Here is a 230,105-nt window from a genome sequence, read left to right on the forward strand (position 1 = left end):
GATCACTTCATACCTTTGTGGCACAACTGCATCCTCTGTTACATCACTCTTCAACAGGTGCTAAACATTCATGTTCATATAGCTTCCCTCCCTTCCATACGTCCCCCAACATTTTTTAACTTTTTTTTAGAGGGGAAGAGGAAGATATCATCCATGTTGCTTAGGAAGCTGTAGAGGCCAAAAGACAATTTATTTATTCCTGCTTGCTCTACAGTTACTGTTCTAATACCTGATCAGAGGGTGTGAGCTACTTAATTACATTTCACCTTCACAAAGTGTTTTATTTCAAAGAACAGCATGAGAATGCTAATCCCCAAAGTAAGGCTAACCAGCCTGTGAATCAATGATGTCACCAAAAAATAAAACATGGGATAAGCCATCAAATTTTCTCAGGTATATTCCACCCTAAAGGCACATTTCAGGCACTCTTGCTCCAGATTCCCAAGGAGCAGTAACCAAGCTGATGGCAGATATATGATGTTTTGCATCAGTGGGCAGCCTGCCAGCACTGATGGCCAGGGCTCGGCTGTGCTCCCCCTCTCCAGCATCCAGACCACTCGTGCAAGCTCCCCTAGCTCATGTTAAACATCTCAACCTGTATCCAAATTATCTTGGGAAAACGATCAAAATGAAAATGTTTTCTGTGGATGCATGTGGGCAAAAATACTTTCTTCCACCAGGGCAAGATGGAAGCCATCTACCATCCCAGGCTCCACCACCAACTAACCTACCGCTGCGTAAGTGGCAGCAAGCAGAAGAGATGCTATGACCACAGTGACCCTCTCAGCCCTTGCAGGAGCACCATATGGGCTCAGCAGTCTGTGACCAGATCTGGGCCCCAAGGCCTTTGATCCTGACAGAAATTCCAAACACAAGGAAACCCCCTACACTTGCGTTGCTCACTTGAGGCTATACAATGCTATCCAAGATACAGAAAGCTACACTAAAATTTTTAAAACTCTCAGCATATTTAAATTACTTTTAAAAACTTTTAACCTTAAGTTATATCATAAATTAAAAATAAATTCTAAGCCAATAGCTTAACATTTTGAAATTATTATTAAGCACTTTGCAATTTTGAAAAGCTTGAATGCTGTCATTTAGTGAATAGTTTTATCTGCTTTCAAAGGTAGCCTTAAACAAAAACTACATAAGAACTGAATAATAACTTAAAAATCACTAATCTCTCCCTCCCAAATACTTATGACTCAAAGTTGTTTCAGTGGAAATATTATTATATAAGAAATAAAAAGCTTGCATTTGTTCATACTAACAAGACATTGTCTCAGAAACACTCGTCCAAATGGTGCAGGCAGTGATAATAGGAAAAAGAGAACTTCCAACAGTCAGACTAAGCCAAGGGAAACTAGGAAGGAAGGGAGACATTAGCGAAATAAAAAGTAGAGAAAGAGATGAGGAATTAAATATATCCCACAAAAATCCTGTGTTTCAAGGACTGAAGTTCTCACGTGTAGAATCTCTGCTTCAGACCAGTGAGGAACAACTGAGGGATATAACAGGGGGGCTGCAGCAGAGTTAATTTCTGTCTTTCTAGCAGATTATAATTTCATTTTTACAGAACTGTCAGGTTCTTCAACTTCTTCTGTGTTGACAAAATATATTTCCGTTCAACTGAGTCATGCAGTACAATCCCAATACGTCTTCTTCCCAGGGCTGCTTTCTGCAGCCAGCACTTTTATGGGACTTAGATGAGTTTTTGGTGATTCATAGTACTTAAACTACTCAAGAGCACTTTTTCAATTGGAAAATTCACTTGAAGTAAATGCATCATCAGCATGATTGTCCATGCATGAAAGAACTACAAGCAAAACAATGAGCACCATTTTTTAAAACCTACACTTAAGCCAAGAAAAACAGTTATCATGAACTATTAAAAGACCTTATTTTTCAGTTTCCATGAATCTCTCATGGAAAACATGGGTTATCCTTGTCTCTGCATCTCTTATTCTGAGAATCCCAAATTTCAAATGAAAAAAAATATAATGCACACATTGTTTCAGAGTCGTTAACATGATACATAGCAACATAAATTACATTTTCTACAACAGATTAAGCTACTACTGATTTAGCCTTATTCTTGTAGCAGTCTTTTTCAGGAAGAAGCCTATAAGATCTAGGCATCAAATACTCTTATTATTATTCTCTTTTGTGCTTTCAGAATGCTAAATATAAATAAAATGCTATTTAAATCTTTTAAGGATTAATGGAAGATGCTGTGGTATCTGCCCAGCGCACTTTGGATTTGAAGAATATGTCAGGTACTTAAATGAAAACGGACGCCTGCATTTTTGACATTTATCTGAGGGAAAACATACTATCTGTGGGTTATGTGTGTGCATGTGCCTATATGGCATTTTCACAGATGATTTGATAGTGGTACTTCCAAGATATTTCTACTCCTAATAGCATCAATGCAATCTTTCACTTTTACTCCATTGTGGCAGTGTTTATTTATTTATTCACTTAAACAGATTTATATGATACATAAAAAAGGTCTATCTGCAACTCTGCATGCTTTTGATATATAGGAAAATATAGTCAGACCGGTGAAAACAAGTATAAAACCAGCAACCTCCATTAAATCAGAAAAGAGTCACCGAAAAATAAATTAAAAACTATTCCCTGCTCCGGACAGTCATTCAGATAACCTGCACTAACCAAGACCACGAGGGCAATTTGAGAAGGTGACTTCAAATCGTAAGAGCCTTTAAAAAAGGGGTCTACCAAGCCCCCAGCTCTGAGTGCACCCAGCCCAGTCCCAGCTTTGTGCCCCATGACCAGTGGGGACTGGAGATGGGTCCAGCAGATCTGAAGGTCAGGGGAATCGGGCGGTTTCACAGTGAAGTGGTACAGTCCAAATGTGAGAGCTCCTCACTGGGAGCTCCCTGCCAGCATTGCTTGTTACTGATGACAAATGGGAGGATGCGTGTTCATGTTGCCCTTATGGTAGGGTTTGGGGGTAGCTGGGTGCTCTTGGGCATAGAAGAAGAGTCCTGCCTTGGAAAGCTGACCTGTCTGGGGAGTTACCAGCTGCTGTACAGTTTGCTAATCAAGGCTCAGAGGATTAAATGCTGCCACCAGCGGATACCGGCGTCTCTCCTCCAAAAATGATGCTCCACCACAGGCAGCAGGACTGTGGCCTCAACTCCACCTGTGATGGGCTGACAGACACCTTGGGGCTGGAATGGCAAGTCCAGATGTGGAAGACGAGCATCCGGCATGGGAGCTAGCAGGACCAGCCATGGCAGGACACATGGAGACAGGAGCAAGCCAATGAGTGATAGCCAGGGGAGGTAAGCTAATGCCTACATGATAGATGGAGCATCTTCACTGGTTTACTCCTCCAGCAGCTTCGCTTGGTGAACTTGAACTGAAATATGGGTATTTCTACTAGAGGTGATACAGATGTAGCCTGTGTGTTCTCAGGCTTGTCTATAAGCAGACTGCTTGCACGGTTTCCTCTTTGTTTCCATTACTAGGTAAAAAAGTAGTGTGAAGAGTACGTAAAGCTTCCCATCAAAGCTGTCTGTCATGGCTGCTTGGCCTTTGGTATGTGACCTCTCTAAGCCACATACTCTATTTTGATCTTCTGAAAGCACTGTAGGAAATCGTTCCCATAAACTGTGCCTACGGGCCCCTGCGAGGATGAATTCAGTCCTTCACCTCTACCTCTGCTCTGATTTTCTACTCCCTGTCCCCCTGATTTGGAGATCAATCAGCCCCCTCGGTCTACACTGCTCCTGACACTAGATGTGCTAAGAAAAATCAGAATAGAGCACATGTACTTAGTGTCCTCCCCCTAGTCCTTATGTCTTGATAACATATCTTTCCACCTTCTCTTCCTTCTCTGGGGTTCTTTTTGTGGTGTTAAGATGCTTCCCGATTATTTTTTTTCCAAATAATATAGAAGCCTATGGCAAAGTCCCCTGCAGACCTGTTTTCCACAAGAAAAGAACAGGGTGGGCAATTAGATGGCTGCTGTTTCCAGGTGCATGATTAAGGGTACTTTCAGATTTTGCTTCTCATGGATGGTGTTACCTGGAAGTCAGCCATACAACACTTGGCTAAAAAAATGGGGAGAAAACAGGAAGATAGGCAGGGATGCTGTTTACCAGGATACCTTCTGTATTGGGTTTCCGTGGCAAGGTTTTGGTAGCGGGAGAACTAGAGGGGTGGCTTCTGGGAGAAGCTGGTAGAAGCTTCCCCCATGTCTGACAGGGCCAATGCCAGCTGGCTCCGAGTCGGACCTGCCACTGGCCAAGGCCAAGCCCATCAGCAACAGTGGTAGTGCCTCTGCGATAACAGATTTAAGAAGGGAGGGGAAAAACTGCGCAACAGCAACTGCAGCAGGAGAGAGTGAGAGTATGTGGGAGCAACAACTCTGCAGACAGCGAGGTCAGTGAAGAAGGAGGGGCAGGAGGTGCTCCAGGCGCCGGAGCAGAGATTCCCCTGCAGCCCGTGGGGAAGACCATGGTGAGGCAGGCTGTCCCCCTGCAGCCCAGGGAGGTCCATGGTGGAGCAGATATCCACCTGCAGCCCGTGGAGGACCCCACGCCAGAGCAGGTGGATACCCCAAGGAGGCTGTGACCCCATGGGAAACCCGCGCTGGAGCAGGCTCCTGGCAGGACCTGCAGACCCATGGAGAGAGGAGCCTACACTGGAGCAGGTTTGGTGGCAGGACTTGTGACCCCGCAGGGGACCCACGCTGGAGCGGTGTGCTGCTGAAGGACTGCAGCCCATGGAAGGGACCCACGCTAGAGCAGTTTGTGAAGAACTGCAGCCTGTGGGGAGGACTCACGTTGGAGAAGCTTGTGGAGGACTGTCTCCCATGGGAGGGACCCCACACTGGAGCAGAGGAAGAGTGTGAGGAGTCCTGCCCCTGAGGAGGATGAAGTGGCAGAAATAACATCTGATGAACTGACCGTAAACCCCATTCCCTGTCCCCCTGTGCCACTGGGGGGGAGTAGGTAGAGAATCCGGGAGTGAAGTTGTGCCCGGGAAGAAGGGAGGGGTGGTGCGGGGAAGCTGTTTTAAGATTTGGTTTTATTTTCTCATTATCCTACTCTGATTTGATTGGTAATAAATGAAACTAATTTCCCCAAGTTGACCCTGTCTTTTGCCCATGACGGTAATTGGCAAATGAACTCTCCCTGTCCTTATCTTGTTCCACAAGCCTTTTGTTATATTTTTTCTCCCCTGTCCAGTTGAGGAGGGGAGTGATAGAGCACCTTTGGTGGGCACCTGGCATCCAGCCAAGGTCAACCCACCACACCTTCACTTCAGGAGATATGGGAAGTAAACATGGGAAATAACTTGTAATATGCAAAACAAAATAAAGCATAATTTTAGCCCTAAATTCTCTTTCATAATACACACACATCAGCATACACTCTACTAGAAAAAAACCTTAATTCTGCTGTAGTTGTCTGAGGCTTCCCATGGCTACAGATGACTCATACTATACCTTAAGCTAACTTTGCATTTTTAAATGTCCACAAAGCCTAACTAGAGCAACCTGAGGCTATAAAAATCTCAGTACAGAGATGAACATCATGATTAGCATAACAAAGGTATAAAACTTGACTTTTTTTCCATTTTTTTTCTGTGTCTGCTGACGCTACAAATGTAATACTTTTTTAATTCCTACGATGTAGTGCCTTTACCGGGCCAGGAGAAGCCAAGGCAGGCAAAGAAGGAAAGAGGAGAGGGAAGGAAGAGGGAAGACCAGGAAGTCACTGAAAAGGTGAGGTCGTGTGAATATTTTGTACATCTGTCTTCTCATACTATCCATGTACCTCAGAAACAAACAAATGTTACTTCTTTCTCTGTAACATATCAGAATCAATCCTTCCTAGTTGTCTTTGTAACAGAAATATTTCTCTCTGCCTCAACTGCCTCTCACTCTGATTACAGAAATCCTCCCATCTTTCATTTACTCATCTTACTTCTCTTCAATCAGCTGAAATTACCTGTTACCATAACCACCGCGCTGCCTCTTTCGAGTATACTGAGAACTTGCTTTCCCCAGTTTATCAACTTTGATTTCTTGACTTTGCTACGGCAGAACCAGTTAGCATCTCTCACCTGCCCCGTTCTTACAGCCCTTCCCACCACCACTAGCAGTACTTTCTGCATAAAATATTCTCCCTTCTCCAGTTCATTAAGCCACTGACCTACCAAACCTCTCCCCAAACAATCACTGCTTTCACTATGGCCAGAGATGTGTTAATAGCACATGGATTTTTTAATGACACTCACCAGTCTCTCTGAACTAACCCAGGGCAAACAGCCCTTACTGCCTCCTGCTCCTGAGCTCTCATCTCCCCAGCATCCCTCCCACTGCTCCGTGCCTGGATGCGGCCGCTGTGCTTTGCTTGGCGCTGACCTGCACCGCTTGTCCGCACGTGCAGTGTGCGTACACGCAGTGGGGTTGTGCCTCCTCTATACCATGGCCACGTGTCTCTGGCTTTCAGCCCATAAACTATCTAAATCCTGAGAAGTGTTTATTTATTTCTCCTTGTTGAGCTGAGCACATACTCAACATGAAGGAAATGATATCAATGTGCACTGCATGACTTTTGCAGAGCCAGCCTGAATTCCCTGCATTTAACTGTTTTATCTACTCACATTCATTTGCCTTTGAAATAAATAATATTTTCTAAACTTTTGCAGCAATGTTTCTGCTAGGAATATAGTGCCTGACCTTTGAGCCAATATAATTTATTGGACCATCTAATAAAATTGGTATAATAGAGTAAAGAATCAGGACTATGATACTCTTAGACATGTTCTGCTAAAACCTTAATCCCTTTTTTCTCAATTTATCATGGTAACACACAGTTTTATCAGTAATAGCTAAACAATTGTCTTTCAGTTTTCTCTTATAGTAGTTTCTTTATTTGAATAATAATTTTCAAGATTAATATAATCCTGGAAATACACAAAAAAGCCCTGCATCAAAAAAATCATTTTAGCATTTTTTCTCTGAAAAGATGCTTTCTACCACCAAACTAACACCCATGTAATTTTTAAGGTCTGGTTGTTCCAAATGAATCCTATTCTTTTTACAATATGTTTCAACTTTTGTTGCAGAGAGTCACAAAATGCTTATTTGGTAATTCATAGCAAAACACTTAATTTTTATTGAATTTAGAGAAGAGGCTGCAGGCCATAGGAGACACAACCTGACAAACTTCCTGGAAACCTAGAAAAAAGAGAAGCTGCTAACTTGCATCCTGCAGATGGGCAAAGCATTTATCTAAAAAAAGGCTAAGAGTGAAGTTGTGAAATTATAGACAAGTGGCCTGATGTCAACGCCCAGAAAGCCAGGGATAAATATTTTTTTTGTAAACTCACAGAGCTGAAAACCTAGTCTTGATGAAGATGAGTCATATCAAACCTAATTTCCTTTTCTCCTGGAGTTACTGGCTGCTTAGACAGGAGGCACCTTAGTCTATGCTCTCTTCATTTTTTTGTGTGGTTTTATGTGCATTCTGATGGCTTTTGAATGGCAAAAAATGCAAATATAATATAAATAAGAGGTACATGTAGTGCTTGAGACACCTGAAACACTTCTGAGCGGTGTGGAAACTCCCGAGTGTGCAGCTGGGGGTGTTCACCAGGGCTGCGCAGCATCTGCTGCAAGAGTTCACTCCACATGGTCAGTAACTGCCTACCCAAAGACATCATCTCGTTGCCCCCCTCCGCACAGATAACTATTGGCAACCCAGCACATAAAATATTTCAAACATTCCTATCTGATAAAAACACATTAGAGTAATCTTTATGAAGTATCTGGAGGGTAAATGAATCTTTTAAAGAATTAGCTTTTAATATCTTATTGTCTAAAGCTCTACGTAGGCAACAAAATTAATTACTAAATTTCTGTGGGCCCAGCAGTTTCCATTTAGCATTTGTGCAGCAAGGTAACTTTTGAAGTTCCTGATATTAATTTAGAAATGTAACACTGAATAATGATTTTGAAAATCTTGACCAGACAATTAAGCAGCGACCCAAAGAAAGCACAGTTTTGAGTAACAGGGAAGTCAAAGAGACTCTGGGAGGAGTATATGTATTTAAAGTTCGTACTCCTCAGGCTGTTCAGTGAGCAAGGCTGACAGTGAGTGACTGACAGCAGTAGATCACTCAGATACTAGAACTGGTCAAAAGTTTGGTTTCCCAGAAATTTCAGTTTTCATTTCATTCATTTCATTTTCAATACCAGTGTACTGGTATTTCAGTACTAGAGATGAGGCAGGCTCAAGCTAAGGGAAAAAAATAACATTCGTGACCCTGCCATAGATGTTGTGAGTTTTTCTGAGCAAACTTCAGGTATAATCAGGATTTTATTAACTATACAGATGGCAGTCAGTATGGTCTCTTAAAACAGCTATTCCTTCTGCTGCTCCAGATTCAGAAAAAAATCATATGCTGCAGGAGAAAGGGTACCTTTACTGCTATGGGAACTCTAATATTTTTAATTTTTAAAAAGTGTTCTTAAAGTTGCCGAGCGACAATTTTACTAGTAAGCTACTAAATATTCATAGCTAACAACTTCTGTGGGTCCAAGAGCAAATGTTGGACAGGGCTGAGTGCCACACTTGCTTGGTCTCTTTGTTGGTCTCAATTTTAAGTTTTTTAAGAGGTCAGGACCCCTGATGTAAGGCTTGGATTACTTCAGTTTCTCCTGCTAATATATGTCTTCCTTATTAGGTCAGAAATGTGACTCTGAATCTGGAGGTATCGAGGGATACTCTAACTGAAGATAATAAGCTAACCCAGTAAGTAATGATGACTTCTATTGTTAAGGAAAAAAAAAATTAAAAGCCCCTAGAACTCCGAACCAGGTCATAAGCAGCTATAAACAATAGGTACCTCATTGCAATCACTTTTCAACAGCATTTTTATCAGTAACCCCACATGTGAGTCATTCAGACTCGGAGAGGTGCCCTGTTCTCTGATGAAATCTTAAAAATTATATTCCAGTTTAACAGTGAATCCTCTCTCTTAAATAACTAAAATACTTTACAGTTGGCCCAGAAATTTCATTTAAGGATTAGTGAACCCTGTTTTGCCTATCATGAGTAATTTACCTCACTTTTGTCCACTTAAAAGTCATTTTATCTTAACGCTAACGAAAGCAAAGAGTTTCACTTCGGTCACTTAACAGAATCTATTCAGTGAGTAATCTTGACACGAGCAGCGACTTAGTACTGAGGATTTTAAATCCAAATTAAACCTTGCTCTTTCTTCTCATTACCATTTTTAGCTTACACCTTCAGTTCAGGAAAACTTGCATGAATATGCTGCTAATATTTGTAATTGCATTAGTATTCTAATATTCCATCAAAATAATTTCAAATGGAAATACATTTAACCTCTTTGCAATATTTTGTAAGCTTTATTTCATTAAGGAGGCTGTGGAATCTGTAACGGTACCATTATGTTTCAGAAACTGGGCTGTACTTCAACGCTGCTGTTTCTTCATCCTTGGTTTATAGTTACATTCATCTCCTTAACTGTTTGGGTTTTTTTTTTATAATGGTTGCTTGCAAGAATGTCCAAAGCAGGCTTAGTGACAAGATTATGCTGGATGTTTTGCATGAAATATGCTGCTGAAGAATCTATCTGGTTCCTTCCTGCATTCAGAGTAATTTTCAGTAGTTTCTGTAACTGCACTGAAGAGTTAGCCCACCTTTTGTAGGGGTTTGGCTGCATGAAAAATCAGTTGCTGTAAAAATTCATTGACTCATCAGGAGAGATTGGGGTAATATGCCACACTAAAGCAAACTAGGAGGTGAATCCCCAAACTTGTGTGAACATTTTGCAAGTTAAAAAATATGGTATTATCTTCTTTGCCCAAAGTCCTCCAGTACTCTGGGAGTAAACTGAGCAGTTATTCCTAAACTGAACATTCCAGATAAGAAGCAAAAATGTATGATATCTACAAAAGTAACACTAATCATTTACAAGTATTCAGTGAAAATGAATGCAATGTTGTAACAACCCAACATTTTATAAAATTAAATTCTAATAATTCTAGTCATTTTTGTGTGTGAAAATGAACAGGTCTAAATGCTATTTAAAATTATGTTGTTATTATTATTACTATTTGTCACGTTACTGGAAAGATAGAGTCAAAGAAATGGAAGTGAGCAATCAAAAAAGCTGAATGAGAGGCAAAGACATCCTTTCCAAGGATATCTCAGTGAATATCATGGAAACTTTGTTTTGTGCTTTGCACTGATTGTCTTGTAGCTGCATAGTCATTATTTTCAAGTCATTAGCTTCATTAAACTAACTTTACTTATTATTAGCTCTATAAATACAGTAACATCATAAAGTTTACAAAGATCCAGAACTTTTTTATAAAGCATGAAACATGAATTTTAAAGAAAAATCAAATTTCATTCATTGAATGGTAGCTTTTCAAGGAGCTGACTTTTAAATGGTTTTAGTCGGTGGTAAGAGATGGAAAGACTGTCCCCTTGTGGATAGGAATATGAGGAAAGTGATACTGTAACTCACTGATAGCAATGGTAACCCTGGGCATTTGGAGTTTTGTTAGGAAATTAGCTAGAATCCTGCCTTGCACATTGCTCATAATCAACACTTCAGTGTACAAAATACTGTGGAGAGCCTTTTAATTTAAATTGGTTGGCCTGACAGACAACAGAGGGTAAAGATTGAGCTAATGTAGCATCATTGCTAACACCATCAGCCCAGGCTATCACCTAAATCTAACTGCTGTAGGCAGCTGCAGTGTTGCCCTCATTTGGAGAAAGCTATTTTGTGAAGAACAGTTTCAGAGCAGAGAAGGGGAGAAGGCTCCACAATAAAGACGAAGTCTTATGGTATATCTATAAACCAATGTGCTGCCCACATGCATGCGTCTGCCAAACCCATGCTAGAGCATCCACCTACAGGGCGAAGTACCAGCCTTGTCCTCGCTCCTGCAACCGCACTGACAGAAGGACTGGAGCAGGATTGATTCACAGCTGGCTGCAGACACCCGTCTGTTGCTGCAGATGTCAGATTATCCATAAGTGTTACAGATTCCCCATACACATTGTCACCTCTGATCCATGAGAAGTACCAGAAGATGCCTGATCCATGAGAGCTACCAGAAGATGCTAGCACCCCATCATTGCTCAGATCAACAGTAGCTTCAAATTTCTGCACGGGGAAGCAGAACTTCACAGGGCTGCTGAGATAGCAGGGGATGTTTCTTATAGGAAGAGTTCTGGTTTATGAAGTTCAGTCCTTCCCTGTTGCAGGTGGTTATAGCCTCCCTAACAAATTCATCTTGTTCTGCCTTTACTAAGATTTTTCTCCCAATTACCTCAATTGCAAGAATTTTCTGAAATATCATTAGAAACCTCACAATTTTTAGCTTGGCCATATTCATGGTCAGTGTATAGCTATTCACTCTATTATCCTTTTGTCTAAGCAGCTTTTTTTACCTCCTTATCATTTAATCCCTGGCAGAGAGTAATCACACTCCCTCCTAGGCTTTGTTTTGTTAAACTAAGCAACCCACATGCCTGCAGCTTTATTGTACAGGACAGGCTCCCCACATGCTTTCATAATGTGATGTGTTGGCTGAAAGCGTCCTGTAGGGTGAACTTCTTCTGCCAACAGTCATTCAAGAATGTATTCAGTCTCACCAATACACAGCCTTTCTCTGTCCCTAATGGAAACACTTTGACTGATGCCTTCTTTGATAGTAGGGGTTTTTTTACACAGTCACATCTCAAAGGTCACTCCTAAAAAGACCGGCTAACTCAGTAGTTGATTTTATCAGTCATTTGCTACTGATTATTTCCCAGCTTGCAGCAGAAATTCTCATTCTTCCAGAAATGAAGGAAACTGCACTGATTGATTGAGAAACAAGTTGCTGCCACCCTTTGAAGATCTCCTACCACAAAGTCCTAAAGGTTTGTGGCTAACCAGTCCAATAGTGTCAAGTTGAGGTGTGGGTTGGTGTGTGGTTCAGAGTGGGGTGATGGGGAAGTAAGCCTGAAATAATACTTTGCCTTTGACAAGAAGACGCCCCGAATTGTGCTAGGTGGAACTCACCCAGTCATAAATTGGCCTCCACAAAAAGCAAGTATGTTACATCTACTGCTCTGTGATACATGAATCGATTGAGGGGTTGCTTGAAGGGTTGAAGATGAAAATGTCAAAACCTGTGGGGAGTCATTACAGGCCTAGATAGAAGCAAATAATTTGTAAATGTCTGTTAGTACTTTTAATTCAAATATATCCCACTCCTAAACTTGTGACACTGGACAAGTTGAGCATGCACATCGGCAAATAGCCAAGGGCCCTATCATTTGGGCAGTGTGGGATTCTGGTAGAAACATCCAGACATACATGGGGCAAGTCTACACTGTAGATATACAAAAAAATGTGTATATTACAGGTCACTTTGACTGTCAGATGATAACGAATCAAAAGTGAAAAAGAGGAAATACTTAAAACCGATTTCCCCTGCCTCTGTCTGTAATGCTAGGAAGTAATGAGAAACCAGACTGTTTATTTCTGTACTTCACGGGGGAATTGTTATGGGGGTTGTGAAAGTTCCCTCTTTCCTCCCCGGTGATGCAACTTCACGAAAAAAAGCGCATCTTGGCAGGATTTCGTAACCCTAATTGAGGGCCACGGCTGAAGCGCAGCATGGGGAAGCCTGCAGAGGACCTGCAAGGGGTCTAACGCGGCCCCGCTGCGCAGCGATGGAGGCTGCGCGCCAGCGGCTGTCACCTGAAGCGGCTGTCTGTCAGTCACCTGAAGCGGCTGTCAGTCACCTGAAGGCAGTCGACGGCCGCGAAGGGAGAGCGAAGGCCCGGTCTGGAGAGGGCGGGCGGGCACAGCCCTGGTGCCTCAGCACAACGGCGCCCGGCCGCGGTGGCAGCTCTGGGACTGCTGCAGGCCACAGCACCGGCTTACAGCACGGCATTACCTCGCGTCAACCGTTTTGGTCGCAGTTTTTATCTCTTTAGCAATCACAGGAATTAAATAACTTAGGGCTTGACCGGTTTCGTATTTGCTATAGCACGTGCGCAGAATTTTGGCTGGCGTAACGACGGCAACGTTCAGTCGGATTGCAAAAAGCAGCAGACGGACGCTCTACACTTGAAAACCGGTTTAAAAAGCCGACTTCGCTCCCCCGCAGCCCGGCTCTCCACAGCAGCATCCGGGGCTCCGTGCGGCCCGCCCCACCTGCGCGGAGCGGGTTGCGGCGGCCGCCCCGCAGGCGCCGGCGGAGATGGTGCCCGGCCCCGGCCCCGGCCCAGCCGCCGGCCCCCCCCCGCCCGCCCCCCACACACACCCCGCGGGCGGGGGCGGCGCCCGCTCCCTCACAGCGGGGCGGCCCGCGGCGTTGCGGCCCCCGCCCCGCCCCGGCCGGCACTCGGCGCCCGCCATGGCGGGGCTGGGGCAGGGGTGTGCGGGGAAGGCGCCGCTGCTGGTGAAAATCGTGATGGCCGGGGAGTCCTGCGTGGGGAAGACCTCCATCGTGCGGAGGTACACGGAGCCCGGCTCGCCGCCCGCCGGGGCTCCCACCTCCTCCTACTTGGCCACGATCGGTGAGTGACCGCGGGCCGGCGGCGGCCCCCAGGCAGCCGGCCCTGCCGGCGCCCTCCCGTGCCCGCCGGGCGCCCCCGCCGGCCTGCCGCCCCTCAGCGCCCGCGCCCCGTACCCCCCGCGGTGCCCGCCAGGCCGCCGCACGGCCCCCGCAGCCCGCCGCGAAGCGGAGCCCCGCCGGCGGGCGGCTGTGTGGGCACGCCCGCGCTCGCCGCACGCCCCGAGGGACTGGCGAGTGTCCCAGTGGGCCGGCAGCCGCCTGCGCGCCCGCTTGGCTCCCTCACCGCCGCGGCCGCGCCTCATGCCCGCAGGCCGCGGGGGCACGGTGCGGACGCAACCTTCCCGGCACTGGCGGCTCGGCACTGCCCGTCTTGGAGCTGTCGCATCTCCCTCTGTTAAGCTGTTGGGTGTGTCCGGCCACGTCTAGCAGCTTAAACCTTCGCGGAGGTTTGCCAGGGTGTCGGGAAACGTGTCAGCCTGGCTCCCGGACCTCCTTGTGCCGGCCGTTACGCGGTCCTTGCTGTTTGTCTGAGGCATTCGGAACCTAATCTTTTTTAAAAACTTTTGAAAACAACTTGTTTCTTAATGTTCCTTGTTGCCCACGACTCCGGACGGAGGCCCTGCTGCTGTACACCTCTGCAGGTGCAGAGAAAACGGTATCTACCTCAAAGAGTTGTCAGACATCAGTAAAATATCCAGTTCCTCCATCTTGCATGCTAGGAAATGATTTAACCTTGTGCTAATAATTTTAACGGTGTAAAGTCAAGATACCTTCTACCATAGGTAGCTGCGTGCATGATCATTAAAGCAGAGCCATTGGTGTGATGGAAATAATTAGCCCTGCCAGACCAAGGCAGTTTTGTGCTGCGCCACCATGCTGTCTTCCCACCACCTCTGCAGATGGGGGGTAATGGGGAACTCCCCACTGCCGTGGTACGCCAGCCCCACGGTGCCATGGGGAATGGCAAGTTGACTGTCCACGTGCTGAAAACGGGGTCATCAGCATGAAAACCTGTAATGTGGGTGCGGTGGTTTGATTTGCCCTGGAGATTTTCCCAATTTCTGATTGGGAAATTCTAATTTTTAAAAGTTTGTGTGTGTGTGTGTGTGTTAAGAATGCTTTTTCATTTTCTGTGCTCTTGAAGAGAAAGTATGAACAAGAAGTTGCATGCTCCTGCATTTGGAATATGCATGGCTCTTTTATACATTTTTCGGTGTGGGAGGAGTTGGAGTAACTGAGTAAGTTACAGGTAATAGCTGTGGCAGCAGTTGTCCAGGGAATTACTTAATGTATGTGAGATGACTTGACCTGCCCACATGAGAATTGCTGAACTTGAACCACTTTTTATTTTCTTGCCCATTCTTGCAAAGCAGCTTCTGAAACCAACACGAACAAAAAGGGAAGAACACAACTAGCAGTGAAGTCATGAAATTGATCCTTACAACAGGCAACTTATTACCAGGCTTAGCAAGGAGTCCCAAAGAATGGCCGTGAAAATAAACATCAGCTTTGTTGATGCGTTTTATATTGGAACATAGATTCCTGACCATGAGGTTGTTATTTTGAGACACAATTTCTTTTACTCTTAATTCAGTCCACTGTGGAGTCAAAAACTCTTGTATGGTGATAATATTAAGAATATATTTTCCAAGTTGTGGGTTGAAATACTTTAAGGAATAGTTAAGATAAAAGAGTTTTGTGGCAGTTATGGACTGAGATTAAACTTAGTAGTTTTATTACTGTTCCTGAAACCTATTCTTGAGAGATATAAAAACTTTTTAAGCAAATGTTTATCTGAAATGTAAATGAATCATCCAAATGTGGTATTTGTTATCTGAATGTGATTTTAAATTAATTTCTGAAATACCGTGTTCCATTTAGTTCCATCTTAGGAGGTGTATTAGAGCTCAGACTTTTAAAACAAATGGGATTGTGAGTGATGGCTTCCGAAAGACTAATGTTGGAAGTTTCTTTTTAATGAAGTCGGCTACAACCGAGAGCATGGCCTATAGGTTGTGGCCCATAACAGTGTAAAGGAAGAAGACACAATGCAATGGTTTTTCTGTTCGTGATGTCTTCTCCCTCTTTGTTGACATCATCGAAACAAATACCTGTTTTCATCTGGATGCCTGTTTCATACAAGCTCAGTCAAATGATCCCTGCCTGTCATGCAGCCTATTGAATGCTCATCTGATGTTAATTGATTTTTCACCCTACCCGTCCAGCTGGAACGGTGATTCGAGTAGAGGGAAGATTATCCAGGCTGTGCAGTCTCTCAGCCATCTGAGTTCCCTGACAAAACCATGTGCCACCACCTTCCTTAGTGGCAAAGGGTCATAGGCACAGAAGTTAAAAGGTTGTTGAAAGTCTCATTTCTGTGTCGTGATGAATCACAGGTTCGTGTTACTAGGAAAAATCCTAGTGTTATTGCCGGGGAAAAAAAAAAAAAAAACCCAAACATTTTGTAGTAGGCTCCAGTAGTAGTGAACTTTTCTAAAATTATGTATTTTATGGAAAAAAAAATGCATCCACAATAAATTTTCATTGAAAGCTTTTTATGCAGCACTTAAACACTCAAGGCTGGGTGCCCTTCCTCCTCTTCAATTACACAGTTTGGGTAAATTATAAGCAGTTATAGTTTTCTAATTAAACTTATACGCATCATAAGGCAGATGCATTGTATTATGAATAGACTATAAAGAATAAATGTTTTTGTTTAAACAATGGCATTGCATATAAAGCCATAGAGAAAGTTTATGAACAAAAAACCCCTTTGTATACAAGTGAACAGAATTCTGGTCTCACAGGCTGTGAGTTTGTTATTTTGCTGTATTACAGTGGCTGTGGTCCTGCAGCACACATGTTTTCTGTGAGAAATGTTTCTCTAGTGGTGTGAGTCCTCCCAAACCTGTCATAGTTGAAAGTGGTGCAACTCCCACTTTAGGATTAAAAAAAAAAAAAAAAAAAAAAAAAGATAATTTTATTTTGACTTTTTCCTCAAAAGGAAATTTCTGCTTTTTAATGCCTATATTTAAAAAAAAAAGAAATTAAGACTGAGGTTGCAAATTCAAGTGATTTACACATTTTTTCTAATGCACGATAAATTAAGAGAACCAGTTCTGCAGTCTGCGTAGATTCCCTGATACTCACTTTAGAAGAAAATAAAGTAGAGTTAATCAACAAAAAATGAACCATATTGAAGTAGAGATGTCCTGTGTTAATAACACTAGTAGTAATCTGCATCTTAATTCTTTTTTTTTTTTTTTTTTTTAAGAAGGATGGATTTTTTTTTTTTGTCGCTCTTACTTTCCTAACAAACCATCTTATCCCAGGAGTTGTTCTTCTTACCAAAACAGTAATTATTAGTACTTGTGACTGCTCAGATACCAGTCCGCTTCATATATTCCTTGACATGTACAGGAAAAGAGTCTGATTCAAGTAATGCACCAACAGCTGGTAAAGGTTAAGTATGGGTAGGAGTAACACGGTGGAAACTCAACCCACAACATCTCACTGGGCATTTGCCAACTGACCAACTGCTTTCCTGTTTCTAGAGTTGAAGATGCTGTGTGACAGTAAGTGGGCTAGGTAGAACCTGCACCTGGGCATGGACCACCCTCTGTCCCTGCTATCACTTGCATCCTGCTAAGCTGCTCAAACTCATATCTTCTCTGGATAAACATATTTTTTTTAGTCTTTTATATCAGGAACTTGCCAGCTGTATTGGGGTGAAAAGTGTGTTGTAATTTTCTCTTTGAAGAGGACTTTTGCAGATGGCCAACGACTATTTTATAGGTATTGAGGGAAGAGAGGAGCAATTCACAGCTGAGTTCCCCTGCGGCTGACTATCTTGATGCTTTTTAGACCTAATTGTCTTTAAGGTGCCTCAGTCCTAACATTGGCATATTTATTATTTGGAATATAAAGAAAAGAAATTAATCTCATGGCTATAAAACTTGGAAATAACAACTAGAATTTGAACTTCTACCCAGCATACCTCTTCTTGGTTTTATTTGACAGCTTAAAAGAAGCAAGTACAAGCTGTTGCATTCAAATAACATTCATCTCAAGAGCAGTAATCAATGCTCGCTTTGTTATGTTGATCATGTTGTATAATACATGGGCCTAAAAGCATCTGAAATCTGTGAGCTGTCTTTGGCATTGTATTTCTCATTTTTCTTTTCTGTCTTTCCAATTTGCTAAGTTTGCTGGAAATTTTATATAAAGACATGAACAATTCATGCATGCAGAACATATTGACTTCTGTTTTTCACTAACATTCATTGACCTTTTAGGTCAATAAATTTTGAAGTTGACTTAAGAAGTCAATAAGCCTTATTTTAATTTAGATTAAGTTTTAGTCTGATTCAGCACTCTGCTTCCCTTTTTATAAATAAAAAAAAGCTTATAGTAATTTATTATTAAAATGTATGTCAACTAAGAACTGTTTCCCCTAGGTCTGGGAATCCTGGCTGGATTCTAATTTTTTTATGTATTCCCAACGCACCATTTGAAAGTGACATTCCAGCCTTCCAGCGCGTACTCTGTCCCTCTCAACTGCTCTAACATCAGCTGTAGAAAGTGATACAGATAATTAAACAAAACCATGTGAATGTTTTCCATCACGTTGGAATTTCACCTTACATGAGCAAATTTGACTTAAATTACATTTCCATCTGACATTATTAATTCCATCAAGGAAGCTTTGTGTAATATTAATTACAGATACCAATTATATTATTTCATCTTTCCTTTCCATTGGAGCTTCAATAAAAATTCATCAAGTGGAGGACATGATTATCATAATAATTTTAAAAACCTACCTAAACTCTTTTACCACACATACACACAGAAATGTTAATAGCATTGGAATCATGCATGTGAGAGTGTACTTGTCAAAGTTTTGTGCACAATACATCCATCAGTAAAACGGAAGGGAGCATTTCCTTTACTGCATTTTTGGTTTATTGCCATGGATGCTTTCCTTTGATGAAGTCATTTGGCAGACAGGTTCTTAGAGAAATCAGTGCAATGGTATTAACTTAAAATTTTTGTGCTTTTTCAGTCTGTTTAGTTCTTTCAAATGTCATTACTACTAGTGAAAAGCCACTCAAGTCATGTTAAGTAGCCATATTTTGACCTTATGGAATTTTGACCATGCAGTATGGCCAGCTATTGCAGTGTCACCTTAACTTCACTTAATATAATTGACAAAAATAGCCTTATTGTTTTTCAGTGGGAAAAAAAAATGAGCAGAGAAATTGTAGAATGGTATTTCAAATTTCAGCACTTGAAGTAATTGGAAAAAAAATGGTTAACTGTGAGGAAATGCATCACTCTAAGATGGCAGCTGATAGCTGGCAGATTCTAATATTAAGATTGAAGCTCCAACAACCCATAAATCCAGGTATCATCTACCACATTTGGAGTACTAATTTGATAATATAATAAAGGAAAATACTATAAATTATAAGGAAAGTATCTTTGAGGAAAGATCTGTAGTGTATGTAGAGACAACATTCTGCACTGATTTCAAGTGCTAATGCTTGCTTTTAGCGTTAGCGCTCTGCATCTGGGATACACAGTGATTAAGGCTGTAGAGACAATTATCTTCATTTTGTGAAATCTAGTGTATGTTTGTCTTTGCATTTAACTAGTGCAGCTAATTCCTATTCATGTTCATGTAACCCTAGATATTTTTTTTTTTTTAGGGATTTGGAAGTAAGGACAGAAAAATGGTGTTGTGCATATAACAGCTTTGTAAGCGTTTCTACCTCCCCATTCATAGCTGCCATGCTGTTGTGATGAAACTGGAAACAACTGTAATCACCAGTATATTTGCCAAGTATTACTGTGCGTAGGCCATGAAACTGCTGTCATGTCACTTGCCTATTCATGGAAATACCTACACGTAGTGTCAGAGTATCTGCACCTTTGCTTTGACCTGCCCCTCCATTGCTTTGTATTGGCATTGCTTTGTATTGTATTTGTGTAATGTATTGGCATATAGTTGTGTTCACCATTGAATAATTCCCTTTTACAACTTCCATTTTGAATGTATATGGTTGGCTAGTTATTCTTTGTTTGATACAGTTCCTTTTCACTTTTTGTTCAAAACTGCATGATAACTAGAGCTAAGAAACAATTTTCAAAAGGAATTCATGTTATGAGAAATGTTTCTTCTTTCTTCTAGGCATTGATTTTAAAGTAAAGCCAGTAACATTTAATGGTACAAGAGTGAAACTTCAGATATGGTAAGTTTTAATTTATATCATAAATGAGACCCAGCTAAATTACATTACAGCATGAAAAATCTCATCTGCTTTTAATTGCATGTCTTCCTAAAGTGGAATTGTTCCTACTAGGTCATTTTAAAATTTGAATTTGGGCCTAGGGGAGCATATTTTTTGCAGCAACTAATGTAAGTTAAAAAGAGGGTTGTCGCTAGGCTGCTTCAATAATAAAACTTCGCTGTTGCGGCATACAAACAATGCGGATCTATGATCCATATTAAGTATATTTAATTGTATAGGAACATTGAGGGAAGTGACAAAGCAAGAAAATTTGACATTTCATTACCCATCAAATGTATGTTCAAAAGGGTCACTGAGAGAAAGCTGGTAAGATGAATCTTCGGGAACCTACACTCTATTTTTTGTTTTTTGAGGTTTTTCTAAAGGCTATGTAGGGCTACTGACAGCCATCTCTCCAGGCATCCAATACTGAAGGTTATCTATATTTACCAGTATTTAACTTCTCAGGAAGTAACTCTATATGATTTATCCAGTATTAGATGTGCAGTTACTCCATCTCAGGTTTTAATACAAAAGTCTTGGAGGCTTGTTTACAGCTTTCTTAAGGCATAATTATGTGTAGGAATCTCTGCATCCCTGTATTTTATGGCTTTTTCCCCAAACCTACCTTTGATCTAAACCAGTTTACTGTCTGTGTCACAGTTTACAAATGTCAGAATATGGGATGTCGTCTGACTCCTGCAGTGCTTGTACTCCAGATTTTTTTTTTTTTTTTATCACCTGACTTGTACTGATCTTAATGATTAACTGTATGTAAAGAAGCAATGATGGCCTTGAAGTTACACTCAGACTTCAACCACTGGTTTAGCTTCCCTAGTAGAGCTGTATTATTCAGAATAAATTTCTGGTGTATTTCTTTCTCTGCTGTGTCTGGCACCCAGATTTTCTCTCATCCTTATCTTTTCTTGTTCCTTTCATGTTAGGGTACACCATTCAAAGTTTGGACAATACTCCTTAAAATAAAGTGATTTTTCTTGGGGGTTCTGCAGTTTGATCATCTTTGTTGTTGTTGTTTTGTTTGTGTGTGTGTGATTTCTTAAAATTTCTTTCAGGGATACTGCTGGCCAGGAACGATTCCACACACTCAGTACCAGCTATTTTCGTGGTGCACAAGGCTTTGTTCTTGTATATGACATCACAAATCTGGACAGTTTTCGAAGTATAACGAGCTGGATGAAAGACATACATGAGGTAAATATATCTAACAGTGGTTGATCTCTTAATGAAGTTAGTTAATGAGTTACTGCAGTTAATGTTTTAAGTGACTGCATGAGATTTATTCTTGTTCCTTGAGCTGTATGTTTCTAACCAGAATTTCTTACATTTAACTCAGCACACAGTATGACAGTAGGGTTAATGTTATCTGAAACTGGAATATGGTGTGGATTATACAGGACAAGGCCATGGTGATGCAGGAGTGTTTTCTGAGGTTCTTTTAAAACATAGCTTCCAATCAGGTTTTGCACATGCTGAGTTACGGTGCTTTTGTCACTGGTGTGGCTACATATAAGCCAGTCTCCTTGAGCTCTTCCCAGGATTTTAATTGGCTTCCATGGTCAAAATTCCATATCACAACCAGTGATTTCCCTTTCCTAATTTCATTACTTTAGTGTAGTTACCTCATCCCAAGAATCCAAAGAAACAAATCAAATGAAACATCCTTTTCGACCTTGCCAGATGTTCCCTTTGAGAGGATGGTTTCAAGAATCATAGAATCATTTAGGTTGGAAAAGACCTTTAAGATCATTGAGTCCAACCATAAACCTAGCACTGCCAAGTCCACCACTAAACCATGTCCCTGAGCACCACATCTACATGTCTTAAATACCTCCAAGGATGGTGACTCAACCACTTCTCTGGGCAGCCTGTTCCAGTGCTTGACAACCCTTTCGGTGAAGAAATTTTTCCTAGTATCCAATCTAAGCCTTCCCTTGCACAGCTTACGTTTCCTCTCGCCCTGTCACTTGTTACTTGGGAGAAGAGACCAGCACCCACCTCACTCCAACCTCCTTTCAGGTAGCTGTAGAGAGCGATAAGGTCTCCCCTCAGCCTCCTTTTCTCCAGGCTAAACAACCCCAGTTCCCTCAACTGCTCCTCATGAGACTTGCTCTCTAGACCCTTCACCAGCTTCATTGCTATTTGTTGGACACGCTCCAGCACCTCAATGTCTTTCCTGCAGTGAGGGGCCCAAAACTGAACACAGTACTCGAGGTGCGGCCTCACCAGTGCCCAGTACAGGGGGACGATCACTCCCCTGCTCCTGCTGGCCACACTATTTCTGATACAGGCCAGGATGCCGTTGGCCTTCTTGGCCACCTGGGCACACTGCCGGCTCATATTCAGCCGGCTGTCGACCACCACCCCCAGGTCCTTTTCCACCGGGCAGCAGCTTTCCAGCCACTCTTCCCCAAGCCTGTAGCGCTGCATGGGGTTGTTGTGACCCAAGTGCAGGACGCGGCACTTGGCCTTGTTGAACTTCATACAATTGGCCTCGGCCCATCAATCCAGCCTGTCCAGATCACTCTGTAGAGCCTCCCTACCCTCAAGCAGGTCAACCCTCCTGCCCAACTTGGTATTGTCTGCAAGCTTACTGAGGGTGCACTCGATCCCCTCGTCCAGATCATTGATAAAGACGTTAGAAACAGAACTGGCCCTGATACTGAGCCCTGGGGAACACCACTTGTGACCCGCCACCAACTGGATTTAACTCCATTCACTACAACCCTTTGGGCCCAGCCATCCAGCCAGTTTTTTACCCAGCAAAGAGTACACCTGTCCAAGCCATGAGCAGCCAGTTTCTCCAGGAGAATGCTGTGGGAGGAACTGGGGGAGGAAAAGGAGAATCCGTTTTTGGTGGCAGGGAGCTGTCGGTCAGATCAGCTGCTTGTGGTACTGCAGCCAGAAACATGTACTTTCATGTGACATAGGAAGTGATTCAGCAGCACATGGCTGCCAGGCGGGGAGTGTGTTCCCACCTCCCTTCCTGCTTCTGAACGTTGGCTCCCACTGTGCTGCTTCTGGAGCTCGTCAGAGCCCAGCGAGGTTCACTCGGACTTTCTAACATGATAGAAAACACAGCAAAACCAGTTGAATGGTTTTCTGCTGCATCAGTGAGTCTTAAGAGGTTCATAGACAGGTCTAACAGTTATTTGAGTTGGCGCAAGGTAAACAGGAGTAAGAAGGCCAGGAGGAGAACATGTGGGAACAATGTGAAGGAGGAACCAGGGAGGGGGGAGTGGGCAAGCCCTTAGACATCAGTTAATTCAGCTGCCTGTAACCCTGTACCCTGACTCTTTATTGCTAGGTCTCTCTTGATGTGTTCTCTGTTAGGTAGAGGCAGGTCAGTTTTAGAATGGAATAGTTCTCCTGGAAGGGACCTACAATGATCATCTAGTCCAGCTGCCTGACCAGTTCAGGGCTGACCAAAAGTTAAGTATATTATTAGGGGCAAATGCCTCTTAAACACTGACAGGCTTGGGGCATCGATGGCCTCTCTAGGAAGCCTGTTCCAGTGTTTGACCACACTCTCAGTAAAGAAATACTTCTTAATGTCCAGTCTAAACCTCCCCTGGCGCAGCTTTGAACCATTCCCACGCGTGCTGAGAAGAGATCAGCACCTCCCTCTCCACTTCCCCTCCTCAGGAAGCTGTAGAGAGCAATGAGGTTGCCCTAAGCAGTAACATGGAAGTTTGTAGTTAGCATGCTTGTGTAAGTTAGTATGCTTTGTAAGAATCCAAGCAAGATAGCAGTCTCTGTTGATTAAAATCAAGTAAACATTCAGGTAGTTTTTGTAATACTCTGTGAATTGGTAGGAATATGACATGATGGATGGGAGAGTTCATCTTGGGAAGGTGGGCTCAAAATAAAACCATCAAACGCATCCTTTTCTCTCTTCACAGCTTCAGTATACAGATGAATTAATGAACTACACATGGTCATATAACCAATAATATATACACAGGATATCTTAAACTGTTAGTAAAACACTACATTTACGTTACCTCAGCATTAAGAACATTAATATGGTGACCTAGCACGTCATAATCCTTGACCTTCGAGCCATCTTAAAAGTCTTGGTGGCAACAGAGCCTAACTTGAGTAATGTGTTACAAAGGAGATTTGATGATACAATATTCTTACTGGCTTGTCTGCACACACTTCCAATGAATACACGTGTTTTATTACTTTGTTAAGAAAAGTGTGTTTCCTTCTCCTGTTAGGCAAACCAACAAAAGTTATAGCTAGATATGTCACTGGTGGTACAGTTTGGAGATTAGCTAAGATTTAACTCAGTGCATGATATGATAGTAGGTGTAGTGTTATCTGAATCTGAAAATGTAGATTATCCATATATATCAATTTTTATATACATAAAGACATGTATATACACATGCGTCTATTGATATGTGTGTGTGTGTATACAGAGAGAGAGAGAGAGAGAGAGAGAGAGAGAGAGAGAGAAAGAAAATACTGACCTACCTTCATACTGCCTTCAAAGGGGTCATTTTGTCCTGTTGTCTTTAATTAGATCAACAGGATGGCTGATTCAGTGGGCTACAATGCACAACCACAAATGCAAAGAAAGTATCAGGACCATGTGGCTGGAGTGGAGGGAAGGATGGGACTAACTCTTCTAGCCACCATGCAGGGTTACGGCTGCTGAAGTCAATGAGGAAATCACACCTGCACAAGCTTACTTTCTGTTTGTGACACTTAAAAGCTTTCATGTAAACATACTCAAGTTATTAATATTTAGATTGTTTAATCTTAACCCTGAAGGTACTTTGTTAGTTTAAAATTTTTTAAATGGAAAAAACCTCAATTTAAAACAATTTCTGGGAATGTAAATTGCATGATTGATTGTACCAATCTCAAAACTAGCAATTAGTGAGTGTTGTAGTAGAGCTAGATAATAATAAAAAATTTAATTTAGTCCTAGTGGGATATCAATTTCTGAAGTGTCTTGGTGAAAATATATGGGGCCATTCATTGCAAAAGAAGTGTTTTTAAGCAATAACTGTTAAAACACAGGGCATTTCATGAAAATTAATTACTCACTGGAGGTTGGTGACATTCCCTGCATTTACTTTGCTCTGTGAATGCAAACCAGTATTTAATTCCCCACAAATGCCCAGTATCAAAGTGGCTGTTGCTACAGCACCCCTAAAAATGTGCAAATGTAGACATTTAAAAAAAAAATTAAAAAGAGAAACAGATACAGGTTTCATTACACATCAGACTAATAGGTAATGTAAAGCCTGCATCTGAACAAATCAAACACGATTTTTTGAGACAATTCAGTTATTACATTATGCTCTCATTTTTGAATTCTATGTACATAGAGATTTTAAACAAAGTTTTTTAAAAATCTGTTCAGTGTGCTAAGCCGTTCTTACAACAGTTGAAAATAACAATCTAAGCAATTTAGCATTCCTAAAAACTCCATTGATTTTATAAAAACTAGCCAGTCAGTGCTATTACAATCAGATTACCAGTAATGTTCTCATTGTATTTCAATTATTTTAAGTGTGGAATACAGCAGCTTTCCTATTAAAAATGAATTATTGTTCAAGGAAGTTCAAGACTTAAATATGCTACCATATCTGTATTGTTGTAATATTTGTATTCAGAACTAGAGGAAACTAAGTAACATGACTGTACTTAAAAAAGCTTACTTGCAGATTAATATCTTAGGACATTATTGGCAAAAAATTGGATTTGTAATGCACTCATAAGGAGCATGATAATTGCAGGAAAACTACTTTAGAACCTGAAACCATTCTTTATTTGTAGGATTGTGGGTGATGTCCAATTTGTTAACGTGTTCCTCTTGTCTGCTGACATGGCTTTTAGCTATTGTATGCAGCTGTTCTCAAAAGCTGATTCTGTTTGGCCTTTAAAAATCAGATACAAGTAACTGTGTACCAAATCCATTTGCAGCGAACAGTTCTTTCCAGGCTGTTTTGAACAAACTTCCAACTAACACGTGAGCAAAAAGTTCCTCAAAATAGGTCAAATGCTCAAACAGGTGCCCAGAGAGGATCTGGAGATGCTTAAAACTCGATTTAACAGGGTGTTGAGCAACCTGACCTGACTTTGAAGTTGGCCCTTCTTAGAACAGGGGATTAGACCAGATTTCTTCCAGAAGTCCTTGCCAACTTAAATCACTCTGTAATTCATGCATGGCATCTGGGTCTGCAAAAACTTTTGACATAGATGGTAGGGCCTAGTTTTGTTTTAAATACATTGCACTGATTTTTGTTGTGCTAGTCTGCTGGTGTGGCATGAAGATGGCATTACCAGTTCCTAATGATTATCTGCTGGAAATTCTCTGCTAGCACAGAATTTTCTGCATGGGGAGGACAGATTCATTTTCTCATGAAGTAGCAAGCCTTGGTGACATAATTTAGTGTTCTTGGAATATATTAGCTTTCTATTTATGCTCTCTGAAAGAAGTGACTCCTCAACCAGGATGTGACATGTATGGCTGTGTTGGGTTACGGCCATTTTTTCATAGTGCCCTCTTCTGGTTCGGTGCATTAGATGCATCTGAGAGTTGGGAACCTGGACTGTCGTTCAGTGTTTCTGCATCATACTTAAATAAATGCACCACAGCAAAATGCTTGACAAATGTAAATTAGCTTGACTTCAAACTCTTCTGAGTTTTTCATCTTTAGATGCGAAAGCTTGGTGCCAAAAGGATCGAATTGTTCCAGTTCATAGGTGGGTTTGTTGTTACAACTCTGATTAGAACTGAAAATTCTTGTTCGTGTCACTCTGCTAAATTGGTTTATCTCTAATCGTAGACTAGTTTGAGGATAAATTGGTTTCTATCTAATCAAGTCTAAGTTTGCTAACAGACAAATTCTGTCATTTGTACAATTCCACTGCAGTCCTGGAAACTATGCATTTGTAACTGAGGTCATCATGTGGCACTTACTTAGAAAAGTATATGGAAAGAGTCATATGTATAGGAATCATAATATGAACACTGCCTGTGTGATGCTGTCAAAGAGATTGTGGGGACAGTGTATTTCTAACAAATTATTCTTCATTAATACAAAGGATCGGTTTCTAGTGTCATTGTCTGGTGAGTAGGAGGAGGAAACTTCCCAGGTTTACGGCCTTCCCCAGCTCGGCCTTCATCTTGCAGCATAAGCATGCATATTTCTGTCTCCTCTTCAAATCTGAAAAATTATATTAATGCTACATTTCTTCCTCAAATACAAACTAATTAAGCATTACCATAGTGTATTTATCAGATCGGAGTTCTTGATTTCACTGTTTCGACCTGCAAACAAACTTCTGTTCCCTTTTCAAACTGTAATCAGTATCAACATCATGCAGCCCTGCACAGTTATACTCCGGGAATGTGGTGGAGGGACAAGATGGTGATTCTGGATAGATAGCTTTATGGAACAAGGAGTCTGGATGAGCTTTGGGTCATCACGCTCGATTTGCTGCAGGGGAGGGTTGAGGCTAGCCATTACACGGGAGGGTCTGTGCTCACCATTTAAAAAGCAAAGGGATAGTTTCTCCCAATAACCTTTAAGTACAAATGTGATGCAGTTCTCTTTTGATAAAGGTGTCCGTGCTACTTTTGACACATAATTTCACAGCACCTCTGTGAAATAGTTTTCTCTGCAAAATGAGAACAAGTGCAGAAAAAAAGACCTAACATTGGGGGGGGGGGGGGGGGGGGGGGGGGGGGGAGAATTACATAGAAAAGGGATGAGCAAGATACTTTCCCTTTTACATTCTTGATTTCTGTTAATCGCCACAGTCAAGGAGTTGGGTATTTACCTGGTTGAGTGCACAGGCTAGGTGAAAGTTGAGCAGTACTGTAATTAGTTCAGGGCGTGGATGGATGGCTCCTATCACAGCAGGCTGCTGAAGCGCACGATGGTATTACCATGTGCGAGTCCAGTGTGGCTAGTCCGATCCCTGGCACTGGTGCGTTTGAGGCTCTGGCACTGCTCCCTCCTGTGGCCACCGGTCACAGCAGCCTGGCTTCTGCTATCACTGGCTCCAGCTGCCAGGGAATCCAGCGGGGGAAAAAACCCTTTTGCTGAGACCTGATGGCTCCACACTCTTCAAAAAAACTTGGTCAGTCTTGACTCCAATTTTTGGAGACAAATATAGTGCTGATATTTCTTTTTTGGACCTTTAAAAAAAATCAGGTAGGTTTTCTCCAAGGTCAGATTATTTTTATTTTAAATTTCAGCAAAATGTGAATTCTGAAATGTTAAAACCAGAAGAAAAACTGAGGAGAGTGAACCAAAAAATCTGTATGTATTTTTGAGATACCAAAGCAAAACACTTTCTTTTTTCACTTTTCAAAAAAAAAAAAAATTCTTTTTGCCTTGATGAAATTGATGAAATTTTAATAGTATTTTTCCATGACATGTGAAAAAAAATGTTTCCTGACTCTGTTAGCTTAGTCAGTGCTGACTTGCATAATAGCATCTTAACAACTGTGAAATAACTATCCTCTTTTTAGCTATAGATTTTGCATTTGGAAAGCTTATTCCTGAGCTATAAATAAAAGAGGATGAAAATACACAGTGAGCTTTTGGAAGCACTGAAGAGCCATATTTATGGCCAATTCAAATCAGTGTACCTCTGCAGTTTTTATGCCAACTGAGCACATGGTCAAACTTCTGCCTAGTCATATTGACTTATTTTGACTTCATCTATATAATCAGGTTTCAAAATTTAAAATGGATGTCATTTGGTGTGTATTTTTTAGTTTTCTAAAAGCAAGAAGCTGCTAGATACCATCTTTAAAAAAAAGGAGCACTTGAGTGCTTTGGTGGAGGATCCATTCAAAGTGAAAATATATTATTACGTTATATTAATGTAGAAATAATAGTTATTTGCTGAAATAAATACTTACTGGCCTGGTATCTCTATCCTCCTTTAAATTTTGTTACTATTTGAAGCTGTTTAGAAAGAACACTTGTACTGCAAAAATTTGTGCCGTTTGTACAGAAGTACATTTACAGGATGGTTTTATGGCTTTGTACAGAAAGTGTGCTAGTATTTCCCTGTGACCTTTTATTTCAGAGTAAAGTCAAATGTCACTTGTAAAACCTTCAGCTACATACAGTCTTAAAAAGTTGGTTATGTGATGATATTAAATTATCTATTTACCCTATTTTAGGGACTGACGTACGTAATTTTATGTAGGAGGACCATTGACCTTAATGAGTAAAGCTTCGATGCATTCTGAAACAGCCAACAGTTTGGTCTATTAATCCAGGTTAGATTGATTCTGTATTTTAGGCCTGTACTTTGTACTCTTATGATGAGTTTACTTCATTTTAAGACTACATTATCTTGAACATCAGCTGTGGGTATGAAATGAGATTAGCTGACTCTAAAATGAGAGTGGATTAAAAAAAACAAAAGAGTGTTCTTTGATAATAAATTGTGCCTACTGCTGTACTCTACAAATTAGGCAACTTAGTTGTAAAAGTGCAGATGGACTAAAAATAATGATTCTGTCATCCTTTAATGAATAGAGGTTTTTCTTTGCATTTCTCTGAGGGGAGGTACGTGTGTCCATGTGTATGTGTGTGAGCTCTGGGGAAGACAATTGTCTGTGCCTGGTTTTGTCTTAAGGCAAAGTTATAAAAATTAAGACTTTGACAGAGATCAGAGATTTCATCAACGTCCTTGTAAAGAGACCTGCAGCCTGAGACCAGGCTTTTTGAGTCATCAGAGAAGCTGTGTGAGCTTGTACTTTCAGAATATAAGCCATGGAATCAGACCATGTTAACTTTAATTGTCTCTAGATGGAGATCCTCGGGTTCCTCCATTTAAGCATCAAAAGTGGTTTTAAATATTATGATTTTCACAACAAATGTCAGTTTTCAAATTCTAGATGCTGTTGCAGAACTGTTCTCTTTCCTTGTCATTATTCCAGTCATGTGTAGTTACAATGGCTTATCTTAAAATAACACTGATGTAAAGCACCCAGTGCATTTCACAGTCATCATGTACATAACTGGATTAGTGGAACGAAGGATGGAGACAAGGTCAAAAAGCTAGATTTTTCTTCCTTTTGAAATCAATGAGGTTTTTAAATTTTACTTCATTAAAAATCTATTGCCTTCTTCCAAGTGTCTTGGAATAATCAAAGTTTTATGTTGAGTTTTAACACTTTGAATGTAATTTTACTGTCTGTGTGCAAAAGTGAAACACAGAGAGGTGCTCTCTCAGGTGGAGCAAATTCCTTCCTTTTTACTTGTGAGTGCTGGATGTAGACCAGACTAATGCTAATCCATAAACCCATTACTTTAGGGAGGGCAGTGTCTGTGAATGTGGGGCATTTCCAGTCACTTTAAAGCCTCAAGATGGAGCGTTCATCAGAAGATGGTGCCCATGCACCATATACTTTATATCTTCTGAAAGGGGTTGCAGATTATGCCCTGCACTTGTAGGTGGCTTTTTTCTGCTCTTTGCAATATTGCTTTTTCCTCTGAATCCCAGTAACTGATGGAAAATATTTCCACAGATGAAAAGGTCAGGACAGAATTTAGCCTTTACTTTCAAGTAAATGAAGTGTTGAAGGTTAGTGTGAGCTGAAGGTGAAGGGCTTTTGTTGTTTGCTTTTTTCTTACTTGACACTTATTAATGCTGGTTCTCTTTTAGAAAGCAGGTGATGAAGTGGACGTAATACTGTTGGGCAACAAGTGTGATAAGGAGTCAGAACGTGTAGTTCCAAAACAGAAAGGAGAAAAGGTATTGATGACTGGTACTTTCTTTGGGTTCTCCTGAGTATCTTAATATGTGACTGTGAGCTTTTACACTGAAAATGATAAAAAGCTCCTGAATTAAAAAAATTCTATTAGGAATTGCTCCAGAAGAACAGTTGTGGAGTTCTGGAGTGGTGGGGGTTTTTTAACATATGAGCAGAAATGCATTAAGTAACTCCTAGCTGATCTCTTTAGAATACCAATTTTTATTTTAAAGGTTAAAATGTACCTTAAAAGTATTAGGCGTTACGACAGAAATCTTACATTTTGAATTAAAACTAAAAATATTTTAAAGTCTGCATTTTCAGAGTACTGTTTTAATGTGGAATTCTAAAATATAATGCATAATACATTGTGCATAGTTTTTTCTGGTACCTGATGCGCCCATCAGTGATTTTTTTGCTACAGCCTGACTATGAAGAACTATTCTGGCAGCCTGTGCACTGTGATCTCCATTGTCTGTGAATAGCCCTAAATAATACTGGACAGATATATTTATGGAACATCCAGCTCCCCTAGTTCTAACTGTGTATATGTCGTACAGCTGAGACTGCAGTATAGTTTATACCTGCTGACCATGTGTAAGGGAAGAACTGGTGTTAAGCGGGGAGTGAATCAGGCAGGATGTCTTGTGTTTAAAGAAAAGAACACTGATAATTTTTTGCCAATTATATAATCCCAGATTAGGGAATTTTAAAAAATAGCATCACCTTTTCAACAGCATTATGAATAGAAATTTTTGAAAGTTCATTGTTCATATGCAGGGTACTTCCAATGTTAATGTACCATCTGTGTACAAGGAATAAGGTTGCTGAAAAATATGTGTATACTCTCAAAGAATGCAGTCAGAAATCTAGAGTAACTGGATGCATGTGCACAAGAGGGCAGTAGTAGGGTTTTGCATGTGGTATTAACCATGACATTTTCTGTCATCTGTGTACTTAACCATGCAATCAAAATTTCTCTTAATGTAGTGGGTTTTCTTCAGAAACAAATCATTACCTCCTCACCAGTGAGCCTGCTTTCTAGATTTCTCCTGTGTTTTGAGGGAAGGCAGCTCTTCAGTTATACTATTTCTTCTTTTAACATGATCTACAAACGCTGAAGAATCTGACTGAACCAGCTGGATACAGATTCCATTAGCAGAGAGAGAGCTAATAATTGTCCTCTCACTCCAAAGAAGAAAATGCCCGTATTAAGAGGGGAAAATAGTTTGATACTAACTCTGCCACATAATAATTCATACTTACATATTTCATATTACCCTGCGATTATGAGCTCTAAGTATTGTTCTGTTCAGAGTCTTGCAGAGAATACCCTAGATTCCCTGGGAATCTTACCTATGTTGGCATTTCTATAACAATCTGTCATAACTGAGTGGCCATCATTATGCCACTTTATAGACTAATTTAATGCTGAGAAATTATTTTTTTTTGTTGTTTTCTTTTGTAATTATATAATTTTGATCACTCAGAAATCAATATATTTAATTTTATCACTATGAAGTGTTTTCTTGTATTAGTAACTTTTTATTCACTTTGACAAAAGTTTGAACTCAACCTTCTTGGGCTCCTCCAAACCCACCCACCTCCCAATAACATTATCTTTTTCTCTGAAAAATAAATAAAAATGTTGAAGGTTCTATGACTTGGTAGAATTTGGCCATTTTTCTCCTATCAAATCTTTCTAACAGGAAGAGCCAAGTAAAACATTCTTCCTTTTTTTGCTTTTGCTGTCTTCATGTGCCTGACTTCAAAGCTGATTTTATAGGTACAATACAAATGAAAAAAAACATTCTGCACAGTTCTGGGAATATTTCAGACACATCTCTCTGATTTCAACACTAAGAAATCATAGCAGCACTTTGCTAGGAAGTAGTATATTTTGAGTTAAAAGAAATGAACAACTGGAATTAAATTTCACCTTGGAAGAGATATTGGCATTACTTATTTTGTTATTGTAAGACATGAGCTTATTTCACTCAAGATCTCCAAACTGTTCTCAAGGATAATATAAAATAACATTTCCCAGTAGCATAATTCCCATAGGTTTGTAAATGTATTTAGGTATTTTATTTATGGATCTGTTCAGGATGCTCCCAAAGGCAAAAAAAGGTAATTCTTTGAATGTGCCTTTCCAGTTGCTTTATGAGAGGGAGTAGCTAAAGCTGTTTTCATACTTCCAACTGCTTTAACACTGGACTGTTGGGTTTTTTTCCATCTAGCTACATTTTTAGAGGACTTGCTTGCCACAATACTTACCAGTATGCAAGGTGAATAGGAATAATACATACATTAATCTTCTTTGACCGATATTGTGCACATACAGAGAAAATGGGAGTGCGTTAATAGGTGTAGTAGGCAATGTAGTAACATGATACAGAGGAGCTGAAGTACTCAAGGTTTTTTGATTTTATTTTATTTTTTCTTTTGCATTGGTCTTCATGGATGGAGCTTGCTCCCACACCTTTGCATATACTGGCATGGTTTGGGAAGGAGCAGGTCAACCAGCAGTGGGAAAGCATTGAATTAGAAACTGCTTAGGAAAGTTGGATGCATCCGTAGGCACGATGAAGTTCACCTAATTGTGCTAAAAGAGCTGGTCAGTGTGACTGGGGCCGTTGCCAGTCAACTGAAAAATCATGGCAGTTAGGAGACATTCCTGTTGACTAGGAAGATGCCAGTGTGACACCTGTCTTTAAAAAAGGCAAGTAAGAGGGCTCAGGGAACTGTACTCAGTCAACCTTGCTTCAGTCAGTGGAAGGATCGTGGAGCATGTTGTCATCAAATCCTTTTCCAAGGACATAAAGGACACAAAGATAATCTGGAATAGTCAACAGTGGGCAAACTGTGCTTCACCACCCTGGTTGCCTTCTGTGATGCCAGGAAATGACTGTGTGGACAAGGGAATAGCGGTGATTGTGATACATCTTGAATTTAATAAGGCTTTTGTCACCCTTCCCATGACATCCTCACTTGGAAGCTAGGAAATGTGGGCTGGACAAGTGGTCCATTAGGTGAACTGAAAATTGGCTGGACTACCAGAGGTAAAGGGTAGTGATCAAAGGCTATGTGTCTGGTTGGTAAGCTAGTAATGAGCAGAGTACATCAGGGGTGTGTAGTGGGGCTCACATTGTTCAACATCTTCATCAGTGATCTGGCTGATGATACAAGGAGATTTGCATGTGACATGAGGTTAAGGGGTGTGACTGGCATACCAAATGGGAGAACGCCAATTCTGTGGGACCTTAGTAAACTTGAGAACTGAGCCAACAGAAACATCATGAAATTCAGTAAGAAGTGCAAAGATTTACACCTGGGATGGAATAATCCCAGGCACGAGTCACTGCCCTGCTGCAAAGGACTGCCGGGTTACAATGAACACCAGCTTGAATGTAAGTCAACAGTGTTCTCTCATTCCTTAAAAGCATGCTGGGCTACATTAGAAGGATAATGGGTGGTAGATCTGGGGAGATTACTATCCCCCCTAAGTAGTGCCGGCAAGGCCACATGGAATATTGTGTCCAGCTTTGGCTCTCCCATTTCAAGAAGTGTGTTGAGAAACTGCAGAGAGTCCAGCAAATGGCTACAAAGATGACTGGAGTCTAGTACCAGTAATCCATGAGGAGAACTGAGGGAGCTGGGTAAAGAGGCTAAGGAGCCTTGTTATTGGTCTACAGCAATTGAATTGTAGTTGAACAAATGACAGAAATAGACTCTTCTCGGTAGAGACAGACAATAAAGCAAGAGGCAGCAGACACAAGTCCTGGCTTGGGAGGTTCAGGTTGGAGGTAAGGACAACCAGTTGCAGAAGGGTGATGTAGCCATGGAACAGAGTCCCATAAAGATTGTAGAATCTTCATCGTTGGCAGATTTCGAGACTTAGGTAGGCAAAGCCATGGCTGACCCCATATTGTAGGGGTTAGTGGCAGTAGTCCCATTTCAAGTGGGGTTATATTTCCAAATTATTTCTGTGATTCCATGATTAAAATGGTTTGTCTTCATCAGAGTTTGTACATAGGTAGCCTCTAGGAGTCTGTTACATGACACAGGAAAGAAAAAAGGAATATTTAATAGTAGAATCTGTGTACTTCATAAGCTGCAAACCAATCTTCTCCACTTTATTAGCCCAGTATTTTTTATTGACTGTATTTTTCTTTATGAACCATTATGCATCATTGTTTTGCACTGACTCTTGCCAATAGTCAAATGATCTTAACTTTCTGTAACAAGTTGCTGCAGTACCAAAACCAGTTCATAGCAGTCAGCTGGAGTTGCAGAATCCCTTATGAAGTAGTCTGTCTTAAGAAACGGTCCAGATCTCAACCTTTATTTTCAAAATCACATTTTCTTATAGCATTTTGGAAAAGAAACCATTTCGCTTACTTCGTTTTCTACCTTTGATATAATCTGTATTATATTTTGACTAAAACTTTGAAGTCCAATTCTTGTACCTTCATGCTCTGATTTCGGAATTTTTGTAAAGCATTGATTTGTTACTTCTAGAGCTCAGTGAAAGCAAACATAACTGCCAACTTTAAACTTTTTATCCTAATGGAGAGCCTTCCAAATAAATTAAGTGGTTAGTAATTACAGGATTTTCTAGCCATTATAAGCAGTAGGGTATTTTCTTTGCCTGTGATAGTCTTCTCCAGATGTGTACCGACAAAGGATCCATTGCAAAGGGAATAAATAGAGTCTCCCACTGTGTTTTTCTGGCAGATACTATTCTCACCTTGACCCCCTCCCTTGGGAGGCAATGATGCAACTGTTTTTCTCCATGTATTTAACTGTATAAATTAGAAAAAGTTTAGGAGATTAAAAAACTATTAATTTTGTTGTGGGTTTTTTTTGTTTTTCCTCATGCCAACATATCTCTAAGCTATCTGTAAGGGAAATACACTGGAAGTGAGAGAACATGAGTAAATTAAATAAAATCAACCAATGTAAAGCCTATGCTGCCCTTTTCTTCTAAGTATTTTCTCTCTTCTCCTATTACCATAATATATTTTCTCATACATATCTGTTCTTTGCTTGCCTATTATCTCTGTGCTTTTACTCTCCCTGGTAAAAAGGAGCATTTCTTTTTTATATTTCATCGCTCCTCTTTTTCTACAGTTTTTGGTACATTTGTATCTATACTTTTCTGCAGGCACTCCATTAGTTTCCTCTAAATAATTGCCTAGGAGACAGTTCATTTTCCAAATAAATCAAAACATTGAGAACAGAGCCACTAGACTTTATTCTTCTTATTTACAAGTAAAGATATGTTAAAAAAGCTGTTTTGAAAATGTAAAAATTTAGGAAGAATGTTTTAAGAGTTACCTGAAATATATAAACTGAGGATGAATATAGAGTATTTTACTGAGCTGACATTTACTTAGTCAGTGTTTATATAGCATGTTAGAAGCTGTCAGAACACCTCTATATCTCTTGCTATTAGTATCAGGAAGTTTTTTTTTTCCTGAAGACTATTCATCCCATTGCCTACATTTGTATTTCAGCTTGCTTGGGAACATGGAATACCCTTTTTTGAAACCAGTGCTAAAGATAATGTGAACATTGAGGATGCATTCTCAGTCTTGACTAAGGAAATACTGGAAAAGGTAGGCTCCTTTTCTGAATAGAAAGAAAATGGGAGATTTTTCTTGACAGATTGGGTAAACAGGGTTGTAAATACAGAAGATGTTTAGCAAAGCACAGCCAGTGCTGTTTTTGCATTATGGAGTTAATATTTTGGGGATCCTGTAGCTGTAGACATAACAGAGGAGGAACATGGGGGAGAAGAATTGTGGGAGAAGAGAACAACAGAAGAGGGGAGCAGGTAGAATACACTTCAGAGAGAAGGTGAAAATTCAGAAAACTGCATTTGTGGCTTTCCTTCCCATGCTTTTTTTCAAGGCAGAGGTTAAGAGCTCCAGAGTAGTCCAATTCCGTGCCAGGAAGATTCCTTTTTCCTGTAGGTTTCTGCAGAAAATGCACACTGTGAAGATGCTGCATGCTGATGGAATGAGCGGATCTGTTATGTTCAGCAATCAAATGTTTTATCCAAAGTTCATAGCTGTTTGTTTGGATGATTTATGCTAGTGCTTTTGAAGTTATTAGGACCTAAAGATTTGAGTTAATTAGTGGTAGAATCAACACTGTAGCTGTCAGAGTCAGCATCTCTAACTACTTCGACTGTGTTGGCTTAAAGGTCCTTACTCCTCAGAGTTCCAATACTTTTGTAGGACTGAATTATTGTTAATTAGCTCTGAGAATGTTTTGCATCGCAATTTATTTTTAGACAGTAGGATATTATTTTAGACATTAATGGATGTTCTTCATGCAATGCATTATCATTGCCATTCATCACCAATATTAGTTATACAAAACTAACCTTCCATTCCGAATACTATTGAAGTCATAATAAAGATAAATGAGCAAAATTACTGACAAAGTCACAAGTTGCAGTGTTTTGATTAAGTAGCCATAGGGGATGGTCAGAATAATAGCTCAGGGTTGGATGGCTTCTAAATCAAGGTCCTGTCGTATTATGCAGTAACACAAGCTGTAGTTGGTTATTTTGGTGGAGGAAAAAAAAAAAGAAGAAAAGCTTTTGATTCCTTCAGTGTGAAAATGAAGCTCAGCAACTCAACAGTCAAATATCATTTAGAACAGGAGGATAATGGCAGGTCCTTGAATAGTCAGCAGAAAGTCTCAAATAAGATAACTCTGATTTTCTTGTAAGTGAAAAAGACATTGTCTACTGTAAATAGAGAATATATTTGTTAGTATGAAGCATGAAAACCACAAAACAACAGCTATGATCATAACTGCTGCAAAGACAAATATCTGTGAAGTAAGCACTTCTGCACAGTGCGTGTGGGCAAGATCCGAGATAATTCTCTGCAGCGTGCAGAAATGATGTTTGGATATTTCTCACATTAAGATTGCCTGCACTTATTTTACTTTAAGTGGAACTTTAGTATTCCTACTCATCTTCATGAAAATTCATGGGTTTTGTAGTATGGACATGCAAACAAATTCAGACCGTGTTGAAAATGTTACACTGCTGCATGGCTTTAATTAGACCTGCTTGAGAATACAGTTGTACACTGCGTGCATGCATGTGTGTTTGGAAAAATATGTCTGTGACAATTTGTCAAGTTTGTCTGTAGTAACATTTCACCTTATCTAGAAATGTTTGCAATCTCTGATGGGGCATCATGTACCATTACTTTGGTGTATAATTTGCCATTTTTGGTGAAATGCAATTGTTGATTTAAACAAGGACTCCTTTAACCCGATTGGTTTTGCCACTGGCCTGATAAGATAGAGTTCACAGTAAAAAAAGTAAATCTACCATACAGTTTCATCATGGTTTTCAGGTTCGACAAAATAATTTGCTTGTTCACAAAACTGTGAAACTGAATGTAGTACTTGAATTTTAACTTCCTCTAACTGATGAAATTATGGAGAAGGGAAAATGCAGTAGGAAGTGTGACTAGCAGCTGTGAAAAATGACATGATAGATGCCAGTCTGAGATCACTTCAGTCATACATCCATTCCGTAGTGGTAAAATATGTACTTACTGATTGTAAAAAGGAGATACAGCTTTGCACAATGTTTTGGCCCAGGACACCTATGTCTGAGGTAGCAGGATATTGAGCCTCCCTTACTTCTGCAGTAGGACCACCTGTCCCAGACTGATGAGATGCTTCAGTGGAAGCATGTCATTGCTTTACCAGTCCCACAGAGGAAACTCGGTTTAAGGAACTCCCTGAAAAAGTCTGTTATGACCATGCTTTTGGGAAGTATGTGGAGGTCATTCAGAAGTAAGATAGATAGGCAGGGCAGGCTGGCAGGCAGTAGACCATTTTGAGATGCACTGCACTAGGCTGTATTAATATGAGGAAGTCTAGGATTTTTTATATACATTCTTGTTCACCATCTACTACAGGCATTTCTTTACTAACTAATCTACAGAAAACACTCCTGTAGATGAGGAAGATCAACGTCTGGAGTTACAGAGCTCATACAGAAGTAATGAGCTGCTTGATTCTCTTGAAATTTAGAACAAGTTGTGGTTCAGTGGAGGACTGGGAAAAAAAACCACATTAAAATGTGTCAGACAAAAAAAAAAACCACCAAAAACCCCCAAGTTTGTATTGTCATTATTTTGTGCTGCATTTTCCTATCTCTTATTTTGTGATTTTACTTGTAGTGGGCTTAAGGGAGAGAGAAGACTTCTGTATCTCAGTGATTCAGATAACTAAAGCGCTGCTTGACCTTTCAGATATTTACCATCTCAGCCATTCTCTGCTGGGTCTCAGTCCTACAGCTCTAATTTACATGGGTAGTCTCATTAAAATAATCAGATGTTATTTGTCAGCTCACATTGGTAACAGCTAAGGAGTCATGCCGTATTTTTGAGAACTCATGATTTTCAGACCAATCAGTTGATAATAACTGATTTGATTGTATTCAAAAGGCTGCAGTGGAAATGAATGTTAATGACAGCTTATTCCAGAGGTTTGCTTAGACATGTTGACAAATAACAACAGTATTTTATTTATTCACAATTCTTATGAGTCTCAGATATGCCTAAACCTGTTCATTAATAGATGGCAGCTGTTCCTTAACAATGCTTCTGGTTGCCAGTGAACTATTAGTACTTGTGAGTCAGTCCCCAAAAAAACAACCAAAACCAAAAAATACCACCCAGAATGCAGTTAGTATTTGCACTTTTGTGTTGTTTGGTTTCATGGCTTGACGACTAGTACTCTTCTCAACTAGCTTTTTAAAAAAATATTAAAGCCTTCATATTTCTGTCTTTGTAGGTGTGGTGGTTGGTATTTTTCTAAACTAGGAGCAGAAGGAGGGAAACTGTATTTAAAAAAAAAAAAAAAAAAAGAGGTTTTTCCCTTTTCTGGGAACTTACGTTCTGCATGCCTCCAAAGAGTGGTTGACTACTAAGATTATTTTAATATAATATTAAATAAACATATATCTGCTGAGCAGAGAACAGTCAAAATCCATTTAAGACCTTGCCCTGTGCTGTTGAGAGTAACATTAAATGTTTAACAGCTGGATGTCATTTGAGATGAACATTTGGAAGTAGCAGGCCTCAATTCTGTCCTTCCTTCATCTCTTTACCTTCCTTTCCTATGGCAACAAGATTTTTGAGGTTACACTGTGTGTCCTATTCTTTTGCTCCTAAAGTACCTTTGGAACTTGCTCGTTGATTTTAAACAAATGTGACAGGTCAAACTAAAAGATAATTAAGCTCCTAAGAAGTTCTGAGAAAATAAGGTGCTGGCTGGAGGAGAGGCAGAGTACTCAGCAAAAGGAAAGTCTTCAGCGTTAGTTCATACAGTATGAGACAGAGATGACCATACAGAGAGACTGAAAAATGCTTCAACCAGCCACTCCAGCTGGAGCTTGCATCACGGATATCAAATTTAATTCACTTCAAGTTCCAAATCCATAGGAAATCGTATTTCATTATTGCCAGGCTTCATGGAATTGTTAGTTTGTCCAAAAGATCCCTGTGTCTCCAGCAGTGCACATTCAGTGTTTATTATCCTCAGTCATGCATGGAGCCCCAGGCTTTATTTGCCCTTTATTTATCTTGTACTGACCACAGAATATTAATTTCTTCATGAGGTTTTTCATAATGCTCATAATGCTGTATTTTAGATTTATTTTAGATTTTTATCTTCATAACATTCTTAGTAACATTAGGTAGTATACTCAGCATTGCACACATGGGAACTAAGGTACAGAGATTAAAGCAAAGAGGATAAATGGTACCAACTCAGTGCTGGTGTAATGTAGGGCATAATTTTACTACAGTATCTTGTTTAATTAAAAAAATGTCTGTTCTAGACATTGAATGACTCAGATATTCCTCTGGAAACAGTAGCATATAATTAGGTCATGTAAATCAAAACTTAATCATAGTGTTTGAATATAGGGGTTGAGATTCATCTCAGCGTGCAACCTTAGCCAGCTAAAATTTCCATGACTGGTCTGGTGTGGTTGTCTATTCAATGGAAAGAGATGCATCTTTTTAGGATAAAATTGTGTCCTGGAGGTGCCTTTCCCCATTGATTATACAGTACTCCATATCTCAGCCTATATGGTTTCATATGATTAAAGTTAAATAAATTAAACTCCAGGAGACCAAAGGAATGTTACACACTTGACTTGCTACTGGCATTTGCTGCTTCTGCAAGATCCTGACTTTGAAGCCTGATTGCTAGGGCTTTTGAGGTGGAACTATATTAATCCTTACACAGACGATCTGTAGGGTTGAGGAACCTTAGAGTAACACCACACCTGTCTTCTCAAGTTTGTGAAATAACTAATTGCAGTAGAGCACTGTTATAGTCTCCATGGTATTAACAGGTGAGGGAGGTAGAGACCCACACTTTGCCAGTGGGTTAGATGTGTTTTAGACATTGTGGAATAGCAGGATTTAGGAGTAAGGACTACATCCCCGTTTCTTGAGAGGGGTGCTCCGCAAAAGTTAGATCCTGCTGTGCCTGACCTCACACCCTCTCCTGTTCCTCTCTCTGCCCCCCCCGCCAGTGATTGCTTTCCCTGCTAATATATCCCTAGCTCTTGCTTGATACTGCTTGTGGCCTGTCCTGCCCATTCCTGTTGCGAGAGGACTGTCTTGCATTTTGAACAGGTAATGTCTACCCTAGAATTACGGAATTCAGTGAAAATACAGGTCAAGAAAACAGCAGGACTGATCTTAATAACCGAGCTCTCTCTACTGGTAGTTCAGGTGTGGAAGTCACATGAACTTGGTTGCAGAAGACCTGCTGCCATGCTTTGCCAATCTTTGTGAACTATGACTGTTAAATATAAACAAAATTATTGTGGTCATTAACTATGATAATTTTGTCATTGGAGAGAATAAAAATGCCTGGAATTTCAAGAAGTTATAAATAATAGGAACTTCAGTTACAGTCCCTTCTGCTTGTTTCCCTAAAGCCCATAGTTTTCCTACAGGCACTCCAGATCTGCCTTTGATGGGGGCATTGAAATACATAGAGTAAAATTCTTCCAAACCTATAGTAAACCCCACCTCCAAAATAACTAAAACAGTATCAAAATACCAAGAAGTGGTGCCGGAGTAGGTGAATCCAACTTGGTATGACACTGCTAATCTGTGCAGTTTTCCAGCAAGGAAAGGACAGCTGATCTTAACTAAGATTTATGAATTTACTCCATTAGAAGCCATTCAAAGAGCTTCCCTTATTTTTTTATGATATTTCCCTTTGTATACCAGCTTAGCTCTCTTTCCCTGATCAAAAAAAAAAAGGGGGGGGGGGGGCAAAAAAACATTTGGGATCTCAGCCATCTCATCACAATTCCTGTGTCTACAAGTTACCTATCTGTTGCGTGCCAGTGATGCAAACTCTGCTTAGAGCTGGGGAGGAGAGACAGCCAGCTGTAGAGACCCGTCTGTTCATCCTGTCTGATTTTCTCCACTGATTCTGCAGGAAGCTTAAAACCAGCTTAAACAGATGCTTACCTGTTAGGTAAGACGTGTCTCCTGTGCTATTTAACAGGAAAAACTAGTATTTGATAGCAGGAAGTTTCAACGTCTTACTAAAATCACTGCATGGTGCAGCAGTATCTATGTCTGTGGCGGTATTTTCAAAACCCCACTTTGCCCAAGATGCTGAAGTGTAAACTTGAGCTTCTTGGTACCATTTTGGTTCTTCTCACCTTTTCACAGTTTTCTGCTGTTTGTTGGCTGGCTTGTCAAAGAGTGAGTTCTAACAGGCTAAGCTGAAATGGGAGCTGGAATTGTTAGTGTTCAGGGAGCCCTGAAGAAGGAATGCTGTCTGCCTTGTTCTCACAGGTGGGAGAGATTTACATACCTCCCTGCTGTAATTTCAGGAGAGGAGAGTGCCCCACCTCTTCCAAGGCTTGGCTGCAGTTGAACACTATGTTGGATTGCTTGATTGTTCTTTCAGTGCTTTATGCAGGACTCATAGTATCTCTTCAGGTTATGAATGTGCACTTTTTAAATATGTGTATAGCACATTTGCTTAAATGAATCCCAGGCCCTTATTTGCTTGATGAAGATCCTGTATGAAATAGTCTTATCAAACTGAAGTGATTTTTAAAGTCCTCAACTTTTAAATGGCTTTTAAAACAAACTATTACCTTTTCTTTATTTGTGGAGAGGTGGTTCTTGTCTTTCTGTCCTGGCTAATTTGTTGATGAACTACTATCAGATAATGATTTTACAGATTATATGAACCATTTCATTGTCAAATAGGTTTCACCATTCTTAATCACTTACAGTACTTGCTAAGGATACATGAACAGCTTACTTGCCACCCAAAAGTAGTATTAAGTAGTAAAATAATGGCAATTTAGCATCTTCAGTGTTTAAGGAACATGCAAGTTTCTCCCCTTCAACTGAAAGCATGAAGTTACATATAACCTGCAACACTTTCAAATTACCTGTTTCCTCTAAAGTTAAGTAAGTGAAACCTGAATTCTGAAATTGTTCAAACAGGGATTTTTCTAGAACTCATTTACTACTTCAACTGAATTTTTTTCTTCTGAAGAAAAAGCAGGGGTGAAACAAAGCCTATGTCCTTCGTCTATGTCCACAATAATCAATGCTTAGTGTTATTTCTTAGTCTCAATAGAATGAATTTAAATTTCTTATTGTACCATTATCTTCCATAGCTTTTCCCCCCCCCACCTCTCAGAATCTTATCTCTAAACCAGAGTGATGTCTTGTTCCTTGAGATGACAAGGTTATAGTTGTGTACTTTTGATTCTGCCTTTCTCCCTGTCTTAAAAAGGTCTTCATACTTTACACTTACTGTCTACACTTGAAGACTATCAAATACTGTCTCCACCTAGCACAAATCATGATGGCTAATGCCTGTACTCAAGCACCTTACACAACTGTGTAAAAAATTAAAACAAGTCAGAAGTTATGAAGCTGCATGTTGGAATTTGAGCAAACTCTCAAGGGTAATAAAAATGTTATGCTCTATTGGTTCTTGTCACTCCAACAAAAAAACAAGTAAAAGTGCACATGCTGTATCTCTTCATACATGATTTATATGTGACTAATGACAAGTAATTCCTAAAATCAGTAAGTCACAGTCTTCCAGTACCCTAGAGTCAGAACAATAAGTGTTAATAATTTTATTGATGACATCTTTGGCATCCACCCTGAGGTTTAGACACTACAATACTTTTCCTGCCCTCTGCTCCTGCCTCTATCCGTCACTGCTCATCCCTTCCCAGATGTTTCATCTTCTTGCCCAGCAGCATGCACTGTAGAAGCTTCCCTGGGTCCCTGCAGCCCCAGGGAGGAATGGGCTCAGCTGCCCTCTTCATGGGGATGGCCCTGGCACAGGCTAACGAGCACACTAGAAGAGCTAAAACCATGTCTACAGAAGGAAAAAGGAAACACATTTCATGCATCTTCTCCAGAATTTTAGGTAGCATTAAATATTCTCAGCCAAGAGGCATAAGGCTTATTGTAACATGGGGGAACCTTTTATTTTCTCCTTGTTTTGATTCAGCTGAGTAATTTCAGGTGAACCATTCTGGATGTCCTTAATGTTCAACGACCCGGTGACATTGTATGTGTAAGTTCTCAATTCTGAATCATGATAAGCATTGTACTAGATGATGCCTTTTTTTCCTCCTCCTCTTTTTTTTTTTCCTGTGCTTTGAATTTCATGAATTCCAGCTTAGATAGCTGTCCTCTCTGGAAGCTTCTCGTTATTGTCAGAAATGGTTGTTTATGGCTGTTGGGTTTGGGTTGAGAGAGGAGTGTGGTGAATCCAGTGGTTGCACTTACTTCTCTGTGTATCGTTACATACTTGGTAAACCTGCCAAGAAGCAGGCAGGAGAATGGCAAGTAGCGAAGTTAGGACTTTTTTTTTCTAGGCAAGTGACAATATTCTCTATGTCTTTGTGCCTCAGTTCAGGGTTCAGTGTTCATAGTTTTAGAGTACAAGATTGCACCATGTACTCATACTGTATTGCACAACTGGGTTTGATTGTTTCTCTGGTCAGCACTAATTATCTAGTTGAGTTTATTGCTGAAAGGAAGAGTCCTGGTTTTACTGATTTTTATTTTTTTTTTAAATCTGCTTTTGCAATCAGTACATAAATGTTTTACAAGGGCGGAGTGGTATTTTGATAGTTTATCTTTATAAAGACTGAGTTGTTCCCATTTGGGGATATTCCTGGTTATTAAATTGAGGCAAGAAAATAGAGAATTTTAGTGAATTTCACAAAATAAGTTAACATCCTTTATAACAATTAATAATCTGTGTCTTTTTTTAATGGGTACTGATGTTCTATATTTCCCTATTTCTTTCAACTGGATTTTTACACCCCATGCTCAGTACTTCAAAGATCAGTGTACTTAACTGCAAATTAGTGAAAATTGGTGTAGTCAAAAGGACCTGTGCATCTAGAACAATTCATGTGAGTAAAGATTTACAGGATCAGTTCATATGGTTTGTAGTGTCTCCTCAAAGGACACTTTCTATCATCTGTCACCTTCAGAGTTAGGAGAGATGTTTGAGGCAGCTAAAGAATGTAAATATGCCAAGCTGGGACTTGCATGGGCATCAGTTTCCATCTAATTTATTAGAAAACTGTAATCTTTAATTAAATATTCAAAGGAAAAATATATCCAGGGACCCACCAAATCTTTTACATATTAAAATAAGTGAAAATTCAAGCTTTTCAACTGTTGTGTTCTAGTTACTTAAGTGTTTGCTTTTGTTTGTTTTACAGAAATCCTGTGTATTATATGACTTAGATGTTGTGGCTCTAAATGAAAGTAAGAAGAGAACCTGCTGTGCATTCTGAAATACTGTTTTCTTATTCCGTTTTCTCTTCAGAAAACATTAACTACTGCAAAGCAACATATAAGATTTTAAAAGTGAGCCTGTAATCCCAAAACACAGTATTTAAGCATCCTTTGTGTTCCACAAACTTTGTTGCCAAATGTTTTGATATGTTTATATTATAGTTTCATATTTTTACTGTGAAGTTAAAACAATTATCTGACTTTGGAATTATTAGATGCATCACAGGATGACTGCATTTGCATACAAATGTTTGCAGGAATGAAATCTAAGTGTATTAATTTGCTTTTATTAAAAAAAAAAAAATCCTGACTTTTTTTTTCTGTGTTACTTATACCAGATTTGTAATGTAATGAACATTGACATTATCACAGAGGCAACCTTCTGATACATGAAATCACTTATGCTATCCCCCAGATAACACCTCTTTAAGTAGCTGACATTTACTGCAGTCCCCCAAGATAATTTTCTGGGAATTTTTTGCTTTGTTTCTTTCATATCCATTTCAGAAACATATGTGTTACTTGAATACCCTTGAACAGGGAAGCTGCAAAGTTTAGGACTGAGATAAAAGAATAAGCCATATACAAGATCAGTATGTTACTGAACCTCCCTTAGAAGGCAGAAAACATGGAACAACAGAATGCATCCAGTAATAATTATCTTGCTAATATAAACTTTTATCATTCTATAAAATAATTCACACAGGTGTTAGCAGCATACCTGCATTTTCAAATGTTCCTTCTGTCGTAAATGATCACAATATTAAAAAGGTATGCAGTGCTTGTTTGATATTGTGAGATATTTATGTTATTTTCTTAAAGTATAAATACATCAGGTATCTGGTTCTGCTCATTTAGATCTGTTTTATGCTGGTATGTAGTATCTTTTATTTCAGTGGAGGATATCAGATTTTATTTAAATTTAAATGAGGGCAGAATCAGGATGCCAGTTTCTTATTCTTTAATCAAAAGCAAAGAGAACACAAATCAAACCTGCAGGACACACACAAAGCAAACACAAGTTGGGAAATCTGAAGAATTGTGGGGATTATATTGTCTTTTTATTAATTTTTTTTTTGCCTGGGAGATGTGGTTCTTGTTGATAATTAAATTTAATTGTTTTATCACCATTTGTGAATGAATAATACTACTGTGCAAAACTGTGTTGTGAGCTATCCCAGCACATCCCGAACAACTAACTCCACTGGCTTATTGTTCTGGAATGTCACTACACTCCTGAAATAAGTCTGCTTCTTTTTCGAGGGCTGTTTGTGGATTGTCATAATATCACATTATTATTAAATTTCATATTGAGACAATGAGCCCAACTGGAAAATGCTTTCTGAAGCACATGGGACCTAATGTGCCTGAGCATACTGCCAGGTTACTGTGCTACTAGGCCATGTAGTGTACTTGCAGAAGGGGTGCAAAAGGATGGGAAGGGCTACATGTTTACAGCCGCTCCTGACTACTCATCATGGTCAGTCACTTAAGCTAGTGTTCAGCGAAAAACCTGAAAGCAAGGAACTAAGGATAATCCCTGCCTTAGTTAAAACCATAGCAGAGGAAGAAAATAGTGCTGGAAGGGATTTTGAGAGGCTGTCTAGGTCCTCGTCTTATCTCAGCATCAGATCAGCTGTCCCTGCTGTAGTGCAAGAGGATGTTTACAGACCTGCAGTGATGGAGATCTCAGGGTCTCTCTGAGTGGTGTACAGTCCTCACTTAACTGGTTTGGCAAGCAGGAAGTTTCCTAATACCTAACCTAACTGGTACACATGGAAAGCAGGTTCTCCTTTTTCTTTTGATGTAGGTGAACACCTCTGCCTGCCCCCTCTCTTCTCTTCAGGCCAGAGGTCTCCTGTCCCTTATACCTTCCCTTGTAGTTTGGGTTTTCGGAATCTTTTGCCATTTTTGTCTCTCTCCTCTTGATATTTTTGAGCTGGTTCTCAACTATCCTGGAGTGTAGACATGAAAATTGAGCAGACTATTCCAGTTTAAATAATAACTTCTGGACAGACTAAAATGATTTATTTGTTATCTTATTTATGATACTCCTATTTATGCAATCCAACATCAGCATAATGCAAGATAGCCTAGCACTGCTCGTGATCCATCGTTTCTTTCCTAAAGAACTGCTTTTTTATCCTGGTATTTACTTGTGCAGTTGATTATTCCTTTGTATGTGTAGAACTTTCTGTTTCTCCTTATTCGGTGGCATTTCAGTTTCTCCAATCTGCCAAGATCCTTCTGAATCGTAATGCTGTGCTCTGGCATAGTTGGAGCCTCTTCCTGTAGATACGGTCTCCAAATGTCAGTAAGTGTACTCTGTTCAGTCACCAAAGAGGTTCATGAAAGTACTAAATAGTTCTGGATCCAAGACAAATCTCAGTGAAATCCCATTCAGTGTATCCTTTCAGCTTGGGAGTACTAATTATTTCCAAACAATTTTGCACTCATTTTATATACTTGTCTAGACCATTATTTTTTTCGGTTAAGAGCATATTATATGAAGCCCTGTGATCCTCACTTTTTCTACCCTATCCATGAAGCCTGTTACCAACTGATAGAAGTGGATTAGATTGATCTGATATTATTTGTTACTGACAAACCAAGGCTGTTACTTCTCTTACCTTTACTTCCTAGATTCTTGCAAATGGTTGGATTACCTGCTGAATTTTTTTTTTTTTTTTTTTTTTTGAGGAGAAATTCAGCTAACCAGTTTGTAGAGCTCTTTCCTTCCACACTTCAAGAGGTATGCAATCCTTTTCGAGTTAATCTGGAACCTCACCCATTCTCTATTGATTCTTGGAGCTCATCAGTAGCAGCTCTAACATTGCTTGAACCCTAAGGGAGTTTCATCAGGTTCAGTCTATCCAAAAATCTTTAACTTCACTAAGTATTTTCCAGTCTATTTCTTCATTTTTCTAGCCTAAGCTCTTAGGCTTTTGTTAGTGGTGCTAGTAGTGAAATCACATCTGCCTTCTTCAAGTGAAGACTGAGCTTAAAAAAAAGTCATTAAGGATACTGGCATCTCAGCATCACCAGTCATTAGGTGATGATTAAATATATTTCCCCCTCTATGGAATAACAGACCAATTTTTTTCCTTGGTCTTCTCACTATGCATCTTTCCAACATCCTTCCTGTCTTTTAAATCCAATTTTCTAACATACTGGGACCTTATCTTTCTGGTTTTGTCCATACATAGTCTATACATTTATTCATAATTTAGTAATTTGACCTACTTTCCACTTTCTTCCAGGTCATTGAAGATCTTATGATTCAGCCAAGTTAGTCTTTATTTCACTTCCTCTCCTTCCTCTGTGTAGATCAAATTCTGCAGTTTTGCCTTTAGTAGTGGATCTCCGATGAACTTCAAGCTGTCCTGAACTTGCAGAAGTTTAGCTACTAGTTCTCTGAGTTTAAGCCTCCATTTAGTTCCTCCACTTCCTAAAAATGAAAATAGGTAAAAGAGGGTCAGATTGATTCGTAGTTTTAATTTCTTCTCTGTATAGCTAATCAGAATTTCAAATACAGGAATTTCTTCTATAAATTTTCCTTCTCGCAGTGTTTTCTACTACTTGTGGCTTAGGTATGATCCAGTCACTGGCCCACCTTAGGGAGATGCAAATATTTAGGTTCCCATGCAATGTTTGCAGGATGTCTCACCCCTGCTAGCTGATGCAACATGATTCGCCTAACACTCCAGGTAGCGCGAGTGCTCTCCTCTTCATATCTTTTGCTCTCCTGGAGCCTATATAAAGAAATACTGACTATGATGGCTTCACATGAAACTTACTGTATAAGGCTCAGAGTCTTATTTGGTGTATGCCTTTTTCTAAGCATATGCATTGTGGACTACGTTCACAGGAGTGTGCCACTGGGGAAAAACCACGTATCTCACTAGAAAGGACCAAAAAACCTCCCACCAAACTGGAACATTCTGTGTTTGGAGGCATTTTCCCGGCTAGAAAATGGGCTGTAAGTGGCTGTAAGTTGAGAGCATCATCTTCATTTAGTTCTCTCCAGAGCTGGCTGGATGATAGTGTCACACAAATTCCCACAGATGGAATTTTTAGAATAAATAAAGGTTAAATAAGGGATTTGACTGGAAAAGGGAGGACACCTCCTACAGTGAAATAGAAGATAAAAGGTGAATGTTCACACCAGACCCTCAGATCTCTTTGGAATACCTTGCATGAGCAAAGATTGCTTGGATTTTGCCAGTAAGACAGGAATAGTATTCTCTTTCAAAACATGAGATGCACAGACATCAGCTATATCACATGCATTGCTCTCTCTCCCCTTTCCCCCTCACCCCAGAGAAAGGTAGGTACTTAGGATCTGATTCTGAAATGATCACTGCCTCTCCTGTTGTTTCCCATTGGACTTGTAAGTATTTATTATGAAAATCAGGCCTTTGATATAAAGGCAAATCATATGCAGGAAGAAGGAATGCAAATTCACGGGGTTTTTTAAAGAAATACTGACTGTGATGGCTTCACATGAAACTTACTGTATAAGGCTCAGAGTCTTATTTGGTGTATGCATACTACAGCGTAAAGCAAGTTACCAGATTGATACCAAAATCAGTTTGTTGTGAACAGCTCCATTTCAAATGTTAGCATAGATACAAACTGATGATGATCCAAAATACTTTAAAAATCATTTTATTGGCAGTGGAATAAATATATACTAGAGATTTTACAGCCTGCTGCATAAATGTGTTGTGAAATCAACATGAAAGTAAGTCAATTCAAAATGCATTTAAGAATAATATCAGGAATTATTCTGAGTCCCCCTGCCACTGCTTATGGTTTTATGGCGACAATTTGCTGTTGATACATAAAGACTGTCTCTGAACACCGGCTGAACTGCACGTACACAAAAACAAAGATGCTGTGTAAGTCAGGCCCTGGTCCTGAGGTGGATCTGCTCACAGGGATTCCTCTTGAGGTCTGATGGCTTCGTTAGCATTTGCACCAGGAGGAGACTCTGGTAAGAGATCACACTAAGGGATTAAGGCATTGCTAGACATCAGAGAAATTATTATATCTAAAGTGTTAATTATATATAACATGCCATTAAAACAAGAAATCGTCTGAGATTCATATGTGCTGGTGATTTGAATATGGTGTATGTAGTATTAGAATATATTTCAAGGAGGTTGAGCTATAGTACAGTTAGGACACATAACAAAGTCGCTCTCAGAGCTCCAGTGGGACATTTAAATACTAGTAAGCTTTATGATGTCTCTTTGCCTGGAAATAACCGAATGAAATGTAGATAGTATCTAGAAGTTACATTTTTTAAAAACACATTTTGTTCCAGTGGGATGGGTAAGAGTGGGTTGGGTTTCCACTGGCTGGAGAGAACACAAACACAGTTATATGAAGACAGACTTAAAAGCCACAGGACATCTAAAACCATCTGAAGAATGAAAAAATCTCTAATCAGCAGTAACTATTTCTGTGTGAAAGATGCATTTCTTCCCAGACAGCAGAAGTGCATGATGTCTGAGAGAAATGTATGCTGTGAGATGGTATCTATCCTGGAATTAATGGTACTCAAGATAGTGTTTAAAAACAATTCTTGACAGACTAGTGCTTCAGGTCCTGGTGAATCCCAGTCTGAGCTGATGTGCTTTGCCTTACACACTGCACCAAATAGCCTCGTCAAACCTGAATGAGTTAAAACCTTGCTTTTGCTTTCCGTATTTCAACAATAATGCTCTTAGCTATTATACTACTTAGCACTTCAATAGCTTAATTCACTTGAGCTGTTCAAAGCACTCCGTGAACTTTGTAAAAGGGAAGCTACCTTGAAAAAAAATCCAGTGTCGTATTTTTAAAGCTGACTATTCTGGGAGGCAGGATCTAACAACAGCATGACTCAAGTGTAGAGAAGGAAGGTTTTTCATAGTGCTGCGAAATCCCGGTGCCAAACTGCGTAGCTAAAGTATGGACCCACATCAGGACAAGGTGCAAACCGACCCAGATCCATTTAAAGCAAGATGATTCGGGTTTTCTGTAATCCTCTGCGCCGACTGGCTTCCACGGTCTTTGTTTCATCTTGGAGAGCATGGATCAAGTCCCAGTCTCCATTTGCAGCAGAGCAGAACAAGAGCGCGTCTGTCTCGGCCCTCCTCGTGCTCCCTGGCACCAGCAGTTACAAAGGCACGCAGCGGCGGCCGGCCCTGCACCAGGCGGGCGAGGAAGGGCGAGCGGCAGGAGAGCTCTCCGGACAACAGCTCTTCCCCAAGCTCGGCCATGCCCAGCGTTCTCAAAGACAGATACCGAGGAAGAGGGAGCCTGGAGAAAGATGTTAGCTGTGGGTGTTCTCAGTCGTTTTACAAATCACTGAAAGGTACTTTTATGTTTCTAGTCAACGGTACAGCCTTAAATGTAGCCAAGTTTACTGCAATAAAATAAACAGTTTTGACACGAAAGTGAACAAAATAAGCACAGTACAATGCAACCACCCAAGATTTAGTTTTTTCTGGTTTAATTTCCCAGAGTTTCTGCAGTCTAGCAGTCTGGAAATAAAAATGCATTAAAAATGGTAACATTAAATATCTTACGAAGATCATGTAAGACTTCATCACGTAAGCCATTTCAAAAAGAGAACTAGTAGTCGATTTTAAGTTTTCCTGCGGTCCGAAGGCCCTCAGATACGCAATATACGCGATACTGGCGCGTGCAGGAACGACGGAAATAAGTTGAATATTTTCCTCTTAACTTCTGTGCACTACTCTTCATGCTTTAAATACGCGTCCACGGTTCACAGGTGAAAACTAAAAGCTATATAATCAAAGCTGCCATCTAATTGGATTTTTTTTTTTTTTTAATGTAGGGTGAATTTCACAGGCGAAGTCCCTGTGCTAAATTAAATCGCGAGAAGATGCAACGCAACCCGCTCGCTCAAAATTGCTTTGATAAACGAAGCGGGACGTCGTACCTACCAACTGTAAACGTAACCACGCGTGGCCGCGGACCCCCGTCCCCTCCTGCAGGGAAGCAGCACAAGTTAAAAAATCCACGTGCTGGAGGAGGCGCCAGTCCCCAGCCCCCGCACGCACCCACCCACCCACCTACGGGCCTCCCTACAACCGCGCAGCCCGCCTCACCGCCCGCCCTGCCAGGGTCTCCCCGCGCCTTCCCAGCCCCGGCGGTTCGCGGGGCGGGACGGGACGGGGACGGACGGGACGCTGCGGGGCCGCCCGACGGCTCCCCCCGGCGGGGCCCTGCGCGGCGGCGGTCGGTCGGTCGGTCGGGCTGCACGTCGGGCGAGCGGTCGGAGGGTGGAGTGAGAGGGACAGGCTTGACGGCGGCGGCGCTCCCCGCCGGGCCGGCGGGCAGCCCGGCACTTTCCTTTTCGGCGCGGGGAGGAGCGGCAGCTGCGCAGGCGTTGCTCGCACCCTGTTGATTAGTCAGTGCTGGGATGGCGCTTCCTGGGCCAGGCGCGGCGGCGGCGGCGGGCGGCCCCAGCCGGTCCCGGGGGGTGGCGGGAGCAGCAGCCGCCGCAGCAGCAGCCGCCGCGGTAGCCGCCCGGCGGGCCTCCCCTTCTGCCTAGCCCGGCATGTCCCGGGGCGGCCGGCGCTGAGCGAGGCTGCCTCCGTTCCCCTCCCGGCTGGCTGCAGCCCCGCCGGGTGGGAGCACCCCGCCGGCGCTGCCTGTCTGGCTGCCCTCCCTCCCTCCCTCCCTTCCTTCCCTCCCCGGGCCGGGAAGATGGACCCCGGCCCGCCGCTGGGCTGCAGCCTCAAGGACGTGAAGTGGAGCGCGGTGTCCGTCCCCCTGGACCTGCTCGTCAGCACCTACCGGCTCCCCCAGATCGCCCGGCTGGACAGCGGTGCGTGGGGCGGCGGGCGGGCGGGCGGCTCTGCCCGGCGGCTGGCGGGGAGCGGGGCGGACGGGCGCCGGGCTGCGGGGCGGGCGGCGAGCGGCGGGGGCCGCTCCTGGGGCGGGCTGCCGGACCGCCGGGTGCACCCCCTTGCCTCCCGCGGCTGGAGGCAGCCGGAGAGCCCCGCCGCTCCGTGCGGTCCGTACACCGTCATCCGCCGTTACCGGGTGTCGGTGCAGGGCTTAGACTCGCGTCGGAGTCCGTGCGTTGGTTTGCATCAAAATATCTGGGTAATACCCCCCCCCCCCCCCCCCCGTACCGTGAGTGTCCAGGGGAGCTCGGTGAAGCCTGTTCGCTGTCAGCCGCCTGCCCGTGAGAAAGGTCCTCGCAGTCTCAAATTAAAGCGTGGAAGGGCATTTTCAGTACTGGAGACCCAGTGTTGTGACGAAGTGATGCTACACCAAGGCCAAATAAGAAGGGATATTAATTAAACAGCCAAGTGGGCTAAATCTCAAATGTTACACTTCACTAAAAAAGGCCACGGACCTGTAAAACAAGGAGTAACGTAAGAAGCCTCTACAGTCTCCAGATAACTTTTTATTACTCTTCCCTTGGGTGCTCACCTGCAGTTTCCAAGTCTGCAGCTTTTTGTTTACTCCAGGAAATAAGAAACGAGTCTGACAGAATAGCTACGACAGCAGTGTTTTACCTTTTGTAGATACGTGTCTTGGAAAACAATGTGTCAGCACAGAGAGCTGGGGAGATACGGGAAATTTTTTATAAAGGCTCTGACAGCTGCTTTAGAATAATAGTGTGTGTGTGCATTGCGTGGTAGCTCCGTGAAGACTGTCCAGCTCTCCTGTCTTTAAGGGAATGCAGATAACTCACAAATCAAGAAAAATTTCCAGGCTTTTTAATTTGTTAGGTTATGAAGTCACCTTGTACTTGCACGATGTAATAGAACAGTTCTCTTGTAAAGTTTTGTATTGATTTGAAAAGTTAAAAATGAGCACAGGCATTGTCCTCTGTTACTCCCCGGTGTGTAGGTCAAGACCAGGATTGGTTTATTACTTAACTGCAGTTCCCATAATCCAGTGATGATTCAAGCTGGGGCTTTTTTGACTTTGTCCCTTGATTATGCAGTACTTTTCCTACCCTTTGTAGTGCTTCCTCAGAGCTGGCACTCAGGAGCAGATTAAATAAAAGCTTCTTTGCCTCTTTAACTGCAGCTGGCTGGTTTTCATATGGTCGAATGTATGTTGTCCTGTGAGAATGGCAAAGCTGGTATGTTAAGGAGTTCCTCGTGGTAATACCTTCTGTCACTAGAAACAGCTAAGATGGCCTCCAGTCACTGCACTTAAGGTTGTCAATTTACTTGAGATTCCTGGCAGTGATTCAGGCTTTAACAGGATGCATGTATTGATGACTTACTAATTTCCCTCTCTGCGTGTTATATTTCCCAATCTCCCCGCTCCTGTTGTCTTGCTTCATTGGAAGCGACCTGAAAGAGCTTTGTGGGTAGAGAAAGTTTATGGGTTTTGAAGCAAGTAGGTTGGTTTTGGGTTTTTTTTGGTTTTTTTTTTTTGGTCTTGTGTCAGACCTGGTGAAGGGAATATCCCATAATTGTCAGGGAGAAGAAGATGTTGTGGATTTTGTGCAAGGGCTTTTTCGTCCCATGTGCCACACTTAAAGCAGATGCACAGGCAAGTGGATGTAAACAGACCTGAGCTCTTTTGCCTGCGCCCTGAGATGGCCAGACAGGAGGCAGCTGTTGGTGTAGGTGTCCTGTGAGTAATGGTTCAACCCCACGCTAAACCCTGCTAGGAGGCAGGCTCAGGTATAGCACTGTGCTAAGTAAGGGCTTCGGGTTGGAGCTGGTTTGAGGTCTGGCCGGTTCCGCGTGCAGGCAGAGGCTCTTGGGTCTGCTTTTACCTACTTGTACCTTTTAACTTCTGGGACTACAGATGGCAGACGAATCAATATTTTATAAAGAACACAGACGCCATGGTCTTGGTGGTACGAACAGAACACTTTTTCTATTTCCAAAGGAGGTTGTCTTGCAATAAGAGAAAGCAACCATGAATCAGCGTATAGCCTTCCTCCTTTAGGAGGAAAGTTGGGAACATGCAATGTTTGTGGAAGTGACTGGAGCACCTGCTGTCCCGGGATGGTTTCTCTGCATCCCTGTCATTGTCTGGCAAAGCTAACAAGTGGAGCTCCATCAGAGAATTTCTTGATGCAATACTGAAGAAAAATCAATGCAGAGTCCAATCCAAATGTGTGTCATCCAATGCTCAGGAAGTTTAAGGCTACCTCTGTTAACAAAGTAGTGTCTTGTGGCAGTTTTATCTGGATGCAGCTCTTGTCTCCTCTTGTCTCCTCTGCACAGCCTGCAGGTTCGCATCGGCGGGTCAGGGTTTGGTTGCACAGGAATGGCCTCCTCTCTTCTTTAGGTGCTGAATTCCTCTCCAGATCAGTGGAAGCTGCATGTGTTTCGTGCTGTTGGAAACCAAACCACCTGTAGATGTCTGTCTTCAGTCACCTTTTGATTTCATGGTTGGCTTCTGACTGTAGCAGTGAGTTGTTTCTAGGCTGGTTGTTTCAGTCATCGTGAGGTTTTGTGAAGGCCGGAATTCATTTCTTCTAGAGGACCAGGATGTAGAAGAGGACTGAAAAGCTGGAGATGTATTTTCTTCGGAAGATGCCAGCCTTACTATGTTGTTTCTACATTTCTTAACGGAGCTTAGCACTCAGTGGATGATGTTCTTAGATGATACCTACACAAGACCTCCAGTTTTTCACTGTTGCTTCACCTTCAGGCCTTTCAGTTTGAAGGGGGAGAATGGGTATGATGAATGCAGTTTTATTCTTCCAGTTTGGATGTGCAGCTCCTGAAAGAATGCCCTTAAGTAGTTCAGTTTGATTTCTTGACAGGATGAAGTTATGAAATATTTATGCGCACTAAATTTGGTCCTCTGCTAAGAAGGGAGGGTTTTTCTTGATGATATGGGGTGAAGGAGGAATGGGAGGATGTAGTCTGTCGTTACATCAAGATATAGTTGGAAGTAGTTAGGCATCAGTGCCTACCTTATCCATCTAGAAATGATAAATATGTCAACTTCTGTATTTTCGGATGAAATTTTAAGACTGTTTAGTTGTGTTCCAGGTTATGCTTTTGGATGCTGTTAAGTCATAAGTCAAGTTTTGTTTGTTTTAATCTGTTCATGTGTGTTAATATTTTGCTGGTGAATATTGTTGTACTAATTGAACAAATAGACTGGAAAAAAACCAAACCTGTCACTTTTGAGAGGAAGCAAATGTTTTTTCTATGAGTTTTTTTTCCAACATATGCAACGGCTTAAATATTTCTAGAGGATAACTCAAATACAAAACTGCTAAAGAGCGCTAAACACCATACCAAAGAAAATGAATGGACTTTATCTCACGCTGTGGAATTCACTGAGTGGGCTGTTTCAGACGAGAAGAAGCAAGACTCGAAGAGCAAGAGAGGAGCGAGCTTTGTGCTGTGTTTTTTCCTGTCTTTGCCCCCCCCCCCCCATCCTGATCTGCATTGTCGCAGCTGAATCCCACCCCAGTGACACCAAGAGGCTTGTGAGTGGGTGCAGTGGGGAAAAGATTGCGCTCTGGGAACCCAAAGCAGAAAGAGATCTTATCGGAGCGTGGTTGTTGCAACAGGGCAAAAGGTGAGCGTCGCTGGTCTCTGAGAAAACATGGGTGCACGTGAGGCTTGGGTTGGCTGTCTTCAGATCATGGGCAGAAAAGGCTAACAGCGAAGCTGTGACTGTATCTTGTTGCTAATGCTGAAATGGTGTTGTGCATGGTTATCTCAGGGGTTTACGTTTCTGGTAATCTTTTTTCTAAAGATAATTTTGGAGGGTAAAAGAGAAATGCTGTGAAGGTTAAGATCTGGAAAACACTGCTTTGCACAGAGCTGAGCTTCAGGCTGAGCTTTTTTTTGTAAGCTCACTGCTCCCTTTGGACTCCATTCTTTTTCTCAGTGGAACTCCCTTTACCCCAGCCGCTGTTGCTGTGTTTCCACAAGTAAAGAGCAGCCCTTGCTAGTATGTAGTTTTCACCCACAGATTGGGTATGAACTGGAAGAGTTCGCAGAAATTCACACCTTCTGTACAAAGACTAAAGTTTCTGGGATCAAGAGGGCATGTGGTCCTCTGATTTTATTTGTTTTTTTCACAAGGGATAAACATATTCATACATGCTCTAAAAAAAAAGATGTTATATAAACTGGTGCTCTTGGGATCAAACATAGGGGCACTTGTCCTCAACTCACAGCGAAGTGATTCCCTACTGGGCATGGTGGGGAAACCACGCTGAACTTTCCTGGAAGGGAGACCATGGATTGCAATGAGCCACTGAGACTCCAAAGGAAATTCTTCTCTGTGCGTTGTAAATGTGTGGTTGCTGTAAGATGAAATGACAGAATTAGTGGCTATAAAGAAAGGAAAAATATATAAAATAGGTAACAAATTTAAAGGGTGACGACTTCTTTCTTAGCCCTGTGTGAACTCTTGTGAATATCAGCAGTAGGTGAATAGTGAGTTTGTGCTGCTGTTGTTCCTGGGGATGAAGAGATTTCATTTACTTATTTTATTTCAGGTTCTCTTTCTTCTGTCCCATTTCAAAACTTTTTCATGGTGACGTCCATCTACCCCAGTCACGTTCAGGGGACTATTGTTCCCTGCAGCATGTTACTGTAGGGCTTATTTCGGTTCCAATATCTGGAAACTGAGCACCCTTGCAGCTTATCAAAGAACATCGTACTCAATAGAACAATGCAGCCGTGTACATAATGAAAATTCTGTATTGCGTCACTCTACAAATGTGGGTTATCTGTGCAGCTGAACAATACTTTGAAACTACAAAGAGACTTATTCTTTTAAGGTCTAAATGCTGCTATCTGTGCTTTAATTGTCTTGAATGACCTCCTTCTTTCGAGAAGCTAGTGCAGGGTGTCTCGGTAGTCTGCTATTGAATAATTCTTTAAAAGGAATTGTGTGGGAGTAGGGCAAAGCTTTCATGTGGACCAAGAAAGAGGTTTCAGATATGCTCAGACCCTGGGCAATGGCCATGATCTGATTTCCCACTCCAGGTGTGGCCGTCTGCTGTGTACTGCGGTGTGCTAGGTGATGGTTCTCATATATTGGGCAGGCAGATGAGCATCTCTGATTCAAAGGCAAAAATCCTCAAGATACACTGTATCCACATGGCTTGATTTCTTCCTTACCTGCTGAGCAGCTTTGAAACTCCAACTGTTTATACTGTGTGTTCTGCCATTAAAGTATAATCTCGGAAGCATCTCCTCCTTGCTGCTGCTTCTTTCCTCCTTTACCTTGTGGTCTGGTGTTTCCATCAAGACAATTGAATGAAAAAACAATTGACAGGTTGCCACTAACCACTGCTCCTGGGGTTTTGTTTCGGTTGGTTTTTTCCTTTTCCCCTGCTGGCAGAGATGTGTTCCAGAAACATTTTAGTGAAAAAGCTTTTAATTCATTTAAAATCTGCATCGTACCAAATGATGTCTGTGAAGATTATAGTGCCCTCCTGGAGATGAAGGACAGTAACTTGGCAACACCTATTCCCAGGTGTACCACAGGCTTTTAGTGAGGCACATAAAGAGTTCAGCAGCATAGCCATTTTACACCTAAAAATCCATGATTTCTTTAAGCTGCTTTCATGTTTGGCAGTGATTTAATGTACAATAGTGTGTACTGCATGTTCTTTAACCAGTATGCCATTAGCACTACACTGGACCATGGGTAGTGTGGTAGTGCTGCTAAGATGCAAAATAGTTGCCTTGCTCTTATTTCTTATATACTTAATAAATGTCCATATTCTTTTCTGCCATACAAGGTGTGAAACTTACAGCTCTGTAAAATTTTTTGTTTCAATTTCTAAAAAATCTATTTATTTATTTATTTATTTGTTTATTTATTTTACAAGGGCATGTGGCGATAGGATAAGGGGTAATGGCTTTAAACTGAGCAAGGATAGATTTATGTTAGATGTAAGGAAGAAGTTCTTCACTGTGAGTGTGGTGAGGCACTGGAACAGGTTGCCCAGAGAAGTTGTGGATGCCCGATCCCTGGAAGTGTTCCAGGCCAGGTTGGATGGGGCTTTGCGCAACCTGGTCTAGTGGAAGGTGTCCCTGCCCACAGCAGGGAGGTTGGAACTAGATGATCTTTGAAGGTTCCTTCCAACCCAAGCCATTCAGTGATTCTAATTTTTGACTCTGTTAGGTGAAGCCTTTGCGTACATACCTGGACAAACTCTTCCTGGATAATTCTGTAGTTCAGGTATTGGAAGGTGAAACACCATTAGATATGCATAAAATCAAAGGAATTAAGGTGTCTTGAACAGTTAGTAAAACCCTTCATCTTAAAATAAATGTGGTGTGATGAATCATGAGCTGCTGTTGCACGATATGGTAGTAAGGAATGGTACAAGTCTAGCAAGGTTTTGTTGTTTTATGCTTTGTCTGTAAGCACTGTTCTGGAACTAGGTGTTCCTGGCTTCGGTGATTACGTGAATTGGCACTCCCTGTAATAGCCCAGTAAAGGCAACTCCAGGGAGTATGCCAAGATGAAGTGCTGGAGGATATTGGCCAGCGTGGACTGGTGCTCCAGGATTCAGTGGAAGTTGTGGGAAGAGCTACAGCATGTTCCAGTCATTCCAGCGGTGGTTTGTCAGCAGTGAAGGGCATGGGTGTTGCTGTATTTCCTTTTGGCATTAGGAGTAACAAGTTGGTTGGATTAGGGAAGCTTAAGTCTCTCCCCTATAGGAAAATATTCATCATCTTAATGTGGATTGCATATGACTCAAAACCAACCTTCATAAAACCCAGGGAGCCAATATTTCAAGTCTGAAATTTTTGTTTTTAATGGTGCTCCCCTTTGGAGCGAGTTTTGTGTAGCATTTGAGGTCTGTGATTTTCATACTATTTACAGTATGAAAAGCTTGTGGTGATAACTTCACTGCACCTCCACTTTTAAGCCAAATCTGCTAATCTGAAGACCTAGCACAGAAATATAAAATTGAGGTGTATAAGCAGATTGAAGATTGAGTCTTTGCTGAGGATGGGGGCCATGTCTGCTTTGCAGTCTCTGTAGCGGTGTGCATGTCGGCATAAAACTGCTAATATCACAGCTTTGCCGGGACACCTGCACACTTGGCTGAGGCATTGCATCAGCAAGAATAGCTGCTCTGTTTCGATATCTTCTGTACTGCTGCTGGACGGTGTATCGCCTCGTTGGGCTTGTTGCTGTGTGCTGGGGGGTAGAAATGTCTTCCTGGGGGTGGGGAGGGTTTGGAGTCTAGCCTCCTCGTCCCGTGGTTTGATTTGGCTTTCAGTTTGTGCAAAGGAGTGATCAGAAGCTTGGCTTTCGGAAAGAAGTCAGTGGAGCGTCTGGGGGGTGGGGGTGAGGTGGGGAGGCGGTAACTGTTTAGCTCATGCAAGGCATCGACACCAACAGCTACTGCAGTGGCTGACTGTGTGGGAGAAACGAACCTAGAGATGTTGCAGAGGTTGCAGATGGGGAGCAAGAATTGCCAAATCCTACAGAAGTTCGCAGGCAAAGGCTGTTGTGTGGACGGAGATGCTCCTGAGCCTGCAAAATGCACACCGAGTGTCTGGATCAAGCCATGATGCAGAACCACAGTGACCAGTGAGAGCTGCTGGAGCTGTGGGGTCAGGGGGCTCGGGGACTCCCGTGCCAGGGGCTGCAGCGTGTGCGCACCCAGGCGAGAGCTGGTGTGCTCTCAGCAGAGGAGGGGATGGTGATTTTACCAGGAAAAGTAGCAAATCTTGTTATGGCGGGGAAGGTCACTTGGAGCTTCTTAGAGGTGCAAACATTCAGGAAATGCAAAATTGTTTGAAAAGTACCCTTTGTTGGCTTTTTCTTTTCTGGTATTATAACTGGTGCAAGTTGTAATCACGGAAAACTCAGACTCGTGCACGTTTCCTTGGCCTGTGAGGATGTCGCTGGGCTCCTAAAGAGAACCAAGGATAAAGTTTTAAATATGGTCTTGGAGGCTGGAAGATGCCCGAGAGCTCAACCCGATGAAGTTGATACTGTTATTGCCTCATGCCAGGGCTGAACCTTAGTGACTCAAATGTAAATATTATGTAAAACACAACATGCTGCAATCCTATTTGTGCAACGAGCTGGGGAAACCTTTCTGGCAAAGTGGTGGCAGCAAGAAAGTTGGGGAGTTTCTCCTTACAGTCGGAGCTGGGGGAGCGGGAAGAGAAGCTGAGTAAGGGGCTGAAAGCCCCCTACGACAGGCCAGCGCCCGCCACGCACTGCTCTGCTTGCTGTCTTTGCACCTTCGTGGCAAAATGTGTACGTCACCCATGGGTGAGGACGTAGCTTGGTGGGAGGCAGGTTTCCAGGGAAAGGCCGGGGGTCTGCGGCCGCCGGCTGCGGGAATAGCGGCCACCGACCGGGGTGCAAGGCAGGGGTGCGTGCCCTCCGAAAGCAAGGTGTTGTGTGTGAGGCTGCGTGGGGACGCGGTTCCCCTCTGCTAGGAGGATATGGGCTAGTTGGAGAGAGTCTAGAGACTAACCGCCCTAAACTGCTTATTGACTCTGTCCTGAAGGGAGAGACTGTGTGCCCAAGTCCGACCCGAGGGTTCGAGTGGAGGAAGGTCCCTCTGTGCACCTTAAGCAGTCATTTTGAAATTGTGCCTGCTGGCCTTATGCGAGCGTCCCCCTCCCTCATCGTGCTGCCATGGCTGCTGCTGAGCGCTGAAGGGAGCTGGGCTGCCGGACTGAAAGGGAGCACACTCGCCTTGCAGCTGGGTTTGTAAGAGTCATACAGTCTGCATACTCAGTTACTAAAACACTTCCAGGAACTATTTCAAAGTAATCCACAAATTCTTGGATACCCCCTCCCGTGTGTTTGTGTTTCTGTTTGCAGCTTTTTTTGTTGTTGTTGTTCCAACTAGCGATTTTACTTGCCCTGCTAAAAGCAAGCACTGACTATTCTTGTTGCTTCCTGGCACCTCACCATTTTGGAGATGAAAGAGGGAAGATTGGGGTGGGAAGATGAAGGGAACTTTTTATCTAAGCGGGGAGAAGGCACGTGTGCACAGATCTTTTCTTCTTGTCCAGCTTTCCTCTTGCCTCTTTCAGTGGGTCCCTTTGGGGCATGGTTGGATTCAAGGAGCCCTTGGCTCCAGTCTGCATCATTCAGTCCATCCCCCAGGCTACTGTCCTTCACTTGTGGGCTTCCAGTAGGTGTTGCAACTTATTTACAGTCGTTTCCAAGGTCGCTGTAAGGTAAAGCACCCAGTACTGTCTAGCAGTAGCAGAATGGAGCAGTGCAAGGAGCTTCTTCCATTTTTTTCTGTTATCCTTTCTTGCCTTCAGATAGGATAGTCCTTCCTTTCACCTCTTCCAGCATTACTGGCACATTGCTGTTGTGTTCTTGTCCTGTCCTCCAGCTTCTTAAAACTCCTGTGCAAACTGCTGCTTCATCTCTCCATGGCCTCTTCTTTTCCCTCAACTTGGAGGAGATAAAGATGTTTCTTGGACCAGACAGCAACATGATGTTTTGCTGTGCATGTACTAGGAGCGATAGCTGTGTATGTGCTACCAGCGGTGAGAAAGCAAGCAGGGAAAGTTATTTCAGATGCTTCCAGAGACTTGAAAGTTTCTGGTCACTGAGACCAGAAATTGGAGTTGCAACTCATTGGTGTTGGAAGGATACGGGTGTTCTGGGCTTCGCTGCGGAGAGGTGGTTTATATCAGTGCAGATAACATGGTATCTCCCCCTGTGGAGTCTTATACTTTGCTGTTGACATGCTGTTTGGTTTAACTTCAGTAAAGGGAGTTTTGCTGGCAGGACTCAAACATGAATTGGTAGGCTTTGCATGTAATGCTTCCTTTTGTCAGCCAGCACTGACTGCTTGCTTGACTTATAGAAAGTGAGTTGAGATGCTGTGTATTTGTAAGAATAATAGTAATCCTTGTCCATTTGTTATATGATGTGATTAGCCAGAAGGAGAATCTTATGTGTGTATCCATGTTGGAAGACTGGTTTCCAAAATATTAAATTATTCCTGCTTCTTTCTTAACAGTTTCATTCAGGCTTCTATTTATTACAAGGTCGAAATGCCCCTTTTCCTCTTTGTTGGGGGCCAAAACCACACACATTGGGTAGTATCTAAGGTCTTACTTGAGTTGCATTTATGTAATTTCACTATGGTCAGACTTTTTTTTCTGTCTTTAGTCTCTGGATATGAAGCTATGTTATACTCATGGCAGGAGAATATAGAAAGCATCAGTGCATATGTGACTCACAGAGATGATAGGGTTCCGTATGAAAATACAAAATGTGACTACTTACACATGCTTGTTACTGCATTCACCAAACCCAGGATGTGGCTGTAGACAAACAGCTAAGCTGCAACACCGCTGCAGCTGAATGTAGGGCAAGCTGGAGGAAAAGATCATTTCTGTTGCATGTTTTATGGATTGCATTGTCAAATATAATTTGGGTTCCTGTCAATATATAACAAAATATCTTAAGACCAAATGGCCTGCGGGCAAAGATAAATGTGCCCTCAAGGGGAAAGTGAGGCATGACGGGCTTTTCTTCACTCTGCGTTCTGCGTGCTGCTCACCAAAAGTAGAAGCTTTCCTCCTCGCAGGAGGGTTTTATTTTTTTCTTTTTGTGCCTTCTTAAGATTATAAAAATATTATCAAAGGGATGTTATTCACTTATCCCTTAGGTTTTATTAAAAACAAAGCCATTCTTTTTATACCTTACAGTTTTAGTGTAGATTTTTCTGAAACAATGGAAATAAATTGCATTCAGGACTGTTCCTCATCAGAAAAGAATTAGGTGCAGCTTTGATTGCATTCCTCTTGTTAGTATTCCCATATTGCTCAGATGCTCTTACTGTACCGGGACGTAACCAAACCAAACAGGTGCCTAGTTACAGTTGAACATCCAAAATTTCTGTGTGTGTATGCGGTCAGCCCGTGTTTGAAGAGGCATTACTCTCTTATTAGTGATATTTGAATTTTTCCAGGTCGAGCAGAAGGGGCAAGATGGACATTGCTAAAATGCAAAGGCAACGATAGCCCCAACAAGCGGGTGCCGTGCGCACACAATCAATTAGTGCCTGCGCGGTCTCCGAGGGCATGGGGAGATGGGCCAGGCCACTGGGCAAGCAGCCAGGTGGCAACCCAACTTCAGAGCAGAGCTGAACTTTTGCTTGCTTCCAGCTGTTTTTATTCTGTCCTTAACCCAGGCTGCAAAAAAATCGGAGACAAATTAAAATGTAATGATGAGTTCTTTCAAAGCCAAAGAAAACTATGCTTGAGCAGCTCCTGCATTTGGGCTACTTCTATTTTTAATTGGGAGCTTGTCCAAGATGCCCCAAGTTCAAACAGGGATGACTGCTGTGCAACACAAAGCAGCGTAGTGTCTCTTTAGGACTTGGGATATATAATGAGAGGACTGAGCATGTTTACTTGGATACTATTTTAAAATATCATCTAATTATAAATAACTGTCAATGAGAGCTCCCCAGCTCTCATGCTGTGCCCAAGAAAAGTCTGAATGAATAGGCTGGTTTTCTGTCTGCCAGGGTAATCTAGAATCAAATTCTAGGTCTTAAATCCATGAGGTTGCTAGGGTTAAAATTTTCTTCCTTGCCGTCCTGAATCTGGGGAGCTTTAGCCAGACTTCCCTGACCAGAGTCCCAACCATTGCATGTGGGGAGAGATGACTTCTGCAGCAGCTGAGGTGTGCAGCTGCCTTCATTTTTATCAATTAAAGCAACCATTCTGTATCTGTGCTTGGAAATAAAATAGGAAGCCAGTAAAAGCATGTAGTGCAATGCTAAATGCTGACCTCCCACCTCTTAAGTATTAAGCTTCTCCAACTAGGCACCTGGTGCTAAACAGGCACGTGGAAGCGTATCGTCCAGTGGACCTCACGATGTTTATAGATGCATCTGAGCAGGAGCTTTCTAGCATGAGGAATGCTTGCCTCTAATGAAAGAAAAGCTTGTCTCTTTCAATGAAGTATTTAAAGGAGCTGATTTGGATGGCAGCAGGCTGCTTCTAAGTCTCATTACTGCGGTGTTTTTCTTTCGGTCAGGTAGCACTGTCATTCTCTTTATCCATACCTATCAGAGTGCTTATGAAAGCTACTCTTTGGATTCCTCATTTCCAAACCTGGTGCCTTGATTGCAAAGGGCAAATAAATATTTTAAATCTTTTTTTTTTTCCCCCTGACTTTGGCCATGAGAATTCAAAATGGAAAATAATCTAAACATGAGGCTGACGTAAAAATTCCTTTCTTTCCCCCTCTGTGGTAACACTAAACTAGGCTGAAACCTTTCTTGCATGCAATGAAAAGTTATTTAGCTTTCTCCTTCTCAATATTTCTAACCTGTGATCATTTTAAGTGTAGTTAAACTTGGCGTTCTTTGCTCTTATTCTTAACACTTCAGATTTGTGATCTTAGGTGACTTCAAAACCAGAAAACTTTCTTCCATAAGAATCTCAGTTTTCAATTGAGTGATTCTAAGATTTTTTTTGTTTCCTTCAAATAAAAGATACCATGATAAATAGTTGGCACTATTCAACATGTTGCAGGGTATTGGAGTAGTTTAAAGAATTGCTGAGACTTTCTAGGGTGGTTTGTAAGTAACCATGGTGATTGACTGTTCTGTTGGATCAATCTTACGGTGAAATCTGTCGTGAGGATACAGTAAATCTGCTGTTACATCTGATGATGCTCAGCATTAATAAGAGTAATTATGATAGCAGCAGAAAGTTACTGTGTTTTTGGAATGCAAATGTTAAGATGTTGTTGTACTGAGTGGGTTGGTTTTTTTTTTCCCCAGTGTGGGGGCGGAGAGCAGTCTGTGTTGAAAGATGTGTTTTGGCTTGTTTGGCTTGAGTTCATAAAAAGTAAGGTTTCTCATTCTGGGATGTTTGTTCTGAAGGCTTGAAACAAACACAAACAAAGCTCAATGAAAACTGTGTTGTTACTATTCTTCCCCCCCCCCCCCCAGTTTTCTTATGAACGCAAAGAAAGCAAGATGCCAAAGTTCAAACTGTGAGATTGCTGAAGTCAGCAGAGCATTTACCATCAGTGGTAGTGGCATCAGAGTTCCACATAGTGTTTATTTAAAATACTTGCACTCCTCTTCTCTGCAGTAGGTCAAACAGGTTTTGTGGTTTTTGTTTTTGGTTGGGGTTTTTCTGGGTTTTTTTGAAGACTCACTGAGATGCTGTCTCTGTATATTTGCAGCTAGAGAAGAGCTAGAGAAAAGCTTGTCTTGGAACAAACTGGATTTTTCAGTGGATTAATCTGTCCCATAGCCTTGTAACAAGATTATGGTTTATGCTGATTTGTTGCAACAGTACTGGTATATCCAGTCATTCCAATAGCAAAATGCTAATCCTAAAGAAATAAATCTGTCTTCTTGCTGGCAGGCATAAAAAGAATAGGGGGCTGAGAATCTCTGCTGTCGTTAGGTATTAGTGGGTGATAGCTTGAGTTCAGCATCAGTTGGATTGAAGCAATTTGATTGTATCAGGCTTTTGCAGAGGGGTTGGAAATTGCAGAAATAAAGCCTTATCTTCTTTCTGTTGATTGTGAAATATTTAATGGTCACCTAGAGCAAAGTTTGATCACAGTACTGTGAGGCTGAAGTGCATCAATGCACAAAGTACCGCAAGTAGTGATGTTAGGCTGTCTGAGGGTGATGCTGTCCTTGCCCCTTCCTTGCTAAGCAGGGGTGGAAGCAAACTGGGTGCCCTCTTGTTCAGACATGACTGAAAATTGTTGCAACGTGGCCAACCATAGCCAGCAACAGTTGTGTTTCATCCAAGGAAAAAGGTGTACAGTGGGAAGAGGCTTAATCATGGACAAACTATTTCTTGGGCAGATGTATCTTGACCAGCTCTTCCTGAAGCTGTGAGAAGATTCAGTGTCTCTCCCTCCACCATCCAAAGCTGAGACAAGTGTAATTGCCGGTAATGGACCTTGCTGCAGATGAGCAGTTTTGGGCAGCTGAGTGTCTCTGTCTAGGCTGGATGGGGTTGGATGATTCTCCTCGGTGTGCAGCAAAGTACCAGAGAGGCAGTCCGAAAATCTTGGTGAGTTTGTGAGGCACAACCTGAGCTGGTTTTGATGCCTGGGCTCTCCTGTGGCTCAAATAAAAATATTTAAAAAACAACCAAAACAAACAACAAAAAAAAACCCAAACCCAAAAGCACACCCTTTTTTTTTTTTTCTAAACCACTTTTGTAATATGAAAAGCAACTCTGAAGACCAACTGGTTGAATATTAATTTGAGAGACAGCACATAAGATTGTCAACTAACTTTGCCTAATCTTCCCTGCTTTAGTTGCAATTTTTTTTTGTTTTCTTGCTTTTGGCAAAGGAAAGAAGAATGTAAGTCATATTAAAATCAAAATGAGTATGAATCCTTATGCTGTCAGGGGAAGCCTTTCATCCACTGAAAGATGTGGAGTCTATGCAGCTGATGGAGGGTGAAGTCAATATTACTTTGTGTTCCTTTGGAGGGAGGGGTATTTGATTGCAGTTTGAATCATGACAGAAATACTGGTTGATCCAGATAACAGGAACCTGCACAAATGAATGTGCTGCAGGAATGGAACAATTAAACAGAAGTACATATTTAAAACTACGTGGGAAATTGTTTGAGAAGGAAGAAGGGAAACTGAAAAGTGAGGTTGTTAATCAACAGTCCTAGATATAACTGCAATTTTTATTCCACATCTTTTGTTGCAAGCTCAAAAGGTTGTGTAGCTGGGGACAGAGCCATCTGCTTTCATCTTTTCCACTGTGTTCAGTCCCAGACAGTCAGATGCAACCACTGTCAGGATCTCCTAATGAATCTGCCCACTTTAAATTAAAAATTTAGTACACTGCATTTTATAGCCCTGAGATGTTTAAATTTTAACGTGGGTTGGGTTTGTTTGGGTTGTTAGGTTTTTTTTTTTCTATCTTGCTCCTAGAAACTACAATATTTGCTTCTAGAAATTACAGTATTTACCCTTGTAACTCACTGGCAGTCTGTATTTAGACTTTGCATGATACACCCCCATGCAAGTTGTTTTGCTTTTCTTTAAACAAGGAAGTTTGTCTGATCAGCTAGATAAAAAAAATTATCAACCTTTTTTTGTGTCTGTATGGAATGACAAAATGAGACTGATAACATGGACAGGCTTTCAAAGCAGGTGTTTCTTCAGTAGTAGTAATGTTTTCTACAATTAGGTGCTCTTTTTACTTCTCTCCCATTTGGCATTTTATGCAAAAGTAACTCTTCCAAGCATTTATTTGTTCAGTCAAACTGACAAAAAAAACCCGTAAAATTTTCAATCCTTGTAGATCCAGTGTTCATTAATGTTGCTACAAGTGGGGTTCTTCCTGTGACGAAATACTGCTGGGGTTTTCTTTCCTTCCTTTGTTAAGGAACATTACAAGGATGTGAATTTTTTCCATACAAATTCCCATTGCTACTTCAAACTGGAAAATTCAGATGTTGTTCTCCTCCTAATGAACTTTTTCCTCTGACCTACATCACAGACCAGCGCAAGTTTTATTTTTGTGGAAGAAATAGCACTGGCAGGCTGAACAGCTCATTGAGATTTGACTCAGTAACCAAGTACAGTGCCAAAGCTTAAGCAAGCAAACCACCCTAATTTAATATTTATTAGTCTTTGACATTCATTGAGGTATGTCTCCATAGATAAATACCTAACAGATACTCTGGAGTATGATGCAGCCTGCAGAAAACAAAAGCTTTGACTTCCTCCCTCCACCCTCCCTCAGAGTTTACACAGGAGTTATTTGTCATGAGGAGAGGTTGCATGACCTGCTGAATAATAATAAAATAAAATTAATTGTCCTAATTTGAATATTCAGACTTAACAAGAACTTTGTGTTTCTTCCCCCCAAATGTAAACTCCAAACTCAGTGTTAGAAAAGAAGAAAGCTTTAAATATTAGTGAAATGATCTGTAGGAGGAGAGGCACCTGTTTTACCACAGCAGCATCTCACTGGCAGTGCAACTGAGTGCTGGAGGTGAAGGATTATATGTTGACAGCACTCTGGTAAATGGGAAGTCGGATGGAAGCTGTCCCATGCACTGTTGCAGTTTCAGTCTGCCTGAAACAACAAAACCACTTGGTGACTTTAGATGATGTCTGTGCTTATAAGGGGAAAAGGGCATTTGTTCCCTTGTTCCTTCTTCCCCTTGATGACAACTGCCGTCAGATGGTCATGTATGACAGCGCTGCAGGTATTTGATTAACAAATAGAATACCGTGGGTTCGTCTTCTACTGCGTTGTCACATACTCGTTTCTTGTTTCTCCTCCATTGCATGTATTAAAACCAGAGAGGGTAATTTAAGAGCGCAGTCTTGTCCCCTAAGTGAAAGAATTCATACTGCTCTTTGAATTTGAACTCCAATAAAAATAGATGCTAAGCCTCAAAGATATTGGAAAATTGACTACTTGGAGTTCTCTTCCAGTAGCCTGTTGCCCATGCTAACAGTTTGGGGCTTTTTGTATATGTTTTTCAAAGAACTTGTACTCTTACTAACATAAAAGCAACACACTCAGTGCAGTGCTTCTTGAGCGCTAGTGATGCCTCCGTGTGTCCCTGTGTCAAATGAGACCAAATTGAAGTTAACAGTGAAAAATCTTTGTGATGCAGCCTGACGTAGAGCTTGATCTTTTTTGGGCTACTTGTTTTGTATGCAACAAGGAGTTGCTGTCTGCTGTTTTTTTGCGGACGGCTATGCCTTGTTTTTTGTTGTCTTGTATTTCAAGAGATCAGAAGCCCAAACAACCAACTGGTTGAACAAGAACCAAAGTGTTGGGAGCTGTTTGAAGATTGTGTAAAGGATGAGCCTGACAGTGAAAGGAAACACAGATTCCCAGATGAGAATGGCCCTGAGTTATGACTGATGGTTTTTTTTAAAGGCAAAAGGATGCTGTGGTGCCCAGCCTGGTTTTAACACCTGACAATACCACAAAGCCTACCTTGGAGAGGCTGCAGGTGCCTGTGATGCTCAGAGGCCCTCATTGCCAAGGAGGCTGAAGTTCATGTGCGCAATGCCCACAGTTAGTAGGTGCTTGCTGTGCACAGCTGGGTGTTTCTGACCTTCACGTGTGCTGGCTCATCGGTGCTAGGCCCTGGGCTCCCCACTTTTAGATGGGGGACCCCTGAGCTTTTGTGCTGAGAGGAGGCCTTGGCTTCAGCTTTTACCTGCTGTGAATCTTCCAATAAGATGAAAAGAAATCAAATTTATCTTAAGGTGTTACCTCTGTGGGAGCTATGTGACTAGCACATGTTTGCAGAAACACAAGTTTCCATTTCCAAAAACAACACAGCTTTTATTAGTTGACTGGTGTACGGCATTGTAGGTTCCTTCTTTTGGGGTAGAAAAGCAGTGCTGGCATTTATATTTGTGCTAGCAGTGTGACCTCCCTCTGACCTGAAACATCTCTTTGCACAGAGCCATGAAGTCCATAATACTGTCTTTTTATTATTTTTTTTTTTTTTTAAGCAATAGATTATAACTTCATTTCATACTGGCTGGGACTGTGCTTTGTCTTTCCTGATGCGGTAGGATGTTAAGGTGTATCTTAATGCATGGCTTGTTGGTCCTCAGCCAGGGAAAGTCCAGTGAAGCTGCATGTCCAGTGAAGCAGATGCTGTGTAAGTAAGGCTCCTCAGTGCAATGATAGCATGATAAATAAGTAAGAACCTCACTTCTTTCTTTTTTCTGGCTTCTAATCATTCTGCTTTCTCTTAGCTTCCAGTTGTTGCAAAATAAACCTTGGTTGCTAGTCGTCCCTTGTAACACTAGCCACGTGCTGGCAGTTCTTCGTAGTTCTTTCACAGCAGATGTGCTCACCTGACCAGCCAGCCACTTCTTTTTGCTCTTCCACAAATTAACCCTTCTTTCCTAGCAAATGTTCGGGCAAGCTCCAGTGGGGGTAAAGTTGAAGTTATTAATTCGTGTGGTTTTGTAGGTACCTGGCTGAGCACCCACTGAAATGATTTTTAATGTTGCTGAGATTTTTCTGTGTAATGATATGTTATGCGATTGTGGAACATTAGACGGAATAATTAAACTCACCACCTACTTAACTGACCAAGGCAGGCTGGGTGATGCACTTAATTGTACGGCATCTGTTACCTTGCATGCAGATGGTGTTCAGGCTTAATGAAAACACATGGCCCAAAGTCTTGATGAGTTTTCCCTGGGGTTTTGCAGGCATCCTCCTCACCAGCTATTTCATAAAGCCATCGTAAGTTTCTCATGAGCTCCAAGCTCTTTTCTGTAAGCCTTTTTGTTCCAGGAAGAGCAAATTCTGCATGCTTGAACTGATGTGCAAGGGACAGCATTAAGCTCGCTTTACAGTCTTCTGTGATGAATGAGATGAGAGGAATGTCTCCGTAACGATCTTCCTGGCAGGAGGAGATGGTATCTAGTTCATCTGGCGTGTGTAAATGGTATCTGTTACGTTGCTGGAACCTTGCATGCGACTTCTTCTCTTTCTCTGAATTGCTCGTTACCTACTATTTTAATGTCTCCAGACGCAAAGCTTATGCTTTAAGGCAGTGATGCAAACTCTTAGCCAAGATGACAAAGTGTGTGGCATTATAAAGCGTTTATATTCCTGTAGATCACTGCTTATTTTTGGCAATGTAGATTCTGTGAGTGAATGAGTCATGTTGGTCTGCACATTTTGGAGTGACTTGAATGTTAGTTTCTCAATACTAGGAGGAGAACCTTATAAGTTGTTTGGTTTGGGTTTGGTTTTTTTTTTTTTTATTCCATTTGTTTCATGATTTTTCTGTAGTGGTTGTTGTTGAAAGGTCCTTGCTGTCTTTGGCGAACCGGAGTATGTGGGATCTGTGTGAATTTTCTTTTATGGACTGTAATGGGCCAAGCTTTAATTGTTGATCCAGAAGGAAGCGAAGAGGAGGTGGGAGTGCTCAGACACTTCAAAACTGGAGGGGGTCTTCAGTTCTACTCCTGAGGCTTTACCCCAGATACTTGGAAACTGTGAAATGCTGAACTAAATAGAAGTATGTGTCTTGAGAAAGTAAGTGGTAGCAACAACCTGCAGGGAGGTCAGTGCTTGCTTCAAAAGCAATGAGCTTCCTTCTGTGCTGTAGCATTGCGATATATAAGCTTGGTCTCTGCACATAGCCAGCCTCTGTTTTCTCACCTGGTTCTTAAAAACTGCAGGTGAAAACAAAAATTCATCTCCAAACTTGCAGATAGAGGTATCCTGCTTACAGTCTTGCTGCAGTTGTTAACTGTTAATTTGAGATTGGAGTGTTTACAATGATAGAGCCAAGATTTGCCAAATGTGGATGATCCAGTTTTGGAACTGGAAAGAATTATTAAAGAAGTATTGGCATTTAATGTAGGTGGTATTTAATAAGCATGGGACTCTTGATTAAGCAATTACTTTTTTTTTTTTTTTCAACTGAATCAACATGTGAACAATTTTCCTTTTGTGGTCAGTGTTCCCTTTGCAATTGCCCTTCAACAAGGGTGGGTTTTACAATATTTGTAGGTTTTAGGAATTGCATGGAAATGGATCATGTAATTAAAAAATGGTAATACATCTTATTTTTAATGAACACATGAATAGCTGTTACAGTGCTGCTTGTGATGCATGATGAAGTAGCCCAAATACTGGTCATGGTCAGAGTGCTTATAGGAGGACAGCTTGTGTAGGAACATACTGGCGAACTTTTCAGTTCGGAGGTGTGAGGCTTTTATTGACATGCAGGGATGGGTGTTGACGCTTTATTTAGGGTTTAGGCACTGTTGGCGAATCATGGGTTTCTTAGTCTTGGGCATTATTATGAAGAAACTTGACTCATATTTTGGAAAGATGTAGGCAACTTGGGGAAGGGTGGGGAATTGCATGTGATAATTCATTGCTTCTCTGACTTTTATTTGGGGGAAAAAACCCAACACAAGTATTTGCCTGTAGATTCTTTGTAGTGGTTTAATTATATTGCAGGCGTGTGGGGCAGGGAGGAGAGGGTGAGAAGATAAAGCTAATCCATATTTGATCATAGGAGACAAAACTGTTACTAAAGATTAGTGGCCTGTGTTCTCTATTTTCTCATGGCGTCTGATTTTTGTGTAAGCAGCAGTGTAGGAGTATGTTGAATAGGTGAGAACCGAGTTGCATAGTTGGTGGATGCGAGGACTGCCGAATTCTCTCCCACATAGTTAAAATGTGATTAATGAAAGGCTTGCATAACCTGTGTTACTGAGTCAGGGGAAAAATCAGATCGGATATGTGTGGCTGTTTTGCAAGGTACAGTTGTCTGGGAAAAGTGTAAAGGACTAAGTCTGTAGGGCTGTGCTTGGGCCGGGAGCTGAGTCATGTCGCTCGGGTCAGAGGTGTCTCCTGCCTGAAAGGTCCTCCTCTGCAGGAGGAGACCGCTTTAAGGGCAGCGAGCAAGTCTTCCGGGGGGAGACAGCCTAGAAAGAAAATGGAAGAAAGAAGAGAGTATGTATTGCAATATTCTGTTGTCCTCAGTCATGTTTGACTCTTCCTTGTATTCCCTCCCATAGCACGGAGGCCGTCGTTAGCCAGGTGGTTTTGCGAGTCCATTAATGCCTTTGGTGACAAGGAGCCTCTTCCTATAAAGCCGCCCCAGGAATCCGTCTCGCCCACGGTTCGGAAAGAGCAGGGCTGGGTACGGGCAGGCCGGCCCGTTGTGAGGGAGCCGGCGGGCCGGTGGTGAACTCCCCGCTGCCTCCGCCCCACCTCCTCTCCTCCGCTCGCTCTCCCACAGAAAAGCATGACATTCGTTTCCAATGTGATCGGTTGGAGCAAATAATTGGTGTAACAAGAATTGTGGTTTCCAAGGTTCTGTTTAAAAAATACAGCTACTTCCAGCTGCAGACTTAATTACGTAGTCACTCTTGGGCCTGCCTTAGTAATCTCTTTTTACACTCACCTGTCCCACCCAGTTTTAGTGGAGTAACCACTTAAACAGATCATGGCATGTGAGCCACGACTGGAAGCACCTTTTCATAATGGGCGTCTTTATTTTCCTGAGAATGTCTTTCTCAGACTCTTCGAGGGTGACCCATACTGTAATTATTTCCCTGCGATCCTGGATGTAGAATCCAGCCTTCCTTTAGGCAACGTTCTGAAATTATAGCTACAGATTTTAAGTCAGAGAAAAAGCATACCAGAGATGCTTTGTATTTCCTTCAAAATTTGTTTACCGCTGTCAGTGAAGCTAGGAAAATACTAGTTCTTCCCTTAGGTGTCACCGGTTTTATTTTGTTGTGGGATGGAATAATTACTTGTTGCCATGGATTATAGAAAGCATAAGTGTAACTCTAAACTGAAACATGAGTTTCAAATAACACCATATATTTTTTTATTATTATTATTATTATTATCATTATTATTATTATTATGTTTTCACCCCAGATTGTAAAACTCTGTTGCAGCAAGCTGAAGATAATTTTTATATGTATTAGGAGTTACCCTGTGAGCAGAAAACAGGAGGTGCTCAAGGTCAGATGATCTGGTAAAATTTAGTGGGTGTGTGACTGACTCCTCTAGCAAATGTATCTGAATTTTCTTCAAGATACGGATGGGACCAAAGAGTTCTCCGGTGCCGCATGGCAGTTTTGCCACTCATCCCTAGGCTTTCCGAGGTCTCTCCTCCCAGTGCGCTGTGGGCGGAGGGGTGGTGCTTCCCAGGGAGCAGGACCTGGTGTTAAGCAGCCTGTCTGCCTGGCTGGGCTGCTGAGGGATGTGGTCCAAGGAGCACATGGAAACCAGTTCTTGAAGTGTCCTGCTTACCTGGAAGTACTTTCTGTGCTCTGAAAAAGAAGCAAACGTGGAAATGGCACCTTCATAGGAGCAAGAATAGCTAGTACTAAGGAGCTCTGTATACCTTGTTTTGTTTTGGTTTTTGTTCCCCTTCTACACCCACACAACAGCAGTTTATTCACAGTTATAAGTTAAAGCCCCAAATGTACAAAACGGGACCTTTTTTTAAGTTTTAACAGGCCGTGGGACAGCAGACCCAGGGAAGTCCATCTCTCGGACCCTACGGGTTGGGGAGGGTCTCTCCCTCGTTTAGCCAAACCCAAGTTTCTGGAGGAAACAAGCAGAATCCTGTGGCTGGAGAGTGTCGGAGCAGATGGTCATAATGGTCTCGTCTGATTTAAAATCTAACAGTTCTCACACGCACCAGTTGCTGCGTTTTGAATTGTGTAGGAGGGCACTTTCTGATAGAATGGGAGCATGAAATTAGGCAGGAACAGGGTGTGTAGTAGCCATTGCCTACGGTGGAAAAGATTGCCTGGTGTGGGCAAAAAAAAAGCTCAATGGGAAGTATCTCTCCTCTGCAGAGATTGAACAGGGGAAATGTCTGCTGCCCCAGGCTGAGGAAAGACTCATTCTTCTACTGACTTTAAAGACTATCAGAGGACAGTGAAGAGAAAGTGCAGTTTGTTGTAGTAGCTGAAGGGGATGGGTTTTGTCCAAACTTGAATCCAGGGCTAAACTACTTGCTTTATTTTTGGCTGTAACTGCAGAGGGCTGGTGGGAGAAAAGGAAAATGAAATTTAAAGCTTCATTATTATTGGCCCATGTTTAATGTCTACTAAGCGTTCCTGAAATTTCACGTGGCTGCTTTAAAGGCACTTTGAGAAACGCTGTTTTCTGTGTGTTTAATGCAGAAGTGTACTGAGCAGGACTGCAGGTATATAAGAGCAGTCTGCCACGATACACCCGGCTCTGTGAAATTTTGTTCATATATCATGCTTGAGATGTATAGCTGGCCCAATGAGTAGTCTGTCTAATGTGGCTCTTCCAATTGCTGGAAAGCCAAGCAAAGCACTCTAGTCCCGATCAGGCACTGCAGCCGGTAGAGCAGGGGAGAGTACTTGGCAGAAATGCAGATGATTTGGTAGGGACAGGGGAAGAAAGGAGAGCTGGGTCTCTGGCTGTGTTTGGGATGGATTTCACAGAGGGGGCATTACAAAGATGAGCTGGACGTTATCGGGGGGGGGCTTCTGGTTGAATTTATCTCTGAGAGAGGACTTTGGTGTGTGTTCAATTTTTTTTATTTATTTATTTATCCTCATTATGTGGCAGGATAAAGTTTACAGACATAGGAATGGCTAATTAAGCAGTGACTTGCAAAGGGATAGAATGACAAAGCTGAAATCTCTATATCTGCAAGTGTGATAGCCAATTACTTCATAGTGATGAACAAGATTTGGCTTCAGGTGGCTGTAGGGTAGTGTGACGCTGATCTTTCAACATAAAAAACTGTACTTTTTTGGGTTTCTTTAAAAATTAGAAGAGCTCTTAAGTATTTGTATCAAGTGAGATAGGCAGACATAAATAGAGATATGAAAAGTCTATTTATACTGAAAGCTGAAAAAGGAGCCCCAGAGCCACTGCTGAGTAATCTGGATTACATCTCTGTGCTATTGTATTCACGCACTGAGTTGTTTTGCTTTATGTTTGTTTTCTGTAAAGTGCTTATGTTGCAAAAATGAATACTGTGTAGAATTGAAATTTACTTAATTGGATTTTTAAATATCAAAAGTCTGAAAAAAATAAACAGCAATAAGAATAAACGCTTGTTGTGAAGTTTTCCTAATTCTTCATGCAGTAAGTGTGATTTTATTTCATTTTTTATTTTTTAAAAAAAAAACCCTACATCTGTTTTGCAGGAGAAACTGTAGAAGGCCTTCGAGAGAGTGATTATCTTCTGATTCATTCATGTCGGCAGTGGACAACAATTACAGCTCACAGTCTGGAGGAGGGTCACTACGTCATAGGGCCAAAGATAGAAATCCCTGTACATTATGCAGGTAAAGCTATTGTTGACCTGAAATAAAAATTCAAAGAGAATGAATTGCCTACCACTTAACACTGATCACTTTATTTGACAGAGTGAAGCTAAGTCTCTGATGCCAGTGTCTGTCACTTAACTTTTTGATAATGTTACAGAGCGCAAGAGATACTGACTTACTCCCAGGGCTACTATATAGATGTATTTCATTGGGCAGCGCATGGACAGAACATCAGCTATGTAGAAGAATTGGTTTCAATTTGAATATAATGTATTGCCAGCACTTCTCATCTGTGAATGTGGTGACAAAAGTGTGAAAGTTTGAAAATGCCTTGAAATGTTTGGTCAAAGATGGAATGGGTTTTACGCTTCATTGCATATTCAAACTGGAGGGGATTTTTTTTAATATTTCCATGTTAAAACCCAGGGACCCTTCACAATAATACTTCAGTTTTACAGTAATGCTCCTCAGTAGTTCCTTGTCACTGTCTGCCTTTTTGGATGATGCAGTAATACTGTTGTTCTGAGTAGATATGATGCAACTAATCCATATTTATTATACGATTTCAAATTATTTTTACTTTTCTAGGAAATTATTTTTAATACTGTTTCCTACTGCTTAATGTCCTTATTCACAAGCTGAATAGAGCAATACTATGTGAGTGGGAAGTGCTTATCTTGCTGCAGTGGATACAAAAATTTAAAGAGCTGGAAAGTGTGGACTGAAAGAGCCATGGCTACGACGCAAAGACTTGGGCTTAGTGTCTTACTTGGTCTTCTGTACAGCCAGTTGTCAGTTGAGTAATCTGCTCAGCTCTCTTACGGTGTCCTTTAAAATGTTGGTGCAATGACGGTGTGCTGAGTTGTACAAGAGCTGACTGAAATGTTTTATTTCAGTCACACCAGTGCTGCAACTGCAGTGATGCACCCTATTTCAGTGACGAAAATTACACCAGTTGCCTTCTTATGTACTGATTCTCCTTGGAGTTCACCTCTGGAAGGTTAATTTTTTTTAAGACACATTTAAAAGCTTTGGTCTGATGGCATATAGTGTCATAATACATGTGGCTTTAAAACTCTCTGAGTTTAACTTTCTTAGTATAAAGTTTCTAGTGCTTATGCTTAGTAACATTGATTTTTTTTTTTTTTTTTTTTTTTTTTTTTTTTTTTTTTTTTTTTTTTTTTTCCAAACACCTCCTGGCTGCATAAGCTTCAGTGCTGTGGCCAGATAAACACTTCCTTCAAACTGAATGCTGCATTTTAAAATCCTCACTGTGATTCCTGGAGGAAGGGGAACAGAAAATAAAATGGTTATTGGCATGAAAGAAGATTGGATCTTAAGGGGTTTACTAAAGCTTGATTCTTAATTTTTAAAAAATTAACAAAGATCTGCTAAGCAGATTTTCATGACTCTTCATAATTCCATTCATTCATAGCCTAAATTTACATAGATACCAGCAAAATCAAAGTCTCTCCCCTAACATACTGCTATAGTATCAATGTCCTCTTCTTCCTGGCTTGCGTTAATGCAGGAAAAGAGTGTGCGTTTAGTTAGCAGAATACATTTTGCTGTCAAACAATCTCCAGAAAGTTCCCTGCCATAAATTCCTCGTTAATGAGATGAAAATATATGAAAGCTCAGAAACTGCCATGTAGTGAGGGCACTTACTGAATATGTGACGGGCTCCAATGTTGCAAAAGGAACTTCATGAAAATGGTCAGTGCTAACTTGCAGTACCAGAGCATGTCTCATGGGCTTGCCTACAAGAAAGGAGAGACAAGTCTAAGCATGTGAAGGTTTAGTTAGCAAAGCACTGCAGTTGGTGCTTGGGTGCTAACATCTAAATGCATTTAGAGAAGTCTCCCATACCCTAAAGATTAATTTATGCTGCTGTGGAGTACCATACAGAGATCCACAAGCTAACACTGAGTGCGCTTTCAGTGCTGCATTGTGCAGTGCCTCGCGTTTACTGCTTTTGGGATCCAGAATCCTGCGCTAAAGAGGCAAAGTTTAATGTAGCTGCCTCAGAAGACTTGCTGGGCTGGGTACTGACCTGACACAGTTATGCTGCTAGCTCTGGAGCTAGCTGGGGCGTCTGCTCTTCAGTGAGCTCTGGGAAGGCTGGGCAGTGGGAGTGCTCCAGAATCATCACCTTTCTGGGGAGGACGTTCTGCTACTGAAAGGTAGTGCTGTCTGGTGGCGATTGCTGTGTGAGGGCTGGCATAGCCCTCCACTTGCACGCGAGAACTTTCCATCTTTGCAGAAAGCACAACTAGAACAGTTGGAAGAATGCGTATATGGGGCTCAGGCATTAGTTTTTGGTTTTAGAGGACGGGTTTTATGACCTCATAGGCAAATGTTTTTAAACTCTATTGCAGTATAAATTTTGGATTATAGGACTGACTGTTTGCATGCTTTAACTTTAAACTTCCGTCAAGTAAGATGTACTGCCTACCAGAATGACCCTTAGAGATGGAACGTAAGAGTTCATGAAAATTACTTTCTAGGTTTGTTTCAGCTTTAATGGCATAATTTTTTTTTTTTTAACACCTAGCAGAATTTTAATGTAGCAAATTGCAGAATGATTTTGGTTGCAACACTTGAGCAGGAAGGGAAGTTGAAACTGATGTTATTCTCCTGAGATTATGGGTTTAAGTACTACAAAGTCATCACTCACGTATATAAATATGAGTATAAAGTAAATCTGATTTTGCTACTTGCTAAATCAGGTTTTGATACAGTTATTAAACCTAAATACAATAAAGCCTTATTAAAGAAGGAAAATGCTGTATTTTACATTTAAGTGAAATCTCATTAACAGAACCTGAGTTCTGCAGTCCTGCCAATGGTCCTTTCCCTACTGGGAAACTGCTACCCTGGTTGTTTCAGTTGGGGATGGCTGACATAGTTAATTTTTGCTGTTGATGTCAAAGAACACTCATATATGATGGCTGTTAGTCTAACCGTTCTCTCTTGAATACTCTTTCCAGTTTGCTTCTCTAAAGTTAGAGTTAATGTAGCATTGAGTTCAATTTTCATGTAATTAAAACCAAATGGCTAATGTGTTTCTGGCTCCTAAAACAGAAGAGGTCTTCATGTGCATGTAGAATGCAGAGCAGATCAAAATTACTGTCCTGATAGTACCCTGTTTTGGCATGAGAGGGTGAACTTCACAAGAGTCCAAGGTAAACCATCACAACAGATGGACATTGGTTTCGTGTCCTTTGCTTTCCTCAGGTACACAATTCACACTTGATACTTCCAGGAAGGTCTTACCAGCTTTCTGTCTGCACTAGTTTTATAGTATTCCTGGTACTATGATATCCTTAATACTAAATTTCTACTCTAAAAGTGAGTGTGTATCATCCATACCCTCCAGCTGATGTCAAATGTTACTGCTAGTTTTGGCTTAGGCAGCACTGTAATCTTTACCTTGATAAATGTCTCCCTTAGTAGCCTCTGGAAAATAGTGGTTTATGATCTGAATTTGGAAGATACGCGGCATGTTGGTATCTTGCAGAATTAGACTTCACTGTCCTGCTGCTCGTCAAGAGGAATGAACACCTCTCATTCCTCTGCAGAGGTACCTCTGCGGGAAGATGTGTCCGAGGGGTGCTGATGGCCTCATCTCAAAGGTATTCTGTGATAACTGAAAGGCACTGAAGACACTGTCCGGGGGTTTGAACACTGTGGCCTCTGGGTGTTGGCTGACTCTTGTTGTGTTACCTTCTAGGGCTATATAGCTCAAAACTATCAAAAACATTTTTGAGGATTCATCAGCAAAAGCTGCAGAGGTCGTCTGCTCTGACTCTAAACAGCCCACGTTCAGTCTGTTGTAAATGCCTGTGCTACGTGGCCACAATTCCTTATGTGTGCGGATTACTGATTTGAAAGTTGATGGAGTTGGATGTGGTTCCTTTTAAAACTTGCTGTACAGGAAAAGCCGCAGAGGGCTGTGGAGTAACCCACATGTGTGTGCGTACCCCCACCTACACAGCATAGTCTTTTCTTTCAAAGGCCATGCTAGTATTGGTGTGAGTGTATGCAATAAAAGAAGTAGTACTTTGGGGTGGGTTGGCAGCATCTGGGTTATTTTGCCCCAAATACTCACTCCCACATTTAAGCAAATCATAACAGGACCTTTACTGTTGTTTTTTAGGGCCTTATCTCTGTTGTTGCAATTGATGGTTGGTTTGTTCTCCTGTCCGATTGAGGGCTTTTTCCATTCTGAGAGCAAAGCTGTTCCTTTGAGATGATGTTTAAGAAAAAAATCCAAACCCCTACCTTTTTTTTTTCTTTTTTTTTTCTTTTTTTTTTTTTTTTTTAAGCTTCTACTCAGCTTTGCCCAGGGTTTGGAGGGAACACCTCTTGTGTCACTGGTGCTGTCTATGTGCTCATGGGAGGCAACTAGTAAAGAAAATACAAGAAAATACTTTTATGAAGACATTAGAAAGTAACAGCCTATTTCAGGGTGTGCCACACTGTAACACATCAGGGGTGTTGGAAATACTCTTCCTGTGAACTCACACCTCCCCACCACATAGTGAAGGTGTGCAGCTGCTAATACAGAGTAATTGCTGGTGCCCTGTCCGATTGCTTACCTAAGTGTGCTGATAGCTTTCTTAATGTCTTTTAAATGAGGAAATATAAAACCTTGTCATGTGAACCTTCCCCAGGTGGGGTGCTGGGTGGGAATGAGTCAGAAGTCCCTTCTCTGGTGTTAGAACTGGTGTACAGCAAACGTGCTACTGAAACCTGTTCCTACTGGTTTGATTTGTTAATCATGGAGCAGTGCCTGATGGGCCTGTTCCTCACTGCGTCCTGCTAACACGGAGGAAGACGCTCTCTGCAGGTCTTCTCAAGAGTGAACTTGCCTTTGCGGCGGTGGAGCAGGAGAGCTTCCTGAGATTTTGCAACGTGCAGCTGCAGAAGTTTCTCTCTCATGTCCAAAGGCATGCCTGCCTCTGAGACACAATTTTGCAGTCCCAGCAGGCCTACTGCTGCCCATCTGGAATAGTCAGACCTTGGACACTGAGGGAGGAGAGCGCTGAAGTATGGGGTGAGTTAGGCATCTCCTAGTTGTCTTGAGATGGTGACAGCAGCTGCTGTTGCTCAGTTCCCACTCTGAACCTTATGCATCCAACACGTGGAAGAGCTTGGATCTTTACTCTAGTGATACTGAGCACTCTGAGATGTTTACAGCATGTTGGGTCTTCTGTAAGTGTGCTTTATGGCTCTCTTCATGGCCCTGGAGAGAAGAGCAAACATCAGACTGGCAGACATTCTTTGCTTGACAGCTTTATGGTATCTGCTGCCAACTTGTGTTACTTTGGGGACAGAGAGGGTGCTTCCTTGTCTTACATTCAATTTAGATTCTTCACTCCCTCAAGTGCAATTTAATGCTGTCTGCTGGTCAGGGAAGGTGGTGGTAGACAAAGAGCCCTTTGTCCCAGGGCTTTGCCTCCCTGTGAACAGTGGGTAGTGTCAGGGAGAGCTACGCCTGTTCTTCTGCGTAAGTGGAGCAGTACAGCTCTGACGGGGTATTTTTAAGTTCAAAGAGGTGGGTGAGATCTAAGACAGGGAGGGACATTGCTCTGGAGTAGGGAACTTAGGTGAGTCCTTCCCAGCCAGCAGGTACACCACTCCCTGATATGAAGTGCATTTTGCATTTTAATTTGTGTTTTGCTTTGAACTTAACCTGGCACCCAACTATCACATAGTTCTCCTGGGGCTTTTCTGCTGTACAACTGAATATAAATTCTGGAGAACAGGGCCCGAATGCAGTGCTTCTGAGGGAGGCAGGCTGCCATGTGTCTGTGGGCTGGTAAACGATTAATGAATGTATGTTCTCAGAAGAAAACCAAGAAAAAAAACCCAACCCACATGTTTAACCCCCTGGTACCCAAATTTTGTTTGAGTTTTTTTCTTGAAAAAGCTTGTATAATCTGAAAAGCAGTCAGACGTTTGAAAGCTTTTCTTCACAGGTACTGCTAATAAAATGTTGCCACCAGCATATAGTCTTTATGCTTTTAAAAGAGAAATATGACTTCTGTAGCTCTGAATACTTGATTGTGTGAGGTTTCCTGAGAATTGCAACCCTTTTCTCCCATAGACAAATAGAAGAAAGTCTATTCAGTATTCATTTAAAAGTCTGATTGCAATACCCAGGCACTACTCTACAGAGTGAGAGGGCACTCATTTTCGTGAGTGGTGCAGCCTCTTCAGCTGTAAGTCTCAGCTCAGTCATGTCTGAAACACTTGTAATTGCCCTTATAGCATCGTTCCATGCTTTTCTGTTAGGGAAATTATTATGCCTTAAAATATATTTATCTACTTGTTTTTCATTTAATTGCTACCTCCTTTTTCCCACCGAGGCTGAGTTTTTCTATTCTAGGCAATCATGGCTTTGTAGTCTGGAAACTGTCTTTGTATTTCTGGATTTTTCAAACCTGTCATCTTGAAATAATGGATGAACTGTTCTTCCATACATGAACAAATATCTATATTCTTAACTCTCTGGACAAGAAAAAAAAAATTATCTTCAACAAGTTTAGTTACTGTCAGACTTCCCCATGGTCCTATCTCTTTGTTATTCCACTTTTCTTTGCCTATTTAAATTTTGGCAAATGCCTCTCCATTAATCTACAGTGCAATATCAAATCACAGGATCAAAATGCAGGTACTGAAGTTGCTGGCAAAAATCGCTTACTACTTTTGCACCTGGGGGTGCACATGTTCTTCCTGTTCCTTCATCTCCCCCCATTAGCCAGTCTGGTGAAGTAGCAGCTTTAACTAATGAAATATTCCCCTTTTCTCTGACCACCTGTTTTGCAGAATCTCTTCTACTTTGCATTTTGTTTCATAACTATTAAGGAATGTATACATATGTCTTCCCTTTTTTTTTTTTTTTTTTTTCTCCTCACTTTCTTGCTTGCTTCCTTACTTGATTTGCCTTACTTGATTGATGAGCCCAAGCAGTTTGTTTGGGGTGTATATGGTACTTGCTTTCTAGTATTGTACACCAGCAGCTTCCCAGAATGCAAGCTATGGATCAAAAATACCTTTTTGATGTGAGGAGGTGGTTCAAATTTAGCTTCTAGTGAAACGGCGGTGTGCAGTTCTTCATCAGGTTGCACTGCTAAGAATCTTTCGCTCTCAACTTCATCTCTCTGGAATCAGCCAGACTTTTTTGCAGTGTCTAGTTTCCTTAAAGCTATCATCCTCATAAATGAAACGTGGCAGACTGTGAGACTGCTTCTCTCTTTCTATATATACAACCTTCTGTTTATGAGAATTCTGCAGTCACCTACAGAATTTGTAGAATTTGCTTGACATTCAAGTTAGTGGTTAGATATATCGAAGCTTGTATTCAGCCTGCTGATGAAACCCCATTCAACTCTGGTTTAGTTCCCATCCACCTTCCAGTTTTGCTGCCTGGACTGTCTGAAACTGCTGTAGAGTCTGCAGCTCTCAAAGGCTGCTGGTCTTTGATGTAATGAGAACAGTAGGGTTTGTTCACAGGGTAGTATTATTCCAAATAATGGAGGAAGAGTCTGATTATGTCCCAGAAGTTCATGGAAAGAAAATACCTGTATTTTCTCTCTTGCTTTCCAACCTGGAATAAGAGTTTGTGGTTTGTACACGCCAGTTTGTACTATAAAATTTGTTTGGTTTCATGGGATTTGCTTGGTGCCTTAAAGGAAACAAAAACTTGTGATGATAGTGATATTTTTCAATACTATCTCAGTGGAATACTATCCTCAGGTGGAAAGAGGCATACGCTTTTAGATACAGCTGTCAAAGTAGAGGAGAGCAAGACTTCAGCGCGAGTATCATCTTACCCTTGTTTAAAAAACCTAAGATTTGCCTCAGCAGTGAACTTTCTATGTTTTATTTGTGAGAAGGGAAAGGGAGTAGGAGGAGAGAGGGAAAACTTGCAGCTTTTCCAACTGATGATTCGAAGTATCACGTTTCCCTCAGACTTCCACAGTTCTTGGCTGTTACTCTACGTCTGCAAACTTGCAACTTGCTGAAGTTCAGCTGTGACCCTATAAGCTGTCACTGTAAGGTGGGGGGGTTTTTTGTTTGCTTGTTTCAGACCTCTGCAGGCAGCAAAGCAGCTGATCGGAGTTGCATCAATTAGGAAAGAACTCTAGAGGCTTATACAAAAGAAATTAACTGGGGAGGATGACTTTTTGAAAGATTGCAATTGAGAACAGTAGAATAGCAGCCAGGAAACTGGTTCCCAGAAGACTGGGAGATGGGCTAAATCACATAGGATTTGCTTGGCATTGCTTGAATTACTTTGCCTTAGCTCTTGGCTGGTACAGTGGAGTGCTGGGCTCATTTGCATGATGCTAGAAAGACTTAAGTGCTTGGGAGAAGGGTCTTAAAAGCTGCCTAACTTAACCACTAGGAAGCTGAGAGGAAAAGGCTGATCCCCACTGGGAATTTGAGGTGTATTTAGGGCTGCACTTGAGGATCCAGGCTGATCCCGTTTCCGACCACTTGAGGCTGCCTTAAGTACTAGCTAGCTACAAGGAAATTGGGAATGTAGCTCCTGAATTCCCAAGAGGAAGCTGTTCTCCTCTTTCATGAGGTACAACTTAAGGATTTAAAAGGAAGGAGATGCATGAACACTACAGCCTGCCTAGTTGATAAGCCTCCTGCCATTGAGGTTGGGGTAGGCATAAGCTGCCTGTTTCTAGGCACTGAACAAGGCTTGAATTAAGTGTGAAGCTGCTTCACCCTTTCCTACCTTGAAGTAGATGTTCAGGCATGTAGAAGAACCATACAGTTAAAAAGCTTTAAGGGTAGTTAGAAGCTCAAAGAGGGTCTGTTAGCCTGTAGCTTGTAATTGCAAGCCTGGAACTTCACACCTGTTTTCCTAAAGTAGAATTTTACGGATTTAATGCCAACTATCAGGCCTTGAAGTTGACCCTTGATGGGAGAAGAGAATAACAAGGCAGTTGTAAAGGCCATGGTCACTGTTTAATCAGTAAAAAAATACATGCTTTTCCTTCTGTGCAAACCTTGAGGAAGAATTTTTACAAAATCTGTTTGAGCTGAAGAGTGGTATGTTTTGAGTTGATAGTTCATATAGATAATGATGCCTTTTGTTAATCTCTTACTTAACTCTGGTGCATGAAATTGGGGTTTGTGTTTTTACATGAACAGAGTAGCAGGTGCAAAAGAAAGCAAGCAGATGTCACTGCTGTGAAATCTTTACAAAGCATGATGCAGTCACCAATGCAACTATCCCATGACTCTTACTCTTACCTGGAATGTAGTGCATGCTACAGATACAGACTTTTGCAGAGAAGTACAATCGTTAATGCTTAAGGGATTTGGCTATGGTTTACTGAAATTGCCATGAGCTTCCTATGATTAGTCTAAGAAATCTCTTTTAGACTGACTGTCCCTTTTGCTTCTTGGGGCTGGCAGCAGAGCTTTTACAACTGAACTAACATGGCAAACAAGCAAGGCAAAAATTATGAATGTCTTTCCCTTCTGTAAATACAGAACCCAGCTGGCAGGAATGTAGAGCAGGGTTTTTGATAGGTCATGTGTGTTTGAGGAGGGAGCTGCAGAGGAATCTGTCGCACAGGATGATGTCATCTTGTGAATTTTTGGATGCCCAAACAGATTTTTATTCCCCCCCCCCCCCGCCCCCCCGGAGCCAGTGTTTGGTGTTCAAAACAACTGATAGGAAGTACGGTAGGAATTCTTCAGTCAGCATCCTCCCCATGGAAACCAGCACACTTCACGTCTGGGAACGAGAGCCGGTCACGTCAGTGCTGCCTATTAAAGCAACTGACATCACAGACGTCTTAAGCTTTGACTGAACTACTGTACCAATTGGTGCCAACAGGAAAATAAACCCATGCTATTTAAGCCATGTATAACTGTTTATATGGAGAATGTAATTTGTGTGTTTAATTTAGCCTGTGATCTAAGACAGTAATTCTGCTGTGTCAGGGAAAGGCACTTCTGTGAGCTTTGAAACTGAGGAGTGGAAAAACTGGCTTTTTTCTCTGTCATGAGCTGTTGTGCAGAGATTTTCTGTTCTCAGTTGGCAGAGATTAACTTGTTGCAGTGTGTGTAGGGGAGAAGCTATTAACACTAATAGCAAAGGTGACCATTACTAACTGGATAGGAGAAACATGAGTATTTAACTTCTCATTCTGAAGGACCTAAGCGTTAGAGGGGAAACTGAAGCCTGTACTCACAGCTTTATGTACAGATATGAAGCTCTCTTTCTTCCATTTGTTCCCTTTACTGCAGGTGAGACTCAACTCTTCTTTTGAACCAGAGTGTGCAGTTTGATCCCAAAGGCAGGCAGAGCAGGGCCAAAGAAGGAAATACAGTGTATATGTCTATACTGTATGGGGGCTTTCATGAGTGTCCTCAAACTAGGAACGCCTGGCTGGTGAGCCACCTGTTACAAAATCTACAACATTGACAGATGCTACTGTCATCTTGGATGGTTGATAGCCTATGTAGAGTAAGAAGGACCTTTTAAATCTAAATGCTAAGAAGGTTATGTTTTTCAGGGGAGTCACCTTCACAGCACACTCTTTAAATATTTGTCACCAGTTCAACCTTTTCCGGTTCATCTCACATGAATTCTGTATTGCAGTAGACTGGGAATAGCCAGCTAAGGCTGGCTGGCTGCATTTGGGTGGCTGAAATAATTCAAGCCAGCTGTGTCTGTTCCTTGTTGCCTTGTTTCATGGTGCTCACCTGATGCCTCTTTTAGTGTGTGTGTGGAGCAGCTCATCATGTGAAAGGTCCTGTTTTTGTCATGATGGCTGCATGCATGCACGAAAAAGGAAGAGGGACATATGTGATTAGGATGCACAATCACATCTGAAGGTCTTCATCAAAATGATGGGATGAGCATTTGTGGTCTTCTGCCAGAAGAAAGGGGGGGTGTGGGTGTCGGGTTTTTTACCATTAATAACCTTTTGAACATAGGCAAGTGAGAGATGTGTATCTATGGAGGAGAAAGAGTGTTCAGTGGGAAGTACTGATAGGGGAAAGCTGTCTCTGATAAAATGCTGCATGGGCCTCTGCATTTCTAAGCTCAAGAAATAAAGGCTGTGTAGGCCAAGTGGGACTGTTGTGAAGCTTGATGGGAAAAGTGAAACCTTGGTGAGATGGATGGACAGGGTGGCTTGCATAATCTGGTTCTTTAGCTACTGTGTCCCTGCTAATTTAATTACTAGGGTTCAAAGCGTATCAGGGGAATTAAGACATTTGCTACACAAATGCCATCACCAAAAAAAAAAAAAGAAAAATGAAGTAGTGCTGTGTTTAAGATTCATGCATTTGAGTTGAGAGATTCTTACGAGTGTGACTTGGAAACCCAGAACCAGCTGCTGGGAAGGATGCCTCCCTTGGAGTCGGTACAGGGGAAGGGCTACAGCATATCCTGGGGTGTGGGATGAGAAATACTCTGAGTAGGAGTGAGAGTTGCAGTGTGATAGTAAATCAGCTTTAGCCTTCTCTAGGTGTTGTTGGGATGTTGGATGGGGGAAATGGTCCAATTACCTGTAACTGTTCATGGTATCAGTTTTTTCCTGTGAAGTGCTTTCAGATCTTCCAGGAGGACAGTTGCTATAAAAATATAACGTGAATTTAGACAAACTTTCTAACTGAAATTAATGGAGAACCTGAGTTTGTCTTCAGACTGATAGTGTCTTAAACCATTCTGTAAATAGAAGAGAGACTGACATTTATAATATCTTGCATGCATATGTTCGTATCTGAAAAACTGCTTTATCTGATTCTGAAAAGGTGGCTGAGGGATGCACTTGAAATCCGAAGAGGTTGGGGTTTTTTGGTTGGTTGGTTGTTCTCCTTTTTGTCAATTTGATTCCTGCTGGCTGACCACTACCCCACTGCAGGAAGCCTATGGATGCCTGTGGGTTACCTGTGTTTGTCTACTGATGTGGTAGTACCCGCACTGCTAAAGGTAGACAGCATGGACCCGAAGGTCTGCAAGAGCTGTTCTAGGTAGATGGTTGGGAGCAGATGTGCTTGTGCTGCCTTGCCAAGCTGGGAGCACAGTGCACAGACTTCTCAGTGGCAGACAAGCTTCGCTGATCTTGTCAGCTTCTACTCCTGTAGTCATCCCACTGAGTGTGGGAATGAGCGGGGGAAATATTACGGCAGTAGTAGGGAGGGAGAGGAATGAGGGGGAGATGGTAGTGGAGGGGGGAAGCAGGAGACAATAGCAGCAGCAGCCTGGGTGGCGGTGGAGGGCAGGAGCAGGAAGAGGTGGTGGGACTGGGGCTCCCCCATGGGAGTTCGGGAAATGCCGGCCTTGCAAGGATGAGGCGCTCTGCCAATCCCACTTTGGGATCAGGGCTCTTGTTTCGGACCGGTAACTCACTCTGAGCTCTGAGTGGTTCTCAATACTCTGCTTAGGAAAATTTCTGGTACCATTTTTAACAAAAAGTTGCTTTGCTAATCTGCATTTCTGGTTAAAACTCTAATGACTAGAATTAGTCTGTCTAGAAGAAGGAGACATATGGCAAGCAAATGGCCCTTTTTAATGAGCCTCCCACTCGGCAGTTGGCTGCTCATCCAGTTTGTGTGTGGCACAGTCTTAGAGCAGCATCTTACTGCCAGAAGAAGAAAAAAAATCCTGCAACCTTTTGGTGGGTTTTCGAGGAGGGGAGGAACAGATCATAATGTAAGTATTAGAGAAAGACAAAGCCCCATGTTAGCTTCTTCAACAATTTGTTACCAAAACTATACGAAGATGTTCCAGAACCTGGTTTAGAAAGCTGGAAAGCACCCAGTTCTTTATCTCTCAATGGTGGTTGGCTACCATATGTACCTTTTTACAGCATGTGGGGGTTTCTAATGATAAATAAAATAAGTAACATAATACCTGACTTCTGAAAGCCACAGTAGTCTAAAAGGCGGCAGTAAGTGATTGCAGCTGGTCTATAAAATCCTATTAAAATTAATTTTATTAAATACCCAATGGAAAATACTGTATTTGGTAGCCAGTAGTGGGTCTGGAGGATTGATGGGTCCGTTGTTCCTTAACTGTAGGTGCCACCAGTATGGGAGCATAAAATTTATGATGACCAGTCTCCTCTATTAGTAACAGCTGTGTGACAGATCTAAGAGAAATCCATTGCAGAGGTGTAGCTGTGTAAGGAGTCATGCAAGTAAAAACATACTTAGTTATGCCCAACTTCCTCATTCAGCCTTATGACTTCAGATGAACTTGTAGCAAGGTCAGGCTGTCCTTCAACACTTAACCTTGCCTGCTGAAGAATATTCTGTGCTATGGCAATGACTTTTAATATTGGATCTGACGTTGATGTTTGTTCTCATATTGGAGTTAGTTTGTGTATAGCAAATGGAGAATACCTTGCCCTCCATCATCCTGCTGCTGACCCCCTCTGAAGCGCTGCCTCACCTGATGTGCAGTAGTGCCACTTTTCTATCTTGCTGTGATTTCTAACACTTCTCCTGGCTGCTCAGTGATTGCTTTGAAAGTGCAAAGTACTTTACCACCCTCTGTGTGCAGTTGGGACTACCCAGCCTTCAGCTAAAGAGAGGGCTGCTTGCGCAGACTTCGGCTTTGAGCACTGCCACCACATGGTGGTTTAGTTGGATCCTTTGTCACTGTAAGGAAGAGGCTGGTTAAGTATTTCTACAAGAAAACGAGAGGTGTGGTTCAAACCTGTTTCAGCAAGACTGCCTGCAAGAAAAGTGGGAGGTACTGGAGTTCACTGGGGTGGTTGCAGTGGCAGAGTGCACCTAACCCTTCACCTGGTACTATTTACTCTATCTTCAGTTGCCATGAATAAAATTCTTGTTGCTCTTTCAGAAGAGGAAGGGAAGCTATTAGCAACAATGATTGTGCGCATCCAGCTCTTTTGATAAGATACGAACTAGTAATTGCAACTTAAAATAACTTCTCCCAGTCCATCCTGTTAGCTGCGCAGTTGTTATCTAAGCAGCCTGGAAACAGAGCAGTGCTGCTAGCCTCAGACACTGCCAGGTCTAGTGTCTGACAAACTGGTTTGAAATCTGGGGACTAGCTTTTCAGCTGGCCAACAGAGTCTGGGTGGGTTGTTGGTTTGTTGGGTTTTTTTTCTGTAGAATGTTAATATGCAGTCTCGCAGGCTTTCTTCCAACTGTGTGCATCTAGCAGCGACTTGCAAAGTTCTCCCTCTCCAGGCCTTGTCTGGACACACGCCAGCTGAGCGCATACATACAAACTTTTTCTATGTCAAATTGCTGGTGACCAATTATAGCAGTACAATATGGAGGGGAGGAGGGGGAAGGCATTTGACTCTCTGTATTTGCCAAGTCATATTATCATAGCAAGGTGTGAGTAATAGCCACTCTATATATGTGCACAAATGCCAGATCCCACTTCGATTTGATTTCCAAGGTATTTGTATGCCAGAAAGCAGACTACTTCCAGATACCTTTCCTTTGTGTGTGAGCAGTAAAAACCATTCAGTGTCAGTAGGTTGAACTTTTGCGGGGGGGAAATGTAAATATATTTTAACGAAGTTATGCTGTGATGGGCATGTAACTAAAAAAGCAATGCAGCAAAATTGTCTACCTAATTTTACCAATGTGGCTCAGCTAAACTGTGTTCTTTGCTGTGGGGATGCATGTAGGGGGATTTTTTTAATATTTTTTTTTTTTAAATATAGTTTTTCCATTTTTAAGCGTAAAGGGAGTGTACACTTTTATGGCATGGTGAATTAAATAAGATTGATCAGGAGTTGGTAGGTCCTGCCAACTCTACAGTAATTGGTAGAAAGTTTTCACAGTGTCTGATCCTTTTCTATCCAGGAATAAACTAGTAAGGTAATTAGTTTATTGTCTTAAATTCATCTGAAAAAGGTTAGAGTAAATTTAATGCAACCCAAAAGCAGGCTTTTGAATTTTATGTATCTCTGATTAATCAAAAAATAGCCAAAAGAATTCTTTCATATGCAGTTTTCGACAAAACTATGTGCTTTAGACACTTGGACCTACATGAAATATCAAAATACATTAGTTTCACAAATTTTAAGAACAAAGAGTAAAGTTAACTAGTGTGCTTGAGGGAGATGGGGAAAGAAGTCTGGGATGCTGTGAAATTCCTGTATGACAAATTGCCACAGCTTGTATACGTCTGAGTGGGTGTGCAAGGAAGTTGGTGTTTCCATTAGAAAGTTTCTGCAAAAGGAGGTTGCAGCCGGTCCTTTCCATTTTGAAAAAGCTTTAAAGGGAGCAGGGAAGGGGGTTGAGTCCTAGAATTAGAAACCTAGTAAGTATTTAAGGCCTATGAAAATCAAATTCTCTTCAAGTTTTGAAAACAAAACCACTATATGAATGCTTCCTGAGAGAACTGCTCTGCCCAAATCAATATCTCGAAGTATCTGCTGCCTTGTTTAGTACAAGGCTACTTTTTTGGGGAAAGAACATTTTCAGCTTTAAGTGCCTGTTGTGCTCATAAGCTGCTATGGTGGATAGGAGCTGTACTGCATATAAATAGAGACCCTCACTTTGAAGGCCTATATCATAGGAACCATATCTGTGCTTTATGTGTGTATTTCTAATGTTTGCTGTTGTGTGTGGTGATGATGGGTATTGATTGTTTTTCATCGTTCATAGTTACTGGTCCAGTCACAGCGATCTTTAGATGCATTTATAAAATAAAGTGGAGGAGAAAATAAGCATTACTGCCTGGGGCCTCACCTTGAGCAACAGTAAGTCTTGCTCTTCCAAATGTGAATCAAAAGTTTCAACTGTTGCAGTCTGAAAGGCGGCACTTGAGTAATACTCAATCATGTTCATAGTTGAGTTGAATTGGTTTAAAACAAACTCTTTTTAAAGGCTGACTTACTTCTATGTAAAGCTCAAAACCTTGCGTGGATAGCTATTTGGAAAACTAAAATGTGGGACCTGGTTGGTTAGCATTTGCCCTCATTGACTTCAAAAGAAATCAACAATGGAAATGACTTGGGCTGGTTTTGGCAGATGAGGCTTTTTGTTTCTTGCTTTCCTTAGTTGGAGGGATGATCTTGGGAATGGGGACAGAACACTTTGACTAGCATTGCTATAAATATTAGTCTCCCCTCCAGGAATTCTCTGTACTAAACAAATAAACAAACAAAACTGTTTTAAAACTTTGTCCTTTTATGTGAGGAACCATTAAAATGAATACAAACACCCCCTTATCTATGCCCTCAAACAGTTTCTCTGAAATGGATATAAAAACTTTGTGTGTTGTTTTCTTACGTTTGGGGTCTGTTTGTGGTATGCAGCCACAACTCCATGTTATTGCATGCTAGAGCATGTCATACCATGGCTTCTTGGGCCGGATGAGTTTCACAAGTCAATTATGCTTAAAATCAACAAATGCTATAACTCAGAAATTTGTCTTGAATGATCGGTTTTGTAGTTCCAGGGCTTAGTAATCCTCATCAGGTAATTCTTCACTAAGTGTAGTCTTCACTTGAAAAGCTCATCAGTCGTTCATCTTGGTAATTCCTCACTGGAGGAAAAAAATCTTCCTCTGCCATAGGAGGAGAGTGGTTATGGCACATGGGTGATGTCAGAACTTTTGGGTAACATTTGGAGTAAATGAAAAAACAAACAGCATCAGGGAGGCATTAGATGAAGCTCTTCTTAACTGGCCTCTCAGGTCAGAGGAAAACTCTATACTCTCTCTGTTACAAGTAAGCTTGCAGAAGTACATAACGTTACCTGAGTTGAGCCATGGATTTTTTTTTTTATTATTATTTTTTTCTCTCCGAGAGTAGTAAAATTCCCACTAATTTCAATGGGAGCAGAGCTAGATGACTGATGAGGGCTCTTGAGAAGAGCCTACTTCTGAGTGTTTGAAAATACTTGTATTCTCTGGTATTCTGCTGGTACTACCATGGCTCAAAAGGTGAGAAATACAAGGAAGCAATGTGGGTGACTTCAAGTTATTTGACACAATGCCCTGGATCTAAGGGCTCAGTTCCATGAGAGAAGGTGGAGGCTACAGGTAGCAAGATTTTCAAATCTTATTTAGAAACAACTAAAATTCAAAAGCATGTTGCCTTAAACTTTGAAGCTTAATCTAGCAGCTATAAAAGAATGTCCATCTAGATCTGTATAGAAATAAACTATAGCAAAATCAGTTTAATGCCCAAGGGTGGATGGAGCTAATGCAGATATGAGGATGCTTATATTTGTTTGGCTGATTCCATATTAAATGTAGTTCAGATGTAATGGTGGCAACAACAACAAAAATGTGATTCCATATTAAATGTAGCTTGATTGTAATGGCAGCAACAACAAAAATGTGTACTTACAAACTTGGAGCATGTAAGTACAATTATTAATTTTAAATGCACTGAATTAGTCACTCCTAACCACCCACAGCAATGGATTTATAGGTGGTGTGTTTTGGAGCACCAAATCTACGTTCCTTACTCTTAGCTGCTATGGCTCAGAAACATCATAGGAGTGAAGAACAGTATAAATGTAGTTTCCACTGAAAAGAGCAGGCACAAGACCATATACAAAGGACTTGTATTATTTAGTAAGAGCACCTCTTCTTGTAAGAGTTGTGCTGCAGACTGCGTGAACCACATCCAATCAAATATTTGCAAACAGATGCGCTTGACTGTTGTTTCTCCTCTCCTCCCTTCCAGCAGATACAATTGCACATATTAAAACTAGCTCATAAAGATTAATTCTGTATAATAACTTTTTAGTAAAAAAAAAAAAGGAAACCACATCCAAACTGTTGCTTTCTATAAGTAGTCAAATCTACTTGTTTTCATGGCCATGTACATTTATAGAATTTTTCATCGTGAATGGAACATATACAATGCAGAAGTAAATGTAAAATAACACAGTACTTTTTCCATGGATGTCTTTCAGTCTGGTGGTAGATGTTTTGGTGGAGTTTTTGGTTTTATCTATTCAATTTCTTTTACAAACTTTTTACATGGGAACTACCACTTACAATTTGTGGAGACCTAATAACTACAATGTTTGACTATTCCAGAATGTGCAACTAAGAGAGACGACAAAACTTTTTCTGCAAACAGTTACAGATGCAAGAGTTCAGCCCAACATGGAAATCAAACGTTGGGTGTCGACACCAGTATTCTTTCAAATAGTGTAAACAACCAGACAGATTATTCTTAGCAATGATTTACAAACCCACCAGAGATTTGATTGCATCCAGATTATAATGCAACATTTCCCTCTGAGCTGCAAAGTTAGAGTTATTTTTTCAGTAGAGGTTGTTAGGTTGCCACTTTTTTTTTTTTTTTTTGCTGTCATTTTGAGCCTGTGTGTGGTATCACCTTGATGTTTTTGACTGCTCAACAATCTCATGTTAACTAACAGAGAATGTAAGTAAACATGTGAAGAACAGCTAGGAGATTGCTAAACTTGTATAGAGATTTGGTAAATTCCCCCAAAAGAAAGCAAGCAAGCATTTCTTCTATGCTTGGCAAATCCTTTTATTGGAATTTTTTCCCCTTATGCTATCAGACTGATCTATCTATTTATTTATTTACTTCTTTTTTCCCTGCAGATGTACTGGCTTCAGGCACTGGCGACTGACCCGAGTTATATTTGTGGAGTTGATGTCTGTATTGTATTGATTGTGCTATTCCTAAATATAGCAAAGTCACTTTTAGACTGTTCTCTCTCTCTTGTTTTGCAGTCGTGCAGAGATGCATGTTCTTCTATGAGCTATTAAGCACCACTATCCTGCAAGTTCAATACCTTCGTGTTTAGGTTTTGAGTAGAAGCTTTCTGATCTTGGGAACTGTGAAAAGTAGTAATTTTAAAAATATCTTTATGCTGTAATTGACTAGCAGAAATTTTTAATGATCTTTTTGAATAGCTGTTAACTGTGAAAGTAGATTTTAGACCATTTTAAAAAACTAAACACTTCCCTCTTTCATTGTGCAATTAGCAAGACCTATATATTATTTGGCAAAAGTCATTATGACTTTTCTAAAAAGTTACTGCTATATGGTCTTAAAGGCTGCTTTGTGTTAGAATAAATCTTGCTCAAAAAGCAAAACATGCAAGTCCAAAATGTTGGCCGTAGGTTTTCTATGGTTTGTTCAGTTCTGTAAAACTTTCTAGTAAGAGACTACTTACTGTTGTAGTCTTGCAAGGATAAGACAGTAGGGTCATCCTGGTTGTTCTTTGTGAGACAAATTGTTTTCCTAACTATGAACATGCTGTTGAAGGTCTTGTTCTGGATGCATCTCATCGATTAGGCCCAGCCAGGAAAAAAATGAGAACTTCCCAGGTGAAGCAGGAAGGTGGATGAGACCGAAGTTCCCCAGGCTGGACATGTAGCAAGAGTGAGTCATAACCCATGTCTATATAAGCTGCTCCTCTAAGATGAGAGCCTGTATTTTTGAATACCAGATGGTGCAGGCTGAGATAATGGAAGATGAGGAGGAATTCCTGACTCTGGGCTGAAGTATTCCTGTGGGCTTGTGCTAGAGAGACCCTAAATTAAAGACAGTAACTAAACTAGCCTGATCCTGAACAGAGACCAGCTTTAAAAATACTTGGTATCTGGCTAGAGAGCAATATTTGTGCCAACAGTTGTAACTTTGCACTGAGTTGCAGTGTATTCATGAACACAGATGCAAAACTGGAAGACCATCATGTAGTTGCAATGGAAAATGTCTGTCCAACCACTAACATCTCACAAGTAGCAGCAGCAGCTTTTGGTTACATAGCGCCGGAGTATGAACCTGAGTTCAGTTCATGTGCCCCAGCTGTGCCTCAGCTCCGGATTTGTCCCGTGGGCTGGAGCATCGGCTCCACGGAGGTCCGCACCACTGGCATGAGGCTGGCGGTGGCTGAGTGGGACGCTGCTGCCGCAGAGCAAAGTGGGACACCTGCTACAAACTCCTTGCATGCCATTTCTGTTTGGTAAACAGAATGTAAAGCACTAGAGGAAGTAGTAAAGACAATAATTTATAATCTTCAATTCATGATGTAATCAGGACGCTTACAAGAGGGGATTTTGTAACCGTCTTTCCTGTTTTATTAGTATTATCTTGTATTGCAAAACTCTTCCTATTACCGGATCTGTTTGTAGGTGTGTTTGTTCTTAGGGGTTGGGCTTTTCTTTCATCCACAAATTGAACTGTTAATGTCTGGTGTATTTACGTTACACCCATTTCGCCATTTTTGAGTTCTTGAAAGATTCCAGTCTGCAGTTTAACATTCTCCACTGACCATATAGTATTAGAACTGATTTGTGTCTGATTTATGTGACCTTCTTCTTTCAAAAGAACAACCAACCTGGATAGTCCATTTCCTCTAAAAACGCTTAATTCCATACCCTTTTCCAGTCCTTTCTTCATCCTGCTCAAGCTAACTGGTAAAAATCCTTTCATTTGGTCTGTATGTTGACTGCTTGCACATAAATGTGGATTTGACAAAGCAGTTAGTTGCAGCCTGCTTTGTGTCTAACGTACTGACAAAGGTTTTAAGCAGGACTGAAATCTAGCTAACAAGGGCTTAAATCATACAGCTAAAGGATATGAATGCAAATTTAAGTGTTGTAGCCATAATATCTAAACGGTCCTTCAAAAAAATCAGTTGCTGAGTTGTTGCCAAGATGTTCTTGGGGAGTTTTTTGTTTCTATTTCTTTAACAGAGGTGGGAAAGGTGCTTGGGCTGGATTTCTTTTCCCTCATCTTGGAACTTAATACACCCAGAAGTACAAAAGTGTAATTCCAGCAACTTGTCTTCAAAAATGTAGCATTTAAAAGAATTCTGACCTTGTGCTGCAGAATGTTATAGACACCCAGAAAAAATGCTTATGTAACTTCAGAAACCTCTTACTTGAATTGCACCGCAACTGGTCTTAAGCCATATTTGGTGTCTACTTCCAAATTAAAATAATACTTGCTGAAGCTGGGAAGAACATGGAGCTATGAAACCATTTTTTATTACGTGCCTAGTTTATAAATGGCTGACATGATTGCAAGAAACGTGCTTCCACGTGTTTGTGTGTATACGCACACAGTGATACACCTGTGATCAATCAGCAGACTACAGCTCATTTTCTTATGTCTAATTCTTATTAAAGAAAAGTGAGTATCTGTATGACATTTGATTTCAAACTTGGTGTAACTAGTTAGAGAGCTTGACAATCCTTTTCTATTTGTAAAGCAGCCATAATATCTTAAGCACCATTCAGATACATAGGCAAATAGTCCTTGGCGGTGGGAAACTTTCATCCCATTAAAGGCAAGCAACAGAAGAGAGGGGAAGAGGAGGTGGCAATAGAATATATATACTTTTAGGAATATATACATTTAGGGTATGTTATCTAGGCAACTCTTTAGAGCTGCATGGATCTTATTCAAATGGCTGTATGATTTTTCTTTTTTTTTTTTTTTTTTTTTTTTAAGCTGGCAACCTCTTCCGCAACTGAGTGATGCTTCCTGCCTCCCTTTCTTGGTAGGGAGCCTGCGTGTTCTGCCAGAAAGCAGCTGTCACTTGACACAATCTGTTCTGTGCTCCGGCGTAGGCTGGCTGCTCAAAGGGGAGCTCTGTTGATTCTTACACATTAGGAGATTAGAGAGTGACTTCAACCTCCCTTGGTTATTAGGGCTTAAAGACCAGCTGCAGAATGAAATATTTGGAGCCTGTTTCACTAGCGTTCCGCAGTGAAGTGGGTCAGGGTTATGTGCTGAAGGAGGGAGGGGTATGCTATTCCAACATCTACAGATGCTTTAAGTGTATCATGGTAGATGTGGCGGGGGCGGGGGGAATTCTTTAAGAGTTTATGAAGTGGGAATTTTGGTTTTGTTTGTTTCTTTGCAGGGGTTGAAAGATAAGGTCCACGTTTTTAAAATTTATATGTATATATGCATGTGCATATATAAAAATATATACACATGTATATATAAGTACACACCCCTATATGTATGTATGAAATTATGATTACTAATTACTGCCACCTCTTCTAGTGACTGTTAGCAATTCAGAGTTGCACGATGCTGTTCCTGAAGGCCAATTTCTTGTTACTGAGAACAGAAAAATAACGGGGTAGTAATACCAAGCTTCCTTAACAGTAACAAGTCAAGGAAAAAAATATTTCTGCAGAACAATTAAGCCTCTTTGGAAGGTAATGAGCACCAGAATCACATGCCAAGGCTTAGTTGCAAGGAGTTTCCGAGTTTAAAGAGACACTTGTATGTGAGCTTAATTCTCTAAAATAAGCCTTAATTAATAAATGGCAGTACAGTGAATTTTGCCATCTACTAGGTCATCTGAGAGTCCTGTCTAAAATGCTTCCTCAGGACAACTTTGAGAGAGCCAGTAGTGCTTACCCTATTTGTATACAATTATTTTACTTATTGCTCTGTTTCAGTGATTACTCCACAGACAGTCTGATGTGAAAGTAAACACCTTTGGGGATATATTAATTAAATTTAACTGAAAGGCAGCATAGCTGAAGGATATAAGAAGAACTGATTACCCTTTGGCATTTTTTCTGTTCCTAAAGCTGAATGAAGAAAGATTATTTTTGTGTAATCTTAAGGCATCTTTAGATTTGCATTGTATATAGTCTTAAATTTAAGAGAATTTGTGATAAAGACATCTTTTCTTTTATGCTTAACATTTATGTTTCCATGCAGAGAGAGCACAGTTTAGGCCTACTAGTTAAACTACAGTGATTTAAGAAGGTAATGTGAAAAATCAAACTCTAGTGTATATTTAGGGTTCTCCAGTGAACTGATAGGAAAGGTGATTTTATAAAATTCGATCCATTTATTCTACTAGAAAAGCTATTATAGACAGTGTGTGAATGACTCCCATGTTGGAAAAAGATGGAAAATTTATCAAAGAATGCAAATAGCTCAACAAAAAACAAGTCGTCTGTTTAATTACAGCCTCATGTTTAAATGACAAACTGTGGCACTTTCTTGGTTTCTTAAAGAAGTGGTCTTCATCTCCTTCAGGCTGTGAAATTGAAGTTTGTCACAATAATTCAGAAAATTCATGTGTTCCACAGGCATTGTCCGTGAACGTTTCAGCTGTTCAACTTTGTTAGACATCATGAGATCAAATCCTTCTCGCCTCTCTCCCACAATCTTCTCTCTCTTCTGTCTGTAAAGACTTTTGTTTGTATAGTTTCTTGGAACAAAATCCACTGACAGCAGTCTGTGCAGTAGATTTATTAAGCAAATACAGTAGCTCCTTCTGTAGCTTCCTTTCCTGTATCATGCCTGTGACCCTTGGAGTTTTTCCAAGATAATGTCAGTCTTATGCATGATAGTTGGATACATTAATTATGCTTATGTGGAACTGAGCATCTTAGACTTCATTCATTCATTGCTACTCTTCACAAATCTTGCCAAGTTAACTAGTTCGTAGAGCAGTTTGATTCTAAAGCAGAAACTTTTAGGTTATGGCTTGTGGGACCACCTACTACTTGGTCTTCAGAGTACTAGCAGGGTGGTGACACTGCTGCTTCTTGTTTCCAACTTTTACGTAACAGTTGAAAGTTAAAATCAGGACTACCCCGGAGGCTGTCTCAGTACAGCAAACTCGGTTATGTTGGTGGACAGACTTGTGGAGTTTGGAGATGGTCATTGTAACTTCACTGAAGTGGTTGGACCACTTACCTGCTGTTGAAGTTGTACAGGGTTTTCCTTTTAATGTTATGTCTTTGACCCATCTGAATATTTTTTTCAGTGGAGATCCTGATACTTCTATGGCCAGTGTAAGCCTAATAACAAAAAAATCTTGCTTTTCACAGTTGCATTAAGTGTAGTCGATGGACCATTAAAAGCCATTACTGCAGAGGGAACAAACTTGGACACCTTCCTTTTCCCTCAAAACTCTCTTGTGTACTGAACTGTGTGTACTCTTAACATATCTTCTCTAAGCCCCTGCAGGAAAATATAAGGTAATTGGTAGAAAATGAAATGCAAAGCAAAAATTAAGGGTCACGCCCCACTGATTAAACATACTTGAAACAAGTACTTTCTCTTTAATAATTAAGTAATATGATGATGATCATGAACCCATTCTCAAGCCAATTAAAAGACATAGGTGTGGTATGTCTCACCCTGTTCTGGTGTTGTAGGTGTGAGCTACTTGGTGCTAGTCGGTCCTGAAAATCTTCCCCAAAGGGGGAGATTGTACCATTGGGTACATTTTCACTTAGGTGCTGTACTGAAGTAAGAACTTAAATGAAAATAGATTGAAACAGTGATGGAGATGAAGCAAACCTGGCAATACTAATGTTGACGTCTTTCATGTCATTGTGAGAATAGGAAGCATGGCAGAATAGGAGGACAGAACTGGGTTTTGGTTACTACATATGTTGATTGTTGTCAGTTCTCTACTAGTCTGAGTCTTCCCTAGTGGGTGAGTAGTACGTACAGGGTTCACTCCTCTTTAGGTTATTTTATATATAAAAACTGTAGCTGCTGTGCAGGCTGAAGTGTGCTTACATCAAGCAAAGGACTACGCTGGCCTAACTTAGATGATGAAACTTCTGTTTATGAGGATTCTTGATTGCATATTGACTCAGTTATGCCTAGCTGATTGAGATGACGCTGTACTGAATTAAAGTGCATTAATTTGCATATTACTTCCGGACTAATCAAGAATAGCTATAACTACCAAGTGCTTGATTTTGTCATGTCATTACTCTGAAGCATAAACTTTCTGTAGTCTGTGTGTTACCTTTTACTTAACAAGAAAGGAGAAGGGTACATTTCGTAGGTCGGTTTTTCTGGAAACTTGATTTGAATGGAGTTTTTGCTTAAGGTGGTATTTAGGGCTAATGGTTTAGCCTCATGATTTTAAAAGTAGTAGATGACAAATCAGAGTCTGTGGTGGATGTTGATCGCTACCAGTAAAAGGAATTCTTGGGGGCCTGCCAAAACATTCAGTTACCTAGCTTTTTCCAGGTGTGTTTTTGTTTGTGAATTCTCTTACTTTAAATTCTCTTAATTCTCTTAAATGCTTCCTAAGGGCTTTCCTGGAGATTCAAATGCTGTTTGTAATCTTATAAATTAGTTTATAAACACATTTAATTAAAATCTGTATGAGGACCAAAGGTTTATAGATAATTATGACTGTCCTGCAGCGGATGAGAAAGATGCCTGACAATTTTGCATGGGTGGATAAATGTAAGTAGACTTGTTAAGGGATCAAAAAGAAGCTTAAACTCACTGCTTGTGTTCTCTGTCTGAATTGCAACTAGAAGCTCATGGCTTATGTGATGCATCAGTTCACGTTCTGAGGCTGGAAATCCTGCACAGATGAGCCAAATGGAGGAATATGCCCCATAGTGTGTATTAACAGGAAAACTAGCCTTTGATGGGTGGCCACTGCCTGCGTGGAAGAGGTGAGGCATTTTTGACCTTCTGTGATCACAGCAGACACTCCAGCCCTAGGCACAGGGCTGAGACTTCCAGATGGTGACGGATTACTAGTACTTGACCTAATTGTAGATGGGGAGGGAGTTCAGGATGAAAATCTTTTGGAGTGAATCTTGCCTGGTAGCAGTGGTAAAGACCCTACCCGGCTACAGGTGCTGATTGCCTCTTCCAAAGGGTGGTACAGGGGGGTGAGAAGCCAGCCTGGATCTGCAGGGAGGGTGCTCTCCTCTCTGGGAAGTGAAAGGATTGCTTGGGAGAAGATGGGGGCCTACACTTTTAAAATCTGGGTGCGTAAACCTGAGCCACTTTCCTGCTGAGACCCTTGGAGAGCAATATCCTCCCATTGTGTCTATGGAAAACAGAGGTTGGTAATGCTTTCCAATTAAATGAACGCTTTTGTAGAAGAATCACTGTGGCCGTTCTGTAGCTATAGGGTAGTCCTCCTTTGCTGGTCACAGAGAGGCCAATGCAAAATCCTGTGGTGCCTGTGTGCAAAATGAGACAATCGTTGGGAGTTGGTGATCCTGGAGCTCTTGGTGAACTAGAGAGCTGTTACTGTGATGGTCTGTGGTTGATCAAAACCTGAACTTAATGGCCCAGGTGACTCTTTCCAGTCCCATGTTTCTGTGGATGCTACATCTAGCTGGTGCCAAAATGCCAGTGGATGTTTGAGGTATCAGGAAGCAGAAGGCCTTTGGCTAGCACTCTGAGCAGTTTCGGCCCTTTCTCTGTAAAGCAAATAAATGACAGCTTTTTGGGTAGCAGTCTGAGCCCTGACTTTAAATCTTAACTAAAGGTTTAAAACCTGGGTACCCTGGAATGGCTTATTTCTTCTTTGTCTGTGGAAAAACTGAGGAAGAAGGAAAAATGCAGGCAGAGAGGGACAGTAGCTGTAGTGTTTGCAGGTATGTTGTTTCTCTGCGACAAGAAGTTATATAGGGAGACATAATATTTTTGTTAGACCAGCTGGAATTTCACAAGATACAGTTGGAAAAGGCAGGCAGACTTTTGGGCACATGGTCCTTAGGGAGGAACAGCTATTTTTGCACTGCATGGGAGGGATGAGACACATAGTCCTTGGTGGGAAGAAAAAAATGGAGGACGTGAGTATTGAAGTAGGAGGGCAAAACACAGTTTGACGTACAGCAGAAAATGATCTCAGCCTTACAGGGTGGGACTTTACACTTTGTTTTCTGTGTGACTGGCCATTGTTGTTACCCGACGGATAGCAGTGTGGAAAGCGCCTGGTTTAGTGCTCTGTGGGCACTGTGTTGTTTTTGGAGTGGTGCATTCAGCTAAGACCTCTTCTGATTCCTGGTGCTTCAACACCTGGGAAATCTGTCTTCTGTGGGAAGGAGCAAGTGAGGAGAGGAGGCTTTCTTGTTATACAGGGAGGAGAAAAAGTTCTTGTTATACAGGGAGGAGAAAAAGCCATGTTAAAGACCTTCTTACAGAGTAGCCAGCAGTGCTCACCTGAACACGAGTCATCTCCACTTCAGTCCCTGGTCTAACAGACTGGAAAGCTGGACCTCTTGTGTTGCAGGTGAGCCTGCTGGCTGCCTAGTTTTTGAGGCATGAAAGAGAGATGCTGTCTGTAGTCCCAAATCTAAGAAGTGAACTATGAGGAAGGATGTTGTAGGATCTAAAATCCGGTGAAGATTTCTTAGAAATAACCATTATTTTTTGGTTTATACAATTAAAATAGAGATTTTTTTTTAATGAATTCTAATAGTAGTTTTAAAAAACAACACAGAAAACCACTAATGTATCGCTGTACTGTAATGTCACTGTCTAACTGGATGTGCCTTCCTAACGTTTAATCTCAACCAGTTCTCCTTCAGAAAATTGAAGATGGTTGTTTACTATGTAATTTTACACTTACCTGATTGACAATAGGTTAAAGAGGAATTTTGTTATGCAAGTCCTTCTCAAGAGCATTCATTTACTAGCTACCAGTAGAAGAAGGGTTCAGAGAGTGAGCTGGGTGCATGATCTTATATTGCATGCGTTCACCATCTGTGATTAATCTGGATTAAAGAGGCCACACATGCAAGAATTTAATTTAGGCACTTTAACCACCCTGTTGATGTCTTCTAATAGATCTGAACTCAAAGCTATTATAAGAAAATTTTGATTCTCTAAATAACATCCTAGCACTGTTTTACTTTTGATGTAATTCAGATCGTAAACATTATAGTCACTATAAGCATCAGGTGGGTGGCAATTAAGGCAAATATGATATACTAGGCATGTAGTAGATCAGTGTGTAAAGATACCTTACACGCATATAGAGTTGCTTAATATGTCTATATAGTGAAAAGTACAGCAGAGTATCTATGTAAGAAAGCAAATGATTGACCTTTCTAGATTTCTTTCATTAGTCTTTATTGCGAGTAGTGGGTTTAGTAGTATTTAAGCTTAGGCAGCATCCTAAAAAATCAGATGAGCCAAGAGGTTCTTAAAAGATGCTTCTTGTTGTTGATGGTTAGTGGGTAGTGAGGGCTAATCGCTTGATTTAAAAGAATATTGGCTGGTCAGCTAGAAATATTTCTAGAACTCAGAACACTTTCATATGCTGTTACCAGACAAGACTGTTGTTGAAATCTATATAGTGTTTATCCTGGTGTACTTAGTAAAATAACATTGCTTCCATAAATGACTTTGAAATCTTGGCTAAAGTTAGGTCACTTTGATCCTACAGCTGAGAATGGGAGGACACCAGGCAAACTGGAAAAGTTATGTTTGTAGTACAAAACACTGTTTGGTAAAATGTGGAAAAATATATTTGAAGAAAAGTATAAACTGTGTTCATTGACAGAAAATGCAGTTCATGTCTGTTGGTCTTGTGTAAGACAGTAGCATCTTTCATTATGAATGAGGATGGTTTTAATGGCATTTACTACTGTTTAAAAGCACTTCCCTCCCCTATCAGATTTGAATGTTGTTATGAGATGCTGTATTTTGAGATAGTCACTAAAATCTAACTTAATCAGTGATTCAGAAATCAACCAGGCAGAACTGTATCTTAAATCATCGCCCGTTCTAGAATCCAGAGGACTAGCAGTATGTAACTGGTAATACTTGAAAGCAGCTTTCAAGATTCAAGCTGGTTTAAGGATAGCCTCTGCACTCTGTGTACAAAATACAGGAGTTGGCTCTCTTAAACTACGTAATGCTACTCTGGTTTACGGCTTTTGAAAGAAAAATCCAGGGATTTTTATTTCTTTCCGGAAAGAAGGCTCTAGCCTGGCATATAGCAGCTTCCAGAACTTGTAAAGATATATGAAGCAAGCAGATATTAATCATTACTTGGGAGGCATCATCGAGATGTCACATTTTGTAGTTCTTAATTTTATGGCTCATTTCTGCCTTTTATGGTATTACTTCACTGTTTATTTCTGTAAACTCTTACGTATTCTTAATGCTGTTTCTGATTTCTTTCCTTAGGAGGGGAAAAAAAATATGTTTGCCCGACACCTTTCAGAAGGAGGATATTCAACAGAAGCTTCTTTGTTTTCTTGGTTTCTTGGACTAATTTACTTTGAGGAATTCAAAGCCCATGTCAGAACTTTTAAGCATATCTTAGAAAGTGACAAGTAAAGACATGAATTTAATTGCTTCAAGCAGCAGATTTTCATTCACTACCAGTCTGTGTGTCCAACAGCATTTAGAAAAAATTGGAATCTTTTTTATTAAAATTGAGTTCTACAGTTGTTTCATAGTGTTTGTTCATCTCAGTTCATTAGGAACTATTGGAACTGAAGACACTTGCCCTTATATATGCATAATATCGCTCTTACCCATTACTTCACATATTTAAAATGCTTCTTTTGACTCTTACTCAACTCACTGCCCATCTTGCACTGCCCTCACTGCTTTTGCACATCAGCATCCCATTTGGAAAACTATTGTGATAGTCAATACAAACATCATCTATTCTATCAAATTTTCTAACCCAGTATAGTTTTGGGGTGCATGTTATTTACAAGCATTTCTAAAACATGGGGAGTATATGTGTGATGAAAACAGTTGGTTTTATTTATAAGGAACAGAAGCTGTCTAAACTGAGGAATTTTTAGAGGGTTGTAGCCTGAGTGCTCCCTTGCTAGGTTTTTATAGTCTGTTTGTGTATTGCTACAGAGACAGAAATATCTGTGTGCAGCTGAACATCTTGCTTGTTTATCTTAGTGATCATTGCAGGTGTCTGTTTTTCCTAATTGTGGTCCAGTTCTCTAAGATGTTTTACCTCACTGAAACTTTAAAGTATAGGGCAAACGAAGAACCTGTTTCTTTTCCTGTTCCATGTGGCACTTGAGTTTATATTTTTAAAATTCTGTATTTGCCATCAGTAGCTCTTTTTCCCTGTTCTTTGATTGTTTGGGTTTTTTTTTAATGATAGATTTTTCTTTTTCCTGAAGAAATATCAAAGATACTGTCCATGCTGAGTTGATACATTGGAAGGTGGTTGGGGGTAACCAAAATGAAAGCATTCCCTTTCCACCCATACAGAGAATTGAGATTCAAGCAAGTAGTATTTGTGGTCTGCATCTTCCACTCTGCTATGCTTTTATTTATTTATGAAGAAAGTGGGCTTCTGATATGTCTGAAATCAACCATCCAAGCTACTGATGGTTGCAGTTTGAAAATTTTTGACAGCTGAAAGGGAATCCAGTTTAGAATGAGACCATGAAAAAAAGTTAAAAGGCAGGCATCAAGCACGTTGCTGGCAACAGACATCAAAGACCTTATTTTCAGCTGGATATTTAGATACAGAAAACAAATTTAGTAATAGTTTACTTCTGTTTATAGATCTGAACGTAGGTCAACAGTGTCATGATGTTGCCTCAAGGAAAGGGGAAGGGTGAAGTGTCTGAGATGAAATTTTTAGTTTGTAGGATGATATGATTCTGTTCTCTCAGCTGTTGGTAAGGCATCAGCTGAGCAGCATGTTCACATTCGACACTGAACTTCAAGAAAAATGAAGAGAACTGAAAATCCAGATTACAGCAACAAGAATAATCAAGATCTAGAAAACACAACCTCTGAAGGAAACAGTTCTAGCAAGGGAGATTTAAATGAGTTATTCCAAGTACCCCCAAAAACTTTTCCAAATGTGAGGTTGCTATATATTGGCATGAATTGCCTAGACAGTTTGAGAAATCTCTTATTTCGGAATTTTTTAAGAACAGGTCAGATATTTTCCACAATTGGTTTAGAGATGACAAATTCCACACTGGAAGTGAGAGAAGGGAGGAGAGAGGGAACCTTTGGACATCTGCTTTTATTTTCTGTGAATTAAGAACTGGCATTGTATAAAGCTGCGTTCATATCCATTCTTTCTCATCTGTGTGTTTTTTAGTATTTTTATTAATTAAGGGGCTGGGAAACAGAAGGTCAGCCATAAGTAGTAAATGAAAGCAGGTTACATATTGATCTATGTTAAAACAGTATTTCAGTACAGACATATAAAAATTATATATGTAGGAGCAAAGGAATAAGTTACATTTACAGGATAGTGGAATGCTATTTTAAGAAGCACCATTTCTGAAAAGGACTTGGTTATATACTCTGATTTTTGTCTGACTCTGTGGTAAATGGGCCTAATGTAATCAATGGTTATATAAAACAGAGGCATATACAAATCTCTTTTTCCCTTTGGGACTGATGTGACTGCAGCTGGGATACAACTTATGGCTGGTTTTCACAGTGGAAGAGATATTGGGAGAAAAGCAGAGTGTGTAGAAGAGGCATAAACATGATAGGCTGGAAAAGAATATTGCTCACAAACTCTGGGCGTTTGGAAGGGAAATTAGTTTTATTCAGCTGTAGTCTCCAAGAGCTTTTCCTTATCAAAGCAGTGAAATTAGCTATGTAATGTTAAAGCTGAAAGAGCCTGGCAGACCAAGTCACAGCAGAACTGGAATCGAAAGTAAACAAAATGATAGCAATGAGCATAAGGAAAAAATACAAATTTGAGGGTAGAACTTCCTTCCCCGGAAACATTTCAATCAAGATTGACAGAGGAATTTTTTCCTCCCCTTTGGAAAAAGCAAAAACCTGTAAGCCTTAACCCAAAAGAAATAATTCATTGCAGTCCTCTGGCTTGTGTTATCAAAGAGATAAGACTTAGATGATTACATTGGCTCCTTCTGGCTTTATAATTTATTTTGCAAAATGGTGGGGGGGGGGGTAAATGAGAGATTAGCAGCTCTCATGGGAGCGGGAGGAGGGTTTTCCCATGAGTGGCATTTTGTAATCTCTCTCTGAAAGTGTCTTTTTCGGTCTTTGTGCCTGTTCTTTTTAGGTCATTAATATTTCTGTAGATTTTGATGTCAGAGGAGCAAGCATCTTCTAGACTTTTTTTTCTTCTCATAGCAGGGAGGGGACTGCTTAGTTACCATCAAGGGAATTCCTCTCAACTCTTTTTTTTTTTTTTTTTTTTTCCCTTCAATAATTGTTTCATTTGTTATTCTAACACCACAGTTTCTGGTGTCACGTAATTACTGACGCAAGTTTTTTTTCATTCTTAGTAAAGAAAGGCTAGAAACTACTATACAAATGTATCCTGAAAGCTGCTATATCTGAGGAAAAAGTGGAACCAAGCAGTTGGTGGTGTGGATATTTTTCATGTTAAATATATGATGAATTTATTTTGGGGTAGAGGAGGCTTGGCTTACACTTCCAGTATTTGTTAACCCTTTGTAGATTGAATTATGAAACTACACATACTTCCTGTTGAGGGAAATGGCAACAACATACTCTATAAAGGGAAGTAGGTGATGTCAAAGAAGGAAGATTGCTGACTTCAAAATGGTCTTGTTGGCAAGCTTATTTAGCCATGAAGAGCTCTCCGCAAATTTTAGTGTATGTGGAATTAGTAATCAATAGCAAAAAGTCACTGGCGTAGTTGGGGGCTGTAGCACATGGTGTATGAGGAGAGCTGGAGGAAGTTAGGCTTCTTCGGTCTGGAGAAGAGAAACGTGGGGTGGCAATCTTCGACCAGCCAGAGGGGGTTTGTAGAGAAGAGAAGTGACTCTTCTCAGAAGTGCACAATGAAAAGGCAATGTATGCAATGTCCAATAGGGAAAATCCGGTTTGGATTTAAGGAAAAGCTTTGTCACCACAATTGTGGTTAAGGCCGGGAAGGGATCACCTAGAGGTGCTGTGGAGTCTCCATCATTGGACACCTTCAAACCTTGATGGAATGGGGTGCTGGGATCTACCTTTCAGGTTAGTCTACCTTTGAGCAGGAGATGAGACTTCATGACCTCCAGAGGTCCCTTCCAAATTAAATTGTATGATTTGTTAAGGATATTACAGATTTGTCCTGTAAGGGTAGAAATTCCTTCCCTTTATTTCCTGCTTATTACTAAAAGCTGAATCTGTAGTACTGAAACCTTAGTTTAAAATGGACAATTTTATTCTGACACATATCTTGTTTTATGAGATGCTGTTAAGAGTCGGGCAGCAAGACAAGAAAAGGAATAAACCTGTCTTTATCACCTGCAGTACACTGGTGAAATTTCTTTTCTTTTCCTTGGAAAGGAACTGTATGGAGTTCTACAAGGTGTAGTGGTAAGGGTTATAGCCATCTAGTTTCTCATGCTTCTCTGGTTGCCTACCTTCTGAATTACAATATGAAATTTGGAAGTGATGTTCAGATTCACTTTTTTCTCCCTTTCTGCTAGGAGCTGGGGATGTGTGTGGGAGGTTTTTTTCTCCCCCTCCCTTTTCTTCCTTGTATCTCTCCAAAATAGTTCTTTCTAAACTTTACAAATACTGCCAGGAGAAAATTTGGCATATGCATATAATTTAACTATTTACTTACTCCTAATTGACAAGAATATGCCTTCAAAAATACTAGAATATTCTCATTTTGCAGTTTGTTGTAAGGTTTATTTTGTATCTAATTTGTGACTAACTGGCTGTAGCATATGGTAACACTATTTTGAAATAAGATGCCTCAATTTTTTTTAATTTTCGTTGATTCAAAGGAATTTTTCTGCTTAGCTGTTGGTGTTTTCTGGACACTTCTATTAATGTTTGAGCCTAGTAAGGGCAGGTCTTGAGTTCATAGCTGAGGCTCACTTAACAGATGGCCTTCCTTGGCTAACTTGCTGGTTCTCCTCCCCCTCTCTTCCCTTCTCTTGAGAGAGAAGGTCTCAGTGCTCATGGCTGTTAACTTGTGAAAACTGGATCTTACTGGCTTAAGCCCTTATGCATCCAAGTTGGGAATACTCATGCTCATCTGAGCAGTTGTCCTGATGCACAGTTTTCTTCCCTTTTCAACCTCCTTGTTTTCTTTTTTCCAGGAAATTTTCCCCACCCCTCCAGGTTGCCTCTTAGGCTCATCAAACATCTACACAGTTTTTCAAGAGGTGACCAGGTAGGAGCAGAAACCAAGCTCTGCATTTTAGGATTTTTTTTTTTTTTTTTTTTTTTTTTTTTTTTTTTTTTTTAGAATAAACAGCCTTTTGCCTGTTTTTCATATCATCTCCCCAAAATTATCTGTGTGCTGAAACTTTCTTGCCATTAGATGTAATGACCCTGATATACTTGAGCCTCACTGTTTCCTTTTCCATATATGCAGTTCCAGATTTCTCTTAAACCAGGGCATAAGTTCGTTCCTTGGAAGCTCATCTTTGTGATCTGGTGGATTGGGGCTTCAGGCGGGGATGGAAGGAGAGGGCTTAGTGGCTCTCTGGGATAGATGCCAAATAGCTTCCTCTGAATCCACACCTCTTTTCCCCCCATTCCATGGGGTACAATAGATACACTGCCACTGTGCTAACTAGGGTAGTTTCCTTTTTGTAGCTAAAGGACCATGATTTCTAAGCTTCATAAGTTTATAATTTTAGGTGAATTTAGTTCCTTGCTAGATATAACCATTAATATTACCAATCTTTTTTTTTTTTTTCTTTTTTTTCTTTCCCTTTTCCATCTTCCACAATTTCTTTGTTGCAGTGCTGGTAATAACACTTGCCAAAAATTGCTTATAAAAGATAAAACAGAATGCCTCTCAGTGCAAAATTTCCCACAAGAATGAATCCTGAAGTCCTGACCTATGTCTCATAGCTCAACATAGGTGTTCTTAAAAGGTAGATTGGTCATACGTTCTCCTTGGGGTGAGTACGTGAAGTGCCGATGCTGTGCTTGGGCACATTTGGGTTCAGAAACTCAAAGCTGACAAGTACCACTTTAAGAGGACAAACTTCTTAAATGAAATCTTAGTGATCTGGAGGAGTTCACGGGACTTGCTTGCTTTAGCATGCTTGAACAACTCTTTGCTCCGTCACACCTGCTTCTCACACCAATGTCCAGCTTCACAGCAAATGGCAAAAATCTGACATCCTGAACTTTATTGAGCAATAAATTCCATCCTGTTTAATGAAGTATGAACAGAGATCTCCTGCTGATCATGGTTTTCTTTGCTTGAAATTGTGGTTTTTTTCTGTTTATTGTACAATACTTGAAAGCAGTGTTATTTTAGTGAGCCGACAATCTAACTACTTTATCCTTTACCAGCCTGGAGTGCTCTGAACTATTTAATATTACCCAAACTATTTTACAAAAAGTGCTATCTCAAAACAAATGCAGATATAGCTTTACCCGGGAAAGCCATGGAAACCTGTTTATTTTTTTGTTCTTTAGCTGGAAACAAATGTTCTGTTCTCATACCATGTGAAACTGGAATAGATTCAGGTCAGGCAATGCATATTCATTCCTTGAGACTCCTTGACAGTTTTAACTATAGTCACTTCCCTCTCCAGCCCACTCCTTTCACTTCTAACTATGAGAATGGGAATTCCTTCGTCTTTTGGGAATTGTGCTTGCAGTTCTCTGAGCCTTGATGGATAAAAATCTGCTAAAACTTTCTCTAAGTGGAACGCATTTAGTATGTGAATTGCATTCTTGGGTGTTGCAATATAAAAATATCAGCATTCACCAAAAATGGGAAATTATTTTTTTCTGGGTTATTGTGGGTACTTTTATACTTCTTTCTGTATTACTAAATTTGCTATGGGAAATATTAGTCTGGGTGAGTCATGGTAGATCAGCAAGCCTTCCTTGGCTATGATCTAAAATGTCACTGATAAAGCCTAAAGCGTTTTTCTTAGACAAATGCAGCTATCCACTAGTGTGCAGTGGATGCTAATTAGTCATGTGCAAGCAGACATGTAATGCCTTCCCTTCTGACCTTCACCGAACATCTGATTGGAAATCTGTTCAGTACGTTAGCAACTGTCTCTTTTCCTGGAAAGCCAAGAAATACCCGTAGGGGGTACTTGTATAAACTACCAGGCGTGGAAAATATTACATAAAAGTTTTTACTGGCCCTTAAGTTGGGATGTGGCATTACACCCACAGGAGACTAAAATCAGTTATTTGCTTTATTCATTTCAAAATTGTCCTTCTCTCGCCTGTGTACGACTTGAGGGTTCAAGTGGCAGTGTAAGAGTTGAGAAGGCTGTATTGTACTGAACAAAATAAGGGCTGTTCTCCAAAACCCCGTTCCCTGCTACACAGGGTCCATCTATACTGAAGGAAAAAGAGTAAGTAACAACAGATTAGTTGTGCAGGGAACCACAAAACACATTGCCTATGTGGAAGATTTAGGTCTCTTCTCAACATTGAATTAATCTGCTGCTGAAAAGGTCTCCCCTCCTCCCCAGTGTTGTGTGAACCAACACCTTATTTTTTTCCCCTTTGTAATGTCTGTTCCAGAGGTTTAATGTGCTGGAGGTGGTCAGATATTTTTCTCATTAAAATTTATGTTTTGAATAGTTACCAGGTCAGCAAACTGGCTAAATAAAAAGAAGGAGGATTTAGCAGAGTCTGAGCCAGCCATTTACAAATAAATCTCTTGGGCTCTCTAATCACTAGCGAATCTAGCCATTGCTTTGATTTGAAGGGAGATTAAGGATTACAAATATTTTATAAATCTATTTTTAACTTCAGTGCCGTTATACAAAAGCAAAGGATTCAGTGCTACTTTTTGACCCTTTTTTTCAACCAGATTTAGCTGGATAGTCTGAAAAACGTTAAGTGTTTCTACTGTGTCCATACCCACTGCATGAAAAAGCTGTCAGCGGTGTGGCCAGTAATACATTGATACAGAAGTAAAGAAATTTTGGTATCACAAAATGGGGCCATAGAAAGGAAGGGTTTGCCTGGTAAACTTTTATTCATACAAATCATGGAGGATATTTTCAACTTTTGTGGCTCTTTGTCTTAAAACAAGTCTGAATACTTGTGCCCTGATTACCACTGAGGAGAGAGTGGCCTCCGCAGGATACTGCAAGTTCTTGACTTGCTCGTGTATCTGGTAGGGAAACATCCCTTGCTGTGGTTTGCCATCCTCCTCCTAGGCACAGGGATTTCAAATGACAATAGAATTTGCCGGGGTGAGTCTATGTAGGAAGAATTAGGTGTTTGGATACAAGGTGGTAGACCTGCTTTCTCCTGTATGTGTGTTTTACCTTTTCCAAACTTCTGGGTAGCCTGTTCTGGCAGTGAGTAACTTTGCAGGAACTCCATGAAACTGTCACAGAAAAGCCCTGTGGATGCACAAGCAGCATCCTTTAGTTCCCCAGTGCGTTACACCTTTTCCTCCATTCCCTTCTTTGTCATCTGCACCAGCTGCTTGAACCGTTTTGCTCTGCCAGGTAAATTCAATTCAGTGACAAAGCAAAGGTGGGGGAGGAGGCATGATGACTCCCATTTCTCTGAAACCATCATAATTTGGTGGTTTTTAAATATTAGAAATAAAATCCTGAAATGATAAGTAAATGATAATGAAACTTAGCTGGGCTAAAGGCTTTGAGGTTTGCCTATAAATGCCATCTGGATATCTGTCAGTGCAATGTTTGTTCTTTGTAGTATTCTTTCAACCTGCTGTAAACAATTTCAATGGCTTCTGGATTTCCCCTTGATACACAAATGAATCTTCAGTGCTGATCCTCCCTTTGAATCTCTGTATCAGTTCTGATGCCAAAAGAAAACAAAACTCCCTTCTGTGTAATAGCTTAACTGCGTCTCTGTTCCTGTGGGACTAGTCCTGACAGGGAAGGAAAGGCAGCCCCAAGCCTCTCCCTGCCACCACCCTTGAGGAGACTTTGTTGTCAAGTCAGAAGGATGCAGAAAGTCAAGCTGGAGACCTGATCCTTGAAACCTGTCTCTGAGGCATCAGCTCTGGCACCCCAGGCAAGGAGAAAAAGCAGGGAAGAGGATGAATTGCAGCTTGCCCCTTCCACTGCTTTGTGTAAAGCCTTTGAACCCTTGCCCTAAGGGGAGCCAGGGTGCCCCTGCAAGGCAGGGTGCTTCTAACAAAGCACCCCTTGTGCTTGCTGGCTTCTCCGAACGCTGCAGCATCTAGGATTATCCTGTAAATTGCCTGGTGAGAAGGAACCCCCTTCTGGTGTAAGAATGATTTCCTACTCTCGGTGATGGATGAAGCTGAAATAAAGCAGTTTAATTCTTAGAAAACTGTCGACCTTGAAAGGATTGAGCTGTTATTTTAATTAGTATAATGAGTAACACTACTTGGAAATCATTAAAAGAACATATACACAGCTCCAGATCCTGCTGTCTGATGTGTATTGATGAAACTTTTCTTGAACCAGAGGGATGCAGGTTAATTTTTTCCTGCTGAATTGACAGCAGCGTGGGCAAGACATTTTGCTGTTGCTTTGTATTGCATTTCCGTCACCAGGAAATTTGTAGTCAAATACAGGCTATTAGGGTAAGTGTGGGTGAATGTTGCGAATGAACATTCATAATGATCTCTTCATAGCAGTTGAAAATTCTGCCAACTCTAATTTCAAGCTATACCATTTTTTCCTTGGGAATGCTGACCTGTTGAAACTGTTGCAGGACCACGTTGAGTTCAATCTGAAGGTTGGCGGTTTTTTTATTGAAAGGCTTCTCAGATCCACCATGGAAATAGAAAAGTGTACTATACAATAACTGGTGATTTAAAACTTTAGCATATAACGTATAAGATGCGTATGCTCATGCATTTCTTGCTGTGCTGGATTTGAAGCAGTGGCTTGAAATTTTCTTCCCACATTCACGGTTCCCTGACCATATAATCAGCTGCTCTGCCCCAAGGATTATATTTGGAACAGTTCATTTTTTTTATGTATATACAGTTCTGACTGCAGCAGAAAGATTGATTTTATAGCAGGGATGTGAGAGCCTGGATTCAAATTGCTAGCTCAAATGAAACACAAGAGGTGTAGCGTGAACTCAAGTTGCTCACCAAGATGTAGGGTTGTCCAACCCTAGTTGGTGACACTGAGGGAGCATGCATGCAGGCATCCCTTCTGTGGGCATCAAAGCACTGGGAAAGTATCAGAATAGTTACGCTGCAGAAAAGAAATAACTCTAAAACTTCAGATCTCTATGAGGGCTGGGAAAGTTTAACCAAGTTTCTGAACACAGAACTATTCCGTACACTCAATGAAATAAAGTTTTCATAGAAAGTTTAAGATCCTTTGGAAAGAGGCTGCTGAAAAAATGGGCAAGCAAATTGCTAGCATAAGGTAAAATACAGATGGAATATGGAGGCTTGCATTCTTCCTTCAGAAAAGCACATTTTATTGGTGTAGCAACTTTGTAAAATAACACAGCAAGCATTTTTGGGGTTAAATTCCTACTCGTATGGTTCTCCTTAGTATAGATGTGGTTCAGCTGATAGGAGCTGGAACACTGCATTGCCCAGATCCTCATGATGGGTAGGTTTGTAAAGATCACCATGCTTCACGTTGCTCAGTGACAGCAGGCAGCAGGTGTTGATGGCAGATGAGCTGATCCAGCAGAAGCATTGTGTCATTTGTCTTTTCATTGCATATGTGTAGTGCTTCTACATGTATTTCTCAAGGAGACAGCCAAAACTAGTGAGATAGCACTACAGTGTTGGAGGAATTGTTTAATGAGGGGTGAGACCCTGACTAATTGTGGACCTGAAGGGAGAAAATGAATAAAATTTAGGATATATTTTTTGGGGAAAAAAAATATGATTATTCTTGCATTGCCCTATTGTCTTCACCTGTAAAGAAAGAATTGTCATATTCTAACATTTTTATGATTTAACGGTTGAAGTCTGCTATAAAGCTAAGTCAGATGACGAAACGCTTGCTCTTTTTCCTGCACTTCTTTCCATCAATGCTACTTGAGTTTGGCCATGGAGGTGGAATCAAATTTCATAAGGGAAACGAAAATCTCATTTTCAGACAGATGTTGGATATCAAAAGCAGAAACATGTTAGAAAGCTTGATCTGATGAGCTATACATATGGTTTAATTTTTCAGTAGAAAATGTAATTAAATTGTCTGGCATTCCTGGATTAGCCCATAGTGCTTCATGCTATAATCTTGCACAAAAATCTTAAGTGTGTGGTTTTGGTATTTCTGGTGTACATAAGCTGCTAATATTGTAGCTTTTCTGTTGTGAAGGATTGGTATCTGGCTCAATTTATTTACTAATTAACCTTCCTTTTTTTGCTGATCGTTAGAGGGGTGTGCTACGTGGTCATAGATAATCTCATCCTCTGTTATTACTCTGGGAAGAATGCTTTTTAACTTTCATTTCTCTCAATACTAATTCTAAAGCTTTTTTAAATGGTAGAAGGAAAAAAACGTTTTGAGTAGCATAGATTTCTTTGCTGTACCTTTCATACATTTACTATGAAATTTGGGTCATACTGATTCCTGGCTATACTACTTCCTAGAGGAAAATCACAGAAGGTATTTTTAACATACTCGTTTGCTTGCTTTTCCTTTTCTTCAGAGGAAAATAATTCTGAGCAAGTGAGAAGGGGAGCAGGGAAGAATTGGCACATGTGATGTTTGCCAGGGGAGGAGCGAGTAACTAAAATATAAAGGGCCACGCTAAGCCTTCAGCTTTGCACAAGGACGTGCGCAGGCTTCACGGATCAGCTGCCTGCCATGGCCTTAGACTTTCCCTACAAGCCCTGGAAGTGAGGCACGTAGGTGCACAGCACCATGGACGTGTGAGATCGCAGCGTGTACTGCCTTGCCTGTTTAACAATAGCGGGGAAGGAGCAGCAGCCCAGCGTGTGATAGCAACCAAGGTCTGCGTGCCGGGAGTCCCTGGCAGTCATCCTGCGCTGCTGAGGATGAAACCCGGCACTGCCATACCTGCCGTACTGCTGTCAGGCGTGCTGGTTCAAGGAAGCAGATGTGCCTGATAGCTCACGTGGCGCTTGTATGCCTTTGTTCTGTTTGGATGTAGCACTTGTCTTCTCTACTGTGGAAAATGAAAAATAGCTACCTTCTTATCATATTGCAGACATTCGTTGCTTCATGGTGTTTGGCTATCATAAGGCTCATTTAATGTGAATCAGATGGAAAGTGTGCAGAGTGGTTTTCTGACACCTGTCCAAGAAAAATCTTGGGTCAGCTGGCATACAGCTTTCTGAGTGTTGGCTCAGCTGAGTCTTCCTGGAGCTGGCAACTGAGCTGCCTGGTCAGCCACGAGCAGCCTGTAGCAGGCAGGAGTGCAACACTAGGGTATGGTGAAGAGTAACCTGTAGGTAAGACATTAAGTAACTGTTAAAGGTATTTAGACTCCCAGCCACTTGGGCAATTCAGACTGAAGAGTGGCTAGGGAGGCTTGCGTGTTGTGCTGAAAGCAAGCGGAGTGATTGCAAGGAAGAAAGGTGAGGACCCTGGAATTGCCCACTTTGACATCCCTCAGTCAGAGACCCCCCAGCAGATAAAATGACACAGATTGTAAACCGGACTGTATCTGGCTTGGCTTAGCTGGTCACAGTCTTTCTAGTGATTTAAATAATCGTTTTCCTGAAAGGAGCATTAAGCTGTTGGGAAAACTTTTTCAATACTTTGTGATATTCTAGCAGAGACTGATCTTTTGATGGCTTTTTGCTTTCAAGTTGCTTTTAGCTTGGGATGTCCCTGTTTTTCTGGTCTGTAAGCATCATCTATCTCTCTAAATACCTACAGTAACCAATTTTAAGTGTCTGAAACCCTAATATCCATTTTTTCCATCCATGGCATCCTGACATCCTTCAATCTGTGTGCTAACACAAACTGCCCAGTATTGATTTAGTTTCATTATTCAAGGAGAAACTTTTCTTTTTTTGAACCAAAAATATTAATAGCATTTCTCTTAATCCCAGAGGTAGATTTAAGATCACCTTGTTTTAAAACTAAAGTTCTTTGGCAGAAACTTAAAGCACAGAATTTCTCTGGAGCATTTGCAGCTGCTAATGTTAGCTTGTGTACTTGGAAATCAGTATGTAATAACATAACTCATAATAATCTAGCAGCTGGGGAAGTCCATGTGCATTCAAAGACGAATAGGCGGCCAGCCACTCTGATAATTACCACTTCACAGCCCTTTCTGTGAAAGGCTACAAAATGGAATTGGTGCAAAAATGGCTTTCAACCGGAGATGCCCCAAACCAATATTAGCGAGAAGGTTTCACCAGAAACACATGTAGGATAAAATATTCAGTAGCATTTCAGAAAGCATTAGCGAGGCATAGTACAACTCTTTAAATCCATGAATTATCATTTACATGGAGAAAACAAAATCCCCTAAGTGGTCTTCTAAAAACACTTTTGAAATTAAACCACCCCATGTGTAGTCTGTAGCATTTATTTTCTGTTGAGCTGTTTTAGGTTAGGCTGCCTCTACTAACTGGTTTTGTTTGGCTCTCAGCAAGCTGGCAGACATCTTGCAAGAGGGAAAAATTGGCTGGGCATTCTGTTTCTTCATACCTTTTGGATTCAGCTATGATAATCTGAACTGCCAGAGAGGAGTTTAGATGGTACCCACCTTATTTAAGGTAATGAAACAAAGTATGTGTGACAGAATGCGTTCAAGAGAACTGAGGCAAGATGCGTATCTTGCTTAGATCTGAATTTTAGATTTGTCATCTTTGTTGCCTTCTTGAGTAGCAGTGAAAATTAAATGAAGTGGCAGTGCTGAAGCAGCGTGCTTTTACCCACCATCTCTATTCACCCACCTTTTCAGCTCGTCTCCTCTTCTCCTTTTTTTTTTTTGTGACAATTTAGCACACGCTGTGAACATATGCCAAAATGCTCACTCTTACATTCTTAAGAGCTTCCTTCATTCATCTTGAGCTGTTATCGAGAGCTTTGCCTGCTTCATAGATGAATTGCACAGTGCTGAATCAATGTCCTCTTGTACTGGAAACCAGACAAATGATTCTGAGAGAAACTCTGTTGCATTTGTACACAGTGAGTGAAGAGATGGCTTACCTCATGCAGAATACTGGTATCAAAACACCTTCTGCTTCTCAACTGAGGCGATGATATAAACGTGGCTGCTGATCCTAAACCAAAAAAATTAGAAATGTTTGCTTGCTGCAAGTTACTTTGCATGCTTGATAGATATTCCAATGTTATGGATGACAATTTTTGGAGCATAAGCTACTACATATATTTCATTAAGGTGATTTTCAGATCATGTATTATTTTGGCTCTACACTTGTTTTAAATTCTCTTTAATACACTTCTGGCTGTAGCATAAATGTACTTAATACTCTCCTTTACAGGAGACTTTAGCTGAATAAACCAGACCTATTGTGTAATTAAGGAGTTTCTTTGGAAATTGGCTTCATTTCAGTTTTAAATATGTTGTCTAATTTGTTCCAGAAGTAAAGTGAACTTGTTTTTCAAAACTTGCTCATGATTGCTGGTGGTCAGAGCTATAATAAATTGAATTCCTTCTTAATTTAAACATTTTGTAAATGCGTAAGCTAAGTTACAGTCTGCACCAGCCATTGACGATACAAAGTGATAGTACTTATCCCAAGAAAATTGTCTTTTTAATCACATAGAAGAACAGCAACCCTTCCTTTCCATTGCTGATACACAAATGTTGGGAACTATTTGAGCGACAGGTTCTCCAGTAATTTGAGTGCAATACTTCAGTAGATTTACGTTGAGGGAGAGAGGAGGAGGTAAAATACAGACTCTGCTAGAGATTGTAAACTACATGTGTATTCAGCAAGCAAATGAGATATGAGCTTTGAAACAATAAGCTGCTCTATAATGCACAGACGGTCTTTCAGGATACCAAGCCCAAGCTCTGAAGTCTCTCTACACATTGATAAAAATGTCTAACGAACTCTGAATGAAATACGTTTATTCTGTCTCATGTAAAGCCCTGCAAGCTACTAAGAACTGAGCTGCTGACTCAGTCATTGTTCCTGGTTTTTACAACTCCTCCCATTCAGTTAATTAAAAAACCTGTTCCTGAACAGGAAACAAAAGCACTTTTTATACAGAATTGATCTATGTACATTTTCAAGATTTCTGCTCCGTGAATGCACTTTTTCTTTAGCTTTGTTTATTGCAGCACAACTGCCTGCCAGAGGCAATACTGTCGACATGACTGTCCTTCTTGGGTGGAATATTTCACTACACACCGTCCTACACTTGTGCCAGGGCCTGTTGAGCATGGGATGGGGTCAGAACCTGAAAGGCTCAAAAGACCACTCAGTGAGCAAGAAAGCCATGAATGACTAAAGTCAAGCCATAGAAGTGGGGATATTCACGTGGGAGTAACAGGAGGAAAAAGATCTGTCAGCAAAAGAGCAGAAAGCATGAAGGGTGGTGGGTTTACGATTGAAGAAAGTGTCTTTGCACTGTGGCAGAAACACTAAGAGCTTGAGTTTTGGTGAGTGTGGACTTGGAAGCTTTTGCAAAATAAATAAATAAAAGCTGTTACTCAGTGAGGTAGAGTTAAGGATTAAGCTCAGCAGTTGCTGCTGTTATTTTAGCAAAAGCTTTGACTTGCCAAGAAATAGAAGAATGTGTATGAAGTTGTTTGGAAAAGCCACTTTCATTCTGTCAAGTTTATTTTTTTAAGAGATGGCTACCAAATCCAAAAAGTTGTGTCTGGTGTAAATCCACAAGTCACTCCTGGTTAGAATCTCTGCAGTCTGTGTTATGACCAAAATTTTTAATCAACAAAGTGAAGTAATACAGTTCACAGCAGGTCTGACACAGGGGTTGGGACCTGGTAGTTTCTAAATTGCAAAAGTTTGCTTTCTTCAGTGCAATCAGATTTTGGTCCCCTAAAATGCTTAGCCTTCTTTCCAACCTCTGCTCTTCCTCTAAGAATGAAGCCTCTTTCATCTGTCAGTGTAAGATTTCTCTGTGCCACTGGTGGACAGGATTTCTTTTTTGAATTCTGTCTGGTTTTTATCTTAACCTCAAATAAATATCATAATTTACTTGCATCCACAGGTAATGAGGGGATAGATTGAACTACTCTCTGTAAGTACAGTCTATGTTTAAAATACTTTTTATCCATGCAAAAATTGTCTTCACATTTTGGAACAAATTTAGACACTGGAATTGGAAGAATCTGTTCAACTAGAGCTGCACTGATCTCGGGTCCTGAAAAATTGCTGCCCTTAGAAAACACTCCAGTTTCTTTCATTGACACTTCAGTTGCACAAGAAACTAAAGTTCACTATTTAGCAACCAAAATGGGGAGAGTGAAAGGGAAGAAAGGCTTCTTCCCCTGTGGATTTCCCGTGAGGAGGCATCCGCTGAAGCAGGGGAAGCATGGAGTTGGGTTTCTGTACTCATTCGGTACTTGGAGTCAAGCAGATTATGAACTACAACTGCACTGTTGCTGGTGGGGGCATCAGCCCAAACAGGGCAGAGTTGTGTTACTGTGTTTTCTTCAAACTAATGATGACAAATTTTGTTCTGATAAAAAAACGGGATTTTGCTCTTTCTGCATTAAAGAGGAAATCTTACACATTCATAATTTCTACTGAAATCAGTGTTAATGAGGTGAAGGAATCCATGGTGTAAAGGCAGAATTTTTTGATGCAGCTGTGATAAAATCCCAGCATGCTTGGCTAACCTTCAACAGGTATTCTAATATGGTCTGTTTGAGCCTGCTTGAAACTAGTAATATTAATTTCAGATGTTAACCAGGAGTTTATTCTGTTACTCTCATCTCAACTTTATTTTGTGCTTTAATTAAATGTTAATCTATTGTAGACAAGCCTGTTCTTTTAATGTATGTATGTCTTGGGACGACTGTATGCTGATGATTTGGGAGATGATCACCTAGTTAAGAATAGATCCAAAGGCAGATGAAGTCTGTGCTGCTTCTTAATTTTAAATCTATGTGATGTTTTTCACTAAAATAGGAAAATCTACTTGGGCAGAACAATGTAAGGTGCTGTTAAGGGACTTGGCTGCCATCCAGCGCAAGGTTTGACGTTCAGTTTGCGTTGACATACCTAAGCTGGGTCTCCACTCCTTAGGATTGATTTTTAGCCCTGAATCGGTGTTAATGTATAAATGAAAGCAATGTATGTGCTTAGTAGGACAAGTGATTCAAAGTACAGTAGGAACGGTAACCATGTACTTTTTCACCTTTAGTTCTACCTCACTTTCTTTTTCAGCTGTTCATGCAGAGGACAGCAGTTTTTGCTAGAGGCTCCTGTTAAGTGAGGGATAAGTTGGCTTTACCTTCTTATCAAATCTTCCTCTCTGGTGGCAGGCAGTTCCAGCAGACGTTCTCATAAGGATCCTGGGTGCCGCCCTAGTAGGTCAGAGCTATAAGCTTTCAGTGACTCTTACCGTTTTCATAACTGAGGTCTAAGTGGGTATCCACTCTGGTACCAAAGGAACAGTGCTAGTAGTCACATAAGAAAAGCTTCTGTCATAGGGCAGCTGCTGTTAAATGTAGTTATCTCAACACTGTTTCATAAAGCTCTGGGTTGGTTTAGTTCGGCTTTCTGTAACTTTTCTCTCTTGATGCCTTTTTGTGCTGTGATCCGGGTAAGCTCTGATATTCACCAAGAGAGCATGCCATCTTCATGTGCATGTCTTTATACTCTCACTGTTCAACAGAAAACTAGCAACAGCTTTTGTTAACAGTAATTCAGAAAGTCAGACAGTGCAGTAGTCATCAGAGTCCTCTACATGGTCACTCGAGTGTGTGAACTAACACACTATCTATGGAATATTCTTGGTGTCTGTTGGCAACACATGGGAAAGGTATAGAACCATGTTAATTACAAGTTAGATTGATGATAACCCAGTGAGTAAGTTAAATCTAGTTAACTTACAGTCCAGACACTAAAACATGTGACCCCATAAAATGGAACATTTCATTGTGGTAATCTTGTATTTGTGATGATAATAACTTGTGAAACAAAGGTTAGAGGTTAGGCTTGTCTTCCCTGTCTTTTTACATCATCTGTAACCTAAAATTCCCTCTCATGCAGTATCTGTGAGTTAAATCTGCTTTAAGCTATCATCAGTCACCATTTGAACTGATTTTTCTTTGTTATGCTGCCAACAGAATCAAAATTTTTTTTGTTATGCTCTTTAATAGTCATAAAAGTAAGATAAGAGAAAAGAGAACGCTAGGCTGTACCATCCCCTTTGCTTTGCCAGCATAGGATTAGAGGTTTTGATTAGCAAGCATTGCGTTGCTGTGTGGTAAATTTGGTTCGATTCCCTTCCTTGATCTCTCAAACGGTGTCTATGCATACACACAGGTGATGTGTCAGCGTGCTGATGCTCCGCTTCGACATGTCTCACCAGGTTGTGATGCCTGACTCATTCTCTCTTGGTTGAATGGGTATTTGTACCGCAGACATAACAGAGAGAGGAATAAAGGCATTTAAGGCTTCAAAATCTTCATAATACTTCCGAGAAGTAAAACTATTCATTCTGAAGGGCTCTTTCCCCATGAAGTGTTGCGCAATCTGTACTGACTGAATGTGCCTTTGTGCCTTGCCCTCTGCTTTGCAGTGCTGTAAGTTTAGCTCCAGTACACTCGATGAATTCTACTTCTATTATGTTTACTTAGATATGTCTCTAGTTCATGTTTCATCTGTTTTTTTAATACATTCCCAAAATTTCCAGAAGATTGGGTACAGATGGGGACACAGGAGTTCCCCTTCTTCACCCCTCTCCCCTCTCCTCAAGAAAAAGTACTGATGGGCAGCTCTTAAAAAACAGAAGCAGTGTTTCAAAATCTGTTTAATAGCTGTTTCATGGTGATTATAATATAAGAATCAATTGTAGCTTTTCTAGTTTGTGGCCCAGTTGTTATCCTTTGGAAGCTGTGTCCCTAAGACTCTTGTGTATTTTCCTCCTGTATTCTCTACCCTTTTATAGTTTCCTGTATGCTTTCAGCAGGTTACAATATGAAAATAAACAAAGAAATTCTTATTAATAACTCAGAAAAACTTCCCTCTGCCCCTCAAACCTTTTTCTGCATAGCTCTCAGAAGTTATCAGTGTGGCAGATAAGGATGAACCTGTACTGTTGGGCTGTCTTGCCCGTTCTTTGTCTGAGGGGATGAACTTACCATAGCATGCATCCATGTTAGTTTGCTGCCGCGTCCCAACCTCAGGTGAAATCAGTAGCTCCTTCAATGGGGAACCCAGAGGTGATGGAGCAGTGATTCGCTTTCCTGTCCTCTCCGTGGGCAGCAGGGCTGTGAGCCTGTCTGCACTAGTTCATTTGCAGACTACTGTCTGCTCCCGCTGTTGAAAACAGCGTTCTGTGATTCCATTTATACTTGCAGTTTCTCTCTCCGATGAGTCTTTTCCCTCTGCAGTGGGGACACAGCAGGACTGCAGCTCCAGAGGACCTGAGCATGCAGGTGGTCTTCTCTTCTCTGGACAGCTGTGAACAAACACTAAGTTTTAACAAGCTGGAAGATGGCAAAAGCGAAGCAAGGCATTTATTTCCCACTTGTTACTTCTGCATGTCTGCCAAACCTTTTCACATTAACTTAGTGATACGTCCTTGAAAGAGCTGCAGTATTAACTTTACACCTTGGTTCCAGTTAGTCACGTAATAGCTGTATCAAAGATGTGATGGATTCTTTTTTGTTCTGCCTTTTTTCAGGTCTAGACACTGCCATGACAACACTTCTCGCAACACTAAAATGCCACATGTAGGTTCTATGCAAAGACATATTGGCAAATGTCAATTTGAATAAAAAACTTATTTTTAAAAAAAATTACATGTAGGCTGGAGTGTTAGGATTATGTCTTAATCTATTATTTTGGAGTCTTTGGTTTGCCATGCTCGCTCTTGACTGGCTGCCTTGTCTAAGGATTAGATAGGGACAAAATAGCTCTGCCGTATGATCTAGTTGATGGAGTGACAAGTGAGACCATAAACTGAGATTTCCTTCCGTTGTACCCCACTGAGATGAATTTATTTCTGCATCAGATGTTGAGGGGCAGTTGTGTACACTGTCAGCTGAAGACTGTACAGGTCCATCTAAGAACCGGGTGTGCTGAAGTGTACTTTCCAATTCATGCAAACACATTCTCCCTGATACCTAGAAAGGCACCTCTCTGTGCCCTTCGTTGTTACATCTTATTTATGCTTTAGGCTTACGCTCTTCAACTCTGCCCAGTTATATCAAGGATCATCTTTTGGGGGAGGAAAACAAAGTTATTTCCTATCAGCTTGCTGCACAGGAATGCTGAAAAATGTAGACAAAAATTGTCTTTTTCCAAAATGGTGGTATTCTGGCAGGTAGAGAACCTTTTCTTTTCGAGTCAGCTCTGCTGTTCTTTGAAATACTGAAATGCAGTCAGCAGTCAACAAATAATATGAAGCATAAACCTCTGCAGTACTTTTGCTACCCTGCTGTGCTGTCTGCGCATTCTTGAGAGATGCTGGGCTTTGCATACAGTCTCACATAGAGAGATGAGAGACTTACTAAATAATCAAAGCTGCTGTGAAAGACAATACAACTGCTGCCTCCTTGGAGAAACATTTAACAGCTAACGCAATTGAGCAGATGTTTCAGTGGCCTTCCATGTTTCCTACTGATGACATGCAGCTACGTTTTCTTTTTCTTTTCCCCTCTTTTCTTTCTTTTCCCCTCTTTCTCTTTCTTCTTTCCCCTCTTTTCTTTCTTTTCCCCTCTTTTCTTTCTTTTCCCTCCCCTCTTTTCTTTCTTTTCCCCTTCTTTCTTTCTTTCCCTCTTTCGTTTTTCTCTTTTCCCCCTCTTTTCCTTATCTTCCCCTCTTTTCTTTCTTTCCCCTCTTTTCTTTCTTTTCCCCTCTTTTCTTTCTTTTCCCCTCTTTTCTTTCTTTTCCCCTCTTTTCTTTCTTTTCCCCTCTTTTCTTTCTTTCTTTCCCTCCCTTTCTTCCCTCTTCCGCCTCTTTCTTTCTTTTCCCCTCTTTTCTTTTTTCAGATTTTCTTTTTGGTATATGAGCATGTATGTGCTCTCATCCTTTTATATCAATGAAAGCTTGACAGTTTGTTCAGCCTGTGAACCCTTTCCCTAGATAAGGACTCCCTTGGTCTAGGCACAGTACAGGCACAGTACGGACACATTACAAAAGGAATGTTTCTGTCTTGGAAACATTCGGGACTGTTGGAAATTGCTGCACTATTTGGTGGTGAGCTGTAAGTCGCTGTGAAGACCAGTGGATCCTACATTACAGAAATAACCTGTATGAGGTGGCTTAGAGTTGTGAACGTATGTAAGCCTGCAAGAGCCTAAGCAGGAGAAGCAACACGAAGGCTGGGACAGAAAGGGCTGGTTAATGCCCCTGCTTGCAGATGTTGCAGGGCCAACTTCTGGCAAGAAGGAAGATGAACTGATCTTCCTGCTCCTACTGGGTTTTAATAAATGCCTCCATAAACTGGAGGATAAGCCCTGGTTTAGGTCTTTCCCTGCCTTTTTATCTTTCCGGACTCATTTCCAGCAGTAGTGGATTTACTGTCTTTGCTGTAAGTACCTTCACAGGGAAATAAGGATTCATATTCTGCAGAGATAATATATACTAGAATGAAAGTGTTGCAATACTGTGCCTGCCAGAGGCCAGACTGAAAGGTAAAGAGATATAAAGCTTGCAGTAGTTGTTCATTACTCCCTTGCATTTGGCTGCAAAGGAGTAACTACACCTGCTCAGTGGACCGTGTAGGTATTACAAATCTTTGATCTTTCTGAACCTGTAATGATTTACTAGAGAAACATTTCATTATTCTTTTTGTGCTAGTAAGAGAGGGGTGAACTTCTATAACAGTATAGTTTTAGCTTTATATTTTCTTTAATTTTTTGTTGAACTCCTAATTAACACACAGTTAAATTGCCTTGTGATTTGTTTAAGCTTGATGTCAGTTTTGTAAAGTCTCCCAATTAAGTTGTGCCTCTTGTGAAGTGTAATAAAATTCCACTTTAACTTGCAGTCAAGCCAGACTTACGTCCATTTAACTTGTATTTCAGCCATGCTGTCTTTTTTATGGCAGCTTGAATAGAGACCAGGGAGAAACATAATAAGAAATTGTCTCCTTCCTCCCCATTAGTTAGTTAGTTGACATCTGGCTCAAATGTGTATTGCAGGCCCCTCTTCAGCCCTTCTTTCTCTCCTTCCCATAAAAAAAGTCTGTCTTTTTCAATGAGGAAATAAATTTTAAAAAACCATCTATAGAAAATCTCCAGTTATAAACCATCTTTTCCAAAGGAGAGGCATTTTAACATCTAGCCCTGACAGCTTCCATGCACAGCATACTTCTTGATTTTATAACAGGAGGAGATTAATGCTGCCCTTCTATTATATGCTTTGGGATCTGTATGTACTCCTCTGTAGTCAACCTCCTCGTGAACTGCTGCTTATTAGCAGTGAAGGCACAGACGGCTTTGTGTTTGCACGGCTCAGCTGAAGGAAGGGGAGGATGGCACAGATAGTGACATAGATGGTTCTGAGCATCTCTTTGTACCGAAGCAAAGCTCCATCCCAGTTGCACACAGCCTAAAGCATTTGTTCTGTGCTGAGGAATTTGGGACTTTTCTGTAGAAGTTTGGGTTGCAATGGGTGACTGGCTTTTTCTTGCCACCAGACTATCTATTGTTAAATATGTAGCAGTCATAGTAAAATAGTATTATTATGCTTCCAAACAGAGTAACTAGAGAACCTAGAATTAAAGACCACTGTCTCATTCAAAGTGCTGGATGAGTATTGTTCATATAATATATTATTATTCAGTATGTTGTTTTCCTTCCTTGTTCATGTGAATTCATGCTTTGTTACTGTGCCCAGCTCAATTCCCGCTCTGAAGTGAGAGTTCTCAATTTCTTTCTGAACTAGCAAGATTTTATCATTGCAGTATCTCACAGTTTCAAAACACTATGTAGCTTCCATGCAGTATCATATTCAACTCCATTCTGTACATAAGGGGGGAGTGTTAAATCAGAAGTAACCCCACTGGACTTAGATCTGTCTGAAGTGACTCAAACTTGCTGTGGTTTTTTTCTTTGTGGAACTTAAAAGTATGAAATGTCATTATAAATTGTAATCACAGCTTGCCTCTAATAGTAACCACAGCTGGGAATCCTGCAAATCAGACCCCTGGATCCCAATTTGGGCCATCAATTAGAGTTGCATCCAGGTGGCTGTGTCGGTAGTCAAAGAGGACAGCAATTGAGAAGTAAGCAGGAGAGAGGAACAGCCTCAGGTCAGCTCATGGTGAACCAACACTGTGTGACAACTTCTGTAAAATTTAAGAACATTTTGCCTTTGGTGACTATCTGTGAAATATGGTCATTGGCTCTGCGCTCTAGAGTAGTAGTTTTTCTGTGCTGTCAGGTGCTCCCTGGTACAACTCAGTCTCTGCTGCTGCATGATGTCGTGGCACATCCTGACTCCAGGTAGGAGGAGGTCTGACTTCACTCAGCTCCCCCCTACTCCTGAATTTCCTTTGCAGGAAAGCGGGGTGCCCGCAGGGGGAAGGACCTGCGGAGCTGGGGAAAGCACCTTCCTCTTGGTTAGGCTGTGGCTGACAGGGAAATCCTGAAACCAGGACTTACATGGTCTGTATGGCGGACTGGGGATTAAAAAGCACAGTTCTCCCCTCTTCATCTCTCCCTGTCTGAGCCTCGGGCATCAGTCACAACACGCTTTCCAGTGTTAGTTAACTGTGAGCACCTCCCTGCTAATTGTCCAGATTCCCTGAGCCTGGAGGTGCCGGCTGCCTGGCCCCTCTATCACTTTGCACTGAAAGGCGCTTAGAGTGGGCAGGCTGACAAATTCAGCTTTAGGATGCTGGCATGTTTCTATAGAGTATGTGAAACGTTTTTCCAAATGCTTGTCCACTGTCAGGTTTCCTGTAGCTACCCATAGTGTCTGCCAGGCGTAGCTTAGTCACTCCTAAAATTTCTACTCTTAATCCTGGAGCTACTGTAAAGTCTGTGGAAGAAGAGGTTGGCAGAATTTTTCAAGATAGAGGGTATGTCTACAATGAAAGTTTTAGATACCTTCAGTAAAGCAATTAAACAAATTTACAGGGAAGAAAACCTCTGGAGCTACTAAGCCCAAAGATGCCTCTTCCCTGCTCTGGGCATCCTTGAGCCATGAGTTCCTCCTAGAGGTGTGGAGGAGAGTCTGGGTGGTATTGCTAAATGTGCTTAAAGTCCTCCTTACACAGCTGTCATTTGCTCCTGTCTCAGGCAGAATGCTGCACGAGGCAGACCTTTGGTCTGACCTGGTGAAGCCATTCCTGTAGTCAACTACGTTGCTGTAATATATGGGAATGGCTTCAGCAGGTCAGACCAAAGGTCCTGCTGCTTCTACTCCAGTGTTGGTCTTTGAAGTACCTGAATTGTCTTGGCAGAACTTCCAATAATAGCGTGTCCTGAAGCAGACATGAAGTTAGGAAAACTCCAAGGCAACTGATTTTTGAAGTGTGGTGCAGCTTATTAAACATTGGCAAAATACGGTCTTGCATTGGGAAGTACCAGCATCTTTAGTTACACTGCTGATAATACTTCACAGTTACTGAGGTCACTTAGAAAGACAAAATGTACAGAAGGGAATAAAAGGAAGTCTTCTGTCTTGTAAGTTGATACTTAGGCTTACAACCACAGCACTCGAGCATACTGATGAAAAGAAGAGTGTGCCTCTGTCAGCAGGGTTGTTGGGGTTCGGTGGAGGAGCTGAGCCTCTTGGTCTCGCACCTCTCTTGGTGTGTGTGTGTGTACATGTGTGTGCACACACCTGGCAGGGTGGCGGGACAGGTCTTTCTCATGGGGTGTCAGGACTTGCTGAGCTTGCATTCCTTTCCTCCTCTGCTGCTAGGTGGCCTGAAATAGTTTAGTGTGGGTGAATTCTCCGAACATGTCACAAAAGTTTCAAGTCTGATGGGATGTATAGGGGCAGCAGGGTGTTGTGCATAAAAATGCTGAAGGAGTGAGAAAATATTTCTGTAGGTGGCTGACATACTGATGTGTTGGATGTATTTTAATGAGGTTGAGCACTGTTTGGGAACAATAATCTAGTGGCTGCGTGCATTGCTAATTTTAAAATATGATTTACAGGAGATGCACTAACCATTGATTTTACTCAGCCTTTTTCTCGTTTTCTGGAGTGGCTTCTTACATCAAGTCTTGCCGTGCTATTCTCTGGCTGAGACCAGCCTTTAAATTAGTAGTAGTTAGTGTTTCTAAATTTAGGAAGATTGCTCCACTGATTGAAGTTTAAGTCATACAAGCAGCAAATGTGCCCATCTAAGCTTTCGTTATCGCTGTGTTTATAAAAGAAAGCTTTTAAACTTTGTGCTTGTAGTGCAGAGAGGTGGTTGATGTACGTGGCTGTCCCTGGCAGGTGTGCCCAGGGCAGCTGCCTCCGTGTTAGTTCTTGCCTTTTACAAGACTTAGAAAATAGCCAAGGTTTTCATGCTGGAGGGAGGTAAAGTCAGCAAGAAACACTTCTTTCTAATGCTCCTCTGAAGGCGACCACCTTCAAAAAGGTTTTAAACGTGTATGGTTTAATTTCTTATGTTAGCTAAAGTTCTCAAAGGGCTTAATTTATGATTAGGGAAAGTTAGGTGCTATTCCACTCTTAGGGAAGCCTAGGGGGAAAAGGGTTTTAGCCTAGCATTTTTTAATAGCTGTTTGATGATGCTAAAAACAAAAACAAAACCCTTATGTTTGTTGTTTTAGGGTTTTATAGTAATGGGTGTGTTTTCTTTCTGTAAAACTTTTAATATTAAGGGCCAAAAAAAGCTATCTGTACAGATACTATTATACTGAATTACGTACACAAACACAAATGCCTCCATAGTTATCTACTATTTCTAGAGAGCATGTGATAAAAGGATCTTTTTTAATTTAACTTCAGCTCCCACATGTTCTTTTTGTTCTGACCTGGTGAAATGGGGTGTCTTTCACAGCAGGTTCCGAAGACTCTCTGCAATCTTTCGTCTTCTTGTTTGGCTGCTAATAACCGGAAAAATTGACTGAGCAAAATGGTGAATAAGTTGAGCCAGCAGTTGCCACAGTGACAGTTGTCCAATATAAATATCTTACAACTCTTCTGTTTATCATCTGTTTTCAGGGCAGTTTAAGCTGCTGGAACAAGACCGAGATATTAAGGAGCCAGTGCAGTATTTTAACAGTGTGGAGGAGGTGGCTAAAGCATTTCCTGAACGAGTTTACGTCATGGAGGAAATAACATTCAACGTTAAGGTAGACCCTGAATAAATATTTATCCCTGTTTAAGTGATTAACTGTTACAACCTTTATATACATGGCAAGTGAGCAATGATGCTGTGTGGGAAGTGTGATTTTTTTGAGGAAAAAAGCCTGTAGTGTTCTGCATTCGGTGATGGTGCTCTTCGGGATCATTTTTGCAGTCTTAAATCAACATGTCCTCTAAGGGCTCTCCTGTCCGATGTCACTTTGGGGAGCAGTCCTGATGATCCATCCAATAATTTGTCTAATTAGGATGCTCCTGCCAGATTTTAAACAAATGTTGTTTGTTGCCCCCTTTCTTCTCCCCCTCCAGCAGTCTGAATTTTATTCTCTTCCAAGCAGCAGCTGCTCAAATCCCTGTCTAGAAAGCCTTATTCTCAGGGAGCATGCAGGGTGAAATGATGCGGTTGCTTGTCTCAAAATTACTGCGGCTAAATAGCATTGTGAATAAAACAAAACAAAAAAAAAAAACCCCAAAAGACACACTTGTTCTCTGTGGGTGTTTGTTTGCATGTGCATGCCTCTTGGGCTCATCAAAGGGTCAGCAATGGCATCCATGAGTGTAAGAGGGCTTGCTATCACCAAACACACTGCAGTGCAGTGGCATGAAACAGTGAAGACAGAACTTGTTCTTCTTTGTCCTACTTATATGTGTGACACTACACAAGGTAGGTCGGCTCTGCCAACAGAGCAGAGGGGTCTTTGGGCTCGTCTGGTTTGCTTCAGTTGATACACCACCTAAGACTGGTAGAAGAGCATTCTAGAGCTGGGATGCAATGGCACGGATCCACGTTGTGTACCCTGCAGGGGAAACTGGTTGATACTGCTGGTGCAAAACCAGTATAGAGTTTCCTGGTCCCATGTATAGGGAGGTGGGGTTTGTATAACAACCTGTTAGTGAAGAAACATTTCTCTTTCTTGCACTGTTAGAGTTGGGGGACACCAGCCAGTCTGCAATTTTTGTAGGTGTGAAACAGGATTGCTGCAGACTGCTGTTAAGTGCGAAAGCTCATCAGCTAATTCATTTAGGGACACAGACTCATGGCTTTCAAGACAGTAGGTTGTTTTCATCTATGCTCTCCATAAAAGAGAGCCTTTCGTGAATGAAGGCTACATGAGAAAGTTGGAACACTTTTGTATGTTTAGGACTTACTTAGGCAAATAAAGGCAACAAGAAAATTTCATTTCTACCCAGGAAAATCAGTCTTACCTTGGGACTGCTGACCTTATCCAGTGCTGTGCCATTATTTCTCAGCTGATCAATGACCAAATCGAGAGAGTGGCGCAGTAAAATGTGCAGCTTTGATTTTTATAGGGAGAAAAGTATTCGTCTGCAGGGTTGTTTAAATGTAAAATGTTATATCTTGAGTTTAATATGAGTGTTCTTAAAACTCTGTCATATTTAGCAAACTGAGAAATAAGCATAGCTTACTGTTAGATATCAAATCCATTTTTAAAAGGTATTATAGTGATACTCCTTAATGTAAATAACAGTAATAATAATCCAGGTTTAACCTAGTTACACAGTTATCTTGACAGTATTTCTCTTGGCAGTTTTTCCAGTTTCATAGAAGTCTATTCCAAGGTTATCATCTTCCAAAAAATAAATGAACTTAACAGGATTTATTAAAGTGTTTAATAACCCTTTACATGCAAGAGAATTATGTACGCTAAAATTTTAATATAGGGGAGATCCTGTCACACTGATTAGAGGAAAGGGAGTAATACTAAGTAGGGTTGATTTCTGTCCAATGCAGTGTGCCTGTTTAGCTACCTCCTGATGTTCTCTTCTGAATTTAATCTGATAAGAAAAAAAAAAATTGCCTAAAATAACTGATGAAGCATTTAAGATGAGGAAGAACTTTGAAGTCTGGGAATTCTTTCTTGTTCCAAACACTCAAGTCTTTCATGGATAATTTTTGAAGAAAGAACCTGTAGAGTTACAAGGTGCCACTAGACAGTCACTGCATGGTTTTGTCTGTGCTCATTGAGGTCTGCCTGCATGTGCCAATATGCCATGGTTATGGTTCAACTTGGTGCGACCCTTGCTCCTCCGTGTAAATCCTTTGCTGCTCCAACAGGATTTTACAGCTAGCACTGCTGTTCAGTGAACTGCCTTCTCTCTGTGATGGGCTGTGGGATCTTCTCCAAGGGGGTTACTTTATTTTTACTCCATGTATTAGTTGTTAAAGGGAAAAATAAGCCACCTTATCCTGGGGGAGGCAGGGGAGATGGGTGTCCCTTCCTCCGCCCCCCACGGTTTCGCAGCTAGGCAGGCTTTCTGGGCAGTGCACTGAGGCAGGGGGGTTGGGACCTGCTGGGTGTTTGAAGGAGGGCTGTAACACATGCCATCAAGCATGGGAGTGGAAGGTGGAGTCACTGTTCACAGAATAGCAAACAAAAATTTTAGATTAAACCAAACTTTTGTAGTGGCTAAAACTACTTCTGGTAACTTCTTTGGATGTACGTACATATCAATACTGTGCTTGGATACCCAATCGGTTACCTCAGGTGCCCAGTGGCCAGCAGCATCTACAGGCACAGCAATTTAGAGTGTTCTGGGGATAAGCCAATTTCACTCAGTCAATAAGTATTTAATCTGTTCTTCATTGAAAATTAGAGGCATTCTGTCTTTTCTTCACTGACCAGATAGGTGATAACCTTTTTTGTATTAATATTCAGTGCATAATTGCAGAGAATTTTGTTTATGTAACAGCATTACACTACAAAGATTAGGGGTTTTTTGATTCTCTATGCTAGGAAGAAAAATATTAAGGAAGTTGAGCTACCCCAGGGCCCTAGCTTCTGCTGAAGCAGCAGCAATAGATTTCTGCAGTGAACTGCTCTGGTCCCATACAGATGGCAGTCTGTACAAATACCCAGGAAGCTATTTGCATTAAGACTTAAAAGCAAAACCAGGAACAAAAAAACCCACGGCATACTGAGGACAATTCACAAGAAGTTCTCTTAAAAAGCAACAGTATTGTCTGATAGATTCGACATTAGACAAGCCATGAATTCCTGCACTCTAAAAACCAGCCCACTTAGTGTTACAGGACCCTTCACATCTTCCAGGATATCATTTTTGTCCTGAAGATACCACACGGTCTCCCTGGAGAGGCTATGAAGCTGTTTGCAGAGCCTTTCCAGGATGCAGAGGCTGGTTAGTTAATTAGCCCCATAATAATTCTTTTCTTTCCTATCAAAGACATTGTTTGACTGGTGTGAACTTTTGATACCTGAATTTTTTTTTATTTTTTTTTTTAACGTAATCCTCTTTTCACAGTGGCTTAACTGTATTGGGCCATATGGTGTGCATTTTCGCAAAAATAAGTCCATAGTGAAAACTTTGCTTTTTTTTTTTTTTTTTTTTTGACAAATGCTAATGCAGTACAGTTAAGCAAAATTGATCTCGTGATTTGATGGCAATTCTACTGGCTCTGATAAACTTGCCCTGAGTTTCCAAAAAGCACATATATAGAGGGTTATAACCTACACTGGCATTTCTAAATGCTGCAATAGCAACTTTCTTGAAATCAGTTAGTGTGTAGGTTTTATCTCCAAATTTCCAGGCAATTCATAGTACTTCACCTTGAGAATTAGTGTTTTAGTCCCCTCATTGCCTTTGTGGCTTGATGCCAGCCTTACGAGGCTGCAAGCCTCTGCTCCAAGAAGGTTTTTCTTCTTCTCTTCCCCCTCTGTCCCCAGTACACACAGGCTGTGGCACCTCCGTGTCTCGCACTGGCAGTGCACTGCTGTGGCTGCCTCTTTCCTCCAGCATCTGGTGCACGGCTTGAGTGAGAGAGAAGCAGACCTGCTGCTTCGTGCCTACCTTGAGTACCTGCTAGAGGATTTCTGCTCTGAAAGGAGCTTGGATAGTGAGTGCCATTGCCTCACAGTGGCCTCATGAGCTGGCCTTCCTGACATGCCACGTGAAGAGGTGCTTCATGTTGGAGCTCTGCGGTATTATCTGTCACGTTTTGTGTCATTTTTTGAACGCTTTGATCTATCTGAGACATCCTTAAACAGCATTGAAGCCAGCTTTTAATGTAGCAATCAGGGCAAGGTCCTTCTCAGCTGAGAGGGAAATGCGTGTATGCTAACATGAAGAGTTGCACTTGCTGATTCTATGTCTTGGGAGACAGAGGTTTATAAAATAAAAATGGGATGCTGTCTCACTGAATTAAGTCAACTACTTTGAAAAAGGGGGGGGGGGTGTCTGCTAATAGCTCTTTTGAAGACTGTTTGTTTTATATTAAAATAATCTTTATTTGTTTTGGGACACCTGTAAAAAATAAGATAATTTTTTTTTAAATAGTGCTCTAATAGGTCCCTTGGGTTTAATAGTAAAAACTTTATGCAGTAACTATGAATCAGAGACCTCAGAGTTAAAAAGAGCTCTACCAAAAGAAATCCTAACTGTGACTTTTTACTGTGAATGCAATGCTTGCATTACTCTAATAAGATCTAGCAGGTATAACAAGCGATATGAGGCCACAAATCATTTTTATAAGGAGTTCATATGTGTCCAAGTGATTAAAGACTTCTACTTCAAACTATAACAAATTAGAACAGTTGGAGTCCAAGACAGGATATTGACTCAGGTGTTATCAACATCTATTTTTCTAAGTTAACCTTTCATTAAGCAAAAGAAACAATGTACTTGAGCTTTCCCAAAAGAACGTGTTTCCTAAATAATCATTCATCACTTTCCTGATGCCTGTCTTCTGCAGTAGGTGTAATTGGCTTCTGAATTGTTATTGAATTGCTGGACTCTTAAAATATTATAGTGACTTTAACCCACTGCTGTTTTGCAATGTGTTTGATAAGATGTCTGTAAGCCAGTAACCTTTCTGGTCAGCATCCTGGCATCGATAGTGAACAGTTAATATGGATCAACATCTGGCAGTAGGGAGGTGGAGGGCAAGTACAGCATGGAGTAGGTTCTGGTTCTCTGCATTAGGAGTTGTTCAATTTCGGTTTCTAGATGGCTTTGGAGTATAGTGTGACAAGCACTGCCTCTTCCACAGAGCAGGGAGCACTGATTATTCTCACCTATTAACAGAAAGTGAAAACTGGCTGGGAAGGGCAAAAGAGGGGCAAGGGGGAAGTAAAACTGCAGGAGTCGTTGTTATAATGCATAAAGCATTGTTGTTATAATGTGTAAAACAGAGAGAGAGAGCAGCCATGAAGATAAATGTGTTTGGAGAAGGAGTTATTTCAGAATGCTCCCAAGGCTAGTAGTGTAATAACTGGAGAAGACTTTGTGCTTATCAGGTAATGACAGCAACTGGAGGTTTGGTGGTTACTGTTGCAAGTTGCTGTACTGGAATTGTCTAGTGAATAGTTTCTGTTTTAAATAAAAGATGTGAGGAGGGGGCACACAAAAAATTAAAACATGAGGGCACAGTCCCACTATGGAGATGTTTGAGGAAAATGTATTGTCCTACCTTCCTTCCCCTGCTTCCTTCAGCTGGTCTCAGCTTCCTACCAGTTGCAAGGCCTTCACACCTGAAGGCTCAAAACCGAACCTGACAGAAGTCCCAAAGGAGGCAAGAGCATTGCTCCAGTGTGGGCAAAGCAGCAGGGGGGAAGTGAGCTGAAAGTGTGGGACGAAGTGGAGCCATGCTGGGACTGGAATCAGCCCTCCTGGGTGTGTTATGCAGCTGAATGAAGGCTTCTCAGGTGCTTTCTGCCTTCTGTGGCATTACCTGTTTTCCAGAATTATGAGGAGATTCTAACAGTTTGCCATAAAAATGTATCATTATTTCTGCATCAGTCTGTGTTCTGGACTACCTTAATTCTGCTGCTCTGAGATCGTGCACTGCTGTCTTCTCTCCGTCATATACCAGTGATATGCCATGTCACATGCATGGGCTGGGACATGCCGCTAGAAGTTCCAAGCGTCTGAAATAGCGTAGGGCTCTGCTACACCCCGCTAGTGATTTCGTAGTGGGAAGCTGGGGGTGTATGGGGCATCCTCTCAGCGGGGGTGTGAAGGACCGTAGGGGTGCTTGCAGGTGCAAATCCTGTTGGGTCAATGCTGGAAGCTTAGAGGGTAGAGGGAGCTGAGTCTGGTGTGGTGTTACCCATTCTGCCTTTTAGGAATAATTTCTGATATGTACTTTCTCCCAGGTCGTGTTGTCTTTAAGCATACTATTTGGTGTGAATGAAATCTGTTCTGAGGAGCTGCTGTCCTTGACTGATTCCCGGGCTGATGGGAGCCCTGCGAAGCGCAAAGCCCAGCACCTGGGATGCCATAAGCCCTGCAACACGCTGACGGGCTAGAAAGTGGCTCTGTGGAAAAAGTCTGAGGGGTACCTGGTAGACAGTAGTGGTGGTGTGGCAAAGGTGGCCAACAACATATCGGGCAGAATTAGCAAGCGTGTAGCCAGCTGGTTGAGGTTGGTGATTATTCCCCACCATTTGGTGCTTGTGATGCTACAGCTGGGGTATTGCTTCCAGTTTGGGAAACAGCTTTTTTCCAATGGCACACTAATACAAGGAAGACAGACATTGACATGTGGGAGCAAGTCCAGTATACTGAGATGGTCAGGGGGCTGTAGCAAACTACCTCTTAGGAGAGGCAGGGAGAACTGGGTTTGTCCAGCCTTGAGAGGGCTGAGGGGACCTAGTGGGAGGGTATAAAGACCACCGACAGACTCATCTGAGGTGCCCAGTTGGAGGACAAGAGACAGCAGACATGAGTTGGAACATGATAATTCTGCTCTAATAAAAGAAAAAAAAGAAAAAAAAACATTTAATGAGGGTGGTTGAACACAGAAAGAGGTTGCCCAGAGAATATGTGGATTGTCCATCTTCAGAGAAACTAAAAATTTAACTGGACATGACCCTGAGCACCCTGCTGTAACTACACCTGCTTTGAGGACCACGTTGGACTAGATTACTCTGGGGGTCCTGACCAACCTGGCGGATTCTACAGACCTCATCTGATGTCCTGTGCTAAAGTCCACGGCCCTATTTGTTGATGGTTTTTGTAAGTTTTGTGGCCATTGATAAAGTGAAATGTTTGAGTGAACAAGACAGCAAGTTTGATTTTCGTAGGTCATTGCTACAGGGGCAAAGTAAAGTTCATTTAGCTATGTAATCTGGGAAACAAAAACATACAGGTATCTGTGCAGGAGTTTCTAGATTATTTTAGAGTGGTTGCTACATTTGGGGTGAATGAGAGATATATTTGTTGCTAATGTCCTGGAACACATATTTACCCACCATGTATGCTTTACAGATGTTAACCACCATGTGGTAATGAATGAATTAACCTAACATGAGAAGAGGGGAGTTACCTTTCTTGACTTTCAGAATTTAAATTTTAAAATATACTTAGCCTGCTGAGGTGTACCAGCAGCCTTAACTTCACCATAGTAGGGTTTAATGGATAGGGATAAAGTTGTGCAGTCTTAGACTTTCAGTTTCACTTTTTGCCTTTTTTTTTTTTTTATTACAGTTTTGGACAGCAGCTGATATCTTATATTTTTGTTCAGAAGGAAGAGTGCAGAACAGTATTTTTCTCAGAGTGCTAAACTAGAACCATGGCGTGATTTTTCTTTTGTTCCAGCACAGTGAAATTCAGCCTTATTTTGCCTATTATTATCCTGTTACTATGTTTAAAAAAAAAAAAAAAAAAAAAAGAGAGAATATTTTCCAATTTTTTTAACTGAGAATAATTTTGTCTTTAAACATGCCTGTTGAATCTAAAACTCCATTTGCTATTTGGCTGGTTGAAATGGCTGCCATTAATATGCAGCTGTTTCGTGAGACCTTCGTTGTGAAGTTTGGCCAGTTAGTTACCTCTGTGGTTTCACATCTGACCTACTGTTTCCTTCTACAGTGGCTTGTTTGTTTGTGAATCACCAGGGAACTGCAAGTTGGCCAAGCAGGAGCTCCCACAGCCGTAGGCTGTGACACCTCCCTCGCTCCGGCCGGTGTCCTGCAGGAAGTGAGAAAAAGCTGTAACCATACCGTCTCGAGTTAAAATATCTGACAGCGTAGCTCACGTTGTCCAAAGAAGCCATTTGTGTGGACTTGACAATGCTAGAAACCGATATTCTTAGGGAACATGCCCTCAGAAGGAGAAGGGGGGAATTGAACGGTACATGCACAGAGCCCTGTGCGTCCTCAGCCCTCATCAGCTCCACCACAGGCAGGGCTACATGGCTGCAGCTCAAAAGCAGCGCTCTGTGGCGGTTTGGAGGAGAAACCAGCAATGAGCGTCACACCGGTGTTACCAGCAAAAAAACTGAGTGTTTTCCTTTCATGTCGTGACGTTTCAAAATACGGTCTGGCCAGTGGTGTGAACTGTGAATGAGTATTACGTACCATAAATCCTAGTAGTTTCCTGGATTAGACCAGTTAGTGTTTGTTTAGATAATTCAGGGCTTGAATGACTTCCTCTCCGGAAGCCCTGAGACTGAAGTGCTAAGGCGGCACACCTCGGCTGAGCTGCCTGTGTGTTTGCTCTGAAAGGCTTGCAGAAGATAATCACAACTTCACAAATACGGGTGAGTTGCAGATCACGTCTTACAAGAGGCGGCGTTATTCACAGCACTTCTCAGTTATTAACCAATTGGAGTTACAGCACTGATTTCGTGCAGTGGCTGTTCTGTGATGATGCCCGAGTTTGAAGCCTGGAATTTGAACTTCACACAGCTCTATGAAGTCTTTAGGGGTTGTGGAGGTGAGGAAGGGATATGCAATTTTAACATATGTTTTCATTTGCAATTTTTTAGTATGTTCAATATTTCCAAATGAAATGGTCTATAATAGGCCAGTAGTGTTTATCTGATGGACTCTCCTCTATAAATAGGTATCCACTGCTGCTGAGGAAGAGCTGGGTGGGTTCTGTTAGGTCCCTGAAAAGGGCTTTTCACGTTAAACCACTCAAATACGAAGCAGAGCAATCTTGTCTATAAAGAGTTATTCCATTCTTAAGGAAATAACTTCAGGAACAAATGAGCCTTAGACATCTGTTTTGCCTTTTTTTTTTCTTTCCAGTACAATTTCCATACTAGAAAAAGCACACACATGGCTGTGCATATGTTGTTTAATCTCTTAAATTGCAATTATGATCAAAAAATGAGGAAGGAAGTCTATGACTAGGCGAGCAAAGCAGAGGGGGAGTTAGGCCTATAGGACAGACCGATATTCTTGACTTCTCCTTCAGGGAATAGATGTCATCTGTCATTCCCCCTAGCCTGGAAGAGATTATATCAAAGGGATATGCTTCATCCATAATGATGAGATCACCTTTTCTGCTCCTCTGGGAGCTGAAGATGGTGAAAGAAGTTTGCTTCCCTCGCGAGCCTGGCAAATAAGTTCTAGCAAACAGCAAAAACAAGGGGATGGGAAAAACATACCCAAGAGAATCCAGACATTCTCTGTCATAGCTATATGACACAAGTGGCTATTTGAATTGCTGGGATATGTAGATTTGGCCTTTCTTTAAAAACTGGTTATGTTTGTTCTTATGCCTTCTTTGGCAGTTTCAGGTGGCTGTTTCCCCTCAAGTAAGATGCAGGAATGTGCAGAACAATAAAAAAAGGTTACTTGGTTACTTGGCCAAGCTTCAGGTTAAACACCTTGCACTTGACTACTCAGCTGTTCAAGTAAAGTTAGTTTAGTTTCTCCCAATATATAGTCTTGTAAGTTCAGTCTCAATAGATTTGATATGATTTGAAGTAGTATCTTCAGTCGGGGAAAAACAAATTTTTTATTATTATCTTGCAGGTGGCTTCAGGTGAATGCAATGAAGACACCGAGGTTTACAACATTACCCTTAGTACTGGGGATGAGCTCACTTTAATGGGGCAAGCAGAAATCCTTTATGCAAAATCTTCTAAGGAGAAGTCACGACTCAACACCATCTTCAAAAAAATCGGGAAACTTAATTCAATTAGTAAGCTAGGTAGAGGCAAAATGCCCTGCCTCATCTGCATGAACCACAGGACCAACGAAAGCATCAGTCTCCCTTTCCAGTGTAAGGGCAAGTTTAGCACCCGCAGCCCGCTGGAGGTGCAGATGCAAGAAGGTGAGCACACGATTCGCAATATAGTAGAAAAAACCAGGCTGCCCGTTAACGTGACTGTGCCGAGTCCTACACCAAGAAACCCTTATGACCTGCATTTTATCCGTGAAGGGCACAGGTACAAGTTTGTCAACATTCAAACCAAGACTGTAGTGGTTTGTTGTGTGCTTCGTGGCAACAAAATTATTCCCATGCATTTTCCCTTGCACTTGACGCTTCCGAAATTTACTCTACCTGACAGTCTGGTGAAGGGGGAGCTGTGGCACGAATCCCTCATCCAGCATTGGTTTAATATATGCCAGGAACAGTTTGACATAGATGAGTATTCCCGTGCCGTGCGAGATGTGAAAACTGACTGGAACGAAGACTGCAAGAGCCCAAAGAAGAGCCGATGCACGGGGCACAGCCACATGCCGAACTCCCTCAGCTACGCGCGGGACGAGCTTACGCAGTCCTTCCACCGGCTTTCGGTGTGCGTCTATGGAAACAACTTGCATGGGAATAGTGAAGTGAACCTCCACGGCTGCAGGGACTTGTGTAACGAGTGGGCCCTGTTCTCTCACGATGCTCTTCAGTACCAGGAGTCTGGTGACAGTAGCAGTGATTACCTTTTTCCTGAAGTTAGTGAAGAATCGATGTTTCTACCTACAAAACCAGAACTTCCTTATGAAGAGCTGTGGTTGGACCAAGGGTGTGGAAAGGCTGGCGACCAGCCTCTCACTCGCTCACTAAGTGAGAAGAACAAATGTGACAACTACAGAGGGTCTTTCCGATCAAAGTGTGGTACCGCATCTCTTCCTGTGCCTGCGACTGTCGGAGCAACCACAAAGTCTTCAGATGTTTCCCTACCTCCACCTCCAGTGCCTCCCAAATCAGAAGCAGTAAGTTGGGGTTATTTTTTGTTGGTTTGTTTCTTTTTTAGCTGGTGAAGAGTTTGCTTGGGGATTTTTTTTTTTAGGGAAGACTGAGCAGGGCAGGGCGGCACATGGAGGGCAAGGAAATGGTGAGGCTTTGTGAGATGTGCAACTTCAGCTAGTTTCCTACAAAGTGTAAGTCATGTCCTAAAAACCACCGGAGTATATTTAATATAACTGATCTAATAGCTTAATCCTGATACTTTAAGATGATATTTATTGGGGGGTTTTGCTCCCACAAACAAGGTTTAAGAATTGCTAGGTCACTTCCTTCCCTGGCTTTCCACATGATCTCTTCACGTGGCTTCCATGTTTTCTCATATTTTCTGTGGCCAAAGTTTGTGGGACATGACCCCGCTTGGAACTGCCTTGGATCACCTTAGTGTGTGTATCTTCAGTTAACAGGCCCTGATAATGAGAACAGCTAGAATTTTTATGGATTTGAAGTGTTTGTTAATGAGAGATTGTCTTCTCTGTTACGAGTCTATGGCAGATTTTGAAGGATATTAAGTGTCATTGACCTCAAGGAAACTTTATCGAACTAGACCTGAACTAATCTCTCTGTACTGCTTATTGACAGCAAACATTTAAATAGGAACTGTGCAGAGCTGATAAATGAGCCTTCTAGAGGACTCAATTTTAAACAGAGCATGTTTTCTCTCCTAGGGTTTCTAATGAAAACTCATGGGAGAAATCGCTTCTCCAAACCTGAAATGTCATGGAGACTTCAGAGGCAAAAATACAAATATGTTTCACCAACAGGAGCTTATGTGGACTGGGTGGAAAATCCAACCGTTACATGGTCTCTTGACATAGTCCTAAACATTATTTTTCTAAAAACATGAAGGAACAAAAGAAAACTTCCCTCAGGAAAGAGTGTCTAGGAATCTTTAGCAAAATTTAAATGATAGATACATATGTCACATGAATCCTGACAGATATTATAATTTAACAAACTAGTTTTGCAGGGGTTTTGCTGGAATTTAAATATAGAAAATACTGTTACATTTGCAAGCCCAATGATATTTTCAAGAGCATGGCTGCACAGTAAGCTGAGACCCATCTAAGACCAAACTGCAGCAAACCATGGTGATCCCATCCCTTTCCTGTTGCCATCTAACAGCCATCTGCAGTGTTGGCCGTAGCCATAGCCTTTCCATCATGAGCCAGGTCACCGTCTGGTTGAAAGCTAAGTAGTATTTATTTGTGCTGGGTTAGCCTGCAGCGGATTGCCGTGGGGACCCCCCTGGCCAGGCTGTGCAGCTGCTGGGGAGGTGCAGCGAGGAGAGGGGAGGAAAACGCCAGCGCAGGCATGAAATGCACAACTGCAGCCCTTTGTATTTCCAAAAATTCCCCAAAGAGCAGTCACAGCAGCTTCAGCAAAGACACGAAAGTCAAGACATTATGTCTTCTTAGCAAAGAGTGTTTACCTGTAATGTCTAAGTGCAGGAACCTGAGAGCGCTTCTTGCCTCCAAGGTCAGGTATGCACCAATGCTTTGTCCAGACTCTTTTGGACAAGTGCCCAACAGCACCATATCTGGATGAGGTTCCCTGGCAGCCTACACTGATGTAAACCAACGTGGGGCTGGTCCTACCCCCCTCCTCTTCCTCCTCCTCCTCTTCCTCCTCCTCCTTTCCCAGCCACATGGTCCTGGCTCCTCTTTTGTGCTGGCTCTGGTACTCCTGCGCCTGGGCAGGCAACCAGGTCTGGATCTGGAAAATGATTAGTTTCCTGCTGATTTCTGAGAGCTGAACTGCTTCAGCATGGGGTCAAAGGACTGCCGGAGCCAGCGCCGGGGAGGGGGCAGTGGGGGAGGAAGGCTGCCTCCACAGCAGGGTGAGGGCAGCCCTCCTGGCGGGGGGTGCCTGCCCCCCAGGTCATGCCTGAGGAGTGGGCGATGGGATGCTGGGAGAGCCTGTGGAGCACCTGCACAGCATCGGTGTGGACCCTCACAGTTGGGGAAACCTTGTGGCATAGAAATTCCCTTCTGGGGGCAGCAGGGTGGCGTTTGGGGTAGATGCGTATGTTCCCTTTTAAGGTCGTTTTGAAAAGTGTATGATTTTGTCATGTGTGTCTTACATTACTGAGGTAATGTGGGAGAGCTGTCAGCAATTTTGGTATTGCTTTCTAGCCATGTAGGAGAAATAATTTCTGCTAAAGGTATTAGCCTGCATTTAGAGGTGGGCAGGGAGTGTAACCCCATAAAAAAATAAAATAAAAACCCTACATGTCCATAGATGATAAAAATTTAAACTCAGTTTTGTGGCTTCTGGAACAGCTTTGGAATGAGTATTGGTGACCTACTGAATTCATCAGTGGGCTGGGGCCGAGGAGATGTTTGCATGGTTTCCATGTAGGGTATTTATAGAATAAGTAGATCTCTGGAGGTGCTGATGAACATGCGGTTTAGTCATCACTCTCTCTAGAATGATACTCCATAGCGTTTCTGTATAAAGGTTGGCTGGCAATTGTATTTTTTCATGCACTAAATTTAAAATGTGTGTACAGGAGCTGTTTGCAGGAGAGAAAAGGGCATTTGGGTATTTCAGAAGCTGTTCTGGTTTTCTTCTCTCTGGCAGGATGAAGCATTCTGATATATCGTGTATTTTCTAAATACCTTTCAGAAAATCAAAGTAGCATGAAGGCAGAAGGGGAGGGGAAAAAAATTATCTCTGAATTAAGGCCTGTAAATTAGAAATTGCTTCAGTCCCCAAACACTAATTTGCATAAAATCAGAGGCTGTTTTCTTGATTGATTTAAAGCACATCCCTGATGGAGTGTGCTGGAAGTTCAGGCTCCCATCGGCAAGGAGCGTTGAATGGCTTTGTGTTAGGCTGGCGGTCACGCCGGCGACGGGGTGGGTTTTATCCAGGCAGCCTCGGAAGTGGTCACCGCGACCCCCAGATTCAGGAGTGACACCCCAGGGCCCAGGGGGTGCTGGAGGAGGAGCAGAGGTCTTAAAATCCACCTCACGCCGTCAGAAAGGTGTCGCCATCCCCGGGTCACAGGAAGGGGTGTTAGAGCATGGGAGCGCTCAGACGGTGACAAATAAAAGTCCCAGGACATGCAGTGCAAGTGCACTTTATGTGTATCTGGCAGCTGCGTGGCATCTAGAGTTTCTGGGCGAAAGAGTATTTCCTAGTAACAGCAGCAGCCATCGAGGTAATCGTCATGTTGCGCTGTGGCTCGTCCCTTCCTCTTCTGCATTTATTTCATTGCTCTTTGCTTGGACCTAGTGAGGGGTAGCTCTCCTCTGAAGTTTCCCCTTGCTCTTGTCAATTTAACCTGCAAAAATCTCTCCTTTTTATTCCTCTGCTGGGTTTCCTGAGGGCTGTGTCTGGCAGCTGTAATCACGGTCTTGTGACAGGGACCAAATGGGACTGCAAACCGGTATTATTTACGGCCTTGTTCTGATGTGCAATCTAGGTCAGCAAGGGAGCTTGGCATAGTTTGTTATGCCAGCACCTTTGAATGCCGGCAGTCTTCCCAGGAAAGAATCCCTTTAACCCCTTGACCGTCTGCTGTGCTCCAAGAGCTCCCCTGAATGGTCTCTCTAACCCCATGGGTATGTATTCAATAGCATGCAGTATTAACTTTGCCTAGTCTGACTTGGAGGGAAAAAAAAAAAAAGTGAAGTCCTTAGGCATCCTTGGGGTACAGCACTAAAATGGTTGAAGAGTTTTATGCCCAAGTTCAATAACAAACATGAATAAAATTGATTCTTTTTTTTTTTTTTTCCTGAAAGAGCAAGTAAGAACCCTTAAAGCAAGATTTATTTCAGTGTTTTATGCTGTTGGGCATTTCCTGTAATTTTGACTTGTTTTGAATTAGGGAAAAAATGTACTACAATGTCCTAGTCCCCAATTTTCCATTTCACAAAAGTACTAAATGGGTTGTTGCATTTTGAAAGCACTGAAGTGGATTGCAAAAGGTTCCACATTTATTTTGTTTTTAAATAAATTAAATCACTTTAATTGCTAATTATGTGTTGCAGAACTGCTAAGATAACTTCTAGTTCTGCAGTGGTGTTAAATTTAAAAATAAACGATAACTTTCAAACACAAAGAGAATTTCCTTTTTCTGGTGCATCTAAGACTGTTTCAGACAAGAAGAACATAGAGGTCTCATCCTGCCCGGGGGGAGGTGCTTAGTCCTTAAAAAATCCTGCCTGGCAGCCTAATTCTCAGTACCCTTGCTCACCTCTAGCCCTCCTAAATGAAATTGCTCGCCCAAATATGTACTGATGAGATTAAGGTCTTAATTCCATCATTTTTTCTATGGAGATGGATCCTGATATTTTGCTTCTACCTAGGCAGACCAAACTAAATTTCAGATAAGCAGTGCTACAGTCATGTGTTTTAAGCTGCAAAGTTGGTTGGCTGCAAAAAGTAGACCTATTGGCTGGGTGTGTTATTTGAACAGGCTCTTCTGCCCACACCTTTCAACTTGTCAGTTTAGTAGTTATTCTTATCCTGGGCTGCTTTGGCAGCTACAGAAGGACTGAAGCTCCAGGTTTGAATCCCAGCATCTGGTAAATATGAGATACATGTACTATTCCTGGAGGAGGAAGGCTGGGAATTATCTTAGAGCTGCATGACTTGAGTATCACTGGTGAAGTAAGTCAGGAAACATCAAAGTCTGTTGAGATCTTTTGATTACGCAAGCTCGGTTTATTACATCTAAATAAACAACATTAATGAAGTTTAAGCCTGATGAATTGCTCCTTACAAAATGTAAAATATCTGGAACAGCCTGTCTGATTTTATGTGTTACTGGAAGGTTCTTTTACATCGTTTCATTACTGCTACTCTCTGAATGAGTAGATATCAAACTACTGAAAAGCACCCTAAAAAAGATTGCTAGTAGCTCTACTGGTAGCAAGGCGTTCTTTTGGACTTCTTTGTGACAGCCACATACTGTTGCAAATGTATATACTTAGCATAATTTTTCTCTTCTCCTCCCTTTTTAATTATTTCCTTTCACAGAATAAGGCAGAACCAGATGTGTTTCATCTGGTTGAGAGTGCTGTTGCCCAGCTTTTCTCACTGCTTACTTAGATGTTCTTCTTTTGTGCAGGTAAAAGAGGAATGCAGGCTCCTGAATGCTCCCCCCGTCCCACCACGGAGCTCAAAGCCGTCGTCCACCAGCCCTTCCATCCCTCCTCGTACAGTCAAACCTGCACGACAGCAGACCCGCTCTCCTAGTCCTACTCTGTCCTACTACTCTTCAGGACTGCACAACATGTATGTGTTTGAGCTGTGAGAGCCCCGTGCTAGCACTTTTTGAGAAAGTTAAATTTAGCAGTATTCTTTCTTCAAGGCGCTTGTTTATAAAGGCATGGTGCTGTGTCAGAGTTGCTGACTTTTTGTGAAATGGGCTAACCTGTTAAGTTATTTTTAAAGATTCAAGAGGAAGCAAAGCTCCAGCAGAAACTATGTTTTACTAGATAGGACATAGCAACTTATATTAAATATGTGCACATATTGCTATAGGTAATCTCACTGTAAGGTGGCACCAGCTGTCTAAACGGAAAATCCCATACAGTTCTGTATAATTCTTGAAAGGCTTAAATCTTCAAACCAGAACATCTCAAAGCTAGTTTTCAGGTGGGATTTCAGTGCTACATGCATGCAGTGCAGCCAGCTCTGATAAGTGGGGGCACAAAAGGGGCCTGGTAATCCAGAAATGTGTTGTGCCAACTATATGGGAACCTACGGGGTGGGCATGATGGAGAACAGAGAGGCCATCAGACACCACTTAGTGCAAAGTGAGGTGTAGCAGAAGGGGGCCAGACAGCTTCCAGATCAAACCCACTTCAGCACAAACCTAACCCACAAACTGGAAAATTCACTCAGGCTAGTCAAAAGTTGACAGGAAATTTTGAATTATGTGGCTGCATACCTTTTTCTAGCAATGTAGTGTTCTTCCTTTGGCTTTAGAAAGTGCGTACACCTTTTGAAGTCTCCCCTCCTTTTTGCCTTGAATGTCTTGTTGCCATTATTTTTGGTATCTTTTCAATGACAAGATACTACCTGTCTGAATATTACAAATTGATCTGAAACACCACTGAAATTTTCAGCCTAGATGCAACGGGTATAGTAACTTATGCTGGAATTGCCTTTTTAAGCTATACTGCACATTTGCAGCTTGGTGTAGTGTATCTGGCAATGATCATTCTAGATCAAGGCTGCTCATTTGTTTTTATGAAAGCCTGTTGGGTAGTTCTGTCAAGGTCTACTCCACAGGAGGCTGAGCACAAGACCTCCCAGCATTTAGGGCCTACCAAATGCTGCTTTCTCTCTTTGTAGCCAAGAATACATCTGCCTCCCAAGAAACCAGGAAAACAGTGAGAAGTGAAGTTTCTCAGGAATGCAAGTGGTATTATTTGACTTGAACTTCATGATATTTGCATGAAATTCATGTCCATCTTGGGTCCAGACCAGATATCTCCATTTTGGTAGAATTGACCTAGTGCTGCAGAGGAAGCTGCTAGAGGATTGGCAACATGTGGAGTAACCAGATTGCTGGTGAAGTTGCTTTTCAAGTCTTGGCATCTTTATCAATGATCTTATTTTCTGGATCGTGAAGGGTTGCAGCCAATATTTTAAACATAAACAAAACCAATATGATTTGTCCTTATCTGCCTATAAAAATACCTGATGCCTGACTTCAGCTGTATGTGAGGTTTCTCTTGCATCCTTTGGCACTGAGTCTCAATGAGTTAATTTTGGTGGAGGACGAATATGAAGCACTTTAAAAATGTTACTTTATCAGTTTTAAGTAGTTCCATTAATCTTTTAAATCATTAAATGTTCCCATTTCTAATATTGAATTAGAGAACAGAAACAGGATCAATCCATTTAATTCCTCTGTACAGTTAGTTGTTTACAATGCCTCACTGACTGTCTTCTCTGAATTGAGCAGCCTGATGGCTTGATTTGTGAAAAATGCTTTGCACTGTGTACTTTATGCCAGTTGGTCTTTAAACAGCCAGAAATGACCAGTTGACAGTGTATCCTTGCTGAGGGGGAGAAAAAAAAAAACCATCTCTGCTATTGTAAACATCCAACTGCTTAACTGGCAGACTTGTATTAGTGACATAAATAGGAAAAAAGAAGAGTTTGGAGGGCATGGAGTAGAGACCAAGAGATGGTTAGACAGAGGGAAACTGCATCTGTTGGGGCTGAGTTTTGTAACTAATTTTCCAGTGATATAGATTAGAGCTGCTTTTACGCATCTGCGCTTTGTGTTTGAGCTGGGCAAGTCCAGGTTGGCTTCCTCTCTGACTCACTGTAAGCGCACAGGGAACGAATTTTATGTCAACCCATTCAAAACTATGCTGGTTTTTTGAAAGCTGCTGCCTTCTTCAAGCAGTTTTCAGTGAGCAGTCACAGAATGACTACCGAGTTTCTTTCTTGAGTAGTTAGTTTCCAGGAGAGAGAGGCGAGTAATTAAAACAATTTTTTCAACTGTTTGTTTCCGTCAGTTGTGTTAAGTAAGGATTTTATAAACCTGCTAATTGTTTTTCCAGTGTTCTGGCTTAATTGGCCAGAATTCCAAAGATCAACCCAATCTTTCAAACTTTCTTTTGGAAAGTGGCATAAAAGTGGCAACATTTGCTCTTGATAACAGATTGCATGGTTTTGTTGGCATCTCTGTCTCTCGGGAACATCTGGATATAAACCATCGGTTCCCTTGGACAGACTGAGCTTAGTTTACCACCTGGAAGTAGGTCAGGGTAACTTTCTTTAGGTGCCTTTGAAAAGCAAGTGTTTCTCATCATAGCTTTTTAAGGAAATGGACACACAAACAAGTTACTGTGGGGTAAGCTTAAGCCTCATACTTCAACACATACAGCTAGGTCTGCTTACCCTTCCAGGTAAAACTCTTCCTTTGGCAGTAAGCAGTAACTTATTCTGTGTTATTGTACTGTGCACTGGTGCATTTTTTGCACCAGTGACCGGTGAGGAAAGATCCTGTGCACATGCGAGTGCCGTAACAAATGAAAATGTTGGCTCCAAAAGGGCTTTTGGTCATCTCTTATGTCAGTCAAGCTTGGATGCAATGGTGACCTGCCCCCGTTACGAGCTTTTGCATACCATGACACATCTGTGTTATATAAATATAAAATACAGGATTAGAACATCTTCTAGTATATGTGAGGCTGTTCCTTTTCCAAGGTGGTGTCCCTCAGGAATTCGACAGTGGAAAAACTGAGTATTCGGGAGATGACACAGAACTGAATTGAGAAATCTACTTTTTTACAAGCTTGAAAAACCAAGATGTGAGGCTTTTGGGTATATCAGCATCTTGTCAGGCTTGCAGAAGGAGTAAAAGAACTGTCAATGCATTATTCAAATGTGTTGTTAATTCAAATCTGAAAAGTTCTGCCGGAGGAAAGAATATTCTTTCCTTGTGACAGCTATCCTCTGACTCTGTCAAATGATTTATGAATTTATTCAGATGCCAAATTTTTTTGTTCTAACAACATCCTTTCTGCTTTGTTCCTTAAGCAATGTCACAGAGAGCGACAACACCAACCCAACTGAGAGCACACCTGTTTCCTGCTACCCTTGTAACATGATGAAAACCGAATCCAAAGAGCCTGAGAGCACGATGCCTTTGGGAAGCCCCTCAACTGAAGCTCTGCCTTCGAGGTTATCTTGGCCAAACCATTTTTCAGGAACTGCTGAAAGCCTGAATAGGAGTGATTTCCTGCTCGATCCAAGCAGGAGCTACAGTTACCCCAGACAGAAGACTCCAGGTACGCCAAAGAGAAACTGTCCAGCACCTTTGACTTTTGACTTCGATGGGTGTGAGCTCCCAGTGGGGTGCTCCCCGCTGACCCCAGCAGAGTTCACAAACACCATCTCTAGCTGTCCAAAGTCGGCAAGTTACTCTCTAGACTGCACTGATGAGAAAACTCTGGGAGTCAGCAACGCAAAGCAGAGCCATTCGTGTCCTGCCTTACCTCCTCGGGCACCGAAGTCAAATGAAGAGAAAACAGTTACAGACATGTGTCCCTTGCCACTGAAAATAGATGGTGCTGAGGAGGAGTCAAAAACTGGTTCTCCAGACCTCTTGGAAGATCAGTATCTCGTTAAAAAGGGCATGCAGGATACGTTCTCTTTGTCTTATCCCTTCTCGTCTCCCCTCCACCTCCAGTTAGCACCAAGATCTTGTGGGGATGGCTCTCCCTGGCAGCCACCCACAGACCTTTCTGGACTTTCCATAGAGGAAGTATCTAAATCGCTGAGGTTTATTGGTCTGTCAGAAGATGTCATATCGTTTTTTGTTACAGAGAAGATTGATGGCAATTTACTGGTTCAGCTTACGGAAGAAATCCTGTCAGAAGACTTTAAGCTAAGCAAATTGCAGGTTAAGAAAATACTACAGTTCATTAATGGCTGGCGGCCCAAGATGTGATGCTAACTAGTTATTAGTGAAACTGTATGAGATGTGCTCAATGCACTTCAGCTAATACATCACTTCCTGTTTTTTGCACTAAAAGCCCTTCCTGTAAATAGTAGTAGAAAAATTCTTACTATGCAGGTAAACATTTTTGAGTGGTGAACAGATTTTTTTTTTTTTTTTTTTTGTATGTCAATAATAAAACAGAGAATCTGCAGAGGCGTGCCTTGTGCATCCCTGAACGTTCAACAGCTGCTAAAAACTGGACACTAAGGGAACTTTTACTCCGTAGTCTCTTAAGACTTAGTCGTATTTATTACTGAACAATTTGATGCTGAAAGACACACACCAATCCAGTTTACAGTTTTGTGTTAACTGCAAAAAAAATGTATTTCTTACAGGATTATTTCTGTTCAAATAATATTTGGCAACATGCTGCGACTTTCTTCCATTTCTGTTAACAAAAAGCATGTTCGGATATACAAAAACATTCTTTTGACACTACATCTGAAAATGTTAAGAATTGCTGTGAAGTGCCACTAATACACTATTCTTGCAGCATATTTTTATTAACAGTATCTTCCTGACTACCTGTAATGTGGATACGTTTTCCGTGTTACTTTGAGCAAAAAGAGTTAAATGTTTTCAAAACAAGAGTCTTGCTTAGCTCACTGCCCAGAGGGGAGGGAGAAGGGGGATTTTCCTACTGAGCCACTCTGCCCTGACCAATTAAAAGTTTATGACCTGTAGATTTCAAAAGTTGCTTTTGTAGTCAGATGGCTGGAGTAAGGAGCATGACTTCTGGTCATGCAGCTTTCTCATGGGAAAGGCAGCTCAGTGCACAGACTCCTCTCGGCAGATCCTGCCTGCCGCAGTAGCCTGCTAGCACGGCCTTTGCAATAGCCTTGCTCTGGCGAAAGGCAACCCTTTATGTTTCCTCTGCTGCTGTTACGATCATCTAAAAATGCGCTCGATGTGCTATCCTATTCCTGCGGTCGGATCTGTGTGGGAAGGCGATAGTACTCCTGTAGGATGCCTTTGAAATAAAGCATTAGCGAGGGAGGGAACAGAAACAGCACATGGCACGCTGGTAAGAAGGGGCCAAGTGAGGTTTTGAGCCATGCCACGGGAAATGCTTGTGGTGTTTTAAGTTCACCTGTCTTGTTTGCAGTGGGCTAGGAGGATGTGGGTGTCAAAGTGGGCGGGACTGTAGCATCGTAAGATGTGTTAATTCAGTTGCCCAGCTGCAAAAGTCACTGCAATAGATGTCACACGGAAGTAGCAGTCAAAAGGGAGCACAGAGATGGGAAGGGGGCATTCGTCTGCCCCTGGAGACCTTTCAAATTTAACTGCTCAGAAGGCTAGAAATAGGATTAACTTTTGCTAGTCTGTTGCTGATTTCTTGTAGTTGGCAGAGCTCTCCGAAATGGGTCTAAATAACCCCAGGATCCCCTACCTTTGTAGTACTGAATGCAAGGATTTGTGGAGGTCCTCAAGAAGCAGTCTGCGGTGTCCATCCTCAGCAAGTGTGCGTGCCCACGATCCTCAGGTAGTCAGAGCCAGGGATGCTGGAGCAGCTTCACCTTCACCTGCTGCTGAGCAGAGCCCTGGCCAGGGTGACACCATCACCTGCCTTTCTTACCTCTTTGAAGTACAAAAAATGTCTCTTTCTCTGTTGTAGGGCATGTAGTGGGAACATCAAGAGAAAATATAAAATGGGAAGCTGATTTTGCCTGTTTTCTCAACCATATTGACTCATTTAAAAGAATTTATTTGCAAATAGAGTGTTCTGTTGCCTGGGCAAATTTCATGTCATGTCTCCATGCCAAAGCCAAGATGCATCATTTGTCTTGCAATAATGCAAACCACCAGTCCCCAACCAGAGAGAAAAGCCCAATTGATGTGGGTACTAGAAAGCAGGGAGCCAAAAAATATCCCAATAGAAAAACCCCAAGACTTCATAATCCTACTCTTTTTCTTAATGTATTGACTTTTAGCAACAGATCAATAGCTTCCTCTGGATGCTTTTTAATTAGCGTCCTAAAATATTTTAGCTGCAAGTAAGACTAAATCAAATTTGAGTACTGTTCAGATATGTATGCATGTTCGTAGGCATGTGCAAGTTGAAATCAATTGCATTTTAACTCTCACTATGTCAAATGAGTGTTCAAATTGGAAAGGGACACGTTTTAAATGTCAGATACTTCTCTTTGTTTTGCTTGGCTTGTTAATTCCAGGTAAAAAAAGTAAAATCTCTCTCTCTCTCTCTCTCTCTCTCTCTCTCTCAAAGAGGAGATTGCAGTCTTGGTAATATTAACATTAAATATTACTAATGCTTCCAAGATATTAACATCCCTGAGAAAATAGTGTTCTTCAGCTAAGGAAGGAGACCTATTCTGTTATCTCTGCTTACCTGCTTGGAATGGTTTTTCTTGCAAGCAGCCTGGTGGAATTTGCATTCGTGAGTGTGCTGCATTAACATCACATATGTATAGACCAAAATACAGCTGGCCTGTTGGAAGGCCGAGAAATGTGCAATGATTGCAGAAGCAGAGCCTGTGTGCAAAAGTACAGCTAAAACCTCTAACTGCAAACTTGCTATTGATGTCCTTCCAGTTGTTTTGTTCTGGCCTGGCACTACCTACTTATTTTTATGCATAATATATTAGCATTTGACCTTTTCTTTTGCCCTTAGCTGCCCATCACCTTAATTTTCCAAGCCCTTTTTAGTGATCTAGGTATTCCTAACCTTTGTGTTGTGTGAATTATATGACTGCAGCATTGAGCTACCTGCTGTGATGCCCAGGCTGGACTGAAGCGTCTGCTCTGGTAAAATCAGGAGAGTGTTGAGGAAACCAGGCAGCTGGAGTGTGGTGGCTTGGCCTCTCCACTGCTGTGTAGGTAGCCAAGCTATGGCAGCGCTGATGCCCATGGGATCTAATTTACTTGCTTTCCTCTTGAGCTTCGCTGCTGTGGTGTTAGGGGGTCAGGACTGTCCTTGGCGCTGTAGAAGGCAGTCTGAACAGGGCACACCGATGTGAATGCATTGGTCTCACGGGAAGTCCCTGGCAATAAAGGGATGGTGGCACCTTTGAAATGGGGCAGGAGCAGAGGAGAGCTTCAGGCCTTAGCAGAGAACCACACAGTCTCTTTAGAAGGATGGGGTGTAAGACCTGAAGACTTAAATCTGTAAAAGGTTACAAAATGCTGCACTGCTGATGGTACTTTGAGATGGAGGGTTGCTTTAATGTTCCCACTGTGGTTAGGAAGTGTGTGAAAGCTCTGGGGAACATCCCTGTGATATGAACTTTTTACCGGCTGATGAGAATAGGTGGAGATAGCACTCAGGGTTTGCTGGGACTTGCAAACCGTACTAGCAAACTGAGCAGCGCCAAGGCACGGGTGCTCTCTCGTGGGAGTCGAGTGCTGCTGAACTGTGGGCTCTTGCCTGGTTTGGTGCAACCCAACCAGCCTGTGCAATGGGTGATCCCAGACAACTCCCAAGCACAGCTCGGAGGTTAGCAGTGGGGGAAACCAGCCTGGTTTTGGGTAATGAAGTTCAACTGTGTTGATGCGAGCTGTGTTGGTTGTCCTTGGGGCCTGAGAGAAGGCTCTGGCCCATTTTGTCTACTAGCAGAGATGTTGCCATTGAGTTCAGACAACACGTGTCGGGCCTAAAATCTCGTACTTTTTGGAGGCAGTCTGCTAAAATAGGCCACTCCTAACCTTGGATTTCTTTCCTCAGATTAAATAAATGTAAGGCCTCTGGTGCTTATTTAGTTATCAGTGTCTGAAGCTGTGTGTTATCCTCGGGGGTTTTGTTTGTCCGGGGCATTTGGTAGCAAAAAATCTGGCATGTCATTCTGTATGGAGCTGTCTCATTGTCCTGCACCAGGAAACACATCCTTTCTATGCAACAGTTGCATGGTGGCACAAGGACTGAGGCTGCCTTCAGCGGTGAAAGCTGAATTTTGGCATGGGGGCTTTTCTGGAGGTGGGCGCAGAATTGGCCGGGGGCAGGGTGGGGAGGAAACTTGAGGGGAAATGCTGGTTTACTTTAAATGCTCATTGTGCCTCGGATTAAGATTCTTCATATTGCTGCCTGACTGGCTAACCAAAGCTGTATTGAAATCAACTCAAAGTGCATATTTGCGTTCTTATTCTTGCCGTATTGTAAAAATTGCCTACAGCTAGAAGCTTAGAGACAGAAAACATTTGGTCCATCCAAAATTAGAAGGAAAATGTATTTTGAAGTGTTCTTTGCAGCTAGTAGCAAGCATTTGAAGTAACTGTGTATTACACAGGGTTTTTTCCAATACAGCAGTTTCATTTGCCACTTTAATGGACTTTATTCCGCAACAACAGCTTCAAGAGAAACAGCGTAAGTAGCAATGCTGTCTAAAAACCCACTGTGTTTCAAATCTGTCTATAAATACTTGAAATGTTTTCTCCTATGTTTTCTTCTTGAATCAACTCCTTGATTGTCTCCCCACTAATAAAGTGTGCTGGCACCAGCTACTTGTGTGCTGCCCAGCGGGCTGCCTGCCTGCAACACAGGTCAGCAAAGTCCTGCCTGCGGGCCAGGCAGGGGGTACACCGTGCGACTTAAAAGCCGAACACCAGCCCTGTGTGAAAGGACTAGGGCTTAGCCCAGCTCTCCTGGGCTCCTCTTTTTGATGCTCTGAAATTGCAGCATTCCTGTGTGCAAGCTAGAAGGTAGGAATGAAATCTTAATCAAAGTGAGGGATCGTCCTTTTCATTCGTGGTGTTAGGGACGGCAGAGCAGTAGGGAAATGCAGGCCCCTTGTTAAGACCTAGCAATAAATGACTCTTCACTTGTTATGTCTTAAACTCCTAGTAGTCCAGGAGTTGTTCAGACTTTACCATTTCTGTGCGTGATAACCAAATTTTCAGCGTGAAAATCTGCAGAGTGATTCTCTTGACTTGGACAATCTTCTGAATTATATTAAAAATATCTGTTAGTTCTTAGCTCTTTAGATTCACTTTGGATAGGTCAAAAAATAACACTTGGGAAAAAAAACCGAAAGCCCTGAAACTTTGGCTTAGTACATTTCCGTTATAACGAAGCATGGTTTTTGTGGAATTCTGTGCTGTTTGGGGCTTTTGTGTAAAAGGCTGAAGGCAGATTATTATTTAAACCAGGTGCAAATAAATATCCCTGTAATGTATATGAACAAATTTAAACTGCATATTGTAAGTATATAAACTGTATATTAAAGACACTATTTTCATGATATTTTCAATGTGTACAGAATTTGATGTACTAAATCGGTTGGGTGGCGTGTATTATATTAAATGGTTGGTTTTCATTTTGTAATTTCACTGACTTACCCGCTTGCTCATCTCAGTATAATTCAGAAATAAGCACTTCTCAAATAGTAAATTCACAAAGTAAGATTGGGATAATTGAGAGGAGCAATCAGGCTTTTGCATTGAACCTCTCAAGACACATTACTTTTCCCCGTCTTCTAATTTCACTTGATCCCCTTCAGCAAGAGTATCGAGCAGTGTGTTCCCCAAAGAATTTGTTGCCAGACAGCTTTCCTGTCTCCAGCAGACATTCACCTAAAACATTATTTTCCCAAGGCCTCAGCCTGTTATCTTTGTTTTAGAGAAATGTATTCAATTATAATTCAGATATGCTTTTAAGCGTAGGACCATGTGCAAGTATTTCTGCTTTGCAAAAAGTCTCTGAAGCATTTATTGGGTGGGCAGAAAAACAAGGTTGTGCTCTAGGTTGCCAGTTCACATTTCCTGTGATGTTGGCAATAGGGGGAAATGTCAGCTCTACAACCATCCGCATGTCATGCAGATAAGATGCTGTTGTGCCAAATTCCCCTTGGGCTGAAGCTTCGTTCACTGACACTAGGCCAAAAGAAAGTTTCCTCCAGCACAACAGTAGTTGTGGAGGGTTTTATGGAGGCACTCATTAATACATGTTCATGAGAAGTAAAGCAGGGCAGAATCTGCCACAGTGATTGCCATTGCATTTGAGACAGATGGGGTTTGCTTTCCTCCAACCCTCACATCCAGGAGAAAGGAGAAGCGTGTCTGGAGGCAGGATGTGCACAGCTGGGGGGGGCGGGATGGGATGGGACAGAGAGAAGCAGAACTGCTTTCTCAAGATAAAAATCTCATTTACCATGAGCAGGGCTGTCTGGGGCACACCTCTGCTCCACTCTCCAAAGAGGGGGAAAGGAAAATATTTAATTTTTTGAATGCTCCAGTTGGTTGGCTCCAGGCTGGGCAAAAGGGACTGTGGGAAAGCATTCGATGCGTGAAGGGAAGGGCTGTAGCCCAAGTCAAAAGGTGGCCCTGTCCCTATCGGGAAAGTGCTGCTCTAAGGCAGGCATTTTCTGTTTATGTGTATTATAGTAGTCATCAAGCCTGACATAAATCTCCTGTCTGACTCCAGTCACCATGGCTACCTATAAAAAAGAAAGAGAAGTACAGGCAGGGGAAGGACCTGAAAATGCAGCTCTCTTCTCTTCAGGAAGTGCAAGCTTAAGGTTCATGGATGTGCCACTCCTCTTGGTATGATACTTCGCTAATTAGAGCTCCACTAGATCTGTAAAGTCTGCATGTACCCTGTTCTCCCTCTCGCTGGGGCTCCTGTCCTTGAGTCAGGTTGCTAGGGGTTTCAGGATATTGAGAGAGCCTGACGTGCTGTCTCGTGACGCTGGTGACTAATCACTGAAGTCCTTTGTTGCAGTAGACTGTGCTAGCTCAGGTCGTCGCTAGCTTGGGGCACTCTACACCACGCTCTGTTGCCCAGCTATAAACATGCTTTATGTCACCAGGTATACACGTCATATGCAGCCACTTTTTCCTGTGCACAGGGTGACCAAACGCTGCAAACCTGGGTGAAGCTCTCCTGTTCTCCTTTTGTTCTGTGCCATCAGCAGATGATGGGATTTGCCATTGTAGAGTGAACAGAAAATCTGGGCTGCTTGGGCGGTCGCCCCAGGTGATTTTGCCCAGGCCCTCGGTGCTGCTGGATCATCTCCCTAGCAGCCTTGCTCCCATGGCAGCATGATTTTTAGGGGTTCCCTTGGCGCCCCTTGCTAACCACTGCCTGTGCCCCTTGGGCGGCTGTGGGAATGGCAGCTCTGGTGGTTGTGCAAAGACTCGAGATTAATCTTATTCTGTATATAGGGGTTGGGTTTTTTCCCTTCTCTTGCCTGTGGCTGTCATACCCGGTGAAGATCAATTTTTGTTGAAAGTTGACAGTATTTATATTTTTATTCAGTTGCCTGGATCCAGCGTTTCTCCTTTCCTGGGATAAAGCATTGCTATTCATTTTCACTCAGCACAATGAAGAACTGATGTGAAGAGGGGCTTTGAGAAGGAGGTGTCTTCTCCCCGTTCTCGCCATCAGATTCCAAAGGTGGAAAGCTCAAGATGGGTAACCAGGCCACCACAATGTGAGCATAGAAATATGACCTAAAACTTTATTTATTGCTCAACGAGACCTCAAAATGCCCTTGACTCCTGGGCGGGACAAAAGGAATCTGGTGCCAAACATGTTTGGATTAAATGAAAACCATTCCTCACATGGAGTCAGGGGTGGGAGGAAGAAGAATAAAAGGAAAAAAAAATGGGGGGGAAGGAGCAAACATTTAAGATGCCAAGTCTAAGGAGCTGGCAATGAAGCGGAGGGACGTGTCCTCTTGTTTTGTGTGGCGGTGGCTGCTGTAGTACTTGTACATGCCACACAGTGTCAGACTGGCACACAGCCGGTGAAAGATGAAACCAGCTGTAGGGGTTGCAGGGGTTGATAAATGGGCTCAGGGATCTCATTAGGACTCTCTGCCAATCCCATAAAAGCTCTGCCACGACAAGGAGCTGTTTTAATTGCGCTGCTGCTATTCCATTATACAGTATCAACAATTATTCTTAATGAATATGGGGGTCAGTGAGGCAGGTCTCCAGGGCTGGGTTTCCAGTGGATTAGTGCAAACAGAAAGCAGGAGGAAACTCTCTAATGGATCAACAATGTAAGACCAGGTCTGGCAGAGCCCTGAAGAACTGCATATATCTTGGCTAATCTTATTTATTTAACTGCAGCTTGCAAGTGGGAGAAATGTATGACAGCTAGAAACTATCCTAAATAGTTTCCTAGATAGGAATGCTAGTCCTAGATAGCCTCTGCTCCTGACAAATGAAGTATAGGCCGTCCTGGTAACCAGCCCTCCAGTTTCCTCCTGAAGAAAATGGGTATTTTTATCCCTCAGAAAGACTGGAAAATCACCCTGGATTAGTATTTCATAGAATGATAAAATGGTTTGGGTTGGAAGGGACCTTTAAAGATCACCTAGTCCAACCTGCCTGCCAATGAGCAGGTCCATCTTTCACGAGACCAGGTTGCTCAAAGCCCCATCCAACCTGACCTTGAATGTCTCCAGGGATGGGGCATCCACAACCTATCTGGGCAACCTGTTCCAGTGTCCCACCACCCTCATCATAAAAAATTTCTTCCTTATGTCCAATCTAAAACTTACCCTCTTTCAGCTTCAAACCGCTGCCCCTTGTCTTGTCACTACAGGCCTTCGTAGAAAGTCTCTCTCTGACTTTACTATAAACCCCCTTTATCTATAGAAAAGTTGCATTACGATCTCCCCGGAGCCTTCTCTTCTCCAGGCTGAACAAGCCCAACTATCTCAGCCTTTCTTCGTAGGAGAGGTGTTCCAGCCCTCCGTCCATTTTCATGGCCCTGAAATTTCTCCTTTTACTAACAAATCAGTGAAACTGCAGCAGAGATAGGCACGGCCCTCTGTCTCCATCTGTCCCATGTAGGTCTGCAGTTACTCTTGCCTTACTATTGATTTCTCAAACATTTTTCTATTCTGCTTCCTGTAATGAAAGGCAGTGATATTTGAACAGTTTTCTCTTACCTGTCTAGTAAGCTTTCCAATAACCTGTCCTTCCTGACTTAAAAAAAAAAAAAAATCTAAGGGCACATATTGTTTCTTTGATTCTTCTCTGCTATGGCTGATTTACTGAAAAAATAAAGTGTCATTTCACAGGGTCTCCAATGTTCATTTTTTGCTTTATAGAATTCAATCTGAGCTTCTTGTGCAATGCTAAAAACTAGGACTTGGAAACAGCCTCTGGCAGGAGTGTGGCAGGCCAAGGATAAAAAGTGCACTAATGAAAAAAGCAACAAGCAGTACAAACCCAGGTTTCCCAGCTTGACCTACAAACCCAACCCACCATATCCTTTCATTGTCTCACCCTCCTCTGCTACCTTTTGGCCTTCAGAGACTGACTGGGTGCCTCTTGCCATGGGTGATGGGGCGGTTGCAGGGGGTGTGTGGCTGCCTCTGGTCCCACACAGAGCCCTGCTGCTATGTCCAGGCAAAACAGCCCATCCTTTCCCTGCCCTGCTCCTGCTGTCTGCACCCCTCTTGCTCCAAGAGCTTTAACCTCTGAGCTTCCATTGCAGATAAACTTGGTCTTGGCTTCCACCATGCCTGCAAACCTTGAAGGAATTGGGTAGGGTGTTATCCACGCATATAAGCACGTAGCTAATGTTTATAAAATACCCTACTGCTGTTGAGCAGTCAGAACTGTTTTGAGGACAACAACGCTTTCAGTTGGTGGAGTGTCTTTCGTTATTTTTCCCCAGTTCTTCACATGTGAAATGAACCCATCCCCAAGCCCAAGGTATGGCATGATATTTCTGCTCCAACCGCCCTGAAAGTGGTTTGGATATTTCCCTGCTCTGGGGATTACTGAGATACCTTCAGCTACCGTCTAGGTGTACAGAGTTCAATTTCCTAAGCATGTATAATGTCACTTATATTTGATAGCTAGCAGCTGGAATTCGATTTTTGTAGCTTATCCAAATGGCTTGTGTTCGTATTTCCTTAACCCAGTGTTTTTACAAGAAAATTGAAATATCTACCTGAAGTAAAACTATATAGATGATCCATGAAAATTGGCATCATCTCATTCCTATTGATGGCTTTAAACAGAAAAAACAGAGAAGGGCAAAGCATAAGTAAAAGGAGTTCTATTTAGGCTGCAGGTTCTTAGTCTTAAGCCTGAAATTTCAGGGCTGATCATGAACCTGCCTGGAGCCATGAATTTCCATATACAAAATGCAGCTTTGAAATCTTTTTCAAAGTCTTACGTTTGAACTGTGGAAAACCAGAGATGAGAAGGCAGTTCCTAAAGGATAGAGGAGAGGCCTCTCTGTCGCACTGCGCCTTTCATCTCCAAACACAAAGGACCAACATACAGGAAAAAAAGCAACTGTAAGCTGAGCCGCTGCGGCTCAGCCTGAGGTTGCAGCCCAGTATCATCTCCCTTGCAGCAGCCCTGAGCAAAGAGCATGGCAAGGGAATGGGAACAGGTTACATTGGGATATTTCCTGGGACTGCTTTCCCCGTCTCCAATGACTAACATCTCGGGGGCTTTCAGAGACAGAAGTGGTGTTTTGTATTTAAAAGTCACTGTCTTCATTAATGAGTTTCAAAGTTTCATGCTAAAATGCAAATTTTTACCTGCAAATTGTGTTGGATTTTACTCAGAAGTGCTAGAGCAAAAATCAAGATTTTTAGGAACAGGTGCATTTAAAGATCCCAGCGCCACCACTAAAACAATATCAGCATGTTGTGTTTGTAAACCAGACATGACTCTGCCTCTGGTATTTTTGTCCTTGCATGTTTTTCAGAGGCGTTAGAATTTTCTGTTGGTACTCACAGAGCTTGAGATTCATGCAGTAACCCGTGGAGCACCTTGAATTAGGGGCTGCTTGTTTCTGAGTAGGTAAAAGAAAAAAACTCTCCCAATTCTCAAGGTTTGAAGTTTGAACCCACTCATCCATGGGGATTTAAAGGACATGTGCCCAAATACCAAGGAACAAAGTAAATGTTGTCTTGTCTTGGACCCCAAACCTCAGCGTTTCTTAAGTTCTGTGTGAAACCAACCTTACTGCATGGGTTTCTGTATTTATTTCTCAGACAAAATTTACCTTGAAATGAAATAGGATTTTTAGAAGCCAGAGGGGATTTCAGCCAAGAAACTAAGATAATGTTCATCAGCAAAATTTGACCCAAGGCATTATTGAGCCTCTTCTGCCTGTGTTATATATCAGAAAAATTCTTCCCAGAGAGCTGTTCTCCATAACAGCCACTGCTTATTGCTCTTGATTTTGCTGTAAGCCAAGCTCATAAATGCATTTTTAATTGATGTAATGTAAGACTTGGAATTTTTGGGGAAAAAGGATTATAATTCCTTCAATTATGCTGAAATATTTGTGAGATAATTTTAAATAGGTGTCTTCTAGAAGGCTTTGCTACTTCATTTTTAATACTTACTGTAAGCTATTTCAGATGGGAGCTCTTTAAAAGTCAGAGCATCAGTAAAAGGTTATTAAAAGCAGGCTAGCCTCTGGTTAGCTCAGGTTTTTGCTAAAGCTATGTTACATGACTGAATGCAGGTGTGTGTATGCACCTGAGTTTCTGTGTATATATGCATGTAACTAACAAAAAATGCACGAATAAAAAATCATCTGCTACTTGTCTGCTGCTTACTGTACAGCTGAAGTGCTTCTGCAATACTGAAAACATGAGTTTTTCTGGCATGTGAGAACAAGCAAGTGAACTTGCCTGACAGACAGGAAGCAAAATCTGTTCATGAAGACAGACTGACAGTTCAAGTGCAGGGAAATGGGAAAAGGGTAATACAGGCCCCCTTTTAAGTTTGCCTAATAATAAGGTTTTCTTCTCTTCTCAGAAAATCAAAGATTACATTCACACAGGTAAAGGGCTTTTTAATTTGATTGTTTTAACTGAGTTTCTTTATGCAATTTTCCATTTGATTTAATTCTGTTTAGTATGATAAATGCTGCTTAACCTGAAATTCTTTATTTTCATTTTAATGTATGAAAAACAGAGATGAAAGATTAGCTTCTAGCGACCTGCATCAAAATATAATTTGGCTGGAAATGAAATGAATTTGGATTTAGCTGTGTCTCCTGGATAGTTTTGCTGCAACAACAAATCTTCATAAAGTTAAGCTGCCTCTGCTCAAGGAGTGGAAGAGGTGTGTTCAGCTGAGCTGTGAGAAGCTCCCGCGGTCTCTGCCCTGCCTCTGTGTGTCTGACTGGAGTCAGTGCCATCAGATCCTCAAAATGTAAAGGAATTTAGGATTTTAAAGTAAGATTACTGCAGCAGCTTTTCATGGTTTAATTATTTTATATTGGAGGCTGCTGAATGATGCTTTTGGTGAGCTGATTGCTTTTCAGAGAGCATTAAAAGATTTAGTTGCTCCCTGTTTCAAACATTTGGAAATTTTTGCACTGGGATTGAAGGGAGCTGTGGAGCAAATCGTGTCTCTCCCCGGGTGCTGGCGGCTCGCTTGCTTGGTAGCTTGGGCTGTGTGGAAGGAGTTGTGACAAAATGTAATTATTTTGGGTTTAAGCTTTGTTGTAACTTGGTCTGTGTTTTGTGTCTCAGCTGTATAAAAGGCAATACGCACTGGTTGTTGGGTTTTCTTAATCGGTAAGTATTAATGGCAAGTATTAATACAGCATTTTCCCCCTGCTCTGCTGGTGGCACTGGTCTCGCTGGGTGCCCGCTGCCTGGGCTGGTCCCGGGCACGTGGCTGTGGTGGGGAGCCGGCCGCCCCGCAGCGCAGAGCGGGCATCTCCGGGCGGACGTCTCTTCAGATCCCCGTGTCCTCATTTACCTCAAGGCGTTAGCTGCAGCTCAGGGTAACGCAGGCACCGGAACAGTAATACAGGCAACTTATGGGCCATCGCATCCTCGCCGTACCGTTGTGTGACCGTAGCTGCTGGAGTTACCATCCATCCTCCTCCGCGGTGGGGAAATAGCCAAACGCCGCATATCCCAAGAGCAAACGGTCCTGCTTACGATATTACACATACCACGTGAAAGGTATTTACAGAAAAATTAATTTCTTTTGGATAGTGCGCAGGAGGAACATGCAGCGGTCATAAAAATCTCCTTCCATCAAGGCACCAGTGACTGACGGCCCCCCCAAGTCGCTGCCAGCTGGCCCGGCAGTTGGGCATGGCAGCAAAGGAGGTTGCCTGTCAGGACTGGCTTGAGATGAACTTGGTATCAAATAGGAGGGATTGGCGTTTACTGAACAGTTAAAAAAGTCTTGCCAGCATGCCTTCAAGTGCTATGAATTCTATTGTAATTTTCTTCTGTGCTGATTACAAAAGAACGCGGTCGCTTTTCCCTGAGGATCCTCTCAGAAAGACCCCGTTTGTTCAGAGCCAGAAACAGGCCTCGCCTGTGGCTGCTGCCCCCGCTCCCCGCGCCCGGCCGGGACGCCTGCCGTGCCGCCTGTGGCGCTGAGAACAACCGTTTCCACCTCTCTCTGTCTCTTCTTTGCCAAATTTCCTCCCGCTGCCCGGCCCCGGACCCTCCCCAGGGGCAGCTGAAGGCCCCTGAGCTGTCTCCCGGCTCCTCCACGAGCCCCCTGCCTGGGCGGCGGCGGTGGATCGGCAGCTCAGCGCTCGCCTGGGCAGGGACAGGTTGGGCAGCCGGGAGAGCTCTGCCTGACCGCCGTGGCTGAGACGGGCTCAGCAACACGCAGGGGCTTCTTAGGAGCCTCCAGAGGCAGTCCGAGCTGGAATTGGATCAGTTTTCGATTTAGTTTCCGTCCAAGTCCTCTTACCTGGGAGACGCAGCCGTGCCCTGGGGTGCTTGTGTTGCTCACACGCGGATCTTGGGCTGCATTCACTTCTTTCTCTAGATGGTTTCTACCAGTTGCACTCTTCCCTCCCCGAAGCATTTTCTGATGGCCCTTCTGAAGCATCAGCTGTCCCGCCAGCGCTTCCCTACAAAGCCTGTAAACTTATAGAAGATTGATAGGTTCATAAAGTAGAAGTTAAGGTGGTGTTTCCCTGCTTTCTGCTTTAAACTGTAGGTTTCTGAGATGATTGCTTTTTCTCACCCTCTGGGGTTTGCAAGGCTTGTCTGATCGGTCTTTAGAAGAAGCCCAAGTGTCTGACAAGCCTATTGAAAACAAAGCAACAAATGAGTTGTCCTCTCTCTTTCCTTCGAAGGTAGCCCTAACGCCAGAGCATGTTCTTTGATAGGATGTCACACCGTACTGCTCCACACCATACAGATATCCCACCCATTCGTGTTGCAGGGTAAGGAAGAAATTAAATCCCCAGCGCTATAAAGCTGTATGATGTATTGCTAGTTCTTTTGAATTCTGACGTTGGAACTTCACTGAATCCTCTTTTACTGTGGATTCCACTTGCTAAGCCATAATAAAATGGATAAATCCAATAATTTCTTTGAATTTGATTCCTTTTGTGTTGTGAAAACAGTGGTCCGGTATGTATTTAATAGTTCATCTATTCAATAGTTAATCTCATAAAACTTCTCTGCATCTGGAGCAAAATACCCAGGACAATAATGCTGGCTAATAATATCAAACTGATGAGCAAAGAAATAGCACCCACATTCTCAGCTGATGATGTGGCAAAGATCAAGAAATTCTGCAAAGCTCAAACTAAAGTAAGTTATAAATTGCACTAATAGTGGCTAATGGATAATGAGATTCCATTCTAATGTTGGTAATGTGCAATGTAAGTGTTTGCTGTTTCTTAAATAGGATATCTTTGACCATTTAAGCAAGTCTTTAGCACCAAACGTTCATGGCCATGAGTATATTAAAAAAGCCATTTTGTGTATGCTACTGCAGGGTAATGAGAAAGTTCTCAACAATGGGACACGCATTAAAGGAGACATCAATATCTTATTATTAGGTAAGAGCATGTAGAGTTAATAGTGCATTGATAAGTTATTTTATTATCCCCCCTCCTCATCATGCCAGTGTAGTTCTGTTATGCAATATTAGCGAGAAAATAAAAGCCAACCCAGTACAAAGACTCATTTCGTCTTATACAAGAATGTTTGTTAGTGTCTTAGGATCAATTTATTTTATCCTTGGGCACATTTTTACAATTATTTCTGTTTTGTCCCACACTTCCCTATTTACTTGACATCTGTTCTATGTTTCTAACTAGTGCCGGCATGATGCGCAGTCGAGTCTAATCCTGCACTGCTCATTCGGGCGAGACACCCACTGATTTCACGAATGGGCTTCAGTTTATCGCTCAAGTTGATGGAACTATTCTACTTCTGTCACTTGTAGGCACAGTGGCTGTTCAGTTGTGACTTCATTTCTAAATGCTTTGTTTTCAGTACCCATAATTAAGTTACATTAGCCTGACAATGCTAACCTGCTACATAACAGCTCCTGGCAGAGGTGTCAAGCTTCCTTACATAAATCATTCTTTTTATTTCTCTACAAAGCTTCAATCAAATATTTGATAACTTGCTTTAAAAATAGATAAACCTAAAACAATAATCCTTTTCAAATCTTTCCTTTAGAGTATGTCTGTACTCTCCTGAAGAGAGCAACTTGCACACTTAACTTACTGGCAGTACTGAAACAACACTTCATCGGCACTGCACTACTATAGCATTTTAACCATGTCACTGCAGATGGGATCTGTTATCCAACAACCCCTTGTCAAAAGCACTTGCCCAGCACCTGAATTACCTTGCTGTGTGTCCAACTATAGCACATGTGGAGCCACAAAAATTCAAAGCAGTTGTATAATGGCACTCAATGACATGCTAATGGATCTGCTGCGCTTTGCAATCCAAAGGACTACCTATTAAAGCTTTAATAAACCAAAAATTGGTCCCTTGATAAAACGCAAAGCTAGGTTGAACATAGGCATACTCCTCTGAAATTTGGAATGAGATCTTAAATTAAAAAAAAGAAAGATTTATTCTGGGAGGATTCTGAAGCAACAACTCTAATAACGAAAGCATAGTTTGAGCATTTCTATCTGATTTATTGAAACAGTAGGCCTTCTGAGGATGTCTTTAGTACCTACCTGTGTTGCACTAATGTCTGGAGGGGTATTAGGTATGTAATAATAGCATAGTAATATAAACTTTTCCTTAAGAAAACAGTTGAGGTTCCTTTATAAAAAAATAAATTTACACTCCTGACCGTAGGAATGCCAGCTTCTCTTTCTTTTCTTTCCAGTTTGAGACTGGAATGAACAATTGCAATCCTTCTTATACACCAATACTGTTGGTGTAACCTTACAACTAGCTAAACCAATTTAGAAGCTAATCAGTGGTGCAAGATTTCCAAGTTTGCTAAGACTCGGGAGCATTCTGGAGGGGAAATGCTGGGAAAAAAAAACAAACTAAAATTCTATAATGTGGAGGATTTCTTACCAGGGCCCTTCAACTTTGGGAACTTTAAGGCTCAAGGACATGTCTCTGTAATGCTTTGCCTTCTTTCAGTTGCCTGAACCTGTGCTTTTGGACATGCTAAGTGGAGCATGGCAGGCTCCTGTACCTGGAATAACGAAAGGTGTTGATTTGATTTGCTAACAATTTTCTCCTGTTAAACTGAAGTTGAACATTCATACATCTCATGACATTTATATGGAAGCTGTATTTTTTTACAACATATGAAATAAAAGGCTGCAAGCTTAAGAAAAAAATTGTACTAATGATGTTTCAAGGTACTTACAAGGTTTAAGTGAATGTTTTAAAATTTGGAAGTTTTGATCTTAGTTACTTGAAAAGAGGAAAAACTTTGACACTTCTCAATAGCCATCTCAACTTACTCACAACATACTTGCAACACTGTCAGAGGCATCTTCCTCCTTTCACAGGGAAGGAGCTTAGAAAACACCGAATAAAAAATGGTTATTACGAAGATCAAGTGGTAGCTTATAAAAGCTGGCTGTATCCACCCTTCAGCTGCCTGGCAAACTGCGTTTTTTGAGACCACAGCCCCGGGCTCCCCTGGAGTTAGCAACATCAAGGTTATCGTCCCCTGACCCATCAGCAGGGACTCCTGGCTCTCCCACTCCCACCACCTTCATCCAGCTATTGAGGGCTGTCTGCCAACAGTGATGAAGCTGACGGCTGTCAGGTTTTGGGGCTAAGGGGGAAGAAGTGTCTTGGCGATGATTGCGGCCATGGCGGAGCAGCGCTGCCAGAGGTCCTGGGCTTGCTCCCACTGAGCGCCGTGTCCCTGCTTGTGACTGCTGGACTAAACCACACCATCAGGGCAGCAAAACATCAAACCGACAAACAGGTACCGGTGGATCGCCTTTTCTCAATCTGATTTGACAGCAATTTACTCTGTGCTCTTACTTAAGCCTCCTAATAGTCCTGATTTAACAGTCTTTCCAATAAACTGAGGAAACTGATTTCCTATTTCCCAGGAGTATTTGGGCAATTAATTGTAAAAATACTTCATAAGTGCAAGAACATTTATCTCATTCAAGTTCACTCCCGCCAGAGCTTGAAAGTACCAAGATTCCAGTTTACTGGAGCAATTAGCTCCTAACATCATCAGCAAATATTTAATGACTATCCCTAACATCCAGCCCAGAGGCCTGGGCCTGCATCCTGCGGTCCCTGGATCTGAAGGGGGTGACCATCATGCTCCTGCTGCCCTCATTTCTTTTGCACATCTGTGGAGAGGAGTTGGGGCTCTAGCTGCTGGGACCCACAACATTTCTGCTTCCATAAAAGTTTTGTACTGCATACCTCTGTATTTGCATGGGGTTGCCGTGTTGTTAAACATAACTGAAGTTTGAGGTTTAATGACAAATAAGCCCTGCTGCAGCTGGGAAAAAGACCTTTGGCAAGAGTAATCCTGCTAATGTGTGGCTCCATCTGAGATGATCCAGACCATTAGGAGTGCACGGCTACGCCTTAGACAGTGACTCTTGGGAGGGATGTGCAAAAAATATTCTGACTTCACCAGTAGCTACTTAAATTTCAAATACTTTCAGCACTCCTTGTGACAAAAGCCAAAAGTGGTGGAGAAGGAGAGGATTTGTATTGTACTCCTGTTTAATAAACTAAGGGAAGTCACGCACTCACAGATACTATACAAGTTATTCAGCACAAATTGGTCATTCATATATATCCTCAATAAAATGGTAGTAAAGAAAGGTTAGGATTTATCTACTGCTTATTAGGCTATTTAATTTTTCCAGTGCTCTAAAACCAGTGTGCAAAAATGCTTTGGCCCTACAGTTGAAAGATGGCAAAAAGTGCTCTGCTTTCCCCTTTAAGAGGTGATCTTTGTATTGCAAAATATTCCCTAAACCACTTCCACCATCAGCAGGGGGTTGCCAGGAAGGCAGTTGACAGCAGCTGTAACTGCTGATTAAGAAACTGATGCTCAGCCTTGCATTTCCAAAGATATCAAACTTTCAGTCTTTTGAGCTCTAAAACCCTCCTGTTGTGCAACGGGCCCCGCACACACGGCTGCACGCTGCGCGTCTGTCTGCGCATCAGCAAGCACCCACGTACCCAAGCTCCTGCACCCCGGCCCGTGGGGTTTTTTGGTAAGGAAGCCTTGAAATGGTCTTCATGCCACCTAATAAGAAATGGGGAAGTGTTTTATAGCTGAAGAATATTTGTGGAATGGAAAAAAAAATCATTTTTAGCCCACCCAGTCCTAGTCTACCAGACCAGTGAGATGCTGTGGGAAACAAGGGAGAAAGCAAATATGCAAGTAAGCCCAACCACAGCCAACTTGAGAGTGATCTGACATGCCTGCAAAGTGGTTTGTGCAATATGGGTATAAATCAAGGCAAGTGAAAGCCAAGATGACTTGCTCTTAGGAAAACACCACCTAATCTAGGCAGTCAGGCATGATTATGGTGTAAATGAAAGCATTTCTATGACTTTGCTAGCTCAAAGGGCAGAGTGGCTTGCTCATTTGAACCCTGGGGGGAAAAAAAGGTAAATAAACCTCTGGGGAAAAAAGGGTAAATAAATCTATGTTCCTCCTTTCCCCACATTTAATTTCAGAAATGCCTTTGAGGTTGCTGGCACCGCATTCAAAATGGATGCATCTGTGGCTATTTGTATTTCTCAGAAATTTGTTCCAAAGCTCAAGTTCACTCTTGGGGGGGAAGGTGGTTGCCAGCCAGTGCTCTGCAAGCCTTTCATGGTCGGAGTGTAGCCGGCGAGGAGGCTTGATGCCAACCAAATTGCTATGCAATCACTCCCACCGTGTGACTGCGTGGGGATGTGGCCAGGGAAGCCAGCATGGGGCAAAGCACCAGGACAGGCAGCCTCGCTTTTCCTGGCAAGGAGGACCGGGTGCAGGATGGGGACTTCCCTCCCAAGGGAGAAGGACAAATATTTATATCTGGTCTCAGTGAACCAGAGTGTTGGGTTCCACCAGTTCCTCCAACAAATCATCCAAGGCAAGAACTGCTCTTATTTATTGCCCCTGGCAGCAACCTATGCAGGGATGAGCTCTCCATAGGGACAGTGGACCCAGCACCACAGGGTACCACCACTGGCTCTGTCTCTGGCAGAAACCGTGGAAGGGGTTGTGCTTCCAAGTTTTTATTCAGTCTTCCAGCGATGAAATATGTTTTTTGTGATGCTTGCACAACACAGCCTTCACATCACCCTGGCTGCCCATTTCCCAGACCTCCCCGAGGGAGAGAGCTGCCCAAAGAGGGTCGGCAGTGCTGCAGTTGGGTCAGCTGGAGGTCTCATGGTGCTTGTAAGTGAGAGGTGCACATTGCTACAAGCTAATGGAAATAGGTTTAAAAACGACACAAGTAGTGGCGATTGATCTTGCTGTGAGCCGGGAACCTGTGAAAAGCAGAACAAATGGGTGGGCTGCTGAACAGAAGGAATTGTTCAGGCTTCATGTTGCAAAGAAGCATCTATCTGCTTGGGAGATGCAGCCTGTAGGCTATCATGCAGTGGCCCATAGTGGGTATTTGTGATCTCAATTTAATTTTCTTTTTTTCCTGAGAGCTTTTTTCCCTTAGATCTTTTTTTCCCATAGGGAAATTCATATTTCCTTATCCCAGCAGCCTTTCTTTTTCCATTCCTCCCAATCACACATGCTAAGGCTTAAGCACAATCATTATTCTTTTGGCCAAGGCAAACCTGCAGTTGTCCTGAGTGCCTGCAGAAGTTGATAGATGCCAGCTGAGATGATAGATACTTTCATTTTCTGTTTCTCTCCTTACCTTCAGCTTACTCGACAAACCTTTTCTGGTGACGAAGGCATGACAGTAGCAGCCAGAATGAAACCTGACTCTTCTAAGGATTAAGAGAGACTCCTACTACAGTTAATAAACAAAGTTTATTAAACAACTTAGTAACTACCAAACTTAATAAACTAATAGCTTACTTAACAAACTAAACTGAAGTTGCAATGTTATTTTATGTAATTTATAATGCTCTGTTCTGAACAAGCAAACATCATTTACATGAGCGAAAGCTGCCTCCAAACCCAAGTGTTCACAACATGATGAGAAGTATAAAAAAAAAAAAAGCAATCACAGATGAAGAGGGAGACGTGCTGCTGACAAGATTTGATCTGGCTTTTTGTAGCATAGACTGCATGGATCCAGATGGTGTTAAAAAAAAAAAAAAACTCAAGGGCAAATGCACATACATAGAGCTCTAGCAGAACAAGATGGCTGGTTCTAGTTACATATTAGTACCTGCTAAGCAGAAATGCTATCGTTAAGAAGTTAATCAAAATGTTCCATCAAATTGTTTAGAGATAAGATTCAAATCTAATAAAAAGCTTGCAGTCTTTTTCTCCCATGAGTATTGCATTGGAAGAGCAATCATGTTTATGTATTGTAGGATTGCAACCTTGGGAAACAATAAGGTTTGATTTTGTTCTTTTAAGTTCCAGACATTCAAGTTAGGCTTCTCTGATGCTATTTTGTTTTCACAGAGGGTGAAGTCAAAGGCAGAGATCAAGCATGGACCGTTTCAACTCAACTGGAAGGAGTTTAGGAATTCATGAGCAAATGAAAATGGAAACCTGTCTGCAACCTTTATGATACCAGATATAATGTTCATGTTGTAAGTAATAAATTTGGGGGGGGGGCAGGAAAAAAGCATTCCATGAAAAAATTAAAAAAGGTGGCACTGGTGATGGTTTTGAAGAAGTTTAATACAAAGGAGACTGATCCATATGTACTCCAGAAAATTATTAATTTGGGAGTAGGAGAGGTGATCAGTCTGAATTGCTGCAGTCACTGGTTTTTTTTCCTGGTTCATTCTGTTAATGTTCAGAAAGGGGAAAGGACAAGGAGAGCAGCAACATGGAATCTGTCTGCTGCAAAAAATTCATAATGTTCCTCTTGCACAAAACGAATTTTTAAAACATGACTTTAAAGCTGTCTTTTGTAATAAACTACAACATATGTACATGAAAGAAGTGGGAAAATGTGAATACTGTATATTTAATTTCTTCATAATTTCAGATATTTTGCCATTACTGCATCAAATACTACAAAAGTCTCTAAGCGAGAACTCTAGATTTGAGAAACAGCAATTGACTGTTCAGAAAAGGCAGTTTATTTGGTGGTTATTTATCTTCTCCTTTTGAGACATGATCATCTGTACTACCAGCACTGAAGATACAGCTTGAAAATGCAGCCCAAGTAGACAGGAGAATTAAGATCTTATTTATAAGAATCAAAGGTACTTTAACTGACAGGTGGCATCTGTGTCTTAGCAAAAGTCCCTGAGCTCCAGTAACAGTGGAAAAGGAGAGCTGTGGGAAAAAAATTGAGAGATACCGCTTCTCTGTTCTGATCTGCACCTAAAAAAAAAAAAAAAGACAACTCATGACTCCTGCCCTGCACCCTGGAACCGTGTCTGCCTGGCCTGGGTGGTACGAGACACCTGACATGCTTAGCTGAAATAAGAGAGCTAGTGCCTAGGTTCAGTCCTTTTTTTTTTGCATTTAGACAATGCAGTGCCAGCCATCTATTAGACATTACGATTCAGTTATTTTCTACTTGTGCAAAAGCTAGACTGAGCGAGCTGATCCGTGTGATGCCAATAGCAATGAAATTGGTGTCGTTTGCCTATATCAGGAATATGAGGCTGTGTATACTGTTTAGCATAGATATTAGGTGGCATGCCTAAAAGATTTTCTGCAATGCTGAGATTCTTGAAGAAAGACCGGTAAGTAGCTAGAATAACAGCCTACCTTTTTTTTTTTCCCCAAACCTGAGCCACTGACTTGAATATTGGGATTATTTTATTTTATTTTTAAGCCCATGCTGTGACTCCTGATAGACTCTGCAGTATGGAATGAGTCATGCACACATCTCGAAATACAATGTGCACATACTCTGCTGGGTCCAGCTGTACAGCTAGTCCGGAGCCCAGAAAAGGAGGAGCAAAGAAGACAACATCCACTTAAGCCTGGGTCTTTGCTAGCGGGGCTAGAGGAGTCAATGTCCACGGCTCAAGCCCTTGTTCTGAACATTGTGGGAATCCAATAATAGGCTTTTTACACTAGTCCTGATGTGTAGAGTGGAATGTGCCTAACCAGGGATGCAGGCAGAGCAAATCCTTGTTGCAAATTTTAACCTGAATCACCACAGTGTGAGAAGGACAGGAAAAAGAAGTGGAACCTGGTGCAGATTTAACACTGGTACGTTTTACTACCATAGTAGTATCTCAGTAATTTCATATGGAGAAGTTCACATTAAAGATTTTTAGTAAAACTTTCTGTAAATAAATCTGCTTTAAGAATGTAAGGTAAACACTCAGGCTGCAACCCCATCTATGGCTCTCTGGCTGAGCAGCACAGTATCTGATCTGTGATGAATACCCATACTATCTGCAAATGTGCCAAATGTACATCTCCACAATCAAGCTGTTTCATTAAAAATAATAGATGCGGTCCTAGTAACCATGTAGGAAAAGTCTTTGCAAAGCAGGGAAGTCAGCTCCAGAGGAAAGCTGTAGGACCTGGGCTGGTGAATCTTCATTGCTGTTTTTGCAAGAGGTGACCATTACTGAGGCGTGGCAACTTTAACCAGTTAAATTACAAATCCAAGTAAAGCATCGACTCATAAAGAAGAAAACTCCAGTTGAAATGCTTCATTTCCTAAACCATGTATGTACTCACCTCCTTTCTTCACAGAAGAATACCATCACTGTAAGTCAGTTGTGCTACAGCTTTTTGAGAAAAAATTATTTGTTCAGGAACCTGAGCTAGTTGTATAATTTTTGTAATTGGTAGACAATAAAGTGAAATATTAAATCTGATGCTGGACTTCCTGAGTAATTTTTCTGCATTGTAAATTGAAAAAAACGTATTTTCTTCTTGAGTATTTTTAGGTCAGTTAATGACATTAGTAAAAACTCAGTCTCTTTTGGCTCTATGGAATCTGCACACCACTGAAAAGTGAGTTGTTCATACTCACTGACCGGGAGATTCATTTTTAAGTTGTGCTCTTCACTGATTCCTGTTTGAAATGAATAAGCAGAAGCTTAAGGTTCTTCCTCATGGAAGTTTCCCATTTCAGGATATACCCTACAGAATTTGTATCTTGCATAATGTATCGTAATATATTGTTCTGTGTATTAAGCTCTCTTCTGATGAAAGCACAGGTAAGTTTTTATGCCATTTCATGTAATCTGGATTTCAAAAGATATAAATTATCATTGCAGTCACAAATCTGGTAGTTCACATTTGAAATTATGAAATGCTCACTGTTTATAATGTTAAGTATTTTAGCCGGGGTTGAATTTATGAACAGTCTCATTTGTGTCTTCTTAACTCCATGTAAATCTATGTGCATATCTTAATTGAAGGCGCATTTGGATGATTATTTGCATGAAAACTGCTGATGAAGACATGTCAAAATAGGAAAGTTATTTTAAGACATCTATAGTAGGATATCTTCCTATCCAGGATGTTTGTTAGCTCTGACAAATCTTTGTTAATTTTGTCTGGCTGTTTTCATGAATCTTTGGGTTCTGACAAAAGCTAATAAAACCAGCTATGAATGCTTTAAATATAACTACATTTCAGAGAATATTAATCAGAGGAGGACTACGTATGTAATATTTGGTACAGAAGCATACACATTTGTTGCTTTGTGCCATGCAGTAGCATTCAGAGGAAGACTAGTTCCCTCAGCAAATTTCCATACATTTGAACTGCTTTCGCCCAGAGTTAGGGTAAATTGTATGACAAATGTTATGATCATCAACATCCATTCTGGGGAATCAAAGTAGCTGCTGACCTTTAAATGTGAACATATTCACATACCAGTCTACCAACCATCTGGTGTGACCTGACATTTCTATTACTGGCACACCTGTCTCTTGCAGGCCCCCTCCAAAGCAGTGCAAATGTGATGATCTGTGCCCATGGTGACTGCCATCTTCCTCCACAAAGTGTCCTCAGTGAAGCATACTTTGCTTCCTCTGGCCCTTCTCCTATTTCCATGCCTACTCTGTTATCCAAATCCCACTGAGTTGTAGCCCTCCTTACCAAGGGTGTTAAGGGAGACACCAAATCCTACAGACCCGGGATCCTTCCTCCCCAGCCGATGTGCCCAGCCAGGAACGGTCCCAGGTGATCTCTCCATCCCAGTCCCAGGGATGCAGCTGCTGCTGTTCGTGCTTGCAGGTCTGGCCTGTAGCAAGGTTGAGTGCGTATCCAAGAGTCACACTCTCTCACACACACACGCACACACAGGTCCCTAATGCTGCTGGCTGCACAGACTGTCTCACACACACAGAGCAGCGCGGGTAGCACAACCCACCTATAATGCTGTGCAAACTCACTCACACAAGTGCAGAGAGCCCCATCCTCTTCCTCCCCTCCAGCCGATCAGAATGGCGGTTCTCTGGTGAAAACACGTATGCCCTCAATCTCCACATCCATAAGCACACCCACATTCACAGCCCCCTTGACTGTGGCCTCTAAACCTGTTTAATATCCATGCCTGGACATGGGGTCCTTTAACTGGTATGCAGGTCACCTCCTACTTGCCAGAGCAATGTGATGCTTGCTAGCAAAACAGATGCATATGCTCACACACTCATCACATAAGCACTCCCACAATCACAGATCCCTTGAATATTACCACGGGCTCTCAGCTCTCAGTCTGCCTAATATCCATGCCTGGACCCTGGCCTCCCTTACCCCAACCACTGGCTCAGACCGAGTCCTCCAGATGTGGAAATGTTTCTTCCAACTCACCAGCTAGTTCAGCTTGAAATTTGCTAGTGAATTATACGTATACACACAGAGGATTAAATTCACTGAACAAATATAAACACACCCAGGTCTCTCCAGTTGCTGGCACTTAGATCTCTTACACACCTACATACAACCTGATCCCTCCAGTTGCTGCCACCCAGACCTACAGACCTGGTGCCCATGGCCTCTTCTCCGGTTGCTGGCACTTGGACCTTTCAACACACATACAATGCAAATGCACCAGTCCCTCCAGTCACTGGTGTTTAGACCTACAAGCCCTACAGCCCAAGTCCCATGGCCCACAGTCCCTCCAGTTACTGCATGCCAATCCCTCCATGTGCTAGTACCTAGACCCACAAGACCTAACACCTGTGATCTCCTCTGGTCATCGGCACACAGATCTCTTTTCAGGCCGGTCTCTCCAGTTGATGACACCGTCTTCCCACACTAGCTCCTCTCTGATCCACTGTGATCCTTCCCCTTTTCTTTGAATCCTTTGGCCCTTCCCCTAAACATCCCATAGTCATTTTTACATAAGTCCACAAGCCTCTTCTGATAGCCGATATCCCAATCAGCCTCCAGTATCCCATAATACTCATGTTAATCATGTTTCCCCCTTCCTATCAGTAAAAAATTGTTCTTCACATTGACATTCTTGAAGGCTCTGCCTGAGTAGTTCCTTTAACGGACCATCAATCAGTGGCTGAAGCGTTCTGGGTCCTCATTATTGTCTCTTTTGTGACTTCCTCATTAATGTTTGTGTGTCTGTGTAGCTAATTTACCACTTTCCTTATCACTTGTTATTTCTTTGATAGTGAGTAGATCACAACCAAATAACTCAATGAACCAGATGCTCCCACAATCCACATACCCTCACACGACTGACTGACAGCTGTTGCATGACTCAGAACCCACCGGGTACCCCATGATTACAGGGTCCAGCTCCCTTTTATTATAGACATCTGTATCATGATAAGATAGCAAACCTAGACTTCACTGTGTTGATTGAAAGTCAGGGTGCAGTTTTACACATTTTCTTCATGTTCAGGTAGACTTAAAGGACAGGGCAGGCACATCACACAATATATTTCCATTTTTCTCCATTGCATGGTGATATACAACACTGTCGGACACTTCACTGACTTTAGCACAGTATTTTACTTTACAAACCTTTATTGTGATGGTTGAGACAAGAGTAATACAAATAATGATGATGTCATTGTGGTTTTCCAGTGATGTTCATCTTGTGTCATTGATGCTTGTTTGCATTATCTCCAGAAGGATGTTTTACTCTAAATGGGAAGAACAAAAAAACCAAACCCACATTTTAAAAGTGTGTAGGGAAGGGAAGTATGTGTATAATGTAAGACTGTTACTTGCAAAGAAACCAAAATTATTTATTGGAAGGTCATAAAGTAACAGTGTCAAGTATCTGGCATTGCACAGAAGTACTGCACCTCAACAGGATATCACACAAAGAATATTAGTACAAAATTAAAAATGGAACTCTGCTGTCTGGAAGGCCATTCCTCCTCAATTTGCTTACAAAATTTCTCCTGGGCCTTGTGAGTCCCTCTAAGCTATGTCACTCTTGCTATTTCCAAGTTTAAGTCTCTATTTAAACTAAGAGTCCATATGCCTCGGACTTCGTGAAATTTCCTATCAAAACCTGCCCAAATGCTGCTGCTATTCACTACATGGCCTTTCTGATCCATTCATTCAGATAATTTTAACCTGCTGTTTTCTTTTACCTCTCCCTAAGTCATTATTTCCATGGCTGATTTGTTCCTTGCATAAAAAATGGCTATTGAATAGGGAATTTTTAGATTTGCTTTTCGTTTTGACATTTTGGGTTGGGTTTTTTAGCACCATATCCAGGTGTTTTAAGGGGAGATCTTTAGTAGAAAAAGCAGTAATAGATGAGCAGAAAACACAGTTTAGTTACAAATTGAAAATGAGCCCCTTTGTTCATACTCTCCCATTCAATGTAGGCTGTCATTGGGGCACTAAGATTGGGGGGGGGTGGAGGAGGAGAGCAGGTTTGGAATGAAGTGGCTTTTTGGTGTTTGATAAATTAGCAGCACTTAATGGAGCTCTTTAATTCCTAAGCTGGAGTCTTCAGACTTCAAAAATGTGACATCTTCCAATTTATTTCTTACTGAATTTGATTGTTACTTTTTAGTAAATATATAGAGATATATGTACGTGTGTATATATTTGTTGAAAGAGGCAAAATACTTACTACTTCTAGAGTCAGGCTCTCCACATTTTCCTTTCCTTGGCTGTATTTCTTTTTAAGGCACACTGCAGTTGTGATAGTGACAATAAGCATTACAACAAATACAGCTATGGTTGAAGAAACAACTATGACAGTATTTTCGTGAGTGGAGCCTCTCCTTTCACACTTTTCTCCCATGTACCACCAGTTGTCACCGGCTGGACATCTAGAAAGTAAAAGAACAAACATGTGCTATCACCTAAAGATTAAAGGCATGAAAAGGTCTACTTGAGAAAAACGGCATCTCTGATGTACTGTTTCTATATCCCAAGGCATAATGAAGTTATCTTAAAATGGACTTCTATTTTAAAGTTGTCTTGAGTGGCCCACTGTCCTTACACATCCGGATGTGCTTCCTTCAGCTTCCTGCTCTTTTACAGGTCATGTCTTTACAGAGAGCCTTTGCCAGAAATCCCAAGCGCTATCCTGATCCTTTTGACTGCTTAACGCTTGGCCGCAGCTGATCTATAGAGCTGCTGCTACAGAATGGTTGTCTTTTGCTACCAATAGGGATGCTGTCTGGATCAGTCAGTTCACTTATCTGCTGCTTTTTCCTTGAAGTTTATAGCACTTCTCTTGATGATAGAAAACTCACTTTCTGCTGCATGAAACTGATACCTGTCACTAGGACCGCTGTCATGTAATATTTGCTTCAACTATTACTAATTAGCCTCGTATCCTGATGCAGTTCTGCCTTTTGTCATGCTCAGCTTTTACACAAAGCCCTTCTATCTTCTTCACTCAGTCAATTTAAAAAATCCTTTATAAGAAGGAGTTGAATAAGCTCCTTAGGGCAAGTAGTCCAGAAGCTTTACACTGCTGTTTTTATCCAATCAAGCCACATTTACCACCCTCCAGAAAACTTCATCCACCTGTTTCCTCACGTGTGCTTTGCTTTTAATTCTAAGCTCACCTTATGCAGCAATGCGAACCTGTGAGATAAATGGGATGGAGACCACGCACCAGACTCTCAAGGCGCCTCTGACCAGACAGCAGCTGAACCAAAGTTTAGGTGCAGGAATTCCCCAGTTCAAGGACTGAGCCAGCCGAAGGTGTTCCCACCATATTCCCCTTTCCCTGCTCAGTGCTTCTCAACTAGTAGATGTGGTATGTTCTGATCAGACCTTCTCATTGCCAGAAGGGGCTTATTGTCAAATTTAAAGAACTTGTATGAGCTGCCTCTGCCCTCCCCCAAGAAGACAGTAAGAAAAGAAATTAAGATCCTAGCAGCTGTCTGGTTTTAGGACTAAAAAGAACCTCCAGGCCTTGATTCCTTCACCTTATCCAGCATCACAATCAGCTCTGAACCTTTTTATAGTGAGCATATGAGGGTCCCAATGATCTAACTGAAAAAAAATATATGTGCAGTACCGCTGAATACACACCTGTCCCTATCTTTCTAAGCCTGGTTGTTTCTTATGTATTGTTTTTCTAGTTCCTAAGCCATTTACTCAGAACTACCCTCAACCCTGAAAATGAGTCAATTTGGAGTGCGCTGCAAAGGTACTGACTGTTGGGGGACTTCATGTGATCCAGCTTAAACAGAGTTCTGTATCACATTCCCCCTCGTTTCCCAGTACAAAATCGGAGTGGAAACTGACTGCTGGTCATACACTTGTCTAGGATGGAAAGTAGATTACATAGGCACTAGAGCTTCAAATAGTCCAGAGATGTCAGAAAATAAATGTTCTCCTTCCATAATTTCGAAATCAGGCATAACATTCAGCTTAACTTTTTTTGTCTTCTTGGAACAGCTCCACGACATTTACTCATATTTGTGACCTGCTTCTGATGGGTTGCACAAGAATTGTTTCTTAAAAGGTTTCTAAATGGAGAGATATAACATTTAAGGAGTCATCCTGAGTCTTGTTGCTCTCAGCATTTAGGCGTTTGCCTCACAGCACTCCCCCAGTCTACCTGCCCTGGCACAGCATCACATAAGGTTACTATCTTCAGACTTAAAGCTTGTTTGAGAGCTGGAACAATGCTAGTCAGCCAGGTGGGTTACATAAATCTATCCACAGAGAATTAAATAAAAGTTGATATTAATTTTCTTGCAGAGCAAACAATCTTTTTAGTCCTCAGCCTTCATTGCTGGTTTCAAAGGCAAGCAACTACACTCTGGTAATTCATGGTCATAATTTGCACTACATGATATTTCTGAATCAAATTCTAAAATGTCTGTGCTGCTTCCTGCCTGAGAAGTATTAAACATTTTGCCTACTGATATAAATGCTCTTTTGTTTCAACTGCATTTATATTTAACTCTTCTAATTTTGCTATAGGGACTTCTAAGGAGATGCACAGTCCATTTTAAAACATTGGACTAATACATTACTGAAAATGATAAACATGTTTAAAATATAATCTACAGAAAAGTCAAGCAGAGTACTTCAAAATGGTCAAATGCTGAGGTTAGGAGCTTTGTTGCCCAAACTGGTCATAAGTTTAGTCTCGCAGTAGTCATTGGAAATATTTGCCTTAATCAGCTATAGTCTTTCCTCTCATTAGGAACAAAGATTTATTCTACTAGAAACTTTCATTACTCATCCTGAAATTGCATTTGAGAGTGAATAAAGACAGTTACCTGCACACTGGTGCTCTATCTACTATAACGCAGACTCCATCATTTTCACAAGGGTTGTCTGGGCAGTAGTTGGGAACCTCTATCTCCGGCTTTTCAGTCAGGGTGACAGAGGCTGTTGTGATGGGTGTTGTGGTGGTGGTAGACATAGTGGTAGGCTTGGTGTTGGCACTGGGCGTACTCACAACAAAGGTGGGTGAAACACTTGGCTGAGTTGATAGTAGGTGTGATATATCTGCATGATAAAAACACAAGAAATAAGGTCTTTACGTCCTGTTATTTTTCCTCTTATTCTAATGATAAGTTCTAATAGTAAAGAGCAAAGAGCCTGTCCACCAGTATAATGGATAAATAGTCTTTTTTACCTTTCAGAAGCATGATGTATTTGGAAATGTCCTCTAGATTTTTTCAGAAATAGGCAATTTTATTCAAAGTACTCTATTCAAAATAATTTGCACAGGATTAGCATCATTTTATACAACTTCACATGAGATAAAGGAATTATACAGTGCACGTACCTATCCACAAATTTATTCAAACATATGATTTGACTTTAGATACATGCGTAGTTCCAAAACTGCTCATTTGCAAAGTACATCATGTGTATTTATATCTACAGCACTAGTGACTTAGTAAGTATGTGACACTCCATGTTTACTGTATCGTAAAGAATATCAGCTATATTTACATACCTTCCATTGTTAAAAGAATATAAACACTGTCTTCTTTAATAAAGTTGCGGCTTCTAAGTCTCTGATGAGTTAAAAATGCACTCGTTCCACTTCCTGGACCTCTCATGAATGCGGTTCCATTGGGAAAAGTTGCTACGGATCCCACTTTATCTGGCCTATCCCAAAAATAAGATGATGAGGAATCTGGGGAAAAAAAACAAACAAAGCAACTGAATGTGAGTGTGGGACCACTCTGGATTTCTTTCTCAATAGGGTCCCTTCCTTCTCAGATAATCTCTGCTGCAAATTAGTACTGAGGCTTCTCTCAACAACAAAGACAGGCCGGGTCCTACTTTGCCTGCTTCTGCTTAGTTGCTCATGGATTTCATGAATATGGAGAAGACAATAAATTACCTGAAATTCAAAGAGTAGGAGCAATGCTGAACCTGCCTACAATATTTGCAGATTTTTTTGCCTAAGATTCCATAATGATGAGATGCACAAGACAACGGAGATCTTCAATGGCTTGGTTTAGCCTGAGGTATTGAGAAAAGAGCCTGCTGGAGATGAGGTTACTGGAGAGCTAGTTGACAACCTGTTGTACTGTCTTTTTAGTTCTTTTAAAGCATAGTGGGCAAGAAGATGAATAGCACATGAATCGTGTAAAATGAATTAATTCGGTGCTTCTCAAAAAAGAGGCATCTCTTGATGTGTATGTAGGGCAGAGGGTACCTGAACAACCCGAATTGTCACAGGCCATTGATGCCCCCTCTATCAAACCTTCTTCTAAATCTCAAAGCTGAGCCTGATTGCCTATGAAAGTATCTGACAGAGGGAGAAGAAACTGCCTGCTCCAACACCTCTGCTGGTTAGAGAAAGGATAGGAGTTTCAAGGCTTCTCTTGGGAATCTGGGACTACTAGCAATACATGAATAAACGAGGGAGAAGGAGCAGAGTGTCAACAGACTGCACATCCACAGGGTCAGGGAAGGAAAAGGGCTGAGCACTGTGGCCATAATAGCAGAGAGCACAGGGAAAATATCAACCATCTATGGAGGACCTGGTGTGATGCACCTTTCATTTACAGGGGAGACCATTTAGTCTTTCTAGATTACCCACACTGTTTTCACGTAGAGACAGTGTCATAGAAAAATGAATGTAAATCATAAATTTTAAAAATAATACTGTGAATTAGACATTTTTGTGCCTTCCTTCCTTGACTAATGTTATGGTCTGAAAGCCCAGGAAACTAATTCAGTGGTGAAGGTGGTTTCTTTTGGCAAAACCCTTATATTGATGCAGAAAGTCATTTTGGCTTAAATCCAAACTTTATCCAATGATGAATATAGGGGGTTTCGCTAATATCTCTCTTTATAGAGATTCCTACCATTTCTCAGAGTTACATCTTTACCTCAACTGCCTCCTTTCCAAGTTATTGTGGACAATTGCTCCTTATCTTCTCACACCTTGAACGAGTACAGATTACATAATATGAATCAGTACTTTGTCCAGCTGGAGATTTGTGCTGACACCACTGTACTTTTTACAAGAAGGGAGGGGATTTAATAGCTGCACTTTTATCTGGTTTGAACTCTGCATATTGTTAATTCAGTATTTTTCTTTTCAAGCTTTCTGGAAAACTTCCATTCTCATTAAAGCAGATATAAATGCATTTTCACAGAGCATATGAAAGAAATTTTAGGAGTGGATCATCCACCTGTTTCTTATGCAAATCAACTTTGAAATCCACGGTCCCAGCTTAACCTACTTGTATGTTCAATTTTTTTCTTTTCTGTGGATCAATTATATCGTTGCTGTAAACAAATGAAACATTCCAGAAGCTAAAAAAACCTGCACTAACGTACACAAACAGAAAATTTGACTCCTTATCTTTTGGCTGAATAGCACGTCTGATTTTAACTAACCTGATAATTTCAGAGGGTCGGTTGTTATACTTCTTTGGTTTGACATCCGTTGGCGAATATCGGGATGCTGGTCAAGCAGAGTCATGGTACCTTGTTGCCATGCACAAGGCCATTGCAACTGATCATCATTTGCTCCAGAAATCAAGTACAAGTACATTGCTAAATTAAATGGGTTATTGGCAGTACCATTTACATACAAGCTGACCTGAAAAGCATATCCTTTACTAGAGTAAAAAGGTGGACTGTATATTCTTCCTGCTGTCCCTGCTGGACTTGTATTGAGGAGATGTGTGAAATTTCTGATATGCCAGACGTGGTGGGGACACTGAGTCTCTGACAAGTTGATGTCATCAATAGAGAGGCCTCCCTTTGATAAGCCACTTCCTCTCGTGCCTTGAAACACAACCCGGAATTTACTTGTGACATTCAAAGAAACGTGATGGAGCTGCCAGTAACTCGCAGGTGAACCTGAAAAACAAGGGTAGGGATTTCTGAGTAAGCAATAGAGTCAAACACTGCACAGGTCTACAGATCCTATATCGACACTATGTAAGAACTTCTCATTTCCGCTGGTACTGACATGATGGAATATTTCTCCTGTAGATGTTACATTTTCACTGCAATATCATATTTTCTCAATGCAGTTTTTCAACAGATTTAATATGCATAGCAGCTCTTTGAGAGAAAACAATGTTAATGGGTTTTAAGACTGCTTTTTCTTTTATAGTTTTAAAGAACACTGCATTAAATTAGTATAAATGTGATAATCAAATGCACAAAGATGGCTGTCACCTGTATTATTAAAAAGAAAAAAAAATCAGAGAAAAGTATATTCAAATAACTGAGTAACAACATGTCTCAACGAAAAATGCTACAGAGGATTCTGGGAGCCTAGAACTACAAGATTTGTATATTTAAAAGGCTTGTTGGAAGTTTGCCTATGCAGAAGCACTATTCACCCATCAAATGATTAATGGTACTAAGTTCAAATTAAAGCCAGTCATTTGCAAAACCTACTTCATGTGATAAAACCTCACTGCGAGTCTGATGTTGCATCCAAAAGTGCCTGCACTAGCAAATTCCACTTGACTCCAAGAGCAGTGTACGCAAAAGCAGAGACCTCTGCACAGCGGCCTCGTAAGGCAGGTGAAAGTAGGACATCCTTTGTTAACAGTGTGTGCAGCAAAACAGTTTCTTTTGCTGCCTGGTTTATGTTCACCAGCATGGAAGACCAGACTTTCAGCTGCATTTATGGAATAAGCGGTGCCAATCCCAGGTACAGAACTCACGCTTCACTTCCCTAATGATTCTAAACACAACACAATGGATCTCAGATACAAGTCTTAATTTCTTGCCATTCTTCATTACCGTTATAATTAGGAGGGGAAAAAAACAAACCCAGAAACAAGAACAAAACCACCCTACTGGTTTCCATGAAATTGCCTTCTGCATAAACTAAAGGCTTTTTTAACTGCACAGATGATATGCAAGACTGGGGTTTCTGACTCACGTTCAATGAGCAGATCAGCTACTGTGCTGTAAAATGTCCCGCTCCCACAGCCTCCCCTGCTCCCAGCTGAAGGCAGCTGCAGCTGCCACAGTCCAGCAGAAAGGATTCAGGGCTTGTCCCTCAGCCTCTTGAGCATGGTGGTTCAGTGCAAACCCATGAGCAGCTCAGCCAGCACGTTAGATCGTGGCTGGAAAGGGCTGTAGTGTCACTGTTTCTTCCAGTTTGTTGACTGCACTGGTGAGCGTAACTTCTCACACGAGAGAAGTGAAACAGCTTGGGGGAAAAACTAATCTTAAACCACTCCTGAAAGTTTTACCAGAGATTGTCAAAGTGGGTGCCCATTTGGACACACACACACACACATATGAGATCAGAGACTTAAAAGGAAATTACGGACTTGAGAAAGCAGGAATGGGAGATGGGACCTAATATACATGAAAGTATTTGTGAAGAAGGCTGAAGCATGGAGAAATTAATCTTGGCTTCAAAGTAGGGTTCGAAAGGGTTTGGAGGACTCAGACTGATCTAAAATCTACATCTGCCTCAGCAGCCCCGATATGTTAAGGATTCCTGACGGCACACGGGGATGATGAAAATATCAGGGTGAAGAAAAGAGTGGAAAAAAGAAAAGAAAAACAGGTGTGAGCAGTAGCTGAGCATAAAGGGACAAAAAGAGGCAGAAGAGTGGACTCGATACCTATTTAGCAAAAGAACTTTCTCAGACCCTTATGTAACCAGAAGACTGAACTAGTGTAGCTGTAAAGGAGACCAAGTAATAGTTAAATATTTGAGAAAGTAATTTAATCATAAGATGCCTTTGGCAATTCTAGCTTAAAGAGGTCTTGTCCATTAACTGACCTCAGTTGCTCGTTCTGTAGGCTCCTAAAACCACAAGAACTTAATTTTCTTCAAACTACCACTCAAATCATGATCTGCTGCCCATGTATTTCAGTTAAGTCGTTTCAAAGCTTGTTTAAAAAGTAAGTTAAATTTTATTTACCTTTTTTAAACTTGTATGTTAGGTATTCCAGGGAATGAACTTACACTTTCCATTTCTTTATTATTACTTTCTTATTCATTGTAATTTACTCTAATGACCAACTTCATCTGTTGCTATTGATACCAGCAATTCTAGAACAGTTAAAATGACTACTCATGGAATTTTAGCTATTTTGGTGAGAAAAACTATATTGATAACCCAAGAGTTTGTAATTTGTGGTTATTGATTATATTCTAGGGAAACAGCTGACTGAGGATCCATCAAGCATAATTTCACCAGCAGAGAATCAATTACATAGTTAGAAAAGAAGCCAAACAATAACGCTAGGAGATGAGTCACTTTGCTACAGTATTTTCCCCCAGTACTTTGAAAAGGATATTGCATATAGATTAAACCAAAATGCAGTTTTATTCCATACCTTTTATCTCTTCAATGAGTCTCAAAGTACCATTCGGATGGGCTGAAGTATACTCCCTGACCCAGACATACAGCCGGTCGCTTTCGTGACCGCTGTTATAGAAATAGAATTGTAAGCACTGAAAGCCCCTTTTGGGATACAGAATTCGGCTCTCCAGGATAGCTGTGCTTCCCCCTGCTCCAGCACTGGTGTTGAAATGCATGAAGTAGCCAGAATCTGTCAAAAGTCAATGAGAAATGAATGGTAGAGGAGAGAGAAAACAAAATTTTCCTGGCGTACCGGTATTCTTAACACTGAACTGTAGTAACACTAGGAGACACGGTCAAGTCAGGGTAAAGTAGTTCCTGTACAAATCCTCAGACTGAGGACTGTTACCTGTTCACATTGTCCCAAGGCAGAACTGTTCTCCTTGCAACTTCTCTCCTCATTTGGCTCTCTCTAGCAATTTGTACTCAAAAGCATGGGCTTGTTCTCTTTACCCAGTGCCAGTAATTCACAGTTGACTCTCTCTCTGGAGGACTGGTTTAAGCTCCTGAACTCATGCAATTTTCTCTGACAGGTTCAGACACAACTGGCTATATTCTCAATTAATTGTTCACCTGAGCCCTCATAATATACATAATTTCTAAATCCCAATCCTTTCCAAAGACTTACTGAGCAATTATTCAGAAAAGCAGCAGTCTTTCTGGTGTGCCTGTGCTATAGATTAGAAAATTTATATAGTTCTCGTATCAGGATGTGACACTAAAACTAGAAAACAGATCAAAAGAGATAAGGACATTCAATCTTCTCAAATAAGGAGAAAAATTGAACGTATCACATGATGTCCCTAAGTATGTAGATTTATGTTGCTTGGTTAAAAAATAAACTGTAATTTGTCAACAAATAAAAAGAGAACAAGGCCGAGATCGAAGTCAACTCGCATGCCTCTGCAGAAAATACTTCCCAGAGAGATAAGAACAGTTTTTTCTCATACCTTTGCATTCTCCCATATTAGTGTGATCAGTATTTGGCCCAGCAGGAACCTGAGACAAACGCTGCCAATCACTGTTATCATCTGAACTTTGAATCATGCCACATATATTTTCAAGTTCAAAACTGCATGTATCCATGAAACTTAGGGAGGAGGCTATAACATTAAAAAAAAATAAAAAAGAATCTGTATTACACGACATACATTTTAATCATTTTAATTCTGAATGTCCAAAGCCAAGAGCAGAGAAAACTAAATGCAGACACCAAATAATCAGTGGCTTCAAATACCATCAATATTCATAGGTATGATGTTCAGAAACTCAAAGCATTTGGCGATTAACATTGACATTAATAAGATGTCATCAGGACCACTTTGGGCACTTAGCAAGCACAGGAGGGTGCCAGCTAATTATCATATCGCATCTTTTATTTCTAAAAGGAACACTAATACTAGCCCCAACCCACCAACCTTCACATAGTCAAAAGGTCCTGAGACTTCCCACTCATTCCTCTGCTTTCTTTGGGCCAGTCCACACATGGCCACAGATTTTGATAAAAGTTCACTAACATATCAGTTGGAGTGCTTATTCTGAAATATGGTAGAGCAGAAGTTATTTCACTGCAATAAGCAAACCCTGACTTTCAAAATGCTGAATTGAAAAAAACATTGGCAAAGGTACATTTGGGACCAGTGGATATCTCATCTCATACAAATTTTTAAAATGTCTTGCATATAACAAGTGAAAAATTAAGTGAAGGAAGACTGCACAGTTGACTAGGAAAGGAAAAACACTGTATGAAATGTTTTCTCTGTCTAAAGCAAACCCTGGATGGGTGAGGGAAGACACAGTCCACGTTTATCCCTGTTATTAGTTTTGTTTCCCATTGCTTTTCAAACTATTTGTAAAATATTGTGGCAGGTTTAAAGGTTTAACTGCACCACAGAAAGGACCTTGAGTATCACAAAAATCAACCTCAATGGCATGCCAAATGCTTCACTTCAGCTGTAGCTCAGGGAAGCACTTCAGTATGAACCGCTGCCAAATCAGTTGTACTGCTGAGATGTTTTGTACTGTCCTCATAGAAAGCTAACAATCCTCTAGAGGTTGCAAGGCTATCAGAAGTGTTGTATGACTGATACCTTTTAAGATACAGTATTGGTATGATGTTGTAAAAAACAAGAAAAGATTTTCACAGTGAATGTTATATTGACTGCTGGAGAAAGAAAAAAAAAAAAACAACCCAGCTAGGGTGTCAGCAAGAAGGTAAGAAAAACAGAGAATTATTAGATGAAAGAGCTATTTGAAATCAAAATATAAAACAAAATATGAAATCGATTTTCCCAAACAGGAAAGAAGTAGCCTAACTACCTTAATTAGAAAATGCTGGCTGGCATGGAGCGGTGACCTGAATGACAGGAAGAGAAAAAAGCAAGACCCAATAGCTTACGATGTATTTCTTAGATTAATTCCTGAAATAGGGGAAGGGGGCACTGCTTGAGGCAGGTTTTGAGCTCCACCTGCACCAAAAGCCAGATACTTTCTTGGTACATAGTGAAAGGCTGGACTTGGAAGAAAATATATGGGGGATGAGTGCTGAGTACTAACGTCCAGTGGCTGAGGAAAACCTCATGGTCAGTTCTGTTAAGTAATACGCTAGAAGGGGAAAGCAGACTAAAATCTACTGTTATCATATGGCCTGAAAGACAGTTCTGAAGAGATCAGAACAGCACTGAAGTATCAGTCAGGATTTCTTATGCAGTGGGTTGGTTTTTTTCAATTTAAGAACCGAGTTTCCCATTTTTAATGCAATTTCCTAACCACACAGGCCTTTAGCAGAAATTCAGCTTAAACTTTTCCTTAAGTCATGTTCAACAACAGAATTAACCTTTTGATTCCTCTGGGAGGATATCTGCCATCCAAACGATGTTTGGCATTCTCAGTCTTCCATCTAACCTGAAAGGATCAGTCTAGCAGCCGGGGGGGTGAGGGCTGGGACCTGTGAAGCACCCGTCCTCCCGGGCACAGGGGCCTTAGGCAAATGATGGGTGATCTGAAGACCACTTATGGCTCTGCGAATATCGTGCATACTATACAAAGCCAAGGGACAGACTGGGGAGCAGGGCAGATCCTGATTGCACTGGAGGTGGTGGCTGTTTTGTCACTAATTTCAACAGGACTGGGGCTTGTTTCACTTGGGGAATGTGCCTATGGGTTAAGAATGAAGTTAAAATATCATGAAGTATTTATGTAATATATGAGAATGCTGTAAAGTATATAAGATTAATGGAGAGGAAGAAGGACCCCATCCACTGTTGAAGATATCCTTAGCTGTAAGTACTTCTATAACATCTAACTGACTGTACGCCAAGTGCTAGAAGCTAAGGCTGCACATAAGTGTGTGTTCAGTTTAGACCTACATGAACAGAAATATTTTCATCAGAATCGTATGCTCAAAAAATTGCGCTGTTTTAATAAAATGGTTTGATAATTATTTACGGTATCTGTATAATGAGGCTTAAAATATAATTGTAAACCAGTGCTCACTACTTGGGATACTGAGGCAGTGAATTAAGTTTTCATCTGAGTGCCAGGGCACATTTGATGCAGTCCCAATTATAGAATTATATTCCAGTTTTGTAATAGAATTATCTATATTTCTCTGTCTCTTACTTTCACCCAACTTTCCAGAATAAATCCCACATGAGCAAAATAACTCCTCTGACCACTTTTGAAAGAGACTGGGTTTGAAATTAAAAATACAAATTTCAGAAGCTCACATTTTCTTCACAACAGCATCTGTACCCTATTTGCATGAACACACACACTGTCTCACAGATTGTGTGAGAGCGGGGTAGGTATGATAGCCACAGCAAAGATACGCATTTCTGTACAGTATCTGAGTAACAACTGTGGAATAACAGGGCGGGGGGGGGACCAAAAAGCTTTGTGCAGAAGCACAAGTTTTAAACAGCCACCCAAGGGATGAACAAAAATCAGCTGCTGAGAGAAGCTGGGTTTTAACTAAAGGTCAGATAAAATTGAACAGAAAACTCTGCTACACAGCAGTGTTTCTGCAGGAGGGCTATGTTATTTCTAGCTATACCGTTATTTCTGGTGTTGTTAACACAATTCACTTCTCCAAATACAATAGCATCTCTTTCACTTGTGCCTGGATGAGTCCAGCATGTATGTATCACCCTTATTTATTTCAAATGCCAGAAGCAAAAAAAATTAAAAGAAGTGGAGAAACTTACAGCAATTGTACAGCCGGTTCAGTTTCTGGAGATCATAATCACTGAAATCCATTCGCTGTCCTATTACATCCATGAAGTCTGGTATGTTAGTGATGATGGTGGGTTCAGTTCCATTTCTGAATGCATTTTGGCTATAGTGCATCACAGAAGTATAGTCATAGGGAACATTCAGGGAGTCTGATGTTGTATCATCATATTTTATGAAATTATGATCTTTGCCTAAACAGGAAAAATAAAAGGAAAGATTGTTTGTTGCCCAAGAAGACCAAGTTTTGATGTATAGGCTCAAAGTGACAGAGAATCCATCAGATCCCCAAGTATTTTTTTGTTGTCATTCACTTGTACTTACTCTGTATACAAACTAGTTTATTTCTAGTCTAGAGTTATTTACTTTCTTCTTTCAGCCACTGGAACATAACATGATGACTTCCGCTGGATGAAGGAAAGCTTTTTGCTACCAGAAATCTTTTCCCCATGAAACTACCCATAAACTTTGATGGGTTTGTGATACCCAAAAGTGGAGATACTGTTTCAGTACTCAAATTAATGCAATTTGCAACTGTAATGCCTCCCTGTTTCTAATCTGTATTCTCTGATATTTAATTGCTGGTCATTTTAGCTTGCAATAAACAAGTTAAAGTTGTCATTAGATAAGCTTCCAGAATTTAACTGTACAGATATTTTCTGGAGTATGAGCAAAAAACCATTACTAACTACCCAATGGAAGGTAAAGTTTTAAATGTTTTAAATTAGTCAAAATACAGTAACTATATTCTGGTCAGTGTAAAAAAGCTGCAGCAATTTCAAAGGGCTAATAATAGCACAACTTGTCATTAGAGTCAGCAAAATATAATGGAAATCAAGTAACAGAGTCTAAGAGTCATTTTCTGTAATATATACTTGCACGTGCACCTGCCTATTGATCACAACTAAATAAGAATGCATTAGATTTAATCATTATCTATTTTTTTCAGTCTTCTGTGTGTACCTGTGTTAGGAAAGCATCAAGTCTGCATCTATAACTTTGTTTTTGAACTGCCTGAAAGTCACAGAGGACGACGGCAAGCTGAAGAGGCAGAGACCAAGCAGAGTCCCGAGGAACCCTGTGCCAGCTCTCAGGCTTGTGCCAAATACGCCAACACTTACATTCACAAGCTGCATGGCTAAAGCAACCACTCGTGTGGTGGGAAGCCTGAAAGGGGTCTCTCCTGCCTGCACACCCTCTCTGCATGCTCCGCTGTCTCAGCTCTGCTGCCCACACCGGGTGTAGTGGCCAGGGAGAAAGAGGACGACCGGGGTTTTCACTGGAGATTTTCTACTGGCTTTGGTCGCACTGGGTTTTTCAGAGTGGTTTTTTTTGTTTGTTTTAATTTTGTTTTGTTAAGGGGTCCCAGAGTAACAGTGCTTTTAGAGTATTCATTTAAACAACTAAATTATTCTCTTCTGCTGCTCTGCTGTACAACATGTAGCATAACAGGACTCAGATCTCTAGTTAGGGCTCTGGGAACTGCCGTGGCACAAGGAACAACCACAGCAACAACAAAGGAGGCTTTCTGTCCCAAATAGATATCGCTTGATTTTTAATTTATTGATATGCTGGCTTTGAAAAATAAGTCCGGGTAAGAGAATAGTGTGACCACCGAAGGATGGCTGGAAGGGATGTTCCACAGCTAAACCCCCTAACACCAGAGCCTAAAAGGAAAAGCAGGGGAGTAACTGACCAGGCTGAATCCTGTCCCAGATGATGGACACATAGTCGTCCCGGTCGAACCGTGACTGCTCATGCCAGAATCCCAGGGCATGCAGGAACTCGTGCTGGATTGTCCCGATCCTGTCACAGTTGGCTCCGATGGAGAGCTGCTGCAACCCCTCTTGGCGGTTTCCCACTGAGGACCAGCAGCTAGCATTGAAATAAAATGAGGGCTGTCTGTGAGATACATACCATCCCCACACCACGTGAACTCCAGAATCAATCTGTTCAACAGGTGTATTTTTAACTTGAGCGTTGAAGTTACATTTTGCTACAGAGAGCGCTTTTTCATTGATCTGTTCCTTACCAGATCCTTTCCTCTTGCATTTAGCTCTGTTTCGATGAACAAGCAGTTCCCCCGCTCTGGCTCTACTATTTTTAATGGGTTTTCTTTAGAAGAAAAATGTTGAGCTATTTGTGACAGAAGAAAACCGATCAGGATTTCGTTGCTACTCTGCTGAACATCAAAGGCTATGGGCACATAATTTAGAGTAATTAAGTTACTGCAAATTAACATTTTTTAGCTGGACCACAGTATGTGACTGTGAGCGCACTTTGAGCCTGTCCCTATCCTAAGGGCAACTGGGTTCATACACATTCTCGCCTCTGCCATTGCAGCTGCTTCTCTCTTTATTGTTTTGGCCTTTTGCTTTGTGAGGGGCTGTGGCTGCCAGGCAAGGCACGCTTCTGCATGGCTGTGTTTACCTTCCAAAAGGTTGGTGGATTTGACAGTGCTTTTCATAAGCTCTTTTCTTTCTAGCTATTTGTGAGCTGCTGCGCTAGGGCATTTGCTGCTGACACACACTGACAAGAAAGAGCAAAACCGCAACTGTGCTGGAAGTTTTTATTAAAGGATAAAAAAAGTCAGTCAGCTATCTGCACAAGCCAATAAAATGGCACCCCATGTCCACAAACTAGCAAGCACAGAGAGCTACGTTTAAATTGATATTTTATGCAGCAAATAAATCAACACTTACCCAATGAAGTCCATAAAATTAATCGGGCACAAAATATGCCATAGGATTTGCAGCCCTATCACCCCAGAAATTCAAAAACACAAGCACACCATGCACTTTCGAACCCTGTAACTTATTAGCGCAACATATTCCCCAGTATTTCTCTTTTCACAAAGCAGCACAGGCCTTGGCTATTGATTACTCATTAAAATCACAGCATGAGACCTGGGAAGGAGCACATGTGGCATCCATAATTTCACAGGCTTCCCTTGAACAAGGCCTCATATCGATTATGCAGCTTTTTCTTGTGTTGTGCAGAAGTCTAAGAAGTCCATCACACTTCTGGGTCCACCTCATACCAAAGCAGCTGCGTCTGGCTTCACAGCTGCTACGTAGTGCACAGCAGGCTACAGACACATCCAGGACACTTGGCAAAATTAGCATCCAAATGCTGGGGGATGCAGCTTCCCCTTGCCTTCAGACTGCCAAATGCCTACACAACCATCGTTCTGCAGCTGCAGAAGGAGTGAATACATGGTCTGTGTCACCAAGCACTGAGAATAAAACTAGGTAAGTGGGACAGGGCATTCCAGAGCAATGGGCACCTGGAAACCCATATTAGCAGTGTCTTCAGGAAGGAAGAAAATGGGGGGAAGTCCCAGCTTCCTCAAGTGTGTGAGAGCTGTATCTCCTCTGATTCAATGCTTTCTGCATTGCTAGTTCCTCTATCAGGTGCTAGAAGAACAGGAAAGTACCTGCTTTGATTAATTCCACCAGCCTTGTTTTTGGAAGATGGGCTGTAAGTAGATAGATGCGTGCCATCAGTAGCGACGAAGCCACTTATTTCAGGCACATTTTTATGCTAATGTCCTGCTAGTAAATAATTTCCCACAGTATCAGAGATCACCAGTATCAGCACACAGACACTTTGACTTACCAGCACCAAGCTGGTTAGCCAGGGATCTGTATCAATCCACTTCTGCATGGGTTCTCTTTGCTGTGTGCCACAGTGGCAAAGAGCTGAAGTGACCTCCCAGGAGAGCTCCATGAAAACCTGATTTTCCATGTGGAAATACTAGAGACAGCATTGATCCTCCCTTGTCTGCTAAGCATTTGACTCTACCACACCATGCTAGTTTTCCTGCTGAATGAGTCCTGCTCTTCATGAGAAGAGTAGGGAGAAATGACACATCCATTGCAGGTTCCCAGACTGTTCTGTGAGCTCTGCAGGCACTTGCCACATCTGATGCTCCTGCATTTCTGTGATTCACAAGCATCCCTCATGTATTTTGCTCAGCACACAGGCTGGAGTCTAGAAAAGGTCTTTAAATAGATCCACGGTCTAACCTCTGCTGCAGATGCATAGACCTGAATAGAGGGTGAGGTGAAGGCTGTGCGCTAGAAAACCTTACATGTACCTCTACTCACTTAGCATTATAAATATATACCTGTTAACATAATACAGGCAGTAGCCAAGGCTTGGTGAATGGTAGATAAAGAATGTGGACAGGGAGAGGGCTCTCTGTGTGGGGGGTTGATGACACTGTGTACGTACATCAGAGACTAGAAACGTATTTTTTACACAGGGCAGTCAACACAACAAAATGGCAGCTGACTTCATTTGAATTCAAAAGGATAATCCAGATGAGGACTTTATGGCCTACTACAAATCCTTTTGACACAAAGTTCCCCCACCTCCTCTGTCTGTTTTATAGACGCAAGCCAAGATTGGAAAGGCAAAGACTATTTATCAACTTTTTCTTGGTGCAATAAAACTTCATGAATCCGGCTGGTATTGCCAGGAACTTTGTGCTCCTGTCTGCACTGTACCCTCTGGACTGAGGTCTTTAGTCTGCAGTTAGGAGAGTCCTAGCTGATTAAAAAAAAATAATTAGGAATGGCAGAGGGGAAATGGGTTGGTTTACCCACCTTTCACCTTGTCCCGTTACATCAGAAGAGAGGAATGGAGTGAAATGAAGGGCAGTTAATGCAGGGTCAGTCATGGTAATTTCTTTGTACAGCCTGAAGCTACCTCACTGAAACGGGACAGCTGTTTTCAGAAGACTGCACTGTTTAGCTCCAATCTTTTAAAAAGTGCTGCTGAGCGTTAATTTTTTTATGGATGTGTCAGCTGAGATGATAGAAACATTTCAGGGCAAGCGACACACCAGGCAGTGAGGGCAAGATATGTTATCCACCTAGAATGACTTGTCTTCTTCATCACCATGACTCATCTATTTTTAATAGACATATAAATGAAACATTGTGCAGAGGCCTCTTACTTGCCATAGGCTAAATATTGTGGTTCTTCTTCAGGTACAATTATTAGCAAATTCAATGCATACTTTATGTGACAAAGGACTAAAAAATTTAACTACATGAGTTTTCCATTTGGCTCAAAAAGCCGAAGAGTCATTAGCACAGGAAAATGCATTGGTCCCTAAGTCTCCACTTATAGATATTTTAAGGTTGAGTTTCAATGTCATATATAGCATGAAGAGTAGAAAATATAAAGAGCCAGAGACTGAAGAAATTTTGAAACAATTATCTGCTACAAATATCTCAGAACAAGCCAAAGGGAAAGGGAAACATTTTTATTATCAGAAAATCTTTTCCCATTTATGAATGCATTCTCATTTCAGGAAATGATTTTCTGAAAGTAAATTTTCTCACCAGGCTATCAAGCTTTCCCTAATCTCCTTTTCTAAAAGAGAAATGGTTCAGCATAGAGTGGAGAATATATTTGTTCTTGCTGCACTGTTTTGACAGAGACTGTCTTAGAAAGGGAAGCAGCTGGGGCAATTTTGACTTCTTTACTGGGGTCTTATTTTGCAAAATCTAAGGTGGGATAGTATAACTATTCATCAAAAGAGGTAAATAAAGTGAAACGTCTGTAAAATATCTCAGTGCTAGGCAGCATTTAAAAATATTGCTGTTATATCTGAATGCTGGTGTGACGTTGTTCAAATGCAATTCCATTTGTTATAGTCAAACAAATTCATTGTCCCACAGTGAGAGCTACCATATTTTTGCTGGGATTTTTTTTTCCTAAAAACTAAGGTATACTAAGAATGACTATTTGAAGGTGATAATCCATATATCCAAAGATGAGTCAAGAAAATAATTGGCTTGTTTCTGCTATCTTTTACCATGCCAAGAAAATTACCTCTTAAAGGATTTGATTTCCTCTTACATTTAAAAATAAGTATCAGCAAGAAATTTTTCATTACTACGAAGGTAATACCTGTTTTGGAAACTACTACAATTTCCAGTTAAAAAAAGACTGGGAAAATGGACACAACAAAAATACGAAATTATAATCAGATATATGAGTTTTAGAGTGAATACTGGCCATAAAAATAGCCTGAAGCCAAACAGGATGAAAGTTATTTTACATTACTCTTCTTACCCACTTCCTTTGAACACAGATATGTAATTCTTCTCCCCTTCCCAAGGTTTGAAGTCAATACAGGTTTTCAGTCGATACTGTTCAAATGCCTTGAGGATGAGTCCCTTAGCATTCATTTCTGCAAAGCAAATAGTGTTCTTGTCAATACTGATCCAATAGGTCTGTATGGAGCAAATCCTAAAGGTGGGTCTTTCTCCAGCAATCTTTGATCAAAATAATCAGGCTTTTTGCTGGATCAAGACCTGAGTAGGGACCTAAAACCATAAATTAGGCTGTTGTGACATTCTATCTCTCTCTTGTTCTGTTTCCGTGTAATTTTTCTTTGGTACTTCTGTATAAAGTATGACATGATGAGTATATAAAATATGACATGATGAGTATATAAAATACTATAGTGCGTGGTTCTTAATTTTGTAAATTATTTCATTTACTTTGCTGAGATTTATGTGAGTGAGTATTAAATAAATAGGGAATGAAGACATCAGATTTTATCTAGTGCAGACTGCAGGCTACAGATCTCTCACAGAATCTCTCCAGGACTTGAACTGCTAACATTATATCTGAGTTATCTCATCTCCTCTAAGCAACTTGCATGGTTTCAACCCACTTTAGATCCGAATCTAAACTGGGGGTGGGTGATTTTTTTTTTCCCTGTCATGTACCAGAAAGATGACCCCATGTTGTGTAGTGAGGGCACAATCTCCCCATGTGGTATACAGTAAGAACTCAAGCTCCCTGCCTCACCACTCGCCTCTGCTGTGCAGAGCCACAGCCAGGTGGATTCAAAGGGACAAACCATGACGCGTCCCTGGCCCACACTGGGGGACTCAGCAATGTCCCATTGCAAACTGCATTGTCTGCCAGAATTCCAGTTTGCCATCAGTGCTATAGATGATGTAAATGGCCAGGTAAGCTTCTTGGCTTTAAATGGATCTTCAGTGCCCTGTTTTTTCTTCTGCCTAGTAGAGTTGCATGTCTCAGACGTATGCTTTTAAAACCAAATCAATCTGCTGGGCCATAGCAATGGCAGGATAAGAACCATCCAAGAAAGGAGGTGAGAGCCAGCACCAACCCCAAGATGATACATCCTGCTTGTGCACACCCAGGCCCAATCCTGCTGTGGGAAATGGCCTGCTGTAGACTTACAAGAGAAAAGGATGCCACAGTATCTTTATCAATCTGTATTTAACGTTTCAATCAACACAACATACAGACATTGTCACGGGCAAATACTGTACCCAGGCTATCATCAAGGACGTAGGGGATAGTGTGGGGCCACCGGTAGTTGTCACCAATGATGGAGTTTCGTTCCTGCATCTGAGAAAGAAAATAAGTATGCAGTCATCAGTAAGAAGTGATTTAGGATCAGGGACTACAATAGTGTTAAAGCAAAGTATGTCTCCTACAAGTCCATGTAAGACATAGAGGAAATCAGAGAGCTCAAAAACTTTGGAAGACCACTCAAGGTCTAAGGCTTGGGTTTGAAATCCCTTCACTCCTTTCTACCGGTGTTTCCAACTTCTGCAGCATTTTCTCCATATAAATTACCTGAGACTTTGATGCATGTGTGAGGACAGCTTCAGCTCCTGTGGGAAGCATTAAGATCTAAAGCCCTGAAAACTGTACAGAGATTAATAATTTTGTAATTTTTCATAATGCAAGGGTTTGTTCCTGTGCCCTTAGCAAGTGCTGTCCTTGCTTCCACTGATATGCTCAGGCCAAAGCAATTCACCAAAAGGGAGAGTAAAACACTACCGACTTTCAGGGGTACAAGACACTTCAGGGGTTTCTACTAGATATTTTTGAAATGCAACTTGCTATGTAAATATATATTTTTTTTAATTGATCAGGTAGGGATACTGGACAGATGATTTAAAATGTGGTATTACCGATCTAATTTTTCCATTGGTTTTAGTGAATCTACTTATATAATGAAGGTTTTGCAGCACTGGTCTGTAAATTGAATTGGCTTATAATAAATATTATACAGATAAATGAAGAATTTTTTATATAAACTTGTCCGGATGATGATCAGTGCTGCTGAATGTCTTAAAAGTTCAAATATAAAAAACATAGTAAAGGAAACAAGAAGCTAATAATACTGATCTAATAGCTAAACCGTCCTTATTTTAGGTAATGTTTCTGCAAATGCACCCAACTCCTTCACTGTCTGTGACATTTTGTAGAAATCCATCCCCAAACATTTTCAGTCTATTGGTACATAAACGGCATTTATTGTTAGTAGGAGCGGGATGCATCAATCATTTCCATGCCAGTGATACTTTACACTGCATAAGTCAATGATACATTTATGGTTTTATATTTTATATTTGAACTCACCCCGTCAAGTTTGATGTCTCCCTCAAAAAGGTCTAGTCCTAAAGCTAAAGGGAAGAGGAGATTAACATGCAATTATTGTATTGATCTGTGGCTACCGTAACGAAAATCTCCAAAAAAAATTAAAAGAGAATCTGAATTTTAAAAAACCTTCATTGATGTCAAAGATGTCTTGATCAATTCCTCCATCTACATCTATTTCTGAAAAATAGAAAGACAAGTGAGGTAGGACATTAGCCCTTGCTGTTATCTTTATGAAGTGTGAAAATTAATGCAATAACAATAACAGTAATTATAAATCTGTGTCTGTCCTAGCGATGTTTATGAGCAGCTGGTTTTGTTGACTGCCTCCCGCGCATACAAATAGATCTCTAAACAGAACTCACCAGTTGTCTCTGGAGCAGGCTGGGGAAGGGGAAGAAAAAAAGATATTATTAGAAAGGCACATAATGAAATGCAGCTCGCGTTACTCTCTCAACAGTATTAGAGACGCGATTTAAGCTCAACTGACAGCACTTAGCGCATGGCTTTGCATTGGATTGACTGGACCCACTGCCTCCTCATTTGACTGGAAATGTTTATTTGCTTATGTGTCAGCTTTGTGTCCTCCCCACTTCAGGCTGCCCAACAAGTAAGTCGCCCAATACTGCCTCTGTGAAGTTTTCACAACCGTTTTTCTCTCACAGCTCAGGCAGTGCTGAATGGTCCTTCACAAACGGGGAAAAAAGAGCCTATTATTTCTATGAAATCAAGAATTGCTACCAGTCAGGAGCTTTACAGAACCTACGGAAGTTATGCTTAACTTCCCATTGTAAAGCTGAAGATGGGGGAATAGAATGAGTGGTCTGGCATCATGCAGCAAGTCTTTGAAGGACTGGGTACAGAGCCCAGGTCACCTCAGCCCCAGTCCAGTGCCTTAGCTGGACTCCGTTTACCTAAGCAATACCAACTCAAAGACTCTTTCTGCAACGTGTAAAATCCACAGACCATAGTGAGATATAATGAGATACACATAGCACATTTTTCCTTGCCATAACATGCCTACAGAATATAATCTATACTCTTTTATTCGACTAGACACTTCATTTTGGACTGGCTTGGTATACTTGACATAACACTACACAACTGTTTCTCACGCAGCGAGTAAAATCATGAACAGCCTCTCTAAGCAGTTGTTGCTGGGTGGCTTTTCCTATTTCTCACCAGAAGTCTTGCATTCGTATGTTTGAAAAGAAGTTCACAAACTGAAGGTAAAAAACACCCTTAAATTCTGAGCTCTGGCAATATAGGTTACAGACAGAGCAAATGGTAAGACATAACAGCAATTCTGCAAAGCAGGATGGGATTTTTACTTTTATTTTTACTATAGTTCCCACTCCCTGACTGTTCTTCTTTCTCCATATAAATAATTTGTTATCTTTTGTACATGCAGTTTTGCATGCAGGACTTACTTTTCCAGTGTGATAAGCATCTGCAACCTCCAATAGAAGCAATGAACAGTACAAGATCAGAATGTCGAAAAACGGCAAAACTCAAGTCCATGCAGACCACAAGAATATTAATTGTGGTAATTTCTACCATCTGTATGTTGGATAAGAAAATAGTATGGCCAGAATATTCAAGAAAGATTCAAATGTACGTGTTCTTCTAGACCTGACTTTTGGCACATAATGATAGGAACAATTTCAAGGGCAAATATTTTGTGGGCCCTAAAACTGTCAGCATTCATATAAAAACTTTAACCAAATGCAGGAAAAAAACCCAACTTCAATAAAATTTCTTCATTTGGAAAAGGTTCAGAAAGAAAGCTTTGAAAATGTCAGAATGTCCCGTTTCAGCTTTTTAATGAAAGATTCATTTTCAATCTGAAATGACTGTCTTGTGAAAACTTCAGCAAATGGCAGAAAAAAATATCGTAAATACAAAAGCCTGAAATCTCATTTTATCATTTTGATTCACCTGAACTAAAATTAATTCAAACTTCACAGTTTTTGTCAGATTTTGATCATTTACTCTGATTGCCTAAGAGGGGAAAACCATTTTTTGCCTAAGCAAGTGGAGGCTATAATTTATAGGTTTAAGAGAGATAATGCCTAATTGGTATGAGCTGGCATAATCAAATGCTTAATATCTAAACGTTATATAAACAGGCAAAGTTTTTAATCAACTACTTCTTCTGCTTCTTGATTGTCTTCATGAAAACTACCACCCACATATGTCCTTGCCCAGTCTAAAGGCAGGATTTTGACCCTGAAGTGTTGGTTACAAAAACTTTTGAGTAGAATTTGTTTCCTGACCCAATTTCTCCTGAAACAACCCTGTTTCAGTACTTACTTCCCAGGTTTAGGTTGTTTCAATATACTTGGTAGATTTTAAGATACCTGACTCTTAAAAACCCGGTGTCGTTGTGGAAAAGTGACCAAGTTGATTGAAAAACTGTTTCCAGACTTGGGCAGATGCAAATGCTGAAGGATTGGTTTTGATCTCACATTTCACTGAGTTAACTGGTATTATTCAGGTTTACGTTGCTACATGACAAATATGGATGGGGACTTCAGAAAAAAGAATAAGTATATAACTGTATACAGATACAGTTTAATAAACCAAAATATCTTTTCCAAACAAATCATCCATAAATCTGCAGTGTCAATAGACTCCTCTTACATTCTGAAGTTTTATTGCATGTATATCCTCTCATTACCTTTCGTTATCACTGGATATGCATAAGACAGTATCCAGACCACGTATTCAAGTTTTGAAATGAAAGTGCAGCTTGTAAAACAAGCTGAAAGCACACAGGCAAAGTGTGTAACACACATTTTGAAGACTTCATTTGCTTTTAAACTCCCACTCTCACACAGATTTCTAGCTATATGTGGAAGAAAAAAATTACAAGTAAAGCTTGCAATATTCAAAGATTAAAATCACATTATCGTCTTTTCTGTTAAAGACTGTTGATGGAGGAGAAGAATCATACCTATATATGCTGAATCCTCTTATAACCATTAATGGAGAGTAAAATGTTTCTACGGTCTCAATAATTATTAACTACAATGTACCCATATCGACTAATCAGAAAGCATAACTGTGCTAAAGGTAAAAACTGGCTAGCTCGTGGAAAAGCTCCTCTATCAGCAGCAAAAGCTCACAAACCAAAATCAATGTAGCTAAGTCCAGCAGCATTTTTGGTGCACAAACCAAAATGTGAGACCATGACTGGAGAATACCAAATTCAGCAATCTACTGAAATACAGGTTGGTCCTCAGTGTCTGAAAACTGTCACTGAACATTTTACACTGAAGGAATCCTTTCACCACTCCTTCCCACTTCCTTCTCAACAAAACTAGGTCTTCAGTCCTGTGAATCTCAACAGCAAAATACTCAGTTTCAAAAGGAGTATCTCTGTGTACGAGTATTACTCATTTGAGTAGTAACGGCTTCCATCTCAATACCAGCCTGACAACTGAGACCTACATGATGCATTCCTAGTCTCTAAAAGGTTTGTAAATAAACAACAGATTCACACTCACACACTGAGGAAGGTTGTATTACTTGCGGTATACCAAAGAGGAATCTAATTTAGTCTAAGCAATGCTACCTTTAAATCTACACACACACAAAAATCTGAACATTTATAATATTAGTCCCTAACTTTGGCAAACAACATGGTTTATGTGAATTAAGTTACATTAAAGGTTGGTCAAACCATGGCTTGTGAGCACATTTAACTGGTAAATAATTCAAGTGCATCTTGAACATGTGGGAAACAACTCATCTATTTTAGTCACATAAAAACAAGGTAAGTATACTCACTCAGTAATCAGTGGAGAAAACAATGAGTAATTGCGTACATAATTTAGCTGTCCCTGAAATAGGTATGGCACCACCATGATGCGCTGGCATCTCCAGAAGATGATCCACCTCACCTAGCTTGGACAGCTATTCAAGGATGTAATAAATCACCCGATGAAAATTTCCCTGCCTCACCATGGACTTCAGATGGAGTATAGCCAACAAGTTTAGATGAGACACCCTAACTTATCAGTGTTTTCTCCAGACTATGTAACTTTTAGTACTGGCATCCAGAAATACAAAAGAAGCTCTTCCTGGCCATAAGGCACATGAAAATGAAATAATTAGCCCTGGTGATTAGAAGCCCCTCTCTCACGCAGGAGCTGGTTATTACCAGTCAGTGCGATGTGTGATAACTTGTAGATGTTAGTACCAGCCTTCATCACCTACTACATGCTTTAACAAAGCCTGCAGAGGAATCTAAACAAGGCTGAGACTTGAGTTTCAAAAAGGTTGGGAATAGAGGAACTGGTAGTCGTGATGGGCAGCAGAAATACAAGAGAAATGTGGGTTGGGGTAGTGGGGGATATAGGAACACTATGGGAAAGTTGGGGACATGAGGTTGAGCTCTTGACTTCGGGAGATGTATGATCATGTGTTAGTGGAGAGGAAGGGGATATGACTGTCACAGTGAGATACTGGAGCTGGATTCATAGAATCAGACAGTTAAGTTGGATAACATAAAATAGATAACGTTACTCCACTCAAATAATATCACAATAAGTAATATCTTACTCTATAGATTACCGTGAAGCTATGAACAGCTGAAATGAGCTTTCAACAACCTATTGGTTTTTGTTCTCCAAACTAATTATATTGTGTATCACCAAAATTCCTGGCCTCTGCAATAAATTATCACAAGATGAGCAAAATGCTACACTTCACTACAAAAGACAGGAAATAAAAAACCTCAACTGTTACTTTTTTGGCATTAAATAGTTCAGCTGGATTGGAGGAACAGTCATTTACAAGTATATCCAGTGGCTAAAAAGGCATCAATTTCATTATCAAATATTTTGTATTAGAGCAAAAAAAATCATATTTACATTCAAATATGGAGTAGCAAAATAAATTTTAATACTTATCTTGGTTCTAACCCCAGACTTGCTATTCTGATAACGTTACTTCAAATACTAGTGGAAATTTTTATTAGATGAGGAATGCAAGATAAGCTCTTCCCATGTATAGCCAGGCCTATTAAAAATAGCAGCACTAAGACCCCAAGGAAACAGAAATCTTTCTCTTTCTTCCATGCAGATGACAACAAAATTCTTATTTTGCAAAAGCAATATACATAAGTCTTTTCCTCTCAAATTCATCTTAAGTTGCATTGCTTACTTGATCATATAAAGAATATGCATTCTTTGTTTTCTTACCTGACTCCAGACCACCTGAAGAAGAAGCAAAGTTAGGAGTGCAGGCACAGAAAACCAGACCATGTTGTTCTTCAGTCAGCAGTTGCAAGGACAGAATTTCAGACCAACTTGGTATTTAAGATAGTAAGTATCATAAATCAAAACCTTTGTCCTCTCATCAACAATTAACTTACCTACTTTTTCTTGGCCAGTAAGCGAAGTCCATCATTACTCTAGTATGATAACTAACATATACTTTAACTATTTTTAAGCATTGCTGTGAGAAAAAATATTGGACACAAATTGACACACAGGATGAAATGGACACAAGAAAATGGAAATGCAGAGGAAACAGACACGTTAAAATACAGGAAATTGCATTTAAACATAAGAAAACTTTTTTTATTCTAAGGGTTTTTAAGCACTGGCACAGGTTGCCCAGAGATGTTGTGGAGTCTCCATCCTTGCAGACAGTCAAAACCCAACCACAGTCCTGAGCAACCTGCTGCAGATGATCCTGCTGCAAGCAGGGGGATTGGACCAAGCGATCTCCAGAGGTGCCTTCCCACCTCAACCATCCTGTGATTCAGTGAATAAAGCTGACTAAAACCTTTTGAACAACTGAAAGCCAGCAAGACTCTTGGCAGGTAAGACATTCATGTATTAATAAATATGTATTTTTGGACAGAAAGTGAAAATGAGAAATGCGTGCACATAAAAAAAAAAAATCTGTCAGCAACATAATTTCAGTACCTTGCTTTTAGAAAAGGCAATGCCATTTCTATTGTTGATAAATGTGAAACACTGTACTTTAACTCAAATAACGGTATTCTTCGGGATTATTTATACAAATTAATTTTTAAAATGTCAGTACTATTGTACTATCACCACTGTCTGTGACTCTTTGGAATTTTAGTTTCTTCCAACTTCAGCCATCTCTTGTACTTACTAGCTGCCAGAGAGTGCTGAAATTGCCACAGTTTCTTCTTACACTTAAACTGAAGGTACTTGTGTTAATTGTATGAACAGACTTGGCTAACCTTTTACTTTCCCAGACCAACAACCTGGTTAGGCCATCATAAAAACTAAAAATGGTATTTAGATTTTGTATTTTAAATACAGACTCCCAAGTGATTATATTAAAATTAATAATATTTCTCGTACTATTTCAAGTATCAGAGCTGATAAGAAAAAATGGGTTGATCCTAAGTAATGAGGACACCTGAGCAATTTCTAGCTGCTCAGATCCATGCTTATTTCATTGCTGATCCATTGAGAAGTAGCAGCTGTAGATATTGTTGCTCTCATAATGTTTTTTTCTACAAAAGTAACAGTAAGTATTGTAATCCTCTACCCACCAATAAAGATGGCGTCAATTGTTCTCAGAACAGTGATATCTAGAAGGTTGAACAGCTATTTTGTCAAGATCTCTTCTGCAAGTTCAGCAGTCCTTGAATTCTGCATGTTGTCATCTTCAGCTCCTGGGACATGATGGTAGTTCTCCTTTTGGAGGCTCTCTAGGTTAGATTGGCTATGACCACAGTAACAAGTACTTCCAACCAACTGGAACAGATCCGTACATTGAAACCTTTGGTGTCAAGAACTTGTCATCTATGCTGTACACATCTCAAAGGGGTTTACTTCAGGCTGGCTCTGATTTGATCCCAATGACTGGACATCAGTGGTGGCAACTGGACCGCATTAGGCAGGGATCTGAAGAACATATTCTGGTTTAGTTTCAAACCAAAGGAATTCAATTTGGACACTCCAAAACTGCTCTGTGATGTGAACTAAAGCATGGTAAGTGGGAATGATGATGATGATGCTTGCTTAAAAAATACACTCCTGATCAAAACTAAAAGATTAATGCAGCTGCACCCATTATTCCTTGATTATAGTACCTTACAAGTGTTTTCCTGAGATGGTGGAATATGATGAACTCAAAAGAAATAGCACATTTTTTGGTCTTACTACTTGGTGTTGGAAGAAAGCCTAAAAGCCTGTTTTTCTACTTCTTTGATCCCTTTCACATGCAAATAATCAAGACAATCTGCTCTCTGTTCCCACATCCCCACTTCTAAGATGCATCAACCAGCAGTGAGACCTCACACCAACCACTTCACAATAGGAGATAGGAGGATGACTGTCCTGTCACAAAGAAGGGCTGTATGAACCTCTGTGTCATGACCATCGCTGCTCCCAGGACTGGCTAAAAAGTGAGTTACCCAAAGAAAACATGAGAAGGTGTTGGAATTGACATATAGTGACACCAAACAAAGAAGTCACCAAAGTTATATGCTAACCCTGCATTGTAAAATACAGTCCCTGTACAAGTTTTTTCCTCCAATTCAGACTGCTTTTTAATTAAAACTCAGAGTTTTGACATCTCAACCAGTCATCTGGCGTAATAAAACAAGACGCAATGGAAAAATAAACAATACAGGAACAACAGAATGTCAGGACTTTTAAGATGGAAGTTCTTGGCATAAATTTCAGTGTCACCCATGAAGTAGCTAAATGGGTTTTTAATACATGTTGAGGAGAAAGTAATAAATAGATGGGCAGTCTTAAGGAAGTTTTTTTTCTATCTAATCATGGAAGATCTTTTCTACAGACCTTATCTACTTTTGTGACCAGGTTCTCTACAATAACAAACATCTTGCTTTATCACTGACTTACTGTCTATGTTCAGGCAACATACCTACCCCTTATTTTCCTTAAGGGTTTTGCTACATGACTCCTTGCATTTTTCTTTGAAGATGAAAAGCACTATAGCCATATCATACTTCTAAGACCAAGGCCCACAGTAAGAAATAACCCAGTATTACTGGAGATTAATTAATAAAGGATAGTGCAACACATTTGAATAGATGGTGTGCATTTTCAGATGTACAAAAAGAATGACAGTCTTAGATTATGTGTTTATTCTACCGTTACCAGGGCATATAACAGCCAAAGGTAACTCACGTCCTTTCTTGACATGGTCAGGGACCTGTGGAATTCAAGGATGTTATTTCCATTACCATTTTGATCTGCAGGTAGAGTCCACCAGTGTCCTGACTACAAGCTCTGTGTTTGAGGAAAAGTAAAAACATTAAATGCAAAGCAGAAGGAGCAGGTCTTTAACTGGTTGATTGCTTTTTCCTTTCTTGCAATTCTTTGCCTTGAGCATGTTTCACAACTTTTATGGGTGCTAAGCTATCTAATGAGCCCTGAGTAACTATAAGAGACACCTGCAAAATCTGAGCTTTTGCCAGTCAATTGCATTTCTTTCCCCATAGACCCACATGCTCCCACTAGAAGCAACAAAAAGGAAAGACATCAGAACTTGATGTGGAGCTTGCTGCAGATCTATTGCAGTGACCGCTTGGATCTCCTGCTGAGGTCACTTTGCTAGCACCAGACAGATGGGGAGCACTGCGGAGCAGACGGCGTGTTCCTTTGGACAGGCACCATCTCTTTATGCCTGCCCAGTAGCACTGCTGCCGGTGGGCGCTACTGCAGCACAGGTAATAATAATACTGCAGTGCTTATCCCCTGCCTCACTGCAAAAGAAGGAACGTTCATCAGGCATTGTCCAATGCAGATGGGAAACATCACCTGCTTTAGCCTTCTTCATATAGCTACGTCTGCGGGTAGTAATCTGGGAAGAGACAGTAATGGGGGCAGAGAGATTGGTGAGAGAAAAATGAGTGAAATACAGGAAAGCAAGAATGCTCTTTTTAAAAGCCAAAGGCACCTAATTTCAAAATGCAATATCAGCTAACTACAGAGAACCATAAAAACAATTGAAAATAGCTCTATACGGACAGTGATTTTCTAGCATTTTTGGTAGGTAGTTTCATATTTGAACAGTTTTGTTGATCTTCTGTATTTCAGCACAGATGCTTTGATAATTTTGCTATCAGTATACTGCTCAGCAAACAATGGTGATTCACAGTTGCTTGTTGACCTTTGGGTGGAACCTGACTGATCATAAGTTTCAGTGTCAACTTCAAGTGATAGGAATTCATTAAATTATCTTGAAAGGTGCCAGCTTGTAGAGCATGATGTACCCCACCTAGCAGTGCTTATAGACCAAACATTAAAGAGTAGGAAGATATTCAAATGGTCTGTTATTCTTCGATAGTGGATTGTTCCTTGGCCTGCCTCAAGCTTCCTGCATTATCTTGCACAAATTCATTTCACTTTTTCAGTTAACCTCCTAAATGGGGCTAACACTGCGATAGTGTCTCCTTGGCTGATGAGGCAAAAGCACCAACGAAGATAAGAGTTGTCAGATGAACCTGCAAGATAAGAGACCCGCAATCAAATCCAAAATGTTTCAAGTTGCAGTATTTCAAGTTAGGAAATTCTGCTGTTTACAAACCTAGCAGGTGTCACATGGAATCTAATACAAGAAAGTGAAAATTACAACAGATATCAAATACAAGTGCTCCATCTTCTTGAAGAGGGGCAAACTAGACATGTTTGCTTTGATTAAGAGTTATCGAGAAAACGAAACAGACTTTCCGTTTCCTCGCACTGCTTAGCTACAGGTAAATGAAAGAGCAAGGTTAAAAAGCAAGCAGCAGAAGCTTGGGTGTATGACATCATTGCATCCCTTCCTGCCCACTGCCACTTCAGACGTGTACTTCAACCATTGCCTTTTCTTTGTGTGCGAAGACAATCCTTTGCAAATTAAATAATTACTCACACAGGATTACACCTCTCCCCCTTTCACGGGAATCGGAATCGCGTCTGACGCGTTTTCACGCAAACCTATTCTACGGCGACTGTGAATCCGACCCCAGTGCGAAACAACCTGTGAGCGGTACGCGGCTACTGAAGTGGCCGTAGCTGGCCACTGAGTACCATGCGGCGACAGAAGCGTACTCCAGGGACGCCTCGCCCTCGCCGAGGCGACCGAGCGTGAGCCTTCGCCGGCAGAATTTCTCTCCTGGTGCCAGAGGCCCGCAGCAAGCCCGAACCGTTGCGCGCCCAGCCAGAGAGCGAGCTGGAAGACCTAAGCAATGCGAAGGGAGGTCGAAGCGTACCTGTGCGCGGCGCCAGGCAGACCTCCTCACCGCAGCGGCCGGGACGTGGAATCGGCCAGATCGCCGACACGCGTGCGGTGCGTGAGGCGGGGGGGGGGGGGAGTCGCAGCGCAGCCTCGGCCCCGCCGCGGGCGCCCGGGGCAGGCGGAGTGCGGCGGTCCTCAGCTGCCCCCCGGCGACTCCTGCGCGCACTGCAACGCCCCGCTTTTACCGGCGACCTCCGAAGAACGCCTCCGGGGAGGGAAAGGTCTGGCGAGGAAACGGGGCGTGCCTGAAGGCCTTACGGTGTTCGCTCGGGAGCTTCCCGGAGCGCAGTCCCGGGGGAGCACAGCTGGCTTGCCGCAGGGGAGAAGGCCCACGAGTGAATCTGTAAGCTTGAGGTTTCAAAGGAAGCTAGAAGTATTCTTTCTGCGGGTTTGGACGACCCCAGCCACTCCCTTCACCCCTAAAACAAACACGTGAAAGAGTTACGACGTTCTGTGAAACATCTGCATAGAAATCCCGTATCTAAAAGCGTCTCGGAGTACAACTACTTTCTGAATTAGCATCCTTGAATACTATACTTACTCAGAGACATCCCAAGAATATTCAGTGCCCTCTTGTGGTTTGAATTGTGAAAGAAGAAACGTTCCTAAAAGAAACTACTGAAGTTTGAACAGTCTCACAACTGAGGTGGCACACAGATCGCACCTTCTGTGACGCTAGTGCCACAACAGTTACCCTGGAGAAAAGAAGCCACCATCTTTCTGCTGTCTTCTGTCCATACCTGCAAAACCAGAGAACCTAATACAAGGCTGTCTGAAAAACAAGTGCCCATTACTATTAAAGAACCGGTCTGCATGAGAGGTTTTTGATTTTAAACATCATCCTAACCTCTCCAATCCAAAATAAGACCCCACCCCCCCCCTAGAGAAAACAACAAAGTAAATGCTTTAAAGAGCATTTAAAAGCAATAAAATCTGACCGGTAAGACTTTCAGAATCTTTCAAACTGCAAACACATTCCGAGAAATAGAAACTCTTCCAGCCATAGAAGTCAACAAGGCAGGTGAACTCTGGAAATTATTGATGCTAAGCTTCTTAGTTACTGTATTTACCCAAGGTCCACATCAGCCCCAAAATATTGAGGCCACGGCCAGAGAAGCTTATAAAACATACAGAATATGAAACAAACTTAGTAGCTAAGTAATATAATCTTAGCTATTTAATTGTCAATTACTGTAAAAGAAAGCCGAGTGGGAGGGAAACAAATGGTGTAAACTTACAACAATTGCTGTAGGGAAATACATAGAGAGGAAACACGTGGTGAGGCACTGGAACAGGTTGCCCAGAGAAGTTGTGGATGCCCCATCCCTGGAAGTGTTCCAGGCCAGGTTGGATGGGGCTTTGAGCAACCTGGTCTAGTGGAAGGTGTCCCTGCCTGTGGCAGGGGGGGTTGGAACTAGGTGGTCTTTGAAGGTCCCTTTCAACCCAAACCATTCCATGTTTCTATGAAAAAAAGAGAGACAGAAACACAGAGTAGAGAAAATGTGTAAAGTAATGGTGAGGAGCACTTTTCTCAGTGACCAAGCATCCTCATAAGCTTAAGCAAGTTCATAAAAACAGTACTCTGTCACTAAGCCCTGGGAAATGACCTGCAGCTTCATGGAGCTGAGGAATGCATCCTAAACATATATAGAGGATTTAAGGCAGAGATTTAAAATGGAATTAGATGCTTTCCACAGAATGTATTTGGCAGCGACGAATTCTGCCCCCCCCCCCCGGCCATTTCCTAATGGAGGGGGGAGAGAAAATGTTACAGATAGAATAAGGCTGGTTAGGGCTGGAAAACGAAGAGGTGAAAACTGGTCCTATCCAAACCAGACCTACAGTTTGAGGAGAGTAAGAAACAGTACAGACCTACTTTACTCATGAGGGGGGAAAAAAAGTCCATGCTTTGACCCTAGTAAGAGTCTGGTAATTCACTGGGAAGTGGCAATTTTAACATTATTGAAAAGCCTTCTCATAGTAGAGGCCCTGAATTTTGTCTCCTGTGTTTTCAAACATACCCACAACAGCACACAAAAGAAACCTGATACCTAGGGCAAGTTTAAATGTACACTGTACGGAGAACAGACTATGTACTGTTTGTGCCCTTTCATTGCTAGTTTCTCCAATTCTAAAAGAAACCTGAAGATGCTTTTGTCAGATATTCTTGTAGCTTTGCTTGCCTGCAACAAAACAACCTTGGCTGCCAGGTTCTGCAGTCATTTCACAAATGGCACAGTGTTTACAAGGTATAGCAAAGTGCACATCTCTTAAGAGCATCCATGAATTAGAGTGTCTGTTTCAGCACAAAACAAATGATATAAAAAATACACTAGCCATACTCTTTTATAGCAGAGTCCTCACTCATGTGTTTAAATCTCACTGGACTGAAAAGCCACATCTAAAAAGAGGGACCCAGGAACGCTTCCCAAATACAGAAAACCTTCTAGCCCTAACTACCTGTCAGAAGATGACCAGGGTGCACAGAAGTCCCCCTCTCTCCCTGGGAATGAAGCCCTGGCTTAGGACTGGAGCAGGACAGAGGGGAGCTCTACAGAGCTCACGTATCCTATAACCAACATACTGCCAATGAGAATTAAATACATTGAGTGCATTCTCTCTAAATCATGAAATATGCATTGCTGAGGGGAAAGAAAATCAAATGGAATCTCTAACAAAGGGCTTATAACCAGATTTAGGAGATACAGTGATTTATTTAGAGCTCAGAAAACTAGATTCGAAGGGGAAAGAACAATAAACTAATAAAAAGTAAATTTACACAATTGCTGTATTTCTATCATTCAAAACAAGACTTTAAGTCAATTTCATAACCGTATTATCCTCTGTATGTCCTTAGAATGTAAAAGCACAAGAAATAACCAAAGGGTTTTTCAGCTCAAAAATACAGGGCAGAAGGAGAAGTCATCTAGATGGCACCTTGCTGGTCCAATAATGTAACCAGCCCAAACTTACTGACAATTCTTTTCTCAGAAAACCATTAACTCTTCTTAGTAAATCTACCTTTAAATAAGGAGGTTTGCTATTGGCCCCGAGTGTTACATACCTCTTTCTCTCTCCCTTTAGGATGTTATTTCTCTATTAACATTACATGGGACAGCAACATACAAACACGGAAGGGAGAAAAGAAGCATGAAATAAGTTTTGGCCAACTATCATCTTTTCTGCTTCCTGGAAAGATCTTAAGATGTGATATAAGGTAACTTGTCAGCTCATGAATGGATCATGAGCCACAACTCATCCGTTCCAGCAGCATACACGCCATTCTAATCATTCGAAGTGTGAAGGCATACAACTGACCATGTACTTAAGTTTAGAAAGCATCCGAAAAGGAAGAAGTAGCATCAAGGGGACTGATCATCTTTATTATGCAACAAAACAACAAACAGAAAATAAAATACTTTAATAGGAGAAAAAATAGAAGGTACAATTCAAACCATAATATATAATATTGAAACCATACACAATGCAACATGAACATGAAAACATTGTTAAGCAGCAGTCTTCTAGTAAAGATTGCATGTTTCAAGTACAAGCATCACCCATCACAAATACACAGCTTTTTGTGCATGTCTGCATTTCAGTGAGAAAGATCATGACCAACAGCAGCATACTTAAATAGACTGCTTCATTTTCATTAAACACTTACCTAGTGAATGTATTGGATGCAATCTCTTCATATGAAAAGTATAAAATTTTAAGCAAGGCAGCACCTGCCAATACAGATTTTAATGTATGCAAATAGAGAGGATAAACATTTTGTAAGGTTTTTTATATTGCATTTATACACATTGGTTGCTTTAAAATGTGTATTCAAGTCTCTCAACATTTAGACATGACTAAAATGCTCAGCAACTATGCATCAAGTGACAACTAATTATTGCTATAGAAAAATTTGTTTCCCAGAGTTTTAAAATAGATGTCATTTCATTTGCAATTCTCAAGATATATTCAAGTAATAGAAATAACTAGTTCCAGTGTCCATGAAGCATTCTGAATCTGTATTGGCTGTAGGCATTTATTGCCAGATCATATAAATATTTTATTGAATCTAAAAAAGTTAACTAAACTTACATGTAACTATTAAATTCCTTAAGAAATGTATGCAGTAATAAAATCACCACGGTATGTGTTTTTATTTTAAAAAGCTAAAACTTTAGCATCAGGCTACCTTGAAATCCCTTTATGTCTAAGGGCGCTATTTCATAGTTGGCTTTATAGAGCAAAAGAGAGAGCAAAAATCTGAACAACCTTTTCAGTTGGATCAGTGAACCACTCCAAATCAGTATGTGGTCACACGAGCACTAGAGCTGAAAGATGAGTGAGAATACACAGACAAGAGTATGGGGGGCAAACAGGGAAGCTGGAGTACAAGATCAAGCATGGCCTCCTGTCAAAATACTGTATTAAGCCAGTAACAAAATGCAAGGCATGTTAAGTTGTATAAAAAGGATATAACCTTTAGACATTTCTGAAATAGCCAACTTCCTCTGTATTTTAGCCAGCTATGGCTTCAGTAATATTTGACACTCTTAAAAAATATAAGGTAGAAATGTCAAGTTACAGTGTATAGTGTTTTAGTTCCAACACTCAACATACTAGCATGAAAATTCAGTTCTGAAACCCATTACATTGCTGAATGAGGCATTTCAAACTTACCAGTTTTGGAATATGAAATATCCCAGTATTTAAAGAATAATCAAAACTTCTGTTTGGAGAGCAAATCGGAGCTAGGGCACAAGAAGCAGATTGTGCTTCGGCTGCACAACTGATATTATTACACATAAATCACTAACTAGACTAGGATAATTACAGGGGATGTTTTCCACCACATATACAATACCCATTACGAACAATAGTTTAACAATGGGTGATGGTGACACAGGATGAAGAGTTAGTCCTAAAAGGTATACATTCAGAACAGTCTCTATTTAAACCTCCAAAATGTAAGCTGTGCAGCTTTCTTTCCCCTTCTCCTAATTAGTATTAAATAAAAGACCTTACAGTTCTTTTAGAAATGGATTTTCCACTTAAATTCAAAATCGCATTATTGCTCTGTTTTCTCTGATTTTAATGACGGACTTGCTGGGAACATGGAAATCTAGAATAGGAACTCTTAAAATGTGTTGGTAACTATTTTAGAGCAAGTTTTTCTTCTCAACTGGATGCAGGAGATGTCCAAGTTTTAAACAGTCTTACCAAAATAAACAAGTTCATTTCTGAGTGTTGGTAGGTCTGAAGCCAATTAGTTCTCCAGTTACACAGCCTTCCATGAAAGACAGGACAAACCAAAACTTGAATTCCAAATGCAACAACAAAAGTTCTTAAAAAGCTCCAACAAAATGAAAAACTAGCTGGTCAGTCATATACCGAAAAAGTATACCTTTTGCATGTCATCTTGAATTGCTCAGAAAGTATGTCCTTAATAGTTGGGAGTACAGGGAAAACTCCTCACCCATTAGTAAGCAAGCATCCTATTTCAGTTATGCTCCAAAAAGGGAAAAAATAGATGTAACTATTCCTAGGCAATGGCATCATACTTTCTCAATGAAAGGTGAAAAAAACCTGCTCTGCATTGTTGATCTATAGAAAACAAATATTTTTAAGTTGTTGTTATTTTCATTCACATAGTAATGGTAAAAAACAAATCACAGCATCAAATAAAACCTTGTCCTTGGGCAGGAGGAGAAAAAAAATTATTATCTCATAGATATCTTAGCAGAGGACAGCTGAACTTAAAGAAACTCAACAGTGCAACAGAGCATCTTTGCATGCCTTTTTAAAGATACTTTCAAAGTTGGTTTTGGTGAATTAAAATATCTGACATTAATAAAAGAAACCATGTAATTAACAGAGTAGTAAAAGTCAGAGAAAATCAAGACAACGGTTTGAGTTTCAGCAAAATCATTTATGAAAAGTCCTTATGAGCGCGGAAAAAAGTTAAACCTGCAAAGTGGTTAATGAATACCATTTTTATTAATATACACTTCAAATCACCAACAGAATTAATGTAATTTTTCTCTCAAATAATCAGTAAGATGAAGGGGGGCTATACTTTAAAAGTTCACATGACAGGATTCTTGAACTGCATTTTGGTATTGGGCTTCTTCATCAAGCTGAAGATTCTAAACAAAATGAAAACATCATCAACATGGACAAATACTCAAGATGCACCATAGTCCTTAGTTTAATCATTCATTTTCCACATTTTTACAGAGGAATTGGCACCTAGATGAAGACTTTCCATCTTTATGTGTACTAGACAATTGTTCATGTTGCACAGTATCTTTTATTTAACCAAGTACCAAGAGAGACATGAGACAGGAGAAGAATCAGATGAGTGGGACAAGGCTCATTAAGCAGAAGGGTTCATCTTCTCTCCCTGGCTCAATTACATTACAGAATAGCCAGCTCAGAAAAGCTGACTGTGTCACACAAGTCTTATAACAGGGCTTCCAACCAGCCATAACATCCTCCATTAATAAAAACAGAATGCGATCCCCAGACAATAGTAATCATAGATTGTTGAGAATATACTGCTTAAAATGAGACAGCAAGCACGTATCACAAAAGATGGGTGGTTAGCCCTGCTACTTTTGAAGAGCTATCTTCCAAGTTGTTAATATGACAGAGTATATGGCATATTACACCTTTTTAGTGCAATTACACCAATTTAGTGCAATTTTTAGTGCAATAATATACCTTTTTAGTGCAATTCTGGCAGCTTCCCCAAATCAGAATTCCAATCACCAGTTTTACATCCTCAAACATGCAAGATGCACTCATGTTGAAGAACCCAATCCCCTGTATCAATCTCCTAGCTCTTCATGCCTTTGTCACAGATCACTCAACACAAGGAACAATACGCATCATCTTTGCCATCTTTAACCAGTGAGGCTGCCTATGCCTCAAATACTATGCTTGTCCCACACAAAGCTCAAGCAGTGTACCCCAAAGCCTGTCAAACTCTGTAGAAACTACAATACAAACTCTCCAGCTCTCTGACCCCACGTGCAGAACTAAGCTGGTTGGCTTGACTTATGCTTCACCCACTGACTACATCTGTGTATGTAGTCCTGCATCTACTCCAAGGTCACTTACTCAAAGTGAGCCTGAAAGAAGGCAACCAGAACGATGATTTAATGATGCATCTCTTTTTCACATTGCAGCCTCTCTCACAACATACTGGAAGAGAGGTTGTAGCAGGAATACCAACTAGTCATGCTGCACTTTGAGTCCTGAGAATTATGATTTAGCCATTTCTGCCATAAAAGGTCAAAAATGTCAATAAAACAGAGTAGCATCTATTTTATTTCCCCCAGAAACAGCAGTAATAAACTGTTCTGGAGGAACAAATAGTTCAGATCGAGAACACTAAACTAAAGACTCAAGTCATCAGTTTGGAGCAGAGCTTAACAGTTGACAACGCCTATTCCCAGTAGCACTTCAAGTTGATGATGGAAAGTTTAAGAACAGATAGACCTACTTCTGAGTTCTGTACAGAGCAGAAACATAGCATGTCCAGAGCACAAACAAGTTTGGTACAAATTTTTTATTGGGCATTTTTATTTATAGAAAAAAGTTACCATTTATTCCCCTACACATCAAAGAAGAAAAAGCTTACCACAAATTCTCCGTAGTCAAACCGGTGTCTTAGATTTAGATGGCTAACAAGATTTCTAGTAACCTGGTTAGTATCTGCCCAAGGAAGAGATACACAAATAGGACAGATCTGAATTTGGAGGGGAAGGGGAAAGAGAGAGAATTAAAAAAGAGTTACTGGCAATACAGAATACATTAAAGACATGTTCTACAGGAATAACTAGTCTATTACTCATCCACTACCAAAATACAGTAGAGATGTTCACATAAAATCATAGTTCTAAGTGTTCTTTTCCTCAATTGTGTAACACTCAAAAATTACATTTCAACTTGCCTAATTTCTTGAGTGTTTCCCTTAGGAGTGGAGGATTATCATGTCTGTCTGGCACTCTTTTTGTCAATTTCTGTTGTTTAAAATTTAGAAAAGAAAGCGATTACTGCATCCTACTTATTTTTTGGAAGAATTTTCATACAACTGAGATGATCAAGTAAGCCGAAAGAAAAAAATAACACACCCTATACAGATGAAAAGAATAGAAAACCAAACAGATTTTTCTCCTTCAGTCTGTTTGATTACATTAGATTACTTTTCAAGTAACTGTAAGTTTCACATGAAACAATAGTTAGGTTACAAATGGGATTCTATATAAACAGATCTGAATTGCTAAATGAATAAGTGTCAGGCTCAAAAACTGAGTTTGTTTCACATCAAGATAAATGGGACAGCTAAGTCAGAAATGCCTTAGAACCAACAAGAAGCTGCACAAGAAACATTTTCACATGAAAGTCACTCCTCAAGTTAAATGCCCTGCATTAAGTATCTTGTCTTTCTCAGTCCACAGTGATCTTCACAGATATAGAGTAGCTACTGCACATTTAAAATTATTCACATAATTGTAATGAAAGTAGCTTAAGAAGCATACATAAGCAACTCTACTTACTACAGGAACTATCTGATAAAGATGTCTATTATTACAGTGATCCAGCAAGCGTTGTCTGGTAAAATTGGCTTCCTGACACAGGGGGCATTTGAAGGTTGGGTGTCCACTGTAAGCAGAAATACACAGTATTAAACAGAACAGAGAGGTTTGGAAACAGTGTTACAGAAAACTTAATTCAACTGTTATCTTGTCATTATTCTCCCTTATTTTGGTAACAACAAAAAAACCCTACCTCATTGACATAGTAGCGGATCTAATGGAGTTCCAGTGCTACTTCCAAATTGCAATTTTAAAGCACATTTATTATTTCTATGTGTATTGGCTCTCTCTCGAACACAGGGGAAGCTTCCAGCAGCTTCTTACAGAAGCCACCCCTGTCACCCCCCCCCCCCCCCCCCGCGCTACCAAAACCTTGCCACACAAAGCCAATACAGTATGCCTAAATGCATTCTTCTGAGATTTGGACTTTAGAAAACTCTTCTGTTCCAATTGCAGCTGCACCCTGTTCTTACTTACTGGTAACATCTTTTAGTGCAAATCCTTCAGGAAAGTACTGAAAAAAACCAAATTCTAATGTATAGATGTAAATGTAGAAGAAATGACAGTGGGTTTTTTTAATGCAACTTGTTGTAGGTGTTTGTGTGGTGTTTTTTTTTTAAAGTTAGTAGAAGCTTGCACTATGACTGCCTGGATCTATTTTAATAGTAAGTATAGAAAAATAAGCAGCCTACCTTGTTTCTCCTTGAAGTATTTGATTATTAGCCATCTCGCCATTATCAGATATTGCATCATTCCTGCTACTTTAAAGGAAGTCAAGAAAAAAAAAAAGAAATTTGAGATTATTTTACTCCACTTTCAAAAGTTTTAAAAATTTAACAGTAACGGGGCGGGGGGGGGGGGGAGGAAATCCATTAAGTCCCATGAATTTCAAGGCAAAACATACAATGGCACATATTTTAACTCTCACAGCTTTTCCTTTGGATCAAGGTATGCCTCAGTATTCAGTTACCATGGTGACCCTTGGTGGAATACTACACAACTTTATAGGAAAGTGGTATATAGCGCAACAAACATTTAGCCAACAAGAATGGTAATGGAGATTACAGCCAAGTAGCTCAAAAAGCATTATGAACTACATGAATGTAAGACAGGTAGCATTTTCTAAGCTTTTTTACTTAGGACCATGTAAATAGGCATTTAACTGTCATGTGTTTACACAGATAATTCACAACTTTAAACTACAGCAAGATAAATTTTCTTACACTGAGCACAAAATAAATTATTTCCTAAAGTAAGAGTGACAGACAGGAATATTTTAGAAAGTAAATTTAACCATATCTGCACCTCTAGCTAAGCCAGATGAACTGCTCAGACATGCTGATCATCCTAAGAACATGAATATTTGCGGTCACAAATCTGGTCACAGTCCATTTTTTATACTTCTGTAATATTATAAACACAGGTATTCTACTGTGGCATAGTCAATAAACAGTGATATAACAACATCCAGACACTTCGGTGAAACACTGCTGCAGCTGGTTCTGGTAACAGCTTAAAATTCTACTTTCAATATACTGATGGGTTGAAAACCAAACACAGAGAAGTTCAGACTGCTGAAAATAGATGTCAAAAGAATGTAAATAAAGGACAGGCTATATATAATAAAGCCCTATGAAACTAATATGTAAAAAAAAGTCTTCAAAAATAAGCAAAAATCCCCAACCAAACCAAATACATCAGTGAGAAGGTATGAAAAAGAAAGTTCTTTAGCTTTACTGCCTGAAAACAAATGGTAAGTGTCATTTGTATTTTATGGTGTGTACCATACTGGAGTTCCTTATATGTTTTGTAAGAGATCAGTTCAAAAGAAATTCAATCAGAAAGCAAAAGCTTGCACAGCAATGTTTTGAAACAGGATACTCACTAAAACAGACTTAGGAAAGGGGAGGGGGGGAATAAAGAGAGAAGGGAACTTCCCTGAGGCTAAATATTATGAAATATGTTACAAAGTAAACTGCTCAAATGCTGTCAAGGCAAGAAAAGCAAGCTACAAATACTATACACTTTTTAGGAGAGTCCCTAGAAGACATTCCAAACCATTATGCAGAGAGGTTTTCTTCTGTATGCTAAGAGTAAAGAAAAAGACCTGGAAAAACTGTCATTTTTTTGAAGCACAAAAATATGGACAATGATTATTGTAAAAAGAAGGCATGCCCTGGAAAAAAAAAAAACAACAACACTTTCCTGGGGCGGGGAGAGGGAAGAAGAAGATGCATTGTTATACATAAAACACCCTGATTACCTGTTCCCTGTCGAATCCTGGGAAATCTGTAAGTTTGGAATAATAGAAGAAACACCATATTCATCCTGATACTTCTTACACGTTTTATAATGCTGTCTCATCCACGAAAATCTAACCTGTAAATGAAATGCCAAATTATTGAAATTATACTAAACAATCCGGGGATAGAAGGAAGAGATAATTCTGCCAACAGAAAGCAGTGCATGCAGGAATTATATAGACATCATATGCAGCAGAAACCAGAACTTGTGTCTCCCCTCTCAGAATGAACACTTTCTTCCCCGACAGGAGATCTTCAATCATTTTTCCATAGAGCCTCTGTCACTCTGTGAGACTGGAGAACATTCCCGCTCCCCAAACCCCCAACATCCTGGCATCTGAGAGCTCTCTCAGGGGTGAAAGATGCAAGTAAACTCCATTTAAGTGAAACAGAGTCACAGGAACTACACCTCCCATATCCAGGATCAATAACTGATGAGCTATGACAGAGACAGGCCATGAGGACGGGATAAGTACCACCGCTCCTTCAGTCTTCTCTGGCCTGCTGTTACCTTGTGCAGAGCAAAATCTTTTTGCGTTAGGTGTGTTCTGAGAATACATAACTTTTCTCTTTGGGGGTGGAGGTGGGGAACAGGTGAATGAACACCAACTTAAGGCTGCCTATCCATCTTAAATGCAAGCTAAGACGATTGAGTTGCTCTAGATTTATCAGAAGACAGCTGTGCTGGACATGCCCTAAATCAGAATTTCAGGTCCAACAGCACTATCAGAAAGTGCTCACAGGTTTAGAGGCTGAACAAGAACACATCTCACACGCCTGTGCCTAAATTCCATTAAAGTTCTTCTGGGGATCCATTTTGGTTCTTCCTTCCAGTTTACCAACTTGCTATTCTCTCTTTCTCTCAGCTTTTCATCCTAATGAATCACGTGGAACAAAACAAGCAGCTCAGCTTTCCACTAGTGCTAATCTTCACATTGGCAGAACTAAGTCCCAGGTGAAATGAAACAAACATGAAGACGACCCGGATTTGATGTAAACAAAATGTGTGGATGGAATCCTGCATTCATTTATACCAGAAGAGAGATTACTCTTGACTTCAGTGGGGGTCAAGATTTCACCCAATGTTCTGAAAATAATGACCCCTATACAAAGGGAATGAAGGGAACGTAAACAGACTGGGGGGGGGGGGGGGGGGGGGGGGGGAATTACATATGATTGTATGTACACCGAGAATAATCAACCCGTATTTTGGGGCTTTATATGAAATTTTACAGTAGGTCTAAGCACTTTCATTTCCATAGTGAAAGTTTCTGAGGTTTTCCATATATCTGCAACTTTCATTTTCAGTTGTCTAACTTTTCTTTTGCCAGTTTTATAGCTATATCCAGTTTTTGCATTGTTTAGGGAAGAACTGGCACTCCACCTAAAAAGTCCTTATAGACAATACAAGATCCTCTTTCAGTTTACACATTAGGCATGCCTAGCAGGCACTGCATGCCTAGTATATGCAGATGCCATACCAAGCTAAGTTCAAACTGCTATAGGCTCTTTAGCTCCAAGACAAGAATGACACACAGTAAAAGTGTGTGTGGTCAAAAATAAGAAAAATTTATCCAACTTCTTGTAAAGTTTTACTCTACCTGCTTCTCACAGCATCTACAGCCCCCAGAAGCTTTCTTCATACTGTTTTCAACATCTAGAGCCCTTTTGGGATATGTTCTTTCTTTTTTAGTCACGCTCCCCCGGCAGAGAGGACAATGTGTTCCACTTTCTCTGATAGCTGTCAAGAAGCACTTCCTGCAAAACCTAAATTAAAAAGTTACCACAAACACAGGTTAGCAAAGTGAAGAGAGTAAGATGCTTTGTCCTTGAAGAGAGCTGGGTGATTATTGGGAAAAAGAAGATATATATCTGAGTAATAGTCTACTGAATACAAATCTTTATAAATATAAGCAAAATGACGTAACGGTGCTTACAAAGAAGTATACGGAAATTAAGGGAGCTTGGCAATGCACTTTAGGTAAAGATCTTACTATTTACTGACTAGTATTCCCGAGCTGTACACCGGATTGATCATTAATGAGATATTAAATGGTGCAGCAGGCACGTGACATTGGAAAATCTTATCAGGGTAATTCCTGTTTATTGTCCTTAAGTGGAGCCAAGAACACTGCAAAGCTTCATTTAGCACGCGTTTCCAAAGAGCTTTTGCAGCTCGCTCTCTTTCTTTCCTCGCACACCAACCGCCAAAGCTATTTGCTTTTCTGCAAAGTAGTACTTTGTAATTAAGTGTTCCTCCGAAAAAACGCAGAACGGATGAACTGAAAAGAGAGAGCAGCTAGGCTATGGTCCTTGCTCGAAAACGAACAGGAAACTCTGAAGTTAAAAAACGCGGGTTAGGTTAGATGTGCAAGATGTCTTCACCGGCCGTCAAACTCGATCCGACAACCGGGGGCTTGCTTCAAGCGGTGGCTTTCCTAACTGACCGGTCCTCGCTCGCTACAAAAGAAAGAGGCGAGGGGAGGCTGGGGCAGCACTTCGCACGCAAGCAAGCCTTCACGCCGGCGCTCGGCGGCGGCTCCTCAGCCCCCGGGGCGGCGGGTGGTAACGAGCTCCGCGGCTCCCGCTGCGCGGCCGGCTACAGGCCGAGGGTCTGTGCGCTTTGCCGGGGGCGGGGGGGGCCGAGAAGTAGAAGGCAGAGAACCGGAGGCGGCGAGGGAAAGGCTTGTGAAGGGGGCGGGGGGGCGGCGCGGCAGGGAGGAATACCCACACGTGCTGGCAGTTCGCGGTCCTCACGGGCGTCTTGAACACCTCCTGGCAGACGGGACAGTAAAAATCATCCTCGCTGAAACACGCCGCCGCCGCGCCTCCCTCGGCCATGGCAACACGTCAGGGCCTCTCCGTGAGGATCGGGGACGAGAAACAAGCCCCGCCCTGGCGAGCTGAGCTGATCTGAGCTCCCCTCCGCTGCCGCGGGGGGCCGCCGGGCAGCCGCGGGACACGGCGCGGGGCGGCGGGCGCCGGGGGTCCGGGAGAAGATGGCGGGCGGGCGGGCACCTGGCACCAGGTGGGCGGCCGGGCTGCGGCTGCAGGCGGCGGGGGAGCGGGCCCGGCCTGCGCGCCGCACGCCCCGCCCCACCCGCCCCCCCTTCCTTCCCGGCCCGGGAAGCGCCCCCGCCCCGCGCTCTACCTGGCGGTGCCCGGGGCGGGAGCCGCCGGGGCGGGTGCCGCCTCCCAGCGGCCCAGCCGCAGCTCCGGCCGGGCTCCCGGCGGTACCCACGCCCCACCGCCGCTCTCCCCGGCGGGCAGGGGCGGAACCGGGGCCTGGGTTTCCATGGCGATCGCCTCCCGGCCCGGCGGGGCCGCTATGACACGGCGGGGCCGGCCTCCGCTCCGCCCTGCCCAGGAGGCTTCCCCGCTCCGCCTACCGCTCTGCGCCCGCCCCGCCGCCCTCCTGGGGCCCGCGGGTGCAGGCGCCGGGGGCCGCGGCGCCACCGCCGCCGGGTGGGGCCGAGGGCCCGGCGCCGGCGGTGGCGGGGGGCGCTGGCCCGCGGTGGCGGCAGACGATCCCACCCCTCAGCGTGTGCCCGCTAGGGGGCGCCGCAGTGCCCGCCGGGGGCCGGCCCCCGGCCCAGGCCCGGCATCGGGGGGAAGCGTTTGCAGCCGCCTTCTGCACAGAAAGGGCAATGGTGAAACCCTTTCTGCGCCGTTTTTTCCTCTATTTATAGGTCGACTGAGGCTGGCTGTAATTTTACGCAGTCGTTTTAGTGGTATGAGTAATATTTGGGCCAGGATTTCTGCCTCCTGAACGATACTGACAAAATCTCTAATTCAGCAGCACGACACCGCGCGTTTATTCCAGAATGAGGAATTATAAGAATATCATTATAGAGAAATAGTAATGCCAACAAATTTCTCCGGGTGGAGAAGACTTTGGACCTGTCAAGCGCATCTAGCACTGACCTCCTTTGAACATCACTCTTGGCAGGTAAACAACACACAAAATACTGGCTAGACTTTAAAAACAAATGGATTTATAGAGATTATATTTTTCCAGAATATATTTATCTGTGAGGATTATTTTAGTTCATAATAAAACCAAGACTCAGGCTAGGTGTGGTCTCTCACCCCGTATCAAAGATGTGGGACAAGGCCTGAGGAGGAATGGGTCCTTCACCTTCTTTTTCCTTGTCTCCTTGGGACTGCAGCTGTCAACACCATAGCTAGATGTTCAGAGGAGATCACTAGGTGGGGAGATCTCCGGGACCTGTGGTTCATTTGTGCTGTCAGGATTTCAAAACTATTTAGGCTTCAGTCGTCCATCAGAGCTGCTGCTTGTATCTGCCAGTGATCAGCAGCAAGAGGCAATGCCCACCCCACCATCTGGGCTCATGGTTTGGAGGGGAGAGGGAACTGCAGGAAACAAAGCTGAAGCTCAGGTCTCTCTTCAGGTGAGGGTAAGGGGAGAACCACCTTGTGATTCTGTGAAGGGTGATGGCTCTGTTTACTTATTCGGGATCTATCGCAATTACTATTAGCTAAAAATGTTAGTAACTTCCTAAGCAAAAGCAGAGACAGCAGAGCAAAAGCCAATGACTGCCCTAAATACCTGTAGACCACACAGAGGCAAAATTTGAATGCCACTAAGTACCAGGAGATCTGAAACACTGAGGGGAAGCACATCTGAAGCGATGGGCCCAATGTAAGTGTTAAATTGCCAGGGCTGGGGCATTTACTACCCATGCTTCAGGTCAGGAGAAAATCCAATGGAAAAGGCAGAACTCCCTGGGCAGGGATCTTCCAGGAGAGGACAGGCCTGGGATGTAAGGCATTGGTCTTGGAACTGTGGCTGTGCTAGCTCAGGAGGTTACTGCTCCCCTGTGCTCATCACTGCTGCTAGAGGCTGCTAAGGGTTAGCTGAGCTGTTCATGGGCTGGCAAAGAAACCCTACTATTTGAAGTGATTAACTGATTATCTTCTTCCCTGAAATGAAGTAGGAAGCCAGGCCGGTAGATCTGTGTAGGCACAATGGGTAATGAGTGGCGGTTGGTGGCAGTAACCTCTTCAACAGTGCAAGTAGAGCCAGAAGAACTATGCCTTAAATGGCAAATAGCCTGCAGAAGGGTTCTTGTGTAGTTTTGTGTCCATCAGGACTATACCACAGCTGTATAGCCAGCTTCAGGTGTGCCCTATTGATGTTGTGACAGTATATTAAAACAATTACAGAAGCCTCACTCAGTTCAGATGCTATGCAGCCGCCTTGTGTTACTTGTTGGGAGAGAGGCAGCATGGCCTTCAGCCTCAGCAGGCAAAAGGCTGGCAGAGATGGGCTTCCAAGTCTTTTCAGTCTTCCTGTATGACTTCAGCAAAGCATGTCCTTATGTCTCAATTTCTCAATCTGTAAAAGGGGAGTAGTTTTTAATCACCAAATGAGGCTGCTGTAAAGTTAAATTAATTACTGCAGGTAAAGAGGGTTACGTCCTTTGGAGGCAGGTGTTAAACAAAAGCAAAGATTTATTACTAAAGGAACATGATAGGTCCATTTGAACTTTGTTCGGGAGACCGCAGTATTTATCGATTAGTAGCTTTTGGCAGGGGGAGAAATTGTGCAGATGACCTCAGGGAAGTAAACTACAGGAAGGTGTGTGTGAAGGCATTCATGCTCTTGCTAACGTTATTGTAAATCTAGATCCTTTAATAAAGCTGTGACCTTGGAGTTGACAACCAGTACGCCACAGAGCAATATATAGCATGGCACCAGCCTTGTAAATCTTATGTAGTTTTTGCCATTGACATAGACAACATATAAAGAGAAATCAGGCAGCTGAAGTTTATGAAACACATTTATTTGAAGGAAAGCATTTTAAATCAGACTTTTTAGATGAAATGAAACCAATGGCCCTGCCAACTTTTTATTCCTCCTGATAAAATGTGTTTGTGAAATGAAATCTCAACAGTGAAAACTTGTAGAACCGCTCATAAAATTTTGCCATTTGCAGGGGGCAACTGCCACTGCTAGATTTTAGATCACCTTTGCGCAGCTATTGTACAACTACTTTTTGTACAACTATTATTTTAGTTGCTTTCTTGACAATGCTGCTGCTGCTGCAAGAACAGCGCATCTCTTTGCCAATATGAAAAGCGCAAGGTTTTGTTCTGTGGGAGCAATCAAAGATGGATGTGAGCAGAAGGGAAAAGAGAGAAAGCTGTGTAACTGCAGGGGGATCAGAAGGTGCGATGTACAAGGGGAAGGACATCTTTTGCTCTTACCAGGTGTATCTGTATCACTATCAACAAAGAACACTGGCAGTCACAGACAAAACTTAAGGACAACACTCCTACAGTGGTAGCTTATTTCATACAAATAAAGTTGTCTATACATTTTTCAGATGTGCAGGAAGCTATAAATCCGATAACTTTTTCCCCATATTTTTGGCCACTTTGCTCTGGCAGACCAGATTTATTTTTTTTTAGTTACTCAAATGTTCCTACAAATTCCACCCTTTGGAGCAACACTGTCCATCTTTCTGACTGAGGAGTTTTCATTCCCAAGGACAGTTCTCAAAGAGAAAGGAAAGCAACTTTCCCAGGCACATGAAACATCGAATATTTCTCTTCCCAAAAAGGAGCCACTTTCTGATTCTAAGAAAAACTAGTAAAGACCTAAAGTCTATGGGGAGTTTCCTTGTTAACATGTTACCATGTGATTAAAGCTACTTTATTCATTGTACACGCTTCTGTGCAAGAACATGAATTTTCATTTCTTACAGATCAACTGCATCTTTGAAAGATACTATGTTATACTGTACATGTGAAAAACTGTACGTACTTTTTTTAACTTACATAATAATAATACAGGTTAGTTAAAAGACACTGTCAATCTCTTGAACAGGTTTCTATTTTTTTATTATAAACATCATATTCACTTGCTATCCTTTCAGGATGGCTTTCACTTACAAATTTTGCTAATTTTGAGTCTCTTCCTGCACTGTAAATGGAAACTTGTGTGCAGTCCTTGACAGTAGGTAGTATGTCCAATACTGTTTTGAGGGGGGACTTGTTCCAATTTGTTTGGTCCTGTAGCATCTGAAGTGCTGTTGTCATCTACCTCCAGCATTGCATTGTCATCATCAACGTACACAAGACTGGCCTGCTCCTGGAAGGTAGCTGCAAACAAATAGGAGAGGCTGCTGTCAAAGCCAGTGTATCTGTACACTGGACCAGCAGCGAGTTCAGGACCATTGTACTATAGGCAGAGAAACTGACAATACTTTCTTTTACCCTTGCAAAAAAAAAAAACCAACAAAAAACAACCCACATTTTTTAATGAAACTGAAATTTAATTTAAAAAAAAATTTAAAAACAAAACAATGCTTAAGAAAAAAAAAATTACATCCATGCAGGTTACTAACACTCCATTAATTGCAAAAGGCTAAATTTTAATGAACACATTCATCTACAGAACATGTTCTTCCACTCTTCTGCAGTAGTCTTTACGTGCGGTTTGCATGATTCACATGCACATATTCTAAGAATGACCTATCTAGAACTCTTTCAGCAAGAACTTCAACAGTGTTTATGTCCTGAAAGAAAAAAAAAAAAAAAAGATATTTTATTGAATATCAAGATAGTAATTAATGTGTTAATAGATTTAATTTTGACTGCTTGAGTTACCAGTTTACAAAATGCTGGTTTCAGTGGGTTTACATCCATGTTTAAAGTTTACTGCCTAACTTTTTATTCCTTAGTGGTAAACACTGCAACATAAAGCAAGAGAAATCATTGTGAAACTTGAAATAAATGAGAATGTCAAATGGAGAAACAGATTAATTCAGTGATTACGCAAAATCAAACAATGCTAATGCTCTTTTATTAAAGAGTCCAGTTTGGTGAAGCATGTTATGTTACTGTGTATAGAAATAAATACTCAAGTCTTAACTATACTTTATGAAGCTATGTATGTGTGAGCTATCATTAAAGTGCTATCGTACATAAGTCTGTTTCCGCCATGTGTATGAATTATAGCTTCAAATTATTAAGATGGTTCTTCAACTCTGCCCTCCATTTAGACATCATTTTCTTTAGTGCTTTTTCACCATTTGAAAAAAATAATGTTTTATATCTTTCTTTGGGATTTTGTCTGGATGAGTACCAAACATAAATCTAGGAAAGCACTAACTAATATTCTTGAGAAATTCTAACAGCATGTTAATGCT

The 230,105-nt window shown here is 41.3% G+C and overlaps 4 protein-coding genes across 14 annotated transcripts; 2 read left to right on the forward strand and 2 right to left on the reverse strand.

The window, feature by feature from the left end:
- Positions 1 to 13,287: 13,287 nt before the first annotated feature.
- On the forward strand, positions 13,288 to 45,856 carry LOC115340622 (ras-related protein Rab-10-like). Of its 5 annotated transcripts, XM_030012481.2 has the most exons (6): positions 13,288 to 13,607; positions 19,800 to 19,860; positions 20,973 to 21,111; positions 30,577 to 30,666; positions 36,184 to 36,285; positions 45,471 to 45,856. In XM_030012481.2, the coding sequence occupies exons 1-6, from the start codon at positions 13,289 to 13,291 to the stop codon at positions 45,543 to 45,545; spliced, it is 786 nt and encodes a 261-aa protein (XP_029868341.1). In that variant the 5' UTR covers position 13,288; the 3' UTR covers positions 45,546 to 45,856. The 5 variants fall into 5 exon arrangements, with proteins under 5 accessions (XP_029868341.1, XP_029868343.1, XP_029868342.1 ...); XM_030012483.2 differs by lacking the exon at positions 36,184 to 36,285; XM_030012482.2 differs by lacking the exon at positions 30,577 to 30,666.
- Positions 45,857 to 52,644: 6,788 nt separating this feature from the next.
- On the forward strand, positions 52,645 to 157,861 carry GAREM1 (GRB2 associated regulator of MAPK1 subtype 1). 5 transcript variants are annotated; one of them, XM_030012036.2, is made up of 6 exons: positions 52,645 to 53,392; positions 77,178 to 77,318; positions 132,096 to 132,226; positions 141,980 to 143,158; positions 148,270 to 148,436; positions 151,710 to 157,861. In XM_030012036.2, exons 1-6 carry the CDS (start codon positions 53,272 to 53,274, stop codon positions 152,617 to 152,619), a joined length of 2,649 nt encoding a protein of 882 aa, XP_029867896.1. In that variant the 5' UTR covers positions 52,645 to 53,271; the 3' UTR covers positions 152,620 to 157,861. The 5 variants fall into 5 exon arrangements, with proteins under 5 accessions (XP_029867896.1, XP_029867899.1, XP_029867895.1 ...); XM_030012035.2 differs by having other exon boundaries at positions 52,654 to 53,392; positions 151,707 to 157,861; XM_030012039.2 differs by lacking the exon at positions 132,096 to 132,226 and having other exon boundaries at positions 52,647 to 53,392; positions 151,707 to 157,861.
- Positions 157,862 to 178,869: 21,008 nt separating this feature from the next.
- MEP1B (meprin A subunit beta) lies at positions 178,870 to 209,525 on the reverse strand. The gene is made up of 15 exons (XM_041123214.1): positions 208,931 to 209,525; positions 201,143 to 201,161; positions 200,907 to 200,957; positions 200,760 to 200,803; positions 199,658 to 199,736; positions 198,420 to 198,537; positions 194,026 to 194,204; positions 192,305 to 192,523; positions 189,050 to 189,202; positions 188,074 to 188,289; positions 185,146 to 185,613; positions 183,242 to 183,424; positions 182,553 to 182,784; positions 179,930 to 180,131; positions 178,870 to 178,979 (listed from the first exon to the last, which is right to left on the reverse strand). Exons 1-15 carry the CDS (start codon positions 208,943 to 208,945, stop codon positions 178,956 to 178,958), a joined length of 2,202 nt encoding a protein of 733 aa, XP_040979148.1. The 5' UTR covers positions 208,946 to 209,525; the 3' UTR covers positions 178,870 to 178,955.
- A 4,906-nt stretch (positions 209,526 to 214,431) lies between these two features.
- Positions 214,432 to 225,312, reverse strand: RNF138 (ring finger protein 138). 3 transcript variants are annotated; one of them, XM_030012289.2, is made up of 7 exons: positions 224,660 to 225,312; positions 223,530 to 223,695; positions 221,889 to 222,004; positions 220,318 to 220,386; positions 219,587 to 219,692; positions 218,668 to 218,741; positions 214,432 to 217,168 (listed from the first exon to the last, which is right to left on the reverse strand). In XM_030012289.2, exons 1-6 carry the CDS (start codon positions 224,767 to 224,769, stop codon positions 218,703 to 218,705), a joined length of 606 nt encoding a protein of 201 aa, XP_029868149.1. In that variant the 5' UTR covers positions 224,770 to 225,312; the 3' UTR covers positions 214,432 to 217,168; positions 218,668 to 218,702. The 3 variants fall into 3 exon arrangements, with proteins under 3 accessions (XP_029868149.1, XP_029868148.1, XP_029868147.1); XM_030012288.2 differs by having other exon boundaries at positions 218,668 to 218,775; positions 220,318 to 220,383; positions 224,660 to 225,311; XM_030012287.2 differs by having other exon boundaries at positions 217,001 to 217,168; positions 218,668 to 218,775; positions 224,660 to 225,308.
- Positions 225,313 to 230,105: the final 4,793 nt, after the last annotated feature.

Source organism: Aquila chrysaetos, chromosome 4 (assembly GCF_900496995.4).
Source record: "Aquila chrysaetos chrysaetos chromosome 4, bAquChr1.4, whole genome shotgun sequence".
In the NCBI taxonomy this organism is placed as follows: Eukaryota; Metazoa; Chordata; class Aves; order Accipitriformes; family Accipitridae; genus Aquila; species Aquila chrysaetos.

What these genes read in the sequence shown, in the direction of transcription:
- LOC115340622 (XM_030012481.2), top strand. Translation starts at nt 13,289, where the DNA reads ATGGTGCCCGGCCCCGGCCCCGGCCCAGCCGCCGGCCCCCCCCCGCCC. An exon ending in AGAGTGAAACTTCAGATATG is followed by an intron (nt 19,861 to 20,972) that starts GTAAGTTTTAAT and finishes AATTTCTTTCAG; the next exon opens with GGATACTGCTGGCCAGGAAC. An exon ending in GGATGAAAGACATACATGAG is followed by an intron (nt 21,112 to 30,576) that starts GTAAATATATCT and finishes GTTCTCTTTTAG; the next exon opens with AAAGCAGGTGATGAAGTGGA.
- GAREM1 (XM_030012035.2), top strand. Translation starts at nt 53,272, where the DNA reads ATGGACCCCGGCCCGCCGCTGGGCTGCAGCCTCAAGGACGTGAAGTGG. An exon ending in GATCGCCCGGCTGGACAGCG is followed by an intron (nt 53,393 to 77,177) that starts GTGCGTGGGGCG and finishes TCTGTTTTGCAG; the next exon opens with GAGAAACTGTAGAAGGCCTT. An exon ending in AATCCCTGTACATTATGCAG is followed by an intron (nt 77,319 to 132,095) that starts GTAAAGCTATTG and finishes ATCTGTTTTCAG; the next exon opens with GGCAGTTTAAGCTGCTGGAA.
- MEP1B (XM_041123214.1), bottom strand. An exon ending in GAACCGGCTGTACAATTGCT is followed by an intron (nt 189,203 to 192,304) that starts GTAAGTTTCTCC and finishes TTAATGTTATAG; the next exon opens with CCTCCTCCCTAAGTTTCATG. An exon ending in GATAGAGCACCAGTGTGCAG is followed by an intron (nt 180,132 to 182,552) that starts GTAACTGTCTTT and finishes TTTACTTTCTAG; the next exon opens with ATGTCCAGCCGGTGACAACT.
- RNF138 (XM_030012287.2), bottom strand. Translation starts at nt 224,769, where the DNA reads ATGGCCGAGGGAGGCGCGGCGGCGGCGTGTTTCAGCGAGGATGATTTT. An exon ending in CAGGATTCGACAGGGAACAG is followed by an intron (nt 220,387 to 221,888) that starts GTAATCAGGGTG and finishes CTTCCTTTAAAG; the next exon opens with TAGCAGGAATGATGCAATAT. An exon ending in TTTATCAGATAGTTCCTGTA is followed by an intron (nt 218,776 to 219,586) that starts GTAAGTAGAGTT and finishes CTCCAAATTCAG; the next exon opens with ATCTGTCCTATTTGTGTATC.